At 39.1% G+C, this 281,686-nt stretch overlaps 12 protein-coding genes across 16 annotated transcripts; 4 read left to right on the top strand and 8 right to left on the bottom strand.

Moving 5' to 3' along the window:
- Window positions 1-3,097: 3,097 nt before the first annotated feature.
- Window positions 3,098-6,124, bottom strand: LOC135703355 (uncharacterized). The gene has a single exon (XM_065224549.1). It carries the CDS (start codon window positions 6,122-6,124, stop codon window positions 3,098-3,100), a length of 3,027 nt encoding a protein of 1,008 aa, XP_065080621.1.
- Window positions 6,125-21,819: 15,695 nt separating this feature from the next.
- Window positions 21,820-22,212, bottom strand: LOC135703354 (uncharacterized). Its single transcript, XM_065224547.1, has one exon. It carries the CDS (start codon window positions 22,210-22,212, stop codon window positions 21,820-21,822), a length of 393 nt encoding a protein of 130 aa, XP_065080619.1.
- On the bottom strand, window positions 22,168-24,628 carry LOC135703328 (coiled-coil domain-containing protein 32). 3 transcript variants are annotated; one of them, XM_065224516.1, is made up of 4 exons: window positions 24,543-24,628; window positions 24,194-24,426; window positions 23,694-24,031; window positions 23,146-23,220 (listed from the first exon to the last, which is right to left on the bottom strand). In XM_065224516.1, exons 2-3 carry the CDS (start codon window positions 24,384-24,386, stop codon window positions 23,715-23,717), a joined length of 510 nt encoding a protein of 169 aa, XP_065080588.1. In that variant the 5' UTR covers window positions 24,387-24,426; window positions 24,543-24,628; the 3' UTR covers window positions 23,146-23,220; window positions 23,694-23,714. The 3 variants fall into 3 exon arrangements, with proteins under 3 accessions (XP_065080587.1, XP_065080589.1, XP_065080588.1); XM_065224515.1 differs by lacking the exons at window positions 23,146-23,220; window positions 24,543-24,628 and adding an exon at window positions 22,168-22,255 and having other exon boundaries at window positions 23,700-24,031; window positions 24,194-24,464; XM_065224517.1 differs by lacking the exon at window positions 24,543-24,628 and having other exon boundaries at window positions 23,132-23,220; window positions 23,700-24,031; window positions 24,194-24,464.
- Window positions 22,289-23,210, bottom strand: Sptr (Sepiapterin reductase). Its single transcript, XM_065224514.1, has one exon. The coding sequence runs from the start codon at window positions 23,208-23,210 to the stop codon at window positions 22,413-22,415; it is 798 nt and encodes a 265-aa protein (XP_065080586.1). The 3' UTR covers window positions 22,289-22,412.
- A 3,416-nt stretch (window positions 24,629-28,044) lies between the features above and the next one.
- Nup154 (nuclear pore complex protein Nup154) lies at window positions 28,045-34,880 on the top strand. Its single transcript, XM_065224523.1, has 9 exons — window positions 28,045-28,330; window positions 28,455-28,614; window positions 28,685-28,761; window positions 28,816-30,292; window positions 30,351-30,464; window positions 30,535-31,047; window positions 31,111-31,784; window positions 33,473-34,317; window positions 34,380-34,880. Exons 1-9 carry the CDS (start codon window positions 28,226-28,228, stop codon window positions 34,633-34,635), a joined length of 4,221 nt encoding a protein of 1,406 aa, XP_065080595.1. The 5' UTR covers window positions 28,045-28,225; the 3' UTR covers window positions 34,636-34,880.
- Window positions 34,881-42,703: 7,823 nt separating this feature from the next.
- Window positions 42,704-44,962, bottom strand: Adk3 (Adenosine kinase 3). The gene is made up of 5 exons (XM_065224513.1): window positions 44,715-44,962; window positions 44,442-44,603; window positions 44,035-44,196; window positions 43,370-43,965; window positions 42,704-43,305 (listed from the first exon to the last, which is right to left on the bottom strand). Exons 1-5 carry the CDS (start codon window positions 44,741-44,743, stop codon window positions 43,097-43,099), a joined length of 1,158 nt encoding a protein of 385 aa, XP_065080585.1. The 5' UTR covers window positions 44,744-44,962; the 3' UTR covers window positions 42,704-43,096.
- Window positions 44,963-69,451: 24,489 nt separating this feature from the next.
- Window positions 69,452-182,656, top strand: LOC135703342 (UPF0047 protein YjbQ). The gene is made up of 4 exons (XM_065224537.1): window positions 69,452-72,062; window positions 173,069-173,123; window positions 179,444-179,525; window positions 179,589-182,656. Exons 1-4 carry the CDS (start codon window positions 71,900-71,902, stop codon window positions 179,802-179,804), a joined length of 516 nt encoding a protein of 171 aa, XP_065080609.1. The 5' UTR covers window positions 69,452-71,899; the 3' UTR covers window positions 179,805-182,656.
- Window positions 182,657-218,441: 35,785 nt separating this feature from the next.
- On the bottom strand, window positions 218,442-242,094 carry LOC135703339 (GMP synthase [glutamine-hydrolyzing]-like). Of its 2 annotated transcripts, none has more exons than XM_065224533.1 (12): window positions 241,801-242,094; window positions 228,838-228,951; window positions 228,586-228,772; window positions 228,398-228,515; window positions 227,986-228,142; window positions 227,770-227,913; window positions 227,606-227,702; window positions 226,121-226,680; window positions 225,881-226,052; window positions 225,591-225,820; window positions 225,320-225,511; window positions 218,442-218,723 (listed from the first exon to the last, which is right to left on the bottom strand). In XM_065224533.1, exons 2-12 carry the CDS (start codon window positions 228,931-228,933, stop codon window positions 218,622-218,624), a joined length of 2,055 nt encoding a protein of 684 aa, XP_065080605.1. In that variant the 5' UTR covers window positions 228,934-228,951; window positions 241,801-242,094; the 3' UTR covers window positions 218,442-218,621. The 2 variants fall into 2 exon arrangements, with proteins under 2 accessions (XP_065080605.1, XP_065080604.1); XM_065224532.1 differs by lacking the exon at window positions 241,801-242,094 and adding an exon at window positions 235,523-235,890.
- A 3,961-nt stretch (window positions 242,095-246,055) lies between these two features.
- On the top strand, window positions 246,056-248,669 carry LOC135703325 (protein MCM10 homolog). Of its 2 annotated transcripts, XM_065224512.1 has the most exons (3): window positions 246,056-246,130; window positions 246,217-247,429; window positions 247,499-248,669. In XM_065224512.1, the coding sequence occupies exons 2-3, from the start codon at window positions 246,218-246,220 to the stop codon at window positions 248,651-248,653; spliced, it is 2,367 nt and encodes a 788-aa protein (XP_065080584.1). In that variant the 5' UTR covers window positions 246,056-246,130; window position 246,217; the 3' UTR covers window positions 248,654-248,669. The 2 variants fall into 2 exon arrangements, with proteins under 2 accessions (XP_065080584.1, XP_065080581.1); XM_065224509.1 differs by lacking the exon at window positions 246,056-246,130 and having other exon boundaries at window positions 246,152-247,429.
- A 2,658-nt stretch (window positions 248,670-251,327) lies between these two features.
- LOC135703353 (uncharacterized protein K02A2.6-like) lies at window positions 251,328-252,275 on the bottom strand. The gene has a single exon (XM_065224546.1). It carries the CDS (start codon window positions 252,273-252,275, stop codon window positions 251,328-251,330), a length of 948 nt encoding a protein of 315 aa, XP_065080618.1.
- A 76-nt stretch (window positions 252,276-252,351) lies between these two features.
- Window positions 252,352-253,893, bottom strand: LOC135703352 (uncharacterized protein K02A2.6-like). Its single transcript, XM_065224545.1, has one exon. It carries the CDS (start codon window positions 253,891-253,893, stop codon window positions 252,352-252,354), a length of 1,542 nt encoding a protein of 513 aa, XP_065080617.1.
- Window positions 253,894-266,244: 12,351 nt separating this feature from the next.
- On the top strand, window positions 266,245-272,344 carry LOC135703324 (ATPase inhibitor mai-1, mitochondrial-like). Its single transcript, XM_065224508.1, has 3 exons — window positions 266,245-266,493; window positions 271,876-272,017; window positions 272,083-272,344. The coding sequence occupies exons 1-3, from the start codon at window positions 266,444-266,446 to the stop codon at window positions 272,212-272,214; spliced, it is 324 nt and encodes a 107-aa protein (XP_065080580.1). The 5' UTR covers window positions 266,245-266,443; the 3' UTR covers window positions 272,215-272,344.
- The last annotated feature ends 9,342 nt before the right edge of the window (window positions 272,345-281,686 follow it).

Raw genomic sequence — 281,686 nt, 5'->3', positions numbered from 1 at the left:
CTACGAAAGACCTCGTGGTCAGGACCGAAGATTTAAGTGGAAAGCGTTCGATAATCGAGGCCAGGACAATTATATCGTAACAACGATCCAATACAGCTAGGCGGTACTCTTCAACATCAGAATTCATTCCACCGGCGTTTTGGTAGAAGATCACGACGTCCTGGCTACGGCAAGGAATATAACAACCTTTTTAACAGATACATCAGGCAATAACAGACCATCATCGAGTGTGATTGAATACTCGCCATAGTGAGTGGGTTGGAAAAACCCCTTTCCACATCCGACAGAAGGTCCGCAGGGCTGGTAGCAGGTCACTATTTTGAAGCCAGTCACTAAAAAGTCATTTTTTTCATCAAAAAGTCACTAAAGTAACTATTTACCTAAAAATAGTCACTAAAGTCACATTTTCTCTACTAAAACAGAGTGAAATTTGGCACCAAGAAAGTCTACAATAGTTTTAACAAAATATACATATCTGTTAAAAAAAAATAAAATTTGCATACAATTTCGATTAAAAATCGGGAAAAATATATCTACCTCCCCTGCGCTTTGGTCAGAGAGCGTGTTTACTTCGATAGCTTGGTACAGGGAAATTAGTCGCTAAATCACAACACACGATTTTGCCTTGAATAATTCTTAGTTTTATTGACACCTTTTATACAGAGCGAACTGAACTCATTCACTCCTTTGAATGGACTGTACTCTTCCCATTTTCTCCTACTCTCTGCTGCCTGCCCAAACGTAGCAGGTTCATTCACGTTTGCGCTTTGTGCTTTCACGAATCCATAAAAAGCTCTTGTCTATAGTGTCCTGCGCCGCGCTGAAATACACATTCTGTGCGCCATCAAAGCAACCAGTTTTTTTCTCGTTTATTCTGACATTGTCATTTTTCTTCCGTTCATTCTCCCCGCGTTGAGATCTCTAGCTCAACAGATGGAAGAAAGGCAATCTTGGTTATTGCTCTCTTGTACTCGCCGGCCGTAGTCTTGACCGTCACTACACGGACCACGTCGTCGTTGCCAGGATGTAATGCGATTATCCGCCCACGTCTCCATTGCTGAGGAGGCAGATTTTCGTCAAGAAGCAGAACCAACGCTCCAGCATCGATTTTCTTCACGCTGCTATTCCACTTTTGCCGACCTTGCAAGTGATGCAAATATTCTCTGGACCATCGTGACCAGAAATGTTGTTGCATGAATTGAATGTGTTGCCACCTGCTCAATCGTCCAATCTTTTCTTCATTGTAGGAAGGTTCTGGTACTGCCAATCCCGATCGCCCAATCAAGAAATGGAAAGGAGTCAGAACCGACAAATCGTTAGGATCATCTGACATTGGAAATAATGGTCGAGAATTTAAGACCGCTTCAGTTTGCGCCAAGAATGTGGTCAACTCTTCAAAAGTGAGCTTGGTTTCGCCGACGACTCGCTTCAAATGATGCTTCATGGATTTTACTCCAGCTTCCCAAATGCCACCGAAATGAGGACTTCTTGGAGGAATAAAATGCCAGCAAATGCCCTTCACTGCACAGAACTCTTCCACTTTCCGCTGATGTTGTTGGTCATTGAACAAGTCCCTGAGTGCAGCAAGCTCATGATTGGCACCCACAAATGCAGTTCCGTTGTCTGAATGAATATCACTTGGCAAACCACGCTTGCTCACAAATCGATGCAGTGCAGCAATGAAGTTGTCCGTCGTGAGATTGGAGACCACTTCAAAGTGAATGGCCTTTACTACCATGCATACAAAAACAACCACATATGCTTTGTAAACCTTTGGACTTCTTCCTCCTAGCTTCAGTAGAAACGGGCCAGCATAATCAATTCCAACCTTTGAAAATACTGGCGCTTGATTTACACGGGACGCTGGAATGTCTCCCATGAACTGACTCCCTGCTATCGGATAGCACCTTGCACAAATTTGGCATTTCGAAATTACTTTCTTGATGATAAATTTCGCTTTCACTGGCCAGTACCGCTCTCGCACAATAGCCAGCAGCCCACCTTGACCGACGTGATGATGCTCCTCATGCAATTTCCGAATCAAAATCTCTGTGACGTAATGTTTCTCTGGGAGTAGCATCTGATGCTTTCCATCGTATGGAATTGCAGAGTACTTCAGACGACCTCCAACACGAATAAGGTGATCTTCTCCTACGAATGGAGCCAAACTCGTCAGATTGTGGCGCTTGCTTGACCTTGACCGTAGCAACTTCAGAAGATCACTAAACGTTTCTTGCTGAATCAGCCTGACAATAACCTTTTCAGCCTTCACCATTTCTTCTGCCGTAACACTCTTGGTGACACTAATCACAACTTTTTCTTTCTTCAGGTCAATAAACCTCATCACGTAGGCCCAAGCCCTTTGAAGCTTCCTGTAATCACTCACTCTGTTGAATTGCATTGGCGGTTCACTTCTAACAGCCGCCAACACCCTTGCTGGCCTGATGTCAGGCAGGACTGATTCCTCCAATTCTTCTGGCTCATCTGTTTTAAACGCCTGCTTCCACAGCATCGATGGGCCATTCCACCACGATTTTTTGTTCACCAGGTCGATTGGCAATTCACCTCTCGAGATGGCATCTGCAGGATTTTCTTCCGACCTGATATAATTCCAAGTGTAACCTGAAGTTAGTTCCAGCACCGCTGTCACCCGGTTGGCGACGAACTGATTCAAAGCCAGAGGTGACTTCTTCAGCCAACACAAAACAATTTGTGAATCACACCATAAGATGACCTCATCAAACTTGATAGTCATCGATGAAATTACCTTTCGAACCAACTCAGCTAACAATTTAGCATCGCACAACTCTAAACGGGGAATGGTCACCGGTTTCAGTGGGGCCACCCTTGATTTGCTAGCGACCAGATTAACTTCGATTGTGCCTTCTGCTGTTATGCTTCGGATGTAAACCACAGCTCCATATGCCCGCATGGAGGCATCAGAAAATCCATGTAATTCAATCCATGTCGCATTACTGAGAACTACACAACGTTGCTTTTGTTTTTGATTTATTGCCGGTAGCTCTTCTCGAAAATGCTGCCATTGATGCAACAATTCGTCGGGAAGCTGCTCATCCCAGTCTAGCCCAAGACGCCATCAATCTTGCATGATAATTTTCGCACAGGTGATGACTGGTCCCAGGAATCCCAATGGATCGAAAAGCCGACCGATATCCGACAACACCTCACGCTTCGTAGAAGAAATCCTCCCATCAATCAACGGCTCGACGTGGAAAACGAAATAATCTTCCGAAGGATTCCAGATCAATCCAAGTGTCTTGATTGTATTATTAATCCCAGATTCTTCGAAACTGACTTGCTTTTCTTGCAGATCCTCTGGAATTGCAGCTAGGACCTCTGCACTATTCGAACAGAATTTGTGAACGCCAAACCCTCCTCGAGCCAATAATGCTGATAGTTCTTTGTATGTATCGATCACCGTTTCGACCAATTGTTCACCGGTTAGAAAATCGTCCACATAACTGTCCTTTTCGATAACTTGCGCGGCCAGGGGAAACTGTGTACCTTCGTCTGCAACCAGTTGAATCAATGCCTTTGTCGCATGATACGGTGAACTTGCCACACCGTACGTTACAGTTTGAAGCTCGAACACCTTCCATTCACCGTTTTCATCACACCACACAATCTTATGGTACTTGCAATCATCTGGATGCATACCGACTTGACGGTACATTTTTGGAACATCGGCTGTCAGTACCACTTGATGGCCACAGAAGCGCAGAATTATCTCCACCAGATCACTTTGTACAGTAGGCCCAACCATTACAGCATCATTCAACGAGACTCCAGAAGTTGTTTTTGCCGATGCGTCGAAAACTACCCTGGTTTTCGTTGTGGAACTAGAGGTCTTGTACACAGCGTGATGCGGAATGAAGTATCCGCCTTCATCTACGACCTCCACTTGCTTCATATGACCGAGAGCTATGTACTCTGTCATGAACTCAAAATACTGCATACGTTTCTCAGGATTCCTTAACAAGGAAATCATCAGTCGATCATAACGCTTCTTCGCCATAACAAAAGAATCACCAAGTTGATCCTTTAGCTCGTTGAACGGAAGTCGCACTACATAGCGGCCTTGATCATCCCTAGCATGAGTGTCCTTGAAATGCTCCTCAACAGCAGCTTCTGCCACCGACAAAGTTGAACCCAGACGAACGTCCTCGATTTCCCAAAACTTCACCATAGTTTCATTCAGGATCTCTTCTTGTTTACCGAACTGACACAAACGTGCACGTGGTGCACCTCTCCTAGTTTGCACTGAACCTCCGACGACCCAGCCGAATTCAGTTTCAGCTAAGGTTACAGCACTGTTCTCTATCTTCAAGCGTCCCTTCTTCACCAAGTCGAAAAATATTTCGTTGCCAATAATCATATCAATTTCTCCTGGAGCGTAGAACAACGGATCCGCTAACTGCACGCCATACGGTAGTTTCCAGCATTTAGTATCGATCTCCACGACGGGTACGTTCGATGTTATCCTTGGTACGACCAAGAATTCTAATTCACTCGTTGTGAACGAACTGATTCGTGACAGAATTTTCGTCGAAACTAAGTACTTTACTCGAGTCTGAATGTCGTTGAGACCAGTGATAGGAAGATCGATGCGATCCATCTTCAACATCAACTTACTTGCCAACCTCTCTGTGAGTATGTGACTGTCGGATCCTGAATCTAACAGCGCACGACACTTAACGGTGGAACCTCCTGTTCCTACCACGAAAATCTCTGCGGTTGACAACAGTACCTGTCGCTTTGTTGTGCCAATCTGTGCACACAATGTAGTTGCACTTGAGCATTCTACGGCTTGCTGATCCTGCGTTTGCTCTTGCGTCTTCATGCCTGGTGACGGGGACTTATCTTCTTCACTCGTCTTCTCTGTTGTATCTCTAGGATGCAACAGACTATGATGCTTCCGACCGCAACCTTGGACCTTGCACCATTGGTCGGACGGACAGTCGATTACACGATGTTTTTGTTTCAGGCAATTGTAGCATAAACCCGCCTTCGCAGCAAATGATTTGCGTTCCGGGAACTCCATACTCTGGAACTTCGAGCACTTATAAATAACGTGCTCTGCATCACAGCACGGACACGCTTCTCTTGCCGTCTGGATGAACGACTTCGATGTCTGTACTTGAACCTTCTGGTTACTCATTGGACGTTGTTTGGTCTGTACCATTGCCTGTTGTTGCTGTGAGCGATTCGTACGCTGTAGAACGCGTCCTCGTTCACGAAGAAATTCAACAAATCTATCGTATTTAGGAATTTCTCCCTTAGGCAGCTTCAGCTCCCACTGCTCCTGCGTATCGTTGTCGAGTTTCTTATAGAGAACGTTAGACACAATCAATTCCCCCAAGCCTTCGACAGGATAGCCATGACCTTTCAAAGAATCGACGTGCTTCGTACACGTTTCAACCAGCTGAGAAATCGATTGCCCACGGTTTTCCTTGTTGACCTTTGCGCAATCAAGGATAGCGTCAACGTGAGTATCCAGTATCAGCCGTTTATCCTCGTATGCGTCCTCCAGAATCTTCCAAGCCATTTCGTAGTCGTTGTTGTTCACGACGTCCTGATCGATCTTACTCCTCGCAGAACCGCTTAGGGCATTCCGCAAATGCAGAATCTTAATCGCCGGTATCTCGTTCGGGTACTTTGCCATAATGCTCGTGAAAAGGCTCTTGAAGCTGTACCAATTCTCCGGTGTCCCGTCAAACGTTGGAAATGGAGCATGCAGTTGAGGTGCTGGCGCTTGCACAATAATCGGCTGTTGAAAACTAGAGACATTACTTGACGTACCTGGTCTTACATTACTTGCTTCTTGCGCTGCGGCGATCATAGTCTGCAAGTCAACGTAAAGTTCGTTGTGAATTTTTTCGAAGACCGCATACTCTTTGCGTTCAGCAGCTCGTTGATTTCTCGGCAGCAGCACGGAAATTTCGGCATGTATTTTGTCGAATTCGTTCGCGCACCGCCGCAGTGTATCAAGGTGAAGATTGAGCAAATGAATGTTGACTTCTCCTTGCAACGATTCCTTCATCCTGATGAATTTATCTATGATCAGTTCACGCCGATCCATCAGCACCTCCAAGTTGGATTCCATTGCTTTCTTCTTCGCGAGCAGTTCTTTAGAAAGCTTCTGTTCCGCGATTGACGGAATTGTATTCTCTTGTTCACTACGTGAACCTGTTAGCGCTTCCAAAATGTTTCTTCTTGTTAATTGTTGCAACACTCCTCGTGGTGTTTCACAGTCACTCATGTCTACACTTCTCCGGAATCGTTCAACTAGTGATGTACCACGGGCACGTCTACTAGTTCACTTTGACTTTGAGTTACAATATATGCACACGGTGCATCACAAATTGTAACGTTCGTTTTATCGGCTTCCAGCCTCACTACGCACACGGTGCGTTTAATTGTCCAACATTCACATTTACAAGCATAATTACTACCAAATTTGCGTTCGATTTTCAGTCACGGACTGCACTACGCACACGGTATGCTTGATTTTCCAATGATTATGCCACGGACATAATCATTTTCGATATTCTGGCCACGGGCCACACTACGCACACGGTGCGTTCTGTTTCAAATCGCAATCTTCGGCCACGGGCCTCACTAATTGCACTTTTGCACACGGTGCAAACACTGCCAGAACCCGTACTATGCCACGGACATAACGTTTTCTGACCTTCGGCCCCGGACCGAACTTTTGCACACGGCTCACGACAGCAACTAAATTTCCGTAAGCACTACGTTTGGCGGACTAAAATGTCCGCTCATCCGGTTCGATTGGACCAAATGTTTACTTCGATAGCTTGGTACAGGGAAATTAGTCGCTAAATCACAACACACGATTTTGCCTTGAATAATTCTTAGTTTTATTGACACCTTTTATACAGAGCGAACTGAACTCATTCACTCCTTTGAATGGACTGTACTCTTCCCATTTTCTCCTACTCTCTGCTGCCTGCCCAAACGTAGCAGGTTCATTCACGTTTGCGCTTTGTGCTTTCACGAATCCATAAAAAGCTCTTGTCTATAGTGTCCTGCGCCGCGCTGAAATACACATTCTGTGCGCCATCAAAGCAACCAGTTTTTTTCTCGTTTATTCTGACATTGTCATTTTTCTTCCGTTCAGAGCGTATATAGGGCATCGTTGTGCCAATTTGGTCGTGGCACATTTCGAGTATGAGAGAGTGATTGCAGTTTGCTCAAAAGTGCCTGAGTAAAATGCAAGTATTTTCGATGATTACCCGTAGTTGTTACAGTGAAGATATACACCCATATTCTCGTTTATGTCTGGACGTGTTTGTCATACAGAAACATTTTTATTTGATTTTGTGTGGTGGATGGGTTTCGGGCGTGGACAGGCATATGGGTCATAATATTAAGTTTACGTTAGGATAACGTTGAAAAAATGAGAAATGTTTCGCTTCAGTTTGAGAAGCACTTCACTTCGCAACTGATGAACCATTCTGACGGCCCACATTACCGTGCAGGCGCCGTGTGTTGGCAGGGTCCATATTGGACAGTTTAATGTTTGTAAAGTACCATCAGTTAAAATTGTAATTTTGAGCTTTATCTCTATACATTCTTAGGTGTTCATGTTGGTGTACGCTGATTCAATTATTATTGTGTTTGGTGTACGCTGATTCAAAGAGCAAATGGTATTAACATTGAGCTGTCCATAGTTGGGCGTTGTTGAACTTGTAGTACTTGCACAACATTTCATGTGAGTACCAAAGTAACCATATAATCACAAAATAACTTTAAATGTAGGTTCAGAGTGAGACAATGTCACTGAGATATGGTTAGTTGGGTATTCAGGTGAAACTATTACTTTAAAAAAACTAATCCTTGCTGTATCTTTTTTTCGTTTGCATGTAACACTGTCATATTACTAACCACATTGAACGTTCATTCCGAGTGGTGAGCGAACCTGAAGAAGAAGAACATGACTATACAGGATGAGTGGTACCATGACCCCCTTCTCGGAACGAGTGTATTGTTAATGGACCTGGTCTACGGTTCAAAGTTGCATTCTGTGATTATAAGTATCACAGATAAGGTAAAATAGGTAGCATCATCTTTATCGAAATGTAAGTATTATTGACAATAACCATAACTAGATTATATGCAAATTTATGCGATAGGTACCTGGATCAACGTTGTTTAAACATGCGCATTCACTCGTGACGGCATCTAATTCTGCATTTTAAACCTACCCAACCCTCTTCCTTTCTACAATCCCTGAGCAGCTAGTTCACCATAAGTGTACCTCGCAGAACTTTTTTAACCCCCATGGGTAAAGATGCTGTGTTGCTCACTCCTCTCCCCTTCCCTGGTGTATTATGGATGGTGTGAATATTCACATCGGTGACATGGCCCCTGACCCCCTTGTACATCATTTATTTATTTTATTTATTTATTTGTCAGCATCAACAGACTCGATATGGTCCCAATGATGGTTTAACTTAAAATTAAAATCAAAGTCATAAATTAAAACTACAAAACATTAAAACATGATCATTGACTGTTTCCATTTCTGGAGAAGAATGAAGAGAAACATCTCCGAAGTGTTAGTCGTGTCAGGTGAAAATCAAATACTGATGAAACTCGGTTAAATACTCGCTGCAGTCCGCCTATTGCACTGTTGATTGCATAGTTTGTCCTACGTAGTGGCATTCTCAGCATAACATTGTTACGAAGCATTCGGGGTTGGACGTTAATGTTTACTTGCTCCAAGATTGCCATGCAATCAATTCTGCCATGTAACGTGTCCGCGACAAGCAGGGCTTTTGAAGTATCTCTTCTGGTGCGAAGAGGCTCCAAATCGATCAGCTGGCCGCGACTTTCATAGCTGGTAACAAGGTAACATTCTCAACGCGTATGGCAGAAAGCGGCATTGAACGGACTAGACTCTCTCAGTACCATTGTTGTAGTTCGGACTCCAGACCACAGAGCAATATTCTAGAATGGAACGTATCAGGGAACAATACAGTGACTTGAGACAATGGATGTCGGAGAAATTCTTAGCTGTTCTGAAGATAAAGCCCAATGTCCTTGACGACTTGTCGACGATGTACGAGATAGTTGCTTATATGTAAGTTGAGAGTCCAGGATGACACCTAGATTTTTTACATGGCTCACACGTTCAATTATGGTGTCCCGGAGAGCATAGTGAAAAATAACTGGTTCTTTCTTTCGGGTAAAAAAAAAATGACTGAACACTTCGCAGGATTTACTGTCATTCGGTTCAAATGGCACCAGCTGGCAAACGCTTCAAACTGACGTTGGAGCGCTTCAAACTGATCGATCGAGCAGATCCGTAAGTAGATTTTGAGATCGTCTGCATACGATAGTCGTGGACCTTCGATAACTAAATTCATGTCATTGAAGTAGAGTAAGAAAATCAACGGTCCCAGATGACTTCCTTGAGGTATTCCTGACGTAGCTGCGAAAATGTCGGCAGTCACCATGAGCTATCACCAACTGACGATCGGCGAGATATGAGCAAAACCATCTCAAGAGATTTCCGCTAATCCCAAGTCTATCCAATTTGGCGATTGCGATGGCGTGATTTATTTTATCGAAAGCGGCAGACAAGTCAGTGTAGATGACGTCTGTTTGTGACCTTTCAACCATACTTTGCGTGATGTGCGATGTCAGACACAGTAGATTCGTGGTAGTAGATCGACCATTTATGAAGCCATGTTGATCTTCACTTAGATACTGCTTGCAATGCACACTGGGCCACGAACCGAAATTAGCAAGACAAAACCTCTAGCGCATTGGGTTTGCATTATATTGAATTGGTGTCTTTGGCAAAGTTTCTCGGTTTAACATGCGCCTTCATCTGGTAATGGAAATTAGTTCAAATTCTCTCCGCATAGATGGTGCTGCGATACTAACTTTCTTATTTCGCAAGATAGAAGTGTGTTGTCTTCTGCAAAGTTGTAGAACATAAAATAATATATAAAAATGCCCCAGAGCTTAAAGTTCTAGGTCTTCAAATAACAAAGATATAGTGTTGTAAAATTCAACTGAGATTTACGTTTTTTGTACTATTTTCCATACAAACAAGAAATCCTTCATTTTTAACACCGTGTATCTTTTAAGTCGATTAATTTGCAAGTTTTGAGGAAGAGTTTCCAATATTTTGGGTCGATACAAGCGAAATATTAGCCAAAATAGTGAAAAATACCATGATTTTCATAATCCGGTTTCTCGAAAAGTAGCAAGTATTAGCAAAAAGTCGTTTATTTTCTGAAATGTACCATTTATCATCAATCAAAGGTGAAAGTTTGCCGGACATATAATTTTATATATTTGAGATATCTGAGTTCATAGACTACCATGTTTATTCAATTGGCGTTCGCCAATGCACGGCTTGCTGGCTGCGTGCGATGGAAACGATGGAAGATGTCTCTTATGCTTCGCTAGCTGCACGTTGGCTTCTTCATGTATATTCTCGAACATGTGTGCATGTGACAAATGTTGATGAGATATCTAGATTCATATTTTTTTTAATTCTTACAACTAGGGTTACGGTATGTAATGTGGGTCTAGTCCTTTCATTCGGCCTATCACGCAAATAAATAATTAATTAAGGAATATTACACAAAAAATAAGGAAAATATTGATCACTGATGATTGATAAATGTGTACCACACACAAATCAATTTATATCACAACATTTCAATACATTTTCAGCTCTCGTAAGTAATAAAACTGGTTGAGAATATCACTCTGTTCGGAGTTTTTAGCCGCCATGACTTCTAAGGTTAAGATGGGAAGGTTGCACTGACGATCATCAAATGGCCTGATTATGGCATTTATTGAATGGAATTACCTGATAATACACACTAGACATAAAACTCACAGTTACTGTTTGAATATTTTATGTTTATTTTAATTGTTTAACAACGTTTTCACAAGTAAATCATGGACCCAACTTTAGGGACACATTTCTTTTCTATGTTCCTAACTTTGGCCCATGAAATTCATTTGACAGCATATAGCAATAAGAGTAACGTCAACAATGTGGTTTGCATTTGGATGATAAGGAACGAACAGGAAGGGAGATTTTTTCTGCCAAATCTGTATAATGAACATCACAATGTTTTGATTTAGATATTCTGCGGTCGAAAGACGATAAGCGAAATTTTTAATTTTTAATTTTTAACTTGAGTGATTTAATGTAGTTTTCGTAAAATTTTCTCTAAGAAATGTTTTGAGGAATGAAGAGTATTAAGTTAACAGTGATAGTGATAAAAAAAAAATACATAAGAAAACGTTACCAAGAGCGTTTTTTTTGAGAATCAAACAGGATAGGACGAAGTTGCATCCATAAATAGACCCAATTTGGGGACAATAGACCGATATTACATACATTTCCCTGGTGAGTTTTTGTCTTAAAAAAGTAAGTTTTTCAACTTTTTGCGGTTCCTGATAGCAAACGACATGATAAGCATATCTAAGCATACCATTTAGCAGTAGAATATCGTTTGCAGGTAAATTAATTGATGAGTTATGATTAAAAACGTAATCTATGGCTGCATATTAGACCGAGGTTAGGGACGTATACCCTACCTGTTATCTTGCAATGTCGATTATTGCAACAGCATTTGCACGGGTCCTGGAAATTGCTCTTTATCGGTTTGAGGAAACTGTTTCTGCATTGTCATCACTGGGTCAGAGGTCAGCAAAAGTCGATGGAATACGTCCTCGATGTTTGCAAGACGACTGATTATCATTTTATCGTCTTGTTAGGATACCCATTCGAATACATTTTCATTTCCTCAGGTAATAGTAATGATGGCAACACTGCCAGAAGATTTTTTCAGAATCCAGAAATAACGGCAAGAATTACAGGAATTGAGGAGGATATCCTTCGTCGATTCGTTAAAATTCTGTGTGCGCTATCTAGCAAGCTTGAAATAGACGTAAAGGCATTCGAAACCTACGCAGAAGAGACTAGAAGGTTGTTTGTCCATTATCATAGTTTTTACCCTTTGTCACCTATGGTACATAGAATCTTGGTACATGGAACGAAAATCATAAGCCATTGTTGTATTCCGATTGGTTTATTATCTGAAGAGGCGCAAGAGCGGCGGAACAAATCCATCAGAAAATATCGGGAGCACCATTCTCGACAATTCAGTCGTCTTGCAAACATCGAGGACGTATTCCATCCACTTTTGCTGACCTCTGACCCAGTGATGACAATGCAGAAACAGTTTCCTCAAACCGATATAGAGCCATTTCCAGGACCCGTGCAAATGCTGTTGCAATAATCGACATAGCAAGATAACAGGTAGGGTATACGTCCCTAACCTCGGTCTAATATGCAGCCATCGATTACGTTTTTAATCATAACTCATCAATGAATTTACCTGCAAACGATATTCTACTGCTAAATGGTATGCTTAGATACGCTTATCATGTCGTTTGCTATCAGAAACCACGAAAAGTTGAAAAACTTACTTTTTTTAAGACAATAACTCACGAGGGAAATGTATGTAATATGGGTCTATTGTCCCCAAATTGGGTCTATTTATGGATGCAACTTCGTCCTATCTTGTTTGATCCTCAAAAAAACGCTCTTGGTAACGTTTTCTGATGTATTTTTTTTTATCACTATCACTGTTAACTTAATGCTCTTCATTCCTCAAAACATTTCTTAGAGAAAATTTTACGAAAACTACATTAAATCACTCAATTTAAAAATTAAAAATTAAAAATTTCGCTTATCGTCTTTTGACCGCAGAATATCTAAATCAGAACATTGTGATGTTCATTATACAGGTTTGGCAGAAAAAATCTCCCTTCCTGTTCGTTCCTTATCATCCAAATGCAAAACAACATTGTTGACGTTACTCTTATTGCTATATGCTATCAAATGAATTTCATGGGCCATAGTTAGGAACATAGAAAAGAAATGTGTCCCTAAAGTTGGGTCCATGTTTTACTTGTGAAAACGTTGTTAAACAATTAAAATAAACATAAAATATTCAAACAGCAACTGTAAGTTTTACGTCTAGTGTGTATTATCAGGTAATTCCAATCAATAAATGCCATAATCAGGCCATTTGATGATCGTCAGTCAACCTTCCCATCTTAACCTTATAAGTCATGGCGGCTAAAAACTCCGAACATTGTGATATTCTCAACCAGTTTTATTACTTACGAGAGCTGAAAATGTATTGAAATGTTGTGATATAAATTGATTTGTGTGTGGTACACATTTATCAACCATCAGTGATCAATATTTTCCTTATTTTTTGTGTAATATTCCTTAATTAATTATTTATTTGCGTGATAGGCCGAATGAAAGGACTAGACCCACATTACATACCGTAACCCTAGTTGTAAGAATTAAAAAAAAAAAATTATGAATCTAGATATCTCATCAACATTTGTCACACGCACACATGTTCGAGAATATACATGAAGAAGCTTTGTGCATGCATTAATACAGCGTTCGCCAACGTGCAGCTAGCGAAGCATAAGAGGCATATTCCATCGGTTCCATCGCACGCAGCCAGCAAGCCGTGCATTGGCGAACGCTAATTGAATAAACATTGTGGTGTATGAATTCAGATATCTCAAATATATAAAATTATATGTCCGGCAAACTTTCATCTTTTATTGATGATAAATGGTACATTTCAGAAAGTAAACGACTATTTGCTAATACTTGCTACTTTTCGAGAAACCGGATTATGAAAATCATGGTATTTTTCACTATTTTGGCTAATATTTCGCTTGAATCGACCCAAAATATTGGAAACTCTTCCTCAAAACTTGTAAATTATTTGACTTAAAAAATACACGGTGTTAAAAATGAAGGATTTCTCGTTTGTATGGAACATAGTACAAAAAACGTAAATTTCAGTTAAATTTTACAATATTCACTATATCTTTGTTATTTGAAGACCTAGAACTTTGAGCCCTGGGGCATTTTTATATATTATTTTATGTTCTACAACTTTGCAGAAAACAGCAAACCTCTATCATGCGAAATAAGAAAGTTAGTATCGCAGCACCATCTATGCGGAGAGAATTTGAACTAATTTCCATGACCAAATGAAGGCGCATGTTAAACCAAGAAACTTTGCCAAAGACACCAATTCAACATAATGCAAACCCAATGCGCTAGAGGTTTTGTCTTGCTAATTTTGGTTCGTGGCCCAGTGTGCAATGGGAGAGCAGAGGCTCTATGATGATTAACTCGAATAACTTCGAAATTGCGCACAACGATGTAATTCCACGATAATTATCCACGTTCCGTTTACTACCCTTTTTATACACAGGGAACATATGCGCAAATTTCCAGTTCGATGGAAAAATGCCACACGATATGGACAATCGGAACAGATGTTGTAGCGGTGACAGTAAGTTAGCGATATGCTTCTTCAGAAAGACTGAAGGGACACCATCCGGTCCAGGGTTGATAGAAGGCTTTAGTTTTAGTGCGGCAGTCGTTATCACTTCAGCGTTGACAACAATTCCACCCAGAGCTTGACCGGAAAGTGGAACGTTGCTGCTAGAGTCACGAATTCGTTGGTTAAGCTCTCGTCAGAGAAGACACTTGCAAACTTGTTGGAGAACAGGCGGCAGACTTCCTGTGGAGTGGAATCGACTTCGCCGTTCAATATCATGGTCCATGGTCCATGATTCATGGATGATGGTAGACCGGACTCTCTGCGCTGCTCCTTCACGTACTTCCAGAAAGACTTCGGGTGCGACTTGAATTTCCTTTGAATCCCTCGCAGATAATGCAAGTAGCATTGACGGCTGACTCGCTTGAACTGATGCAGTGTGATGCAATCTGGTGAACGCTCTTAGGTACGTGTCTGTCAATGACATAAGCCAAGACATGTGAAAAAGTTTGAGCAGCGGTTTCGACGTTATCAGAATCGAGTATGTTTTCCCAATCAATGCTTGACAGCACATCGACAATGCTACGATGATCGGCTTTCCGGAAATTGTAAGACACCGTTGTAGAGATGTCTTCGAGATCCCGAATGTGATTGTCTTCAACAGTAATAAACAAAGGAGGATGATGAGGAACTTCCTTTACGAGTGGAGAAGGAGCCGACGAGATGAATGGAGCCGTATCCTGAGCGCTTACGAAACAGAGGTCTAAGCTACGATTGCTCTCGTTAACCACGGGATTGATTTGAGATAACGTCGCTGCGCTATAGCTGTCGAGAAGGCTAACTGATCCAGGATGGAAAGCAGAACCAGAGGGGTCCGGAAAGAGAAAGCCACTGTGAGAATGTTTCCACGAAACACCAGCGAGATTAAAGTCGCCAAGAACAATAATCTCACCGATAAGTGACGAAACGGTGGAAACGGATCGACAATGAGTTTCGATAAGTTCAATGTCGCGAACTCGGTCGGGTGCAATGTATATCACACATAAGTACAGTGTGTGATCGCTGATAAAATGAAAATGAAATAAAATGAAAATCGGGAAAAATATACCTCCTTTCCCAGAAAATAAATTGTAAACCTTGGAAACTTTCCAAAGGTATTTTGTCTGTGATAGATTTTCAAAAGTCTTTCAAGGATGATTAAGAACTTTGTAAATTTTATGAGAATTTTAAAGATTTCCGATTTCTTCTTCTGCACTTAGGACCGATTTCTTTTTCTGCACTTAAATCTTAAGCTAGGTTTACCTATATAGTTGAACTTGGCTTTACACGTACGAACTTTCGTTTTTATTATTGTTTAAATTATTAGAGACGCAAAAATCAGCTCCGGAACAATTTTGGAAATAATTCTAATATAACCCAAGTAACATTTTGGGTTTTATGAGGGTTCTGTAGACCATGATTTAGACTTGTAGAATGCAATAAAACCTTAATAAAACTTACAATGTTACTTGGGAATTGAGAGTTCTGAGAAGAATTCTATTATGATTGGATGAGGATTCTAGTTCCAATTCTAATAAGAATTCAAAATTAGTTCTGAAATTTTGCTTAAAGGGGCTCTTTAGAAAATTCCATGAAAATCCCGTTAACTCCAAAGATGGTCTCTGCGGATCTGGGGTGATTTCTGACGATACTTCCAAGAGAATTCTAAAGAGTTCGAAATAAATTCCGAGAAGAATTCCAATGGAATCGAATTTTCAGCGTTCAATCTCAAAGGAATTCTGACAAGAGTTTCAAAATTTGTGATGGATTTTTGTTTTGAGAATTCTGAGGAGAATACGAATTGAATGCAAGGGAGAAGTCCAATATTATTATAAGCAGAAATTTCTGAAATTTCTGAGGTTAATTGCATGGAAATTCTAAGGATGGATATATGGAAGGAGCCTCCAGGGAGTTCCTAAATGAATAAATAAAAAATCAAAAATAATCTACTTTAACTAATCATGTGTTATTACTTCATGCGTGAATTTAACGATTTACATAGTCGGAGATGCTTAACGTCAAATATCAGACTTAAAGTGGAAATTTTATACAATCAATTAGGAGATTCAATTGTAGAGTTGATGGTTCCGTTATAGTACGGCAGTGTGAAAATTTTATATACAAAGTAGACTGCGAATAAAGGACAATTTTTGATTTTGGTACGCATCGGGTAGTTGTTTACGTCAGGTGGCGACTTGAGCGTGAAACAATCGATAGAACTGTTTCCGCACATCAGAGGTACATGAGCAAATCGGCGATCATCCCTTTTGTCAGTGGTGGCAAGGGTGAAACACCCCTCTCCATCCCTCATTAACGGATGAGCTTGGTAAAGGAGATGCTCTACCCTATTCGTACCTTCCTCAAAATTGTCCTTTGTTCGCTTTCTTCTTTCTGTATACAAATTTCACACTACCACACTATAACGGAACTATAAACTCATTACTTTCATCTCCTCATCTATCGTATAAAATGTCCACATTAATTCTGATATTTGATGTTAAGCATTTCCAACTACGAAAATAATCTATTTCCAAGAATTTTGTTGATTGTTCTGCAAAGAATTTCAAGAATGCAATATTATGTTTGTAAAAGCTTATTTGCCTCTAAGTTTAGGATAAAGGGAATTATTCTAAAAAAGTTCTTGAAATCATTCTGAAGAAATTCTGTGAAAAGTTCATAGCAAATTATTAAAGTTATCTACCTAGATATATAAAATATTTAAATATTTCAAACGCAGGATCAAATTCAAGATCATAAAAAAATGGGAATTATTATTTGCTAGTCATCATGTACAACTTAAGCAAAAGTAAATTATTCAAATCACTTCAAATGCTCTTCACAGGAGATTCCGTTGTGAGATTCGATTAAATGAGAGGAATTTATGAAATTTGATTTTAGGTTCCATGACACATCAAACCGTTTTTAGATTCATCATGTTTGCAAAATTGGCGTGGTTTGATTGTTTCTCCCGGACCAGAAATTTGTGGCATCGCGAGTGAAAATTTTAATTTCTGTTTATTTACGCGGTGATGAGAAGTGCGCTGATCTATTGGAAGGGTTTTGAGATGTGCATTGCTTTTGTGCACGGAGTGACTTGAAAGAGAAAAGTGAAGAAAAGTGATATTTGGTTGTTGTGTGGTTGGAGTGGAGGGAAAAAAAATATGCGTGGAAGCATCGGGAATGCGCTCCCGGGTGAAGTGATTTGGTGAGTACGTTCCAGTTGAAGATTGTTGACAAGTGTATTTGTGGTGATGCAAATTATGGTTTAGATGACGCATGGCTTCAAACATTTTGTGTATCCAAATAAAACATATTACATACTAAATACGCACAGGGCATCGTCTGCTGACCATTGCCGCGGGTATATCGTGGGAGTCCCAGGTACCCGGTTCAAGCTTTAGTTGGCGGCGGTGGCTCTTCTTGACCTTCTACCCCCTGAGTAGTTAGTGTGAATAAGGGCGTCTATGTGATGTTTTGCTGTACCTGTTGTGGACATCTAGTGCATCCTGTTCCCTTAACTTGTTGAGGACACCCTGTCTTGCCTCAAAAGTTACCCTTTTTGAAGTACTAGTCTTCACAACATAAAGGGCACCATTACGGAGCATGAGATTTGATCAAATTATTCGCAGTTCTACTTGTCCAACGCCCCCGGCTGGGTGAGGGATAGAGGATGACACACACACACACACACACATGACATATCAAACCGTATTTCAATTTTTAGGTTACCATATAAATGGTTACTTATTTAGTATTTACAAGTCACTACTTGGTCACTATTTCCGTAATTTTAGTCACTAAAATCACTACTATTATATCGCATCAGCACTACCAGCCCTGGGTCCGGAACGACTATGATGAACGAAAGCAGCTGATTGCAGGACTGAGGCGGAGGGATTGGGGGCTTCCATGGGACATTCTACGGCGCGTTCAGGGTTCCCAGGATTGGGAGTTACATACATAGGCATCATCGCAATGACTTACATAGTCCGTGAATGGTCAATATTTTGATTGTTCTTGCCTGTAGAAGCAAGCTGGAAGACTCCTGATCCATATCCAGGCACAGGTCCAGGACGACTATGCTGAGTGCTGGCAGGAATCAGAACCACGATAGGGGTGGAGAAACCAGGAGCTTCAAAAAAGCGGTCTGTTGTACGAACAGTAAAGCAGATGTTGTAAATGAGTAGTATCAGAAGTGCTTCTCAACTCGAGGTCGCAGGGCCAGAACGAATCTGATGGCAGGAAACAGCTGGTGCGAGTGGATCGAGTGGTTCGAGTTCACCCATAATGCGACACTATTCTTTGTGCGTCAGGGGTTGGGAAACTAATACAACATGCATAAGCATGCTATAAATTGACTTTTGAGTGGTTTTTATGAGTTTAAAGCTGGAATGATTTTTCGGCGTTGTGAGTGTGAGTGCTTGAATGTGCTTGAATATGCATGAGAATCTCAAGCGTGAATTTTTTTTGCCGCATTCGTACGCGAGTTTATGAGATTTGAGAAAGATTTTTCGAACACTCGTCGGAAGTTTGTTCTTCAGGCAAAGTTTGGATTTCCTGTTTATAAGAGGATACAAACATTTTATATATTTATTACATTTGGCTTGAATGCCCTCAATGTGACCTTTAAAAGTTAATTTTTGGTCAAGTACTAGTCCAAGTTATTTCACTTAGTTTGATTAGGAAATTTGAACTCCATTCATAGTGACTACTACTAAGTTTCTCAGTTGTCCCACAGTTGTCTACAGCAACAGTCGATTTTTTATTTCGGTGAAAACCACGCGATAGCCTGTTTTCGGGACTCGCTATTATATAGTTGCTCTTTGTTCGTTGCTAGCAGTTCGGTGCCTTTTGTTGCTACGGTGCAAGATGTGTGAAATAAAAAAAACCCAATCAAGTTTAGCTTCAGCCATGGTGATGCTAAACCAAACATCGGAGAGATTGTAAATTTCGCCAAAGCACTCGACGCGGATCCGGCTGAAATGGAAGCATCGCTTTGGTGAGGAAATGAAGTCTTCATGGAGTTCAAATCAGAGGAAGCGATGTTCCATGCTCTGACATACAATTCGGAGGATTTAATCTTCCATTATGCGAATGGAACGACGGCAAAGGTACGCATGTCGCATGCCGGTGAATTCATCCAATATGTGCGTGTGTATTACTTGCCACCAGAGGTACCCGACAACGAGCTGGATAAAGTACTGGGGAAATATAGAAAAATTAAACGCATCATCCGGGAGAAATTTCCAATTGATCTGTGCTTTGAGGTATATACAGGGATATAAATATACCGCGTATATGGATGTGAAAAAGGAAATCCCCACGTCATTACATTTTTTCAATCGCAAAGAAAATATATTTTATGATGGCAACAAAGATAAATGTTTTCTGTGCAAGGCGGACGGACACCGGAAGCTTTCCTGTCCCAAGTGGAAGGCTCGGAAGGAACCGGAGAAGCAATTTAAGGAAAAAGGAAAGCAGCAAAGTGAAAGAAAACAAAACAGCAGCAGTACGTATGCTGGTGTAGTGGTGGTCGTTAGTCGATAGTTAGCGACCAGAAAACGGACACGGGGTTGGAGATGTTGAATGAAAATAACGACCCCGACGACCGACAAGAGTAGCGGAGAGCATGCAACGAGAAACGACGTTCAGAAGCAGCAGCAGCGATCACGATGAAAATGAGGAACAAATTCGGGAAAGAAAGATGCTGCGGGTAGGGGAGAAGATTGCTTTGTCGCCGCTTCGATCGCCACCCAGGAAAAACCTATAATAAAATGCATTTTTATGTCTTTTTTTTTGTATTTTGAGTACCAAAATTGGTATTCCATGTTACTCGGCTCCGCTAAGTTATTTTTTTATAACATTTGAGGCTGCCAAATAAACGAAATGAAAAATGAAACGAAATTATGAAAAATTAATATTGAGTAACTGATATTAAATCATTGTAAGAAAGCTTTAATATAAAACAAAACTCTTAGATGGCAAAACAATCAACAGAAAATAAGAATAGAGCGGTTAATTTACTTCGAACACATTATGCGCATAGAAAGGGTACATCCTCTTAGAAAAGCATTTAAATTAAAGTTTAATAAAAAGAAAGAAGGAAGACCTAGTGTTACTTGGAATGATACTTTGGAGCAAGATAAAAGTAGATACAGAGAATTAACGAATGAAGATTGGGTAGAGATAGGATAAGATAGGATTTTTTACCACTGTCTTTAAGGGGGTATATCTTGCAGGTTAGCAGGTGTTAGTCGCTTATCTCAACGTTATTTTGTTGAGCAACTTATACCCCACTTTTACATATACGATTCATAGGGGAATACAAAGGGATGTCTAATTAATTTTCTAATGAAGTATCTCAATGTTTTGTTACGTTTGGCTGTTTTCATGACTATTTTTCCAAGTATAAAGATAGTGTTAAACAATTATAAAAGCGGACGTAAATCCTTAAAACGAATAGATACCGATTTGTATCCTTCAGCTAAAATGTGCAATTTCAGAGCGCTTACAACTTTGTAGAACATTGAAAAAAAAATGTAAAATACAAACAAAAAAGCTAGAGTAAAAAACGGGGTACTACCGTTTGTACTCCATTTTCACCCCATAACTTCGTCGTCTTCGACAAAGTTTTTTTAAAAATGAATTCAAAGCAAAAATGTTTACCACTCAAATAAAGTACTCAAAAAATGAAGGAACATTCTAGAAGTCGGTAAAATACTACACTCAATAGTCTCGTCGCAAATGGCCATGTCCCACTCTTTTTTTTTATTTCGTCCCACTGTGCGTCGCTACAGAAGATACCACAACGTTCACAGAAATATGAACTTCACGCCAAGATGGAAACATTTCGCTTCTTCCAGGCCGAAATCTATTCCACCACCGACCAATGTTTTCGAGCTAAATTGATCAACGCTATGATGGACGGTGTACAGTTCTGTGTGAAGATGACGGAATAGGGCTTCGACTGCATCCTGTTCAAAATGGTGCTTACAAGGTGTTATGCACCGTATGCTCGAGGAGGATTTGCACGGACTAGGAGTTTTGGAACGACACGTGCAGGGTATATGAAAATGGCCAAAGCCGGAAGAGCTCGAAGGACGGGACGCTTTGTGAGATTGCCGGACAGCATTTTGTACGCACTTTAGTCAGTATGCACCTTGTTTAAAAGAGAGCAGGCTCTTCCTCCGAACGAATATACACACCCCATCTTATTTTTCCTAAATGCACTGAACCTTCGATGAAGTAAAACGCCTGTTGGTATGCTCTCAAACAACGGTTTATTTTAATAAATAACATGGATTAAAGTACTTGCATTGAAAGAGATTTTTTTATGATACCAGTTAACCTAAACAAACGGTCACCAACCCGCCTAGAAGGTAACCAAAGCTATCCGACGAATTTCGGCATCCGCTCTGTCATCGTCGCTGTACATGCCGTCGTCGTCGTCGTCATCGTCGGATTCTTCGTAATCGGTTTCATCTTCCTCATCATCGTCGTCATCTGCGTCGCTCTCGTCGGTCGTTTCCCACGACTCTTCCAAGCTGTAGTCGATCGCTGCTACGCCACCGCCTCCTCCGCCGCCGCCATCACGTCCATCGTTCACCCCCTGGATGGCTATCCGTTCTGTGTGGATGTTGATTTCCACCTCCCAGCGAAAGTTCAATATCATAAAACCGGCTGTTATCAGCACCGGAAGCGTCACTCGACTTTTCCACGCCAGATTTGTGAGAAAAAGGAAAGTTTTACCGAATGTCGAATTCATGATGTGGCTAAAATGTGAGGAATTTCGGATAGCTTGAAGAGGTCTGAAAAGAGAGGGTGGAAAGAAAACTCAAGAGTTGTTATCTGCTTTCAGCTATAATGCACATTTATTCGGAATGTATTGAGTATATAAGGATAGCTATATAAAATCAGAACAAGTAATAAGCAATAGTAATATGGGAAAGGAACGTTCGATCACGATCAATCGTAATAGTCAACGTGGTCTCCGGATTTGAATTGGCCAGCTTCTAGAATGCTCAGAAACTTTTCAGTTGTTTGCTGGGTGGTGAGAATCGTGGTGGTCTCTCGTAGATCCTTGAAATAGTTGCGCGTTCCTTCGTCCATGGAACGACCTTGAATGTCAACGGTCATATCGGTATCAACTGGACCGGGAGAGTAATTCAGAACGACAAGATCGGTTTCTTCGTCGGCCAGCACCTTGAAGTACATCTCTCGAGCAGCTTTTCCGGCGCAATAGAATCCCATACTTTTGAACGGGACCATGCACGCCTTCGAGGTCACATTCACAACCAATTTTTTGGCACATTCCTTGAATTTGTGCAGAAAGCAGCTATTTAGAACACCAACGGTGAACACGTTTGTAGCAAAATATTCTTCCCACTCTTGACGGTCACACATGTCGACGGCCTTGCGTTCCACATTGCCGATAGTACCAACATTATGGATGATCGTAGCCAGTTCAAAGTTGCTAACCGGTGTCTTGGTCAAAGATTTTTCGATAATGTCCTCCAGTAGCTGTTTGGAAGCGTTACCCAGATCGACCGAACTCGTAACGACAGTGATACGTGAATTGACTTCCAGAATTTCCGCCCTAGTCGATTCCAATCCGGATGCGGAACGCGCCAACAAAACTATAATGGATCCAGGCTTGAGCTTCCGTGCCGTTTCGATTGCCATGCGTTGACCAATTCCTCGGGACGCGCCGGTAATTAGCAGGTAGGAGACCTGGTTAAGGTCAATTTTCGTAGTGGAGGACATGCTGCTGCTGCTGCGAACAAGTGTGATTATGATCTGTTAATGCCAGTCAATGTTAAATACAATCAGCGAACGGATCCGTCTTAGTGCTGTTTGCTACGTGAGTTTATGTGAAAGATTGTAATTAGGTCCTAACGGTCATTAGTTGCATTGCTTTTAGATGAGTCAATGCTCAGCACAATGCCATAGTGGTGGGGTTGATGAGGGAATATGTGTTTGCTTCGTATTTTACAATTTTATCAAAATAATGCAACTTTTTACCCAACACCTCCGTGTTTCAAAGACTATGGGAGAATTATTATGAGTTTCGCACATGTACAACCGGACCTTCCACTACGCCACTGACGGCATTGCATTGCATCATTATGACCATTCATTCATCTCGTCTCAAGGCGGCAAAAAGCCAAAAACAACATCGACACTATGATTGCAAGCACATCAAGCAAGCACGCTGATTCACGTATAAAAGACAATCATTATAATCACACCTACCTTCCGCACTAATTACTAGCGACTGGTTGAGCTTTCGGTTCCGCTTTCTTCTCCCTCCTTGCCGGAGTCCTGCAGTTGATCTGACTCAGTCGGTTCCTGCTCGAGATGATCGTACTTGACGATGTGCACCAGTTCCGCCACGGACAACGCCTGTTCGGGTCGGATAAACCGCAATAGTTCGTGATGGTTGACCGGTTCGTCCAGAGCTAGTTCGGAATCTCCACGTATAGCGATGCTGCTGTCGTTCAGCAAATGCTGCATACAAGCTTCACGTCGTTCAACCAACTGCTGCAGGACAGTAGGATTCGTTTTAATTCTCCTCAACCTACGTTCTGCCAATGAAAGACGATGAAAATAAGCACATCATTCAAAAAGTTATTCTTCATGACTCAATCATTGTTTTGTTGATAACACAATCGATCATAAAAAAAAAAACAAAATGAACGAATGAGTACATTGTAACAAAAAAAAAACACCACACGCAACGCAGTTACCTAATACTGCCAGGTAGCTGTCGGAATCTGGAAGACGGCCGTCCCGAGGCTGTTGAATATCGCTGCTGCTGGCACCGGGAACGCTAACTCCCGTAGCGGAGGGTTCAAAATTATCTTCAAACTGTAGGGAAGGAGCTGCTGCGTCGTTGTTGGAATCGCTACTGCCGCTGCTCCATGGGTCAGCCAAACTCATTATCCCACGTACTGCACCTTGATGCCACTAATGATGGCTGCTGTGGAGTTTTTGCAAGAACGAATGTATGAGAATTTTAAGCAATAATTTCACTTTCGCTTCCTTTTTAGGAATGAGAATAATGCAGTCTGCTTAAATTAAACTAAATTAACTGACCTTTAGTGGATAGAAATCGACAAAAACTGATTAAACAGCAATGGAAAACGCGTAAATGCGTAAATTTTCCAAGAATCACTGAACCTGATTTTGTTTTGACAGAAGTGCACAGAATTAAAAAAAAAATCGAGAAAAGTTAACAGTGATGCCAGGAAGACACATTATTTCGTTCGAAAGGAAGGCAATTTCGTATTCCCGTTTTCGTAATACACAGAAAAAAAAAGTTGTTGAATATTACATCCAAACTGCTGCAGCCAAGTCAATCCATCGGTTGTGTAATATCAAGAGCAAATTTTCATTACGTCGAATGTAACAAAGGTAAACAAAGTCGAGCTATCAGTGTCAATCGATTCTCCTGCTATTACACTATATACTGTCCGAATATAGGATCAAATCCCATTTTTAAATTTATTTACCAGTCAAATTGCTTTTTGACGTAATCACCTTCCGATCAAAATAGTTTTCGATGTTACTTAAGTCACCCGATTTCTATGGAGATGCCGTTTGCCTTAAGTAACAGTGCTGAGAAACCCGTGAAAAGTGTACGTTCGTCGTTTCGCTTTCTCATTATTAAAGTGAATAAATCGAACTGTTTGTTGCTAAGATGATTTCGGTGGTCCTAAAATGATGAATGGGCTGCACGTGAGGAGACGTAATTGATAATTCTCCCGAATATCCTGGTAAATACACTTTGACTTAAGTAACAATAGGGGCCACCAAACGACGTATAATAACTTTTGACTCAAAAACCAGTATTTTTTACCATGAAAGCTAGCGATTTGCATTTGTATGATTAAAACCCTGCTAAATATGTCAAACATTGCTATCACTATGAGATTATATGTGTTTACTTGGAAATAGGAATAACTTTTCGGTCATCAAAACAAAACTTTATTTTTCTCGGATTGATGCGAATGTTACTTACGACATAATGAAAATTTGCTCTTGATATGACGTTGTACCACAGACAAACAGACATAACACTCGCAAGTTGTTCATCGAACAAGCATTTAACGGTCAATTTAAAAGTATCGTAGTTGGTAGTACCGCCACCTGTGGCGCGCATAGTCAGTTCTCTTGCGTTTGACGTTTACACACTACCGCCATCTGTTCAGTGTACTACCCACCACAGTGTACTCAACAGATGGCGGTAATGTTTTAGCGACGATGTTTTACAATGAGGAATATTCAATGTGTTATGTCTGTTTGTCTGTGGTTGTACGATGTACATCGATTTTGCGAACAAAATTACATCCATTGATGTAATATTCTATCTGCTTTTTGCTATTACATCATTATTTCATACATCAGCTTGAATTACATTGATCGATATTACATTTTTTTGCTGTGTAGAGCTAATAAACTATAGAGGAAGAATAGCGCTGCCGTCGCTGTCGAAACATCTTTTCCTTACATCTAAAAGAGACACAACTGTCAAAGCGAGATAAAACTCTCGATAAAACTATAGAGATTGCTAAAGTATGATTTTGTCAGTGATTTGAATAAAAAATAACCATAAACGAACGATAACCCAAATCATTGAACTATTCCACAAATGGTTTGGAAGATACCCAGAACACGTCGTTAAGCAAATTAACCATACAATTTTTATTAGGGTAGTCGTAAAAGGAGTATTCTAGAATTACCGTGCAGACTTATTTCTGACAAACCAGGAATCAATTTTGAAAACATCTTCTCGAAAATTGGATGATTAACAACAGAGGGATTTTCGAACATTATAATTTATTTTCGAAGTGTCAAATTTAAGTGAAAATTCACCAAATGGAACACAGCCTATAGAGCTTTTTGACGTTTAATCGGCGCACACTACTGCACCATTTAAATCGAACGAGTGCGAGCAAGAGGGAAACAGATAAGTGGGAAAACAAACCGTTCATTCATCCATGTGTGCTAGATAGAGAAAGATTATGAAACGTCAAAAGGTTTATAAGTCCACGTAGGCCTGAATGTATTGGTGCACTTCGTTTTTTACTCGGCTTTCATTCCGCTTCGCACGATTCGTTTCTTACAAGCACTCAATCACCCTTGTAGTGACGTCATAGCGTTTGTTTTGATCGACGCTTGCATAGAAAAATTAATATGGATTATAGAATTTATGTATGTTACCAAAATTTATGAATGGTCTGCCACTAAATGTTGAGATAATTTATTGATTATTGAATTATCACACTGTATACCATGAAAAAGCAGTCTGTTTGTGAGTTTTTGCCTGTTTTCAAGTAAGGAGTTATCATAAAATAAAAATTGTCAGCTAATATTTCGCGGCGACTTTACAAAAGAATACAATCAAGCAAAATCATCATGCAAAAATAGCTACGATTTGTTTTACTTCTTATTTCGAAAATTTCCTTTTTAGTGTTATGACGTCGTCACCATCGTCCCCCGCAAAGTTTACATTTTTCCCTGTACCAACACATACGTCAGGGCTAGATCTCCACACCTTGTATAGACTAGAGTCGGTGTATAATGAGTCAAGCCAAGAGTGAAGCCAAGTCTACCTATTGAACTGTCAAACCGGCTACCTATCGTGCAAAATAAATAAACATTACGATGCTATGAAAGGTCCACGAAAGGTATTGCAATAAAATATAAAATATAATCGAAGAAATTAGCATAAACACGCAGTGAGCGTTAAATTGTCATGGGATACGCTCGGTAATGATTAGTAATAAGAATTTCTACTATTTTTTGTTAAGATAATTTGACAAAATCACTGATATAATGATTTACTACAGCCGCAATATTTATTCTCTCGCTAGAAGTCATTTGAAGTTATTGTAGAAGTCCTCTGTTGCCAAGTGAAAAGAATGGGAATCTTCGGAAAACCGTGATGCGAGTTCAACTGTTTTTCTCTTGGCGTGACTCAGGCTGTGTTCCATTTGGAAAATTTTCACTTAGATTTGACACTTCGAAAATAAATTAAGATGTTCGAAAATCCCTCTGTTGTTGATCGGCCGATTTTCGAGAAAGCGTTTGTCAAAATTTATTCCTTGTCTGTCAGAAATAAGTCTGCTGGAATAGCAGGTTTATTTGAAAATTTTCCATCTGTCAAATTTAAGTAAAAATTCACCAAATGGAACACAGCCTCATTATACACCGACTCTAGTATAGACCAGGTTGCGTAGATAGTACCACTGAACTGTCATCCGATTGAGGTAAACCCTGGCGGTGCAAAACCTTGTTGACCTCTTTTTCGAACACCACTAATGGCGGTAAGCTCCAACTCGGATTAACTTTGAATATCGACCCTGTTTGGATGATCTACAAAGTGTTTGCTTAGAGTCGTGTTGATTAGCTCTGATGACGACTTCAAGTAGCCGGACATACTTGATTGGAATTTAGTCCCAGAATAATACCGGTTGGAGCTTACCACCATAAAAGGTTCATTCTTGTTCATCCAAACAATCAAAATCAAAATGACAACCCGCGCAGGCGATCCGTTGCTTTTCAGGCAGCTGTCAAAAGAGATCTTCAAAAAAGGGTAGCATCGTTCTTCGTAATTCGTGAAAAATAGTTAGCGGCAATTTTAACTGGAAAACATTTCAAAGCACATTGAATTGAAGCAAAATAGTGCCTACAGGTGCGTCGTTGGGAAATTGTAAAACCGTGGTTTTATTCTGATTATTTTGCGCAACGACAGTGCTGCAAAGAAATCAACAACGATGAGTCTGTCGGAATCTTCCGCTCTGGTAGACTCGCTGGAGTTTGCCGGCACCATGCTGGAGCGACACGACATAGCGGACTGTTCCACTCCCGGATTGCTGGAGGTGAGTTTGTCTTGGTATTTTGATGAAGCTTTCGCTCCTGATTTACCGGATTTAGTGAACGTTGAAAACCTAACCTCTACTCAAATGGCCATCGGTATGAAAATAAACATTCTTTGCTGTTTAGGTAACCGGAATCAAACAATCTGGAATGGCGACCGCTAGTGGATTGAACGACTACGACTATCAAAATTTGTCCAGTTTGTCGCTGGGCCTAAAGAATCTGAACCAGCTTGCAACCACGAACAAAATTCCCATTCCCCCGGAAATAATGGAACATTTCAAGCGTAAGTGCGCCGAGGGCGAGTTTGTGGTGATCTGCGGAATTTATGCTACAAACATATTACTTGCTTTCAGATATAAAATGTCACTGTATGATGGGGCTTTTCCCGGAAATTGGTCGAGCCTGGTTAACTATCGATTCCGACATTTATGTGAGCAAATTTGTTTTTTTAATAGGCATGGCACTGATGTTTATTTCGTTTCAGATCTGGACCTACGAGCATACCAGGGATGTGGCATATTTTGACGGTCTCACCCATTTGATTGTCAGCGTTGGTTTGGTAGTTCCCAAGCCGGGAGTGTTTATATCCGACGTGAAGTATCTGCTGGTGCTGACCACTCCAATTGAAATAGTCATCCTGGGGGTAACCTTTGGTGATTCAAATGCGTCACCAAATCGTTCGATCACTTCTTCCATTGAAGAGATGCAGTTGTTGAACAAGCCAATCTTTGTGATGAATACGGATAACATTGCGATTACTTGCATTGAGGGAACTTCGGATGGTAGGATATTTTTAGGTGGTCGAGATGGGTGCCTATATGAAATTTCCTACCAGGCGGAATCTAATTGGTTTGGAAAACGCAGCAAGAAGGTTAATCATTCGCAAGGGTTGATGTCCCACCTGGTTCCTGGCATATTCAAAGTGTTCTCTGAGAATGATTCCATTTCAAAAATAACGATCGATAACTCGCGTCGATTGCTGTACGCCCTGACGGAAAAGGGAGCAATCGAGGCTTGGGACATTGGCACGGATGCCAATTCGGTGAGACGAATCGCAAGAATTTCGCAAAATGACATTGCTTCTAGTGCTGGAAACATACTGCGAACGATTGAGCCATCCGTTTTCAAACCGGTGACGGCTTTGTGTCCTCTGTCACAGGAGGATTCTCCTCAGGTCCATCTGATTGCCATCACCCAAACAGGAGTGCGATTCTACTTCTCAACGGTGCCTGTGCTATTCGGTATCCAGCAACAGCAACTCCAACAACAGCAGCAACAACAGCAACAGCAACCAGGTATGCCTACCTTCGAGCATCAGCAACGTCCACAGGGTTTGTACCTTCTCCACGTCCGTCTTCCTCCGGGATACACACCGAACACAACCGTTGGGAAACCGAAACAGGTACACTCAGCCTTCTATAGCCAAGGATCACTGCTGATGGTATCGACACCTCAACCAGATCAGGATCTGCTATGGTCGCTTAGTTCGGAACCTTTCCCGTCCAGACAAAACCTCGTTGAATCATCCACGGTTATGACTATGGATGGCCAGGTGTGGTCCATAGCCGAAGTGAAACCCAAGGACAAGATTACCGTAGACACTCCGCTACGGGCCGCTCAAGTTCCCAAGAAAGTCGCTCTCCTTACCAATCAAGGCGTGCACATTGTTTCCCTATTAAAGTCCGTTGACATCCTACAACAATTGCTGCTGGCTTGCCATGGTCCGCACAATGAAGCGGTGAAGGCTTACTTCCAGGTACAGTCGGAACCGCAGGCCTGTGCTACAAGTTTACTGCTGGCCTGCATAGAGACATTAAAGGGCACAGAACTGGGAGACTGGGCCGCTCAGGCATTCATCCTGTACGGTGGGGAACCGTTCTTCGATATGGGTGCCTATATGGGCGGTCATTCGGCGGCTGCCAGACCGCTAAGCTTCAACTCGCCTGCCACTGGATTTGGTGGTAAGCCGTCATAGTGTTTGGTGCAAGGAGTTTTTCTGATCGCATTATTATTTTTTAGATAATCAACAAGGAGGACCGCGGATGTTCATGTCCACACCATTCTCGGCCTCGCGACCGGCCTCTTCCGTTCAGCAGAGCCTCATGCAACAAACCCAGTTCCCGAACAGTCCTAGTATGACACCGGCATTATACACCACTTTTTTGATCGACTAAAATTAAAAACGAATTCTCCCTCTCTACAGTGTCGTCGTCCATGAGCCACAGCTTCAACAATAACCTCCCGCTAACGGCGGATTCGCCAAACTTCCACTACTCGGCAAAGCACGCCGGGCTCTACCTGCACATGTCTCGTTTGCTGCGTTCGATCTGGCGCAAGCGTTGCATAGATGACAAGTTACACACCACCATCAGCCAGCAAGATTGCGCTCAGATTTTGGAGGATTTGTTTGCCATCAAACGTTTTCTGGAATCGATCACTCTGACCAATTTGGTTGGACTAGTTGGCAAGAACATGGCCAATGCCGGTAGTATGAGCGGACCAGGTGGTTACCTACAGCAGCAGCAACAGCAACAACAGCACCAACACCATCAACAGACGATGTCTGGCATGGGAATGCAGAGTCCCTACGGACAACAGCAGTCACACTTCGGTAGCCAAGGTGCCTTCTCCGGGGTTCCAGGACAGCAAAAGAGCACCGCAGAAGATGCTTTGGTTGAGGAGAAAAAGTCACTGGATGCGTTGACGCGACTGATTAGTAAGTATCGGTGCCAGTTCACATAGGTACGATTTTAAGCTTAAATTTGGAATTCGATTCTAGAGCACTCCTGCGAAGTTTTGGCCCTTTGGAAGATACTCTGCGAACACCAGTGCCACCAATTAGTGTCCAAATTGACCAAGGAGCAGCAAGCTATCCTGCAGTCGTGTACATTCCGGGATCTCATCCTCTCGCGTTCGGATTTGTGTGGTTTGCTGATTGTAACCTTGATCAATTCCTACCTCAATGACAACGCAAGCGTTGGTTCCATTTCGTCGAAACTGCGTGAGGTTTGTCCGAATTTGTACCGCCACGAGGATGCTGTCTCGCATAAAGCAACGGAAATTTTGCTTCTATCCAAAACCTGTAACGATCCGGACGAGAAGAATGAACGCCTCCGAACTGCTTTGCAGTTGTGTAAAAGTGCCGCTCCTAATCTGCCGCTGACTTCAATCTGTCAGCAGTTTACCACCGCTGGATTCTTTTCGGGAGTCATCGAGCTGTGCTCGATTTGTGCGGCCAAGAGCGATCCGAACGAGGCGGCCTTACACTTCTACCGCAATAACGAACCCGTCGAAGATCAGGAAGGCTTCATGGCGTATCAAAGCCGTATGAACTGCTACAGGGAAATCAAACTGATGTTGGAACATGTCTACACGAACGTTCGCAACAGCAAAGGTGGCAGCATTTATCCCTCGCTGGAGAGCGCAGACCGCGACAAGTTAGCCAACAACCAGGTAAATATGCCCGATGTTGAATTTTTATTCATTTCAAGCCAAGCCTATTGGTAAACACCTGGGGAGGGATAAGGATAAGCAGATAGCACACACGGAATTCATTTTATACTTGGTTATAGGGTGAAAATGGAGTACAAACGGTAGTACTTTTTGGCCTCTCTTCGGTCCCAGGCTAACCAGGCTAAACATAGGAAAATCCACGAACCCCTCATTTTATCTGTCAAACTTTGATAGCGAATCAAAACAAACATAGTGTAGTATTAGAATTTCGACTTGAATGGGGTACGGTTATAGATTTACTTGGGACCAATAGGCTAGTCAAGTAGTGAGCCAATTTAAAATCGTTAATTTCCACTGATGGTAGTACCCCTTTAAAAAGCGTTTTTAACATAACTTTTCTGTTTGAATTTTACCACTTTCTCAAAGTTGGTTGGAAATGCTATCCAACATGAAGCTTTAGTGTGATAATTTATTAGCTAGAGTAAACTATGTCCGGTTTGCATAATTTTAACGGACTTGGTTGTCATTGAGTAAGTGGTATCTGGGTGCCGAAACGAGTCCGGGCCAGAGCACTGGGAATCTTTGAGGTTTCGGAATGTGGTGTCCTTTCGGAGCACATTGAAAGTCACGCCTCGATGGTTGTCGAAAGACTTCGTTTAATTCATTGTTCAGATGCTCTTTATAGCTCATTAATGATGATGTTTGCAATTTTACAAAATCGATTCTTTATGATGGATAGAAACGCCTGGGACGGCGGTGACAATATTTGATAATATTAAACGATAATAATAAACTACCTTCGGTACGCAACGTTGTTTTGAAATATGATTCTTTACTCGCCGTGGAACGAACGACCGCCAGTAGGTAAAAGAGGAAAGTCAGCCAAACATACCGTATGCACTTTTGCAATACTATTCGTTCGTAACTGACCTACCTTCTCTACTTTATCTGAATTGGTGATTCATCCCGGCTGTTTAGGCAAATGTAAATATAATTTAATATGTTTTACGGTGAGAGATGTTCTAGACAACTTGGGTACAGCACAAGAGAAAGGTCTGAAGAGGGTAGGTAGATAGTTCCGCTAGAGTACGGCAGTATGGGAATTGAAAATGAGCGATGGGTCATTAATGCGACACTACTAGTCAAACGCACACTTCTTTACCTAACTCATCAATGGATGAGTAGATTTGAAGTATTTCTTCAAATCTACAAGCAAAAAAGTGCGCGTTTGACTTGCTCATATACTGTCTGCGGCTGAGGATTAGTTCTAGCGACGTTTCATCACTACATAAAACCCCACGTGCCCCCATTGAAAACACTGAAAAAGCTCAGTGTTTTCAATTTATTTTATCGAAAATTACACACAAAAAGCACGATTTTTTATGCGCTAAGCCATTCAAACTATCCTGTAGCTGAATTCCGAGCATATTACAACAGCAACATATTAGGTATATGTAGAAATTTACATCTCTTCGTTGAAATGAGAGTAAGAGGTGGGGCCATCATCATCATCATCATTTCGCAAACTTACCCTACCCCTAAAAGACTGTACGTCATTTATCATGGTCCCTTAAGGTAAAGGCGAAACATGTCGCTTCTACAGACCAATTGAAGCAATAGCTGTGAAAACAGTACCTCCAAGCCTTCCGATATAAGTACATTAATTCATAGAAAATTCCTTCTTCCAGCTCATTTCAATCATCAGTTTGTCGCTGCAGTGCCAAGATCAACTGCTGCACATATCAGTATACGAATGGCTGCTATCGCACAATCTTCTGGGAGAACTGCTTGAAATCAGCGAACCTTCGCTGGGTGCATTCCTGGGACGCGCTGTGAATCGAACGCCGGAAAACTTTGCCCTTGCCGACCTCCTCTGGAAGTATCACGAACGTAACGGACAGCATTCTGCCGCTGCAAAGATTCTGGACAAGCTGGCCAACATTCACAGTGAAACCATGACCCTCCAGCAGCGTATCGAATACCTCGCCAGGGCCGTCATGTGTATGCGAAGCGATACGGTCGGTTATTCGGCACACAATGGTGTGCTGTTGAAAGATCTTGAAGACAAACTGGAAGTCGCACAAATCCAAAAACAAGTACACGATGCGTTGTCCATCGTGTCGAACAAACCTTCCGTTGCACCTGCTCTGAAACAACTGAACGGAACGCTCTACAACCTGACTCAGCTCTATTCGGACTTAGCTGAGCGATTCGAGCTCTGGGAATGCAAATTGACGATTCTCAATTGTTCCCACCACAACGACCCACTGCTCATTGAATCCGTTTGGACCCACATCCTGGACAAGGAACTTGAAAGATCGGATAGCAACACGGAACGCTGCCGTCGCTTGTTGTCCAAGGTAAAGAGCTTAGCGTTGGAATACGAAAGCTCCGGTCACTGCTTCCCGTTGCCATTCATCGTTCGTGAACTGGAGTTGAGATGCTTCAGGCTCAGGTTGTTCGAATCACCCGTCCCAGATGCGTTGATCGAGATGAATTTGGACGTAGATTCCATGCTGAACATTTATTCAAGGTAACATCCCAATCCCTAAAATAATTCTGCAATATTCACAAACTCGCGTCCTCCATTTTCAGACTTATCTCCATGAACGAACGCGTCTGGGTAACGGACGAGGACGAGCTGTACCTGGTGCGGTCAACAGCGAAGTTGCTTTCGATCGTTAGTTCCCAGCCGAATCTGGTGCCGTTGAAAGACCGCCGGAAGGTGGTAGCCAAATCGCAGGACCTTATTTCGGCATGCCTCAGCATTCTGTACACCAAACCCGACGGGCAAGCCTACGTGGACAACCTGCGGGAAACGCAATCCAAGCTGAATCGAATCCACTGCTAGCTGACCGTGTGGTATTCGATGGGTTCGAGACGACCGTTGTAGTAGAACGAATTACAACTGTACTGTTAGTTCTTTACATTATATAAGTTTGTAGTATCATTCATTGTCCACTGCCCTACACATCGTTTAACTTGTAGTTATTTGTGAACTTCCTAGTTTTAAAATATAAGCTTCAAATACTATTACAAACCTTGGGAATTTGTATACTGTGCAAACTACTTTACTTTAGTTCACACAGAGGATATATAACGCATGTTTTACAAATGCTGTGGTTCACGATTGTGTCATCAATAAAGTATTGAAAATCTAACAGGTGTCTTTAACCTTCATGGATCTCAAGCCCAACCAGTCAGTCTTCACCTTCACTAATAATTGACGATCAGTTTAGTCTCATTTCCAGCCACCAGAATAGCTGATAGGTACTCCTAAGTAATAATGTACCGGATATTAAGTTTTGCAGTCTCAAACTTTCGCTCAAACACCTTGTCAGCCAATTGTTAGGTGGGAAATGGCCGAATTTCAGTTAATAATTTGGTGCAAACGCTGAATACATGGCAGAATATCACTTTCAGTGCATCACTACTCCTATGCTGAGCTCCCTCCATTTTGTTGATTCAGGGAACCGAGCCCAGCGGCATGAAACAAATTTCGAAATAGTGAGATATATTCGCTTATATTCCCATTTGTCGGGTGCCTGTGGTTTATAATTCGTAAGGGTATACTATATATCGGAATTTCGTAGAATATTTTGAGGCTATTTCCACAGACAAACAGACATAACACATTACATATTTTTGACTGTAAAACATCGTCGCTAAAACATTACCGCCATCTGTTGAGTAGTATACTTCGGCGCCGGGGTGTAGTGGTAAGCGTGATTGCCTCTCCTCCAAAAGGCCTGGGTTCAATCCCAGTCGGCACCGCCGGAATTTTCTGAGGCATAAAATCTCTGATAAAGCCGTTGCTCCCCGGTCTATGAGTTGATGGGTTGATAGGTAGCGTCCAGAAAGTGTGAGCTGCCTCCCTGGTGTCGGTAGCATTGGTACTCAGTACAGAAAACAAATCTAGGGAAAAAAATCTGTTGAGTACACTGTGGTGGGCAGTTCGTTGAACAGATGGCGATAGTGTGTAAATGTCAAACGCAAGGGAATTGTCTATGCTCGCCACAGGGCAGTACCACTGTTCGATAGCGGAGGTGGATTGAATACCGAAGGACTAAATGAAAAAGCTTATACCCCGTTCATATTACAGCGTATATCACGTGATATACGCTGTTTTGCAATGAGCACTCATACATCTAGTATTCACTGGAAATCCTCATTGGAGTGCTCATTGCAAGACAGCCTATATTACGTGATATAGGCTGTAATGTGAACGGGGTGTTAGACTTGTTTTAATTCAACTTGTAACTTGTATTCGCTTCGATGGTTGGAACAGTAATGAGCTCTAGCTTTTTGACTTTAAATGATCTATATTTCTTGAATTGGTTTGGTTTACATGTATAACTTATCGAGTGACACAGGTGCGTCTTTTCAACTTTAGTTCTTTTAAAATTTCAATTATTATTAATTACAGTACCTAGTTCTATCAGACCTGTTTAGAGAATGATCACCTTGGTGGGATTGGTTTGTTATATTATTTGAAAAAGGAGACACTTTTAAGGGGTTTTCCATAAAAAAAACATCACATATCATGTAGTATTTCACATATAATTCATGTTTCTGCAAGAAATTTTGAATGTTTTGAAGAAAACACACTTAAATACTTCTATTCCTATTGGTTTTGTCGTGGGATGTGGTGGGAAATGGTAGTAAATCGTAATTAAATCTATGTCCATTTAGAATCTGGAATAATAAAATCATCTGTATCTCGGTAACGGATTGACGTACAAATAAGGTTAATACATCAAAACAAAGGTAATTAATTCACTGTACGTTTAGGAAAAAAAATATCAATACAAATCTATTCTCTTCGTTTCTAATGAAAATTCGCATTTTCTTCTTTATTCCTCCCATCAAACGCTGCACACCTCCGGAGTCAATTTCCTTGGCACATCTGAATCGCGTCCCGAGCCATTTTTCCACTTTTCTTAAGCTTCCGCTTCATTATTGCTCAAAATCTCTCGATGGGCCGGAACTGCGGGCAGTTGGGTGTTTTTGCGGTTTTTGAGGCATTCTTCCTTGTACAGCTTCGAGTCTATCGCCTGATTCGTCACGAACACTTTGTCTTTGCTCCGCAGCTGCATATCCCTTGCCAAATTATCAGTTTTTTAGCAGGGCTGGCATGTTACTGGGTATGCGGAGGGGCTACGCGGACAAAGTATGAAACGCAGGAACATTCGAGGGGGGCGACACATCTAAATCTCAATTCTAGATGCTCGAAAAATCTCACATAAGCGAATCAATCTTCTAAAAATCTTCTTTCATTTCACGCATCTACTTACATCGCGCATCATCTTTTTGCAGGAAAGTTTTAGACTCGTCACCAATCAACTTTCTATCTACTCAGCGTACGCGCAGCTAGCCACAGCAAACCACAATCTTTCCTGCATCGTAGATAGAGTCGCCCCCCTCGGGAACATTCACATTTTCTAACATTTATTTCCGTTTTCTGTGGCGTGTGGGTGTGGGTTTTCACATATATGTGGCGTGTATGCGAGGGTTTAAAATTTAGTACTCACTGCTGCAGCGGGATCTCCTACGGCGTCGCGACGCTGGCGTTGGCCCACACGGCTGCTCCTGCACTACCGTGTGGCCGGAAACTTGCGGCGCGGGCTGCAGACAGTGTTGTTGCAGCTTTGGGAGAATGGCGGATCTGGTGGCGTTCATCAGCCACATACGGCTCAGCAGGCGTTGCTGGCTCGTTTGACTGGCAGGCGTCTTCCGTCGTTGACGGCATCGGATGACCGTGGCATGGCCACTTTGGTCGAGCCGAGACGGGAACCTCTTTGGTAATTATGGCCACCGGCCTGAGGTCCCTGACGGACGATCGAGGATCATTTACTATTAGGCTCGGAAGCCATCTTGACTTCCGAGCCGAGCCGTATAAAACCGTTTTATTTAAGGTACGAGGTGTACAAAATGTACAAAAGCACTGAAAACCACCCCCACAAGGGGGGAGGGTTGTATTATATATGCACTACACTTCACGATACCGGTCTACACGGACGCCTGATTACTTCTGCCAATTAGAAGGTTTTTTTTTCTTTTAGAACATGGCCACTAGCATGCCTTTTGCCGATCATTCTTCATTTTTAGCTTAAGACTACGATTGTCCTCCCTTTAGTATAGTTCGAGTGTTTTTGCAGCGGTACTAACCCTCTCGCTGCTGTGTGTTGCCTTCTGTCTTTGAGATTAAAATACGTGAATTTTCCAAACAACAACAACTCATACAAACGAAAATCCACGGATTGTAACCAACTGGTTACACTTGTGCCATCTATGATTACAGTATAAGATGAAGCCGGTTTGAGTTTGGGCTATTGCCGATGGAGGGACATGATCGCTTGAGTTTTGGAGGCATTGATTTTGATTTTCCATGTGGTGGCATAATCAGCAAAGGCGCAAGACATCGTTGGAGCTTGTTTGTTATTTCGCGAGGCATCTTACCCTTGAAGGCTATTGCGGTATCAATGTCGGAGGAATGTCGGAAGTGTAGATGCTGTAAAGCAAAGGGCCCCTTGTGAAACACCTGCTAGGATGGAGAACGTGTCTGAAAGGCAGCCATTCAATGATACCCTGAACGACCTTTGCTGAAGGTAGTTACGGGCACACTTAGAAAAAATTACCGACTTCGGTAATTTATTTACCGAATTCTCAACAGCTGAACGGCCGGTAATGTTTTCGGTAATCGAGAAAATTACCGAAAAAGGAAAGTGCCAGACATTGTCAAACGCTTTCTTAAAGTCTAACAATGCCATGGCTGTGAACTAGGATACAGCCTTGTTACTTCGGATGTTATTTATCACCCGCACTAGCTAATGGTTTGTGGAGTGCCCTTACCCGAACGGTTCCGGTAGGAGAAAGTTGAATTCCTCGACAAACTTGAGAATAAGTTCCTCGAACAATTTGCTCAGCGCAGAAAGGAGGCTGATCGGTCTATAGCTTGAAGCTAATGTTGGGTCCTTCCCGGCAGGGTTGCTTGCACTCACTTGCTATAAAAAATTGTTTTTCGGAATTATGGAATCGTTGGATGATATAATGATATGTTGTACTTGCAAGTAACAAGAAGAGGATGTAAAGTGTGTGTTTGACTCATAAAACCTGTCAATTTGGCTTTTAGAGCGTCACAATCAGTGATCTTATGATTCGTGAGCGTTCACTCAGAGTGAGCGCTCACGAATCGTGAAATCGCTGATTGTGACGCACTGAAAGCCATATTGACAGGTTTTATGTGTCAAACACATACTTCACGACCTGTTCTTGTAACTTACAAGTACTAATTACCATTATAACATCTAATGCTTTCATAATTTTTAAAAACAATATTTTATAGCAAGTGAATGGAAGCAACCCTGCTTCCCGGTAGTGCAGTTCCAAGGATCTGTTGAAGACAGCAGCCAGCAGAAAGTGAACCTTCATGCTGAACCCGTGGCCTTCAATGAGCAAATCTGTTCCACTGAGATCCTATCCTCCGGAGGGATAGCACAAGGGGAGGAAACAAGGAGTACTCATTGCACAACCTGATCTTTGAGCGGACTTAGTATGTTGAAGCCAAGCAAGTGCGATTTGGCAATATGCTCACCAATCGCATTTGCTTTCTCCTGAGGGGTGATTATGAGCCGATCGTCATCATATTCATCTTTGAGTGGTGGAATGGGTCTGTGGTGCATCTTTAGGACCTTGGCAACCTGGACGAGCCGCCCGAAACTTTCGTGGAAGCAATCTCCTTGCTCAGATCGGCCATTTCACGTTTCCTCGCTAGATCTCCGCCCAACAATTTGTTTGGATTAAAGGCTGGATAAGAAATTTTATAGCTGAAAATGTATATTTATACCTGAATTAACCTCTTCATTCGAGCAGCTAAAATGACGTTTATTACCACTCGAACTTTGAAATAAAATATTATTTTGAGATTTTTTCTTCTAGAACATCGAGAAAAGTAGCCAACATTTGTGCGTTTCACAAAAAAATAGAAATTAGTTTGTCCAGTTTTGTGAAATCGCTGGTAGAAAGTCACACCAAAACTGCTTGACAAAGTGGTCAATAGGCTTTTATTCTGCTTCCAATGTTTGTTGGGCGGTTTTTTGGAACTGGCGTCTACGAATATTTCTCAGGCGAATCAAGACTGGGGTGTGGGAATCAATGATAATAAACTTACCCTTCACAACTCTCGGTCGATGTCCTCCACAACTCTCGGTCGATGTCCTCCACGGTGTCAAGTGGCAGGTTGTCGATGATGTGCCTGTCTACCACGCGTCCAAACTGGGCACAGTTTACGCGATGGTAGTCCTTGCGCAGACTTGGAGCAGTTCAGTTCAGTCACCACCAGTTGATGGTCGGAGCTGAGTTCGTTCAAGGCTACCGACTTGGATAAGCCGGTATTTGTCAGACACAGGACTAGCGTCGATGGGTTGCCCGCCGGTGAGATGAATGCTGGCTCGTCCGAGAATAAAACGGAGTACAGCCCATGCTGCGAGTGGTCGAACAGCAGACGACCGTTCCGCCAGGTCTCATGGCGAGCATTCAGATCTTCTCCATTAACGAAGCGAGAACCGGTTCGGGTGATGGTGGACAGTTCCTTCTTGAATTAAGCCGGTAGTCCACTGCTGGCGGCACACTGTCGAGGGCAGTAGACGACGATGAACTGGACGTATCCAGTCGACGACTCCAGCTCCACACCAAGGGCCTCGATAATAGAGGTGCGAATATGGGACACTCTGGGGCCTCCCTTAGCTCAGTCGGTAGAGGAGCAGCTACAAAGCAAGACCATGCTGGAGGTGGCTGGGTTCGATTCCCGGTTCGGTCTAGGAATTTTTCAGGTTGGAAAATTTCTCGACTTCCCTGGGCATAGAAGTATGATTGGACTTGCCACACAATCATATCAATGCAAAAATGGTACAGGCATCGAAAGCTCTCAATTAATAACTGTGGAAGTGCATCTAGAACACTAAGTTGAGAGCACGCAATAAGCTAATATGCGATATGCAATAAGCTTGAAATGCGAAGAAGAAGAAGAAGAAGATATGGGACACTCTGCGGTATTTTATCCCTTTTCCTGACGATGATCGCATCAACAACCCCCCTTGGAGCTGGTACGATCAAGCCGAATGATGTTGTGGTCCGACAAGCAGCAACTGTCGCCAGACTTGAGGTGGGTCTCGGTGAGGAAGCCCACGTCGATGGTATGCTTGCGGAGGAAGTCCGCAAGATCGATGGTTTTTGCTCTTAAGGAGTAAACGGCCCACGTGACTATGCTGAGCTCTAGATACAAACAGGACAGTATTTATAGTAACTTGGAGGTCTTCTTAATGTTATTCCAGTTGTTTATTGACCTCGGTGCACAATTTCAAGTTAAAATTTTCAATTAGGCCTATTCTGCGTGGCGTGTGAGGTGAGGTGACTCGATGTTACTAGTGAAGTGACAATTGTCACCTCGGGTGAGGTGACTCTCCATTTGATTAGCACGGAGACTCACCCGAGGTGACAATTGTCATTCACCATCACTTCACTGTTACCTAACCTCACACGCCGCGCAGAATTTGCCTAACTGTTAACAAAATGTTTATTTAAAATATCGCTATCCAATAACATATCTGAAAGTGAAAACGAATAAGCTCATGTTGTCCTCTAAAGCTGGTAGAGATATAGAAGACCGAGTGAAATTTTCTTACATTATTGCATATATTTAATATGAAAGGCAAGTCCACCAAGTGCAAGTCCACCAAGTGCAAGTTCACCAAGTGCAAGTCCACTAGAGGTCATACAATATGCAAGTCGGGTCAAAGTCGGAGGCATTTTTGAAGTCAAGTGGAGTCAAAATCAGTGGTATTTTTACAATTCTTTTGGCAGAAACACCATTCATTCTAACTCTGATTTAGTATTGAGGTACCGTGGAGGCTCGGAGCACTTTGAAATAAATAAGAAGTTCTTATGAAATGACGTCAGTGGCGTTGATGTTCTTTTTCATACTATGGTCTAGAATTTTTCATAAGATAATCTTATGAGCGGACATCTAATCTATTTTATGAATTTCATAAGACACTCTAATGGAATTAAGTTTATGAATACATGGAGCATGTTTAACATTCATAATACCGAACCTGCAATACATTTTGCTGGTTCGGTGTAATAAATGTTAATTTGTTTAATTTGTGTTTAAAGTGGAAGAAGTATTCGGTAGGTCTGACAACAAATTACTTTCGGTCGCCATTTTTCTTTTTCTCACGAAGCACTTATGATTTTTCACACTGATGTGACACACGGATTTTATAAGAGCGCTTATGAAATGGATGTGCGGAACGTATGGAAAATAATGTTGTGTCGTATAAATTTCGCTCAGATCGTGTGAATTACATAAGAATCTTATGAAAGCACAAAAAAATAATAAAAACTCGCTTCATAAGATGGATTTTATGAAAATCATTTGCTATTTTTGCCTGAGTGTAAATCGACGCACTCAATAATGTTCGAATAGTTCGAACACGACCAAGCGAAGAATGAAAAGTTACCGTTACATTACGTTATGCCTGCTCTGAAATATTCGAGAATTATCTCCATTATTAACGACCATTAAAGGCCGGCTCCAAAAACTACATTTCTCATGAACCATATGGGTTCCACCCCAAAAGCATTCAATCTCAACAAATCTCGATTGAAAATTAGATTGTTTGTGCCGAAAACAGTATTTTTTGTATTGAACTTTGTGTAAGCATTACGAAAAGGATATAGGGTTTTACTCCTAATTCAACAAGATAATTCGAATCAACTCAAACAAGCTTTTCCCGATCCCCATCATGAAGATGGGTAACTATTCAAGTAAATAAATATTCAGCAGACACTGAACGTTAGATGCCTGACAACGGCAGGTATGCCATTGGACCATGATTATTTCGGATAAAAATTATACCATTTATGTATACTTTGTTTACCATGTATGTAATCAACAGCCATATGTATTAAATATTTTGATGATGTAATGAAACGAGTGTGGCTTGCTTACCAGTGATTGCATATTTGAGGCTTATAAACGTTGATAACGAAACGGCATTAAAATGTCATGAAATTTGGACCTATAAACCTATTCCAAATTTTGTGTATTTAGCAGAACCGCTGTTGTGCTGCGCTAGAACTAAAGATGATTAAAATGAGATCGCACTATAACCTTCCTTACAACATCAGATCGATGAAATTACACACAACACCGTTAACTCTTAGGAACTAAATAATACACTATAAGTACACCTTTCCCAGGGCAATAAGATACTTAAAGGATGTAGAAAGATTAAAGTAGCTCGGCAAGTTTAAGCGAGTTTCGTTTCTGCTTCTTCTACAGCTGGCGGCACCATGACGCTCACTGGCGAAGACGGTAGCGATGAGGGCAGATTGCAGCCTACCTGTCGAATTACTTTGGCGGCCACTTTGCTACCATACCGAATGCAGTCCAACAGCGTGGGAGATTCTCCGTGCATGTATTTGTACAAAAATCCAGCGACGAAAGAGTCACCGGCACCTGGAGGAAATCAAGCGTTAGATTTTATGAGAAACTGTATTGCCATCTCAGCGCCAACACTTACCAGTCGTGTCAATCACGGCCTTTTTGGGAATTATCGGAACCTGGTAGGACTCTGCATAGAATGCACTGCCGTTGCCGTGATAGAATCGAACGCATCGGGAACCGTCGGTGGCGACGAGAATCTTCTCTCGATTGATTTTCAAATACTTTCGAATTAGACGTTTAGCCAAATCGTCTACGGTGTCACACTCGTAGATCTCAGCCAGCGACACAAATTCGGTCAGATTGCCAAAAACCAAATCGGCCTGTTCAACCAGATATTGCATTTCTTTAGTATAGTTCTGCAGAATATAGCTTGCATTCAGATTGGTAACGAAAAGGTTTGGAGTACCCTTGCAGTACTTTTCGTAGATGTGCTTGCAAATGAAAAATTTTTCCGGCACAAAGTACCCTTCGACGTAGAAAATGCGAACTTCCTCATCGACGTCGGCATGTGCTGCTGACGTGCAGCTACCTATCTTGCTTTGACACCAACGTGACATTACAAACTCTTTCTTGAAATGCAACGAAGCTCCAATGTTTGCGTTAAGGCTTCGTTTATCACCACTGATAAGACAGATGCAAGTGCCGGTTGAATATTCCGGCAATGTTTGGATACTGTAAGACACAAATAAATTCCGATCTTTCGTACCAAGCTACTCATCATATCGATAAAACGGATCTTACCAAGTGGACAATGAAGTGTCCTTTAAAATTTGCGTTAAAATTTCTCCATTCTCGTCTGCTCCAACAGCACCGCAGAAAATCACGTTCTTTTCGCCTAATGCGCGCAAAATTCGGCACGTGTTCAGGGCCGATCCGCCAGGATTGTATTTCGGTTTGCCGCATCTAAAATAAACAACAGCAATAAAAAAAACCTACACGCCAACTCAAATAACGAAGCAGCAGCACTGCTTTTCTGCTGCTGCGGTTCTCTATCCACTGAAGCTAGATAGTTAATACTATACTTAGCTTCAGTATCAACTTGTTTTTTTTTTTCTTTTCCTTGATTCGCAATAAACCTCATGTGCTGCGGCAGTAGCTACTTTCGATCCAAAACAGGCACCCATAATGTATTGACCTATCACACTTACGTCTCCACGGCAACAGCCCCCAATCGAGCCAGCTTCTCCGCTGGAATTTCCCGTTGGTCATCTTCCTTCAGATCGAAATCCTTGAGAATTTTGCTGTCATGCAGTTCTACGCTAATATCCAGCAGCACATTACCAAAAGCCACTAGCCTTGGGCAACGATCGCTATTTTTTGCGCAAATGATCAGTATAGAAGATTACATGATTAGTCTTGAATTTGTCGTCATACTTGCTTTGCATACGCACTACTACACTACACCATATAGGTCCACTTACCAGCTGCTTATTTGCGAATCCTTAGTCATCCTGGTACAATTCCGGTGGCGAAGAAAATGTCCAACGTGGGCGCAGTTCTGTCTGGTTCTAAAAACGGTAATGTTCCTGAGCTCTGTTGGTCAGCTGATGCATTATTATCTGCACGGAACACGATCACTGTAGGAACTGCATCCGCTCACTACACTAGTGCACGGTTGTGGCGGAAAAACAGAGCCGCCGACACTTTCGATTCAACACTACTAAACATAAAAAAACTTAAGTTCATTCATTTCAAGGACGTAGACGTCAAAGAGGCATCATCAGGAAAGGAAAATGCATTCACTCTGAGGGGTGATTCAAATATACGTCCTCTCTTGAGGGAGCGAGGGGTCCTAGAATTTGTAACAATTTTACAGAGTGTTTTTTTGGAAACCTTTAAAAGGTCATCATGCCACCGCTAGAGGACCGGGCGCACGGTCGCGGTGACACGGTGTGTGGGATTCTCACCGCACTAAAACCTCCTTGGACGCCTTGCCCTTTTTCCCCCGGAACCGCTTGTCGTATTACTTCGGAGGGGTCTGTGCATTACGCACCTCACTTTACCTCAGCTAACTGGCGCTTCCAGTTCGCTGATCGTCTCTTCAATTTTTGAGCCATTTAGCTCCCAGCGTCGCGTTCTACTCGGTTAACCCCGGTGCACAGTGGTTCCTGGCTGGCCAAAACCTCAAAAATTTTAGTTGATATATTTCTATTTCAATATTTTTTATCATTTTTACATGTTAAGAGTATCCTAAATTGAATGATTTGTGCAGTTCTGTTGATTATACATTTTTTTTATGGTTGTTATAGTGTAGCGATACCACACATTTTTGAAAAAAATCGTAATGTTTATTGTTACTGTTTTGATCAAATATAGCAAAAAATAATGTGTTTTCAACTTGGTTGCTTCAGAACAAAAGTTCCTCGGCTTATTTCACGTCAAATGGAAGGTAAAACAGAGTGTCTGCACTGTTCTAAGTGACAGTTTCTTATAAAAAAATAGCAAAAATATTCTTTTTTTCACATTTAGACTAAACAAAACATATGACGAACACATCCACCGACTATCTTTCAGTAATCAAAAGATAGCTAGAAAAGTTAGCTTTCAGATAGGCTTCAATGTGTTGCGATTTTTTGTGAAAGATGTTGAAATTAGGAATAATAAGTAAAGTGTTCGTTGGAAAATATCCGTTTATATGTTATATAATCTGCGGTGTATACTGTAGCAAGCTTCACAATGGATTTTTAATAGCACACCAACACGCACACACATACACACACGCTCCATATATCTATCTCTTATGGTTAATGAGTTATGATTTTGTTAAAAAAGCAGGTTAGGGTGGCCCCTAGACAATCGGCATTCTTTATATATATTTTTATACGTTCATTCCTCGTGAAATTTTCATACTTTAAGAACTTTTTATGACGCATATTTTTACTAAGTTGTTATCTCTTTTATTTGAAAAGTTATGGCTTGTTTTTGTGGAAAATACCCAACAAACAATTGAGAGCTCTTATAAAACACCTGAGTTGATCAAACGTTGAATAATAGCTTCCAGAGTTGAACAAGAATGTAGTTGTATTGCCATTTGATTAAAAGTTTTAAAAGCTGTTGGAGCACTCTTAAATGATTGTTTACGTTCAGTTTAACTATATGCTTTATAAGACCTACGATAACTTTTATAGCACCTTAGTTAAACTGATTCACAAGAGCTATACAGAACGTGGAATAAACGCATCAAAACAAACCATTGAGAGCTCTTATAAAACACCTGAGTTGATCAAACGTTGAATAATAGCTTCCAGAGTTGTACAAGAATGTAGTTGTATTGCCTTTTTGGTTAAACGCTTCAAAAGCTGCTTGGAGCACTCTTAAATGATTGTTTACGTTCGGTTAAACTGTTTGACAGGAGCCATACAGGATGTGGAATAAACGCATCAAAACAAACCATTGGGAGCTCTTATAAAACACCTGAGTTGATCAAACGTTGAATAATAGCTTCCAGAGTTGAACAAGAATGTAGTTGTATTGCCTTTTTGGTTAGAAGCTTCAAAAGCTGCTTGGAGCACTCTTAAATGATTGTTTACGTTCGGTTAAACTGTTTGACAGGAGCCATATAGAACGTGGAATAAACGCATCAAAACAAACCATTGGGAGCTCTTATAAAACACCTGAGTTGATCAAACGTTGAATAATAGCTTCCAGAGTTGTACAAGAATGTAGTTGTATTGCCTTTTTGGTTAAACGCTTCAAAAGCTGCTTGGAGCACTCTTAAATGATTGTTTACGTTCGGTTAAACTGTTTGACAGGAGCCATACAGGATGTGGAATAAACGCATCAAAACAAACCATTTGGAGCTCTTATAAAACACCTGAGTTGATCAAACGTTGAATAATAGCTTCCAGAGTTGAACAAGAATGTAGTTGTATTGCCTTTTTGGTTAGAAGCTTCAAAAGCTGCTTGGAGCACTCTTAAATGATTGTTTTCGTTCGGTTAAACTGTTTGACAGGAGCCATTTAGAACGTGGAATAAACGCATCAAAACAAACCATTGGGAGCTCTTATAAAACACCTGAGTTGATCAAACGTTGAATAATAGCTTCCAGAGTTGTACAAGAATGTAGTTGTATTGCCATTTGGTTAAAAGCTTCAAAAACTGCTTGGAGCACTCTTAAATGATTGTTTACGTTCGGTTAAACTGTTTGACAGGAGCCATATAGAACGTGGAATAAACGCATCAAAACAAACCATTGGGAGCTCTTATAAAACACCTGAGTTGATCAAACGTTGAATAATAGCTTCCAGAGTTGTACAAGAATGTAGTTGTATTGCCTTTTTGGTTAAACGCTTCAAAAGCTGCTTGGAGCACTCTTAAATGATTGTTTACGTTCGGTTAAACTGTTTGACAGGAGCCATACAGGATGTGGAATAAACGCATCAAAACAAACCATTGGGAGCGCTTATAAAACACCTGAGTTGATCAAACGTTGAATAATAGCTTCCAGAGTTGTACAAGAATGTAGTTGTATTGCCTTTTTGGTTAAACGCTTCAAAAGCTGCTTGGAGCACTCTTAAATGATTGTTTACGTTCGGTTAAACTGTTTGACAGGAGCCATATAGAACGTGGAATAAACGCATCAAAACAAACCATTGGGAGCTCTTATAAAACACCTGAGTTGATCAAACGTTGAATAATAGCTTCCAGAGTTGTACAAGAATGTAGTTGTATTGCCATTTGGTTAAAAGCTTCAAAAACTGCTTGGAGCACTCTTAAATGATTGTTTACATACGGTTAAACTGTTTGACAGGAGCCATATAGGATGTGGAATAAACGCATCAAAACAAACCATTGGGAGCTCTTATAAAACACCTGAGTTGATCAAACGTTGAATAATAGCTTCCAGAGTTGAACAAGGATGTAGTTGTATTGCCTTTTTGGTTAAACGCTTCAAAAGCTGCTTGGAGCACGCTTAAATGATTGTTTACGTTCGACCAACCACCAACCACAATTTTGTTGCTAAAAATAGCACAAGTGATAGCCACGTTTATATGACCATAAGGCAATGATTATTCGACTGCAAGAGAAGTCACTCAAGATGAGCTTCATATACTTCTCTCATATGATCAAAATATGTATTCAAGAATAGAGCAGATGGAAACAGAAGCGGCTGGCAATCCGGGATCATGAGTTTGAATCTTGCTTCGAGAAACCCTCGGTGGAGTAGAGGTAAATTATATATAAAGGTGTTTATTAATAAATGCAAACATTAATTTAAGACCCCAAGTAACAATTTCCAGTTGAAGAAACGCTTTCGTTTTGATTTTGTTCAGCTGCATGTTGAATAATAATTGCACAATGTGTTCACTACAACTTTTATAAAACCCTTGTTTACACTGGTTTGGAGAACCTATACAACTGCAACACAAAGGTGTTGTCTAACGTATTCAGTAAAACGTTTATCCAAAATCAATTTCTTGTTGAAGAAACGCTTCCATTGTGATTTTATTCAACTGCATGCTGAATAATAACTGTACAATTTGTTTATTACAACTTCTGTAAAACTCTTGTTTACACTGGTTTGGAGAACCTGTTCAACTATAGCATTATATGTATACGCGGTATAGGAGTAGAAGCAACTTTTATACAACGTTTATAGATACATATTTAAACTCAAGCTTTATTATTTTGGTGAAAGCTCTTATACAACGTTTGTAGACACTTCTTGCCAGCTGCTTTGAAATTTAGTAGATAGTAAACCTGAGAGGCGTTTGTTGCACTCTTTTATGACTCCTAAATAATCATTGTACAGCAAGCGGTGAAAAGCGTTTATAGCACTTTTCAATGACTCCTTAACAACCGGATAGAAGCGACTTTTATACAACGTTTATAGATACATATTTAAACTCAAGCTTTATTGTTTTGGTGAAAGCTCTAATACAACGTTTGTAGACACCTCCTAACAGCTGCTTCGAAATGTTTTAGAGATTGAACCTGAGAGGCGTTTGTTACACTCTTTTATGACTCCTAAATAATCACTATACAGCAAGCGGTGAAAAGCGTTTATAGCACTTTTTAATGACTCCTTAATAACCGTTGTGTAAGTACTCACAATATTCACAGATTAAAATTAGTTTAATAATTGTCGCGGTACGCCAAAATAATTGCTTGAACAGTTTTTATTAATTTAATTTATTTGTGCACATTGAAAAAATATGTAATTATGCCATAATTCACATTCTGTGATCATGGAGGAAGTAGTAACAAGCATCTGTTTAATCTTTGATTGATATTCTTTCAATTAATCTCTCTAATCATTAATTGAGAGAATTTTATCTAGAAATGTTATCGTTGATTATATGATATATGTCTTAAATTAATGTTTGCATTTATTAATAACACCTATATATAATTTACCTCTCCTCCACCGAGGGTTTCTCGAAGCAAGATTCGAACTCATGATCCCGGATTGCCAGCCGCTTCTGTTTCCATCTGCTCTGTTCTTGAATACATATTTTGATCATATGAGAGAAGTATATCAAGCTCATCTTGAGTGACTTCTCTTGCAGTCGAATAATCATTGCCTTATGGTTATATAAACATGCCTATCACTTGTGCTATTTTTAGCAACAAAATTGTGGTTGGTCGAACGTAAACAATCATTTAAGAGTGCTCCAAGCAGCTTTTGAAGCTTTTAACCAAATGGCAATACAACTACATTCTTGTTCAACTCTGGAAGCTATTATTCAACGTTTGATCAACTCATGTGTTGTATAAGAGCTCCCAATGGTTTGTTTTGATGCGTTTATGTCACGTTCTATATAGCTCCTGTCAATCAGTTTAACAAAGGTGCTATAAAAGTTATCGTAGGTCTTATAAAGCATGTAGTTAAACCGAAAGTAAACAATCATTTAAGAGTGCTCCAAGCAGCTTTTGAAGCTTCTAACCAAAAAGGCAATACAACTACATTCTTGTTCAACTCTGGAAGCTATTATTCAACGTTTGATCAACTCAGGTGTTGTATAAGAGCTCTCAATGGTTTGTTTTGATGCGTTTATTCCACATCCTATATGGCTCCTGTCAAACAGTTTAACCGAACGTAAACAATCATTTAAGAGTGCTCCAAGCAGTTTTTGAAGCTTTAAACCAAATGGCAATACAACTGCATTCTTGTACAACTCTGGAAGCTATTATTCAACGTTTGATCAACTCAGGTGTTGTATAAGAGCTCCCAATGGTTTGTTTTGATGCGTTTATGTCACGTTCTATATAGCTCCTGTCAATCAGTTTAACAAAGGTGCTATAAAAGTTATCGTAGGTCTTATAAAGCATGTAGTTAAACCGAAAGTAAACAATCATTTAAGAGTGCTCCAAGCAGCTTTTGAAGCTTCTAACCAAAAAGGCAATACAACTACATTCTTGTTCAACTCTGGAAGCTATTATTCAACGTTTGATCAACTCAGGTGTTGTATAAGAGCTCTCAATGGTTTGTTTTGATGCGTTTATTCCACATCCTATATGGCTCCTGTCAATCAGTTTAACCGAACGTAAACAATCATTTAAGAGTGCTCCAAGCAGTTTTTGAAGCTTTTAACCAAATGGCAATACAACTACATTCTTGTACAACTCTGGAAGCTATTATTCAACGTTTGATCAACTCAGGTGTTGTATAAGAGCTCCCAATGGTTTGTTTTGATGCGTTTATTGCACATCCTATATGGCTCCTGTCAAACAGTTTAACCGAACGTAAACAATCGTTTAAGAGTGCTCCAAACAGTTTTTGAAGCTTTTAACCAAATGGCAATACAACTACGTTCTTGTACAACTCTGGAAGCGATTATTCAACGTTTGATCAACTCAGGTGTTGTATAAGAGCTCCCAATGGTTTGTTTTGATGCGTTTTTTGCACATCCTATATGGCTCCTGTCAAACAGTTTAACCGAACGTAAAGAATCATTTAAGAGTGCTCCAAGCAGTTTTTGAAGCTTTTAACCAAATGGCAATACAACTACATTCTTGTACAACTGTGGAAGCTATTATTCAACGTTTGATCAACTCAGGTGTTGTATAAGAGCTCCCAATGGTTTGTTTTGATGCGTTTATGTCACGTTCTATATAGCTCCTGTCAATCAGTTTAACAAAGGTGCTATAAAAGTTTTCGTAGGTCTTATAAAGCATATAGTTAAACCGAAAGTAAACAATCATTTAAGAGTGCTCCAAGCAGCTTTTGAAGCTTCTAACCAAAAAGGCAATACAACTACATTCTTGTTCAACTCTGGAAGCTATTATTCAACGTTTGATCAACTCAGGTGTTGTATAAGAGCTCTCAATTGTTTGTTGGGACATATATCATATAATCCAACGATAACATTTCTAGATAAATTCTCTCAACTAATTATTAGAGAGATTAATTGAAAGAATATCAATCAAAGATTAAAACCGATGCTAGTTACTACTTCCTCCATGATCACAGAATGTGAATTATGGCATAATTACATATTTTTTCAATGTGCTCAAATAAATTAAATTAATAAAAACTGTACAAGCAATTATTTTGGCGTACCACGACAATTGTTAAATTAATTTTAATCTGTGAATATTGTGAGTACTTACACAACGGTTATTAAGGAGTCATTAAAAAGTGCTATAAACGCTTTTCACCGCTTGCTGTACAATGATTATTTAGGAGTCATAAAAGAGTGCAACAAACGCCTCTCAGGTTCACTCTCTACTAAATTTCAAAGCAGCTGTCAAGAAGTGTCTACAAACGTTGTATAAGAGCTTTCACCAAAATAATAAAGCTTGAGTTTAAATATGTATCTATAAGCGTTGTATAAAAGTTGCTTCTATCCGGTTGTTAATGAGTCATTGAAAAGTGCTATAAACGCTTTTCACCGCTTGCTGTACAATGATTATTTAAGAGTCATAAAAGAGTGCAACAAACGCCTCTCAGGTTCACTCTCTACTAAATTTCAAAGCAGCTGTCAAGAAGTATCTACAAACGTTGTATAAGAGCTTTCACCAAAATAATAAAGCTTGAGTTTAAATATGTATCTATAAACGTTGTATAAAAGTTGCTTCTATCCGGTTGTTAAGGAGTCATTAAAAAGTGCTATAAACGCTTTTCACCGCTTGCTGTACAATGATTATTTAGGAGTCATAAAAGAGTGCAACAAACGCCTCTCAGGTTCACTCTCTACTAAATTTCAAAGCAGCTGTCAAGAAGTGTCTACAAACGTTCTATACGAGCTTTCACCAAAATAATAAAGCTTGATTTTAAATATGTATCTATAAACGTTGTATAAAAGTTGCTTCTATCCGGTTGTTAAGGAGTCATTGAAAAGTGCTGTAAACGCTTTTCACCGCTTGCTGTACAATGATTATTTAGGAGTCATAAAAGAGTGCAACAAACGCCTCTCAGGCTTACTCTCTACTAAATTTCAACGCAGCTGTCAAGAAGTGTCTACAAACGTTGTATAAGAGCTTTCACCAAAATAATAAAGCTTGAGTTTAAATATGTATCTATAAACGTTGTATAAAAGTTGCTTCTACTCCTATACCGCGTATACATATAATGCTGTAGTTGAACAGGTTCTCCAAACCAGTGTAAACAAGAGTTTTACAGCAGTTGTAATAAACAAATTGTACAGTTATTATTCAGCATGCAGTTGAATAAAATCACAATGGAAGCGTTTCTTCAACAAGAAATTGATTTTGGGCAAACGTTTTACTGAATACGTTAGACAACACCTTTGTGTTGCAGTTGTATAGGTTCTCCAAACGAGTGTAAACAAGGGTTTTATAAAAGTTGTGGTGAACACATTGTGCAATTATTATTCAACATGCAGCTGAATAAAATCAAAACGAAAGCGTTTCTTCAACTGGAAATTGTTACTTGGGTATAACTTTTTTTGAAATTAAATTAAATGCTTTAAACAGAAAAAGCTCTTACAGTTTTTTACCAAAAAATAATAATAAGAAAAAAACGAAGTTTTCAATGAAATTACATGTTTGAAAATCGGTTTGCTCCATTTTGAGATAATGACAATTGAAAAGAGCATTTTTTCGAAGAAAATAGCCTTTTAACTTTCTAATCAAACAAGATAGTAACCTAGTTGCTTGAGCAAAAATATGCGTCATCAAAAGTTCTAAATGTAATCAAAACAATGTTCTAACGAGAAATTAACGCATGAAAAGATATTCAAAGAAAACCGTTTTTAGTGGCCACCCTACCCTAATAAAAATTGTATGGTTAATTTGCTTAACGACGTGTTCTGGGTATCATCCAAACCATTTATGGAATAGTTCAATGATTTGGGTTATCGTTCGTTTATGGTTATTTTTATTAGGGTAACCTTTTTGTTTAAAAAAAATCATAACTCATGAACCACAAGAGATAAGAACGTTGTTTTTTCAACAAAGTTGCTTTGAATTGAATGTTCTACAACTGTTTAGAACACTGCTTTGGTGTATCTCAAATAATAATAAAAAAAAACAATTTTGAACAAAAAATATGAAGCAACTTTCCCTAAGAAACCATAAACCTAAAACTGACGGTTTGGGTGCAAACATTTTTGTCTTCCTAAATATGGCTTTGGGACCATTGTGCATTGGTTTTGGTTCTACTATACTCCTTTTTGTGACGTATTGATTGTCAAGTTTTCTTCGCACAGCTAACACACATCAATTTCAATTGTTTTTGCCTATTTGCAACAATTTTGAGGTTTTGCCCAACTTTTGTTGTAAGGGGAACCACTGTGCGGTGGTGGATTCAGCCTACTCTGACGGAGAGTTTTCTTGGCTTCGGCTTTCACTTCGCACTTGTGTGAGCACATAGACGAGTGCACAGATGGTTTTGAGTTCTTCTTCTTCTTCTTTCCTTTATTTAACGTCGGTCTCTGTTCCGCAATCTAGTGCCAATCACCGACGGACATCGATTGCCATCCATTGACGGCAATCGAATGTGCAGGAAGACAGCTTCCACACCTGCGTAGGATATCGTACCCATTGATTTAACACACATGGGCCGGGACCAACGGCTTTACTTCCCTTCCGAAGGAAGACGTGACCAGAGATTTTTATGCCTCAGAAAAATCCCATACCGACCTCGGCTGGGATTGAACCCAGACCAGTATACTTTCTTCTTGACTTTCAAGCTGATCTTCTCACCATTTTCACTGCAAGAGTGTGAGTGTGTGTGTGTGTTTTTTGTGTATCAATAAAAATGTGTGGAATTTTATGAGTCGGATGCTCCTAATATATGCATCCTACATCCACCCAGAACACGCCGTTAAGCAAAATATTCAAACAAATTTTATTCTGGCACCTTTGTCAAAGTTCATTCCTCGGTTCATTCATGAGTTGAATAAGTCTAGATAGAGCTGGAATTAGGGCGTAACCGCTTTTGTAAAGAATGATTTCTCTCGATGATTTATAGGAATTCAAGGCACGCCCATGCAAACTAACATAGCTGAAGGGTAGAGGAAATCTTCCCCTACCTGAAGGCGATATTGATTTGCGTAGGCGAGCCTTGACTTTCTAGAAATCATCGACAGAAGTCATTACCCTAATAAACAAATACCATTAACAAACTGTATCCCGGATGGGTAAACTATCTCACAAATGGTTTGGATGATACCCCGAACACGTCGTTAAGGTCTCTTTTATGGTTATTTTATTAGGGTAGCGCTATCTAGAAGTAACGTCACGAAAAATCGCATCAACAAAGCTAATGTGTCCAACGGGTTGTTTAAGTTTAAACAATACGGATACGAATTTTGTTCATTTAAATCAAAAATATAAATGTTTATACACTAAACATATGAATTATTCAAAGTTAATTGAAAGCATGTTTAAAACTAAAATATTTATGTTTGAATTAAATTCAAGAGCATGTTTATTTCAACAATATAGGATTTGGGTAAACGGTTTTTAGCGTGTCATGCCTTTTTATTTCCTTCTTGTTACATTCGGAAAAGGTTGCCCCCCAGCTTTGCTCAACCTCAACAGAAAACGGCCATCCATTCCGAATCTATTCCGGATCCTCTTCCGATACCGAACATGGAAAGAAACCGGTATGAGGACCAGTGGCAGTCTGAAAACATCCTTAAAACGTTTGATTCTAATGTCAATAGATTGAAATTTTAGAATGGCAAAATTTTGTTCCAAAATTTCTGATGTATACACCATGTTACGTTGCTTAAATACAACTAAATCATAATGTTTTCTAATGTTTGACATCAGGCATACATTTGATTTCGATGCTGATGTAGACATCAAAATCAAACGTTGGGCTAATGTAAATTTCTATTCGGGAACCGACGCAGAAACGGCAAAACGACGCTAGTAACACAAATTTGCACCGGTTCCACTGAACTGGAACCCCCGGACACCCACCCCGACGGGTCCTCACATCCCGGACCAGGACCCCAATACCCACAGGTCACCCTTAATCGCACCCGAAAAAGAGCAGGAATTATGATGCCCTCCCTAATAAAAAATAACCATAAACGAACGATAACCCAAATCATTGAACTATTCCACAAATGGTTTGGATGATACCCAGAACACGTCGTTAAGCAAATTAACCATACAATTTTTATTAGGGCTGCCCGAAGTTTTTTTTTTCATTTATTTGCATTCTGTTTTTTACTCGGCTTTTTTTAGCAGCACTTTAGCAACCTGGTGTAAATAATATGGCTACATCGTATGCACTCATCAGCTGTCATCAAGTGTTTGACGTTTCATAATTCTTTATTTATGTTCGTGTTGGTGAGCTGCACACGGATACTTTTTATTACCCTCTCTGATCATCGGATTCTCTCTTTTGATGGTGAGATTGTGAGCATAATCCAGAGCATGCCGATGAAACGATCGAATCAATGCTCAAAAACACGGCATTCCAGCAGCAAAACATTGACTAATCTCCCACTCTTTGCAGCAGCATAATGAAAGAGTGAGAGTAAATTTGGAGGTCTCTCTCCACAAAGTGGATTTTCCCTCTCCGTCCGCGTGTGTTCTGTTCTCTAGCAGTTTCAGTAGGTTTAGGTTTCAGTGTGTCTAATGACTTTTCGGGAGTAAAATCCGTAAAACCGTGGCTGGTGCCCACTAAGAAGAGCATCGGGCTCACGGGCTGCCGTCGGGCTGAGTGAGAAACTTTTTGCTGGTTCTCGCGAGAGTTTGCTCGAACGAAGCGGAAAAGAGAGAAAAATGCGTGAATAAGCTCTCGTGCTCGTAAGTCGTGCTCCGCATCAGCGACCAGCGAGGCAAAAAAAGGAAGAGTGACGGCTCGGCTCGATTCTAATTAGTTTTCATTCCAGTCCGTGGCAGTGCGGTAGTTTTCGCTTTTGGTGGTCTCGCGTTTTGATTGTTTTTCATCGTGCGAATCGATTTTAATCGTACGGGTAAGTGCAACCAGTGCATGCAGTGCGATAACCTTTGGCGTGGCGGCTCTACGTAGACTTAGTGCTGAAGAAATAGTGTATTGCGTAGAATATGTGTATGTGTATGTGTAGAATATGTATATGTGTATCGAAAATTATTATTATTATTATAGAGTTTAGGCACTTCTGAGCAAAATTGCTAGAAAATTTCTGGCTGTCTTTATGCCAAGGGGGTTAGGCTCTGTGAATATCATTCGTCGGTTGATTTATATCGTAATTTGTGTGCTTCGGTTGGATCAGTTATGATGGAACCACCGGACAGGTTCCAAGAATCACTGCTTTCTGAATGCTGTTCAGTTCTCTTCGTAGTTCCAACTCCTCAAGGGACTTACTAAGTTGCGCTTCAGTGCAAGTTGTTGGTGCACAATCTTAGCGACATCTTTGTGCCGAACGAGGTATGCCGCTTCTGCCAATGCTTAACATCCAGCAGCAACCTAAGAGGAAGAGGAGACAACTCGCACCAGCCACTTTGTCGACATGCGCTTGTTCCAACTGATGGGGATGCGTCCCATGCAGCTTCTTCAGCTTCCACGATGCGACTTTATCTTCGACAGTTTTCAAGTCGCAGCTCAGCTGTTAATCCTCCTGCGCCAGATGCAGGGCACTGAACCCGGGGTCTGCCTCACAGACAGCACGGTAGACTTCGTGACGGCTCTGGCTTTCTACGAAGTATCTCCGCAAATGCTAGATCTGGGAAACACGCTTGAATATCGGTGACGCCTCTTTAATACTTGGCAAGGTGACTCTCTCGACGGCTGACTTTGGGTGATGCATGCGATGTTTAGTGAACGCCACTCGTACTGCTCGTTCTATCGCCTCCAAGTCAGTGTTGGTCCACTTTATCACCCCGAAGCTGTAGGTCAACAAGGGCACGGCAAACATTTTTATCGCCTTCATCTTGTGCCGGCCGGGAGGAACGACCTCAGAACACGGTTGATACGATACAAGAACTTTTCCTGCAGCTCTTTCTTGATCGATGTATGGCGAATCCCCTTCAGTTGCAGAAACCCCAGGTACAGTACCCGTTCGATTTTGACAACAAGCCCGAAAATTTTGTGTTGCAAAAATCGAACCGTGCCAAAATCGAACGGTTATATTTTGAAATTTATTTTATGCTTCCAATGATTTGAACCCCCTAGGAATCATCTTTAAGTCCAAGACAACGTCTCGTTGAACGTCTAATTTTTTTCCCCGCTTATTAAACCGTATGTAAGAAAATGTCAACTCTCCCTCCCCGTTGCCAGAAACCGTAAGAAATGTTAAGACCTACCTGCCCCCCTATTCCCTTACATAATTTATGGATGACCCCTTTGTTATACAAATTAAATCAACCAAATTTTTTTGACGCAAATTTTATTGTATTTTGTCTGAATCGGAGTCGGAGTCGAGGAGTCGGAGTCGGTAATTTTCAAATCAGAGGAGTCGGAGTCGGTGAATTTTGATCTGACTCCACATCCCTGCCAGCAACTCACCGCGGCCCCCTTATATCCCACGGAGCTGGATGGTAAGGTAGGAGAAGAAAAGAAAATTCTGCGCACTTCGATTTTTTTGTATCTTTTGTTCCCATCGACCATTTTTTTTTAAAACCTGTTATCCTAGTGAAGCCTTTTTTATGCAATTGTTTGGACAACATTTGAAATCAATTCACAACATCATTTCAAATGAGGGGCTTGGAAGGAAAGGGGTGTAAGTGACTTTGATCGATTCTCTTAATCGACTTTCTCTTCTGATAACCATGGCTTTACACACAAATTTCGCGCTATTGCTGCCAGATAGTTTGATAAAGGAGGTTCTCATCTAGCATCCAGAACGGCAAACGCATCAAGGAATGTGTTTACATCTGAGTTATTAACGAAAGAGAAAGTCGATGAAGAAAATCGATCAAAATCACTTACACCCCTTTCCTTCTATCCCCCTCATATAAAAAAATAAAAAAAAATCGCTAAGAATGGCCAAATTCGAAATTCAACGTATTCGCAACAACAAACTTTTGCATTCTGAGTGGTGATAATGAGCGGTAATATAGTTAAGTGTATCTATAAAAGTATATAAGGGTTTACAAATCCTTGAAACAGTAAAGAACAAACCACAATGCAGCCTTTGAAATGTACAAAAAAGCACTGTATAAAAGCTCAAAAAGGAACATATGAAAACAAACTTACTATGATTTTCATAAAATCAACTATTATTTCGCTGTAATATGCTCTTGACCTCAAAAAGTAAATTTGATGTTAATAACCTTTAAACTCAATTGATGTTATTTTTTTTAAACTTTATCCAAAATTTTCACATTAATTCTAGTTGTAACTGGAAAAATTGGGTAAAAATGTGTGAAATTGTTTGCGAGAAATTAAAAAACGGAATCAATTTTTTTTACGAAAAATGCCGTCCTGTCGGCAAGACTCTCCTAAACTTCGGCATAACTTCCGGGAAGATAAGCGGGACCTCCCTAAACTTCAACAATAATTCTCTGATTGTAGGCAGGACTTCCCCAAGTTCAACAGGAATTTCTCCAAGTTCCGGAGGACCTCTCTGAACATCAGCGAGACTTCCTTGAAGTTCATCAGGACTCATTTGAACTTCGGTAGAATATCTAATATCTCTTAATGACAGCAGTACTTCTCCCAATGTCGACAGAAGTTTCCTGAACATTGGTAGAACTTCCTGAACATCGGCAAAACTTATCTGAACTTTGACCGGACTACCTTGAATGTCGGAAGGACTTCTCTGAATTTCAGAAGGACTTCCATGAAGTTCAGCAGGACTTTCCTGAAGTTCAACAGAAATTTAATGAATATAGACTTGCCTGAACCCCGACAAGACATTCGTGAATTTCGGTAGGACTTTCCTAACTTCAGAAAAATGTCCCTGAACACATCCTGGACTTCCCAGAACTTCAGTAGGACTTACTGAACTCGAGCGGGACTTTCCTGAACTTAGGCATAACTTCAGCAAGAATTCTTTGGAGCTCGGCAGGACTTCCCTGAATTTCAACAGAACTTCATTGAACTGAGACAGCACTTCCCTGATCCAAGTCAGGGCTTCCATGAAAGTCGGTGAGACTTCCGAGAATATCGGCTAAATTTGCCTGAACATTAGCAGGACTTCCCTGAAATTCTGCTAAACTTCTTTGAACTTCAGCAGGACTTCCTGAACTTCAAAAGTTCTTCCCAGAATGTCGACAGAACTTCCCTGAACTTCAGCAGGACTTCAATGAACTTCAACAGTACTTCCCAGAATGTCGACAGGAGTTCCTTTAACTTGAAAAGTATTTCCCAGAATGTCGACAGGACTTCTCAGAACCTCAGCAGGACTTCCTTGAACTTGAACAGTACCTAGTTCCTAGAAATTCCCAGAAGTTCAACAGTACTTCCCAGAATGTCGACAGGAGTTCCTTTAACTTGAAAAGTATTTCCCAGAATGTCGACAGGACTTCTCAGAACCTCAGCAGGACTTCCCTGAACTTGAACAGTACTACCCAGAATGTCGACAGGACTTCCCATTACTTCAGCAGGACTTCTCTGACTTAAACAGTTCTTCCCAGTATGTCAACAGGACTTCCCGGGACTAAAACAGTACTTCTTAAAAGGTCGACAGGACTTCACTGAACTTCAACAGTACTTCCCAGAATGTCGACAGGATTTCCGTGAACTTCAGCAGGACTTCCCTGAATTTCAACAGTACTACCCATAATGTCGACAGGACTTCCCAGAACTGCAGCAGAACTTCCTGAACTTCAACAGTACTTCCCAGAATGTCCACAAGACTTCCCTGAACTTCAGCAGGACTTCCCTGAACTTCAACAGTACTTCACAGAATGTCGACAGAACTTATCTGAACTTCGGCAGGTCTTCACTGAACTTTGACAGGACTTCCCTAAGCTTCGACAGGACTTACCTGAACGTCAGCAGAACTTCTCTGAACTTCAAATGTTCTTCCCAGAATGTCGACAGCAATTCCCAGAGCTTCAGCAGGAATGCCCTGAACTTCAACAGTTCTTCCCAGAATGTCGACAGGACTTCCCTGAACTTCAGCAGAACTTCCTGAACTTCAACAGTAATTGCCAAAATGTGGACAGGAAATCCCAGAATTTCAGCAGGACTTCCCATAACATTAACAAGTCTTCCCAAAATGTTGACAGGTCTTCCCTAAACTTCGACAGGACTTCCCTGAACATCAGCAGGACTTACCTGAACTACAACAGTAGTACTTCCCCCTATGTCGACAGGATTTCCCAGAACTTCAGCAGGACTTCCCTAAAATTCAACAGTACTTCCCAGTATGTCGACAGGACCTCCCTGAACTTCAGCAGAACTTCCCTGAGCATTGAGAGGACTTCCCTGAACTTCAGCAGGATTTCCCTGAACTTCAGCAGGACTTTCCTGAACTTCAAAAGTACTTCCTAGAATGTGTACAGGACTTCCCTGCACTTCAGCAGGACTTCCATGAACTTCAAAAGTACTTCCCAGAATGTCGACAGGACTTCCCAGAACTTCAGCAGAACTTCCCTGAACTTCAATAATACTTCCCAAAATGTCTACTGGACTTCCCAGAACTTCAGAAGGACTTCCCTGAACTTCGACAGTACTTCCCAGGAATACAGCAAAACTTCCCTGAACTTCAACAGTTCTTCCAAGAATGTCGACAGGACTTCCCTGAACTTCAACAGGACTTTCCTGAACCTCGACAGGACTTCCCTGAACTTCAGCAGAACTTCCCTGAATTTCATCAATACTTCCCTGAAGTTCAACAGTTCTTTCCAGAATGTCTACAGGACTTCCCTGAACCTAAGCAGAACTTCTCTGAGCTTCAGCAGGACTTCCCTGAACTTCAACAGTACTTCCGAGAATGTCGAGAGGGCTTCCCTGAACTTCCCTTAATATCGATGGGACTTCCCTGAACTTCAGCAGAACCTCCTAGAACTTAATTAGGTTCATGGAACTTCAACAGTACTTCCCAGAATGTCGACAAGTCTTAATTGAGCTCTAGCAGGACTTCCCTGAATTTCAGCAGTACTTCCCAGAATCTCGGCAGGACTTCCCTGAACTTCAGCAGTTCTTCCAAGAATGGCGACAGGTTTCCTATGAACTTCAGCAGAATTACTCTGAACATTTTTTTTTTCTTGATTTGTTTTCCGTCGAACTGTTTTCCGTACTGAGAGTACCAATGCTCCCGACGCCAGGGAGGTAGCTTCCACACCTGGACCCTAACTAACGACCCATGACTATGGACCGGGACCAACGGTTTTACTTCCCATCCGAAGGAAGGCGTGCTTAGGGATTCTATGCCTCAGAAAATCCCAGGGCGCTGACTGGGACTGAACCCAGGCCATACTGAGGTGAGAGGCAACCACGCTTACCACTCACCATCGGCGCCCAAAGTGGGGGGGCTGGGAATTGAACACATGACCATCCGCTTGAGAAGCGAACGTGTAGCCACTACGCCACGGACCCCCCTTGCTCTGAACATTAACAGGACTTCCCTGAACTTCAGCAGGACTCCTTGAACTTCAAGAGTACTTCCCTGAACCACAACAGTACTTCCCAGAATGTCGACAGAACTTCAACAGGACATCCCTGAACTTCAACAGTACTTCCCAGAATGTCGACAGGACTTCCCTGAACTTCAACAGTACTTCCCAGAATGTCGACAGGACTTCCGTGAACTTCAATAGTACTTCGCAGAATGCCGACTTGGCTTCCCTGTACTTCAGCAGGACTTCCCTGGATTTCAACAGTACTTCCCAGAATGTCGACATAACTTCCCTGATTTTCATCAGTACTTCCCAGAATGTCGACAGGGCTTTCCCGAACTTCAGCAGGACTTCCCTAAACTTGAACAGTAGCTCCCAGAATCTCGACAGGACTTCCCTGAACTTCAACAGTAGTTCGCAGATTGTCGACAGAACTTCCCGGAATTTCAGCAGAACTTCCCTGAACTTCAACAGTACTTCCCAGAATGTCGGCAGGACTTCCCTGGACTTCTTCAGCAGGACTTTCCTAAATTTCAACAGAAATTCCCAGTATGTCGACAGGACTTCCGTGAACTTCAAAAATACTTCGCAGAATGTCGACTGGACTTCCCACAATTTCAGTAGGTCAGCCTTGAACTTCAACAATTCTTTCCAGAATGTCGACAGGACTTCCCAGAACTTCAGCAGGACTTCCCCGAGCTTCAGCAGGACTTCCCTGAACTTTGGCAGTACTTTCCAGAATGTCGACAGGTTTTCCCTGAACTTCAGCAGGACTTCCCTAAACTTCAACAGTACTTAGCAGAATGTCGACAGGACTTCCCAGAACTGCAGCAGGACTTCGCTGAACTTCAACAGTTCTTCCCAGAATGTCGGCAGGACTTCCCTGAACTTCTTCAGCAGGACTTCCCTGAACTTCAACAGTACTTCCCAGAATGTCGACAAGACTTCCGTGAACTTCAGAAGTACTTCGCAGAATGTCGACTGGACTTCCGTGAAGTTCAGCAGGTCTGCCTTGAACTTCAACAGTTCCTCCCAAAATGTCGACAGGACTTCCCTGAACTTCAACAGTACTTCCCAGAATGTCGACAGGATTCCCTGAACTTCAGCAGGACTGCCCTGAACTTCCAAAGTTTTTTTTCCAGAAAGTTGACAGAACTTCTCTAAACTTCAGCTGTACTTCCCAGAATGTCGACAGGACTTCCCTGAACTTCAGCAGGACTTCCCTGAACTTCAAAAGTTCTTCCCATAATGTGGACAGGAATTCCCAGAACTTCAGCAGAAATGCCCTTAGCTTCAAATGTTCTTCCCAGAACTTCAGAAGAACTTCTCTGAACTTGAACAGTATCTCACAGAATGTCGGCAGGACTTCCCTGAACTTGAACTATACTTCTCAGAATGTCGACAGGACTTCCCAGTACTTCAGTAGGAATGCCCTTATTTTCCTTGAACTTCTTTGAACTTCAGAAGTACTTCCCTAAACTTCATAAGAACTTCCCTGAACTTCGACTCTAGCAGGATTACCCTGAACTTCCAGTACCCAGTGCTTCCCAGAATGCCGACCGAACTTCCCAGAACTTCAACAGTTCTTCCCAGAATGTCGACAGGAATTCCCAGAACTTCAGCAAGAATGCCCTGAACTTCAAATGTTCTTCCCAGAATGTCGACAGGACTTCCCAGAACTTCCACGAACTTCTACAGTGCTTCCCAGAATTTCGACAGGACTTTCCTGAACTTTCACAAGACTTCCCTGAACTTGAACAGCACTTCCCAGAATATGGACAGGACTTCCCAGAACTTCAACAGTACTTTCCAGAACTTCAGAAGGACTGCCCTGAACTTCAAAAGTTCTTCCCAGAATGTCGACAGAACTTCCCTGAACTTCAGCAGGACTTCCCTGAGCTTCAACAGTACATTCCAAAATGTTGACAGGACTTCCCAGAACTTCAGCAGTACTGCCCTGAACTTCAAAATTTCTTCCCAGAATGTCAACAGGACTTCCTAGAACTTCAGCAGAGCTTCCCTGCACCTTAAAAGTTTTTCCCAGAATGATGACAGGAATTCCCAGAATTTCAGCAGGAATGCCCTGAGCTCCAAATGTTCTTCCCAGAATGTGAACAGGAATTCCCAGAATTTCAGCAGTACTTCAACGCACTTCAACAGTTCTTCCCAGAATGGCGACAGGACTTCACTGATCTTCCACAGGATTTCCATGAACCTCAACTATACTTCCCAGAATGTCGACAGTGCTTCCCTGAACTTCAGCAGAAAACAGGAAACTCATTATAAGTCTTCTTATTATTTTACTAGTAGATCACGTTTAAAAATCTCGCTAGGGTAAGTGTTCCAGTTTTGGCATATGCTCCAGTTTTGGCACAATCCCATATACGCAATGGTTCCTATTTTGGCCCAGCTTCATATAAATTACACGGGCTAATGCCAAAACTGGTACAAATTTTAAGTAGTGCCAAAACAGGCTCGCTTACCTTATATCCAATTCAGCGCGTAAAAACAGTCGTGTAAAAAAAACCATTAAATATTGTATTTTGCATTGGAAACTGAACTCCTCAAAAGTGCGGAATCGCTTATAAAAGTGCGATTTGACGTTGTATCGTCTGGGTGTCTTCGGCGGACTTATTCCTTATGAACTAATAGCGAATTTATTTTTGAAACTGGTTCAGTGCCAACCTGAACCCTGAATAAAAAAACGTTTTCGGGTAAACGCGGTTTCCGAGCCAGACGATACGTTGGTGTGCGTGACATCGCGGATCTTCCGGAAGGGCACCCGTGGCCACCAGGGTCCAATTTCTGGTCACAAGTCCAAATTCTATCTAATGAGTCCTGTAGAAGTGTTTTCGAAAAAACCGCAGAGTTCTAGGACCGATTTCATGAATTGGCCACTTTTACAGTTCATCCAGATCTTCCGAAAGGGTACTCGATGGCCGCTATGGTCCTTTTTCTGTTCACAAGTTCAAATTCTATCTAATGAGCATTGGCGTAACTAAGGAAAACTATCATTTTTTCGAATTTCTTTTTCTCTCACGGCATAATCTCAATTTTACTATTTCTATGTGAAATGAAAATAAGAACTTGTAATAAATAATCTGGGCGGCCTACATTGGTCCTAGGGGTGCATACATTGAAACTAGGGATGCCTTTGCACCCCCTAGTGGGGGTGCTAGCTACGCCAATGCTAATGAGCCTGCAGAAGTGTTTTAGAAAAAAAAAACGCAAAGCTCTAGGACCGATTTCATTAATTGGCCACTTCAACTGTTGTTCCGGATCCTCCGAAAGGGCACTCCGTGTCCACGAGGGTCAATTTTCTGATCACTAGTCCAAATTCTATCTAATAAGTCCTGTAGAAGTGTTTTATAAAAAACCGCAGAGTTCTAGGACCAATTTCATGAATTGACCACTTTTACTGTTGCTCCAGATCTTCCAGAAGGGCACCCAATGCTCAGAGCTTAAGGACCGATTTCATGAATTGGCCATTTTAACGGTTGTTCCAGATCATCCAGAAGGGCACCCCATGGCCACCAGGGTCCATTTTCTGGTCACAAGTCCAAATTCTATCTAATGAGTTCTGTAGAAGTGTTAAAGAAAAAACCGCAGAGTTCTAGGACCGATTTCATGAATAGGCTACTTTAACTGTTGCTCTAGATCTTCCGGAAGGCTACCTGATGGCCGCTAGGGTCCATTTTCTTTTCACAAGTTGAAATTCTATCTGATTAGTCCTATTGAAGTGTTGTAGAAAAAAAACCGTAGAGCTCTAAGACTGATTTCATGAATTGGCCACATAAACAGTTGTTCCGGATCTTCCGGAAGGGCACCCCGTGGCCACAAAGAACAGTTTTCTGAGCACAAGAACAAATTCTATCTGATAAGTCCTGAAGAAGTGCTTTATAAAAAACCGCAAAGCTCTAGGGCCAATTTCATGAATAGGCCACTTTTACGGTTGTTCCGGATCTTCCAGAAGCGCACCCGATGGTCACCAGGGTCCATTTTCTGGCCACAAGTATAAAGCCTATCTAATGAGTCCTGTAGAAGTTCTTTAGAAAAAAAAAACGGCAGAGTTCTAGGACCGATTTCATGAATTAGCCACATTCATGGTTGTTCCGTATCTTCCGGAAGGGTCTCTTTGGCCACAATGGACCATTTTCTGATCACAAGTCCAAATTCTATCTGATGAAGCCTGTGGAAGTGCTTAAGAAAAAACCGCAAAGCTGTCATGAATTGGCCGCATATACGGTTGTTCCGGATCTTCCAGAAGGGCACCCGATAGCCACCAGGGTTCATTTTCTGGTCACAAGTCCAAATTCTATGTAATGAGTCCTGTAGAAGTGCTTGAGAAAAAACCGCAGAGCCATACGATCGATTTAATGAATTGGCCACTTCAACTGTTGTTCCGGATCTTCCCCGTGCACCCCGTGGGCACAAGGGACCATTTTCTGGTCACAAGTCCAAATTCTATCTGATGAGTCCTGTAGAAGTGCTTTAGAAAAAAAACCGCAGAGCTCTAGGACCGATTTCATGAATTGACCATTTTTAAGATTGTTCCGGATCTTTCGGAATGGTAGCTGATGGCCACCAGGATCTATTTTTTGGTCACAAGTCTTAATTCTATATAATGAGTCCTGTGGAAGTGCTTTAGAAAAAAAAACCGTGGAGCTCTAGTACCAATTTCATAAATTGGCCACTTTTACGTTTGTTCCAGATCTTCCGGAAGGACACCCTTTGGCCACCAGGGTCCATTTTCTGGTCACAAGTCTTAATTCTATATAATGAGTCCTGTGGAAGTGCTTTAGAAAAAAAAAAAAACCGTGGAGCTCTAGTACCAATTTCATAAATTGGCCACTTTTACGTTTGTTCCAGATCTTCCGGAAGGACACCCTTTGGCCACCAGGGTCCATTTTCTGGTCACAAGTCCAAATTTTATCTTATAAGCCCTGAAGGAGTGCTTTAGAAAAAACCACAGTGCTCTAGGGCGGATTTCATGAATGGCCTTTTTAACGGCTGTTTCGGATCTTCCGGAACGGCACCCCATGGCCACCAAGGTCCATTTTCTGGTCCAAGTCCATATTCTTTCTGTTGAGTCCTGTAGAAGTGCTTAAGAACAAAACTGCAGAGCTCTAGGACCAATTTCATGAATTGGTTATTTGAATGTTTGTTCCGGATCTTCCGGAAGGGCACCCCGTGGCCACCAGGGTACATTTTCTGGTCAAAAGTCCAAATTCTATGTAATGAGTCCTGAAGAAGTGTTTAGAAAAAAAAAAAACTACATGAGCTCTAGGACTAATATCATGATTTGGCTTCTCTAACGGTTTTTCCGGATCTTCCGGAAGGAGAACCGATGGCCGCTAGGGTCCATTTTCTGGTCACAAGTTCAAATTCTATCTTATGAGTCATGTAGAAGTGCTTTAAAAAAAAACCACAGAGTTCTAGGACCGATTTCATGAATTGGCCACTTTTACGGTTGTTTCGGATCTTCCGGAAGGCACCCCGTCGCCACCAGAGTCCATTTTTTGGTCACAAATCCAAATTCTATCTAATGAGTCCTGTAGAAGTGTTTAAGAAAAAACCGCAGAGTGCTAGGACTGATTTCATGAATTGGCCACATTAAAGTTTGTTTCAGATCTTCCGGAAGGACACCCCATGGCCATCAAGGTCCATTTTCTGGTCCAAGTCCATATTCTTTCTGTTAAGTCCTGTAGAAGTGCTTAAAAAAAAACTACAGAGCTCTAGGACCGATTACCAATTTACGAATTTTAACGGTTGTTCCGGATCTTCCGGACGCGCACCCCGTGACCACCAGGGTCCATTTTCTGGTCACAAGTCCATATTCAATAAGTCCTGAAGAAGTGTTTAGGAAAAACCACATGAGCTCTAGGACTAATAGCATGAATTGGCTTCTTTTACGGTTGTTTCGGATCTTCCGGAAGGGCACCCGATGGCCACCAGGGTCCATTTTCTGGAAACAAGTCCAAATTCTATCTTATGAGTCCTGTAGAAGTGCGTTAGAAAAAAACGCAGAGCTGTAGGACCAATTTTATGAATTTGCCACTTTTTCTATTGTTCCGGATCTTCTGGATGGACACCCAATGGCCGCTAGGGTCCATTTTCTGGTCACAAGTCCAAATTATATCTAATGAGTGCTGTATAAATGCAATAATGAGTCCTGTAAAAGTGCTTTAGAAAAAACCGCAGAGCTCTAGGACCGATTTAACGAATTGGCCACTTTTACGGTTGTTCCGGATCTTCCGGAAGAGCAACTCATCGCCACCAGAGTCCATTTACTGGTCACAAGTCCAAATGCTATCTATTGAGTCCTGTATAAATGCAATAATGAGTCCTGTAGACGTGTTTTTGAAAAAGCTGCAGAGTTCTAGGACTGATTTCATGAATTTACCACATTTGTGGTTGTTCCGGATCTTCCGGAAGGGCACCCCGTGGCCACCCATGTCCATTTTCTTGTCACAAGTCCAAATGCTATCTAATGAGTCCTGTAGAAGTGCTTTAGAAAAACCGCAGAGCACTAGAACCAATTTCTTAAATTTACCACATTCAGCACAATGCATTGACGGTTGCTCTGGATCATCCGGAAGGGCACCCCGTGGCCACCAGGGTCCATGTATCTGGTCATAAGTCCAAATTTTATCTTTAGGAAAAACCGCAGAGCTCTTGAGCCGATTTCATGAATTGGCCACTTTTACGGTTGTTTCGGATCTTCCGGGAGGGCACCCCGTATCCACCACGGTCCATTTTCTGGTCACAAGTCCAATGTTTCCAAAATTAATCGAAAATTCTCCTGTTCGCGTAAAAAGAGGTTATTTTATGTTGATTAGTCGTTTTCGTATTACGGTATTATTTTTCTGATTCCTATTATAATCATGCATATTCTTATATTTATTAAGCTTATTTTATTATTGGTAATCTAATTCCTTTTGAGTGGATTCATTTCAGAATGATACCCCGGCGCGAGCCCGATGCCACGAACATTATTTTGTTCCGCATCGGCTTCGCGTCGGAGTGTCATTCTGAAAGGAAACCGCTCAAAAGCGAAAATCGGCACCCCGATGCGAGCCCGATGCGCCATACAAAATTTTGCTCCACATCGGACTCACATCGGCCTTACGCATCGAGCGAGAGCACTTTCTCGAGGTCTACAATTCCGACGTTTTTGTTGCAAATTAGCCCGATACAAGGTGTCGAATCGGGCTGTTTCATCAGGCTCACATCAGGCCGATAAGCCCGACGCGTCGGTCTCTCATCGGTGTCGCGTCGGACCGACAATTCTTACTGGGTGGTGCCGTATTGTTGGGTTGGTGCTTAGCTCACATCAAGATTGTGGAGTGTGAGAGAAAAATTACATAAAACACGACAAAGCTGTGCTGCTCCTCTTGTGTCGTTGTCGCCGTCGTCGTCGGTCGAATTTTGTGGCCATCATTATATTTGCGCTAGTGAGCTCTGAAAAGTGAAGATAAAAGTAATGCCCTCGCAGTGAAAAAGAGCGTTGGAATTTGGAACGAGGGAAAAAGCAAAGTGCCGTGTGGGCTGGAAAACCGCAGAACATTTGGTGTGCGATCGATAGCAGGAGGCGTATTTTTCCGGGAACCAGCCGTGAATGGGGACAACACATCCAGAACAGTGCTAGGAGGAATATAGATTTTCCCACACGTCGATGGTCTGCTGGTGGGACGAGATCGGTAAAGAGTAGGAGTGAGCCCAAGGACCACTAGTACTAGTAGCAGGAGAAGAAAAAGCAGAGGAAAAATGTTGGACTCCTGATACCCGATTTTCAAACGCGGCCCCTTTCGCTCTCTTGTGCTTATTCTTCTTGTTGTTCCACCTGAATCTCTGTTGTGTGAAAAAGGCATCATAGGACAGGAGCGCGAGGTCAGAGAAAGAGCCAACATAGGAGGTTTCTTGTGCTAGAAAGGAGCAGCTTTTAAGGTTGAGAAGGGAAAAAAAACGCCAGCCTACCACCGCCAAACTGCTGAGGTGAAGGAATTTTCTCAACATATAAAAAAAATCCTTTCCCTGATCCTGGCTAGCGTGAAGCTCAAATGCAGTGACAGTCGCATAATCGTTTTCCTCAGTACTTTTTTTTCCATTGCATATACCCTACTGCGATATTGACACGAACCTGCTGGGTGCTGGGTGGTCGAAAGGACAATAGCGAGCAAGAAAAGGATAACGAGGCTGTCGGCCAGGTTGACGGAGAGAGGGGAAATAAAGTTCTCGTGTGCCAGTGAAACGTGAGAAAGGACATTCCGAAAGTTGTGTCAAAAGGGTGAAGGAATTTTCCAACTAACTTTTCACTGACGCAGAAGCGAAGCGAAAAACAGCAGATAGTTTAAGAAGATTAAAGTAAATCTGTAAAATAATCGGAAGTAAGGTACACAGATAATCTCCACGGAACTGAGACTGAGCTGACAAAGTGAGCTGCTAGACAGAGAGCGAGTGCTGAAGATTGTGCGGTGTTTTCCTCACGTCACGTCAGATTGCGTTATTCCTACCTACTCGGTGCGGAAGGATTCACACTACTGGGACCAGCGCTGAGAGAGTGTGTGTGTGCGGTTCAAATTTTCGGTGTCTGACAGCAGGCAAGCATGCAGAGTGGATAGTAAAATCCGCTTCGGGTATTTTTTTCGAACCAAGATAGGCTAAAAAAAACTTACCATAACGGCAAGGAAGAGGAAAACCTGGTGAAGAGTTAGTGCTAAGTGAGTTGGGAAGAAAGGAAAAATTTGATTTTTCTTCGATTGATCGGAGGGCTCATACACATACAATCAGTGAAGAAGATACCTAGTGTGAACCTTGTATTTGATTCTTTTTATCGGTTGGTGCTGTGTACAGAGGAAAAGGGAGAAAATCTACATCCTTTCGAAAATTCGGATTATGTTCGTTTTTGTGTAAGCTGTGGATCAGAGGAAAATTTTGTCATAATACGAAAAAAAAGCAATAGGGTTTAAGGCAAAGTAGCATATATCGTAGGATCGAAATCGAGATTGTATGTAATTGTCCATGCTTCCTAGAATCTTCTGCTAGAGTAATTCCTAAGGAGAGAAGTGCAGTTTTTTTATTGAGTGTTCTATTGCAACAACAGTCGAGGAAGAATCCTTCGTGTTGGGGAAAGGTATTTGCCTATCGAGTGTGCCACTTGAATCAAGTGTGTAAATTTGCCTTCTTGAAGCTCTAGCGAATAATACGAGATAAATAAGAAAAGGTGCAGAACTGGTGATTATCAGAAGAATAAATAAACAGTCAAAGGCGAGTGGATTAAGTAATCGCACTTTCAAGTGAATCTGGGAAGAAAAAGCTCGTCACGACGTCGACCAACAGCAGCAGCAAGGCACCACTGACAGCAGCAGGAGGGGTAGGATCAGCAGCAGGACCATCAACATCAACGACAGGGGCAGGAGCGGGAGGAGGAGGAGGAGGACGTCGACGTTCCCGCAGTCAGGTACCGACCAAGAGTAGCGGAAGCGGAGGCGGCGGCGGCGGTGGTAGTGCCAGTGCTAGCCGGCGAAGCAGCAAAACGGATTACCACGCTCGGCGAAGAAGTCCTCCTTCTTCGGTCACTGACGATTCTTCCTCCTCGCTACTGCTGTCAGTGTCTGTCGGAGGTCGCACAGCGGGAGGTACGGCAGGCGCCATTGAACGAGAGCGCGAAAGCGGAGGCGGCGGCGGAGGTTCGGCCACCAGTCATCAGCACCATCCACATCCGCCTGACTCGTATGAGAAGAGTCGCAACATGGCTTCGTCCAATCACCGTGGCATACAGATTGGCTCGGCTTGGTTCCAGCGGAAAATCAATCTGCGACCGCAGCACCGGGGTGTCCATCTGGTGACCGAGGAAATCCTGCGACAGATGCCCGAGCTGGGACAATTTTCGGTCGGACTGTGCCATGTTCAAAGTAAGTTTATTTACCAATTATCCTTCTCAATGTTCTTTAAGAGTTCTTCTACTGGTAGGGTAAATGTACCAGCTATGGCTATATGTTCCTATTATGGTGTGTTCCAAGTATATCCTATAGGCATTCCATAGGGCATAATTGGAACACACCATAATAGGAACGTATAGCCATAACTGGTACACCTACTCTGTCTAGCTTTAGATCCAGATCTGCCAGTAGGGTATGTTTGGGTCAATACAATTGCGGCATTTATTTTCTCTTTATAAGACCTGCGTTTAACCAAACACTGTTCTCAGTGCCAATGCATGTGTCATTTTATAGTTTTACAGATTCATTTGAAAAAAAAATCGTAGATCTATGTAAGCATAAAATGGAAGATTGCATCTCGGCGCCGGTGGTGTAGTGGTAAGCGTAATTTCCTCTCACCCGAAAGGTCTGGGTTCATTCCCAGTTGGCGTCGTCGGGATTTTTTGAGGCATAACATTTCTGATCAGAAAGTAAAGCCGTTGGTCCCCGGTCTATGAGTTGATAGGTTGATAGGTAGGGTCCAGGCAAGGGGTAGGTCACTCCGACCACCAATCTTGGATCATCTTTTTTGTCAGTGTGCTGCAGGTGTGCCGATTTTGCCGGTCATAGAGCAAGCTGCGATTGTTTGTAAAATACCCATCCAAGCAACCCGGTATTTCTGACACCTTGAATGTTTTGGTTTGAAATCGCAAGGATTGCCTATGGCTGAGTTTTTGAGTGTCCACTACCAGGGGGCTCAAAATGGAGCTTATTGGTGTGGGGGAGAGTGGAGGGTACTCAAAAAAAAAAAATCGGATTGAGGATGACGCGGGAAGTGGCGGGTGTGTGAAATTTTGGTGTTTTGTGTTCCATAGGGTAATAAAAGTCCTGTGTTTGAGTGCTTTATAATGCCTTCAAATGTAGACCAGAAACCTAGATTTTCGTTATGTGAAAAGCATCGGCCTATCAGCGGCCGGAAAGAGTTGGAACCGGTGGGGAGCATTGTTGGAGACCGACTATAGAATTTGTGTTGTGTGAGTAGCAGCATCATTTGAATTAAGGGTACTAATGCGGTACTAACTGCGTCTTTCTCTTGAGCCCAGTCTAGAACCTACATTTCATATTTAGAACTATAAGTGAACTGCTGGTCTGAGTTCATCTGGTATACTCAATTAGAGGATGTTCCTGAAAATACAGTCAAACAGCACGTATTGTTGTGAACAACTTCAATGACAGTTGTCCAGCAGTGCTCTCATTTTATTTACAACAATCCAATGCCACTGAGATTGTGCTGATTGATGTGCCCAAGCTGTGCCGAATCTAATTTCGGCACAATGTGCTGAGTGACTTACCCCTTGGGTCCAGGTGTGGGAGCTGCCTTCCTGGCGTCGGTAGTATTGGTACTCAGTACGGAAAACAAGATCGGAGGAAAACAAATCAAAGGAAAAAAAATCTCTCGACCCCTTACAGAAAATCGCATAAAACAGAGTGGCAATACGTTCCTATTATGGCCTATAGAAATTCCATAGGCCATATTTGGAACATATCATAATAGGAACGTATAGCCACAGACAAACAGACATAACACTCGAAAGTTGTTCATCGAACAAGCATTTAACGGTCAATTTAAAAGTATCGTAGTTGGTAGTACCGCCACCTGTGGCGCGCATAGTCTATTCCCTTGCGTTTGACGTTTACACACTACCGCCATCTGTTCAGCGTACTACCCACCACAGTTTACTCAACAGATGGCGGTAATGTTTAAGCGACGATGTTTTACAGTGAGAAATATTCAATGTGTTATGTCTGTTTGTCTGTGGTATAGCCGTAACTGGTACACCTCCCCTTTATATATTTGCTAACTGAGTGTGCCCAGCCTTGCTCGGGATTCAACATAAGCTTGAGTTTATGCTCCAATAAGAAAAAAAGCATGCTATATTGTACGTTGCCCCCTCCCCCTCTTATCAAAGGGGCTACCCCCTATGACCTCCACATACCAAATTTGGTTCCATTTGCTTGATTAGTTCTCGAGTTATGCAGTAATTTCTTTTTCATTTGTATGGGAGCGGGGGAGGGGTCTCGAACCATCAAAAGAACCTTTCCCTGCCCCAAAAACTCACGCCGATTGGTTCAGTAGTTTCCAAGTCTATAAGGGTCAGACAGACAGACAAACAGAAATTCATTTTTATATATCTAGATATAAATTATAAATCTACAAAAGATGTCCCACATTTCACAAAACTTCTATGTCCGAGATCTCAAAATTTTGGTAGACCCAGAATCATGCACATTGTTTTTGATCTATACACTGATGTACCGTAAATCGCCGCCGTGCAATTAAGAAATATGAAAATTCAACTAAGTTCAGTTAGTTACTTTATCTTTAGGGGCGACTCCGGCGTAGTCGTTAGCATCCATACCTCTCACGCCAACATCACAAGTTCAAATGTCACCCCCGGACAAGTCACGAATGACCCAAGATTTATTAAACAGGCTTTCACCCTTCAGAACGTACACAACAAAAATTGGTCGAGGAAAAATCATTTGGAAAAAAAATAATGCAGCAGGTCCGTTTTTTATCTCCTAGCATATCATTAAATATATAGTCCAGTTAACGGATAGATAAGTATTACTGGTGTAAGATCTACCACATAAAACTTTGGCCCTAAGCACTTCTTGTTGACGAAATGAGCCTCGGTTTTGAGAGTCTCCGAGGAACTAAGATTGGAAAAAAGAAAACGTTTGGACCAGGATTCTGATGCATCATCAGTATCATCGGTCGTTAAAGGACACCTTTTTTGATTGATGAGAAGCGGCGTCTTTGGAGAGGTCCAAGAACTTTTCGAATGATCACAATTAAATGAGGATTCTTGTGAGACCCATTTTCATTAATTAGAGAGCGCGTCATTAGAACTCATTATTTTTCCATAGTAATGAGGTACTACGACATGTACAAAACAAAGGACACGGAAATATCGACATGTACGAAACAAACGACAAGAAATAATAATAGCGTCTTACAGTCTTGAAAAAATCCATCCCTATAAAGTAGTTATGATCGAAAAGCTAAATTTAAAGTTGTTGCCATAAAAAATGCGCCATACCTCCGAAAATACTGGACTTAGAATTTTGGCTTCTTCAGCAAAGTTGCTTGTTTTATCATTTTCTACAACTTGGCTGAAGACATAATTCCTCTTTATCTTTAAAGAAAATAGTTAGTTTTTCCATTTGTAGGGTGGAACGGTCAAAAATTGGTCGACTGAAATGTGGTGTTTTTTTTTGTGGAGCTTTTGGACGTATTATCGGCGCACACTACTGCACCATTTAAATCGAACGAGTGCGAGCAAGAGGGAAACAGATTAGTGGGAAAACAAACCGTCCATTCATCCATGTGTGCTAGATAGAGAAAGACGATTAAACGTCAAAAAGGTCTATTGTTATTGCCATTTACTATTCAGTTTGTCAAAATGGCGTCGAAGCAAGAGGAACAGCGTATCAAAATTTTGCTCGTGCTAAGCAAAATCCCAATGTTTCCTACGCAGACTTGGCAAAATCGCTGAAAGTGGCCAAGTAGACTGTGACAAACGTTATTAAATTGTTTGGAGAACGTCTGACGACTGCTAAGAAACCAGGATCAGGAGGAAACCGTGTGTTTTCAAGCGTAATCCTATCCTTTCCATCAGACATCTCGGAAAAAAAGCTGGGAATAGCACACACAACAGCACAAAGAGCCAAGAATCGAGCCGGACTGTCAACATACAAGGTTACAGTGACACCCAATCGAGATGACACATGCAAACGTCATAATGGACGATGCAACATACGTGAAAGCGGATTTCAAGCAGCTCCCAGATCAAGAGTTTTACACGGCTACCGGAAAAGGACAGGTAAATTTAAGCAGAAAAAGTTGCCAAAGCTACCGAAAAAATACTTACTTTACAGGCGATTTGCACATGTACGTGGGTTGAAAAGTGAAAACTTACACTGTTAACCAAGATATTTATGTAAAGGAATGTTTGCAAAAACGCCTGTTGCCTTTTTTGAAGAAACACAGTTATTCCGTGCTGTTTTGACCAGACCTCGCTTCCTGTCACTATGGGAAAATGGCTAAGGAATGGTATACCGCCAACAACGTCCAAGTCGTACCCAAGGACAAAAAACCATCCAAACTCGCCGGAGCTGCACCCAATTGAAAAATATTGGGCAATCGTTAAGCGAAACCTAAAGAAAAATTAGAAACAGTTCAAAGCAAATTGGCGTTCAGCAGCAAATAAGGCTGATACAAATACAATAATATACCTATATTTTGTAGCCGTTGAACTTCAAAAAAAAAAAAAAAAAAGTTTGATCATTTATATAATAACATAATCAGTGTGCACTTAATTATATTTATCCGTTCCACTCTTTAAACAAAAAAAAATCATCGATTGCCTAGGAAAAAAGTGATGCAACATAATGCAATAACTTGGAACGAAATCAAGAAACATTGAACAAAAAAATGCAAATAGATAAATTGTATTTTAGTTTAATTTTCAATCAATGTACGTGAATTTACAAATGTTCACCTATAGGTTGATTATGAGTGTTTTTCTCATATTGCATTTTACAACCATCCCTTCACTGCTTCATTCATTCAATTAGTTTCCGCATAAACCGTAATAAAAATACATACATACAAAACGCACTAAAAATCATAAGTTTTCATCGTTTTCCGGGAAATGACTCGGAGCAAGAGGTAACATGAGCAGGATCTAAAATAATTATGAAATTTTCATCGTGTAATAAACATGAACTCATTCTGCTGTCCATAAGGTAGGATAGAATTGATGTTTTCTTACCCGACTCAATCTACAATTTTCTCATAAATAATAACGTTTAAATTCCCTGGGCTTTGGTAAAACCTTGAGGTAGTTTAATTAGGCTACCAGGTCCCAGGACTGATCTGGATCTTTACCGCATTGGAAAGATGCACACTAGTGTTGATGCTTACCAAAAGTGCATTTGAAGCCGCTTATAAAAGCATATTAACAGATTAATCATCACCGGACATTGTTTTTTGCTCTTTACTAATAATAAATGATTAAGCTCAACAATTGATGTTTTAGTAGGAATGCTGCATTTAGTCACCATCGAAATCATCTGTTTTTTTAATAAATCCTTTATTTAATTGGATTTATTTCTATGGGTATGCACGTTTGGAAAGTATCATCACAAAGATTCTGCACTCGGTCTACAGCGCAGCAACACAAAGGCTTTCAGTGAAATGGGGTTCTGTGAAATGGCATTCGGCCAAAGTTTTCATGGTAATTTTTTTCGCCCCTCCCTAGCTCGAAACCTGGCTACGCCCTTGGGTCTACAGCTTCTGGGCGGGAAGCGTTGTTTTTTTTTTCTATTTATAGAGTCAATTCTTAGAAACATGAAGCGAAAGACAAATCATCATTAAGCACAAGACCTTAAAGAAAACTAACAACACGAAGTCTGAAAATGGCAATGTTTCATTCAAAACGTCAAGTTTTTCAAGAATATCGGGTGAGACCAATCTAATTGTATTTAATCTTATTTTTGTGTAGTACACTCAAAATTATTTTCACGTTAATGCTACGTGAAAACATACATAGATTTTTTCCATCGCACTTTTCACGTAAACGTTACGTGATTCTCATATGGAAGCACTCATTTGAGTGAGCTTCAACGTCACTGGATTATCACGTAGAAGTTACGTGATTCCTTCAGAACAGCTCATGGTGGTTCATAATGATGTTAATTCTGGTACGATTATAAAATGAATTCTTGATTTCGCATAAGTGTGGTATGAAAATATACCCACTGAACTAGCGCCATATTGTTTACAACTATGAGGGTCATTCTTTTTTTTAAGGCGTGAAAATCACTTAGGGTTTACGTGAAACACACATTGAATGTGTGTATTGAAAAATCACGTAAACTTCATTAAAAAATGTAGCGGCTTCGAATGAAATTTCCCCTCATATATAAGTGGTGTCATATAGAATCTACTTGGATCATGTAAAATTGACGGCAAAGCAAAAGATATAAAATATAAAAATTATGGTTTTTTTTTCTTTTTGTATTCGGTGATTAGAATCTAGGCGAGCACGAGAGAAGCTCGTTAGTTTTAAGTAACTTAAATTTGATGAGAACACATTGTCGTTAATTATGGGTTTGAGTAGTTTAGGAATGCAAGATCAATGCTGATAAAAATCATTTATTCTACACTCAACTTAGCTGAAAATGAAGACAACCTATCTGTATAGACCAACTACTTGCATGAATCTGAGTATCGTAATCAACATTTGTTTTTCTTCATTCGTGGCTGGATGTTCATTATCGCCTCCGTTGTTGTCAATATTAATATTCGTTTTTATCTTGGTGGGATGATTTCGAGGATCAAATGCAAAATGATAATTTTCATTTTACACAAATATAGCGCTGAAGGACGCGTCGTGTAAGTTTTTACACACAAGCTGTTGACGAGTTCACGCCAACGCGCCGCTACTGTAATTCGGTGTCGACTACCACGCACCGACTGCAGCTCGGTTTCGACCATCCCAAACCTGATGCGCACAGATTTGACAGTTATTGTATTGCAGTAGTGGTGAGTTAGATATGAGATTTGAACAATAGTAATGAGAAACAAATAGCAGGGCAAAAGGTAAATAGAAAATTATCGAAAGAACACATCATCAGAAGCTCGTGCTACAATTAATTAGTCACTGGACAGACTTTAATTATATAATTAAGCTTATCAGGTAACACCTAAAGTTAAATACAAGTGAATTATACTAAATTGAATTAAATTTACCTAGTGATTACGGTGATTAGGCAATTGGATTTTCCAAGATTATTCTTAACCTAAAACTAAGCCTACTGACTGAAACAGGTAAAATTTCACTAGCTTTTGCTGTGAAAACTATGTTAACTTAATAATTCTTCTTAATCTATAGTACGGCTGAATAGTACGAGCGAACATATTATAGACAGTATAGGACTGCTCTTATAGACGCACACAGAAAGTATAAAGAGGGACTAAACGTAAGTAGAGTGTTGAGCGTATGATGTCAACATATAAAAAACTATAACCTAAAACCGAGGCTAAAACATAACACAGTAGTATTTCCCCGTGATGTTAACTTAAGAAATTTTTCGCAGGAAAATAATAATCAACCGGATAGTAACACCCCAGTACCGGTCGTTTTATTTCCGGGATTATTATTTCGGAATTTCCCGAATCGTTGGCAATTTCCAACAAAGACTACTACAAAGAAATTCGTTGCATTCATTCAACGAATTATGGCGTTTTGTGGTTCAAGCAACGGGAATGGATTGCCACCGTGAGGTTTTATCAACAATAACCGCTAAGCAAAGGCATCTGTAAGAAAACCCCAGGCAATGATCCTTCATCGCGCGCCAAATAATGTACATCACTGTTCGTTTGAGGATTGTGCCTAAACCATTAAGCAACGGGAAGATGGATACAAACAATGAGCAGGAAAACCGTGTGTTGTCCACAAAAGGCCAACGTATCATCGCAAATTTCCAATCACCTCATTGCCATACAACCAACGCGTGTGTTTTCAAAGCAGCCGAATATCCTTCAATACGGTATCAGTTTAGTGGTGATGAACCTGGAGTAAAATTCATCGCGGGCGTCATATTAGCTTCATCTCTACACACTCTGAATAGGATACAGTGCAGCTAAAAGCGAAACGCTCCTTTTCGACAAAAGTAGAGAAGAAGAGATGCTCAAAAAATTATATCAATGTGTTAACCTAAACGAAATCTATCAGGATGTAGTCACATAGTTACTAGAAATATTACTAGAAGTAGATTTGTTACAATAATTGTCAATTTGTAAAAAATGGAATTGTCATGCATGTTGTAAATACTCATTGAAATGCTCAAATCTGCGATATTCTGTAAAACTTCTATCGGTATGAAGTGTTACGGGGGGGGGGGGGGGGGGGGGGAGTGTTGCGTAAATTTGCGCTTCTCAGAATTGAGCAATATAAAAAGTGATCATCCCTAATATCTGTTGACCGATAATCTAATAATGCATACTGAGTGTTTCGGACGGAACTCAGCGGTCAAAATAAAAAATGGACTGTATAGTTTTTTTGTTTTTTACATCCGTACTCTACGGTAACTTTAATATACTGATCCTTTCTCTGCTGCCCTGCTCCAACCGGAAGACGCGTAACAAGAAAATCAAGTTAGGGAACTGTCAAAATTGCGCTTGATGGATAGGACATCGACCTACTCTACACTGAATCAAAAATACAGGTTTAGAATTTTCACTTAACATCCTCCCCCAGGAGCCGGATGGCTCAACTTATCCGTTTGGCTGGTCCGTTCTGCATCTTCTATGGGTAGAACAGCAATTTGCGTTGTAGATCGCTTGTACGTGCCATTGTTAGTTCGTACGGTTACTACCCGAACAACGCCATCATTTCCAGGGTGAGTTTTGATAATACGCCCCAGTTTCCAAGTTTGCGGTGGCAAATTATCATCTTTCATTATCACCAACAGTCCTTCACGAAGCAACGTGGGAGTTTTGTTCCATTTGCTGCGCTTCTGTAGTCCGGTTATATACTCACATGACCATCTTCGCCAAAACGATTGCTTTCGTTTTTGGATCAATTGGTAACGAGACAACGTATTTTCCTTGAGACCATCGTAGAACGGTTCGGCTATAGCTGTCAATTCTCGGCCAACCAGGAAATGACCAGGACTTAACGCCTCATAATCCATCGGATCGTCGCTTTGTGGTATTATTGGCCTTGAATTTAGGATGGATTCAATCTGAATCAGCAATGTTGTCATCTCTTCATAGGTGAAGTACGATTCGTTCATCACCTTATACAGATGACTCTTCATACTTTTTACTCCGGCTTCCCAAAGTCCACCTTGGTGCGGAGCCTTCGGTGGATTGAAACTCCACGAGATTCCACGAGGCTGACAAAAATCTTCAAGCTTGTTCTCCAGCAATTGAGATTTCAGCAACTCTCGCAATTCGGCCAATTGTCGCTCAGCGCCGACAAAATTGGTTCCATTATCAGAAAACATCTCACTGACGTTCCCACGGCGTCCAACGAAGCGGTGCAATGCCCCCAAGAATCCCTCTGCAGATAAGGAACTCACAAGCTCAAAATGTATCGCCTTAGTAGTCATACAGACGAAAACACTAACGTACGACTTGATCGGTGTCTTCGACCGACCTTGCTTCAACAAAAAAGGGCCTGCGTAGTCTACTCCCGTTCTAGCGAAAGGCTGAGCAGCGGTGACGCGTGCAATCGGCAAATCACCCATAAACTGCTGTACATCTTTCGGCTTTAGTCTGAAGCATTTGATGCACTTCCCTAGGACGCGTTTGATCGTACGCTTCGCATTTACTGGCCAAAATTGTTGCCTGATTTTAGCCAATAATCCATTTAGACCGACATGTAGTTCTTCACGGTGGATTGCTTCGATGACAATATCAGTAAAGTTGTTCTTCTCCGGCAATATCAATGGATGTTTCTGATCGAGCGGTAGTATGGCATTCCTGATTCGACCACCCACACGCAGCAATCTCTCCGTCTTATCAAAAACAGGATTCAAATTTCGTAACTTACCCTTCACCGGTTCACCTTTCAAGACGCTTCTAATTTCATCGCGATACACTGCATTTTGTACAATCTTCACCATAGTGTACAGTGAGTCACGAAAATCTGCAATGTTCAATCTTCCACGACGAAATTCTGATTCGTTTCGCTTTGCACGACAATTACGGATAAACCGGGTTACGTAACCGAACACTCTTTGTAGTCGGCGAAAGTTACTACTGTTCTGAATCACTTCGTACAATCCTTCATCGGGCACTGTAACTACAGTCACTGAAATCGTCTCTTCACTCAAGTCTTCGGTTTCTTCATTTACTGTTTCATCAACTACACTTGATCGAAGAAATTCCGGTCCATTCCACCACAAGTCACTTTTCGTTAATTCCAAAGGTAGTACACCTCTCGACACCAAGTCCGCTGGATTTGCTTTCGTTCCAACATGCAACCAATCAGCATCGATGGTCAGTTCGCGAATCTCCGCAATCCGATTGCGGATGAACACTGGTTGGTTAGGCTTTGATTTCCTAATCCAACAAATCACTATACTCGAATCGGACCTGTAAATCTTCACGCAGCTTCCGTGCCTTCTCTAGCGAATCTGCTCCGGTAAGTGCATCATCTACATAGAACGACTTCAAAACAACCTCACAAGCATCCGGAAAATCATTCTGTTCATCCTTCGCCAGTTGTACCAACGATCGCGTGGCCAAGAATCCAGCTGGACCAACACCGTATGTTACTCGGAGCAACTCCAAATCCAATATTGGTTGCGTCCGGTCATCCCGAAATAGACATCTCAAGTATTTCGTATGAGCAGCATGCATCACAACTTGCCTATACATCTGCTTAGCATCTCCAGTGAAAGCGTACTTCGGCAATCTCCACCGCAACACGATGTCAAACAATGGGCTCTGCACGACAGGTGCCTCCATCAACACATCGTTAAGCGATAAGCTCGTTGTGGTTTTTGCGGATGCATCGAACACCACTCGTAATTTCGTCGACGAACTATCTGGCTTCAACACACAATGGTGCGGAAGGTAATATGCTCCATTGACCTTAATCTCATCTTCATTCAAAATCTTCGCGTGTCCGAGATCTAGGTACTCATGTACGAAATCGGAATACATCTTCTTCATTTCTGGATTTCTATCCAGTCGGTTTTCCAGTGCTTTGAAGCGTTTCTCTGCTTGGTTACGAGATTCTCCTAGGCTACCCACACCTTCACGAAAAGGTAATTGTACCACGAACCTCCCGTCTTCCGCTCGAGCATAAGTAGCTTTGAAGTGACGCTCGCAATCATCGTTCTCTAACGGATCGTACGTTTGATCTTCAATCGTCCAAAAACGCCTCATCAATTCTTCCAATCGTGTCATAGGCCCATCCACAGATTCAGCTTGGTAACCCTGAACGCTAACAACATTTGGAACGTTGTATACTGGTCCGGCAACCAACCATCCCAACAAACTTTCTTGCAACAACGGAAGATCTGTTGACATAAGAATCTTCCCATCCTGAAGCAACTCATAGAATTTCTCGGCTCCGATCAGCAAATCAATGCGACTCGGATTGAAAAACTTTGGATCCGCTTGCTTCAACTTTTTCGGTATCGGCCAACTAGTTGCGTCTAGTTTCAACGATGGTAATGCTCCAGTCACTCGAGGCACCACCAGGCAATCCAGGGAGAAACTGCATTCTGTCGTTCTGGATTTCACAATGGCATTAATGTTGAACCTCACAATTGTCTTAGCTCCGTTAACGCCAACAACTGGAACGTTCACGCATTCCTTGCGCAAACCCAGCAAATCACACGTTCTTTCTGACACGAAACTCGCCATCGCACCAGAATCAAGCAACGCACGGCACCTGTGCGCTACACCTCTACTATCGAAAATATCAACCATTGCAGTCGCCAACAGTACTTGCTTCACCGAACGATTCGGAACAACAGGAACTTCACACTTAGCCACAATTTGTTCTCCACCTGATGAACCGGAACCTTCAGTTACTGATCTTGTCTCAGCATTGCCCGTCGCCGTCTCAGTAGACTCCTTCTTCACTTCGTAGTGCATGAGCGGATGGTGTTTCCTTTTACACAAACACAGTTTGCTGCTATCGATCTTACAGTTTGCTGTACGATGTCCTCGTTTCAGGCAAGCAAAACATAATCCAATTTGTTTCGCTTTCGTGTATCGATTGTTGACATTCAACCCTTTGAACGTGTCGCACATCTCGATCAGGTGATCGGCATTGCACACCAGACAACAGGTTTCTTGATGAACTGTAGCTGTGTGCACCTTGTTGGTGACAGCAGGAATCCGAGGATTAAGCGCGACATTCTTTGTTTTTCCTTGTCCCAACGACTGTTCACACCGCTCTAGCATATAACAATGCTGTCGAAGAAAATCCATGGTTTTTCTGTACTCTGGCAGCTCACCATGCTCTACTGTCGCTTCCCAAGCCTTGCGAGTGTCAATATCGAGCTTGGAAATAACCAAGTTTACAATCAATGCCTCTGATAATTTGTCATGCATTTTCAGATTGTGGAACTCGAGTGATTCCAGTCGCTTTTCAACGACATCAAGCAAACTTGTCAGTTCTGCATGAGAACCCTTAACCATCGACTTTAACGATAGCAACTGTCCAATATGAGCTTGGACGACCATGCGCAAATTCTCGAACCTTTTTGCGAGTATTCTCCAAGCTCCCTCATAGTTATTATCGTTCAACGTCTGTTGATCAATGGCTCCTTTAGCTTTCCCTATTAGAGCCTTGTCGAGAAAGTGCAACTTCGTGGCAGGAGAATCCCCGGTGCATTTGTTCACTACATCTGTGAACCGATCTCTAAACTTATACCAGGTTTCATAGCTACCATCAAAGGTTGGTAGCGGAGTTTGTTGGAGTAAAAGAGATGGCAATAATTGAACTGGAGCTGTCGTTCCACTGCCGCCAAGTCTGCTAATAGAGTTAGCCTTTGCACTTTCCAGTTGTTTAGCCGCGACTAGATCAGCTACAGATTTTTGCTCATCTTCATGCTGCTGTATCATTTCCGACAAAGAAATACGCACAAACTGATACAGCTCCTCGAAATCTATAAACTTGGGCTCAAACGTTTCCCTTTTCGTCGGATCAACTAGGTAGATCCGATTGAGGAATCCGTTGAAATCATCATATGCTGTGTCCACGGTTTTAACATATAGTTTAAGGGCATGAATGTTAAACTTACCGTGATCAGCATCGGCAGCATCAATAGCTTGTCGTATTCTATCAACCTTACCTCGGGTTGACGTCAAACACTCGTCCAAAGCAGCCACCGTATCAGCCATAATGATTTCTCGTAGCCGAGCTTCTTTTTCTTCTTTTTGCTCGCGCACACTACGGATCGGTGTCGGAGCTGCCCCTCTGGGAGTGAAAAACAAAGGAGAACCAAGTGGAGAGGCAACGGGCGAGGAGAACAAAAGCTTCTTCAATTTCCCGGAACGCAGCTGCATACCACTAAAAACTTCCTTATTCTTTTTTTGTTTTCGTTTTCTATGCTTCACTCAATCACCGGATCACCGGTGTCGAATTGTCAATCACTAGTCGCATGGCACTTTCCAACAAGCTAAATTTCCGTGCGACACTTTTTCTTCTTCCCTTTTCAGCAGGGATCACTCAATTTTCTCGGAAGCCGTTTCAAAATGGCTACCACAACGAATTCACGGAACGAAAATCAACTTTCGGCTCTTCCAGGCCTTTCAAAATCGCACCGCGTGGTTCGTCAATTGATAAATTTTGAATAGCCGTCTCAAGATGGCTGCCACAGCGAAAATCCACTACGCAATCGGCTCTTCTAAGCCGTTTCACATGCGCACCGCGTTATTTTCATCGACCGCACCACCCAGACGCCATTTCAATTCAACTTCGGCCGCTTATCGGATGGAACAATTTTTCAGCCTGCCCCTATGACTGGCTCAAAACACACTTTTCCAGCTTCTTCAAGAGCCAGAAATCTTTTATTCCACCGATTTACGATCGATCACTACTATTCCACTATTTTCCGCACGATTCATCATCCGGGACGAATGGACCAAATGTTTCGGACGGAACTCAGCGGTCAAAATAAAAAATGGACTGTATAGTTTTTTTGTTTTTTACATCCGTACTCTACGGTAACTTTAATATACTGATCCTTTCTCTGCTGCCCTGCTCCAACCGGAAGACGCGTAACAAGAAAATCAAGTTAGGGAACTGTCAAAATTGCGCTTGAGGGATAGGACATCGACCTACTCTACACTGAATCAAAAATACAGGTTTAGAATTTTCACTTAACACTGAGTACAATCGTGAAGATATTGTAGTGAAGAGGTGCCGGTTGGAATCAATTGTTTTCCAATAACCAGTTACCGAATTTGTAAGTAATATTATATATAATGTTTATATAAGCTAATAAATATATTATAATAGCTTTGTAGCTGACTCAAAGACATCAAAACTATGTCTTATTTGCTGAAAGTGTCGGTCCGATGGCTTTGGCCAGCACCTCTCCGCAATACAAGCCGATGACAAATTATTGCCTCATGCTGAATTGATGATAAAATCCCGGTTTTAGGCTCTGGAGTCAACCATATTCAAAATAATCATTTTGCCCCAAATGAATTTGATTATTTTGCTTTTGAGGATCATTTCTGATTTTGACAATTTTGGGTTGGATAATCAAGCACTGGAGATATCAACATACACGTATTCGTTGATGTAAAGGATGCCGCACGCTGACGTCACGAATGAACGTGATGAACCTGCATTCATCAGTTTGACATCCAGTGGTGGTTTGTTTACCTTTGCTTGTTAGTCGATTCAAGTGAATTTGAGGTTTTTAAAAAAAAAGAATTAAAAGATATGATATCCGACTATGTTCGTTTGAAAAATATTCCTCTCCAAAAAATCTAAAAAAACATTTAATATTTTTTTTTCTAAGTCCATGTAAACAAACCACTGCCAGATGTCAAAATAAGTGAGGTTAACTCGACGGTTCAGCTCCATATAATGAACTCATTTGTTCATTTCGCTCGTACGTAACAGCGAAGATTTTCAAAACCAATGCAATTCATCTACACTGGGTTGAAGCGCTACTCCTTGCGTGTGATGGTAAATGATAAAAACAGACACTGTGCAAGATATTATAGCAATTCCACGGTAATTTGCTATTTCAGACCTTTTCCCACTTTTAAAAAATTGGGATTGAAAATTATTCCTCCCAAATTGGAGGAAAAACACTGCACTCTAGAGAGAAATAAAATAGCCAAAATAAAGGTTTAGATAGCTCCTTTGAAAGTGACTTTAGAAATATAGGTGGTAAACCATCTGGTCTAGCACCCTTAGATGCATCCAGGGTTTCAAGAGCACGAATGATTTCATCGACGGATAAATTACCAACTGTAATGTCCATCATTGGCTGTTGGAGACATGTTTATAATCTCGCTCGTTCTCATCATGAGTTGCATAAAATATCGGCAAATAAGTTACTGACCTCATTAGGCGTGTTGCCAGTCCTGTTTGCATTTTTGATGGACAGCTCCTTGATTTCTGTTTCTCTTTAACAAAATGATTTTAGGTCACATACGGTCAGATAATATGTAAGATTTTCAGCCCCGTAACGTGGGTAGATCACCTTTTCGTGGTACGTTACGGGTTGTAAGTTCTACCACCGATTCCTAGTCCTGACTACTTCAAACTAGGAGAACAGGATTTTTCAGTAATCCAAGGAACACATCTTAGTCCTTGTTACTTTTTATGCCTTGTTGATAGTGACAAGACTCGGCTTTGTCCACCGAGGATGATCTTGAAACAAGGAAAAAATGAGTTAGTTAGTCTTCATCTATGTGATTCCTAATGTTCCATTCGTTGTTCCCTAGTTTGAAGTGGTTAAGACTAGGGGTCTGATGCATGGTCATAACCGGTGTCATTCCTTAATTTTGTTGCTAAGGAATCCAATTTTGACTGACAAAGGGGCGCGCCTTTGGAGGGTGTTTCAACACTCCGAAGGGTATAAATAGCGGGACCTTTCAATTAGAGTCGGATCCTTGCGATAAATGAAGAATGACAACTGTAAAAAAAATCGAATACTTCATCATTTCTCAATAGTGATGGAGTAATACGACATGCACTAAACTAAGGACACGGGATATACTACAATAGATCAAATTACTGGTCGCAGTGGTGTTAGGTCCCGAACAGAGGAAGAAGATTTTCATCGTTATTATTTCTTTTGTAAGCCTTATGAACAGAGCAGCAGGGGCTATTTCTAAGTTTGAAAATCTGTCTATTGAACCATATTAGCATAGAGGTAACTCTAAGACTAGAAGGTCCTTAAGAAACGTGCTCAAATTTTTGGCTCAGCTCTGGTACTATCTCCGTTCGCAAGCTAATCGATGCACCCCTCGAAACATAGAAAAAAACCACGCACCCCTCATTTTATCTGTCAAGCATTCATAGCGCATCAAAACAAACATAGTGTAGTACTAGAATTTCGACTAGAATGGTGTACGTTAATCTATTTGCTTGGGACCAATAGGCTAGTCAAGTAGTGTAATTAGTGTAGTAATTTAAAATCGATAGTTTCGTATTGATTGTTGATATTAAAGGGTGTCCACGATGAAATTGCCACACACAAAATTGATTCGCAAAATTCGAGTTTTCATCCGATTGCCATTAAATTTTCAGGGATTGAGAAAAAAACTATTAAACTTCATTTTACCATTTTACTCGTATTTTATTTACAGTCCATACGCAAATGCCTGCACCTTGGCCTTAACCCCGGCCATAAGATTCTGCACAACCTGTGAATCAACCGTTTTTTGCATGTAAACCCATACTTTCTTCAGTTCCTCGACTGTCTTCACTACCTTAGGTCGTTTAAGAAGGTGCTGCTTCATAATCGCCCAGTACTTCTCGATGGGGCGGAGCTCCGGAGTGTTGGGAGGGTTGAACATTTTCGGCACGAAATTGACCTTATTGTCCGCATACCACTTCAGCACGTCCTTGGAGTAGTGGCGTAAGGCCAAATCCGGCCAGAAGATTGTTGGGACGTTGTGGGCCTTTAGGAGAGGAAGCAGCCGCTTCTGGAGGCACTCTTTTATGTACACCACCATAATTTTTCCTTAGTGGATTCTGCAGTTTCTGCAGGATTGTGCAGTGTATGTTATGCCGCGGATACACTTGTATGACAAACTATGAGCATGAGCAATATTTGTATAATAAATTATGAGCAAATCCATGGTCATACTCGTATAGTTTTAGGATGAGCTAATAATTTATTATACAAATACTGATCAAGCTCATAGTTTGTCATACAAGTGTATTCGCGGCATTACAATGGTAATTATTTGGTGGTTCTAGTAAAAATTTAATGCTTCTTCCAGTACCACTTCGACAACACGCAATTATATTAAACAGAAATATTGCGCACAGTTTTATGGCGCACTTCACACCAAACTGGACAAATAAACGCGTTTTCATTTTTAAAAAGGGTGATAAAAGCGAGAGTTTTCGTCTAATCGTCTTGTTATCTTCGGTGCACTCATTCCTTATGATAAAGAAATAAGTGCTCCGAAGACACCAAAACGATTATGCGGAATTGTGCTCTTTTATCACACTTTTTGCACTTTTGGGGCTGTCCAGTTGCAGCTGCAATCAGAAATATTAACCGAACTATAAATCTATAAAATAATCACCTCAAAATTTATTACATAATTGTTATTTATGCTTAAAAATCTCTTTTGTTGACACATACATTTTACGGCTACACACTTAGAAATACCTAATTTTACACGTGACGGAATCCATATTTGACATAAAAGATGAGGCGTAAACAAACATGTCATGTAATGTTACCCGACGAAAAGTACGTTTGATTGAGCTGAATTTCGCGTCTATTATGACTCAATTTTATGTCAAAATTGACGCTCGTATCTGTCAGTCTCAGAGCACCTAAATTTACATGATTTTTTCTAAGTGTGTATAATATTTATTTATATATGTATTAACTTTTTGTTGAATTTAATTCACCCCGATTACAAAACTTTTCAACTTAATAAGAAATCCTCTGAATATTTCTAATAGAAGTGCTCGTTTGGCTCACATTTTGACAATTTTCGTTGCTCGATTGGCTCAAGATGGCTGATTCTGTGAATATCTATGAATAGTATTACTAATTGGCACTCGATTGTTGAACAGAAATTGACGGTAAATAAATGAATCAAGATGAAAAAGAAGGGTAAACAACGTGACGAGGGGTCCAATACTTTTATGTTCAAAATTTTAATAGATCGGTATACTGTAGAAGTTCAATTGGATCCTGTATTGTAAAACTTTCGAGTCTTAGATGTGACTTATTTCTATAGATATTTATTTATTTATTTATTTCGTTAACCAACGTAGATTAGTACAAATACCTTCTTAAATATATATAAAAAAAACTGTGAAAGATAAATTAAAAGGTACGATGTTGTCTTAAAAAAAAAATTAAGCATTATCTGGTTTGCAATTTTTCTTCTTATGAGTTATAAATTAAAATATTGTTTTAGTTTAAGCCGAAATATAGTAAAGTCAATGGTTTCGCAGTATTGATTGTAAGCGGTCATCAAGCTATTAAATGGCCCATATTTTGCATAATTTGTGCGATGGTTTATGGCAAATAAATTTCGATTTCAAAATTCCCACCTACTCGGCAAATAATTTTGATAAAAGTTCTGTTGAGTCAATGCGCTGCGAACCGAAATCGTTTACAAATGAAACCATTGCATTCTGGTCCACGTCTTGGTGAAAGCTTGGGTAATCTTTCCGTCCAGCTCTCGGTCCACAGGTCATGGTTTTCGACCAGATTTCGATGTGTCCTGGAGTGACCGGTTGGGTATAGCTATTTATGTATCTGCCGCTTTTATGTAGACATTAGGGGTACGAATTTCATATAAGGTTTAGGCGGAATTAAACCAAACTCGAAATTCGAAACACCGCTGTAACCTTTCCTATTCTGGACGAATTATAACTTATCCCACGGGAAATGAATACTGATTTGGAATCTGATATTTACACGTGTAAAAATTACGTTGTTTTACATATTTTGTTAAGTTTAAAGTGTAATTTTCAATCTTTTAATTTTCTCGATTCTCTTAACGGAATCCCTTTGAAATTTTCAGGAATGCAAATTTCGTTTTGTATCGCGGACTCGAAATACATAGGGTAGAGAACTACTTTAGCCTAATCGCCCATTTTGGGCCTATCGAGCAGAAAACTTCAAATAAATCCATGATTTCAGCGATAACAAGTCAATTATGCGTTTGGTACGATACTTTAGTTCATAAGCTACCGAACGAAGTCAATGAGAACGCGTGGTATGAAGGTTTGCACCTATTATTCCCAAAAACAACAGAAGCGCTCCGCTCGAATCAATTTTTATCATCATCCGAAAGGCCGAAGTGAATTCATTGGCGTTTCAATGCGTTAGGCCGAGTTTAGAATCCGTCGGCTGAGTTTGGCGTCAAGAAGCAGTGTTAGACTTTTGACAATATCTCAACGATTGGTTTCTCTTTATCAAATCTTACGCTCCGTACGGAAAGGTAAATAAATTTGGAAGCCATCAGTAATAATAACATTCTATTTGGTGCTAAACTGCGCTAGATTAAGCAAGACTAAGTGCGGGTTGTGCTTAATAATCCGGAAATGGGGTATTTAACCCTACCCCTTAGTAGAAATTAGAGATGGTCTGCTTTACCGGATGAGCGAACTTTTTCAGTGACAGGAGCAACATTAGACGCTAGAAGAACAAACCTCTAACCGGGAACTTTGAGTACATTGACATTCGTTCACATGAATAAGCGTTTTTGGCCTACCGGTAATTAATGTTTACTCTTATATTCTTATTCCTTTATTCTGTAAAATACTGAATACGAACGATGACTCGAAAATAAATGTGTTGTTTAATAGTTTTAATTGTTGAATAGCATTTCGAAAATTTCAGTTTTAGCTGGATATTTTGGATCGGGCTCGTGTCGGGTATGGACGGGTATTGAGATTTATGATTTTTCGGGTTTGGGTCGGGTACGGGTTTAAGAAAATTCAATCGATCGGGTACGGGTAAAATAGTTTTCAATTTATCGGGTTCGGATCGGGTAGGGGTTCTTGAAAGTTTAATGAGTCGGGTACGGGTATTGAAATTTCCATACCCGACCATCTTTGACGATTTCTAAGAAAATTTGCACACGAACTTGTAAAGTAAAATGTTAACAACAACACACCTTTCTGAATAGCTGCTAAATATCACCGGAACACAAACGGCGATGTGTTAAAGGTGTTTTCTAGAATACCTTACATGCCTTCACAAGAGAACGAATGTCTATATTCGAATTCAATTCAACTGCCTACAATTAGACATTTTCCATTGGTTGTAACAAGTTTCTCCCGAATAAATGTTGGAGTTTTCGAATGATTTATACCACGCTTCTACCTGTTCAAAACAAGCACCATCATTGAAGGACTTCAACAACTGAATAAGAATGAATGTCACTCAGTACCGGCAACACGGCGCCGCAGCTCTCTCATAGCTGCATCTATTATCTGCACGTTTATCATTGAATGTGCTCTGGCTCACCCAGCGCTTCTGTGTTGGTGAGTCCATAGCTGCTGATTGTAGGGCAAACTTTATTTGCTGCATAGCTCTCTGATGTTTGCGTATTTTTTTCATTGAAGATTATTTATTTCATCTTGGTCATCTTTTGATTAGGACAATGTAGCTTCCGATTTCGAATCTCATGAAACTAATATCTCGCAAAGTAGATTATCGCACGGTAGGTAGGTATGTATAGCTGTTTTGTTTGCTTACAAGAGAAAATTCTGCTCAGGAGTAACATTTTATTCGATGATGATGAGCGAATGTGGGCGTGTAGGTGAGTTACGACGAGCCGGTCGTGTTCTGTTCGGGTGCTTCACCGACAAAGATGACGACGACTACGACAAAAGCAACGAACCACTCACGAAACATTTCATTGATAGCACTTATCTGTCAACTGCAGGCACTCCTCTACTCGGTTGTAGGCGGCAGTTGGGTGAGTTGGGAAAACATGCGGAAAGGATACTTCGCGAGTTGGAATGAATGTGACCGATATGGGGCACGTCATTATTATAATACACTAATACCACTTTTTGCCCTTCGAAGAAAGAAGCTCTATGGCTTCTTTTTGACTTTATTTTTATTTCGCTCAAACATATCGATAAGGACGACTCATTGCGTAAGTGTACTTGGACTGTAAAATATGTTTGAAAAGTTCAAAATAGCTGGTACCCAGAGGTTTTCGATAATAGAATGTAGTATTCGAGTTTCAAATGAGGCGATTTCTTTAGGATTGATGTATTTATCTTCCTTTTCTGCCTCAACTTACCCGCCTTAAAAGAAAAAATGATACAGCAAATATTCTCGACCGGACCGAGACTCGAAGCCATCGCCTCCGACATGATGGTATTTACTGACTCGGTTATTGGGAGACACCCCTATCTTGTGTTTAGAATCGATCTTTTGATAACCTCCTTTGTGCATTACACTTCTTATCGAAGTATCAACAACGTTGCATAACTGTGCAAGCTGTCCACGTGATCACTATCAGCATATAAGAAAGTTTAGCAAGCTTGTAAATTAATTGTTGAACAAGTGAAGCTGCATCGATTTGACACGGAACCACAAAATCAGTAATCAGTACAACGCGTTCAATCTCCGCTACTGGTTGTTTACAACTCATACCGCTATGTTTATGCTCTTAACCCAAATCCGCACACACCACTTCCGATATTGCATGTTGCACGGCAAAACAGAACAATAGTCTACAACGCGGGTAGATTCGATCGTGATGAGCCGACATCAATGCAATATACGATAACTGCACCCAGTTATTGCTCCCTAGACGCGCGCCGGTACTCCAAGTGACTATTAGGGAGGTACCTACAGCCAGCGTTTACTTTTCACTGAACATACGACGGGCTTAACCTACGCGGCGGAACAATGGCAAAAATCGCATCGCAAAACGCGTGTTTTAAATGATGCTGATGATGTTGGTGATGGCGTGGACATGGGTGGGGTGTATGCATTTAAAGTAATTATGATAAAACGATGATAATTAAAACCGTAACACACCGGAGAGGAATGGCTCAAATATGGTTTAATTACTTAGTCAGTCTCTAACTAGTCGGCGGCAGTCCCAACGGAGCAGGAGACTGCCAGAGTATCCACACCACTCACATATGCTCTGCTCTATATGTACGTGCGTTTGCGAAGCAGGTTGAAAACTGCATAAAATCAACTGGTGATGGTGAACACGGTATTTGAGTACATGTAATTGTTGGTACGAGAAATTGCCGCCTACATTATGAAATGAGAGGTTTGGTTAAATTGTCTGTAATTGTGCGTGCACTTTTGCGACATCTTACTAAAAGTATGCTAGACAATGTGTTTGTGGATCCTTCACAAACATTCGATAATAACGAACTTAAGCTTTGATAATTTGTCTTAACATTATCGCTCACTTACCCACTTAAGTATATTCAGCAGTGGACCATCGTGAAAGATTTCAGCCCATGTCAAATTTCTTTATTGAGGCTTCACCGTAATAAGACCCTGAGTGTGTTTTCGTCACTCCTCCTCCCCTTTTGCGTTCTCGAATTTCTGTTGATATCGGTTTCTGGTGACAATGCTGATGGAGCTCAGCATCTGAAATACAGTTGTGAGGCTGCCAACCAGGAATTACACTTAATTCTGTTTTTGCTACATTTTTGTTTGTCCTTATTTTCTATCGCGTGTTCAAAAATTGTAGCCAAAATTAGTTGAAATTGTTTAACTAAATTATTGAGTGTATATACCGGGTTGCAGATAGCCTGGTCAGTTGATGCCAACGTAAATATGTTGCAAAGACAGAGGTGATGGGTTCGATCCCCGGTCCAGTCTAGAAAATAAATTGGGTTTCAAACCATAGAGTATCATTATGCTTGCCATACAATATACAAATTCATGCATTATAGGGTGTCCCAGAAAGTATAAGTACAGTTTATTATTGGCACAAAACAACGTTATGAAATCCAAATCTTTATTTCATATATATGTTCTCTTTCAATTGGATGATAACAATCCGCAGTTCCTCTAATCGTATGCCAAGGAGCGAACTTTTGATCTGACGCTGCCCTTGAGCTTCAGTACAGATTCCTTGGCGATAGTTTTGGCCATTTTTGTCCAGTCTTTTTCAAATTCTTCGATTGAATTCGCTGTTTCAGTGTTTCCGTAGATATCCCTTGGAGAGGGCCCAAAAAGTTTCGATTGACAGGGCCTCCGGACAATTAGAAGGATTCATCTCTTTTGGCACGTATTGCACATTGTTTGTTTTGTACCAAGCTACCGTGTCTTTGGAGTAGTGCATTGACACCAAATTGAACTAAAATAGTACTGGTCCATCATGTTGATTCAAAGACTCCTGAACTTAAATTTCATTGTGTATCGTCTTCTTCGTCACAAATGGCTTTGACAACTTGCCACACTCACATATCGCTTGCCAAACCATGGCCTTCTTACCAAATTTTTCGGTACAAATTTACTTATCGGCATCGTTAACTTCCTGACCATCACGAACTGTGTAGTATTGGTCTCCCGGAAGCGTCTTGTAGTCAAATTTGACGTATGTTCCATCGTCCATGAAAACACACGCCTATTTTTCACACAGTAGGCTTTCGAGCCCTCGGTTTGACGGATGGGGCTTGTTTCTGACTCCGTTTCGGGTTCTTCTGCGTCTTGAACGTTTTCAACCCGTTTCTTGCCTTTGCCACGTTAGACGTTACTCTTATGTCGTTTTCGTTTTTGCGGTGTAGCTACACCGGTGCTACACTGCCGAACACCGAAAAAAATTAGGGTGTAGCTATCGGTTGCACCTTTGTTTACAAACAATTGATGATGAACTGTCAATGACTCGCACTTATTGCTGCTTACACTACACCGGTGTAGTGTAGTAAAAACGAAAACGACATTAGATGTTCTCAGTTTTTTTGCCAAATCTCGAACAGAGGCACTTTTCTTATTGACGAAAGCTTGGTGATCTTCTGGTTCACTTTTTGGTCCACCGTAAACCGGGACGATTTTGATGTATCCTCGAAAGTAACTACTTCACCGAACTTCCGGATGGCGGTTTGGACCTTTCCGATACTTACTTCCTTCATTTTTGCCAACTTCTTTACTGTTTGTTTGGGAATAGTGATCCATTTGTGCACGATCTGCTCGCGCTTTTCCAGGGAGATGCCTCGCATTTTGATGATTTTGTAAAAAAATGCACTTTGCGCACACAAAATGGCTGAGCAATAAGTAAAAAACAACACACAGAAATGGCGGCGAATTGAGGTTCTTCAAAAACACCAACTTGAGAGCAGGCACCGCAAAAACTGGGAGAACCTTACGATCATTCCATCATGGTTTCGGAGTTACTTTCAGAATTCCCCTCAATAATTGAATGGCTCTCTCCGGTATTCCCTAGAAACTTTCTACACATCTAGTTACAACTTTTATGTTATATCTTTCACTGTGGTAAAGTTTTAAACATCCTCAAAATTACAAAAACTCGATTCTTTTCTCTCACACGGCGATTTTGTCTTTGTTCTTACTACGATAGCTTACAGAGTAATTTTTTTAGAATTTCGTTTGGTGACTTTGGAAGAAAAGTGTTTCAATTCTTTTGCTACAGTTTTCCGATTGAAGTAGTTCTAGTATAAAGGCTGAGCGAGACATAACATACTACGAAGCTACTTAAGATAGAGAAGCTGATTCAAGCCATCTCAAACTCCTTGCATGCTCGATCATGCTTGGCATCCAAATGTTTGACACCGGACACAATCAACGAACTAAAAAAATCATGAGATGATTGGTCCAGAGATAAATTAAAAATTTATTTCTGCACTTTGTGCTAACCAGGTACCAAGATTAGGAAATCGTAGAATACCGAGGTTAGTCTGTAAAACATGAAAATCTGAATCCATACCTCTCACACCCAAATCATGAGTTCAAATCTCAGCCAGATATGGCACGAAAGTGACTAACATTAAATAAAAATAAACATCTGAACACTAGAAGTTTTGGAAAACCTAATAAATCAAACCAATGGCTTCACGAAGGTCTACTCTTTCTATCATTAAAATAGTTAGGTCGAATCATGGTATACTTTGTTCAGTCTCCAATACAATTAATAATTTTAAAATTTATGGTATGGTTCTCCGTGAATTTCAAAATACTCAAAAATTCTCGAAGAAGATTTAGATTAACCTGCATAATATCTCCAGGACAATTTAGAGAATGATAAATATGTTGGTAATACACTAGAGTCGCTTTTTACGCGGGTGATACGTGCCGCGTAAATTCTGGAATCCGCGTAAAAAAACCGCGTAAATTCCGAAATCCGCGTAAAAAACCGCGTAAAACCGCATAAAAAACCGTGTTAAAAACCGCGTAAAAAGCGACTCCGTGTATAACGATGAACCGCGAAAATTCCGAAACCCGCGTAAAAACCGCGTAGATTCCGAAATCCGCGTAAAAAAAACCGCGTAACAAGCGACTCCAGTGTACATCTTTGTATTCCAAAAAATGTTGTTAGGCTTATAGAATTTCAAGATCTCATCACCAGGAAGATTTGAAGAACTTTTAATACTGCGTTTCTCCTGCTCAGGTCTCTTGTATTGATATATGCTTTTTCCGACGTACCAAAATAACATTTAGACTCAATATTTGCAGTGAGACTCTTTGATTTTATATGAACTCATGATTTCATGAGATTTTGAAGATTCAAGTCATCAACATGTTAATGTAAATCTCATCTTTTTTTTTGCTACAAAGTAGACGTATTGTAAAGCAATTCTGCTGACAAAATTATATCATTATCTCTAAAGGCTTTTTTTTAACGCCTTTTTTGTTTATGGTAGGGGGTTTTTTTTTTAATAACCGGGAAAAACCGGGGATTGAAAAATTGGATTTGAATGGACACCCTGAATATTTTTATACTGAGCTTAATACAGGTATAGAATCACCATACAAATTTGGTTTTTATCAGATAAATATGGGAAATTTGGAAGCAAATTAAATGTGTTGCAATAATTTCATGTTCGCCCTTTATTGCTTGCAATGGATAAATATCGAATAAACTAGAAGATTAAGTGTATTTTTCAACCGATTCGAGTATAAACATGGCATTAAATCAGGTTTTGAAAGTTGGTGCACAGGTAAAAAGTGAGGTTACGGGACGCCACTGCTTAATTGTAGTTGAAGTTTCACCCGTAATATGATCATGAAACTTCTTTGCTCATCATTTTAGGACTATTAGAATAGAACATATAATTCAAAAGTTGGGTCATAGGACCCGATTTCCGGAATTCTCAGCCAAGAGCATTTTTCGCAGGCGAGCACATGGTTAATTCAAAATATTATTCAATTATCATTTAAAGCATAGTGATTGTAGCTCAAAATAATTTCTAATCGAAAATTTATTCACACATATACCCAACCAGAGGTTGTTTCCGTATTACCATCATCACTATTTAATTGGAAAAAAAATCGCGTGCTGCCTAAAGATAACTCTTCGTCCCACACCCAGCTGGAGATCCTACGACGGCAACCCAGCGAGTTTTCATGGATTTCCCCGGCAGATTCAGATTCAGAATTCGTTTCGTTTAGAAGCATTGCGTCACCGACAGACAACCGAACCGAAAACGGCACGAAGCCGCCCGTCGCGTCTTCCCAATCCTTACCTCGAACGAAAAATGGTACCTACCTCATCCACACCACATCACACGTTCCGTCCGACCGAGGACACACTCATTCAGCCCGGTGTGTGAGAGCGTGGATTAATGTTTTATGATGCTTCGGTTACGGCACACGAACCGGGGGACTTCACAGGGGACACAAAATGGAAAACAATAGAGATAAAAAAGCGAATCAAGCGGTAACAGCCGGGGTGAACCGGAATGTTAAAGGTTATCATGGGACTATGCAGTTTAAATTTTATGAGATTTTTACTGCTGAAAAAAGTTTCAATCCCGGTAGATGTGTGCTTGATAGAGACTGGAGGAGGGGCAAGCTAGTGGCAAGGAAACAATCATTTTAGCTATTGATTGTTTGATTGTGGTTCTGTCACACTGGTGGTATCGTGATTGTGCTTATTTTTTAATTCCATTTGTTGATGTCTTACTGTAGCGTCACTCTTACTTTTGAGAAACGTCGTACAGAGATGCCTGTCACACACGAGATGTTGAAAAATTCTCAATTTCTGGATTAACAAAATTAATTCCTTGGAACTTGTCTCAGGATTCTTCAGGATTTCTTTAGAATCTTTTCTAAATGTTTTTAAAGTAACTTTCAGCATTCCCCTCAATGATCTTACGATTCTCTCTGGTATTCCCTTAAAATTTAATCATAACCGTCTCTGTATCTTTTGCCTCGTTAATACGCACTCACGTCACAGCATTCTTTCCAAAACTAAACAATACACAAGAACTATTGTTCCAACTGCCAACATAGGCTAGTCCTTGTGTAGTTTTTTCGAAAGATAGAAGCAAAATTTACTCAGATAGGTCAAGTTTTGAAAACTAAGCTGTCACGCAGCTCCAGCGTGATACCTTAAACAATATTATTTTTAAACTTAATTTGTTCCAAATTCAAAATAAATTACATTTCATTTTAACCTAGGTGCTCCAGCTACTACAGTAACTTACCAGCCTTAATTGTTATGATATATACATATCTAAGTGTTTTTACATTGTTCCTGCCTTGGCAATTCAGTATTTTAAACTGGTTTTTTAAACCTGTATGTCAGTATAACAATTGACATCTTAAATTAATCGTTGCAATTGAGGATTGCAACGATTTTTGCCTGAAATTATAAATTATTTTGTTGGACATTTGTTCATAAGTCTCAACATTCGAAATTCTAACCTCGGTAGTACTGTACCAGGGAGGCAACTTCAGAATCAGCTTCAAAACTTTGTTCTGAATCCTTTGAAATGCTGTTTTCCTGGGAGTGCAACAACTAGACCATATTGGCACAGCGTAAAGCATGGCCGGCCTAAAAACTTGTTTAAATATTAGAAGGTGATTCTTCAGGCAAAGTTTGGATTTCCTGTTTATAAGAGGATACAAACATGTTATATATTTGTTACATTTGGCTTGAATGCCCTCAATATGATCTTTAAAAGTTAATTTTTGGTCAAGTACTAATCCAATATATTTCACTTTGTTTGACCAGGAAATTAGACCTCCGTTCATAGTGACTATGTGACAACTATTAGGTTTCAAAAAGGAAAAAAAAAAAAAAAATTATCATAACCGTCTCGAAATTATGTGCAGAAAAAACTATTGAAATTTATCTCTGTATTTTTGAAAATTCTAGTGAGAATTTGCTTAAATTTCTCTCCATGCATACTTTCTCTCTATGCATACAAACCGGGAAAAATCAATGATCCTTAATATATGGTCATTTAAATTCAGTAGTATTTCAATGAAAATTTAAACTTTATCAACTAATGTGCTACGCTTCCAAATGGTCATTAACCTATTTAAATCAATTTTTTGTTTTATAATTGCCTTGGAGTTCTGCTCAGAACTATCATCGAATTATCTTTTTTTTTTCCTTAATTTGTTTTCCGTCGAACTTGTTTTCCGTGCTGAGCACCAATGCTACCGACGCCAGGGAGGCAGCTCCCACACCTGGACCCAACCTTTCGACTCCACGTCCCGGCGGCGCTGACTGGGATTGAACCCAGGCCTGCTGGGGTGAGAAATAATTACGCTTACCACTACACCACCGGTGCCGTTATCGAATTATCTTTAAACTCACAATAAAATTACCCTTGGATCTTGGAATTCTCTTGATGCTCCCCTAATATAATATTTCCTGTGAATTCAATTTCCTTTGAAAATTATCTCAAAACACTCAACAGGAATCCTCCTGAGTCTATTCCTTTTGTAATTATCCTCCGTACACCTTTTAAGATGAATCGCTACGGAAGCTTTAATTCTTATTAATATAATTTACACCTCGCAATTTTAACGTTTGCTGCAGTGCAGGGGGTTCCAATTTCATGAGTAGTGTCGCAACAATGTCCGAGATTTGTGCTCTTGAAAACTTGAAGTGATAGGTCATATCAGCCATCATGACAGCTATTTTTGGACTCTTCAAGGAATCACCTTAAAGTCTGTTTATAGTTCTCTTCAAATTCTCGTCAAAATTTTCTTGGAATTATTCTTAAAATTCAATTCTATCCTTCTCACGATCGCCAAAGAACTCTGCTTGAAATTCTTTTCACAATTCCCATGGAACTATTCTAAGAATAACCTAGGAATTTAATTCTAAATTTTCTTTATTATTATCATAAATTTCTTAGAATTCATCTCAGAATTCCTAAGGACATTATCTCTTGGAATCCTGGTCAGAACTCCCTGAGGATGTTTACCAGAATTTTGTATTAATTTTTCTTGGCTTTTCCCTTGAATTAATATTTTAATTCGTTTTTAATTGTCCTTAATATTTCAAAAGTATTCTTCTCTGAATTCTTCAGATTTTATTTTTATTGTTGGAGTCGAGAACATCTGTCTGGGTTTCTAAACCTTGAAATCTTTTCAGGACCAAAATTGTATTTTTTTTTTCTTGCTGGGATCCCGTGCTGTGCGCTGCAAATGAAGTCAATGACATTTGATATTGCATCAGCACTGAATTTCATTTCCGACACTAATATTCATAGCAAGCATAATATCGGACGGTACAGCTTTGGCATATCAATCCATATGAATATCATCTAGTGAACAGTTGAAAATCTTATTTTTAGCTTAATAAATAAACTGTTTCGTAAGACCATATCATTTCTTAAATAGTTTGGAACTGTTTTCTAAAGATCAGTAGCCGATTAGCTACAAAACATTGAATTTCATTTGCGCACTGACATTAATGTTGACATTATGTGAAGTGATACTGATATCAGGTGGCTAGTGAAGATCAGCACTGCTGGGATATTGTAAAGTTCCCCACATTTTGAGAATTTTTCTTCCATCCCATACATTAAAAAAATCAATATTTTTTTTTTAAATCTTGGAGATTTTTATAAATTACAAATCTAAAAATAAAAAAGATAGTCTGATGCTCCAACAAATATTGAAATTTACTCAATATTTTTTAAGATTTTTTTTTAATATAGACTACGAAGTGTTCAAACATTCTTTTATTCCGAGATTTCCAACAATTTTCGCTAAATCTCATTTGTATCAAGTTCAATATTTCTAAAACATGTTCTCAATTCAATCCCTCACGTTTTGCAATTCGGTCTAATGACCTATTCCTCTAATAGCATTAGGCCTAGTAACCATAACTGTATTCCACATAATTAGAAATACCTAATCTTACACGTGACGGGATCCATCTTTGACATAAATGATGAGACGTAAACAAACATGTCATGTAAAATTAAGTGCTCCGAGACTGAAAAGTTCGAAAGTACGTTTGAATGAGCTGAATTTTGCGTTTATTATGACTCAATTTTATGTCAAAATTTACGCTTAATTACATAATTTTTTCTAAGTGTTCATGACTCAGTTACTCAGTAAGTTCTGGGGCTTTGCATAAATAAGTGGTCTCGACCTTAGAATTTTTTTGCCCACAAATAACTTTAAAAATTTGCACTTGTCTACGTTTAGAAAATAATCTAATCATTGAATCGTTTGCAGAATATTTCGGTATATGAGCCGGGAAAACCGGGAAAAACTGGGAATTTCGCCACCCTGTATTTCCCGGTTGGGTGAATATATCACTTAATAACATTCGGTCCCATGTTCCACACTTCTATAGAGAATTTTCCCTAATTTGAGATCTCACATACCTTACTGTTACACTTTTCTGAAATGTCTAGCTCTATAAGCTTGAACAGTTGTGTAAGACCAGGATTTTGAAATTTGTTCTAAATCGAAGTCTTCGAATCTTTAGAATTATCCCTAGAATTCCTCTACAATCTCCTCAATTCATTTGGCATTCTCACCAAAATTTGAAGCATGTATCAGATTTTTTTTTCAATTTGAGATTTGCATAGATTCGAAACTCTCAATATTTTTCTGCACAACAAGTTGCATTTTGTCGGGAATCTATTCAAGTTTTTTAATACGTTAGGAAAATTTGGATCAATACATGGTTCCGGAGTTTTTCCGGTTTCAGTTGGGGTCATACTGGGATGGCAATCGACTTTACAGTCCTGTAATAATTATCTACACGGTGAACATGATATTTTCGCTCTCAAATGATGTAATTGGACCAAAACATGGCCGTTAATGACCTTATTGACAGTCCCGGGTCACACTAGCCTTTCCGGGACATGTTCCAGTACCCCCGTGGAAGTGGACAATTCTCGACAGGAACCAAACACCGTCGCAACATATCAAACTTCATTATTTTACAAAACATGGTCGGTAATGGCCTTATTGACATTCCCGGTCACACTAGTCATCCCGGGCATGAACTTTGCCCACAGGTGGAGTTTATGGTTATATGAACGAATAATTTTTCAGAAAATTATATCATCGGAAATTATCTCAGCAATGGCAAACATACTTTTGAATATAAAAACCAATAAATGATCCATAAAAAATTAAAAAACGCTTCTCTAAAACACCCAAATGATCCATAAAACCCCAGTGAAAATCCCTTTAAATGTGTGAATCATCCATAAAAAAAACATCAATATGATCCATATTTTCAGTCAAATTTAGCAACACAATTGTAAAAATGTACCGCTAAATATCTAATGAACGAGCATTGAAATTGTAAGAATTACCCATACACATATTGCAAATGATCCATAAAACATTCAGCAATGCAACTAATGAAAGTGATCCATAGAAAATAAAGTTTGTGCTCATAAAAATATAGGCATAAACCATAAATTGGACATACACTGTTCATGTTTTGGACACTAACTTTTTGATTTTGTTCCATAAACCTTGAAATGATGTTCCCTTCCCTTGGCTAGTTTTTGCATCTTGCTGTTGGTGGTGGAGTGTTGGAGACGGTAGGTTGCTGGCTCATGCCGCGACAGAATGGCGCCATGGGCAGGCAATGGGGATTACTAAGCTTCCCCTCTCTGATGAACCACTGCATGAGAAAACCAAAGATCTACTCCAGCAGTGATAGTATCACACTTGTTACTCCTTTGATTGAGAGCCGCGTCGGAGTACGCTTACGTATAGGCACTGACGTTGGGTGTGATACTGGCGGGTTTTGCCGCAAATCACTCTTATTTTATTTATTTTTACGCAGATAGATTTATTTGGGTTTGCAAGGGAATTATACTATTGAAATATTTCAGAAAGTGCCCAACGGTGCTCCTTCTACTTGCGTGACAAGCTTTCATTGTTGTTTTCATTGAAGTATTACTCAGGGAACAATGTTAAACATCATTTTTGTACATGGTATTGCAACTAATCTTATATGTGCTTCATTTTGATTTGGGATAAATGTTTGAACTATGGCTCGGGATATCCACTGTGGCGTGCTTCTATTGTGATATATTCATACGTAATTTTGTGGGACGACATAGTGGAAACGTGTGAGCGTAGTTGGAGCATATACCCTATATAATTTAAAATCAGCTAGGAAACTAAATTCAAAATGAAGCATTTTAGTCACTTGAAGGTGTCACCTGGGTCGAACTAAGATATAATAAATACGTATAGGTCAAAATCAAAAGTACTTGAAGCACGTTTAACTTTAGATTACAAGCACAAGTGATTGATTAGGTGAATTAGAGATTTCAATAATTTATTAAATTATACTAATGAGATATCATATTCATCAAACGAACTTAAATAAGAAAATTCAGAAAGTCTAATAACATTAGGTAGATTAACAAAATAATCTCGGGGGGTCCGCTTAGGGAGGCAAATAACCTTTAAAGTTATATAATAAATTTTCCTATTTAGTCTTGAACTTCAATAAGAAAACGCAAGCAGACCAATAACAAGCAGCATTAACAAGGAGAGGAATAGTTTAGGAAATAAGTAAAAGTAGAGGTATGTGACAATTAATAATTTTTAATTTTTTGTAGGTATTGTTTTCCCCTGAGTGCATTGCAACTCGATTACTATATTATTCTCTCAATACGCGAAATCTCAGATATATACGGTTAAAGTATTTGAGTTAACTTATTTCTTAGTGTTCAAGTACATTTGTAGACAACAGTCAATGTTAATCTATGAACTAAATCCTACGTGACTGAAAAATAGATCTTTCCTTATGTTGTATTGATGCATGTTTAACTTCTCGCGGCTGTCGGAATCAACGCGCCTGCGTCTACGGAGCTTACGCAGAAGTAATTCGCAATTCGGTAGAGCTTACGAAAATTTTTTTTTTGTTTTTTTTTAGCTTATGTAGTTTAGAATTTGTTCGGTACGGTCGCGAAATTTTGAAATGATTGATACGTGCGGTAAAATAACTTAATTGAAACAAAGCTCAATAGTAAAATAAGTAAAATATCTAAGGAGGAAACCAAAATTAATCAACTTGCCAACATAGATAGACTATCAAATTTAATTTTGTGACACTCTTTAAATGATAATAAGCATTTTTTCTCGCTTCGGTTTTCTCGCACGGCTTTCGGAATCCGCGCGGTTTTCGTAACTTACATAATTTAGATATTTCGGTCGAAACGGATTTACTTATTCAATCGGTTTACTACGCGGATGTATCTACGCGCTCACGTCTTAGCATTTTTTACATAACTATCTTGAAACAATACATACGGTATCCAGTGTTCTGATTCAAAGCAGAGCAGAACTCTCAGTAAGAATTCTAAATAACTCATTCAAATTTCAAACTATTTCCAGCTTACACATTCCATATCATTTTGGAGCATCGTGGCCATCTCAATCCAAAAACCATCCAACCACCTACCTCAATCTAATCATTATCCCTTCCCATGGCGATCATGTAGCCTGCATGTGGCGAGTCAGCCATTACCCCTCCTTTACTATCGGCCTTGGATTGACTTGCGCACTTACTGCCCCACCCTGCGCTGCAAAATGAAAATGAAAATGAAATGAAAATGAAATAAACCTTGAAATGATGTTCCATTGTTTTTTGAGTTGGAAGTGCGAAGCGACGGGTAAGCGTCTAGAATTAGCTTATATAATAATCTTCTTAACACTCTGATGTCTCTGGTCAAATGTGTAACGGCAAACTTGTAGTGTTTGAAAAATCATAGCTCAGCTATTTATTGACGTATTTCAAAACTATGGGCGCTACTTGAAACTTAAGACTTTAAAAATGTATTCGGTATGAATAGGTTTAAAATCTATTGATAAATTCATAAGTAATGATTTTTCAAACATTACCAATTTGCAGTTAAACATTTTACCAGTTGCATCGTGTTCGGAGTGTTAAGAAGCATCCTAGGGAATATTTTTTAGAACCTTCTTTTAGATGCTTATTCTAGATGCCAGCCCATCGCTCTGCTCTTCTGACAAAAAAAAAATACGGGCAGAATAGTAAACCAGAGTAGCTACGCAGTAATGGGGCAATTTTCCAAGGTTAATGGATCAAATTAAAAAAAAAGTGTCCAAAACATGAAAAATATATGTCTAATTTATGGATCGTGGCTATATTTTTAAGTGCGCCAGTTTGATTTTCTATGGATAACTTTCATTAGTTTAAGGTTCATTGCTTAATGTTTTATGGATAATTTGCAATATGTTTATGGGTAATTTGTGCAATTTAAATGCTCATTGTTTTGAAATTTAGCGTTACATTTTTACAATTGTGTTGCTAAATTTTACATAAATTGTGGATATTTTTTAAGGATCATTCATACTTTTTAAGAGATTTCCTGCGGTGTTTTATGGATCATTTGGATGTTTTTTAAAGAAAGTTTTTCAATATTTTATAGACAGTTTTATCAATTCTAAAGGTGCATACTTAGGGCTGCGCTCATCCATAAAAAAATATAATCTGAAAAACATGTTCCACGGAAATTTTCACGATGCAGGAAACTCGTTATAGTCAATGACGAAAGAAAAAGTCGATAATCAGTATCTATCAATTGATCTATTTATAAAAAACCCGAATTTATCCACCTATGGTGTGATCAGACCCTTCTTACTTATACAAGTTTATTTATTTTATTGTCATTATCAGTGACCAAGCCCCCCACCCCCATGTCATCCAGTGACGCTACGCCACTGCCTGGGGGTACCCGGAATATATCCGGGTCTAGTCTATTTGGTGAGGCTACCAATCACCTTATCATCGTATTTTAATGTGATTTAATGGGTTTTAATTCAATTCATATTCAAGCAACTTCCCCGGGGTACCCGGAACATGTCCAAGTGTGTCCAATGTGGTCTGGAACACTTAACACGACTTGCATTGATCTTATTTTTGAATTCTGTAGTAATTTGATGTGTCGCATGATGGTTTTAGTACGTTTTCCGTTAAATCCAGCGTGAAGGCCCATATTCACCGGATCTTATTCCGGCCATATCTCCGGAACCGGTTCACCGATTCCAAAACCGTTCAATAGCGTTCAATGGGACCCCAAGACCTATCATTTGGCGCCGAGTTTGTCCAAATCGGTTGAGCGGTTGCTGAGAAACGTGAGCGCATTCATTTCGTTCCATACACACACACATACACACATACACACATACACACGTACACACACACACACAGACATGTTCCGATCTCGTCGAGCTGAGTCGAATGGTATATGATGGTTTTGATACGTTTTCCGTTAAATCCAGCGTGAAGGTCCATATTCACCGGATCTTATTCCGGCCATATCTCCGGAACCGGTTCACCGATTCCAAAACCGTTCAATAGCGTTCAATGGGACTCCAAGACCTATCATTTGGCGCCGAGTTTGTCCAAATCGGTTGAGCGGTTGCTGAGAAACGTGAGCGCATTCATTTCGTTACATACACACACACATACACACGTACACACACACACAGACATGTTCCGATCTCGTCGAGCTGAGTCGAATGGTATATGATGGTTTTGATACGTTTTCCGTTAAATCCAGCGTGAAGGCCCATACTCACCGGATCTTATACCGGCCATATCTCCGGAACCGGTTCACCGATTCCAAAACCGTTCGATAGCGTTCAATGGGACCCCAAGACCTATCATTTGGCGCCGAGTTTGTCCAAAACGGTTGAGCGGTTGCTGAGAAACGTGAGCGCATATTTCGCTACATACACACACACATACACACATACACACATACACACATACACACATACACACATACACACATACACACATACACACATACACACATACACACACACACACACACACACACAGACATGTTCCGATCTCGTCGAGCTGAGTCGAATGGTATATGACACTCGGCCCTCCGGGCCTCGGATCGATAGTCGGTTTTTCAAGTGATATCTATACCCTTCTTTGTAAGAAGGGTAAAAAGATATGCGAGATATACATCGGTCGTGGTCAATATGGTCCAGGTCACCGAGTTTTTAAACTACATAATATTTCACGGTGTCTTTGTTAGAATAAGATTAAATTAAAAACTCGGCATTCTCGAATGTTTGACCATTCGCAAGAGGGGACTTTTCATTTCGAGACTGCTAAATGAAATATTTCATCGGTGCATTTGTTCATGCCAAAAATGGGTTTATTTGAGCGTTTATGTCTGTGGGTGTCTTTTCTTTTAGTATTTTTGTATGAAAAATAATCAAGAAATTCCCTCTTTCGAATGGTGAAAATGGTGGTGGTGGAAATGCCGTTTTTTTGTTTGAATGTTATTCTAATAAATGCACCGTGATTTAAGGCATTGAAATTCCTATGACACACACACACACACACACACACACACACACACACACACACACACACACACACACACACACACACACACACACACACACACATACTTACACACACACACACACACACACACACACACACACACACACACACACACACACACACACACACACACACACACACACACACACACACACACACACACACACACACACACACACACACACACACACACACACACACACACACACACACACACACACACACACACACACACACACACGCACGCACGCACACACACACACTCACACACACACACACACACACACACACACACACACACACACACACACACACACACACGCATTTCGATTATCTGATCTTTTGGATATAATCGCAATAACTTCCGTCAAGTCAAGCAAGCAATTGAAACTGCTGTGAGCCATCGGATTCACGTTTTATTTGCACGCTCATCTAAGCCATAAAACGAACTGAACACCACTAATCCTTCCCGTACGTGGCAATGATTTTTCTTCTCCGGCTTTCATGAAATTTGTACGCATCCATGCTGTAAAATTCTTTTCTCGTTCCAGGCTGATCTCGGATTCGACTTTTTTCTTCCTTCGCCGGTCTCTTTCTGGCTCATTTCCTATTGAATATTTTTTTTCCTCCTCTCCAGCAGCGGAACCAGACTCCGGGATGGGTGACGCGGACAAGGCACATGTACCTACCGTACTACGGCACTCCACTCCGCTCCGGCTCAAAAGCATCACACTATGCATAAAAAAAAATCTGCAGACATAAATCTAAATTATGAGCAAGAGTACACAGCCAAGTGGGAAACAGCAATAAAATGAACTTTAAGCCCGGTTATATGAATACTGTCAAAAAATTGGGAGAAATATTGATAGGTTGCTGCTTGTTCTCGTTGATGTCGTTGCTCTGCTCCTTAGGAGAAATAAATGGAACCGGCATTTTTTCCTCTTCTCTCTTTGTAGAGCATGTTCGTGTGCATAATTTGCCTCGGCAAGGCATTTGAAATTTAAAAACAGTCATTTTCCGAAATTTGTCCTGGCCTCGACTGTGTGACAATGCTAGTCCATTCGTCTCTTCGAGATGGCATTTTTATACTCGGACAAAAGGTCACGCCAGTTGATCACCTTCGATTATCGTACGATAGAAGCTGGACTAACGATTTTGGAGTTCGGTCAGGTTTGGATTTAAGGGTGCTTTGAAGAACAGGTACTGATTTATGCATTGCCGATTGAGGTACCAGCTCATAATATCGAGGTTTTTAAATTAATTTCTGACCGCAGTTTGATGTTCTTAAATAGCGATATTATAATTTGCAAGTTTTAGTATGTATGTACAGTGCATTTTCTAATCACATGTTTTAAGATGTTTAAATAGCATTAGGGCAATTTGCCAATTGTTGCACAGCTAAGCACGTGCTTTTTGTTAAAAATGTTTTTGAAGTAGTAATAAGTAGTAAATCTTTAAGAGAAGTCATTGTTTACAAAAGCTGTTACGCCCTAATTCCAGCTCTATCTAGATATACGCAGTTACTGTTTTATATTAACCTTTGCATACCTTTAGGCGTTACCCCATAGACAATAATCCAGGACCAAGAGTCCGAATGCGATTCAATTATTGAACATTAATATTTTTCTGTAAATTTTACATGGTTGATGAATGTATTACAATTGATCGTTAGATATCAAAATACCACATAACATATGTGGAACTCGGTCATAAAAAATCGACCCTATTTCAGTGATTTTAAGTGGTATAGTATGACATCGATCTGTCAAACTGGTTATACCAGCTGTAAATTGAGAAAGGAGATCAAGGGGGTAGTCAATTCTATTAAAATATTTCTTAATAAGGTTTATAATTCATTATCTTCTTAGCACTCTTGAACTCATGTCTTTGTATTGCCATAATAATTTACGTTCTTTATTTTTAATTATATAGCTATCGTTCTTTATTTTCAATTATATAACTTAATTTATAATTATAATTTATCGTTTGCATAAATGTTTTACAATGTTTTAAGCGATGACTTGCCACCTAAAAAACGTAATTTTAAGCTGCCATGGGTTAACTGTTAACAATTCAATTATGAAAGCGATGCGTATTGCTTTTCTGTATTTTTTACCAAAAAATTGAGAAACTCCAAGCAAATACTTGTTTATTTCTTTAAATTTGCATGGGTAATTTTTTTCAATTTTCTTTCTCTATGATAAATTTAGATAGTAAATGTAGGGGAAACGTATGTAATATCGGCCTATGTGTTCCTAATTTGGGCCCATACATAAATAAATAAATAAATAAATAGCAACCAAAAATATCTATTAGTACCGTCCCAATGACGCGTTCATCTAGATAAAATTGATCAATAGCAGATTTTTAGCGATGGGCCCAATGTTAGATCCATAGGCCAACATTAGACCCATTTCCCCTATGCATCATTTTTTTTTTCCATTAATATTTTTTGTTGGAACCAATTGCATCAAACTTTGATTTCATTTCATAATGTATGAGGGAAAAAACGACCGTTCAAATTTGGAATTTGATGCATACAGTTTAAAGCACAAATTTTGCAACAAGTGTCCTGGTTTATATATAAGTATTGCAAATCTGAAGAAGCTGTCAAAGTTCTACCACCAGTATAAAAATGAGCTGAGTATTGAAAAAAAAACATAGTGTGCGTTGAGAAATAGAAGTATATTTGCTGGCGATTTTTTGAAGCCTTGTTCATTTGATAGCTGTAGCGCAACAGCCGAAATTTTTCCCGATGAAAACAAATCACTGACACAATCACACTTAAGCAATCTCTATATGAGTAAAGAGCTAGAAAGCCTTCGTCAACGTCAATACTACACGTTATTTAAAAACTACTCCAATTTGGGTAAAATCCTCCCGGATCGGTCACAACTGAACCTACTCAAAAATGGGTAAACTAGCGAATAGCGTGTGCTGAGCACACAACCAAATATCTGATTTTCTTTCATAAGGGCCAATGTCACAAACGTAAACACTGACTTTTCCTCGAATTTCTTGAGAATGAAAACTCGCTCAAGTAAGCCACCAAGATGTTTGTGTATAGAGAAAGTCCCCATAGCTGATAGAATTGCTGGGTTACATGGATTGACTTTGAATTACAAGATATTTACAAAAGAAGCCGTTGCTTACGTTTCCAATGTTGGCCCATATGAAGACTCAGTGTCGAATCACGAAAATTTAATTTTGACAGATCGATATCCAACTATACCAGTTATACCACAGAGGAAACACAAAAAAGGGGTCAATTTTTAGTCAGCAGTTTTGCATGAAGTTCCACATATGTTATGTGAAAATACCCAACATTTTCCTGTAAAGATTACTTGAGTTAATTGAATTTTCAGCTAGTAGGGTAGAGAACTACTTCGGCCTCATGGCCCATTTTGGGCCTATCGAGCAGAAAACTTCAAATAAATCCACGATTTCCGAGTTAACAAATCAATTATGCGTTTGGTACGATACTTTAGTTAATGAGCTACGGAACGAAGTCAATGAGAACGCGTGATATGAAGGTTTGCACCCATTATTCCCAAAAACAAAAGAAGCGCTCCGACCGAATCAATTTTTATCTTCATCCGATAGGCCGAAGTGAATTCATTGGCGTTTCAATGGCGTTTCAATGCGTTAGGCCGAGTTTAGAATCCACAGGCCGAGTTTGGCGTCAAGAAGCAGTGTTAGACTTTTGACAATATCTCAGCGATTGGTTTCTATTTATCAAATCGTACGGTACATAGGGAAAGTAAATTTGGAAGCCATCAGTAATAATAACATTCCGTTTGATGCTAAACTACGCTAGATTAAGAAAGACTAAGTGTAGGCTGTGCTTAATAGGCCGGAAATGGGGTAGTTAACCCTAATAGCTTATTTTACAACTGAGGATTATTAGCTGAAAAATTAAGAATACGCCTGAAATCCTATCTGCTTCTTCTTTTTCTTATTGCACATCGCATATTAGTTTATTGCGTGCTCTGAACTTAGTGTTCTAGTTGCGCGTCCACCAGGGCTGGCTAATTTTATTTTCAATGAAAGATCTCACGCGATATTTACAGAAATACTTCTGTCACTATCATCGGATGAGAATACGATGATAGAGATTTTCTCATCGAATTTTTCGTCATGACAAAATGTGACAGTGTTGTGATCATCGTAATTACTAGCTCATTCATTGCTTTTAAAGTTACTTGTACAGAGAAAATCGTAATAATATATTGAGTCTACCGATTACTTGCTTGAATTAATCTAAATCAGTTAGAAATGTAGATGCAAAAACCGCAATAGAATTATTCTCATGAGTGCTTGATCATTGGAAAATGACAAGAAAACTAATGATAGGTAGTTTCGTCTCGTGATAGTGAGAGGACCTGTTTTCTCATTCTCACATGACGGCCGTGATATTTACCAGCTCTGGCTTCCACAGTTATTAATTAATTAATAATTTCGATGCCTGTACCATTTTTGCATTAATATAATTGTGTGGCAAGTACAATTGTACTCTATGCCCAGGGTAGTCGAGACAATTTTCCAACCCGAAAAATTTCGAGACCGGACCAGGAGTTGAACCCAGCCACCTGCAGCATGGTCTTGCTTTGTAGCTGCGCCTTTACCGACTGAGCTAAGAGAGGCAAATGTTACAAATATGTCAGACATGTTTTATCACAATATTTCAAATACTGAAGGGCTGGTAGCGACTTGGTCACGTTTTTCAAGCCTGTCACTAAAAAGTTTCCTTTTTTAAGGCCAAGTCACTTTTTCAACTTTTTTAGCGTGAATTTATTTCAAGATGGATCATTCTTCTTGCAGTGTGTAGGATCTGATAGTCCAATCGATGGCTTCATTTTGCTCTAATTTTCGATCAATTCGAAGGTGTTGCGGCTCTATAGATCTTTTTGACGTTTAATCGTCTTTCTCTATCTACAGGGTGTCTACTAGTTTGGCTAAAAAAATCCCTGAGTTTTTCAGGTTTTTCCAGAACTTTAACGACAAATGCCCTGGTTTATTATAAGAAAGTTTTTTTTTTAATTCGTTAAAAATATGCCTTTTTGGTAAAACAACAACAACAACAGCAATTAACGCAAACGTTAATCAGTTTTAACGAAACAGCTTTACAAAAAAATCCATTAAATGTTGAATTTTAACACTTACTTAATCTAAGATTATCTAAGATCCTACCCCGTAAACAATATTTGTTTCATCGTTTAACATTAATATTTTGAAGTGATACCGTGTTGAACAGGTACAAACAATTGTTATTTTTTCTTGATTTGTTTTCTGTCGATCTTGTTTTCCGTCGTCGATCTTGTTTTCCGTACAGAGTACCAATGCTACCGACCCCAGGGAGGCATCTCCCACACCTGGATCATACCTATCGACCCATCAACTCAAAGACCGGGACCAACGGCTTTACTTCCCGAAGGAAGGCGTGATAAGAGATTAAATCCTGGCGGCGCCGACTGGGATTGAACCCAGCCCCTTTAGGGTGAGAGGTAATCACGCTTACCACTACGTCACCGTTGTTCTCTAGCATTTTCATGTCAAGAATCATACAAATATACGTACAGAATCATCATCAAATATTGGCAACATTATGCTTTAATTGCAGAAATAGTTGTGCGCGGAAAAGGTGCAGTAGATAAGTTGGTGTTCATGCACATTACTACGCACATGGATAAGAATTATGCCTCAGGGAGCTTCATTTTTAGTTTTGAGTTGTCCTTGCAAAACAGATAGCGACGATAACTAGCTAACGATCGCCCTCGAAACTTATTTATTTTAGAACAAACTGCTAAACGTTGTGTACGATAAACAACGATAGTCGTTCTCTACAATTAGCATCTATCGTCCACTCTGGTGCCCATACGGAACGGAACACTATCCATCTCGGCCCTCGTGCATGTGTAATTCCGTGCTAATCATCGTTTGTCTCTGAATTTAAATAATTCTCACATAAAAGCAACCACAGAAATAGAAGAAATAATAAATTGTCGTGTGTCCTGTGTGTGGCTTTTTGTACCCGTAGAAGGTTGCTGCTGCTTCCTCGTATTTCGTTTGCTGGAGGTGCTCATGGCTAGGAACAAAACACCTACCACGAACGAGAGAAAAAGCGGAAGAGCCCTTAGCATAAAATGAGAGCTCGCGCGCGATCAGCGAGCATGTTTTACACGTCGTCGTCGTCGTCGTCGTCGTCTGAACTGCTGGCTGGTGGACTGGGATGGAATGTACCATGAGGGATGATGGGAGCCTATCACCAGTCTATAATTTCTTCCAGTGTGTACGTACTACGTAGATATACATAGCTCTTGCGTTCACGGAATGTCTTATACCACCACATCGCAGGCACTACTGGTCACAATGACCTGGAATCATTTATACACCTGACCCCGCGTAACGGACGACTCCATCATGAACCGTAGCGTGACGTGGACTCGGGATAAATTTAAAATGTCGTGGTTATCGGGTGCTCACCAAATTTGCACATGACTACCAATCAGGTACTTAAAGTTCACATAAATTGAGGTATTCCGTCTCACACAATACTTCCATTTATCCCACACACCACACTTTGCGGGTATGGTTTCATTCCCCAAGAATCGCAGGAAAATTCTAATCAACGCTCCCCTTCCGGCGGAATTCGCAAACACACTCGATGTGCATGATTCTTATTCATTAAAGCAGTGAAATAATTTAAATGCTTGATTTATGTATTTTAATATCATTGCACGAGACCTGCCTGCACAGCCCAACAGTAGTTGGCTAACGGCGGTGAGCTGTTTGTATTGTATAGTACGATTCCAGCCGTACTCAGCGCACTGACTCGTTGTCGTCATCGCCCTAGTCGTAAAGAGACAACGGGACAGAAGTATACCTACCTTCTATACCGCAGAGCACATGGGACAAGAAAGTTCGCTCGTGTCTAAATGAAGGCCACTAACCGCATACACATACATACACACATACTGTGAACGAACAACATTGGAGAGTATGGCACGGTCGGTGGAACGATAGTGGCACCGACCGGGAGGAAAGTCAATGCTCACACAGGAAAAAGCCAACTTACCTTTAGTTTGGCCCATTTTTCACTTCCAATGAAGGAGAGCCTACCTACCGCTAGGACACACAGTAACGTACATTTTTTTGCCGCTTCCACTCAACCAGGCAACCAAACTACCCGCATGACACAGGGCACGGTTGCGGGACTTTAGCTTGTTTTACATTTTGTACTTTTACAGTAGCAGCTTATAGAACCTTGGTAACCCCCAACGGAAGAAGTCAAGTGTGTGTACCGTCAATTGAAACTCGGTATACCGTTTGTTAGTATCCGTTCCCCAATGGGTGCTATAGCTCTCTCTCTCGCTAGCCTTTCGAGCTCTAAGCGAGGTGTATCAATGCTGCTGCAACTGATTACGACTGAGGGAAATGTTTATGGAGGTTTGGGGCCAGTGCTCCACTTCCGTCAATCTGTCTCTTCTGTTCATCAATTTGCCAACCAGTCCAGTACCCAGTGGGTTGAAGGATGCAACGTACCACGAAATGCGATGCAAATTAGTGTGCGAGCGTTTGCATGTTAGATTGACGACGATTGAGGACTATTTCGATCTAGTTCCTTCGTTGTACTGTTGACTGTAACAAATTGGAAAGGTATCGTTTGGATAATTTCGTAGCGTTTATATTATAATTTCATAAATTGGGACCTACCGGGCTTTAAAGAGGTTTGCTTTTACTTGAAGCAGTAATTTGGTACATTCCTGAGTTGAACTAAGATCCTGAGCGTTGGTAAAAATTCATTCCCGCAGACGCTAGATATTGCAATATTTAATTTCCAAATGGGTATGTGCGTCTCTTAATAGATGTTATACCTAATTTAGTCTGAAAAAAATTAACCTTCGAGTAGATTGGTTCGTCTGCTCAATCCAGCTGTGTCCAACAAAAATCAATCCTTTGAGCGCCTTTGAGTAAATGTGTAGTAAGAGTTAAGAGAAGAGGATGTTTTTTTTTCTTGATTCAAATACACGTATGCAAGAATTGCCTTGACAGCATAGAATGGCTTTATTGAGTATTCTAGGTCTTCCGGCTAGCTCAGAAAATTAGCTTCTCAGTGAAGTTTTAGTATTGTCATGTTGCTACTATTGCAATTGAGATGAAATTAACTTACAGAATCTTGGAGATGAAAGTGCTGTGGAACTGGGTTTCGAAATGTGCTCAAGTGAGAAAAAATATAATGGGATTAAAAACAAATGTATCATATGTAAGGTGTAGGAGAACTGGGTGAATTTCTGCCCCTAGCGTTGAGTTCAGAAACAGTCAGAAAAGAACTTGTAAGGATGTGAAAATTGCCATGCCAAGGACCTCTTCTCGTATCATGGAATTAATCGAGGTAAAAAACGGATGATAAACTTTCTGAAAACTTTTAGTAAAGCATTTCTTTTTTGATGAATTTTATTGAGATGGTTGCAGTTTCCTTCACACATCGATATCAATCATAGTAACATCCTGGTTACTGCTTGAACTGATTACCTAGCGCTTCCCATGTTTAAAATTAGTTAATTTAGAAAAATGCGGTGCCTTCCGGTTTTTAGCAACATGCAATTATTGTCTTTTTTGCATTCTATAAAATGTATCGAATGCTTTATTCCATTTGCGATTATACTGGACCACTTTCATGGGTTGGAGTTCCATGTAGTATTTCATGAAAAAATGTATAGAAGGGCTAGTACCTATCTGAGGAAAGTAATAGATGATGAGCTCGTGTTGCAAAAACCGGGTAGGCATGACATCTAAATTTTTTTTTTTGGAGATTACTGGAAAATCAGGGAATATCAGGGAATTTGGTTTTCTACATTGAGTCGATATCCTGCTAAACAAACGAAGTCTTATTTTTAGACTACTCCTAGACCCTAATTTTACACAAAAACACTGTAAGTTGTGATTTAAGAATAATTTACCGTCCATACCACTATGAACGAAAGCGCAAAATTTCACGATAAAAATCAATATCTCGAAAACTATGCACTAATATGCACTTTTTTCAAAATATTTTTTTAAACTTTATTTTTAAAGTTTAGGGATACTTGCATCTACAAAGTTATAGATAATTGAATTTCAAGCTCAACAAATCAAAATTCTATCCCATCAACACATCATTCGATGTACATTTTTGAAATTTAGTTAGATTTTTGTTAAGCTTTATTAAGGTGATTTTTAGCCGCTTCTGAGCTAGTTCATCACTAAAACATTAAGGTATGGTTTTTCTGATAAAAAAAATCCATTTTTTTTGCTGTAGCTGTATTATTTCGATTTAATTTTGAGAACTATCTTCAATGTATTTTAAGAGCATGTGAAGACGCATATTTTAAAGGTTGTTGAGAATTGATAGATGTTGTTTTACGAAAGTTATTACCTTTTTTTTTGTGTAAAAACTATATATAATGTTTTTCATTTCAGTCATATTTTTCCATCAAGCGCCCGAACGCAGGTAAAGAAAGGAATGGGTAGGATTGTGTTGACGTAACACTCGCTTTGATGGAAACCGAGGAGTCCTCTGCACTTCCACGAGCAATAACTGAGATGTTGGTTAAGAGGGTTGGATTTGCAGCAGGGTTCGCTTTGTTAAACGATAAGCTGAATTGATGTCCTAACTATCATATAACGCGAAAGAGCTTGAGATTGAACCCACGGTCTTCTGCTCAGTAAGCAAAAAAACGTTTACAACCAGGAAAATGAACTCCTTTTAATCATCGAGCTACTGTTATTACCATGTAGTCATATTAACAAATGAAACGATTGACGAATTTTATATGTGGATGGGTCGAGATTAGACTCATGATGTTCTGCTCAGTAAGCAAAAACGGTCGCTCTAAGGCCCCCGAGCCCCTCATATCACATCATGCCGTTACACGAGTTGTTGTAACCATTCATACCCGGCACCGACAATGACGACAAGTTTCGCAAAATACACGATAGACAAGCGATTTGACCATAAATATTTTTATTTTGAAAGGACCTGGGCCGCGTTTTTCTGCTCAACAGACGATCTTTCAAATCCGAAAACTAACAGCTACGAAAAAGTTCATTAATAAATACCAGCAACAACCACTTTTACCTTGCACTATAGTAGATAAGCGCTGAGCAATTTACCCAGTGAAGCTTATCCAAAAGTATCCCTAAATTAGGTTCAGAATTTAACAGCGATTGCGACTACTTCTGTCACTATTAACAAGGCATAAAAAGTAACAAAAATTAAAATAAAATGTGTTCCTTTGATTACTGAAAAATCCTGTTCCCCTAGTTTGAACTTATCAGAACTAGGGTAGATCTTACACCAGTAACGCATCGCGAAAAGGTGATCTACCAGCGTTACTGGTTTGTCTTATTTTGCCATCAAGGGTTCAATTGTAATTTTAGCTATTCTAACGAGGGTTTACGATAATTATTTACGTGTAAGCTTGCTACATGTACTATATAATTAATTTGCTTGATCTTCATTCGAAAATTGGTCTTCAGCAAAGTTACACCTACAAATTCAAAGAAGTACAAATAGCAAGCTTACCCGTAAATCATTTTACCAAATGGCTAGAATGATGAGAGCGAAAAAGTTCCTTTTGACCAGTTTCAGATCAAATGGATAAAAAAAACTCGATCTTCTCCGATTTGCATGAAACTTTGCATAATTGTGTGTTAGAAGCAATCATTCGATTTTTTGTAAAAGTTCGGCCATTGTGAATCTTGCATTTTTTTAAATGGTGTATTTAACATTTTTCAGTAAATTGTTCTCTGATCGAAATGACATCTGAGCCAAAGTTGTTTTTTAATTATTTTTTAGTAAAAATTCAATAAAGTTTTTAAAACTTAATTACATCAAAAATCATATATTCATGTTTATAACTGTATATCAAAAAGCATATCTTCAGCGGTTATAGTTGTTTTTTTAGAATATCAAAAATGCTCGTTTTAGAGTATTTAAACCATGCACACTTGACAATTGACAATAGTCGTACCGGGGATATAAGATTTGCTTACAATAATGAGGGATTCATCATCGCAGGATGTTAGTGGAGACCGCATGAAGGAAGAATGAGATATACCGAGCTGCAATCCAATGCAAGAAAATGGAGACCAAAAAATGTGGAGTGTATAAGTGAATGAAATTAATTATGTCGAAAAAAAATAATAGAAAACAAGGTTGCGGGCTGGACTTCGAACCACGAACGTTGCGATTCCCAGACTTGTGATTTCTCCACTAAACTACGACTATCTCCATGCTTTGGAACATGGATAAACTAAAAGCGAATAAGAAGCACTCGTTTCCTCTCATACTCGATTTCGTAAACTTTTTCTGCTGAACGGGAATTGGAGAGAATCGTAGCAAATGTGTTATAAATAAAAAGCACGAGAGAACATGAATAAAAAGATGAAAAAAAAAATCCTTGCATCGTCTACAAGGTCAACTTACCGTATGCGTAATATTGTTTCTGTTAATTCCTGAAAGGGATAAAGTGAATACGGAGGTGTGTATCGGTATTCTTAGGAAGTAAGAATCATCTTCCGTTCCACAGTGTTGCTTTTTGCCGTTTTCGTGCGCTTTAGCTTCTCAAATATTGCAAAAGCAACACTGTACGTTCTGGCCGAAAGATATGTGGCCGAAATCCAGCCCGATCGTAATCCCTTGGATTATTCAGTGTGGCGCGTCATGAAAGCCAATTCCACTCCAGTACAGCAAGCCTCACACAAACATTGACCCGAGTCTGGAGAGATATGGATCCGAACTATATTATCAAAACATGTCGAGCATTTTGGAAGCGTGTTGAGGCTGTAATTGCTGATGATTAACATAGATTTAAGTTCTTATAAACATATACCTTATGAATAATGATTTTTTTCCATCCCGAACATTTTCAGATTTTGTTTTGTTTTCATAATGTTTAATGGTGCAAACATTATCACGCATACGGTATATCATTCGCTGCGGAGAATGATAGGAAATGCAAATAACATTCAATGTAATACATTTTTGGTTTGCGTGTAAAACATTTGGTCATATTTTCAATCTGAATAATTGTCAATAACACACAATTATGCAAAGTTTTATGCCAATTTTAGGAGAGGTATCAGGACCTGATTTAGAATCGATTAAGCTTGGTTTATATTTTCAACCTCCCTAGTATATATGGATATGAAGAAGAAAATTTTCACCTCGCTGCATTTTCTCAATCGGAAGGGGAATAGACGTATTCTATGACGGGAATAAAAACAAGTGTTTTTTTGCAAGGTGAAGGGGCACCGGATGAATTCCTGCCCCAAGCGGAAGGCCTTTGTCAGCCAGAAAAGCAACAACCCCAAGTAATATTGTAAGCTTTATGGAGGATATATAGCATTCTACAAGTTTAATTCATGATGTACAGAACCCTCATAAAGCCAGCATTGTTACTTGGGACGGAACGAATAACGCTGGTGTAGTGACTGGACTGGAGGTACATCGTTGGACAAGAGCAATAAGGAAACAGAAGAAGCAGCTGAGTTGCTGGAAAAAGAGGGTGTGCTTGAGGTCCCCCGAGACCGAGAAATACAATGAAGAGAAAGCAAGCTATGCCCAGAAACATTAGCCGCCTATTTTCAATAATCGGAATGATGCGTATATCTTGCATAATATTTGAAAAGGGCCTATCTTCGTGTATCGATTCTCTTCGTCGACTTTCTTTTTGGTTCACCACAACTACATACACGAATTTATCGCTATGCTCGCAGCGCAGTTCAACAGAAGATGATGTTAGCGTTTGCCCTAAACAACACACTCGATGGAAAATGAATTATGTTGTAATGTTATTCGCGAAAGAGAAAATCGATGAAAATAATCGATCAACTATAATATGGCCTTTTCCCGTGTTACGCGAGAAGTTTACAAATTTGGAATTGTAGATTATAAGAAGAAGCACTGGGAGGAAGACGAAGAGAAAGCCAAGTGGCGGCAGTGATGCCACATATACAAATTTATCTGTAATCATACAGATTTTTTTCAATATTGTGATACAGATAACTGTATAAACAGGTTACAGACTTTAGAAAAATATACAGATTTTGCAGATTTTTCAAATAAGGGGAATATGTTTATGTATATATATATTTTATAAATTCCGACAAGTAGTCGTTTCTTCATTTTAAGCAGCTTGAATTAAATCTTTGAGCATAAAACCGAAATCGTATTTTTTATTACATAAAATATGAATGAGTTGTCTTCAAATGGGCTTGGAATCATTTGAATGGACTTCTGATTTCTCATTGGAAGGGATATTAGTTTCCTTTTCTTTTTGTTTAATTAACCTTGTCACATGGTGACAGATACGATGGTTAATTCACTTTATTTTTGTCAAATCGGTAAACAAGCCATTTAACAAACTCATTGATACAGTTTATATTTCATATAAGAGAAAAAAAAAAATGAATTATGTCTTCAATTTGACTAAACTTCTAGGAAACGTGTTAAAACTTAAAGAAAAATTAAGATGTTGACAAAATATAAATGTCCTGATAGAGATTTTCGTAATCTCAGAAATAAGAAACTTAAATTCTAGGGAATTGTTATTGTTACTTCATTTAGGAAATTTTCAGCGGGAAGCAGATTTGTCTCTCACTTTTGACTCATTTTTTTGTTTTTTTTTACGGACTTGAAGAAAAGATACACATCACTCAAAATAAAAATCAAGATTGTAGAATTTCAAGATTTTTTAAAATTAAATTCTTAAGAAAGCAATCTTTAGTCATTTTTCAAGATTCTAAACTTTGAACAAACTTTTTCTGAACTATGTATGAACTCAATGAAAATTTACGTAAATCCGCTCTGAGACCACAATAAAGAAATTATACGGATTTTTGTCAACCATAAATCCACTGCAGTTATTTGATATATTGTGGTATACCCCGTGTCCTTAGTTTAGTGCATGTCGTATTACTCCATCACTATTGAGAAATGATGAAGTACATACTTAGAAAAAATAACGTAAATTTAGGTGCTCTGAGACTGACATATACGAGCGTCAATTTTGACATAAAATTGAGTCATAACAGACGCTTAACTCAATCAAACGTACTTTTCGTCAAGTAACGAACTTTTCAGTCTCAGAACACTTAATTTTACATGACATATTTGTTTACGTCTCATCCTTTATGTCAAAGATGTATTCCGTCACGTGTAAAATTAGTTATTTCTAAGTGTGTATTCGGTTTAGATACAGTTGTCATTCTTGCCTTTATCGCAAGGATTCGACTCTAACTGTATGGTTAGGTCAGGTGCGAAGTGTTGGTGCCCCCTTGTCAGTCAAACACTGATTCCTTCGCAACTAAATCAAGCAATAACACCGATAATGACCATGTATCAGAATCCTAGTGTTAGCCACTTCAAACTAGAGAACAGTGAATAAAAAATTAGGAATCACGTACACACTTAGAAATAACTAATTTTATACGTGACGGAATCCATCATTGACATAAAAGATTAGACGTAAACAAACATGTCATGTAATTTTAAGTGCTCCGAGACTGAAAAGTTCGTTTCTCGACGAAAAGTACGTTTGATTTAGCTATATTTCACGTCTGTTATGACTCAAATTTATGTCAAAATTGACGCTCGTATATGTCACTCTCAGAGCACCTAAATTTACATGGATTTTTCTAAGTGTGTAGATGAAAAATTACTAAATGACTATTTTTTTCCTTTGGTGGTAGATCTTGATGCCAGTAACGCACCACGAAAAGGTAATCTACCAGGCGTTACTGGGCTGTCCATATACCACGTAGACAGTTTTTGAGAGGTTTTAGGCATCCTTCCCACTGCGTGGACAATCATCCATATATTTAAACAAATCAACTATTTTCTTAAAATAAAATGATCATAACTTCTTGAAATTTTGCTCATTTTTAGTCGTACACACTTAAAAAAAATCATGTAAATTTAGGTGCTCTGAGACTGACATATACGAGCGTCATTTTTGACATAAAATTGAGTCGTAATAGACGCAAAACTCAGCTCAATCAAACGTACTTTTCGTCGAGTACCGAACTTTTCAGTCTCGGAGCACTTAATTTTACATGACATGTTTGTTTACGTCTCATCGTTTCTGTCAAACATGGATTCCGTCACGTGTAAAATTAGGTATTTCTAAGTGTGTAGTAAGGACCAACACTGTTCAACCACCAGCCACAATTTAAAAAAAAATATATGTTCACCATGTTTCAAAAAATGTCCTCGGTCAATTTTGAGATACACTGTAGGTGAATATGTGCGCTTGAGAGTTAATGTAAATAATATTCGGTCTAATTCCAGCAGTTTGGTTATCGGGCCTTATTTTGAGAATCAAAACGATGTCAGACCATACATAATATGGTCTTAGGTATTTTCTGCATAGCAGTCGTTTCCTAATTGTCAAACCACTCCGGAGCTCTATGTCAATACAAACAAGTCAGTTTGCTCAGCTGACAAGCGAGAATTAACTTCTCTTACTATCTGTTATGTTCAATATCTTAAATTTCATACAGAAAGATGATCTCAATTCCAGTTTATTTGTTTATTGTGAGAATATAATATTCACGAATAGCAATTTGCGTAATTGAAACAATCAATAACGTTAAAATATGCCCAGCACACTCGCAATGTTTTTTCTTCGCCTAGTTGCACTACTAGGAAGCACATTCCAATATATGTACACTCCGTCTATCCATTACGTAATCCGAATGCATTTGGCTAAACTTCTGTAAAAACCGTACATAGAAATTCTCGTTGTGTATCGTCGTCCATACGCTCAACATAACCAATTATCCACCCTTTCGTGCTCATAGCATTCGTCTGCTCCTCCGTGTGAATCACATGTTCCGATAGGTATCTGTTGCAAACGGCGGGCGCTCCTGCAGAACTAAACAGTGCACATTTACCTGTCTGTCGAGCATTGCAGAGGACTATTATCAGAAAACACTTGATTTCGTTCAAATCAACGGACGGTTCCGTATCCACTCATTTTTTCCTGTTTCCAATGTCTCACACACGTCAAAGACTGACGAGATTGAAGAACTGGAGTGACCATGACCGACTACTGTAATTACGGTGATTGATACGACCCCAAGCATGAAGGAACGAGCTAACCATTTTCAGTGTTTTTAAGGTCAGAAGAGAGGCAGCAACCGAATGAGGAAACAAATGGGGAACCGTTGGGGTAACAAGGTTCGTGTCAGAGAAGCAGAAGAAAAAAACGGAAAACAAGAACATGAACGCCGGCTTTCCGCAACACTACTGGCGGACTCGTTGAGGGTGGAGAGATTTTCCTTTTCAATGAAACATACAAGTGTGTAACGTACCAAGTGTTACGTAGAGTGGCGAGAGAGCGGAGAGAAAAAAATCCTTGTATGAACGGAAACCTTCCAACAGTGGTGACAGCATGGGCTGAACGCCCACAACACAAACTACTATACGGATGACCAGAGTATGTGTATGTGGTATGCCGAGAACGCAGTGGAACTCTTCAGCTACGTAAAGATTCCTCACGATTCACGAATGCTGTATCGGTTTGGAGGCACACTTCTCGCGGAAGGTCACCCGTTGATAGAACGAGAGAGTGACCTCTCGGGAGTGCAGTATTGCTAATACGTCCTGTCATCGTTATTCTGTATTCTGGTGTAGGTTGGTGAGTGGATCACAACTGAGTTGATGAGTGATTGGGGTGCGCTCTCAACGCTTCGCAAGAGTTGGTCTCCTTTTTCCTGAAAAAGCATTCCCCAACGCCAGAAGGATACCACAATTTTCATGTTTTCCTCGCAGTTATTTCCGAGTACTTTTTCACAATCGCGCGTACACTATACCTGTGTGGTATCGTATGAATGGAGTGCAAGAAAGAAAAATGGAAAAGCATGTGTGTGGTTTGAATCGTTCTTTTTGTGTGGCTCCCTTCTCAATACCCCATACTATATATAGGCAATGGAAGTGTTCCCATCTTTCGTATTGCTGATTGCATCTGAAACTGAACTGCCCCAAAAATGCAAAAAGTGTGATAAAAGTGCACCTTTGCGTCAAATCGTTTTGGTGTCTTCGGAGCACTTATTGCTTGCATCATAAGAAATAAGTGCACCGAAGACACCAAGACGATTAGACGGAAGCTCGCACTTTAATCACACTTTTTAATAAGTGAAAACGCGCTTATTAGTCCAGTTTGGTGTGAAATGCGCAATACTAGATGCCAACATTGAGAAGTTTTTTCAACATTTCGAGTTTATACAGTAAGAGAACCGTTTCTCAATCGATGATTCACCAAAGAGTCACGGGCTGCTCTAAGATGGGTCATAGGAATGCAGACTACTAGGTCGTAAATTGTATGGAACTGGAATTTGTTCGAATGTTGTTGGTTTGCATGGACATGCTGCTATTCGAACAAAAAGGGCATTACAAGTTTTGTTTACAACACCTGATAGAGAGGTCCTAGGATATTGTAGACCCTAGAGAGGGTCTTGCATAAGAGAGGAGCAGATTCAAAACAAATTGCCTTGGCAACATATGCCTAGGTTATTTCGAATAAAGCTGACTCCTTCTTGTAGTACGTATCAAAGGACCACAATTATTGCTTAATTTCTAATTACTTATGTTTTAGCTATTTATTTTCAATTGGGGATTTTTTGTATTATAAATTAAAAAAAGGTCGTAGGGTCTCAGAATCCTCCTCCATGGAAATTTTCATGGAAAGCATTTTTCAGTTTATGTTTTTTTATGGATTGCTGAGATAATTTCCTTATCATTTCACTAAAATCTTTTTTTCTATGATACTTGGTTTATGATTTATGGATTTATGGAAAGTGCGTACAGTCAACTCTCCACAACTCTATATTTTATATAACTCGATGGATTAAGCGTTCAATTTTCCATCCATCGTCCTATCCGTAAATCGATATTTCCACAAGTCGAAGCCTCCTTTAGTCGATGGCCAAGTAACCATAGGCCCGTTATTTCGCCTTTTCGACCATATACGGCTCAACAATGGCTATACCAGTGTTTGTAAGTTCTGATGAGGCCCTTTTATAGCCAAAAAGGTGAAATAACGTGCCTATGGTTACTTCGATGTTCTAAGTAGTGTTAATTAGATTATATAACTCGATATGTCTAAGGTAGAGCTTCTGAGTTCTGTGATTTTGATCTTAAAATAATAAGAATAATAATGGAAACATGATAACTGGTGTTATAGGGGCCTCCCTTAACTCAGTCGGTAAAGGCGCAGCTACAAAGCAAGACCATGCTGGAGGTGGCTGGATTCGATTCTCGGTTCGGTCTAGGAATTTTTCGGGTTGGAAAATTTCTCGACTTCCCTGGGCATAAAAGTATGATTGGACTTGCCACACAATCATATCAATGCAAAAATGGTACAGGCATCGAAAGCTCTCAATTAATACCTGTGGAAGTGCATCTTAGAACACTAAGTTGAGAGCACGCAATAAGGTTGAAATGCGAAGAAGAAGAAGATGATGATAACTGGTGGTCATAGTTTGTACCCAACAGCCATAGGCCTCATCAGAACATGTTTCTGGTGCCCTCTAGAAGCAACACCCTTTATGTGGAAGATCAAATCTCATGATTTTTAAATGATTCAATCATTTGTGATTATATTGAACTGCATATATACAGATTTTTTGGGACCTTGGGACAAATGGAAGAAAACAAGAACCAGATCCTTACAAACGACAAATTAAATTTTAAGAATTGGCTGCATGATTTTGTTCAGTGTTGGAAAAATATCAAAAAATCAAATCTCACCAAAGAACAAGATCACGCTTGATAAAATCAACAAGCAAACAACTGCGGTTGATATTGCAAGCAGTGATATCGCAGCACGGAATATCAAGCTAACAAAGCTCACCAAGCTGTGGTGAGATTGAGTTACACCCGAACGCGACCGAAACTTCCATAACGCCTACCAGCAGTCGCTTTGTGTCTGCCATAGGTGAAGATAAAAAAGAGATGGCATTATTATACTTTCTCTTTCTAACAAAACGAGGTGAAACGGAATCATTTTTCAAAAATTCCAACTGAAATGCTCAAAAATCATGTCTTTCTCCTTTTTTGTATCATGAGCTATTTATTAGTTATTTCTCTTTTGAAGTTTGACTCCTTCTTTGGTTATGATATGCTGTTCTTTGAAAGATAGAAATTTTCAAACGCTTCAACTGAAATCAAATATTATAAACTAACAATATGGTTCACTTCCCGAATTCCCATATGTTTCTGATAAGACGCAAGAGTAATACACTCTCCCGGTGAGAAAGGTGACCAATACCATTCGTGGTATTATTATTCATATGTTTAGTAAAATAGAAGGTGTGGCAGACAATATTAGCTTTCTCATGCATTCTTATACGCCTACCCTGACGTCATGACATTTTACTACGTTCAGACTATGTCACTTAATATAATATGATATCAAGAAAGCCTATATTTTGTGATATCAGCTATAGTATGAACGTACTATTAGCTTAAAGGCGAAACAAACAAATAAAAGAAATGCAGATTATATCTGCCACCCCTCTTAACATACCAGATTGGCAACTGACAGGAAGCAAACTGTCAACGAGCTAAGAATCGACGACCAAAATTTGGGTAGTAGATTTACACCGATTTGAGTTCACCAGTACATTCTCGAGCAGCATGTGAAAAAGGCATACAAGCCAAACGTAAACAATGCAGTTAAGCGTCGATTGTTCACGAATTGCAACACCCCTACATAAACTAACTATATCATCTGATAGAGCAAACTTTCTCTCAGATGTTGGTGTTGGTTTGCCAGAATGAGTGTATTCACGAGAAATCGACATTTAAAGTCATTGTTTACATTTGGCACATAAGTACTTTCCAGTCTTTAACATCCAAAAGTGATTTAAAATGAGTAAGAGTCAATTGAATCTAATTTGCTTCGAATTCGGGAACTCATAGACTTCAGCACCGTCCCGAGTACCGAAAATACTGTACGTGAGCTTCTGAATTGGAAGCAAATCATATTCAATTGACATATTTTACTTTATTTATTACTCTCACTCACTTTAATAAAATTTCAAACCTTTTTAAATTTTATTATATAACCGGAAAATTCTAGTTGACTCTTATTTGATTAAATCTATTGAAAAATCCAATTGAAATAACCACACTTTTTCTCTCTTGTATTTCACTCCTTTATGGTTACAGGGGTGTCATCTCCTATACAGTATGTGCCTTAAAAAGAATTCAAAAATCTTCAAGCATTTGTATGAATTTTTTTGATTTTTTATGGCACATACATACTGTAGTATCGTCCATGTCCATCACATATATTTATTATGTGGATGTAATATTGAATTAAAAATCAAATGTCCGGATGGATGAATCGAGCTTTTTGAAAAAAAGGCTTGATGATGCAGATTTCAAAATGCTGCACAATGAGGTACACTGTAACATGAAAGTACCCATTAATAAGTACAATTTCACCCATTTTGGGAAAAGTTCGTATACCCATTAAATTTTTTAGCCTATAATGAGTAACTGTTACCCATAATGGGTACAATATACTCATTAAAGGATAACAGCTGCGCAATAATGGGTGAAATATTACCCATTTAATGTGTATACCCAGTTTTCCTCAAAATAGGTGAAATTGTACTCATTAATGGGTACTACCAAGTTAGAGTGTATGGCATTGAAAGTTTAAATTGCTTTTATTCCTCAATTAAAGCATTTATTATTTTGTTCGATGATTCTACGGGGCATAAAACGCAAGGCCTGCTCAATAGACGTATATGGCTCTAATGTTGGCCTATGGATCTAAGATTGGACCCATCGCTAAAAATCATATATTTATCAATTTATCTAGAAGAACGCGTCATTGCGACAGTACTAATGGATATATTTTGGCCGCTATTGAAAATTTAGTCGATTGCTGAATTTATGTATGTGTCCAAACTAGGGGCATTTAGGCCGACATTACATCCATTTCCCCTATGTTATGTTATTATGTTTTTTTTTAAATATTTGATGAAAGTGGGTCATTGGTATATTTCGACTGTTTAGCCCCCCACAGTAACACTCAAATTAATTAAAAGTACTTCATTCGAAAAATATAAGCGTTTAAAACTTCTCTCCTATACTTTATAGTGCAACATTTTGGAATCTGTCATCTAGCCTTTCTTGTATACGGTGTGCGGTTCTCAACCAAATATCAAATATTTTTCTTCATATATTGTAAATGTCACCACTGCAAGAACATCAGCTACCGTGGAGAAGAGAATATAATAAATTCATTGAAAACAATTGATCAAAATTGAATCGGGATGTCAAAACAAGTTCATATCTACACCATTAGGGTAGAGCGCTACTTCGTCGTAATCATCTATTTCCGTTCTATCGAGCAGAAAACAGCAGTATAATCAATGATTTCACCGTGCACAAATCAGTAATACGTTTGTACCGATACGTTAGATCACAAGCTACAACACAAAGCCTATTACAGCGTATTGTGTGAATATTTACACTAATTGTTCCCAAAACAAAAGAAGCGCTCCTAGCGAACTCGCTTTTTCTACCTTCATCCGTAGGACGAAGAAAATCTAATTGCGTTTCAATGCGTTTGGACGGAATTGAAACTCGTAGGACGAATTTGGAATCAAGAAGCAGTGTTAGATTTTTTTACAATATCTCAACAATGTGTGGCTCTTTATCAAATTCAACGGTACTTATGAAAAGGGTAATAAATTTAGAAGTAATTTTTGAGAGAAACATTTCATTTATTGTTAAGACCCGTTCAAGTAAGAGAGGTAAAGCGTGGGTAGTAGGACAGAAATTAGATCAAAAACCCTACTATTATTTTCACTTTCTCCATCATTCTCAAATATCGCCACTAATTTTTCTTCCTTCTTTTACTTTTTTTTCAGGTGAGTAACGTACAAACAAATATTGACATCAGATAAGTATGGTTTGTGAACATTAAGCAAACAATTCTCAAATCGCTAGAAAAACCCAAAAGAATTACAGTGATTTTTTGTGTTTGGTATTATTTTAAGTAAGTCAAGATTCACAGGGCTGTTACAACAGGCGTGGATTTTGTGATTTTCGCGGATTTTCTACGGGTTTGAATTTCAGTCGTAAAAATCGCGGAAACATTAAATGATGTCGCGAAAATCGCAGAATTAATTTTTGTTCTCACGATTTTCTTTATATCGTGTATAATGATATACAGAGTAGTGATACCAACATTCCAGTTTGAAATCTTCCAGTTTTTCGAGAATTCCTCCAGTTAGCCTGGATGTGATGCCTAGGGAATCCAGAAGTAACAGTAATAGGGTTTGATTATTCACCTTTGAATCAAACTATTTGTTGGTAATTAGTTAAATAAGACTCAAGTCAGTTTCAATTCCAATTTGTTTGGTAATTTGAAAAGAAGCATTGGTAGGGGAAATGACGGCTTCGGCATGACAGAATATTTTCGGCAACCCAAATTGAAACACTATTTTCACTGGATTTTCACTGGATTTTCTTACGAAAACACTTCGCTGAATGCATGCAAACGATTCTTTATGCTTTCAGCTTCAATTTGACTATATTTTTACCACTGAGAAAAAGCAATCTAGCAGGGTTTTCTTGAAATGAAACACACGCACTACAAATTGTAGCTGATTTCGAGTTGCCGATAATAGAACAGCAGATTTACATGCAGTTCAAATGGAACGGTTGCCGAAGAAAAACTGGTTGCCGACAATACTCACTCTCACTAGAGAAGATTGGAGCTTTGTAAAAGCGTTTCAAAACAGTTTTTGACAATTCTTTGGACTGAAATTGTTAGAGCAGCTGGCAGCAAAAGATTGTAAACAAACCAATACTGCATATGTGTGCGTTCCATAGAGAAAAAGGCTATAGAAAGAAGGTCGCTGCTTAGGTTGCCGAGAATACGTAAATTCCCCTATATCAATCACATCTATGACACAAATGTCATTACCATAAACTTAGTGTGAAGCCGAAACATCCTGGTTCTCTGGTTCGATTTTACGTCAATATTTGACAGTTGCTGCAAAAATTCGCAAGCAAGCTCTGTTCATGCGTGATACGTTGTTAGGAAAGTTTGTCACGAGTGACGAGAAGGATTTTTTATAATCTTTGTTGTGTCTTCAACTTTAAATATAAGACAGCAATAATGTATAACGGAAAGGATAACTCGGCTCTGTAAAGTTTATTCGAGCCTGTACAAATAAAGTAATTATTAAAAAAATAGGCGCTGTTTACTGTGTTTAACAGGAATTATCGATGCCCAAAATGTTACTTACCTTACCAATCAGGCTAAGGCCTTGTTGTCCTCTGCTGTCCGAAGAAGTCGTCTCCACTCTACTCGATCCATGGCCACAGTTCGCCAGCCTTGTAGTCTGCGAAGGGTCCGCAGGTCGCCTTCTACTTGGTCGATCCATCTTGCCCGCTGCGCGCCTCTTCTTCTTGTACCTGTTAGGTCACTTTCTAGAACCATTTTCACTGGGTCGTCGTGCGGCATTCTTACGGCGTGCCCAGCCCACCGTAGTCGCCAAATTTTTGCAATGTGGACGATGGATGGTTCTCCCAGCAGCTGGTGCAATTCGTGGTTCATTCGCCTCCTCCACGTTTCGTCATCCATCTGCACTCCACCGTAGATGGTACACAACACCTTCCGTTCGAAAACACCAAGGGCGCGTTGGTCCTCCACAAGCATAGTCCAGGTCTCGTGGCCGTAGAGGACCACCGGTCTAATCAGCGTCTTGTAGACAGTCAACTTCGTACGGCGGCGAATTTTATTCGACCGGAGCGTCCTCCGGAGTCCAAAGTAGGCACGATTCCCTGTCGTAATGCGTCTTTGAATTTCTCTGCTGGTATCATTTTCGGCGGTCACCAGTGAGCCCAAATACACGAACTCATCGCCCACCTCGATTTCGTCACCGTCAATCTGAACTCGGGGTGGGAGGCTAGCATTGTCTTCCCTAGAACCTCTTCCTCTCATGTATTTTGGCTTTGATGCGTTGATGGCAAGTCCAATCCGTCTAGCTTCAGCCTTCAGTCTGATGTACGTATCCGCCATCATTTCAAAGTTCCGTGCCATAATGTCAATGTCATCGGCGAAGCCAAGGAGCTGGATGGACTTCCTGAATATCGTGCCACTCGTGTCTATCCCAGCTCTTCTGATCACACCTTCTAACGCGATGTTGAACAGCAGACACGAAAGTCCATCACCTTACCGTAACCCCCTTCGAGATTCAAAGGGACTCGATAGTGTCCCCGATACTCGAACAACGCACATCACTCGATCCATCGTCGCCTTGATCAATCGCGTCAGTTTGTCCGGAAATCCGTACTCGTGCATAATCTGCCATAGTTGATCTCGATCGATTGTGTCGTATGCGGATTTGAAATCGATGAACAAATGTTGTGTGGGCACGTTGTATTCGCGGCATTTCTGCAGAACCTGCCGAATCGCAAAAAATTGGTCCGTGGTAGCGTGGGCACCCATGAATCCCGCCTGGTATTGCCCCACGAACTCTCTTGCACATGGTGACAGACGGCGACATAGAATTTGGGAGAGTACCTTGTAGGCGGCGCTCAGCAGTGTGATCGCGCGGTAGTTGCAGCAATTCAACTTGTCGCCCTTTTTGTAGATTGGGCATACGACACCTTCCATCCACTCCTCCGGTAATATCTCCTCCTCCCAAATCTTGGCAATTACCCAGTACAGCGCTCTAGCCAGTGCTTCTCCACCGTATTTTAATAGCTCACTTGGTAGTTGATCTACACCAGTTGCTTTGTTGTTCTTCAGCCGACCGATCTCCTCAACTTCTTGAAGATCAGGGGCCGATAGCCTGTCGTCTTCTGCGCGTGCTCCAAGGTCTGTTGCCGTGCCACCTTCGTTTTCTGCTGCTTCATCGTTGAGGTGATCGTCATAGTACTGCTTCCACCTCTCAATTACCTCACACTCGTTCGTGAGAAGGTTACCGTCCAAGTCCTTGCACATATCGGCTTGTGGCACGTAGCCTTTGCGCGAACTATTTAGCTTTTCATAGAACTTCCGTGTGTCGTTTACGCGGTAAAGATTTTCCATCGTCTCGCGATCTCGGTCTTCCTGCTGACGCTTCTTCCTTCGGAAAAGCGAGTTTTGTCTGTTCCGCGCTTGTATGTATCGCTCCACATTCAATCTCGTGCGGTGTTGCAGCATTCGCGCCTGTGCTGCATTCTTCTCCTCTACTAACAGTTTGCATTCGCCGTCAAACCAGTCATTTCTTCGGTCCGGGATTGCAGTACCTAGTGCCACTGCAGCAGTACTACCTGCGCCAAGCTGCTCTTCCGTGGGTAGTGCAACTTCCAGCTGCTGCGCGTAGGACGTCCCGTTTATTTTTACATTTTTCTTTTCAGCCTTAAACCATGGTTGTGCAAAATCGCTCAATTGTTTGTATCAGACATAGACATGGACATAGACACTAAATTTCCCTTAAAAAGATTTCCACTGTTTTATCAAATGGAGCATTACTTTGAATAATATTTTTTTTTAATTATTTAAGAGTCTTAATACTTGAGAACTTTATTACTGTCTTTTCACTAAAATCTTATTACAGCTTCTGACTAGGAATGTACATATAGTATTCACAAATGGTCCTAGTTCCTGTAAAGTCGCATCAAATTGTTGCCGCAATGGCAAACCACTCAATGTGTGCGGATAAAGCAGCATATCGAATATAGGTCGTTTTACACTACCGTTGCCGCCAGGCTGTAACCCGCAAGGGTTGTAGTGCTGAGAAAAGAAGAAGCATCTTTGTCATGTCGTGTATCCTCTGTCATATGACTGCTGTAGTTTTGTAGTCTGCTTCAACTACATATCACTAGGTAGGGTGGAAAATTACTTCGGTATAAGCGCATATTTCCGTCATATCGAGCACAAACATCAACATTAATATGATTTCGACGTAAATGAATCAATCATTCTTTTGACATAATAGTTTAGTAGTTACAAAACAGAATCTATAAGAACGCATACTATGAATTTTAACATCAATTATTCTCAAAAACAAAAGAAGCGCTCCTAGCAAATCCAATTTTTTCTACCTTCATCCGTATGCTGAAATGAATTCGGAATTGAAACTCGCATGACGGAATTGGAATAACAATAACACTATTATGGAATTGGAATAACAATAACAATATCTCAATAATGTGTGACTCTTCGTCAAATCCAACGATACGTATAAAATGGAGAATTATTTCGGAGCCACATTTGATAGGAAAATATTTTTTTATATTAAATGCGTTCGTAAAAGAGAGGTACCAAGCATTTTGTGCTTAATATGACGGAAATTAGATCTTAACCCTACTAGGCGTTAAATGGACTGATTTTGTTCGTAGCCGTTTCGCTGTGTTGCACTCTAGCTGTTTCCTGTTTGGAAGCTACAACTGGTATACCATTTTTCTGTCTACACAAACACACGGACACGGACGAATGAGATGTGATACGGCAGGCAGTCGATTGTGTATAGTTTATTTATGAATTGAAAATGTGGGCCACCAGGAGAATGCATGCCGGAATTGATATTTTGACGTGTAACAGAAACGATAGTACCGGAGCCCGTGTTGTGTAACTGTGTATTGGCTGTTATTAGACATTAACAGTGTTATAGGAATCGATGCAGCAGCAGCAGCTGCAGTGGCAACATCGGTGGCAACAAACAAAAATTGCCCTTGTATACTTACAACATAGGTATAAGTGTCCATATGAACATCGACAAGTACCTGTTTTCTTCCCGATAATAATGCTCATTTATTGTTCGGTTTGTTTGTTTTCCGGCCTTTTCCGTCCCCTGTTTAATCATAGCAGTTCATGTGAAGTACACTTGTTTGAGGCTGAAGAGTACATCGTTGATTTGAAAAGTGCGAATTGAAATTGAAAAAAGCATGGTTGGTAGCATGTGTAGTACCAGTCGTAAGTGACTGATGGTTCATAAATTATTCAAGCTTTATCGGTACAGTTTTGGGTTTCATGAGTCTATAAGATCTCACTGCTGAAAAGTGGTGAAATGGTCGAATCAATATCAATCAATTTAATTATAAGAACATATGGATTTTGATTAGTATTATTAAAATCTTCTTTATTTATGGTTTTGAAGTGTGGATTAAATGGTAGTACAGGGCAAGTTTTTAGCCAGCACTTCATCTTCTGACTAAAAAACACAGGCGGGACAGTAAGTCTGAGTAGCTTCGCAATAAAAGAGCAGTTTTCAAACATGACCCGTTAACGCATTTTTTAAACATGACCCGTTAACACATTATTTGTAGGTAAAAATGTTCTGTACACCTTAAGAATTATCCAAACATTTTTTTTTATTCAATGTAGAAGTAAATCTTCGAAAAAGTGGTTTTTTAACAATTCATTTATTTGGAAGGCACAATTGCGTTAGCTTTAGCGATATTTATTTGTTTGTAATTTAACAAGAATAGGTTAATACAACGTCTAGTAGGGGTGGACCAATTAGGGGAACTAGGGGCAACATATCGCTATGTGTTATTTACTACACAGTTTTGTTACTAATTTAGCAACAGTTGCACATTGAAGCAAATATAAATAATAACTTTTTTCTTCTTAAAAAACAATTTGAAAATTTGTTACATTACACTGACATCGTAAAGCTAGCGTTGCAAAATGGACATATCTACGGGGTAGTATGGATACCTTCAGTACCTTCAGAAGAACATATTTTATCGTTAGTTTTTGATTATTTTAATGTACCTACCGAAAATTAAACAACGATATATGTGGGAACAACAAAAACAATTAAATAGTCCACAATAAACGATACTTGCAGTCTAATTAGCTCCTTTTATTACAACACACCAATGATCGATTTATTGTTATTCCTATGTATTCAAATTGACAAATAAAGAATCTTGAATGTGGAGGGGCTTGAGATTAAACTCATGGTGTTCTACTCAGTAAGCAAAAATGGTCGCTCTAAGGCCACCAAGCCCTTGATATCACATCGCGTTGTTGTTGCAACTATTCAAAACCGGCCCCTACGTTGATAACGTGACGGTGATGTTGATAATGATGTTAAGTTTCACAAAACACACGATAATCAAGCGATGTTACTATAAGCCTCTTTAATATGATAGGACCTAGGATTTATTCAAACTCAAACTCGACGGCGGTGCCCTTTACACAAGAATTAGCCTTTACGACCGATGATCTTTTAAATCTGGAGACAAATAAAGTTACGAAAAAGCGCTTATGCCTTCATTAAATTCTACTTTTAAGTGACGTTCCGATTTGGTCCTTATGTCTAGGGGCACGCATTAACTCCAACGCAGGCAACGGCTGTAATTAAATTAATTCCATTAACTACTGCTTTAATTACATTAATTACACAATGTAGAAGATTAACTACTTTTTAAATCCATTAATTGCAGTTGAAATTTCGTAATTAAAGTAGATTAATTACATTTTCAATACTTTTAATTACAATAATTGCGGATGGATAATTTAAATTACCGTCAGTACCACTTCAAAACGCATTAATTACTTTAAGTATTTTTGATTGCATTTTAACTTCAACGCACCGGTTCTTTGTATTGCGTGCCCCTCGCCTTATGTAAGACGGAAACAAAATCCATAAAACTTTCACATTTTGTTTTTTTTTTGGCTACCGTGCCCCTTACTTCACAAAGTAAACTACGAATGACTCGATGATTTTACCAGCGTACAAATATTACATATATTTTAAGCTATCTCGACTGAACCCTATTGCGTTTTAAATCGACTGTTTTCTCCTCTAACTACCGTATCAAAACCACGGCACGGCATTTATTTTCTTAACGAATTATGCTTTAACATGATAAAAAAAAAATAATAATGAAATATTCGTAGGCACCTAACGGTAAAAAACGAGGAACATGCCTCAAGATGAAAATAAATAAATTACTCGTTCGAAGGGACGCATCCGCTCCCGCAAACAATGCATCCGACCCCAATCCAGCGCAACCGGCATCCCGTCCACGCATGCCAACACCACCATCAGATAGGGGATTTTTTCCCCTAGCTGATAGGGGCGCTAGCACGCGCTGCCTACAAAAGCTAGACACGCCCCTCGAAAATGCAATCGAGAAATGTATTAGAACAATTGCGAAATGTATAAGAACACATCGCTAAAACCTAACAATAGATCAGCGTGGTCGAGTCACATCGGCAACAAAGAGAAGTGAGAGCACATCAGGCACCTAAGCAACAGGGGAGGGGGGGGGGCTAACATCAGCACAAACCATTCCAAATCGAATTATCGCTCCCGGGACACAAAACTATTCAAATGCAAGCACCGAAAAACAGTTTACTACACGCCAGCACAGAACAACCCGAGCTTTAAAAATAAAATAAAATAAAATAAAAGCACGCAGCGGAGCAAAAACACACAACCGTTCTCGAACGATTCTCAAAGCGAACTCTCTAATTACCGTCATCTGTTGCTTGCGATTTACTCGAGGTTAAAATGGTATTTTTTTTAAGAATCAGGAGAGGAGCATGGAAATGGGGTATCAGAAAAGAAATAGTGTAAATTAAAAATCACTAGATGCCTACCGTAAAAAATAATGTAATTGTGAATGCTCGTTTTGCTTCATATTGACCGCAATGTATAACAAAATGTATAGAATTGATAGATATTTCACAGAGGTTCAGCAAACTTCAGAGATCTTCAGCAGGTAAGGGTTTTAATGCGTTTCTTAACTAAAAATTGACATCTCTCTCTCTCTCTTTTAATTTAAAAAAAATTAAAAGTTCATTACAATGCTTTTCGATGTAAAATTTGTTAAATGGTTTGATAGTATTTTTATAGGCAAACATAAGAGCAACTTATGATACATGAATCAAATTGCTACATTACCAGCTTCGTGGTCATGGAGAAAACAGATTTTGTTCGCCGGGAACTATGATTTGCCGGAAAAAAAATCGGGAAACCCAAATCACACCGGGAAAGATCATATATGCCGATCCCAAGTAACAATTTTGGTTTTGTCATAGTTTTGGAGGTTATAATTTGGGGAATTGGGAGGAAATGCTATACTAATATCAACATGAAGCTTTATACCCCGTTCACATTACAGCGTATATTACGTGATATACGCTGTCTTGCAATGAGCACTCATACATCTAGTTTTCACTGGAAATCCTATGTATGAGTGCTCATTGCAAGACAGCCTATATTACGTGATATAGGCTGTAATGTGAACGGGGTATTAGTGCGATAATTTATTAGCTAGAGAAAATTCTGAAGAGAAGTTCTGGGTTCACTCTAATTATTCTCATTTTTTTTCAGTTGCTGCCGATCGTAAATTCCACTATGACACTTACTCTGATTAGCTCTAGTCAAGGTTTTTCGTTCATGGAAACTTTTGAGAACATCGTACACAGAAGATTTCAAGATCAATTTCTTCTTTAGTCATCAATCTGGCAAAACTTTATTTTTTATTCAGGAATCAGGAGGAAATTTTCAGCACTGAAAGAGGAGCTCTTTCAAAACAATCTTCTGTCAATATCCATAACCTACCACTAGGATCGATGCAATACATTAAACTGTGTTGCGTGATTCCAACTGAACTTTACACTGAAAACGGAACTAACTTAGAGAGTGAGTTACTTTTACTCAGTTGTGAGTCACTTTTACTCATTCGTATGGAGAAATTTTAAAAGAGTAGGGCATTCAGCGCATGAGTAACCTACGCTTTTATAAATGTCTTCATACGAATGAGTAAAAGAGATTCACTCTCTGAGTAAGATTCGTTTTCAGTGTACACTTGAGCTGGATATATTCTAGAAACATTCAAGATTTTCTAGAAATACCTTTAAAAAATCATAGATGTTTGAAATGTTGATACTGTTTATGAACCGTTCCAACAGTTTACGTGACTTGAATCAAGCCTAGGGCACTGGTTGTGGGAATCCGTTTGATAATTTTATAACATTTATTTTCTAAAGGAGTAAACTCAGAAGAAGAACAGAAATGACCTTTTGTTCTATCCCAAAGATGAAACCATTAGTATTTAAATAATTCCTCATCTTTCTAAATTGCAGTGGCAATGTTTATTGTCTTTCCCCTGTCAGTTAGGTGTGAAGTAAAGTTGTTTAACATGGGATCCATAATGATGTTATTAAAAATTCGCTGCCAAACCATGGTCCAATGCTTCAACGCTCATTTTATAAAATTATATTGAACTCATGCTGTGATAATCATCGATGTTATTGTTGAATCAAATATTGATTGACTCAATCGAACGGCCATCGGCATTAGAACTTGTGACCGCGAGATGTCTTGTCAAGCAACAGCAACGACCCTGGTTGCTGATAGGCGATTTACAAAGTGTTCAATCGTCGATGTTGGAATAAACCTTTTCATTTTAGTTTTCACATTTCAACATCGACGGCGGACAATTCGGACAGAGTTCCATCAGCATGACATTGATCCATGCTTGAAAATTATGTTTTCATAGAAATCACAGCTGGTAACGTATAGCGGAATTGATTTGTACAGTATAATATAGTGAAATGAGAAACTTTTCGTATTGGCAATGGCTCAAAAATTGTGTAGTTCAGCTGCTCGTTTGTTATCTGCTTCCATAATTGTCATACATGATAGATGAGCGACGGCGACGAAGCTCATGGAATAGTAAATGCGACTCAGTTGCATGATGGGAATCAATGTTTTTTTTTAATTTTAAAATGCTACACTTCAAGATGAACAAACGGCTTGCATAGACTAATTCAGCATAGCATAACTGATTTAATCCGCCAAATGTAGTTTTTACATTTAGCCCAGCAGCTAACATAAGTATTCCCTACCACGTGTATTTTTCGTCCCATCCTAATCACCACGTCTGAAGCAAACGTACCTTCACAATTTCTCCATAAATTCCTGTAATCTATGCTGTATGAGAGCATAATTCACCACCGATGGAATCGGTTTTCCCACCCCGAGCCTTTGACGACCTTCTATGTCGGATAGATTCTAACCTCCTAAGTATGGCCTGTGATGCCGAACAAGGCTGCGGATGTGCTTTCGCGGCATCTTTTCATTCCTTCTTCATTTCAAATTCACGATGAATCTAGTTTCTCTACATGCTTCCATTGCTTGATGCGATGATTCCCACCCTACATATCAGCAGTTCTATGTGAGAGTGATACATATCGTAGTAGCACTTCGCTTGGGTCGGGAAAATGCAGAAAAAATAGCGCCGAGGTCGAGGCAAGCAACATCGACAGTGCATCATCGGAATTTACGATGTTTGTCGATAAATATAATGGGTACGCTATAGTACTCTTTCCTGGATTTCAACCGGATAGCTGCCTTGTTCGGATCTGAAAATAGTGAGGGTGAAACGTGATCTTCTGGGGACTGAATTACGGACTCACAAAAACGAGTCTGCTGGAACCATGATTATTTATCTAAAATTGGTACTTTTACAAACTTTAGAGATCCTAAGCTTGGAGTACTTTAAAAAATGTTTCGGAGAGAAATATTCAAGGTTTTAAAAATAAATAACCAAGATTATGCATGCCTTCGAAGAATTTCCAGGATTCTAACAATTTGAACAATTTTCTAGAAAATTCTGGTGAAAGGAATTTGGATAGGATGTAGACTGATAATTACAAAGGAATTCTGGAAAAAATCTAAGGGAATTTTAACCTGATTTCAAAGGTCTCATAAGTGGCTTCAAAGGGAATTTTGTAGACTGGACTTGACTTCTAAAATTATTTTGAAAAGAATTCCAAAGGAATTGTGGCGAAGAGCTTCAAGAAGTACCAGGTAGGTCTGAGTTAAATTCCAATGTGATTCTGAAGAGAATCAGAACTCAGGGAAGACGATGTGCAAAGCGCGAACATGCCCCAGCGTTTTGCTATGGAGGTCATCATAAGTGGCCCAAATTAATCGAACTCAATGTGTTTTTTTTTTGTGAATGGTGTTGAAAACGCATCAAGTCGTGGGTGTGTCGCAATAATTGGTAGTTGTGGAGTTATCCTTCCATTCTTGCATATTTTACAGTTCCTTATCACATTAGAATAGTAGGGGAAATGTATGTAATGTCGGCCTAAGTGTCTCTAATTTGGGCCCATACATAAATTCAGCAATCGTCTAAATTTTCAATAGCAACCAAAAATATCCATTAGTATCCTCCCAATGACGCGTTCATCTAGATACAATTGATAAATTGCAGATTTTTAGCGATGGGCCTAATCTTAGATCCATAGGCCAACATTAGAGCCATTTCCCCTATATACGAATCCGTGGAATGTAGTACATCTGGCGCAGCTTATTGATAGTGGTTTCATGATTCCCATGGTGATATTTGTAGTGGGAATGGGGAATAGCAAGGTTTTTGGTGGGATATTCTCGTGGTAAGAATAATTGGCTTCTTGGCTGTAGCATATTCGAGTCTACTCCTCACACTCGTAACTCCCTTATCGTCGAGCCTAGGACCTCATAAACGACAAACTTTTCCATATAAGCCTTCATACTAAAAATGCTTCGTTTAGACCAGCGCAATGAAGCCCTTGCTATTTGGGAAGAAATTACCCCGCGTTTTTCCTTACGTACAATTTCTAAATTCATCGAACGTGAGTGACTCAGTGATGATTTGCGGTTTTTAGCATTACAACGGCAGTAGGTCTGTCATGGTGGTTACTCATCGTTACTCAATAAGTATGGTTACCCTTTTGATAAAAACAATCTCGGCGCAAACATATTTATCTATATGCGCTTCTTTTATAAAAGTACCAAAATGCTTGAGGGAATTTGTAGACGCCGATTAATTAGTGTGCGCCTACATGATCAAAATTACGCTGCAAACGTAAAGCATGAGCGCAGATTCAATCAGCGCCTTTAAATGTGGAATTCAAATATTACATATTCAAAAACAAACGGTTGAACGTTTGCCTACAAATGTGCTATGAAAAATGTTCTGCACTCATCATATTGTATGTTGCACCCAAACAGTTTGATTTTATTTGAGCTGCATTATGAAAGCTCACGTGCTCCTGTCAAGACTGGTACCTAATGCAATTAAAAAGAAGTTATGAAATATTGGCTATTAGTGATAACAGAAATCGATTGAAAAAATTATGCAGGATTAAAAAAATCTGCAATTGAATTGCAATATAACTTAAAAAAAACTCTGAGAAATTCAGAGCTTCAGAAAAAAAGAAGCTGAAAACTCTCTTGGGCAATTTCTAAAACTTCAAGGATGTACCAAGAACTTTAGGGAATAGCCAAAATATTCAGAGAAGTATAAACAACTTCAGGGAAGTTCCGTGAACTACAGGAAAAACCAGAACATTGGGGACGTTTAATGATCTCTAGGGCAGTTACATAAACTTCAAGAAAATGTCAAGAACATGATAAAGGTCAGATAACTATATGACAGTGTTAGCGTTGTTATGATATACTTCGTAGATTGTATACTAGCGACACTCACGACTCTTTTGAAATTCTCAGTCAGACTACTCGTCACCGTCAATCTGAACTCGGGGTGGGAGGCTAACATTGTATTCCCTAGAACCTCTTCCTCTCATGTATTTCGTGTTCGATGCGTTGATGGCAAATCCAATCCGCCTAGCTTCAGCCTTCAGACTGATGTATGTTTCCGCCATCGTCTCAAAGTTCCGTGCCATGATGTCGATGTCATTGTCGATGCCAAGAAGCTGGTTAGACTTCCTGAAGATTGCCACTTGTGTCTATTCTAGCTCTTCTGATCACACCTTCTAATGCGATGTTAAATAGCAGACACGAAAGTCCATCACCTTGCCGTAATCCCCTTCGAGATTCAAAGGGACTCGAGAGTGTCCCGGATAGTCGAACAACGGACATCACTCAATCCATCGTCGCCTTGACCAATCGCGTCCGTTTATCCGAAAATCCGCACTCGTGCATAATCTGCCATATCTCATTTCGATCGATTGTGTCGTATGCGGATTTGAAATCGATGAACAAATGATGTGTGGTCACGTTGTATTCGCAGCATTTCTGCAAAGCCTGCCGAATCGCGAAAATTTGGTCCATGGTAGCGCGGGCACCTACGAATCTCGCCCCACGCACTCTCTTGCGGTGACAGGTGGTAGCATAGAATTTTGGAGAGTACCTAATAGACTTGACTCACTTCCTCTGATAATCGAGAGCTGCCTGAGTCTCTAAACTCGGCACAAATTATTCAATGTTTATAACAAATCTCACGAATCGATTTTTGAACGCGATCGATCGCTGGATTTCTATCTGAGTTTTTTTTTATAAAGGAGTCTTGAGCTAGTTCATATTTTTTGAATCGTGTACGGTAAGCCCCCAGACAGTCAGTCGAAGTCTCGTTGAGTTTGGCACTTCCGATTAAAATTGATTTTCATTTTATTCACTGCACGCGATTCGATAAAGTTCTCAAATTATTGTGCATTTCGCATCAAAGTAGACTCCTACGGTAAAAATAATCCCTCAGTTTTGTTTTCGCTCAGCCCAATAAAAATAAAATTTAACAATAGAGTATAAAATCGACATATTTACTAGTGGGGATAGAACTTTGAAAATTAATAATAATAAGTGTTTGAGGTATTTTTCAAACGCAGGAGTCAACGCAATATCATCACCAACTAAAGAAATTTCACGTTTTCCACACCTAGTACACTGCCTATAATCCCATATCAGTCCCAAATGGAGAAAATAGGCATTGAGAAAATGGCACTTGAAGTTAAGAAGTTCTATTTCCATGTAATTTCCGTGTAAATATTTAAAAAATCATAGTAAATTAATCGATAATTTTGTCAAGTTAAAATCAGTTGCCATGAACCCTGCAGGTTTTGTTATATCATCAAAAAAATATGGGGATTCAAAAAGCAGAGCTGTAACTTGACTTCTGGACGATTGAATTTCATTATGTGACTGATATGCGATTACTTTGCTTGATGGGACAAACTGACTTGATGTTGTTTTCATGTTTTTGTCGGTAGTTTGATCATGTAATATGAAAGAAGGTGCCAATTGATAGTAGATGGCGTTATTATCTTAAAATTGAAGAAAATCCATATGGGACTGATATGCGATTATAGGCAGTACACTTCATACAAATCACTAAAGAAGCGCAGCAGCAAAACTAAAATCAGTTTTCCAGTGTGGCCTTCTTTGGTCCATGACTTTTGAGACAAAGCTGATCACACTAAAGGCCTGTGTAGAGATCAAAGCAAAGTAAAAATTTCACATAAAATACTTGTTTTGTCACCAGCGTGTAAAATGTAATTAACAAAAATTTCACTTCGCTTGGAACTGTAAACAGATACGATCCAGCAAAAACCAATGTTGTGGATCGCATCTTTTTCCCATACGTTTACTTTTTTTTCACGCATGCATGCACACAGCCTAAGCACCAGCAGAATTCCGAATATATGTTGAATAGAAAACTATCTACGTAGTTTAAGGACAGTTTAATGCAAGCATAAGTTCCAGAAGAAATACACTAATTTAGAAAGAAGAAGAATCTTGCCGTTCAGTGGAAGAGTTTGAATTGATCCACTAGGTAGCCAGTATACATCTTTAATGGTAATCCACTGCTGCAAATTTCATAGAACGGCTCCTAATGAATTGTCTTACATATTTGAAAGCTTACCACTTTATTTAATACCGTCCTACCGAAATGAGTAATCTCTCAATCTGGTACCGACCGTACACGGCCCAGCTAACACGGCACAGCGGCGGGGGCGGAAACTAATTGTTATCCAATGAGCGATGTTGATTCAATTAGAGCAAATAACCGCTAAGCGACACGGTGCATTAGAGAATTAGAGAAACTACCGGCAGTAGTAGATACGGGAATCGAGACGGGATATAAATGCAACACATACAACAAATGCCCGGATGCCCTGGACTTATAAACAGCCGGTAAGTCCAGTTCGCTCTGTAGGACCATTCCTGTACTGTACATATCTCCAACGACGCCAACGACGGGCAACACGGCCGGCGGTGGCCGGTGGTAGCTTTCTGGCTCGAGTGCATGCATGCATGTTTAGAACTAGATCAGCAGAATGACACGAACGAATTATCCTTCGACGGCAATAAAAAGCGACAAAATTTGAACTCGATCCACCCGACCGACAGAGCTGTATGCATATCTACAGCCATACGCAGACGACATCCTCCCCTATAAATGCTGCGATGGTCCAATCTATCGAGCCCAAGAGGCGTCCGTAGGCCGAGCCTGCTGCACTATTATTGCTGTTTGTTGGCGATGCATACGAGAGAATCTCGCAATTATTGCAATGTCGTCGCCAATATACACCGAGCGAGGAGTCTGCTTGTCCTGACTGGATGCATCATTCTCTGATGCCAGATCCGCATTTTTTTTGCATCCTGCATATACGTACGGAGTTTTCTCCTTCCAAAAACCGATGATGGCCTCGTAGTTGAACTATCTAGCCGACGAAAAGCAATAATACGACGAAGTCGATACTATTAAAGTGCATACATATGCTACCGTGTGACTCCACATCCTCTTAGGTATTCCCTCAACACGTGGAAGAGCCCGGCTCAGCTTGGGATCCCACGTGACGCGAAGTCTTGTGCTTTGCCGTTCATATACTATAGTAAAGTGAATGTTTTGAAGTAGTATACGTACACGGTAAAAATCGGTCCCATTAAGGTTTCATGGATTTTTCGTCTGCCCTTGAATCATCCTGTCAGGATATGCACCGGAAATTGGAGGTCGGACTTTACTGTGTACAGTCTCGTGAATCATTGACCGATGTGACATCAATCCCCGTACTACGCAAGAGTGATATGAATATAATTATTATTTGCACATCTGTGTACGTACACCACCTCCGCTGGGGGATCTGGGCAGACTATCTGATGTTTTCTTCCTGAATGAAAGACAAATGTTGTTATTTAATACACTCGCTTCACCGCAATTGTACTCTGGAACCTGCAGAAAATGACCAAAACATACCTGATTCTGTAGCCTGAAAGGAAAGGGCAAACTTCAATAATTTATTTATTAATAAATTAATATGGAATCTTTTTTCAGCCATGAAGTATACATAACTATCTCCACGCGTGGTAGCTTCCTACCGTTTTTATATTACGGGACGGATTCCATTCTAGATAGAGAATCCCTTTCATCTGACGGTCATGCGACTGCTGCCGTCGCCAATGCTGCACATAAATGATTCAGTTTTTCAGTGCCCGGAATTGCTTCATTATTTCATGTCGTGGAATATTCAATAATAAAAATAGTTAATAGCGCAATCATGAGTGTGCAACCACAAGCGGGTGCATAATTGGCATTTATGTGACTTAAATGAGAAATGAATGGTAGCGCTGCTGGTTTGATCTGCCAATAAATGAAAATCGACGGTCACGACAGAGACGTGAATCTGACTTAGAGATAGACTGGAGTAAATAGTTTCTTTTTAAAATTTGTTTTGTACTATATTTAAGATCCACTTTTGCAGAGATGTGGCAAAATTGAACTTTTTTATTTTTGTAAAACAAAAGTAGGCAAATTTTTATACAACTAAAAATAAGTTTCCGGTCATGATTATTTTTTGTCAAAAGTGAAATTACGCTCTGATGAGACAATAAAACCTCACCTCAAGCTTCTTCCCTGACTCAATCCATGGAAAATGTACCCCTCTAACCTCGGGTAAGCCATGAGTATTCGACCCAATATCTACTAGACATAGAAATTAGTGAATTTTGTTACAAACAATGAACAATGAATTATCGGCTCCGTAAAACTAACGCTATTAAGCATTCAAAAGAAACGAACTAGATAAAAAAGCAAAGTTTGGTCTACAGTTAAGTAGTTGAAAAAAAATCATAACAACTACAAAACTACAGAGAATTTCCATACCAACTGGCAAATCGATACCACGCTACCTTCTCTGATTTTTTTTTTATCAAACAATGCATAGAGTTTTTCTATCGGAAATAGCGTGGTCAAGTTTGTATGCCAATTTACAACTACCTGGTATTTCGATCTGTATTGAGGTGCCCAACAAAAAGCTCTTCCGTAGCGAACGTCAACCACGTTAGTTCCAATTTCCTGGGAAACAAACGTAGAAGGATTTCTGAGTGAAAGTTACAAGAAATTTCTCAGAGGAGCCAAAAGAAACTTCTAAGGAAAAAGTTTGAATTAAGGTGATATGACATGCACAATAAGCTTTGCAATATGCAATAAGCTTGACATGCGAAGAAGAAGAAAGAAAAAGAAGTATCTGCTAGCAGAAAATATACAATAACAAAACTGCTTCGCAGCAAATATGGTGATGCAAATTTAATGCCTGAAATCGCAATAGTGTCCGAGGATATCTCACTAGAAAACTTTAGCAGACGACATTTCTATGTGAAGCCAAAACGACTAATCAAGGAAGTCGGAAGAAACTACCAATGAAAGTTTTAAGAAATTTTCTGAAGAAGTTGGATAAACCTTCCAGTGGAAGTCAAAAAAAGCTATCGTGGAAGTCAGAAGTACTTCTGGACAGGCATGGAAAATCATTTGCATTCATTTCATACATTCATTTACATTCATTTGCCTCTAACTTTTTTCATCTACAGCATTCCGCAAAATGATGTATAGAGTTTTGTAGGTTTTGTTATTCGCTACAACTTTTGCTCATAACTCAAATCTTGATCTCCTATGCATCACGAACTAGAGCGAGCAGACATTGTAACTGTTTTTCAGTGAATGTAAAATACGTTCACTGAAAAACAGTAGTGGCTTCTGTTCGCTCTGGTTCGTCATGCGTAAGAGATACGGATTTGACTTGTTAACAAAAGTTGTAGCTAATAACAAAACCTACAAAAGCTCCAAACATCATTTTGCGGAATGCTGTTTAAGGAAAAAGTTAGAGACAAATTAATGTATATGAATGCAAATGATTTTCCATGCCTGCTTCTGGAAGAAGCTTCCGATCAAATTAGATGAAAATTTTGAGGAAAGTTGGGAGAGACTTCTGGGACAATTCGGATAAAAAAGTCGGAAGACAAAGGCAGCTTCTACAGATGCTAAACAAAATTAAATCTGATGATTAACTTTATACTTTTCTGATTTCAGAACTAAAATATTTCCTGATTCCCGAAAATTCCGGAGAAGAGCCATCATCTGCTTCCCGTTTCCCGGGAAACCAAAAAATCAGAAAATGTAGTTAAAGTTCAGGAAAGTTTCTTGAAATGTAGAAAATTCTGAAGAAGTTCTGCAAAGTTTATGAAAGTTTATGAAAGTTTATTGAATTTTATAGCATTTAAGAAAACTTTGTTAACGTTCAGTGAGCTTTATAAATTTTTCAGCTAAATTTGTGCATATTTTTTTTCAAATAGTCTCATCTATTACCGAAGACACCAAACCGATCGGACAAACAGTTTTCGAGTAATAATTTTCTGAAGATAAGCTTGATATTTTTCAACCAAATAAAAAAATACAAAAATAAACTGATTTGCGAATTCGTAGGGAATTGCTCATACTGAAAAGATCGGATAACAATGCTCTATAAAGGGTGAAACGGTCAAAAATTGGTCGATTCAAATTTGACGATTTTTTTAAATCGTGCATTTAAAAACTTGAACACCCCTCATTTTGTAGGTCTGTTAAGCAGATTTAATTTTAAGCAGAAAAAATTGTCAAAGTTCCCGAAAAAATACTTGTTTTGGCAGGCTATTTGCACCTGGCGGCTGAGGAGCGAAATTTTATTGACAACATGAATTGTCAATCAAGATATTTATGAAAAGAAATGTTTGCAAAAACGATTTTTGCATTTTGTTTAAAGAAACACAGTTGTTCCGTGCTGCTTTGACTAGAAATGCCTTGCTGTCACTACGGGAAAATGGCTCAGGAACGGTATACCGTCAACAACGTGCAAGTCGTACCCAAAGACAAAAACCCTCCAAACACGCCGGAGCTGCACCCAATTGAAAAATATTGGGCAATCGTTAAGCGGAACCTCGAGAAAACTCAGAAAACAGTTGGACATGAGAAACAGTTGAAAGAAAATTGGCGTTCAGCATCAAATAAGGTTGATACAACAGCGGTACAAAATCTGATGGAAGGTGTGAAACGTAACCCGACAGTTCGCATTTGGAAAATCGGAAGGCTAATCGATTATTTTTTTTCTATATTTTTTGATCATTGAACTTTAAAAAGAAATATTGATTGATCATTTATTCAATAACATACTCAGTGTGCACTTAATCATGGTTGACCAATTTTTGACCGTTCGACCTTTTACTTTTTAACGCTTAATCAAAGCTCACAAAGTTGTGGTATCAATTCAAATTAGACTGTTTTTTAACATCGTGCAAAATCGCTCAAAATGATTGTTGCAAAAACGATTTTCTTGCCTTTGCTTTCTGCTGCTCTGTTTGTAACAAATGTGCATAAATTCAACAGGTTTGAAGTATTTATTCCACATAATATCATTGATTATGCTAAATTTAGAATTCGTTCAAATAGTTCGTCCATTTCAATGTTTTTTGCAATTATTATTCAAACATATCGTGGTAAAACAGTTAACACATTCTGTAATATTCAGTAATGGCATTTATTGAGCATTAATGACACATATGTATGGAAGCGAATTTACGATCTTTCGAGATCTAGTAACATAATAATATTGAGCCATAATAGATAAATCTTACACAAAACTAACTAACATGCTGTTACTGACCTCAACCTTTGCATAAAATTTTTTAGATCGTTTTTGTTATGCTAGTCATGAAGATTTTTGTATAAAATGTGATGAAAAATGGACATGCCTTGTATTTAGAGGAGGGGAAGAACAAATATCGTGCAAATTTTCGCTAAATCTTGCGTTAATATAGTGTGCGATATATATCGCAGAAATTTACATGTTGTACACAGTGGTAAGGAATCAAGAAAAGTTATCTTTAGTTAAAATCAATAATCAAACAGTAGCGGCTCCGGTGGTGTAGTGGAAGGGAAGGTAGGGAAGTAAAGCCGTTGGTCCCCGGTTCATGAGTTGATGGGTCGATAGAAAGGGTCCAGGTGTGAGAGGTGCCTCCCTGGCGTCGGTAGCATTGGTGCTCAGCATGGAAAACAAGATCGACGGAAACAAATCAAGGAAAAAAAAATCATACTGTGGTTTTTGGTGCACAACTAAGCTAAAAATATTCAAATAAAAATTATATAATTTTCTATTTTCACGAGTGTTTCTTTAAGTGTACTTTTTTTATAGTATACACTGTTCTCAATATTTCACCCTTTGACGGCAACTTTATCACAAAATTACTTTTCAATGCAAAAATTATCGAAAAAAAAATTAAAGGGTTGTGTCCTAGACACGACCGCAGTATGACGTAGAACCACACAAAATTGATGTTTTTCATGCATTTTTGACTATTATACTTTATCTTAAAATTTTCAAGTATTTCAATGTTTCGGTTATGACTCAAAACAATGTACACATTTTTCTTGACAAATATCCATGTGAAATTCCACATGATTTTCATTTGACCACACATAAACAGAATCCACTCAGAAGGACACATGAAATTTATACGCAAATGAATAGTATGTGTGGTCACGTATGGTTTTTATATGTACATATATTAAGTATGTGGCCGACACATAGATATCGATTTGTTGATCACGTTGCAACAACTCATGTGTGGGACTTGTGGGGTGAGGGGGGGGGGGGGGGGAGGGTTATGAGAGGTTGTTGTTGAGTGGGGGGGGGGATTAGGAAAGGTTGTTGATGAGTGGGGGAGGGGGGGTTAGGAAAGGTTGTTGATGAGTGGGGGGGGGGGCTAGGAGAGGTTGTTCAGGGGGGTAGAGATTGTTGTGAAGAGGGGAGGGGGAGAGATTGTTGTGAAAGAGGGAGGAGGTTTACATACATTACTTTTCCTCATTGTGGTCACGCCGTGATCAACCTTTAGCCGCTGATTTGGTCCTGCTTACTGCAGGACCAAAAGCCACGCCGTCCGGAGCGAAAATGAGCAAAAGCATGACAGCAGCGCTCTTTTATATCTTTTCAGGTTCAGAACCTGATAGGATTTCCCGCCGTTTTTTATGAATGGGGCGGAGCAAAAAGTTTCTTTTGTGCAGAATATGTAAAAAAGGATGGACTTTGGATGTTAATATAATTGCATATATAGAGGTACCAGATATGTTTTACAGTCAGTTGTTGGTAATTCATCGAGTGTATGTCTCCTATTAAGCAATATTTTTTTGAAAATGTTAGCTCTGCATGTAAAAAAATAATTGTTCATACATCATTAGGGATTGCTTAAAATTTATTTCCCGAAAAAAAATGATCGTCAAAGTCCATGTCTTTTTCGGGTTATTGTTAAGGGGGAGGGGGAGGGGGAGGGGGTTGTTAAGCGGGAGGAGGTTTTACATGCACGTTTTTTCAAGTCTCATTCCTCATTGTGGTGGACACGCCGTGATCCACCTTTAGCCGCTGACCTAGTCCTGCTTGATGCAGGACCTGGTGCCACGCCGTCCGAAGCGGTAATGAGCAGAGGCATGAGAGCAGCGCTGATTTATATCTTTTCAGGTTCAAGCAGAATGATGTGCAACCAAGTGGTATTCGTTTATGATGACTGGGTTTGGGGAAAAGGCTTATTTCATGAAATCAGTGATAAAATTATCATTTGTACATTTTCAAAAGTTTAATTACAGAAAAATTGGAAAAATATTTATTTCAACAGGTTCGTAATGTAATATCCTATCGATTGGCGTATTTGGATTTTAATTTCATCTATAAATGACAAAGCTACAAGCGTTCAAAACCTAACACTCCTTCACCACACATATTTTTTGATTTGCACCCCAGTATAGTCGACAAAGACGTAGTTCTACGTCAAAAAAATCTTCCTCCCAGAACATGACCCAGTCCCTGTTTGACCTCAAATCGCTATAAGTATCTAATAAATAATGTTTTTGACGAGTTGGGGTAGTTTAATATTTTTGGCCAGTTAGAATGAAAAAATATCCCACTGTGCATCGTAGAAGTTCGGGAACCATAATAGAAATTTAGAAAACAAGGTAGATATTATGGAAACTTCGTAGAGCTTCAAAGATTCAGGGAACTTTAAAAATTGCCAATGGCTGAAAGTCTCGAAAAAATATTGAAAACTACTGTGAAGAAGTGGAATCTTTGTGAATGTCTATAAGGCTTAATACATTTTCGGGGAACATTATTTAATTTCACGATACCTCAAAAATGTTCAGAGATCTTTTGTAAGGTCAGATGTATTAGTATTAGATTAGATGTCTCGACGTAACGCAATTACCGTATACGTTTTGGTTGCCGAAATCAGTCGATGGGTGTCGAAGCCGACATTTACCCTACTTCAGGGAAATCCAAGTTCAATAAACTTTCTGGAACTTTTTGGTAGTGCAGCGAGCTTAGCAGCAGTTTGAAAAACTACATAAAACTTCAAAAATATTTCGTAAAAGTTCATCTAACTTCGTAGAAGTTCGTCATGCTGATCAGAACCTCAGTAAACTTTATATAAGCTCAGGATTTTTTTTGAATAGTTCCGAAAACTTCTTATGGCTTCAGGAAACTTCGTTTCAGAGATCTTACTCTTTCGGAACTTCCTGGAAGTTTATGAAAATTCCATTTAATTTCAGGGAGCTATTCAGATGATCAGGAATATTCGTTCAAAATGTTGAGGGTCTTCCCGTATCTTTGAAGAAGCTCATAAATGTGCTTGTTAGAATTAAGAGAGCTTAGCAACATATGTAAACTAGATTAAGTTGCACTAGAAAAATATCTACACATAATTTCACAAGTCTTCAACATGAAGACATATCTTCAAATTTGGCATCCTTGGGACGGGTAGCATCATTAAACTACAACAATTAAGCTAGGCCTAAGTTTTCATGATATTACCCAAATTTTACTAAAAATCTTACGGCATCGAACAAAATTTTACTGTGTTCGTTACTGCCATAATCAATTTTGTGACTTTGTTTATTTGCGGTTTCTTGATCATTTAAAATAATATTTGTATTCTTGCTCAAAAATTTGACTAAATCAAACATGATGGAGCTATTTTTCTGGTTGTTAATAGCAGGGTGGCAAGTGAAATTTAATTTTGAAATTCCTGGTTTTTCCCGGTTTACTCACAGATTTCCCGGTTTATTTTTTTTCCTTGATTTGTTTTCCGTGCTGAGCACCAATGCTACCGACACCAGGGAGGCAGCTCCCACACCTGGACCCTACCTATCGACCCATCAACTCATGAACCGGGGACCAACGGCTTTACTTCCCTTCCGAAGAAAGGCGTAATCAGAGATGTTATGACTCAGAATATCCCGGCGGCGCCGACTGGGATTGAACCCAGGCCTGCTAGGGTGAGAGGTAATCACGCTTACCAAGAAAAAGGAAAAGAAGAGGCGAAGAAGGAGATTTGAAATATGAATTTTAATACAAATATATCACTATTCATAAAACATGAACTTATTTCTATACAACTTGACACCAGGAGTTTAATTATACAATTATTACAAAAAAAAAACATTAAAAAACCCACACACACAAAATATAAACTAAACACAAAGTCAATCAAACTACAGTCTAATGTTAACATTCTTCAAGAAAACCTATAAGAGTTTCATAAACTCCCGATCGCGTCTAGCCAAAATATTCCGAACTGGAACATTTGGTTGTCTACCTCGAGCCCTAAGGGAATCGTATAGCTCAGATCTGACTCCACGATGCTCAGCACAAAACTAAATAATGTGATCTGCGTCGTGGTAACCTTGTCCACATTTACATAGATTAATGTCCCCCAGCCCAAACGGGTTCTTTGCCATCGCTCCAAACTCCCTTCAATACCATTTATTCAGCTGACGAGCGACTGTTGACGATAAATGAAGAAAAATTCATTGTAGGCGATTTGTCACTCGTTGATATCGCCATCAATAGCGCCCACCTTTGCAAGTGAGTCCACCAACTCGGACCGTGGACATTCGGTTATGTTGATTCGGCGTTAGCCTCAGCCTCTACGATAGGGATAGGACGCTCGCTCAACTGCTGTACCAGTGTGTCGATTCTATCCATTAGCTGGTGAGCTCTCAGTCGGTGAAGCGAAGAAGTTTCCATAATAGCAGCTACATGGCGGCACACAAAGGATCTTCCGCCTTTCATGAACGTGATCAGTCTACCAATCGCAGTTCATTTGGCCTGGATCCGCCGTTCTAACTTACTTTTCCATCCTGATGAATGCGGGCGTCTTAGTGGAATACATGTATTTCGTCTACAATGTGCAGACTTCTTCATTGTCTTGTACTAATACTCGACTTTTTACTTTTCCATGTTGATTTACGCCTTTCTGGGATTTGTTGGGACGTGTCTCCTCTTATTAATTTGTTCTGAAACTCTTTACCGGATTTCTTTCGATTATCAAAAAATTCCTTAGAATTGGTGGATAAAAAGAAGTTGGGAATCATGCTGAATATCGTAATCAGCATCATGCATAATTAACAAGTGTGCAAAAACGAAAAAAATGATCTAAGCAATTGTTAAAGAAATCTTAGATCTTACTGAGATCCAGAGAAAAAAACATGTTTCTAAAGATGCCGAACAGTAACAATTTTTACAGAAAACCCTTATCGTTTACTAAAGGGAACCTCTCAACACTTCTACCTACTTACATTTTGCAATGAACAGGTTGAGTATCGGAAAATTCCCAGGGAAATTCTTTTACCACATACCATATTTCAATTCGTATCAAGATTTTACACTAATTGCAAAATTGATATTTATTATCGTGTTTAAATTTACTATGACAAATTGGTTAACAAATTTCCCAGTTAAATTAGATCACGACATGGTACGTTCGCTTTGGTTTTAAAGTAAGCTATTATAGAAAAATGCACTATGGAGGTACTTCATCGTACATTACGAACTGCATAATGCAAAACCATATACATCTGGTCGCTAGACCACACCGAACGGCAGCCGTTCATATGGAGTTAATTTTTTCCGCTGTACATTCCCCCGCAAACAGCTTTGATTATCTTATGTTATGCACTAGCTTTCGTGTCACATATTGAAAACACGAAACGCGGTGCACACGAACGATAAGGTACTTCGTCGAATGTTATTTTATTTTTGTTGTTGCTTTTTCCTCCATTGCTCCTTTTCTTCGTCTAAGCGCATCCGGCAGTGGTGTTCGCAGGTTGAGCTTTGTTTTGTTTCAAGGTTTAAACACAACAGTAGCTAACTGAACAACTTTGCCGGTGTCCTTAACTTTGTGAGGCTCGTTCATAGCGATACGGTTGTAATCAAAGTCTTGCCATCGAAAACGGAATCAAGCGGAAGTAGCACTGCACAATAAATTTGTATGATGTCCAGCTCCTCCTCGTTTCGTGCAAGGTTTCCATCGTGTTAAGGCGAAAAACACTGACACTCGAAACATCTAGACAAACATGTGAAAGGTGATAGAGTAGAGGCTGCTGTTGGCTTGCCTTGATAAGTCTTCATCCGCGAGAAATCGTCGTTTGAAGTAAGTTTTTACAGTTGGCTCATTGACCCTTTTCATATGTTCGTCTAGATATGAAGGCTATTTTCGAACAGCGTAACAGCGTTTACTCGAAGCATGGCTAAGTATAAAAATTAGGCTTATGTTTTGCGTACTACTGTAGTCGCAGGTGTAGCAGGTGGTAGGTATGCATTTTCCGGAAAGGTTATCCAAATTGCTTCTAGGTTTTATAACATATGTGGTGTAGTAGGTTTATAACCATGTTTTCTAATTTAAAAATGGCAGCAAAAAAAGATTACCACCCTTCTCTGCCATACATATTTAATGACGAAGTCGATGACGCAGGACTATTAAACCATACGTCATCGTTGACACCATTCCTGTGTGACATTGGTGATTACAACATTTTATAATGTTCAGAGTGACGAAAGCTTGATAGCAAATTTGTTCATCAAAGCAACATATATCTGTTCAACACGAAAGAGCACTCTTGTGGGCCGCTTTGAATCTCTCATGAAACTCACCTGTTGTACCTAGAGTTGATTAATTACAGCAAAAAAATCTAACAGTTCAACAACCGACTCCACTCGGAAATCAACAAGGTGGGATACATCGGCACCTATTAATACCTTGGTTGACATATTTCAGTTGCGACCACTATTACGGCAATCCGAGGTGGTTGGGAGAAGACAGGCCACTTCCGACCTCCTTCTGTCTTTCGTTTTTCCAGCGTCGTTTATAACGATGTTGGTATGTATATAACTAACACACGTAGGTACAAGTGGCTCACCATGTCAACCACGGAACGATTTAAATGCCTATTAATTTATTTAAACATGCTACCTAGCTATTGCATGCATTCGTCCAATAATTTTTCTTTCACTTTCGGGCTGAATGTCTTGAGGGTTGGCATGTTTGCCGCGTTGCTTTGACTCGACACGGTCACTCTAGCCTGATTGTGCGGGGGTTATTCTTCATACATTGTGTGCTAGAGGGTAATTAATAGAAAGATGTCATAAAATATTAGGCTGTGAAATGAAAATGTTAACTGTTTGTTATTATTTTGCTTAATTTTTGAAACTGTAGAACATAAAGAAACCCACACAGAAAAGGTGTCGTGCTTTTCCATTGGGTTTCATTTCGATTCTTGGTGGGGGATTTTCTCGACAAGCTTGTCTCTATTTTGGCCAAAAGATGCCTCAAAACAAATCGTTATCCCTATAAAACCGTACATAGCAGAACCCAGCTTGGTTAAGATAGGGTAATTGACCAATTACTTAGTGCCACCCAATTGTAGCACAATTATTCCTTCTCTATCTGCTATTACATCAAGTAACAAAGGTAAAAAAATCGTCAAAAATGTCACGCCAATAAACTTGATTCATGGCTGCTTTCATCTATCCTCGACCAGGTCCCAGGATCTGTAAATCTTGTTATACTAGGTGCACTAGTGTAGCTCGTTCCAACCGGATTCTAAACGAACGCATTTTTTTAAAGATTGTCGTACGACATTCTTACATGTACCTTTTCTCTCACTTCGACACAATATCGACCAGTTACTTTGCATTTAAACGGAACCGACGACCAATTTTATAGCTTCGCAAGATTTAGAATTTATTCAATCCAGAACTCAACAAATTGTGACGACGGTCCAAATCCCTGACAGCACTCGTTCTTCGAATCGAACAACATCTTCATGATGGAATTCATGAGTCTGAATCCCTACACAACCGATTGCAACTGCAGATGGGGAATTAATCATGTTTTGTTGTTTTTGACATCATCCACATCCAGAGGGCCAGTCACTTTCGAATGTATGGGAATGGTAGGAAACCATTTGGAAATGCATGAAAATTTTCAGTTTTTATTCATTATCGTCTTTATGGGCAGTTTTAGATGCTCAAAAATTGCACGAGTACATTACTATGGTGATAAGGTAAACACTCGTTTATTTGTTTCCTTCTGTGAAAGCATGTTTAGTCACAAATCGTGGATTTTATGATATTATCCACTTGAATGATTTTGATGAAATGATTTTCCTACCACTGAAGGGGCGACATCTCTCGGGTCTTCAGTATAGCTACTACTCAAATCATATAATTCATTGAGTAATGCGCTTTCACTTGCATCGACGAAAACGTGAATATTTAGGCTGACAGGTAGATTCCCAAGTATACCCGACTACTTCTATCTTTGCAAGCCCCGAAATCCACGGATTCTACGTCTCGGAACATTCAAGATCGATTTGCTCGTCCCATTTGGATATCCACTCCACCACAAAACCTGGATAATAGTTTCCTATAGAACGAGAAGATGGATAATGGGTCGATAACCAATCTCTTCGATGGCAGTAGCTCGCCTGACAAGTACGGTGTAAGATTATCCCTCAATTTGATGGAAAGCAAGAACTCGTCGCTTTCGGGACTCAACACGATTCCCAATATTCGGTCGGAACACAATTCCTTGTCTTCATTGAATCAATTCACTGATCTCTTTTTCGCTCCTGCATGGCCTGAAGCAGGGTTGGCAGCACAAATTGCTCATTTGTTGATTAATCTGAACACACTTGACGAAACATGGATTGTCTTGAAGCAACTGATAGACTTTTTTGAGTTTCCTATAGGTACGTAAAACACAGCAGATTTGTGTATAAGCGAAAATCTTTTCTTAAACTTTACTAATTTATTTCAACAATGTGAACCTTGTGCTAGAGACACCTCGTTTGTCTTTCATTGATGATCTTAAGATTTTTCACGCTTCACACGCATGCTGACGCTATGTTTCTACAAAATCAAATTAATAGGTTCAGTGACTGGTGTGACTTGAACCGCATGACAGTAAACCCTATTAAGTGCTGGATAATCACCTTCACCCGCAAAAAGAGCCATTAAAGTTCAATCACACTCCTGGGTATTTCAATTGAACGAGTAAGTCGTGAAGAGAAGAACCTGGGTATTATCTTGGACTTACAACTGATGATGAAACAGCACATTTCATTCATAATAGACAAAGCCTCCAGATCTTTGAGGTTTATCTTTAGGATAACTAAGGATAACCCATTTATGTATACTAAAACTTCAATTAAACTTACAATAGTGACAAACCATACTGTGGGGTGACCCCAAACTTTTGATCGATGACTTGAATAGCTACACCCAACCGGGGGATGTAAGATTCGCTTACAATTATGTGGGATTCATCATCAGAGGAGACCGCATGAACCGAGGATGTGATATACCTAGCTGCGGTCGAATGCAAGAAAATTGGAGACCGAAAAATGTAGAGTGTATTAGTGAGGTAAATTAGTTATGTCGAAAAAAACAGAAATCAGATTGCCGACTGGACTCGAACCACGAACGTTGCGATTATCAGACCTGTGCTTTCTCCACTGCTCTCTCCATGCTTCTGAATTGGATAGCCTAAAAGCAAACATGAAGCGCTCATTTTCTCGCATACTCGACTTCGTATGCTTTTTCTGCTGGAGAGATTCGAGGCAAGTGTGTGCGTCGCACGCCGTGTCCGAAGTGGCGGATTAATCAACTTTCATGTACCTCGGATTTTTCTTGACCAAAAGTAAGTGTGGGTGCTTTTAACAATCGATTGGTTTTAAAATATTCTATCGGGGGAAATTTGAAAAATCTTGATTTTAAATTTTGGATTTTTTACCGTTTTTATAGTAGGTTTTGCATGGAGACGCAATGTACTTTGTGGAGAGATGGATTAATCAACTTTCATATAGGGTAGAGAACTACTTCGGCCTAATCGCCCATTTTGGGCTTATCTAGCAGAAAACATCAAATAAATCCATGATTTCAGAGTTAACAAGTCAATTATGCGTTTGGTACGATACTTTAAGCTACCGAACGAAGTCAATGAGAACGCGTGGTATGAAGGTTTGCACCCATTATTCCCAAAAACGCTCCGACCGAATCAATTTTCATCATCATCCGATAGGCCAAAGTGAATTCAGTGGCGTTTCAATGGAGTTTCAATGCGTTAGGCCGAGTTTATAATCCGTAGGCCGAATTTAGCGTCAAGAAGCAGTGTTAGACTTTTGACAATATCTCAACGATTGGTTTCTCTTTATAAAATCTTATGGTACGTACGCAAAGGTAAATAAATTTAGAAGCCATCAGTGATAATAACATTCCGTTTGGTGCTAAACTACGCTAGATTAAGAAAGGCTAAGAGCGGGTTGTGTTTATTAGGCCGAAAATGGGGTAGTTAACCCTACCTCGGATTTTCTTCACCAGATGTTAGTTTTGATGCTTACATTTTAAAATCGGTTGGATTGAAAATAATCTGTCGAGGAAAAATTTGAAAAAATTGATTTGAATATTTTGCATATTACTTAATTTGGCTCTAAAATTTGTAATGTTTGCTTGACACAAGTTGATCTTGGAAAACCACATAAATGCAACAAGTACACTAAGCTTCAAAATCTTTCGGTTAGGGCGGAAGGAAGCCAAGATCATTTGGTTTCAACGAGAGAAATTGTCAAAAGACCAACCAAAGGGGAAAACCTAGTCGTATCAAGTTTATAAATACAAAAGAGAAGGAAAACACGGTACCAATTTCTCATGAGGATGTGTTTAGTTGGAAAGCTGACCTGGATTTTAGCACGCGCAAAGTATGTTGTACAGAAATTAATACTAGATACTTGTTAACCCATGTTGGTTCCTGAAGCTGGCACGTAACATTCGTCTCAAAAACCGTAAGGCAATTCAATCTGGGTTGTGCACTTCAGAACCGAATGAGTGAGCTTGAAGATTTCTTCAAATTCCACCAAAGGGAAATCTTATCTTGCTGAAAAACGTCCCGTTGTTATGTGTAACAATGTTGAAGGTCTTATCCAATACATTAAGGCTAGAAGAAATGTGGATGATTGTTATCTGAAGATAGGAATTGATGCTCTTCAACACACAATACTATTTTAATTGACCCTTGAATTAAAATAGTATTGAGTGTTGAAGATAAGCAGAGGCAGCAATGCAAACAAGAATTTAAGGACTCAGGGGTTCGTCAAGCCCTGATCTTTGCTCTTGCTCCTGGTATACAAGAAAATTATGGAAACCTATCTAAATTTTGGGGACATCTAAATTTGACTTCGCTTCAATATTTTGTCGCAGGTGAGCGTTCATAAGATTAAATGTAACATCATTGCCAAATTTGTTATATGATACTGATAAATTATATTTTCAGGTGATCTACAATTAATCAACACACTGGTGTAATGGGCAATAGTGCGACTGATCCATGTGCATATTGCACGGTGCATAAGAAAGATCTAGCTACTACCACAGGTGAACCACGAACGCTTGGTTCGATAAAGCAATTTGCAGAACGTTGTATGGCATCAGGTGGAATGGAGAAGGAAGCTAGAGACTTCTTCAATTGTGTAAACAAACCTTTATTTTGCGGTAATGACTGCACGAAAGTATTGGATGTATGTCCACCGCCATCATTGCGACACACATAGCTAAAAACTATCCAAGTATTGCAGAATTATGGGCTAAGGCTGCAAATGCAACTTGGCATGCGCAATTTGGTTTTGCTGGAAGACATTGTCGTGGTTTACTAACCAAAAAAAGACGTTTTACTTGATGCTGGTCTAAAATAATATGCCCTTACGATGCAAAATCTTGGCTCGGTTATTGAAAAATGTTTTGGCATGGAACTTATTGATGGGTATCGTCAATCTATCGACGAATTTTGTGACAGTTGGGAAGCTTTAAGACTTCCAACAACTCCGAAGTTTCACATCATTAGATTCCACGTAACTGGATTTTGCAGTAATGCACACAAAGGACTTGGACGATATTCAGAACAGACAATCGAAGCAATTCACCACGATTTTGCCAAAACATGGATGAACTATAAAGTTCCTGAAAGCCACAACAGCTATCAACGAAATCTGCTTAAGGCAGTCATCGTATACAATAGTAGCCACATTTGAGACCAATCTAGGAATGAAGCTTTCCTAACAATTATGAATTGAATTAAACTTTGTTCATAGCACCTGTATAAACAATTTACATCATTTAAATGAAATCAAATATTCGATATAATAAACAATCAAAAATTAAATACATGTATTTTTTATGATTGTCTACAGTTAAAACGCTGCTATTTAGTTAGAAGACTTCCCTTGTCATAGAGTATCACTATATTTGTCTAACTCTACGAATGCAAAAATGGTACAACTGTGCAAGTGCTAAAACCACAAAGTTGAGAATAGACGTCAAGTTTCGTGTGTGACGTAAATGAAAACAAAAATAAAAAAGCAAATGAAAAATAACTGTTCTAAGATACATATGAATGTATAAAATTTAAATTATAAACATGTGCCTAAAGTATAAAGTGTATTGCGTCTCCATGAAATGTATAGAAACGGTAAAAAAAATTCAAAAAATTCAAATCAAGTTTATTCAATTTTCCCCCGATAGAATATTTTAAAACTAACCGATTTTTAAATGTAAGCACCCAAACTTACTTTTGGTGAAGAAAAACCCGAGGTACATGAAAGTTGATTAATCCGCCACTTAGGACATGGCGTGCGTCGTTCTACAATGTTCTACAATGTGCGTCGTTCTACAAGCTTACTGGTATAGTCGAAAGCGTAGATAGAACACGAAACAAAAAAGACAAAAAACCATTACATCGCCTGCATGGTCTCTTTCTAACATTCGTTGCGATGTTCATAAACAGAGGATGATAGGAAACGGAACTAACATTCATTTTAATAGATTTTTGGTTTGCGTGTATTTCATTGATTTAAAGCATATTCTAAAAATATCAACCAAATATTTATAATTGTATCTCGATGGGTATAGAATAAGGGTTTTACTACTACTTTTATTTCAGAATTATGCGGACGCAATCATAATCATTGATGAATATTCAGTGTGAATTTTGAGAAATGTTGTATCTTTAAGATATGTTTAAGTATACAAAAATGATAAAATATATTAAATGGTAAAATATATTAAATGTAACCGGAAGCAGCTCTCGTACAATTTTGAACCTCGCACCGTCGAAACCCCATTTTGGTTTCTGGTATGAATCACAGTTGTTTCAGACAGAAATCGGTACTCAAAGTGTTTGATCACGCAAATGCAGATATACACGTTAATCACAAATTACTCTGCACGCTATGATTAAATAAGCCGTATATAGATTATGTTTACTCAAATTGGACGTAGACTGGACGAACCAAAACACGGGAAAAATTATGTCAATTTTGCATAAAAATAAATCATATATTGACACCATTTGGGTTTGTTCGCTATGCACCCAATCTAGATAATTTCTTTGTGCAATCTAAGTAAATTAATCTTACCGTGCAAAGTTGTGAATACGCAGGGAGGAAACATTAGTTCACCCGCTGACCGCCTTTCTCAGTCAGGCGCCACATTTTTTTGCCAGTTTCTTTTCTGAAGTAGCAAATCTATGTTTTAATTATCTAAGGGTTAGATGAGATGAGATGAGATGTGAAGAGAACAAGTGAGAGTGAGATGAGGTGAGGTGAGTTTAGGTTAACTAAGAAGACGAGTGGCGAGGTAAGATGAAGTGAGGTGAGATGAGTAAGGTGAGATGCAAACCTAATTACATGTATATCACTTTCCGGCAATGCTGTGGCGAAGATTTCAGTTCAATTGATCATCGAAGAACAAAGGTTCAACATTTAAAAGTTGACTATGTTGTGTGTAAATCGGCCTGCGCTGTTATTATATCGATCAGCTATACACAGCTTTAAACAAAAAATATATTTTAAATTTATTTTGAGTAAAAATAATAAAAAAAAAACATTCTAAACCCAAAAATCTCAAAATGTCCTTGTCAGATTTTTGAAAATTAAAAATCATAAATAGCTTAAGAAAATGGCAAACTTTAGGTATCCATTATAATCCATGTAATAGGTTGTAAGTGAATCTTCAAGCGATATCAATACTTACCACTAATTTAGGCAAACCAATTGTAAACATTTCAGATTGGAACCGCTTTTGAGTGTCTCCGCTGATCTCTTATTCTAGTATTTCTAGCTGCAACCACATTTTTTTGCGTTCGCATCGAATGACTTTGATCCAGAAGTGAAAAAATATCATTTCGGTAACGAAGATTCTAGGACCTAAGGGCCCATGCATTAATTATGTCACGCTAAATCGAGCAAAAAATTATCGTGACGTTTTTCCTATACCTAATGCATTGCTTGTCACAAAATTTTAGAAAAGAGCGTGATATAATATATGCATCAACCCTAATAGGGATCCATGGTACCTGAATTAATTTCAACAAAAATGCTAGGCATAACTTTTTTCGGAGAGTTTAAACTTAAATGCTTGGTATAATTTATTATATATTAACAAAATGCACTAATTAATGTGAAGTAGTACTTTTTAGAAAATTGATTGAAATATGCTCAGTAATGAATGCATTACTTACAGTTCATCGGCTCTGGAAACAATAATATTTATTTACTGTGCTCCTTTGGTGCTCCGCTTGACAGTTCGATTGGTTGTTCTGGCACAGACAAACAGACGTTTCTCTTTGAAAAAGTTTTTCTTAAAAACATAGTATCTCAAAACATAGGACCTTAGTAACGACATCTCTCGGGCTTCTCCTGAAAAACAAGCCTGCTCGCTAACTAGCAAACAATATTGCATAAAAGTTCTATAGAATGTATGGAAACGTCAAAATGATCCGATGCCAGCGCTGCGGCGAGTAGTTCGCGGAACTGATAATATTCAAAAATTAACCTCACTTTTATGATATCTGGTGGTGGTGTTTTATTTACAGATTTATTTTTTTGAATATTTTTAGAGAGGAAGATTTTTCAAAAGAACATAGACGGATAACATATCTTTTAGTCCTTTTTATTTAAATTCTCGAATCCACTTGAATCGACTAACAGGCAAAGGTAAACAAACTACCACTGGATGGCAAAGTGATGAACGCCGGTTCATCGCGTTCATTCGTGACGTCAACGTTCAGTTTCCTATAAGAGTAAAGCAAAATTGAAAATTGCAAAATAAGAAGTAGAAACAAAACTACTAGAAGTTCAAATTCAAAATAAACCCCGTTTATTTATATAATTTTGATTTTGAATGTCATTCAAGTTAGCGGGGGTCTATTGACCAGACAAATTGAAAAATAGCATCGTTCGTTCATGCCAACAGCAAATTAGTTACAGATTTTTATTTTCCGGCAGATTCGAATCGGCAGTAAAAGAATGAAATCGGTAACAAATGAATCGGATGATGAAATCTCTCGTTTTGTCGTCAAGTAAATGTTGGTGTTGGGTATGGAGATAAATCCAATAATTTCATTAGAGAAAAACATTACAGCTCAAAATTAATTGAAATCCTTCGGTTACCGACGCTTATGGTTTGGGTTGGCGTGTCGCAGTGCTTGTTGTGTCGTCGCGTGACGTGACCTGACCATGACAAATATAACCCGAAGATGGAAAATTGATATGGAAAATCAACTGAATAGATAAACAGGATTTGATCGACATGGAACGCGCGCAGAGTGTGAGGAAAGATAGAAGAGGAGACAGGAGGACACGACAATCCGTGTCAGTTTCAGTGATTGAGACACTTCCGTTTAGACTGGGAGTCTCGTTTCAAATCGATATATGTGGGTATGCACAGTACTGGCCGTAAGTGTGGAACATCATAGAGTAAAGTGGAGCAAGAGTATGCAGGCGGAAAAAGTACGCACTAAGGCAGGTAAACGAAATGATGGACCCATGATTATGAGTAGGATTGAAACCTCTAATGAGTACATGCTTACTAGAAACTTATTGTGCATTTTGAATAATCTAACTAGGGTTATTTTTTGTCACTTCTATTATCAATTTCTCAGTGTCACGCACACATACATATGACGGGTTTGTTTGTTTACATTTATCTGCTGCTTACTAGTCTATCCATTCCAATCAGACAGAATTGTCCAAAACGGGTTGAAAACGTTTTTAAAACGCTCCAAACTTCTCAGGTGAGTGTGACTATTGTCGGCAGCCTCTTTTTCTTCTGCAACCTTTCCATTCGAACTGCGTGTTAACCAGCTAATCTATTATCGGTAATTCGAATCAGCCGTACTTTTAGTGCGTATGTTTCATTTGAAAAAAAAAAACCTGGCATAACATGTTTGCTCAGTCGTTAAAATGTTTCACATTGAAGCTGAAAGACTAAGGAATCGTCAAATACATTCAGCGAACTGTTTTGGTGAGAAAGTGCAGCGAAATTAACGTTTAATTGGTTGCAGTCAATGGGTGCTGAAGCCATCATTTACCCTATAAGTTATCACTAGAAGTATGGAAATTTCTCGATTTTTGCATCGATCTTGCATCTATAATTTAAAATTTGTTGGAAGCGGTATTAGGATATCACGGAAGAAGATTATAACCTAAGTATTCGTGTATTATGATTGGTCTATATGCCAGTTAGTTTGTGGTCTATATCAACAGACGATATAGGAAAGACGTAATTAATGGGAGACCCTTTTCCTTATTAACTTCGAGTGGTGGTCAAATCATTTATATTTTTTAGTACGCTTTAGTGCAATAATTTGCCGAATATATTAAATACGTCAGCTTTGTACGTTTATGCTAATTCCCACCGCTAAAAATAGCAACTTTCAACACTTGAACAAAGAAAATAGTTGAATGTACATGTGCGTAAAGATGAGGAAAGGTCCAAATTGGGTTTGCTATAAATTACGAAAGCATTCATTCAATTAAAATAGACGTTTCTGGAACATATAGTAAGATTTCCATTCTTCCCGCACCAGTTGCCCTAATAAATAAATACCATAAACGAACCATTACCCAAATAGTCGAACTTTTCCAGAAATGATTTGGATGGTACTCCAAACACGCCGTTAAGCATAAAGTACGTGGTTGGAACTTTAAAAAATCTTACTTAATCAAAGATTTAAGAAGAATGTCATGATTTTTTAAATAGCTATTAATAAGCGATTGTGGCCAAGTGTCAAGGAATTGACTCACGGTTATAAACTAAAATTTTATGTTATGGTGCGTACCCTTGCCCCACTTTACTCTACTTTTGTTTTTGCTCAACGGAAAAGTTTAAAGAGTACTATACGATGCTGGTATGTTACAAAAACCTCGCATAACAGCACCGTGTATAATCCCGGTAGATCTTGTTTAACGAATGTGAATAATCGCGGAGGACCTTCAAGAATTAGACGTAGTGGTATCTACTGGATGGTCTATAGACCGTAGATCACTAGCCAACGGCTTTCTTCAGTTTGCGGTCTTCCCAGAGGAAGTCGCATGGAAGTCAGAGTCGTGTTTGAACACGAGTTTATTTCATAAGTGGACCCTACACGTTCGCTTTTATTGACAATAATCGTATTGTCAATACATTCTATATTGACGTCAATACATCGGTATTGACCATAATTCTGTATTCACATCATCAATATTATTGTCAATAAATCCCCTTCGCGTCAATATATGTACGTGTGGGGTTCGCTATAAGTTTTACAAAGTTTATATAGTTGAAAACGGCTTCAGTATTTTCCATGGTTACTTTGGCCTTGGACACTATATACTGCCCTTTCTGGTTCTTTTAGTTTGAGACCTTTAGGTGCGCCGAGTCAAGAAAAAGAAAAAAAAAACAGCAAAACACTTGTTCGGTTCGTTTGCATGCATTTATGACCCTTCTCATTCTATCGCGGTACTATGTGGATATGAATGAAGTAAAATGTGGGTTAACGGTGACGTTTGTAAATTGAATTGCGGATACGCTTTTACTCTACTAATTGATTGATCAATCTATCAACGTATCTTAAATTTCATTTTCATCAGTTTTTTACCAAATTTATTTCGATGCAAGGTTAAATCGCAACATTTGCCATATGTCTACTCAAATTATGACAATGACAATTTATTTTAAATTTGAGTTAGGCCCCAGGACCAAAAACTGGAGAACTAGTTCAATAACTGACACACTTACCCTACATAAACATTCTATACACTGAACTAACGAGAAACGTAAATTTCACCTGAAAAATCAGGTAACCTTTCAAAAATAGAAATCCAATAAGAATTACATGCTGCACATAAATATCAATGGCATGGTAATGAATTCCACTAGATTCACTGATGGAGTTCAAGTGTTATACAGATAAATGTTAAGTGAAGTTCACGTAAATTTTAAGTGACCTCATGATGTGAAAACTGTTTTTGCGTATTTGTTAGTTCAAAATGGCGCCGGTTGAAAATAGGTGATTTTTGTTACTACGAGATTGGGGATTTTTAATGTTTATGAGCGTAAGTTTGATTAATATCAATATATGAATCCTGATTTTCAATACCCAAAATAAATTGAAGAGCGTAAAATCGGATTGAGCAGTCCTCACAAGCTTAATCGCCGAACTACAGGAGTGCTTACAACAAAAAGACGTCTATTGGAGACATGATGTCCTTTTCGAAGTCATCAGTTGTTGGAGAAAAATAAATGTAAGGATCAAACTTAATGTTTTAAATAAACCAATAACCAACTTTAACTTTATTCAGAAGCAGCAATTATTATAGAGCATTGAGGAGTAAACAAATGCAGAACGATCAACCTAACAACAACCTGTTGCACTGGGTATAGATTTAAGAATAGGTTTGATACTCACGATAGTTACTAAAAAGAACAATTTTATGTTGATTATAATAAAGTAAAAATTCAACAAATAAGTTAAAATTTATTAAAAAAAAAATCCGGATGATATAATGCAATACCACTGCATTAAAACACATGAAACATACCACAAATTCACATAAATATTACTAAAAAAATCCAGTGACGATTACTAAACAATTCACGTAACTATTAAGTGAAGCTAATTTGACGATCATCGGAACGTCCGATAAAATTTACGTGAAAATCACTTGCTTTTCATATGAATCACTTGAAACAACATTTCATTCCCAAAACACGTAATATTCACCTGAAAAGTACGATGGAAAATATTTACGTACCTTTTCAGGTGAATATTACGTGAATTTTATTTGCAGTGTACGACATCAAGGGCAATACCATAAGCTACAAAATGGAACCAATGTTTCCAATTCGAAAACAATGCCAAGAGTAAATTTAATCATTATATTTTACTATCAAAGTTACCCGCATTACCATAGATACCCCGTTTTACGGCACTTCAATAATCATTCTTAGAAAGAGTTCTTCAAAAAATTACGTTTCATTAAAATCTTTCGAAACTTGTAACACGCTCAGCCAATTTTGCTCAAAACTTGACCGATGAATCTTGAACCATTTAACCATACAGCAGCCAAAATATCAAGAATTTTTGTGGACATCCGTAAATTTTGCGTCTCTTTACTTATGACCAGCACTGTGCGTATGTATGTATGTGTATAATGTAGAAACATTCAATGCAGGTCTCTTTTGTTCAGATGGTCGATGGCGGCGGCTCACTTCCGGTGAACAGGTGGAATACACTTTCTGAGCTTCTCATGTTTCTGATCCAATCGATCAACAAGTGAAGTGAGGTTAGATTGATTGACTCTTGGAGAGAAAATAGCCAACTGTTTGCGATTATGTCGCGCTGGTAATGGATGAAACTACTGATTGCCACCATCTATGTTTTGTTTTCGCTAATTGCCGGTTCATAATTTTAAAAGGAGATTACATCTACCATGTTTTGAAGCCAGCTTTGGCGATTTTTTTTTGTTAGGGTGTAACAGTTTTTGTACCTTGTGGTCCTCTTATTGGTCCTATCTTAAATTTAACATTTTTACATTATTTTCAAAATTCGTTTCGATACAAGGGTAGAACATATACTTGGCCAAAAATCCACGAACATTAAACCATGAAAATATATTTCAAATTTGAGTTAGGCCCTAGGGCCATAAACTAGAGCACTAATGTCATAACTGGCACACTTACCCTATACAACATTACAAAAGTATTCTCAGATTCACTGTTTTTGAATAACTGCAGCTCATTATATTCATTACGTTCTAAACATTCACTCTATTGGATACCAAATGTATTGGCAAACAACACTCATTTGTCATGAAATATTGGAATTAAACGGATTTTGTTTTGTCTATTAAAACGTCTAAACATCGTTTTGTATACTAAACCATGTTTAGACGATTGTTTTAATAGACATAACAATATGCGGAAGAAAGTTAAAAAAGATAAAACACTGTTAAACTTTCAACTAATGGAGTCTAAAACATTGGTTTCAATGTTCGGCATTCGAAAAAAATTCTAAGAGGCTGTTCATATAATTTGTAGACCGTTTTTACCCTTCTTACAAAGAAGGGTATAGATATCACTTGAAAAACCGACTATCGATCCGAGGCCCGGAGGGCCGAGTGTCATATACCATTCGACTCAGCTCGACGAGATCGGAACATGTCTGTGTGTGTGTACGTGTGTATGTGTGTGTGTATGTATGTAACGAAATGAATGCGTTTCTCAGCAACCGCTCAACCGATTTGGACAAACTCGGCGCCAAATGATAGGTCTTGGGGTCCTATTGAACGGTTTTGGAATCGGTGAAACGGTTCCGGAGATATGGCCGGAATAAGATCCGGTGAATATGGGCTTTCACGCTGGATTTAACGGAAAGCGTATCAAAACCATCATGCGACACATCAAATTACTACAGAATTCAAAAATAAGATCAATGCAAGTCGTGTTAAGTGTTCCAGACCACATTGGACACACTTGGACATGTTCCGGGTACCCCGGGGAAGTTGCTTGAATATGAATTGAATTAAACCCCATTAAATCACATTAAAATACGATGATAAGGTGATTGGTAGCCTCACCAAATAGACTACACCCGGATATATTCCGGGTACCCCCAGGCAGTGGCGTAGCGTCACTGGATGACACGGGGTGGGGGGGTTGGTCACTGATAATGACAATAAAATAAATAAACTTGAATAAGTAAGAAGGGTCTGATCACACCATAGGTGGATAAATTCGGGTTTTTTTAGAGGTATTAGATCCCCCTCCCGCACAAACAATCGCCCATACAATTGTTTTTGAAATGTATATGTAGACAATCACTTACCAAAATCGCCTAACTCTGAGCTGTTCAAATTTTGACGATTTTTTTAAATATCTAAATTTCATTCTGAGGATTTGCAAAAATGTCTTATTCAATAATCTTGCAATTTACTTAAGCTCCAATATATAGAAGTTCATATTTTTCGATTATTTTATTAATCTAGAGTAAAATCGTTAAGCCTCGCTCGTACAGAAGATTTTTCGTTGCTTTGAAATGAAAAATGTGTTTCTGAAAACAAGTGCTAGATCCAAACATATTCCGAATGGTTTAAAATGATCGATTTCGTTGAAAAAGCCTTCGATTAAAATCAATATTATTTTAATTGTTTTACAATAGTTGAACTGTTGAAAGAAAAAAAGGTATGAATGAAAATAATGGGCACACATACAAGGTTAAACCGTTTAAAAACAATATTGCACTTGAAGAAAAATAATGAGACATGTCCGTGGTTGAATATGCCCAGCTGATCAATTAAACCGCTTTTTACGGTACGAATGAATCAGCTGCGTTCTTCTTTTTTTTGTGATTAGAATTAGAAAAAAGTTATAACAACTGACAAAAAAATCAGCTCTACAAATCAATGTGTGAATAATTTCCTCCCATACAAAAACAGCATATCATTAGCTCGTTTGTTTTCCATAAACAAATCATAGAAGTGCTAATTTATAACGTCACCTTATTGTGTGCTGGTGTCAACATCTAATTTTATGACAACTAATTTGTTTAATTTCCAATCAAAAGCACTCTGCCTACTTAATAAACATCCTAATACACACACTTGATGGTAGTATCCATTCCGCTGCGTGATTTAACTAAACGGATGCATTTAAAGCCGTTGTCTCCGGCGAAAAGCTATGCTAATGTGCTGAATCTTATTTAATTTGATTACTTTTTTTCTGCCGTTGCTGTTGACTTGGCTGTTGTGCAGTAGCTACTACGAACGAACGGATATCATGTACGCTGGATATGTGCTTCCATTTAGGTGACTATCAATGATCACGCTACTATTTGCTATTGCTTTAAGGGAGCATCCATTACGTACGTCATGAAAAATTCTGGGAATAATAAACCCTCCCTCCTCTCCTCCCTTTCGTCATGTTTTTCCTATAACTTATACATTGTTTGCCACGGATTTCTCTCCCTTACGAGCGTGACGTACTTAATGGATCGCCTCTTATACGTAGCACACCTCCCCGTCTCTCCATCAGACCGCTAGAAGAGGTGCACAGCGCATTATTCAAAGCAACTCATGACATGAGTGCGATCACAAACTACATACTTATTTCCTTCCCCTGCTACACTTGACGCTGATGGGTTTGGTGTAAATGTTGCGCGAATTATGCGAGTAGAATGTTTCCATTAAACTTATGTTGCATTACTAATTAACACATTAGTAAAAATGAAAGCTACCGGCTTGAAAGCAGTTGTCTGCTCTTATTACATTTTCCACACTATGGATTTCGCTTTCTACACCTGTTTCCCATGTCCAGCCGGTCGAGGCAGTTTTTTTTTCGATAAATAAAAACAATTATGGCTAGGTATCCATTAAATTATATTGTGCAAAAGGATTTTCAACAAATGGACTTCTAACAATTACCAAAATCTTGTACAATAACTTTGCCTATAAGTAGTCTTTTCACTCCCACCATTCGCTAATGGCTGTTTGCCATGGCCCTATCTTTTTTTTGCAAAGCGTAATTAATTTAACTACTGCGGATTACCCGAGTTATCAGAGCGTTCCGGAAATTTCTTTGCAAATTTAATTTTTCGACTACGTCGCTGGCTGCTACCACTATCTGCTGTAGAAAAGATGCACCACAGTAGATAGTGGTACTCTCGTTGATCCACGTGCTGTGCCACTGCCACTAATCGGTTTCCTTTTTCTATTTCTATTTCATTACAGTTCTACACACATCGGCAAGTTTAGCGTTGAACGAAAGCTGGGATCCGGACGTACGGTAAGTTGTTTGTTGTTACCAAGGAGTTCAATAGAGTTTTCGGGAATTTAGTTCATTCGTGACGATGGAAAATGAGCGGAACTTTACTCTTCACTAGGGTAAATGTGTAATTTTATGGTTGGAGTGTTTTAGTAGTTGAATTTGCTCTTGCAGACTGGAAATCAAATCCCCCCCAATTTTGGTCCTATTGAGCAGAAAACATAAAATATATCCATGATTTCGGCGTAAACGAGTCAATTATTCTAGTCTAGTCTAGTCTTCACATACACAGCCAGTACTTGAAAGAATCCTGGAAAATGATACATCTATCATTTTTCTTGTCATTATTAATGCCTGCTGCACATCAAGGATGTGAAACAAACAATAAAGCGGCCAGGCCTACTGTGTAGCGTTTAGTTAATTTTTGTGGAAGTGAATGTTTACCATGTCTACTTAATAAGTATAGACAGTGGTTAACATTTAATCCACAGGTAATCAAAGAGCGGGGACATACCGTACCAACCGCTCCGTATGCTGGATTTGAAAATAGGCTATATAAATCGTTGGGAGTGACAGAGCTAAGAATGTTAATGTACACTCCTTGGTTGTCCGATCTCCTGGGATGGAACACAGGTATTTACCCCTTGTGTTCGAGCGTACAGTCCTCCCTCCGTACAAGCGTGGACGGCACCGCCAACCCACTGCCATCCCTCAATCGATCCAGCCGACCTCAGTTGAAGGACAACGGAGAGCGGTGTGCGGACGTAACCTATACGGAGGGAATGCTGTATTCGCCTAGGTTATAGCGCCCTTGCTCGCTACCATTTTCTTCTAGCGGTTGGGACCTGAGCACTAACTCTTGTCCTAGCCCTATATGGCATATGGTTATAGCGCCATTACTCGCTTTCTGAAAAGAGAAGAAGGGAAGGGAAGGAGAGGAAAAGGACTTGGGAAAAGGAAATGCGGAATTCCTTTCCTCATTAGTATTTGTATCGTCAACTTTTATGAAAACTATATAAATCATTTTTCCTTGGTCAGAGGTATTATTACGACATTTGAATAAGATTGTCTTATCATTTGTTATTCAAAATTTAATGTTATAATGATCAACATAGCTTTGAATTATCTAATATAAATCGGTAACACTGTCCTGCAACCGATTATTTTTCTAATCCGAAAACTAAAAGTTACGAAAAAGCACTTAGGCCTACATTAAGTTCCACTTTCACGCGACGTTCAATGTTTCGCGGTTTGCTCTTTACGCATTGTTCAGGCTATCATAACAAGCTATGACCAACGTGACGATTGCTTAAGCCCTGGTTAAACAAGTAAACAAGTTATTAAAATGAAATCATGTTCCCGAAAGCAGTCAACAATGTATCTTAAACCGGATCAAGCGTGCGCCCTATTTTTCTAAACATTCCGACGCGGTCCGCCCAATATCTATCAATTACGTTTTTCTACAATAGTAGCCTGGGATAAATCCTAATTCGACCGACACGTGTTTGTTGAAACATTATATTCTGCCTAATATCAGTAGTCAGTAGTCATTAGGAAACCTGTTACTATATTACCACATATGTATCCTTCTTTCATGAATTTGTCCACTGACTGGCAGTGGCATTATGGATAAAATCCTCCTGGAACCATCTTTTATATAAATAATTTCAAGAAGCTTAAATCCGGGAGTTAGAAGGTGACAGCTCTATAACAACTCCTAAAGCCCATTTCAAGAACGCAAGCATTCCGAAGCTTTTTTCGTATTTGCTAAGCCCCGCTCCAATACATTTCAATGTAGGAATCATTAATAATGTACTGGGACTTTCAACCAAGCGGTATTGCTTGATTGACGCGTATTTAATGAGTTGGAAATGTTTGTAGTATCACTAGTACTAGTACTCGGAAATTAAGTATGAAAATATTGTAAAGGACAAAATGGAACGAACTCACCAAATCTGGCCAAGTGAACCTAACAAGCTGGCATGATGTGTTAGAGGGGAAGTCGCAATTGTAGACGGTTCGATTCACAGGGTAATCCGGTTTGTGGTAAAGCTTGCACGAAATGTATAGTCTTGAAATACGTCTTGGCCGTCTGATACAATCCACATATGTTAGAAAAAAAATCCAGAGCAACGCAAAATCCATAAATTTAACGGGATGAAATTTCTTCGCTTCCATCTACAAGCACAACGGCGTAAACGAGTCAATTATTCAATCAAAAGCTACCAAACAAAAAAAAACCTATAAGAACGCTTGGAATGTTCAATTCATGCATATTCTCAAAGAAAAAAAATCTGCTGAATCGATTGGTGGTAGTCTCATTGGCCGTAGACTTTTACGTACCGAGATAGAGCCGGGATCAACCCGAGTTCCCAGTAAAGTAGGATACCTATGCCACTATCTATCGACATAATTGTACACATTACTTAACTTATATGACTGGAAATTGATAGTACTAAGTATATTTGGTGTAAAGACACCATATACGCCCTCAGGAAAACTCTACTGGCCAAAAGGAGGATCCGGAACGATAGATAGAGTGGCCACATTATAAAAAATGTCCTAGAACCTTGTAATTTTTTCTATGTTGTTCAGAATCAAGAGATCAAAGCGTAATTAATATGGAAACTATATTTTGGGGTATAGCGGCCATATTATGGTTCTCCAAATAATCTGGATTGACCGATGAAGTGGCCACATATCAAAGAATATGTTAAATACGCTTTGATCTCTTGATTCTGAACAACATAGAAAAAATCACAAGGTTCTAAGACATTTTTTTATAATGTGGCCACTCTGTCGGTCGTTCCGGATCCTCCTTTAGGCCAGTAGAGTTTCCCTGAGGACATATAAATATACGTTAACTAATGTGTACAATTATGTCCTTAGATAGTGGCATAGGTATCCTACTTTACTGGGAACTCGGATTGATCCCGGTAGACAAAAGTCTTCGGCCAATGAGACTACCACCAATCGATTCAGCAGAGTTTTTCCTTTGAGAATATGTATAACATGTTGACTGAAACCGTTTGGCAGCCGAGATATTCAATTTAGTCGCGGTTTTGTCAATTTTTGCCCACTGTGCAATGGGTCTGGGTTCAATCCCAGCCGAGGTCGGTGGGATTTTTTCTGAGGCTTAAAAATCTCTGGTCACGTCTTCCTTCGGAAGGAAAGTAAAGCCGTTGATCCTGGACCATTTTTTGTGTTTGAATGGGTGCGATATCCCGTCAATGGATGGCAATCGATGTCCGTCTGTGATTGGCACTAGATTGCGAAACAGAGACCGATGTTAAAAAAAAAGAAGCGCTCTGACCGAATCCATTTTGCATTACATGTTTAACTTTATCCGTACGCAAAAGTGAATTCAATGGTGTTTCAATGCATTAGGATGCAATCAAAATTCGTAGGCCGAGTTTAGAGTCAAGAAAGGGTTTTAGATTTTCAACAATATCTCGACTCCTTATCAAATGTAACGGTATTTATGGAAAGGTAATGAAATATGGAATACAACTACAGTAGGAACATTCCATTTGTAAAAAACATCCGCTCTAAAAACAAAGGCAAAGTGTAGGTTGTGCTTAGGCTGTGTTTCATTTGGTGAATTTTCACTTCATTTTGACTGATGGAAAAGTTTCAAATAAACCTGGAATGCTAGCAAACTTATTTTTGACAGACAAGGAATCAGTTTTGACTGACACCTTCTCGTAAATTGGCCGATCCACAACAGAGGGATTTTCAAACATTTTAATATATTTTCGAAGTGTAAAATTTAGTGAAAATTCACCAAACGACTTAGCATGACCATGATTGACCGCCCGCGGATGTTATTCTGTATTGCCAGATCAGCTGAAATTACACAGAGAACCAATAGACGATGCTTGGGACTAGCATTCATCCTCAATATGTAAAAACTGGTGATCTCAAACTAGGCAATACCAGCGCCGGCCGCGCCCGAACGCAGGTCAATATAGGAATGGGTAGGACTGTGTTTACGTGACACTCGCTTTGATGGAAGCCAAGGAGTCCTCTGCACTTCCACGAGAAATCACTGGGATGTTGGATAAAAGGGTTGGGTTTGCAGCAGGATTCGTTTTGATAAACGATAAGCTGAATTGATATCCTAACGCGAAGAAGCTTAGGATTCAATCCACGCACAGTGCACAGTGATCCAGAATGCAGATAATGATAGGTTTTGAACCTGAAATTGAAACTTTAGGCTAAAAGTCTCTTCTACAAAGTTGTTCCTTGTAGTTAGGCCCTCATTTTTATGACAATGACTTCTAGGGTAGTTCTTATTATCATGAAAAAAAATAAGGTATACGGCAGCAAAGTTATAGCTGAGCTAATTTCAAACAACAGTTGTTTTACTCTAGTTTTCTTATTTTAAATTTCTCAGCAAAGGTGTCTGCAAATAACATTTAGATCTTTAGAAGGCACAAATTTTTGCTGCAAAGAGCTTGTCGATATCTTTCGCCGATCAAGAGTTTTTTCTACTAAAAATATGCCCTTTTCAAATGTTAATATCTCTAGTTGGGGCAAAGTTTTTTTACGGCATTTGAAATGGCGTATGTTATTCTCAATAATATGAAAAAAATTAAGGTATTTTATTTTTTAAGTCGTATGAAATCAGTGCTCCGAGACTGAAAAGTTCGAAAGTACGTATGATTTCAGCTCAATCAAACGTACTTTCGAACTTTTCAGTCTCGGAGCACTTAATTTTACATGACATGTTTGTTTACGTCTCATCCTTTATGTCAAAGATGGATTTCGTCACGTGTAAGATGACTCAATTTTATGTAAAAATTGACGTTCGTATATGTCAGTCTCAGAGCACCTATATTCACATCAATTTTTCTAAGTGTGTGGTCGCAGCAGATGAAAAAAAAAAACCAAATTTACTTATAACTAGAAATCCTCTTATTTTCAGATTTTTTTTTTCTACTTCCATCGAAAGTTTGTCTGACTTTGCTCGGAAGATACTTGCGTGTTTTCTTGGTAGTTTCATTTGATTCCCGCTGGGATTTTATGACAACTTTCCAATTATCCCTTGATGTTCAACCCGGCATTCTCCAGAATTATTTCTGGTGTTCTCTTCTAGCTGCTCCTAGAAATTTCTTCACTCGAAAATCTTCCTGGCTTGCGCTGAAAGATTGTTTTGCCATTCTCCATAAGATTCCTCTGATCTAACCCAGGAGGTTCCTTCCTGCTTTCGTCTTCTCTGGGAAGCTTTTACAACTTCCGCAGAAAGTTTCTTTCCAGCACTACCAGATGATTAACCGACTTCCTCAGGATTCCTCCATACTTCTCCCGAACGTTTTATCTCGTAAATGTTTGCGGCCCTAGTGGTCATTTAATTTTCAGGTTGTTTTGTTTCATTTTTCATTCTTTTCTTAGCTTAATTTGATACAGGGTTAGAACATTAATTTTGCCATATAGGGGAATTTACGTATTCTCGTCAATCTAAGCAGCGTCCGAACTTCTATTAGCGATTTCTCAGCGTCACATACATACATGACAGGTTTGTTTGTTGACATTTATCTGCTGCTTCCTGTTCTACCAATTCCAATCGACAGAATTGATCAAAATGGGTTGAACATGTTTTTACAACGCTCCAAACTTCTCAGGTGAGTGAGACTATTGTCGGCAGTCTCTTTTTCTTCGGCACCCTTTCCATTTGAACTGCGTGTTAACCAGCTGTTCTATTATTGGCAACTCAAAATCAGCCGTATTTTGTAGTGTGTATATTTCATTTAAAGAAAAATATGGCAGAACAGGATTGCACAGTCGTAAAAATGTAATCAGGTTGAAGCTGAAAAGGTAAGGAATCGACTTTATACATTCAGCGAAGAGTTTTGATGGGAAAATACAGTGAAATTAACGTTTCAATTTCGGTTGCCGAAAACAGTCAATGGGTGCCGAAGCCATAATTTACCCTATCTACGCAAATTGAATCATGAAAAATATTTCTCCTGGAACTGTCTTCCGAATCCAATCAGAAGTCATCAAGCTTTTTTAAGATTTCCCCATGAAGTTTTTTCCGTACACCCCAGAACTTTATAACAATTTTCCACAAAAGTTCATACCGATTTTGATCGGATTATTTTCGGATTTCCACCAGAAGTGTCTTCTAATTAGCTCCACAAGTGGCTTCCTGTTTCCTCCGGTTAGTTCTTTCAACTTCCCGCAATAACTTCTTGAAAAAAAAATCATCTCAGACATTACAGCGTAGCTACATGCTTTTCACAGTCGTATAATACCTCCACATATCACTTTGATCCGCGCATTGCAATCGATTTATAACCTAATATACGGCTTAACGAGGTTTAATTTTAATTTTTCAGGGACGATATGGAAATGATGCTAAATAAGATTGTACCGGAAGGACTACCGTACCGACATTCCTGCGAAGGTCCAGACGACATGGTAAGTATCCTTGGCGCTCCAAAAACTGTAGAACGATCGCTCATGGGATTTTTTTGTTTTTAGCCCGCCCACGTGAAAGCGTGTTTTCTCGGCAGCTCACTGACAATCCCAATTACCGATGGTAAACTGTCTCTAGGCACGTGGCAGGGCGTGTGGCTTTGCGAGCACCGTGATCACGCTGGCTCCCGCAAGCTGGTGATAACGTTGTCCGGCTGCCCCCGGGACTCTGCCCGAAGTCCACTCTCGCCGGTATCGCCAATTGCGTCCACCTCCAGTTAGGGACGGCCACGCTCTGCTCGCGATAGTCGGTAATCGTGGGTTAGAGCGGTGCTCTGCTGTAAGTTTCATACTAATAAGGGTCATAACACTATTGGAGTAAGCTCTAAGAGACGGAGGTTAAAGAAGGGGATGATAACCTATACATAATTATGTTAATTATAAAGTGATGGCAGAAAACCAGAAATAATTAATGAAGGAATGAACAATTTGCCGCAGATTTTAATAAATCAATAATGACGCAAAACGAATACGGAGCAAGTCTAGGTAAGACAGAAAACTTACTAATAAATCTAACGAGTAACTTAGATACATGAACCGGGGAGCGAAGGAAACATCAAAAAAGAATATTTAATTTACAATTTATATGAGGTAATAGATACTTAGATATAAAAAAAATAGAAATCGCTAAACAAATTTCATATGAAAGAAAAAAACGCAATGATAATAGCATTTAAGATGTCTACATGGAAGTTAAAGAAAATGAAGAGGAAAACTCGGAAAAGAAATAATTTTTACCAGCAGAATTAGGAACAAAGAATACTAGGTTTTTACTTTTATGATTTTTAATTCGTCAGGAATCGCAACATGAGACAACTAGTAAAACTAATGAATAGCTGAAATACCAAACCCAAGGTTAGATGTAGATACGTAATGTTTTGTTTTGCTTTATTTCACAGATTTTTTGTTACGTTCATTTCAGTCCGACGGTATTACAAAGGGTACTTATGATATGCACAAACTGTAACCCTGAATATTGTTCCCCGAAGTTCGAATCCACGGGAAGTGGTAGGTTACCAAATGCCAGTAGCTTTAGCGCCTCCTTCAAAATGAAGGGCCACTGGTACTGTCGTAAGTCCGGCCAGAGACTCTAAATCAGGGCAGGTTTTTTTTCCCTAGACACTTCCACCCACATTCTAACCCCGAAAACCAATTTCACAGGAAACCAAATTCGATTAAAAATTAGCTAACTAAAGAATCAAAGCTGTTCTAAAACTTTTAAAACTGAAAATTCGAGCCCTTTCAATAAGTTTTGTTTAAATCAAGCAAAAAGCAAAGGCAGAAACTATTAACCTACGGGTATCTAACAACTAGTATATTTACAAAGTTTTCAACTTTTTCCTCTAATTTTCAGAACTCATTGAATGCGAACAAAAGGAACGTTATTACTTTGGCTGGCATAATGGCGTTGCCGCATGAGGTTGTTCGGACTGTGGTTGGAATTGTCGTAATCTAGTGTGGCCGCACAGCGGATTCGATGGGTAAATTTTCACCCGGAATCAAAATGCGGTGGTTACGATGCTGATTGCCACCTAAGTAGCGACAACCGAGTGTGTCTACGGCGAATTTGACACTCCAGACTAGCACCCACGTTGAATGGTAAAAGCCACCTCTTAGTCCAGCCGTTTTCTCTTCACATTTTTTTGACTTAATTCCACAATGAAAAGCACTTACAGACTATCAACCATTAAGCGTTTTATAAAAAAAATAACACAATCGAATCTAGGTTTGCTTAACTTCAATCGACCTTACTTCGCCAGCGGTTTCCACCTGAACCCGATCAGCTATCGTTTTGTGCCTTTTTATTTTTGTTTAAATATGTTTTTTCACACATACATTGAAACACAAAATGAAAGGATATAATCATTAAAATGACAATACATATAAAAGAGCAGCTCTTACAGAATATGTATTTATTTTCCAATTGTAGGATATTCTCATCTGGAGTTAAGTCCTGGATGTAGTTGCCTCTAACTTGAACCATCCTGTTGTTCCGTACACGATCCCATTTGTTTCGGAGATGCTCTGATCCATTCTTTCCTTATACACAAGCAGTTGACCGATTAGTGCTGCTTCCTTGTCCGTCACTACAGCAACGCTCAATCTTACTAAAACCGTGAAACCCGTACGAACAACATCGCGCAATGCTACCGGACGCATTGTCTGAGCTCCGATTACGAGTCTACATTCAACCGCCTTATACAATTGGCCTTCAGCAACATATTCAGAGCTTCTTCGGGTCCTAGACGTATCTTGCCGAAGATATATTTGAGGATACCAGTATTTTCTCTCCACATTTCGGTCACAGAATAACTTGGATGTTGCTCCTTCCACAGCTTTCATCGTGAAATGGTGCTAATGATGATGATGATCTCACCTCTTACCCCTACAAAGATTTGAGCTGGACGATTTATCTTTAAGATAATTAAATATAACATTTTAACAAGGTTAGCAAACAAAATCGAACGGGTTACAGTTACAGATATGAATTCTCTCTAGAGTTTACAGTTGCTAAATTATCATCACCCATACGATTGTACAGGTGCCACGTAGCCTTTGCTGACCAACCAAGTTTTAGCACTCCTTCTTTGACCTGTTCTACCTTAAGAGTTGCTCCCAAGACTTGAACTGGAGAGGCATTCTCGTTCACGGTATACTTGCGAGAAGGAGGCTTTGTACGACTGTCTCACAACACCAAAGCAAGCTATGTCCATAACAGGCTTCACTAACCCTTTCATTTTTCCGCGGTCAAGCTTGTATGGTGGATCATAACCACCTGTTCCCTAATTATTACTTTCGATGAGTAATAAGGTCCTCAACAACGGTGTCAAATTCAGGGCTGTTACAAGATCTTTAAAATTTGATCCGCGAAATCCGCGACTTCAAATACTAATCCGCGACAGACTAAAAACTGTTTTCATTGCTTGTAAATACCATTTGCATTACTACTACATGGTCTTTCAAGCTTATTGCTTATAGCATATTAGTTGTTTGCTTGCTCTCAACTTAGTGTTTTGAAGCGCTTCAACATTTTAACCGAGAGCTTTCTATGCCTGTGCAATCCTATGCCCAAGGAAGTCGAGAAATCCATCCATCCATCCATCCAAAAGCATGTAGCCATCCTTCCATCAAATCTTCGTAGCTGTGCCTCTACCAACTGAGCTAAGGGAGTGTGTACCATTTTGAAAAACAAATAACAATGTATCATATTCAGTTATGTTCTTGGTAGTATAAATTCTGACTTTTTAGTGAACATCATAAAACACATTATGAGATTCAAATTAATAAAAGCGACATAGCTTTTCTGAAACATTATTTGAAATGAAAATTAACTTGAAAATCATCATTAATCAAAACGAATTACCAGGCAATAAATTTAATTTGAGGTTTTCATTTTGAACAAAATTAATACTGCTTAGGAGTTTTGATGAAATTTTTATGGTAATTACAACCAAAATTCAAAAAAAAAAATAAATTCGGAATTCCGATGATAGCTTTAACAACATCTTGACGATCATTTCTAAGGAATTCTGAGGATTATTCCTAAAATATTCCGGTGATAATTTTTAGAAAATGTAAAAGAGATTTCCAAGGAAATTGTGAGAGCATTTCAAAGAATTAATGGAAATTCTGAGCAGGACTAAAAATAAACTCCTATGCAAATTTCAAGAAAATAAATACTAAGGAGAACTTCAAGTGTTTTTTCAGGTAATTTCAGCATTTCCGAGTGAATTCAGAGAGTGTTCTGTAGAAGGTTTTCAAGTGTATTGTAGAGGAAATTATTAAAGAATTCAATTTTTCCACAATTGGACACAGAAAAGGTCAAAGATTCAAGGTTTGGGAAAAAATTGAAATCTAGAGGCTAAGATTTTTAGAGATTTCATGCTTAGAAAATTATATGATGCAAAATCCAAATCTTCATTGCTCAGGGTGTTTAATTTAAAATTAAATATTCCGGACATGGATTAGGGAACGTGAGAAGTTTTTAAGTTCCAAAAGTAGAATAAATATTTGAATCATCGAACTTTGAAATTTAAAGTTGCGGGCTTGAAATATCTCAAATGGCTGAGACTTCATTCCTCTAATTCTGGGATTTTCCAACTTTGAAACTTTTTTCTCCATGTTTACCCGTTAATTTGGAAATGTTTCCGGTATGCACAACACATATAAACTAAAATTAAGCATAGACCCGAAAAACGAAAGGATCACTAGGTTAAATGGGTCATTACTAAGACAGCAGCATTTTTCCTGAGACGATGCGGACCTGTGTTCGAATTCTTCAAAATTTGTCTATAGTCCAACATCCCTGAAGCGCAAAAAACCTTTACAGGATTTTATTATAATTTTCTCAAACATATCCTTTTGCACCTTTTCTCAGTGTTTATTTCAGAATTCTTCTAAAATAAGATTGAGATTATCTCTGAGATATAAAAAAATATTTATAACAGTCTACAAATTTTACAGCTTTTCTAGGAAGATTCCTGCTAAAAATCCACTCAAAATTAGCATTAATTCTCATTTAAATTCCCAAACAATTCACTTCAAAATTATCTTGAAATTTGGTTAAGAATTATCTTGTAATTTTGTTCTGAATTATCTTGGACTTCTTCTCTAAGTTCTTTTGTAATTTTGCTTGAAAATTTCCTTAAAATTATCTAGAAATTCATTTCGTGATGTCCTTGGAATTAGCATACGTAGACACCCTGCATAAGAACTACAAAAAATGTTACTTCAATTTCATTAAATAAATTCACAAGAAAAGACGACGAAGGCATAAGAAGCCCACATACTTACAAATAATATTGGTAGATAAGAGATAAATAATTAATAATGACGGCAAGATTTTTGATGGTTCTGAAACTTTCTGATCTGTTCCAAACCCTCAACATGAGGTAGGGTAACTTTGACATAAACTTATTTTAACTGTCATAATACCGATCCTGCAAAATGCGTGTCGTTGCTGTGACACAGCCTACCCGTCTCGATACCGTGAAGCGAGTAGTTGTAATTCACTTGCAATATTGCATTTAAATTAAATACTGCATTTCCAGATTTCAATTCTAATATATAAGTTTAAAGTGTAAGCATCTGAGTCATGCTGTAGTAGTAATCATACTTCAAAATATTTTGCAACTAATAATGGAAAACTGGATGAATTCTAAAATAACTGGAAGATTTCAAACATTAACTGGCATCACTGCTCTGTACATCATAAAACACGATAAATAGAAAATCGTATTCCGTTTTCGTAGCACATCAGTCCCTTCGTGATTTTCGCGACATTTTTTAATGTATCCGCGATTTTCGCAACTGAAAGTTCAAATCCGCTACAAAATCGCGAAAATCGCGGAATCCGCGGAATTCGCGAAGCCCTGCAAATTTGAACGAATTTGGTTATGATCCGGATTTGTGGGAGCAGTTTATATTTTATATGGGAAACGATACCCGCCTGTTCATTTGCTTGCCAAAAATTCAAATATTGCTCAAATTTCAATAAATCTTGGAAATATATTAGGATTATTATGCAGAATAACTTCATCGAAGACTGCAAATCGCTTAGACTTCTGGGAAAAAGCTTATTATTATATTATTGTAGACCAATTGCTCTGCGTTTACCTACAGGCGTATATATGAGCTTGTAGGTACGTGTGGAACACTTGGTTTAAGATTGGTGAAATTTGAGCAATATTTTGATTTTTGGTACGCAAATGAATAGGATCGTTTCGTTTCCCATACAAAATTTAAAGTTCTCCCGCCTATTCGAGATTATAATTAAATTTGATCAAATTTCGCACAGTTATCGGGAATCTCAATACGCATTAAAAGTGCAGTGGAGAACTGGGGGTTGTAAAGTTGACCCACCCTAGTGTAACACTGCCCAAATAATCGAAGTCAAACAGATGGTGTAATGAATTATGATTAAGTCGTCTTCACGAAAGCCGAACATCATTGCATAATACTCGTGAAGGTGTAAATTGAGCATTCGCATTTTCCGGTTCGCTTTTAAAGCACGCTTAGCAAGGTCTCCTGACGAAACGTCATCTTCTTGGGGATTGAAGACCTTGCGCCTCTTGGCAGCATTCGACATATCAACGTCCTTTGCTACCGGTAGGTCAGCTGGCATCTTGCTACTTTAGATTAGATTACTTATTTTTCCAAGGGAACAACAAGGTTTTAAACAATGCACGTGTTTGTTACCCAGGGTTGTCAGGTTGTTTGGACTGTTTTTTCCCGATGTTGTATGTTGGACATATTAGGAAATGGGAAATCATCTGGCTTAGTAATTTGATTTAATCCGGAATTTAATCGGGAATCCAGGCAGATGTGCTATTTGTACTTGATTTTACAGGTAGAATTGGATTCAGACAATAAGTGGGTCCACTGAGCTCTTCAATAACTTCAAGTGTTTTCATCCGGTCTACTTCTTGATCAACGTCGCCTACTACTTTGAGAGAGCATTTTTACATGGGTAATTTTCTTCTTAAAGTGGCGTTAGGCAACATGTCTATTCGAAGCTTAATGAGGCTAGAAAGTCACTCTTCTGTACGAGGTAGTATTTTTAAGGCTTCAAATACTTTCAGTTTTTGCTCAGTATTGAGGGTATATTCAGGAACGATTTCATCAGGATGGTTTCAAGGAGCTCTAGGAAAATCTAATGACGGAATTTCTTAACTCGGATCACTTTCCGGTACTGGATTAGAAGGTTATTTAAACTAATTTTCAAATGGATCTTCTGGACCTAACTTGAAAACTATTGACTGATTAATATTCGCTAATTAGTCTTCTATAAATAGCAAGTCAATTGCATTTCCTACTTCATCTGTTTCGAACGACCTTACCTGGATGAGGATCATGAGGACTACGAAGTTCAAATTTAAATTGTTTAAAAAAGTTCATTCCGAGGATAAGATGCCATGACAATTAACATGGGTAATACTACCGCAGGTGTAAAGAACTTGGACACCTTCAAGACATTCAGGAGTAGTGCCATCAACTGTTTTCAAACTTAGATCAACTTTGTGAATTGTTAAACCTAAACCTTAGTTAATTATTGAGATAGCCGCCCCCTAGTGTAGGCTAAAGCTGCAACCTCAATTCTTATCATTTTTACTCTGATTTTAGGACATCTATGTGGTTTGAGATTTATTTCTAAAACGTCATTATAAATAGGAAAATCATTGTAGTGTTCAGATTTTGGAACCAACGTTGGATTAGGAGAAGTAGTTTGGTTCCTTAAACATTCTCCTGAAATCCGTTTATGGTCCCCTTTGCATTGGTTTACGGAATGATTGTTGGGACAATTGACAGATGTCTTTCCAACATATCTACAAACATGACAAAAGATACGTTTTTCTTCCGAACAAAACATCCAAATGTGATCCTTTTCACGACAGTTACATTCGAAATTCGCTGGTTGGGCTTTTAATACATGGGCTGCTTTTTAGTTGAGCCTCCGCTGATTGGGACAAGACCCAAATAAAAAGCAACTGTATGTCAAATTAGATTTGACAATCGAATTTCAATTCTTTTAAGGGGTGATCATATGCGTTTGGACTGCGCATTAAAAGTAATGATTGTGAACATTTGGTATTTGCTCGATACTTTTGAGTTTTATTTTAAATTCTAGAATGAAACATAAACAAAAAAAATGCACACATCATATATTTTGGTTTTTTAAAGTCAGTTTCAAGCAACTTGTTCCAATCCGCTGTAATTGAATCCATTCTTCTCAACCACAACAAAGGATACTCATACCCCTTAACAAATTGTAGGCTACTGTCGGTTGATCCAACTAACGAATCGAGGTGGTGGCCTAAGCAGCGAATTTCAACTGTATACTGAACAAAAGGTGTGCATAAGTTTTAAGTTCTTCTGTTTTAATTTCACATGTTGCAAAGCATATCCATCGATCTCAAGAAAGACACCAAAGGAACCGCATTATTGTCGCATTATTGGACAAGTTCCAATTATTTTGCCTAAATGATGAGGTTGGTTTCTGAAATTTCGCGGCTGTTCGAATTTTTGGTTTTTAAAAGGATCGAATGGATTTCTCAAATTATTATTTTCGTCATTTGAAGATGTTTCAAAGGGATTTGGAGCAGGTTTGATTGGATACCCTTTGGTTAAAGAGATAATTAGGTGTTCTATTCCCTCTTGACAGGCGTAATTTTTAAATTTCCAGGAACCACGGAAAACTTTCGTAGTTCACTACACAGTAGACTGATGCAAATTTTGACATTTTCGCTCCACAGTGCTCAAACGGTTCCAAATCGGGTCCTGATTAATCTCCCAAAATTTGAAGTCATTTGAAAAGAAACTAAATTGGCACAAACCATTTGAAGTTTATATGGAAATTACTATGGGAAATCCAAACTTTTTGTTCATTGTCTTCTTACCTTTTTCCATATGGCACTGTTAAAAAATTCAAAAGCTATCCTTGTGGAAAATTTTCTCAGCTTCAACTTAGCAGAATATAGTTATTGAGCCAAACGTCAAATAAAATAGTTATTAATTGTTTAAGAGATTGATAATCTTATGGCATGATCAAGCAGCTGTTTTGTGAGCAACACTGTATCTTGCAGTGTTACATAGTAGCCATGATTTTTGTGCTCTATTCCAAGCGCCAGAAACACCAATGTTGCCTGCTGAACAGTTGATTGAGCATAATCTTAAGGCATTAGTGGCTTGAATTATTGATAACTTTTGATGCTTACGTTATACTGAAAAGTGGTTCAGGACAAAGTTGAAGCTGAGAAAATTTTCTACGAGCTCAGTTATCATTCTTCAAAGCAGAGCGATATGGTAAATTGTTAGATGGATATGAACAATGTATTTGGTTTTCCTATAGTAATTTCCATATAAACTTCAAATGGTTTGTGCCAAGTCAGTTTCTTTTCAAATGAGTTCAAATTTTGGGAGACTAATCAGGATCCCATTTGGAACCGTTTGAGCATTGTGGACCAAAAATGTCAAAATTTGCATCAGTCTACTACACAGGTAACCATTTTGGTATTATAAGGGTTCTGTAGGCCATGCTTTACACTTGTAGAATGCTTTAAAATCGCAATAAAGCTTGAAATGTTACTTGGTTAATTCGTCTTGCCATAAGTGGAATTGACTTCTCCTGAAATTTGAAGCGAAAATTTTTCATCTTCTTTGGCTGTTAACATTTTGTGACGAATAAGGTCATATTGACCAGGATTTCAAACTAAACTTGGACATGGCTTTCGCAATCAATCCTATAAGTTTGTATAGCCAAATTGTTTGTCAGAGTCTGAATTTATATATAGAACCAATTTTGACGTGAATCGATCCGAGTGAAATGAGTGACCAAACCTGACAGTCAGTGTCGGTATGTTGGTCACTCATCAAATATCGTAAATCTTTTAGGAAATGGAAATCAATACCTAACTCAGGACAATTGATGCTTTCTTGCTTCATGTGACCTAACCCGGATGTTCCGGATAACGATTATGGTGGTCACAATCAACTTTTTCAGAATAATGGTCATGCGACACATCAAAACACTTCAAATTAATGCGTAATTTGACGTGGTTTTAACATGGCCAGTGACCTAATCTGAATGTTCCGGATACCGGTTCCGGTGGCCACAATAAACTTTGTCATAAAAATAGTCATGCGACACATCAAAACACACCAAATTGATGCGTATCAAACAATTCAGGCATAACATTTGATAACGGCACAAAAGCATTTGTAAACAAACTTTCTAAGACCCTTTACACACGAACCAAAGTACGTCCACGCAAACCAATACCACTTTCGGACAGGTGATAGTTACCCCTATCCGATGATGTTCTTGGTTAGCGTGAGCGTACTTTGGTTTGCGTGTAAAGGGCCTTAGAAAGTTGGTTTACAAATGCTTTTGTGCCGTTATCAAATGTTATGCCTGAATTATTCTAATATTTTGCCAATATTATGATTACTAGTGGCCACTGACCTAACTCAATAGTTCCGAATACCGGTTCCGGTAAAATTAAAAATTGTCATAATGCCATTTTGCTAATTCCTTTCGAGGTCAGTGACCTAAATCGAGTGTTCCGGATACTGATTCATTGACTTTATCATAAAAATGACCATCCGATACATCAAAACACTTCCAATTGATACGTATAGATCAAATGCCAGTAGCTTTAGCGCCACCTTCGAAATGAATGGCCACTGGTATTGTCGAAAGTCCGGCCAGAGACTCTAAATCAGCGCAGGTTTTTATTTTCCTAGACATGTTCACCCAAACTTAACCTGCCTTAGATCAGTCGGTAAATGCGCAGCTACAAAGCAAGACCATGCTAAAGGTGGCTTTTTTCGATTCCCGGTCCGGTCTAGGAATTTTCGGGTTGGAAAATTTCTCGACTTCTTCGGGCATATAGTAAGATTGTACTTGCCACACAATTATAATGATGCAAAAATTGTACAGGTATCGAAAGCTCTCAGTTAATAATTGTGGACAGGGGTTGAAACAGTTGACGTTTTTTACTACACTCGCTTCGTTGTCGTGCGCGACAGTCTGTTTGTATTCGAACACTCATGCTCTACCGTCGTCTCTCTCACACAACACGAGCGGTAGAATAACATTCGAGCTAAAAGAAAATTATCAAAATAGCTATCGTATGACATGTGTGATTTCGTTGTAATTCCTCAATTTGGTGTAAATCAAACCATTTCTGATCAGAAATATTATTACTAGGACATCATTGCTTGCTATTTTCAGAATTCACACAAACACACCATCAGCAGCTCTTATTGTGAGAAAAACTAAAATACATACATTCGTGACGGTCTTCGGCGACGGTGTCGTATGACAGAGCCTGTCATACGACATTTTAGTTTGGTACTGTACTATGATAGCTTGTTTTGCAAGTGTCGGAGGCAAAGGCAGTCAATTATCACAGAAAATGTGTCGACTACCGTGACCGCTTACAAGACTGATTGTGGACATGCATCTAGAACACTAAGTTGAGAGGACACAATAACCTAACATGCGATAAGCAATAAGCTTGAAATGTGAAGAAGAATAAGAAGAAGAAGTCAACCCAAACTATAACATCGAAAACCAATGGGGGCTACCCCGGCGTAGTGGTTAACATCCATACCTCTCACGCCAAAGTCACGAGTTCAAATCTCACCCCCGGACAAGTCACGAATGACCCAAGAGTGTTAAAGTGACTACAATAAAAAAAAAATCGAAAACCATTCTCACAGGAAACCAAATTCGATTAAATATTAGACTAACCAAAGAATCAAAGCTGCTCAAAAACTGAAAAAAGCACTTTTCTATGGAGACGCTTGGTTCTTCGTGAAGATTGAATAAAACTCAAACCGAGCTAACCATAAGTAATAAATTTAAATCAAATCCAGGTTCCTTAACAAATCCTGAACCTTTTTCCCAAGTAATTCTATAGAATTTCAAGAAATGTGTTTCAATAAGTGTAATTAAATCAAGCAAAGGGCAAAGGCAAAACCACTTAACTATAGATACCGTGAAACGGGGTGAAGTTGATCATTCACCGTTAAATTTTCGTTTCTCTCGTGATATTTTTTATAAGATAATTTGTTTAGTATTTCATTAGATAGTTTAAAATAGTACTTTTTAAACGTTTTCCCAAACAAACAATGCATTCTACCACTTTAAATGTACAATTTTATGGATGTGATAAAATAAATAGAAATGCAACTTTTAACTGTTCCTAAAAACTATCAGAATCAGCATTTATTCTGGTGCTGTGTTCGGCGAAGTTAGTTATTTTACTTAATTTTGGGTCTCTGAATCAGAATCTAAAATCAGATTTTGGTTTCGTATCATACAAAAATGATTTTATGAGAAAAAGTGATCATCGATGCCTACATTTAGGCGTATTTTAAACTATTTGGCAACAAAACATAGTTTTTCGTAAATCACATTATTGAAATTTTAACATCAGAATCTTTGTCAGCGACCACAAATCAAGAATAAATGCTAAATTTAGAATATTGGATTGCATAAAAATCTGCAAGATCAACTTCACCCCGGAATTGAAAATTAACATGTTTAATCTAATTTACATTTTAAATAATAAACCAAACATCTGAATATTCATACATCAGAAAAGCATTTGCTAGTACAATCAACTTTCGCTCGTTGGACTAAACCTGTAGCCCACTTAGTGAAAGACTTTCGTTAGTTGGTGAGCTGAAAATTGGTTGAGGGATACACCGATTGTATATTATCATCACAATCCTTTAGCAACTATACAAATTGTTCAAACATGAGCCCCTCGAAAAAAAATAGCACTGTCAAAAATGACGTTTGACTTCGATTTAGGTCGGCTACAGTCCAACTAACGGGAGCCCAACTAAAACGTGGCCCACCTTAACATAGCCCAACCAGTGAAATTTGACTGTACATGTTTGAAAGGTATTTGTTTGTGTGTCAATATACATATGGTTGGAAAATATTCAGTGAACTTCCCCCCGTTTTACGCGGTATCTAACAACTCGTATGTTAACAAAATATACAACTTGCTCTTCTAATGTTCAGAGAATGCGAACAAAAGGAACGTTCTTACTTGGCTGGCCAGTGTGGTTTGAAGGGAACCCGCGAAGAATGGCTTGAAGATGGCTACGACGCACGAGGTTGTTCGGACTGTGGTTGGAATCGTCGTAATCTAGTGTGACAGCACAGCGGATTCGCCGTGTAAATTATCACTCCGGAATCGACATGCGGTGGTTACGATGCTGCTTGCCACCTAGCGACGACCGAGGCTGTGACTAAGGCGGCTTTGGCACTCCAGACTAACACCCACGTTGAATGGTAAAAGCCACCTCTTAATCCACCATATTTCACTTCACACTGTTTTTGACTTAATTCCACAGCAGAAAACACTTACAAACTTTCAATCATTATCCGTTTAATAGAAAAACACGCGAATCTAGGTTTGCTTAACATAAATCTACCTTACTTCGCCAACTATCAGTTTGCGCCTCTATCGACGACTCAACCCCTTTGTAAGGTCCACTCTAGTGTGCTTCTTTAGTTGGTCTAGTATTAGTAAGAAATTGGTTTCCTGTATTTCTTTTCTTACATCCTTTAAATTGGCTGAAAAAATGGTTTCCGGTTTTTCCATCTTGATTGAGCAGTTTTTTTGAGCTTTTGAAGTGCCCCTGAATTTAGATTAAATTCAAGTACCATTACATTGAACTTTTAGTACTAGTAGTACTGACATCTGTCAATAGGTGTCGTACTAGAAGGACGATCATTACAACATAAATAAAGACTGGTATTCACCAACGATAACTACAACCAATGGATCATTGAAGATGCTGAGGTTTTGACAGCACCGTACTGTGGCTACCACAGTATTTTACATTGGATCGTCCGTATACAGTAGCGCCAAATGCAAGCTGTGGTGGGTTCAAAACTCAGCCATCTAAAATGATCCATTTCAAACATTGAAAATAAATATTTAAATTATAACATTTGTTACAAAACAAAAACGGAAAATAAAACGTACTAAAAAAAAAAACAAACCAAACTACTGTGAGTACATACCATTCAAAGGCACGACGATCTTCATCAGTTGCAATTGTTCGCTATAGGTAACACGAACCAGTCACAAATTAAAACCAGATCTATGCAATAACAAATACCCCGCGTCTCTTATTATCGATAATGCTTTCACCGTTTCGGTTTGGTATTTGTTTTACAGATCATTTTAAAGTTATTTTTTTTTACCTTAGCTAGGTTATCACTTTTTTTTTTAGTTACTAAGTACTACACACCTCTAATAGTGTTTTGGCTGAGCAAGCAGTAAGGCATTCATACACTCACACACACACACCAATCAAAAACCACTGTTGATCATCATTTATGGGTGATATGTCGCGAGCGAGATTCAGTATTTTGGATCCGTCAATTTTATGTGTTAAAGTTTAATATGCGAAATAGGAAATCAAATTAACGTCAGGTTTTACAGAGAAAACCAGACTTGGGTCACAAAGCTTTCCATTTACGAACATGGTGAATATGAAGACCTTAGCAATTGCAATGTTGTTCCTGATTGCTTGGATGGAAAAGTTGTTGATTTTATCGGTTTTGTTTGATAGTAACGTAAGTAAGTCTAGTATTCCTGGCAGGAAGAATGCCTTCTTCTTTCTGTTTCTGAAACGATTGATATGCGAAAAATAACTGAATTGAGGGTTTCGGGCGTATTCTGTAAAGCATAAAAGTTAGAATGGTTATCCATCTTCAGAAGCACCTACAAATCGATGAGGGCTATATTATGGTTAACTGATACGTTCGGTCGAAAATATTTTGTAGCTTTTGCCGAGGAAAAGAATGTGGTATTTATGATATAACTCACACTCCTGACTGCGTCCTTATAGTCCCAGGGGAAGGGAAGTAATGTGAATTTAAGGTGAATCGCTGTGACATCCTTATTCTCGTAACCACTTCGAAACTTTAAGTGCACAAATATCAGCTTCTGCGACACGGGCAACGCAGCATACATGAAGTAGCGATTTTAAATTAAACGCGGCACTGATTTCCGAGATTTGTGTAATTGAAAATTCGAAGTGGAAGCGCATGTATAGCCTTCGTGGTGGCCATTTGTGGACTCTACAAGGAATCACCTTAACAGCTACTCACGAAGGTGCAGAGGAACCTATTCGGTGGATCCTAACGCACCCTCTATTCCCGTTATGTAACTGATCCATCTTCAAAAGGATGATAACATGTAACTATCAGTTCGTTTTCAGCTGTAAAAGCAGCAGCAATTGTACCTCTCGGTGTCGATCACTATCGATAGTTCGTTACTCGATCAAGTTATTGTTCGGAGTGCTTTTGTTCTTTGTCTACAACTCGATCACTTTTATCGTTTTTACTGGGAAGCAAAAAATTGATAATGAGTGACGTTGGAATTGAGAATACCGTCAAATTTTCCTTCGGGAATGGAAGTGCAGACTCACCATCCGCGAACTTGCTTATTTCGTGAAAGCATTGAACGCGGTTCGCGTTCAAATGGAAGCGACATAGGGGAATTTACGTATTCTCGTCAATCTAAGCAGCGTCTGCACTTCTACTAGCATTTTCTCAGCGTCACGCACATATATGATGTGTCTGTTTGTTTACATTCATCTGCTGCTTGCTTCTCTATCCATTCCAATCGACAGAATTTTTCAAAACGTTTTGAAAGCGTTTTTACAACGCTCCAATCTTCTCAGGTGAGTGTGACTATTGTCGGCAGTCTCTTTTTCTTCGGCAACCTTCCCATTAGAACTGCGTGTTAACCAGCTGTTCTATTATCGGCAACTCGAAATCAACTTCATTTTGTAGTGCGTATGCTTTATTTGAAGAAAAATGTAGCATTACTGGATTGCTCGATCGTTCAAATATAATCAGATTGAAGCTGAAAGGCTAAACAATCGTTTGGACACATTCAGGGAAGTGCGTTGATGGGAAAACATAGTGAAATTAACGTTTAAATTTTGGTTGCCGAAAACAGTCAATGGGTGCCGAAGCCAACATTTACCCTACATGATAGCAAAGGAGAAATCCCTCTTCATAAAATGTATGTCCGAACAATCGATGCTCCATATACATTGTCGTTTAATTCAGAAGATTTAATTTTCCATTATGCGAATGGAAAGGCAGTGGTACGTATGTCACATTATATTGTATTGTATTGCATTATTGCATGTCGCTAAGATACACAAATTCTCCACTATTTACTTGAAACTCATCGCACTAACGATATCTTGCTACTTATCCGTGGAACATATTGCTTGCTAAGTCGCAAGCAATGTTGCATACAATGTAAATAGATTGTATCAGTGTGCAAAACAGTCAGGTTCAATGAGTGATTTTCATATTAGTATGAACAGCCATCCGCCTCTTCATTCACCGCCTCGTGGGAGTCTTAATTAACCACTTCATTCGAGCAGATAAAATGACGTTTACTACCACTCGAACTTTGAAATGAAACATTATTTTAAGATTTTTTCTTCTAGAACCTCGAGAAAAGTAGCCAACATTTCTAGATAGAGCTGGAATTAGGGCGTAACAGCCTTTGTAAACAATGACTTCTCTCGTTGATTTCTCGGAATTCAAGGCACGCCTACTCAAACCAATATATCCGTCGCGTAGGAGAAGTCTTCCTCTACTCGATGGTGATGTTGATTTGCCAGGGAGAGCCATGGCTTCCGAGAAATCATCGAGAGAAGTCATTGTTTACAAAAGCTGTTACGCCCTAATTCCAGCTCTATCTAGATTTATGCGTTTCACAAAAAAATTAGAAATAGCTGGTCCAGTTTTGTGAAATCGCTGGTAGAAAGTCACGCCAAAACTGCTTGACAAAGTGGTCAATTATTGGGAAGTAAAAAAGTCACTGACAGCAGAGCACTCATTCAGTAGCTCAGCCAGCACATTCATTCTTCCGTGATGGTACCCAATACTTGTATTGAATTATAGACTTTCTTGCCGCAAGATGTCACTAAACCAACCGTGCTGGTCTAATAGTGTAAAAACGATTTGTTTATTATTTTCAACCACGAAATCAACTGTCAAACTGTTCGACCTGACAGTGGTTTGTTTTTTTTTATTTTCAACCAGTAGAACTAATACAAACGGTGGCAGAGAAGTCTATTGAGCGTACATTTTGTATGGAAAATGCCTCAATTACATGCTGTGGGAGTCGCCTGTTCGTGAGTGACTGAAGGTTTTTGTTGGCTCTTTCATTGCATCGTCCTTTACCGTTTGATGCAAACGGTCTGGATAGAGCATTGAATTGAATAATGCAGTGCTTTCACACTCAGCCTATGCAGTCAATAATGTTACGCTTTGGATTGTATACATACGTCAAAGTTATCTGATGCCAGACCTGCAGCCTGCAGTAGGTAATTCGCTAATAACTACCAGAGTTGATAATAGCAGAGTTACGCAGACTGAAACCACAATCTACGTATCGAACTGTTAAACCGTCTACCTATTGAGCATAGTAGGCAAACTGACTCTGTTGCGTGGGAAGTATTGTTATCGAAACTAGAGGAAACTTTCACAACCTAGGTGAAGTCATCCGAGGTGTAAACAAACACAAAGGTTACCAACATAAAAAATGCCCATTGATCGACACCAGTGTTGCAAGCTTCACTCTGCGTAACTCTTCTTTTATCAACTCTGATAAATACTATTGAACTGGTAGTTTAAAAACGTGAACGATGATCCATCATGAAGAGTTACGTCTGTTCGTCTGTGGTTCATCTGCACACCAGATCTACAATTAGGTATTTCATGCTGCTTCTGCGCCCACCAGTGGGCGAGCAGCCTTCAATTGTATGGGCTGGAGGAAAATCGACTTGAGAATGTATGGCGAAATTAATTTTTTATTAAAATATCAATAATGGTGCAATTTGTCCGATGTATTATTTCTACATAATGTAACTTTTTTTCAAAAAAGAACAAAATGTACAAATTTTCTCACCGCTAGAAATCGACGATTTTTTGAAAATCTCCATACCGTAAAACTGGTTTATCCACCTTTGGTGGGGTGACATCTGCCGGATTTGATGGTGCCAACCAGTGCTGTAAATTTTCATATCATTCTATTGAAGATGAACCACTACAACCATTCAATCAATTCTGTGTAAACGAATTTTCACATGACCATAATTTGAAGAGCCCTTTTCTCATTCGAAGCTCATTGTCACTGTCAATTGAGTCACTCAGTATCATTTGATATACGACAGTGGAGTATGGAAGAAATCCAGGAAAATGGTCCCGAACAGATAAGTCGACCCGATGTCGGATCAATGTAAGGCTAATTTAAGGTCGATGTCGACCCAATGTCGTGTTAATGTCGGGTCAATTTTGGGTTTATGTCGGGTCAACATCGGGTTGGGGTTTGATAGAAGTCAGGTTGGTGTCGGGTTGGCTTAGCTTTTTCGCCGGAATGTCGACCAGAGCTCCGTTTGTGTGTAGGTTACACTCAATCGAATGATATATAGCGTTTCTCAAATGAGAATGATCCATGCCTTCGTCAAATGACTAAGCAACTGATATCACCCATTCGGAGGAGGTCCCCTTTGATAGCGAATAGCTACTTTTCTCATTTTCATCAAAAATGTTCAAATGATTTTGAGAATTTACAGCACTGGTGCCAACTATTACTCAATTCGCAGAAAAATAAGTTCGAACGTGCATCGCCCTGCTTCAACTCGTCCCAGGTTACGAATGGGGTCAAAATCTCATCTGCAACCCGTACACTTGATTCATCAAGCTTGACACTAACTTAATTAGTTTAATTAAAAAACAATTACCTAACATTGTGAGGCTCCATGCTCGAATTATATACCACAGATATCGACTGATGAAGACATGCAGTTTTGCGTGTTTTCCGGTGATACGTATTGTCCCGTAATGTTCACACCCAACATAATTAATATCATATGCAAAACAGAATACACCCTAAACTTGCAATATTCTTTTCTTATTGCCCTAGTAGCAATGATCAATGTCTTGTTCATGAAAGTATCGGATCTATTGGGTACATAAATTTGAAAGATTAATAGGCCCCTAGCAGCATCCTTAACTAAGTCTAAAAGTCATCTCACCGAGCCTTTCACTTAGAATAATCCAACCGATTTAAAACTAATAAGTGTCATTTCCTTTTCCTGTTCTCGACCTAGACCGTTTTTTGCTTTTGGTACGTTCATCAATAGGAAATATGTACACATTTTTTAAACTTTATAAGGACAAAATCAATCCTGTTGTGAACGTATGGTTATTATTAATGTATTTACCCTGAAATCACCCGTGTTAATTTTGTATGCAATTATTAAAATAACAACAATAACACACTTTTTAGTTTTTGTCCAATGTTTTTTATTAGTTTACCGTTGTCAGGAACAGGAATTCGGTTGCCCATTTTCGGAACACTTTGGAACTGTCAAGGTCAAAATAGAACGAAAATGAAGTAAATTTAGTGCAGTCTAGAATCGCTTTTCAAAATTAAGAGTCAACACAATAAAGTGAAACCAAATAGCAGAAATCTTTTGACATTCAACCTTGCACACCAGGCAAGGAGAGCGCAGTGTGCTGAAGGAAATAAAAATAGAAGCAAACATTTCTCGTCCATCTTTTTCTACGATGTATCAAGTTGTAAAGACGTTTGTATTTTTTACAAAAATAAAAAGGTTGAAAAAGAACAAAAAATAATTGCTAAAAAATCGGTATATATTTTGTTACTACCAGTAATTTTGTAGTGTACGAGTCGACATGTGGAACCAACGCAATAGTTACTAAAATAAAAGGGCTTGTTAATTTTCGACTAGCGAGAGTTTGTGCAAGATCGTGTGCGTATGAGAGAGTGGAAGGATGACACAGACACACACATACACCCAAACACATTCGAATTGTTTTCGTCTGAAATTTAAAGAAAAAGCAAGAAAAAAACGAGAAGAGCAATTAATTAGTTTGTAAGCCAGAATGCAATGTAGGAAAATTTAGACAATTCGGTTGTTACGACCTTATTTCCGAGTACTAGGTTATGTTTAGTTTAGGCTCTTTAGAACACAGCAGGATTTTATTGTAACAGTACCATGAACAAATTGCAATCCAAGTCTTCCACAACGAGAGTCTCTTCCCCCTCGTTCTGAAGACTCCAAGTGCAATTATTTTGATCTAATTTGTGCGGTTTGGTTTTGTTCTGTTTTTCGATTTGGACAAACGTGTAGAAATGCTCCAAGTCCTGAAAATCGTTTTTCTTGTTCAAACGTTCCTTTTATCATAGTTGAAAAAAAACAAGTTATCCACGTCATCATAGTTGTTCAAAATCCTGCTGCGTCTAAATTAATTTAGAAGAATGTTAAACGATGTTGATTGATTGGTTCTTTCTTTTTTTTTTACTTTCGATAGGGATATTTTTCAGATATTTTTACATCCACTTTGTCATACTGCACAATAGAGTATTTTATAAAGTCCGTCAGACAGGTAAAGCCAAAAGATTCTGATTTTTTTTACCGATACCACGCATTAGAAACCAACATTAAACAAATCACTGTTGAGCACTGTTAAAATAATAATCACTAGAGGCTAAAAACAAACCTTCATCAAGATTCACACAATCGAATTGTTAGTGTCTAATTGGTTTAGCTTAGACATGACGTAACATGAGAAAACAATAGCTGAACAAAAATCATCCATTTAAAAATGCAATTTTGGAGGAGAAGAAATTTATCCGTCAAAGAGCAAAACAGCAAACCGAGAAAAGCCGACATATATTGGTTCATTTTTGCTACAAAAACACTTTTGTATACTAGAAAACGATTATAACATTGTGCAAAACTTCCGCCCCCTTTGTAGTAGCAGAGTCTTAGCAAGGAATAAAGTACACTCACACAAACACACAGACAGTCAGAAAACGAGAAACGATTTTTCTACAATGTATTGATGCTTATACGAGCTAAAACCATCTGCGAGCAATTCACCGTGTCCATGCCATTTCTCTTTAAACATGTAAGTCGATAGGTCTCAGCTAGTGGACTTTGTGTAAACATCTTACATGCGACAGATTTTTTCCTTGTAGCTAGAAGCTGTATTATATCGAAAATGTTAACAATCGTCTAATTAGGTAATTAACATTTTTTTTTCGACTGTAATCTGAAATACAGAGTCATGCGTAACCATGCCGTCGCAAAAAAAAGGTTTAAAAAAAGGACAAACAATGTCAATATTTAGGAACATTTTCGGAGAAGCTATTTGAGAGAAGAAAGTGCTTTCTTTTGATGATTTTTTTATTAGGAGAGGGAAACTAGGTCCAGAAAACTGTTGTCCACATTTTGCTACGCCAATTGTTACAACCAATCAAACGATTAGACTCTCCCCCAAACATGCGTAAACGAAGGAAAATTCGTTAAGTTTATATAAATTGAAACTTCTTTCCAAAATGACGATGGTTGAAACGAGCTGATGGATGAGTGGTGGATCATTTGGGCACGTTAAATGTTTATTCATTAAAACAAAATACCGCAACAATTGCCCTGTCAAAGGTAAGTCTTTGTAAATTATTAATCATAGGAGACCGGACATCAGGTTAAGTCTTTGCTCGTTGAAGTTGTAGTAGACACGATAAGACGGCTTCCAAATAACGGCGAAGAACCTCAAACTTTCCGGCCATAATCGTTTTATTTCCTTCACAAGACATTTCAATGTCCTTGCTGCTCCCTAACTGGGTCTTGAAGTCGCTAGCAACACAACTCCATGACTTACATCTTCGGTTGCACACTTGTCTTCGCCCAAGCAAATCCAGCACTTGGTGTGTTAACTTCCTTCCTCCAGCTGCGTCACTCTGCCGCCTGCTTCACTCACTCACTCCCTTCTGACCACCTGCATAGAGCCAACGCGAGGGACTTCCGCCCTGGACGGTTAAATTCATGACGACTTCCTTAATTTTCTTGAGACTCCGCCTGGGTCTGCCACTGCTGCGATGTCCTGTCGGGTTCCAAACCAGCGCTTGCTGGCAGATTTCCGCTCCTTCGTAGTGTGTGGTCGATCCATCACCAGTTACGTTCTCGAGCTTCTGTTGATATCGGCTTCTGATGACATCGACGATGGAACTCAGCATTCGACATCCAGGTGTGAGGAATTATATACCGCAGACCTCCATGAAGACCTACTGTAGGTACTGTAACATTTGAGTGTTCTCCACTGACTTCACACCACGTCTCGACATCGTATAACCAAGGTTGCAAAGACTCATTTCAGCTAAAATAATGTTTTTCGGAATAATAAAACCAAAAGATGGTATGATGGCATGTTTTACTTGTAACTTACAAGAAGAGGTTACAAAGTATGCGTTGGAAACATAAAACCTGTAAATTCTGCTTTCTATGAGTCACAATCAGCGATTTTCTGATCGCTGAGTGAGTGAGTGAGTTTGTGAAAAATCGCTGATTGTGACTCTCATGAAGGGAAATAACCAGGTTTAATATGTGAAACACATTCTTTGCAACCTCTTCTTGTATCCTACCAATTCAAAATTTGATCATGGCATCTAATTATTTCATAATTTAGAAAAACATTGTTTTAGCGGAAATGAGTCTTTGCAACCTTGCGTATAACAAGACAGATTTCATGTTTGAATTAAAAATTAGGATTTTGGTGCGTTGCAAATATTTTGTCACGCTCTAAATGGAGAGGGGGGGTGTAATATTGTGTGACAAAGCAATGCAGTTATATGAAAAACGTAATGAAAAGGGGAATTTTTCGAACCCGTGTCCAACGACTTTTTCTTGGCTGCAGCATCGAGTGATTACGACGCGAGTGTGCTGACGGAAGCATGGCTTCGGTGCGACGTAAGCAATTCCGAATTGGCCCCGAATGACAGCATTTACCGCTGTGTTCGCAGTCACGCTACCAGTAAATTTCAACGAAGCGGACGAGTTCTCATTGCAGTTAAATCCTCTTTACAAAGTGTTCTCGTTCGATTTGATGGATGCGGGTCACTTGATCAGGTTTCTGTGAAAGTGTCGTTTGTAGAGCAATCAGCCTTCACATCAAATTCGTTGTCGTTTCTCAATCAGAGACCTAATAGCGAACCCGAACGCTACATTTGGCTTTCCGAAGCTGCCTAACATATTTTAAATGCTGCTGCTGTATGTGATACTGTTGTGGTTGTGTGTGACTACAACCTTCCCCCGTGGATTTTCGACGATTATCTATCGGGAATTACTTGCCCACGAACGCTTTCTCTGAGCAGGAGCTTGTGTTAACTGAGAACTTGGTGGCCAGCGGGCTTCAACAAATTTAGCTAGACATGGCCTTCGAGAACAACGGCAGCAGCGTGGAAGTGATTGAAGCACCTTCAACCGTTTTAAAACCTGATTCGTTTGTCCTACGATTAGACATACGTCGATTTGATGATCACCTTTTATCAACAACCGATTGAAATACTGTTTGTGACCAATTAACCTGTAAAAACTAGGAAATCTGTTCAACGGAGCCAACGTTAATCTAGCGGTCTCAGATTTCACCCATATTCTCGTTTTAGTTCGAATCGTTTTTTCCATATAAACACATATTTTGTATACCTTTTAAGTTGTGTTTCGGGGGCGAACCCGGCGTAGTGGTTAATATCCATACCTCTCACGCCAAAGTCACGAGTTCAAATCTCACCCCGGACAAGTCACGAATGACACAAGAGTGTTAAAGTGACTATAATTTAAAAAAAGTGCAGTCTTCATCAGTGTCATCAGTGGGAATGAAACTGATGAAGACTGCACATTAGTCTGATGCAAAATTTGATATTTTCGCTCCACAGTGTTCAAACGGTTTCAAATCGGGTCCTGATTAGCCTTCGAAAGTTTAAACTCATTTGATAAAAAACTGACTTGGCACAAACCATTTGAAGTTTATATGGAAATTACTATGGGAAAACAATTTATTTTGTTAATTGTCTTCTAGTCTTTTTACATATTGTACTGTTAACAAATTCTATTGCTATTCTTATGAGAATTTTTATCAGCTACAACTTTGCAGAAAATCGTTTTTAAGACAAATGTCAAATTAAATAGTTATTAATTGTTTAAGAGATTGATAATCTTATGGCAAGATTAAGCAACTGTATTGTGGGCAACACTGTATGCTGCAGTGTGACATAGTAGCCATGATTTTTGTCTTCTATTCTACGCGCCATAAACACCAATGTTGTCTGCTGAACAGTTGATTGAGCATAATCATAAGACATCAGTGACTTGAATCATTAATAAGTTTTGTTCCTTACATTTGATCGAAGAGTGGTTTTCAATAAAGTTGTAGCTGAGAAAATTTTCAACAAGCTCAGCTATCATTTTTTAAAGTAGAGTGAACTGGTGAATTTTGAGATAGGTATGAACCGAAATTATGGTTTCTCCATAGTAATTCCCATACAAACTTCAAATGGTTTGTGCCAAGTTAGTTTCTCACTAAATAAGTTCAAATTTTGGGAGGCTAATCAGGGCCCGATTTGGAACCATTTGAGCACTGTGGAGCGAAAATTTCAAATTTTGCATCAGTCTACTGCACATTGTAGTCGAAATACGTATCTGTCATGGATACCAAAATTTATTAAGTGGAATTAAATGGAAGATAACCTTTTTTGTTGCTTTATAGGGTTTTCTTTTTTTAATTCTACTACTACTACTTAATCACTTTCAGTAATTCAATAGATACAATCCCAAGTAACATAGCAGGTTTTATAGCATTCTACAAGTCTAAATCATGGTCTACAGAACCCTCATAAAACCAAAATTGTTACTTGGGAATGTTCTTTTCTTTAAGTCTATGACTAGACACTGAAGAAGTTTGTAAGTAGTAAACGAAATACGTATCCGTTATAGTGAAAGTAAATAGTGAAAGTGATACAATAGTAGTAGAATTAAAAGGAAAAAGAACGTAAAAGGTATACAATTATTCTACTAAAACGCTCATCATTCAGAACCTAATTTGTATGAAGAATATGGTGCTAACGAAAACAATAATATGGGTGAAAGAAAGACTTTCAAATCGATTAGCTGATACACTCCCGTATACAGAGCTTTTTTTGCGCCGGTCTTACAGACAAGTATGGTAGAATGCTGATTTAAGACACCGCCGGAATGTTCTTCGGAAAGCTTGTTGTGGGTTTTGACGTAGGACTACGTCTGTAATTTCTATTTGGGAGTACACTTTGTGAAAACCAAAAATGGAACATGTAACTAAATTATGAAAGATTTTGAAAGTTAATAGCTCAGCTGCCCCTGGACCAATTTCAATAAAAATTTATCACCTATCAATCAGAAATATTCCTACGCATCTGTTTAATTAATGACTTTATCATTTTTGAAAATTTTAACATTGAAAATTGCACGAATGTGCAGATGTTGCTATGGTAATTAAAATTATCACCGATTGCCTGCGAAAAACGATTTCCCTAACACAGATTTCAAAGTTGAAATCCATTCGGTCTCATCCAACGGTGTTTATTCAATCACCGCGGTGTGAGTGGTGCTGTTCTCCAGTACACAACGAATGGCTCCCCGCAAGCAGCTAACTATCAAGGCTGGTCTAAACCGCTGATCGGATTCAGTGCTTTCGGCGCCTGGCGTTGAACATTGTTCTCCAGTACACAACGAAAGGCTGCCTGAAAGCAGCAAGCTGCAGCCCACATAAGCATCCATAGAAGGAGGATGAAGGCGCACCGCTATTGATCGGAATCAGTAGCTATTCGTGAATTGATGTGGGCCATGTTTGTTTAGCGCGTCATGCTAAAAAGTATAAACAGAGAGAACCCCGCTCAAATTCCTATACCTACACAAAACACAAGCTCCTGCTCCTGCTCCTGCTTAACAAATAAGATTTATTATATAAGACTACGTAGTCCTACGTCACCATTGCGTACAACCCCAAAGGGCTGTCCCTTGCAGTTTTTCCAAAGACTCGAGACTGAATACAACGCTAGTGTGTCCTCTTCATTCTATGAGTATGTATTTTGAGTTCAGTCAATCCTTAATCTTTTTGGAACTTCATAAAGGCGAGGGGAGCGTCCAACTCTATACCCGCAGCAATGCCGTTTGGTGGCGTTACTTCATGTGACATGCTGAATCTGCAAAATTATTTGCTGACTTTTTCCAAGGCGTTGATTCTTCGGATTCTCCACTTGTTTTCCCTAATCTGGTGGAAATCTTATCATCGTACATAATTACCTTCTCAAAGCCTTCATTTTCAATAGCAGAGGTTCAAAACGCTATGAGCTCTTTAGGATCCTGGACCAAACAAGCATCCTGCTGCGTTTGTCAAACCATGTGCCAATGTGATTGCTATACCTGTTAGCAGCTTATACAACCTTTCTCTGTCGGAGGGAGCCTTTTCTGATGCCAAGAAACTGGCTGCGGTAACGCCGATGCAGCCATTTGCAGCATGGTTTTGGGAGGAACCGTTCAACCAACCGGTGGCAACTAACGATTTTAAATTGGCTCACCCCATTCCAGTCGAAATTCTAGTTCTACATTATGTTTGTTTTGGTTCGCTATGAAAGTTTGACAGATAAAATGAGGAGCTCGTGGATTTTCTTATGTTTCGAGGAGTGCATCAATTAGCTTGGGACCGAAGAGAGTACTAGAGCTGAGCCAAAAAATTGAGAACGTTGCTTCGGGACCTTCTGGTCTTAAAGTTACCTCTATGATTCAACCATCACAAACCGCATGCCGTATGTTAGCACACTCAATAGTAGTCTTGAAAACAGCTGCCAGGTTGACAGTATCTCCATTGGGTACCGCACGAGTCAACGCTAAAAAAAGTTGGAACGATTAGGATTTCCTGGTTGGCTTGTGGATTGGTTACACTCCTATCTCTACGGAAGATCTGACTTCATTTAACTTGGATCCATGTGTTCAGGAAGCTACGATGTGCCATCTGGTGTACCGCAAGGCAGCCACCTTAGTCCGTTAATTTTTATTCTCCTCGTTAACGATTTTTGTCACGCATCGGCTGATGTACGCCGCCGATGACCTAAAATGTTCAGAATCGTCCGATGTATGGATGGTTGTGCTGCTCTACAACAAGAACTTGAAACTGTATCTAACTGTTGTCTTTTCAACGAGATGGAGAAAAACACTATAAAATGTAAGGTGATAAGCTACAGTAGAACCTGTTCTCAGGTAACCTTTCACTACTCGATCAATTCAGAAGAACTTGAACGACTTACCTTACCAATCAGGCTAAGGATGTGATGTCCTATGCTGTCACAAGTCACCTTATTCGATCTATGGCCACACGTCGCCAGCCTCGTAGTGTGCGAAGGCTCCGAAGGTCGATGCACCTTCTTGTTCTTGTTGGGTCGCTTTCGAGAACCATTTTCACTGTGTCGTCGTCCTTCATTCTTACGACGTGTCCAGCCCACCGTAGTCACCCAATTTTTGCAGTGTGGTTGATGGATGGTTCTCCCAGCAGCTGTTGCAATTCGTGGTTCATTCGCCTCCTCCGCGTTCCGTCATCCTTCTGCACTCCACCGTAGATGGTCCGCAACACTTTCCGTTCGAAAACACTAAGGGCATGTTAGTCCAGGTAACGTGGCCGAATAGGACCACTGGTCTAAGCAGTGTCTTGTAGATAGTCAACTTCATGCGACGGCGAAATTTATTAGACCAGAGCGTCCTCCGGAGTCCAAAGTAGGCACGATTCCCTGCCATTATGTGTCTTTGAATTTTTCTACTGGTATCATTTTCAGCGGTCACCAGTGAGCCCAAATTCAGTCTGATGTACTTTTCCGCCATCGTCTCAAAGTTCCATCCCATGATGTCTATGTGATCGGCAAAGCCAAGAAGATGGACGGACTTCCTGAAGATCAGAGTTGCTTCCACTCACTTGCTATAAAAAATATTGTTTTTCAGAATTCTGAGATCGTTAGATAATATAATGAAATGTTGTTCTTGTACTTAACTAGAAAAGGGTGTTTAGAGATGAACTAGCCTAAGGCTAAAAATCTCTTTAATAAAGAATTTAAAAAAAGGGTGTAAAGTATGTGTTTGACTCATAAAACTTGTCAATTTCACTTTCAGAGCGTCACAATCAGCGATCTTATGATTCGTGAGCGTTCACTCAGAGTGAGCGTTCACGAATCGTAAAATTGCTGATTGTGGCGCACTGAAAGCAATATTGACAGATTTTTTGTATCAAACACATACTTCACGACCTCTTCTTGTAACTTACAAGTAGTAATTATCATTATAATATCTAATGATTTATTAATTCTGAAAAATGTTTTTTTTTTATAGCAAGTGAGTGGAAGTAACCCTGCTGAAGATCGTGCCACTCGTGTCTATCCCAGCTTTTCTTATCACACCTTCTTTCCGGAACTGTTCGATCTAAAAGTAGAAAGTTTTTTCCCTCGACTGTTTCATCTTAGAACTCTTCTTTGGTATGATTTGTCTTGCCGCATGCATTACACATGCATGCAAAAATGGTACAAGCTTAGAAAGCAGCATTAAAAATGGAACCGAAATCAAATATTTCATAAATGTTGGTACACTGGAACAATTTTAAATAAGTGCGATTACATTAATTCCCCTTCTGCTCGTTTTTCGATCGATTTCCCCTGCCTTGTGCGAAATTCTTCCAACGCATCTCAGTACATTCGAGTAACTAGGTGGAACGTGGAATGTAATAAACATCAAATACTCTTAACATGATCCATCCCTCAACCAGACTGCAGTAACATCCAAAGTCCAATTGACGCAGCTTTAGGAAATCAAACGCAAGAAACCACCCAAAGCTTTGAAAAGTTCCATGGAACGGTAATTCACACTCGTCCATATACGCTATCACCTTAATTGCGCCACCTACTTAGAAGATCACGATGCACGATGCATCCAGTGAATTGTAGTGTAACCGACAACTAAAATGCTTCGTACTAGCTAGATGATACTAGCTTTTCAGTTGATAGAGCAGTAGACATATTTACACAACATACACTCTAGCGACAAGACGGAGTATGTAGCTTCAATCACAAACCGATAGGATCATTTGGAATTTGGGAGGAACGTTTTCCCACGTTGAAACGGGACTACACACAATACTCAAACGGGGTGAACCATTATTAGAGAATCAGAAAAATAAAGGAACGATTTTGGAACGAAAAAAATCAGCGCAAATACATCACTGAGAATAGCAGCAAAACGATACCAAAAATACCAAAACTCCATATGGATGACAAGAGAACCGATATATATATAAAAAACAAACACGAACACACTTGAAAGCAGCAACATGTATAACAAACTAAATAGCTAAAACCATAGAATTCAGAAGGAAGGTCATATTTTTAACCTATAATTTTGACCAATGCAGAAAATAGGCCCACTGTGTGAAGCAAGGTATAGATTTTATCAACGCTAAAATAGAAGAGAGGAATCAGCGGGTTCCGAACCGAAAGAAACGCATTTGAAAGTTTATTTTGAATGTGGTTAGAATTTTACGAACGCAAAAAAAAACAAGAATAGCAGCTACTCGGCGTAGCTTTGAAGCGAAAAAGGTGGAATAAAGTAGTTAAATCGTAAAAAGAAACACACAAATGCGCACTGCCATCTTTTAACGATTTTCGTCTGGGATAACTTGTTCCTTAGTTTGTGAAGGATGGAGAGAATGAAACATTCTCAAGTTTCTTCAATTTTCTTCAGTTGGTTTGCTAAATAATTGTAGATTTCTCTTCGTTTCGATAAAGTTCAGTAAACAAACAAACAAAAAAACAACTATTTTTGTAGACTCGGAAATCAAAACTCTTTTGTAACATTCCTTAGTAATGATCAATTTTGATAACAAAAAGCAAAAATTAGAATATGAATAAGCGTTTTCAATTCTTCTCTTTCTAGAAAAAAAAATGAAAAAAAGTATAACAAAGAACTAATTTCCAAAACGAAAAAAAAACGGAACAAAACAAGCGATATTAACTAATAATTTACTAATAAAAAATAAAAGCAACAATGATCTACGAATAAGAGAACGTTACAGTTGTTATGCAGAGAAGCAAGGGGGTAAATGACTATTGGGAATGAATTCTAGAGAAAAGAAAGAAAAATCGACAATATGTACATAGAAAACACAAGCATAAAAGTAAATTAATTATTATTTGAGCAGGCAGAAAATGGAAAGTATATTAATGTTATCACAGAAAAATATAAAATCGCAAAAAAAGAACAATTTGAATTAATTATAAGAGAGATACTATCGATAACTTAAAAAAATAAAAGAAAAACGCGCGAAATTTACTAGGATTTTCTTGTACATATTTAGAATTAAAAAAAAAATGAAAAAGGAAGTATGGAAATAAAGAACACTTAATACTGCAAAAAAAAAATCATAATATTAAAACAAATAGCAACTAGACACTATATTCATTGATAACAAAGAGAAAAGAAAGAAAGCAGAACATTCAGAAACCAAGCAAACCAAACCCGTTAAGTTGGGGCGAGAATAGAGAGAAATAATTAAAAAAAAAACGAAGCAGCAACAATTTAAAACTGAGGCATTAGCAGATACTTTGCAGAAATGGAAATAACGACGATGACAACAAGACAAAACAATGAAAAAATAAACTAAAAATAAAAAAATACTGGTTATCGTTTTTCACTTTCATCCGATCAACAACATCCTTTGTGACTTTGTCTGCATTACCCAGATAACCAGAATGCATGTATATTCAAAGTTGTTTTCGTGATATACAAACATATATACAAACAAACAATTCGCATATAATGCACATAAATGGCTTATGCGTACAAAAGTGGAGGCCATATACGTGCATATTTTAATTTAACTTTAAACGAGTTGGTTTAACATCATATACGATTTAATCTGTAACAACAAATTCATTTTGAAAAGACTTACGATGTAATCCGATTTAATTTGTGATACAGTACGACGAAAAATTGAGCCATCGCATATAGGTCGGAAATTTGCATTCTATACGATTTAACTTAAACATAATGCGAGGTATGCCATTCTTATATGCGATTTTGACTTAAACTGTAGTAATTTACGATACTGTCTGTACATTGTTATACGACTTTAGGTTGTCTGGGTATCTTTTATCCACCGTCAAACGGGGTCAATTTGAACAACGTGTATTGGATTACGTATAGTTCTCATAATCTTTCTTAAAGTTCAGTATTTTTGTTGTTTCACAGCATAAGAATGTATCCTTTTTCAACATCATTCGACATAAGAAGTATTAGGGGGACTAGGGTCAAATGTGCCACCCTCATTAATTTTGAAAATAAATCATTTTCAATGCTACCTCTAAGCGGCGCCGGTGGTGTAGTGATAAGCGTGATTATCTCTCACCCCAGCAGGCCTGGGTTCAATCCCAGTCGGCGCCGCCGAGATGTTCTGAGGCATAACATCTGTGATCACGCCTTCCTTCGGAAGTAAAGCCGTTGGTCCCCGGTTCATGAGTTGATGGGTCGATAGGTAGGGTCTAGGTGTGGGAGCTGCCTCCCTGGCGTCGGTAGCATTGGTGCTCAGCATGGAAAACAAGATCGACGGAAAACAAATCAAGGAAAAATTGCTATCTCGCCCATCAAACCATGAATGGTGCTCCTGTGAAGCATGATAGAAAGTTCTGTCCGATATGAATTGAATTAATGAAAAAAAAATGCATAAAATCATTGCATCGAAATCGAAAATTATTATAATCTAGATCTGGCAATGACACATCGTAGTCACCTCTCGGTTTTCACCCCTCAGTGTCAGGTTTTTAAAGAAGCAAATCAATGCTGTGCATGACTTTCTTGAAAAGACCTGTATAGAGATCGAAGCAAAGTGAAAATCTCATACAAAATACTACATTTTTCGCCTGCGTGAAAATCGCAATTCTCACATTTTTCACTTCGCTTGAAACTGTAAACATGTACACTGAAACAAATCGACATGTACCGTTTATTGGATCCATCTGATAACATAGCAATGTCAGCAGATTTATTCATTCTATGTGATGATTGATAGATTCCATTGGATTATCACTTAAAAACTATGACTGCGATATGGAATGATTTCTATCATAATTTCACATACTTAGTACTTGATAATACTTTGCTTCGAACGTGGTTAGCGATAGGTAAAAAGTATATGAATATTGTCTGATATATTTCATGGTGAAAAACTGTTGATATGTCATGGGTGGTAACAGATATCTAGAAACTAATGGAAAATCATATAAATTTGCACAATGAGAAAACTCAGTAAAATATACCTGTTTTCATGAAGAATATTGCTCACTAAAAGATATATCTTATAAGATAGGCATGTATATTTTATTGGAGTTGCTTTTAACGATTTTTGACGTTTGTTGATATGTCGCGTGTAAACAGACATGTAGAAACTATTGGATTGTCATTTAACTTTGCAGTACAGGAAAACATATATATCTCATTGGAATAGCTTCCTTTGTTTTTTGAGGTATAAAGATTGTAAACAGATCTATCCCAATCATTAGATAGTCATATAGATTTGCCTTTTAATAAATCCAACAGCAAACATTTGTTTTGGCATGGTTTTCTGGGATGAATATCGCTCCTATTAAAATACATCTTACATGATAGTTCTTTATAAATTATTGAAAGAATTTTCAACGATGTTATCGTACACTCATTAAAATGATTAGTTGAACTAAATATTACTAACAACAATGAGACTGTATTGAATAATCTTTGTTTGTTATTGTTTCATAAGTTAAGGGGTTCCGGAAAAGAATGTATTGAGATTGAAAAAAAAAATGATTCTACTGCAATATTTAATTAGCTAAGATTCTAATTGTAAATCTTCACACTCGAGTGTCATGAACGAGTTCCATGAACTTATATAATGTAGTCGTTGTTTTATTGCACACAGGAGCATTAAGAAAGATTTGAATACACGACACCACCGAAACGGAGCATAAATTTGTCAGTGTTATTTTCCTTCACTCTAGCAAAACGAGCATAACGTTGCACTACATTCCATGTCGGGAGAGCTGTTCTTACTTCATGCTAATTGAACGAGCTCAATCTTAAAGTCAGCCGTGGCCCAATGGAATTGAGCACAGACACCGAAAGCATCACACCTCAACAGTTCTGGATCGAATCCCAAATCAGCTACAATAAAAAAAGACACAACTGTTAAAGCTCCCACTGCCTGATGTTTATTTTTCGATTTATTTTTAGAAATCGATTAAATATATGTGTCAAAAGAAGCAGTAAGTTTCATGTGATTTTCACATAAACTTTACTTCGATTGATTTATGACACATATATTATATTGTGGTGAAAAGTAAAGCTTATGCTTATGGGTTTCAAATCCATTTCAGTTAATTATTATAATTTGACCGATTTTCATTTATCATATGACGATCATATAAATGTTACCAAATTATGAGCATTGTAAATGTATCGGATATTCATATAGAATTTACCTGACACATTTTCAATCATATCATTTTCAATGGATTATCTTATAGCGCAAATTTATTAGACTTCCACATAACAGGAATATGTCAAATTGGTTCAGTGTACGATCCAGCGAAATCGGATGTTGTGGATCGCATCTTTTTCGCTTGCGTTTACTTTTTTCACGCATGCAGCTGCTCGTGAAAAGCACAACCCGCATAAATCACAACTAAAGAGCCTGAATTTATAAAGAGACGACATGTCAAAATTTGAACAATCGACTATCTGTCAAAGTTATACGAAAAGTCATTCAAATCGAGCAGAAGACCTGTCAAATGGATAAGATGTCGTAACCATACACGAAACGAAAATCAATTATTTTATCCATGTGTTTCACTTATACATTTTTGCCAAAACATCAGTCCTATACATTCCATAAGACAAACCACATAGGTCCTATAAGAATGCATAAAAGGTATGTGTGACCGCTTATACATTTCATTTGACACATGAGCTTTATTAAATTTTTGCAAGGCGTCTGCTTATTAGTTGTCTTATACATTTTATGAATAATCTGCAATAGAAATGTGCCAAAAGGTATAAGGTGCTATCCGTGTACGATTACAACATTGAAAATAGTTTATCTGAGTCTAAAAACCATAATGAGAATGGTTCAGTCAACTTTAAGCGAACCATACCTATATAAAGTTTTGGCCATATTGATTAAGGTTTTCGAAGACCCAACCATACGAACAATGGTGGTTGAGAACGTTCACCATGCGAAATCTAACTTTTTCCCATAATTTTTTTGCAAGAGAACTATAGCCTAACCACATCAGAAACGGTTCGAGTTGGATATGTGAAACCTATTTCCATTATCGTTCGAATAAGGTAGTACCAACAATCAATACGAAACTAACGATTTTAAATTGGCTCACTACTTAACTAGCCTATTGGTCCCAAGCAAACGATTAACCTACCCCATTCTAGTTGAAATTCTAGTACTACACTGTGTTTGTTTTGATTCGCTATGAAAGTTTGACAGATAAAATGAGGGGTTAGTGGATTTTCCTATGTTTCGAGGGGTGAATCGATTAGCTTGGGACCGAAGAGAGTACCAGAGCTGATCCAAAAAATTGAACACGTTTCTTCGGGACCATCTAGTCTTAGAGTTACCTCTATGATAATACCATAGAGGTAACTCTTAAGACTAGAAGGTCCCGAAATAACGTGCTCAACTTTTTGGCTCCTTACGTGCAACCCATTCATCATTTAAGGACCACCAAAATCATCTTAGCAACAAACAGTTCGATTTATTCACTTTAATAATGAGAAAGCGAAACGACGAACGTACACTTTTCACAGGTTTCTTCACCCGGTTCAGACAAACGGCATATCCATAGAAAGCGGGTGACTTAAGTAACATCGAAAAATATTTTGATCTGAAGGTGATTACGTTAAAAACTGATAAATAAATTTAAAAATGGTATGTGTTACTATCATAGCGGTAACTCTAAGACCAGAACTGCCGCTATTCGCATAACAGTCCTATGTAGATAGGGAATCCACAGGACATAGGACTGTTATGCGAATAGCGACAGAGAAGGTCCCAAAGAAATGTGCTTAAATTTTTGGCTCAGCTCTGGTACTATCTTCGGTCCCAAGCTAATCGATGCACCCAGCGAGTGACAGTGAGTTACCTACCTCACCACACACGCTGCGTAGAATAGGCCTAAGTATCTTTCGCTCTGGGTACTACGTACTACGGTACTACCGTCAGATCTGAAGACCATAATTTCTAAAGTATACGATATCAGGCATTTCTTTCCAATGAAACCCATTACAAACTTCACTTACTATTAGCATCTTAATTGATGTATTTCGACTCTGACCCTTCTTGTAATCACATATAAATAAAAATATTCAAATACAGACTCCTATTTCACTGCGCAAGTGGCGTTTCTGACCGCATGTCAATTCATCATCGTGGGTTCAACCAGTTGGACACAATTTCCGTCCTTAGTTCTTAGTCCGTCAGGTGTTTATTGTTAAATATTCAAACAGACAAAGGAACAATGCGATGCCATAATCCATAAGTATGTTACATCAAAGCGAGCAGGGCAATGAGCACCGCCGCGTTTTGTTATGATTGGATTGTTCGAAACAAACGTATAACGAGATAACTCTTGGTTGACTTTTCGAAAAAGTGAAGACTAACAAAATAATAATGAAACACAGACTCCTATTCTGTATTTCGTTTCGAACGAAATTCTCATACAAAAAAATATTTTTTTGTATGAGAATTTCGTTCGAAACGAAACACAGAATAGGGGTGTATGTCTCATTCTGAAGCCGGGTAGGGTCGCCGGTTCTGCCTTTTCATACGTGTGGGTGTTCGATCGTACCATCGGTGCCGGGCATTATTGGATCTGAACTTGTAGAGAGCTTTTTGATGTTTAATCGGCGCACACTAATGCACCATTTAAATTGAAGGAGTGCGAGCAAGAGGGAAACAGATTAATGGGAAAACAAACTATCCATTCATCCCTGTGTGCTTTAGCGGCAACAACCAAAGCCCCCGGGCGTTAGATGGTAACCATGTGATCGACAATAGAAAGAGCCGTCAGGTGTCCTCCCACCACCATACCGATTGACCTATCATGTTTTGTTTACGGATGATTAGTATTTTGTTTTGATTTATTTTAGTATTCGAATTTTCGTTGTTTTGCGTTAGCTCATAAGGGAAAATATTTATTACACGAGAAAAGAAACCAGCGTAGTAAGGATGAGGATAGGACGAGAGAACGTGGATCTGACTGAACAACACTCATCGTTACTTGGGGAACATAGTCGACAGGACTCTCACACACAGAAAACACATCAAAGACATCGGAGACAAAGCAGCCGCAAAAGTAAAAATAATTAAGATGCTCGGGAAGCGCAGCAGTAGTGTCAACCCGAACACACTAGTCAAGATTGGGAACGTCATCATCATCTGCAGCCAACTAGAGTATGGAGCTCAAATTTACGAAAATGCGGCCAAAACAAACCTTCAGAAGCTCCAAACTGTGCACAACTTGAACCTTCGTAGCGCTATGCGTTTCCTAAAAACCACACCAATTCATGGGATTCACGCCGAAGAAGGGAGCTGCTCACCCTTGAGGAGCTCCTGAAAATTACCACCACACCAATCAGCTACAGCCCTTCTCCGAACGTTCAATCAGGAACAACTTGGGAAACGGATCCTACTGGACAGAAACGGCCTTCAAATTCAACTACATCATATGCCAAATGAACCCAAAAAAACAGCGAAATAGCCTTCTTGAATAGACGGCAATACTCGGACTACACACTGGACAGGAACATCAAAGAAGACATGTTCGAGTACCAAAACAAAAAGGAAAACTACAGCCAGCAGTTATGGAACCTAAAATTTTAGGAAATTAAGAATCTACACTACCAAGACTTTTACCACCTTTATACGGATGCATCCAAAACGACGACGGGAACGGCGGTGTACGACCTGAGTGTGAAAGCACTGTACTATTCAATTCATTGCCCTGTCCAGACTGTTTGAACCAAACGGTGAAGGGTGAGGCAATGAAAGAGCCAACCAACCCTAATAAAAATTGTATGGTTAATTTGCTTAACGACGTGTTCTGGGTATCATCCAAACTATTTGTGGAATAGTTCAATGATTTGGGTTATCGTTCGTTTATGGTTATTTTTATTAGGGAAGTCCAGTCCAGTCACTCACGAACATGCGACTCACACCGCTTGCCTTCGCTCACACAGCATGTAATTGAGGCATTTTTCCATAGAAAATGTACGCTCAGTCATTCAAAACAAGAATTGGATACCATCACGGAAGAATAAACGTGCTGACTGAGTGACTCGTTTACTTCTCTATCATTTAGACTCTCGAGGCAGTGAATTATGAGGGAGATGGGAGTTCATTTCCATATGAAAATGACTCATTGAACCTGACTGTTTTGCGCACTGACGACCACACAGACCAGTAAGTTTCGACGCAGAAAATCAACCCCATCTACACCATCACCAACGCTGAACTACTGGCCATTCGCTCGGCCATCAAACTCGCAAAGGAGAAAACATCATAAAACAGTGATTATTACTGGGAGCCTGCCAAACCATTCGGAACAGAAGCAAGCAGAATGAAAACTTCCTGGCGTGGGAAATCGTCAAAATGTTGAAACAAGACAGGAATTACAGGATCAAGCTGCAATGGATTGCAGAACCTAACCTACCTAAAACTAGCAGCGGCAATCGATATGTTTCTATGCCGATTCCCGGACCATGAATAATCCAAGCTAAGATTCTGTACTATCACAACTCGATTCCGAGACTGTGCAGCGCTAGGGGATCTTTAATTTATCGTGTAGATACTGGGAATGTCGGTACCTGAGTTTGCTCAATGGGTTTGAACAGGCTCAATAGCGGACGATATGGGGAGGATTCTGAAGACGGATGAGGAGATCGTATATCCCTAGTATGAGATTGTGCAAGAAAAGTTCGTATTCGGCAACGGCAAACCCGACTCTTCACATCTTTGTGCACTCCATCGGCTGCAAATGCTAAGCCCCTCTCAGTAAATGCCATGATCCTACTCCGAGAGTGTCAGGTCGCGCAACCGACGCACAAAGTATCAACCTCAATTTCGGGTCGGATGAAGGAGCAGAGGAAGTTCTACTTCGAACCGCCGAACCCGATGACGGACATCCAGCATCGTGGTAGAGATTCATCGTTGCAAATAAAACCTTGGTCCCGGCATATATGATGAGGCCCCTTTACATCGGGTGGTCTCAGATTGTCAATGCACGCGCCGGCACAATTGGGGAGTTCCTGAAACAGACCGGGAATCTTTACTCGCAGAGATGTTAGTTCCTCGACGTGAAAAAAATATGACCCCGTTATAAATCATAACAAAATACTAACCATCCGTAAACAAAACATGAAAGATAAAGCAATACATTAATCGGTATGTATAGTGGTGTGTGAGGACACTTGACGGCTCTTTCTATAGTCGATCAAATGGTTACCATCTCGCCCGGGTAGGCTCTTTTGTTGTTGCCGCTATACAAGTTCAAATCCAATAGTGCCCGGCGCCGATGGTACGATCGAACAGTGGGTTTTTATTAGAACGTGCACTGGTGAGGTTAACGGTAGGGGCATAGTGAGCTTCCTGTACTTTAGCCTTGGTTTGCTAATGGTTCGAAACAAATTAATTGGTCAATGGTGATATTGAACCTAATACTAATTTTTTTTTTCGAACAATTAGAGGTTTGGGGCTGAAGTGTGGGATGCTCATTATGCCCCACCTGTTTGTTCACTATGCCCCTCTTACCCCTATGGTACAATAAAAAATACTAACTTAATCATTAAGCCTTTTTTTCTACTAACATTTTCCACTATTTGTAGAGGTGAGCCGATGGTTGTTCTGCAGGAAAATGTTAGTTTTAGTACTCATTTACAATCATTGGCAACGGATTGTTCTGTTAGAAGGCGCTGATAAAACTTTTTTGCTTTCGAGTGCTTTTTTCTTGGCGGGAGATCTTCACAGGTAACTGCCACGTCATTTGCTTGAGATTGAGGACAGTTGTTTTTTTTCTATGATAGATTTTGATTTCGTCATTCAAGCCTTCATACTAAGCTGCAGCGAAAATTTTAATCTCCCGGTTAGTACTGTAGTAAAATATACTGAAACTTAGCACTTTTCCTGCATCAATATTAGTTTTGTATTTCTATAACATATTTGTTCAACTGTGTTACTCATAACATTTTACAATTCCCAAACCGACGGTTCGTTGTCCAAGAAGCTGGAAACGATCGTCACGTGTTGTCAAACCTCGTGGTAAACGTTAAACGTTTTTCAACCGGACTATATACTGTTACAATCGTAGAAAAATAATCTAGCTCTTTCTTTAAGATGATACCACTACAATAGCGGGCAGCGATGGCTCAATTGGATCCAGCAGCCACAGCAGGGTGACGATAACGACGACAGCGGGGTGACGATGCTCTTCATGATGCTAATGATGCAAATATGGATGGTGGTGGTAGTGGCTGCAGTAAACGTCGTGTCACTGTTTGGGGGAATCATTCCCACTCGGTCGTGCCCGGTGGCTTCGAAGTCAGATCCAGTAGAACTCGCGAAATGCCACTTAGGCTGCTGATTTCGTCGACCATTTTTTGCAGAACCTGGAAGGAGGAAACAAGGGAATTGAATGAATTAATTGGCGGTAACAGTAATAATCGTTAAGAACGTAGCGTTCAACTTAATTCCTATAGCTATTGAGAAGTTCCACGCTAAAGGACGAATCGGAAAAACTCGACCTTCTCCGATAAGCTTTAAACTTGGTTGTTATGGACAATCATACACATTTTTACAAAAAATCGTCGATTTTTTATGTTGTATTTTTATTTAAATTGCGTCTTTATTAATTTTCAGTAAATTGTAGCACGAAAACGTCACTTCTGGTTTGCAGTTTTTAATTAAAAAAGTTGAAGGTATACTTTTTGAAATATTTCAGCTAACACTTTTTTGAATTTTTACTGCAAATTACAAAAAAAAAACATGTATATTTTTCCAGAATTACTTTACTTCTCTAAAAAACTTTGTCTCAGACGTCATTTAGATCAGAAGTGTGGTTTTAGAGCTGAAAAATGTCAGACGTCATTTTGAAGAAAATTACAACATTGCCGATTTTTTGAAAAAATATGAATGATTGCCCATAACACATAATTATGCAAAGATTCATGCAAATCGGAGAAGGTCGAGTCATATAGCGAATTTGTTTATTATCGGGTGCGAAACCGAACTTTTTGTCAGTGCGAACCTCAACGTGAGCTGGGTTTAAAAAAAAACGATAAAACTGACATTTGTCAAAAAACAAGCAGGCCCATCTTGATATCCGATCCAGGTTGGAACTGAATGATAAACGAATTCGCTAATAAGGGCACAGCCATTAGACAGTGGACTGTTCACCTCGTATGACTTGATCAAGTACGATATTTGGTTGTATTCAATTTACCATTGCATGAAGGGCCAACAACGGAGGGTATACCCATAAGCAGAGACACTTACGCGTGATCCATGGGAGCGAGAAAACTCTCCTGCTAATGATAAAAATGTGCCAACCCGATACAGAACAAGCCATCATACGAGGGGATGTCGCAATGAGTGGGGAGCAGAGCCCACCTTCAATTCACGAAATTTTAGCAATAGGGAGTTGGCAATTCTACTCTCCCCATCCAAATCGTTTCAATCAGGCACACAGAAACTGTTCTATTGGAACCTTAATTCATATAGGACCTCATACTGCATACCTATTAGGGTTTTTTTAGCCTTCAGTTAAGGCACGTTATTATCAACCCGGAGTTCGACTCCCGGTCCGATCTAGAACATCTCTCGGGTTGGAAATGTAATCGACTTCACTGAGCAATACGTTGTAATTGTCATATAATACACAATTCCATACATTGGTTGGCAAAGAAAGCTCTCAATTAATATATTTATTTATTCTAGCACCTTTTTGGTAATCATAAAGTCAAATTCATTAAAAACATTATTAACAATTAACAATTAAAACAATCATTGAATCCAAAGTTCTTTCAGTGAAATGGAATAGCCAGTAAAGGGGAATTACGGAATCGTCGAGGATAAGTATTCCACGGAATCAGTTCCAGAAGTTCGGGACAGTCCACGTTGCCTGTTATGAGGTCGAAGATAAGCAGTCGTTGCAATTTGTGGCACCTGGTAGCAGATAGGGATTCCAAATCACTCAGCTTGCATCGGTCGAGATAACTAGGAAGATTGACTGGATCATTTCACGGGAACGGACGCAAGGCAAACCTTATACAACTTTTCTGAATCCATTCAATCGCAAGGATATGCGTAACGTAAAATGGAGACCAAACCGAGGAAGCAATTCTAAGATGCTGCGAACCAGCGAGCAGAATAGCGTCTTGAGACAAAAAACATCGGTGAAACCAAAAGCATCACGACGAATAAAACCAAGCACAGTATATGCTTTAGCAGTTACGATGCTTAAGTGTTCGTTAAACCCGAGGTTAAACCTTTGCTTCGAATCGATTTAACACATAGATCACAGATTAAATTTGCACTTTCTAAAGAATCTGGCCCCATGTAGTATTGATGGTGAATAATGTTGTTGCAGCGGGTGAAGAATATGCACTTTTAGCTGTTTACGCGCATGTCGTTGTCACCGCACCAGACTATCACACGATTTATATTTTCATGTACTGCGAGACTGCGACACAGTCAGCGAGAGAAACAATAAAACGGAAAATTTTTAGATCATCGGCAAAAGAAAGTTTGGGCCGGCGCCGATGGTGTAGTGGTAAACGTGACTGCTTTCTCACCCCAGTGAGTCTGGGTTCAATCCCAGCCGAGGTCGGTGGGATTTTTATGAGGCATAAAAATCTCTGGTCACGTCTTCCTTCGGAAGGGAAGTAAAGCCGTTGGTCCCAGCCCATGTGTGCATGAATGAGTGCGATATCTTACGCAGGTGTGGAAGCTGCCTTCCTGCACATTCGATTGCCGTCAATGGATGGCAATCGATGTCCGTCGGTGATTGGCACTAGATTGCGGAACAGAGACCGACGTTAAATAAAGGAAAGAAGAAGAAGAAAGTTTGGATGAAGAGATCAGGTCACACAGGTGATTAACATAAATGATAAAAATGACAGCACCGAGAACACTGCCTTGTGGGGAACACCAGATGATATGTTGAAAGTCCTGAAACGCACGGAATTCGCCATAACGAAAGCATTGCGATCAGACAGGTATGAATAGAGCCATTCAGTGATTAAATTCGATGTTGTTGAACGATGCTTCATAAAGTTGTGCGATGCAGCAGCTCTGTACAAAACTGTGTGGATAAGTTTTTCAAATACTTTACTGAGACTACACAGTATGGATACACCTCGATAATAAGCGACATCCTTGTAGCTTCCGGACTTATGCATCGGTACTATGGACGCCGTTTTCCATGCATTTGGGTACGCTCTGTCTTGGAGCGAACGGTTGAAAACAGCAGCGAAGGGCGTCGCAAGCGTAGTCGCGTAGTTCTTCAAAAAAAAAAAAAACAGAAGACAAGCTGTTTGTTCCGGGTCCTTTCGTTGAATCGAGATCTTTCGAGGGCTTTCTGACATTCGTCTGGAGAAAACTGTATACATAGTAGTTTGATGATACGGGACGGTATCGATGCTTTACTGAACACGCACTCGAATAAAGTAGCAAAGATATTGGCTTGAGCTGAGAAGTGATTCCATCGAAGTTGGCCGAGCCAGGGATGTCGTTACCAGCTTTCTTGAGGAGTCCCAGAAACGCGAAGGATTTTGCTTGACGGTTGAGTGAATACTGAGCAAAAAGTTTTCATGTGTTGCAGAAAGAATAACATTGTACTCTAACTCAAGCTCACGGAGTCTAGCTAAGTCGGACTTATTTTTTTGTAAGGAAATATAGATTGCACATCTTACGTAGCTCAGGAGTCCACAACGGTTTGTTGAAAACTGAAATCGATGTTTGTCTTTTTCGAGGTACATGACGGTTCATAACTTCAGAGAGAGATTCGTAAAAAGCTATAGCATCTGATCTACCGTACCATTATTCGATAATCGTTCCCACTCAATGTCCACAAAAATAGAGTTCAACAAGTCAAAGTTAAAGAACCTGCATTTATAAAGAGACGACTTGTCAAAATTGGAACAATCGATTATCTGTCAAAGTCATAGGAAAAGTTATTCCAATCGAGCAGAAGACCTGTCAAATGGATAAGATGTCGTATCTTTATACATTCAGGCTCTTTAGTCAAAGTCATATGCCAAATTTTCAAATTTGAAACATTGATCATGATCTTCAAGTAGTGTTGGTGCGTCACTCTCGTCAAGTAGTAAAATGTCTGGCTATAAATAGGCTGTTGACGAGAAGATGGTGCATGCAGGTCAAGATATTCCGGTAGATTGGTAAATACAAGGTCCAGCAGTCTGCCATTTATGTTGACGAAACTATTAATGTGCCTCATGCCGTTGACAAACATTGCTTCTGTAAAAAAGTTCAGCTTAGTATCAGAGACATTCGAAGGAATGAATCCATTAAAGTCCTCTTCAAGATGCCATCGCAAATTAAGAAGATTGAAATCGCCAACTGGCAAGATTATGTCAGACTCCTATAGACGATCTGCAACAAGTTGTACTGCACTTGCATGAACAGTATATAACTCGGTACTCGAATTAAATAGGTGGCATATAGATAGCAACTACGTAAAGTGAACGACGTTGCGACTTTATGCAAACTGCGATTTGTTCTAGTTCATTACAGTTAGCCATGGAAACAACTTAACATTTCAGTGTGTTTTAAATCACAATCAGCACTCCACCTAAAAAATGTGGAAATACTGTTGAGAGTAGGCGTAGACGACCGTTAAATCCAGGTAGAAGAAGAACCTACAGAATTGGCCCGGTTGGGATTAGGATAGAGCCTATTGTAGGACATCAATGCATGCCTAGAAAACCTTAAGGACTCATTGAGACCTGACAACCCGAGCAGAAACGAAACATCCGAGGGCGTAACTTTCAGAGGGATATGCGTCAAAAACTGTGACGCATCATCACGCATCGCTTTTGGATGTTATTACATATCTGTTCAGACAATTCACCCATATTCTTGTTTTTGTTCGAACCGTATTTCCCATACTTTTTCTTTGTATGGAAAATACGGTTCGAACGAAATCGAGAATATAGGTGATTATGTCGCACATGATGTTCTTCAATACCTAGGGCCCATTTCAGCCGTTTTTTAGGATAAGGAGCGAAGCTGCAGATAGCCCACCACATAACGAAAGTGCTATAGGTCAGTAACTTCAGATCGGTGCATAGCCTTGAAGCGCGTGCTGAAATACCTGGGAATTATGAACGACGACCGGCTGAACATCAACAGCCACGTCGACTATGGAGGAGCAGGCAGCTAGGGTCATCACAGCGGTAGCTGGGGCCACATTGCGCATCTCGAAACGAAAAACTTTTTCATACAAGCGTTCGTGCAAAAAGTCTTTCGTTCCGAGATTCGCAATGTGACCCCTGAAGTCATAGCAAATAACTCTGGATCTAGCAGTCAGTAACAAGAGGCATCTTCTGGCTACCGTACCTTCGTCGAATGTCCAGCCTGGGTTGCAGCACTGGAAACCAAGCGGAATCAAGTGATGGTGCACAGAACACGATCAGGCTCATTACCATACGAGTTGTAAGCGCATACTGAATCATCTCGGATGCAGTGACAGCGCATGCTATAGAGAAATACGAATTTTTTTGAGAACGGAGCAAATTGACCAGATGGCAGCAAGACAGAGCGCAGAACGGTAGATGAACTCATAGGCTAAAATAACTTTCTTAAGCGTGCCGTCGTTTATTGGCAATATGGTTGAACATTTTAAAACTATAACGCTTCGAAAATTTCGAATTATAAATGTGTTAATTAGTTGGCCATTTTCAACTAGTCCGTCAATTTCCGGCAAGCGCTTCCAATAATTTGATATTGCGTACACGCCAATTTCAACATATTTGTAGTTCTGTGTCGAAATTTCAGCTCAATTGATCATAACAATACATAGTTGCAACATGCCAAAGTTGGGTAGTTTGTATGAAAATCTACCTATTGTGCTAAATTGAAGGCCAATTTTTTTTATATATTTGTTTTTCTGTGTATTTTATAACAAATGACCATAATGCCAAATGACCTATATTTTTTTTTCCTGTGAATTTTATGCCAAATGACCATTATGCCAAACGGCCCTTGGTTTAAAAAAAACTATACCAAATTACCTGATGCTAAATGACTTTATGCCAAACGACTGTATACCAAATGGGTAGACCCGTTTGGCATAAAACAATGGAAACGTTTGATTTTTTTGTTATTCGTCTAGAGTTGCACTTGTCGAACATCCACAATCAGACGAAGAGCATGAAGAATGTCACATATATAGGGTAGAGAACTACTTCGGCCTAATCGCCCATTTTGGGCCTATCGAGCAGAAAACTTCAAATAAATAAATCCATGATTTCAGAGTTAACAAGTCACTTATGCGTTTGATACGATACTTTAGTTATTAAGCTACGGAACGCAGTCAATCAGAACGCGCGATATGAAGGTTTGTACCCATTATTCCCAAAATCAAAAAAAGCGCTCCGACCGAATCAATTTTTATCTTCATCCGATAGGCCGAAGTAAGTTCATTGGCGTTTCAATGCGTTAGGCCGAGTTTAGAATCCGTAGGCCGTCAAGAAGCAGTGTTAGACTTTTGACAATATCTTAACGATTGGTTTCTCTTTATCAAATCTTACGGTAGATATAGAAAGGTAAATACATTTGGAAGCCATCAGTAATAATAACATTCCGTTTGGTGCTAAACTGTGCTCGATTAGACTAAGTGCGGGTTGTGCTTAATAGGCCGAAAATGGGGTAGTTAACCCTACCGTATTTCCCTTATATATAACTATATCCTCCTACTGAACTTGTTAAGGATTGTTTAGACTGCAGAGTTATAACGTTATCTTGATTACCTTTTTCATGTCGACAATTATTGTAACATGTTATAACTCTGTAGACTGATAGTACGTTCAGACTACAGAGTTATAACATGTTATAGCGCTATATTGAGGGTGGTTTCTATGTTGCAATTATTTGACAACCGTTATAACATGTTATAACTCTCCAGTCTGGACAGCGTTTGAGCATAGGCATTACGCACCCTCCGCATCCCAGCACAGAAACTTACTTGCATTGGCAATCGGTCCGTTCCGGGCACGGCTGGCAGTCCAGTCATGAAGTCGTTGGTGATGAACGGTCTTAGCACGACTGACCGCTGACAGGATGGCGTCTTTGGCGCTGGATCCCGATCGAAGTGCACCGGTATCAGAACGACTGGCATTTGCGAGATTTTCCGCATGCACTCGTTCTCGAGCAGGATCTGTAATGGCAAAATAATACGAATTACGTTAAGAGTGAGCGTATGTTTGGGTATCCATCTGTTGGATTCGAATTCATACCCTGTTGGCGATACTGTCTGCTTGTCGAATCTGCGCTATCACATTCTGTGTCAGTAGGGTGTGAGTGATATCCTGCACCGGATACTTTACAGCGTCGCCAAAGATGTAGCACACTCGGTTCACATTATGCAAGATTCGGGGGATCAATTTGGCTAAGAACATCATGTCCTGCCAGTTGGGTTGATCCTTGCTGCTGAGACCCACCGCGTAGTTGTACGAGCGTTTGTCACCTAGGTGGGGTATTGGTTAGCTAAAAATATTGGTAGAGTAGCAAACACAACACTAAGTACCTTGAACTCCAACGCTTCGAATTGGCAGTAGAGTAGCATTTAGCTTAATGCTACTGGAAATGCGGCAAAGCTCCTCCTGTTCCTCCTTCGACGTCGTTCCGGATACACGATTCAGCAGAGCATGATTCTGTTCCAATTTTTTCTTGTAGTCCACTATAACTTTAGCTATGACCTGTCAAGATAATAGGAAAATAGTTTAATCAGTATTTTAATGTCAACAGCTTTGACATGTTAACTAACCTGTGTTTCTGAATAATCCTTCATGTAAGCCTCTTCCGCGCAAAGCACCCGAATGGCCAAACCAGGACCGGGGAACGGATGTCGTTCAACTACATGTGCTGGAAGTCCCAGTTCATACCCAAGCAGCCGTACTTCGTCCTTGTGGAAGTCCTGGAGTGGTTCAATCACTCGTCCAGCCTCGCGCAGCTGCCGAATCAATTCCGTATCGTTGTGATGAGTTTTGATTGTGTCCGCCTTTGCACTGACCAACGAGGAGGCCGATTCGATAAGATCTGGCCGAAGTGTACCCTGCGCTAGGAATACTTCTTCCGCATTCAGGTTCAAATCTTTGATGATTTCGTTCGATACTTTGACAAACACGTCACCGATGATTTTACGCTTGTCTTCGGGGCTGGTCGTTTGACACAACATTGGCGTGTCCTGGTTGTAGAGCGAGCCGGGAACCTTTATTGTAGTGCTGCCTCGGGTGAATTGATACAACGCGTCCTTCACCAGCAGGTCAACTCCAAGCTCACGGAGCGATTTCTCTACTGCAGAGCTTTCGTTTTTACGCATAAAACCTACGATACGGGATATGGTTAGCTATGTTGGTTGATCGCATTTAGGGATTTCCCTAACACAGTCGCCGAATATTGATACCGAGCACTGAGCATGCCAGGCGGTACTTATCTGTATGTATCTGTAAGAGAATTAAGCCAAACAAAATTCTTGCCGAATTGTTTTAATAGGAGGGGTTTAAAGTTTGCATCAAAGCATACAAGCAAAATTGATCTGTGACATCAAAACTACCTTTCGTAATTCTACGTCAACTCTGCAGTCGTGTCTTGGATACAACCTCTTACTTTTTACAAAAGTGAGCGGTAAATGGAGCATGAGCACTGTTACATTGATGGTACAGTTCTTTAACCATACATGAGCGAAAGGACTAGAAATTCAAGCATTCAAAGTGTTTTTTTTTATGTTACTTCATACGTGAAGTTAGCGATTTTCAGAGTTGGTTGGAAATGCTAACATGAAGCTTTAGTGTGATGATTTATTAGCTAGAGAATGATCTTTAGAAGAGGGTAGGTGCATAGTTCCGTTAGAGTACGGCAGTATGAAAATTGAATAGAAGTTGAAAATGAGCGAAGGGCCATTAATGCGACAGTTTTTTGAAGAAAGACGCACATCTTTTGCCTAATGGCCCTTCGCTCATTTTCAACTTCTATTCAATTTTCATACTGCCGTACTCTAACGGAACTATCCACCTGCCCTCTTCTAAAGATCATTCTCTAGCTAATAAATCATCACCCTAAAGCTTCATGTTATCATTTCCAACCAACTCTAGAAATTCAAGGATATTTCTTAGGTAAACAGAGGAAATATTCCAGCAAGAATTACCATAAAAGTATAATAACTGCCCTATATGAATAGGAAATCAAGCTAAGATGGGACAGTTATGCTTTTATGGGCAGTATTTTTCAAATAAGTTTACATTATGCTTACCATTATCAATATGAACAGCAATAACTTGTTCCGGCTTTAAGGCAGTTCGAAGAAGGGCTGCGCAAACCGAGGAATCGACGCCGCCACTAACTAACATCTGAAAAATAATACGTTTACATAAGTTAAAAGCAATATTTTACGTTTTTTTTTTTTATTTATCTTACCAACACTTTATTATTTCCAGCACGTTCCCTAATGTAAGCGATGCACTCCTCCTCACGGTTGTGGATGGTGAAACTTTGCGAGAAGCCACAGATGTCGTACAGAAAATTCGACAGCATCTGTTTGCCGTTAACCGTTAGATCCACCTATAAAAGCACCGAAGAATATTCTGCATGATTTACTATATTCAGGAGCATTAATCATGACAAGAATTTTACCTCTGGATGAAACTGAACGCCATAGATTCGCAACTGTTCATTGTAGATACCAGCTACAATCCTGTTAGAGGAATACGCGCACACCTTCACTTTATCACCAACCTGGTCCAGGCTATCCCCATGTGTCAACAGTACCGTTTGCACTTGGGTAAGGCCTCTGTAAGAAGATAGAGTTTATAAATAATAGGTTCATCTGGTTGTTGCTCTAATGTTTTGTTAATTCCATCATGAATCTGTGACACAACGTGTAGCTTCCAAACCAAAACTGAAAGTATTGGAAGATGTTCCCAGTGTCTGTAGGTTTACTTTCGGAGGCTTGTATCAAGAATTGCTGTTAACTTAAATAGTAATCCTTTTCTTATACCTCCCATTTAAATGCATACGGCTATACTGAATCCTAAATCACACTTACTTGAACAGGGGACAAGATGCTTCCACTTCGATGCTATGTTCGCCATCTTCGCGGATGTCCTTCTTGTGTGCAGTGCCACCGAACTCCTTGTTCATAATATGCATACCATAGCAAATACCTGCAATACAAAATGACAAATAACCCACCTATCGTCAAGAACAAAAAGAAGAATATGAGCTTTTGCTTACCTAGAATAGGCAATCCTATTTTGAAAATATCCGGATCATAATGCGGAGCATCATCGGCGTACACGGAGTTTGGCCCACCGGAAATGATAATCGCTTTAAAGCCTTGTTCTTTGAGCTTCTGGGCAGGAGTATCCAGCGGCAGAATTTCGGATTTAACTTTCAGTTCGCGGACTTTCCTATCGATAACCTAGATGGGAAAAATATGTTAAATTGTCGAGTCCTGGATTGCCCAATGGTAAAGCTCCGCATTACCTTTCCATATTGTGCCCCGGCGTCGAGGATGACCAACCGCTCGTTGTGCACTCCTCCGTTCTCAGTCGGTCCAGCAGACTTATTCAGCGTATTCATTTCTTGATCGTTACAGCACTGAGGGAGCAAAGAGATCAAAATGTGCTATTAGATGCAATGTGATCGATTCGTTTTTCACTGATAGCAGATTATGGTGATAGGCTGAGCAACAGTGAATAGTGGAAGTGATGTTAATACTGAAGGCCGGTTACTAACAACGATCAGTTGACCTTTCAACGTTTACAGATAGAGTGACGTAAGTCATGTACCTTCTTGCAAAATGCGCTATGGGCATGAAGCATTCCGTGACTTGGGCTGTATTCCATTTGAAGAATTTTCACTTAAATTTGACACTGCGAAAATAAATTATTATGTTCGAAAATCCCTCTGTTGTTGATCATCCGATTCTTTCAAAGGTGTTTGTCAAAATTGATTCCTGGTCTGTTGGGAATAAGTGTGGTGGAATAGCAAGTTAATATGAAAATTTTCCATCTGTCAAATTTAAGAGAAAATTTACCATATATAACACAGCCTTGGTGTCTTCAGCAAAGTTTCTCGCAATAATTATGACTATATATTGATATTATCGGATAGTTTGATACTCAATAGATGGCGCAAAAATCTTACTTTTACTCTGACATTCTGCACCGAAAATAGTTTTTATGTAGCTTCCATTCGTCCATTATCAATACTAATAAAGTTCATCTGAATTTCACATAACAAAACAAATAAAAGCAATCGTGGTAGGGTCCACAAGAAGGTATTTTCCCTCCGCCACCACTAGCAACTCATCAACGGATGAGTTTGGTAAAGGGGATGCTCTACCCTATTCGTACCTTCTTCAAAATTGTCCTTTGCATGCTTTCTACTTTTTTTACATTACCGTATTATAACGGAACTATCAACTATATACTTTCATCTCTTCACTTCATACATGAAGTAATAACACATGATTAGTGAAAGAAATCGGAAAATATGAATATTATATTAGATTTATTTATTAAAGAGACTTTCAGCCGTGGCCGGGTAAAATATGAATAATTGTCTCAAAAATAGACAATTCGTTTACGGATATGTGGCATTAGTTTTTCGTTACTATTGTGTATTATTTTTGAATGAATGAGTTACTTGCTTGTTAGGCCGAAGTGAGGGACTACGCCGACATAACGTAACCCTATTCAAAAATAAATCTTACGATATAATCTTGACAATGTTTTGATCCTTGATAAACGTTTTACAGTCATCCAACAATTATAGGTCTGCAAATAATAATTATGAATCTTTCAGTCCAGGTGCTAGTCAATTATAAGTAATCCTGGAATGTGGAGTGATTGAATAGAATATGCAGAAAAAAATATTATCGAGATAGGTACTTAGGAAAACAATTTGCATTATTTTTTTTTAAACTCAAGACCTCTTGGAACTTACTGAGGAATTAAGTCATGGAATATTTGTATGGTTTGAATACTTCGTAGGTTGTACTAACAGAAATCTTAAAAAATGGTATTAGATAAATTTCCATGATTCTGAGGCTACGACATTTGTAAGTAGCATTAGGATATGATTTGTAAAAAAGTCAAGATCACAGGTATAAAAATGAAACTACAATGTGTTGAATCGGAACCTACCTAACTAATAGAAACCAAAGATTTAAGTAAACTAAAGGAAAAAAATCTATACAACTCTCTTATAAGGAAAATCCCAAAAGCTTAGTAACCTCATAATGAAGTAATGAAATTGGATTGTTAGCGGAATGCTTAAATAAAACAGCAAAAAAGTAGAGATGAACCTCACTAATAATGCTAATGGATGAGTACTTAAGGAGGTTAGATTTTGATAAGTTCTTTAGTGGGAATGATCGTTTTTGCTTAATGAGCAGAACATCATGAGTCTAATCTCAGGCCCATTCACATACAAGATTCGTCAATCGTTTTATTTGTTAATATGACTGCATGGCAATAACAGCACCTCTATGAGCTCTAGGAGCTCGTTTTCCTAGTGGCAAACGTTTTTGCTTAGTGAACAGAAGACCGTGGGTTCAATTCCAAGTTTCTTCGCGTTATATGATCGTTAGGACATCAATTTAGCTTATCGTTTACCAAAACGAACCGTGCACAGTGGTCCAGAATGCAGATTTAGGTGGAAAGATATGTTTTGAGCTTGAAATTTAAACTAAAAGTCTCTTTTATAAAGTTGTTCCTTATAGTTAGGCCCTCATTTTTATGACAATGAATTCTAGGGTGGTTCTTATTATCACTGAAATCAAAAAAATAAGTTTAAAAAATAACATACCTCTAATTTTTGTCATATTATTGAGAATAACATACGTCCTTTCAAATGCTGTAAAAAATGTTTTTTGTTTGCTCCAATCAGAGATATTAACATTTGAAAAGGGCATATTTTTAGTAGAAAAACGTCAATAACTCTTGATCAGGGAAAGATATCGACAAGCTCTGTGCAGCAAACATTTGCGCCTTCTAAAGATCTAAACAGAGCTGGTAAATATCACGACCATCATGTGACGATGAGAAAACAGGTCCTCTCACTATCACGAGACGAGACTACCTATCATTAGCTTTCTTGTCATTTTTCAATGATCAAGCACTCATGAGAATAATTCTTATGCGGATTTAACATCAACATTTCTAACTGATTTAGATGAATTTAAGCAAACAACCGTATGTTATCAGTGGAGTGAATATATTATTAGGATTTGCTCGGTACAAGTATCTTCAATAGCATTAAATGAGCTAGTAATTACGATGATCACAACACTGTCACGTCCTGTCATGACAAAAAATTCGATGAGATTTTGAAGAAAATCTCTATTATCGTTTTCTCATCCAATGATAGTGACAGAAGTATCTCTGTAAAAATCGCGTGAGATCTTTTATTGAAAATGACATTTGCCAGCCCTGGATCTAAACGTTATTTGAAGACACCTTTGCTGAGAAATTTGAAATAAGAAAACTAGAGCAAAACAACTGTTTTCTTTAGAGACACCCTAACTCAATTCTAGAAAATAGCTCTAAATCGGTCAATTTAAGAGATACACAAAAGTCCTTCTTTAAAAAGTTGCTTGAAATTAGCTCAGCAATAACGTATACCTTAATTTCTTCAAACAAAAAAAGTTAGATTTTTTATTTTAATGATAATAAGAACCACTCTAGAATGCATTGTCATAAAAATAAGGGCCTAACCAGAGGTGGCAACAGTACATTTTTTAAAAAACCATCGTCCAGAGCGAAACAAAACAGCCAGCACACGGGCGACCGTGTATAACTACATTCCAAGCGAACAGCGGAGATAGAGAATAAATAAAATCTCGCAGCCTGATTTTTCCAAACAGTTTATTGTAATGAAAATTTAGCTGCAGGCTTGCGTGTGACAGTAAATTACCAACTCCCTTATTTACGCATAATTTTAACATCAATGCTTATGAGTGGTCAGTCTTCATTCTTATCTTTTAATTCCATGCAATAAACATCAAATAAGTGCAGTAATTAGCCAGAAATCAGCAAAATTCTACACGACATAAATTTATGTCGCGCGCGCCGCCGGTCTTGTCTGCTTCTTTGTGCGAAAATGTTCTGTCGCTGGCAGAAAACTGTTTAGAAATGTCATGACATTTTTGCCGCTTGCCAGTTTGTTTTTATGTGTCGTTACAATGGTTATCGCAAAATGTATCAAATGTTAAGGAAAAAATGTTAAACTCCAGGACTCGTGCCACCACTGGGCCTAACTATAAGGAACAACTATGTAAAAGAGACTTTTAGTCTAGTTTCAATTTTAGGCTCAAAACATATTCTTCCACCTAAATCTGCATTCTGGACCACTGTGCCCTGCTTTAATTCAAGATAAATACCAAGAAGACTTTCCACAATATTCTGGCAAACATCCTAAGTGAGTTCTAACCAGGATTCCAAGATAACTTTGAGATAATGTGCTACGAAATTATGAGATAAATTCCAAAGAACGTTCTGAATTCAATTGGTAATTATTAGAATAAGTCCATGGAAATAGTGAAAATAAATTCAAGAAGAATCCCCAGATGATTCTGAGAATTCTATGAGGATCGTGAGAAGAATATCAAGTGAATTTTAGAGATAATTATAAGGAAATTTTGGCGAGAATTTAAAGGGTTTTCTGAGGATAGTTTCAAAAGAAATAGATTCCATCGTCAAGTTTTAATCTCATTAAAATTATCATATTTTCATAACACATTCTTAATAAAAAGCTCAACAACAAAAACCAGCAGGCTCAGTTATGAAAGTATAAAAATCAGCATAGTTTTTTATGACTCAGCTGAGTTTTCAATTGCAGTAAAACATACTTTGATAGAGTCATGGGGGCTCGAACAATCCTGGCTCAGAGCTTTTGGTGGGAATCTACTGAGAAAGAACAAAACAGTTATTAAATTTGACAAAATTTTCAAGCATGGAAAACTGCGGCTTGCAAAATAAATTCGATCGACTCCGCTGTACCCAGGTCTAGCCTAGTGTAGTCCACACATACCGTATGCGGGATAATGTCAGCACCATTCCTGATAGGGTTAAAATGCATACAAAATGCATATGTATATCGGCATTCTGGGACCTCCCTTAGCTCAGTCGGTAAAGGTGGAGCTACACAGCAAGACCATGCTGAAGGTGGCTGGGTTCGATTCCCGGTCCGGTCTAGGAATTTTTCGGGTTTAAAAATTTCTCGACTTCCCTGGGAATAGATGAATCGGAACCTACCGAACTAATAAAAACCAAAGATTTAAGTAAACTAAAGGAGAAAAATCTATACAACTCAACAAGTGGAATTAAATGGAAGATAACCTTTTTTTTCTGTTTTATTCAAGCAGTCCGCTAACAACCCAATTTCATTACTTCATTATGATGGCTACCAAGGCTTTGAGATTTTCCTTATTAAAGAGTTGTATAGATTTTATACCTGTGATCTTGACTTTTTTTTACCTATGGGATGAGTACTTAAGGGGGTTAGATTTTGATAAGTTCTTTAGTGGGAATGAAACTGATGAAGACTGCACATTGTAGTCGAAATACGTATCTGTCATGGATACCAAAATTAATGAAGTGGAATTAAATGGAAGATAACCTTTTTTTGCTGTTTAATGAAGGAACATATTCCGTTGCATGGTCAAAAGATATGTGGCCGCCATCCAACCGCGATCTTAACCATTTGGATTACTCAGTGTGGCGCGTCATGGCCAAGGCATGTGCCAAACGCCACTTCAGTGCAGCAAGCCTCAGACAAACATTGACCCGCACCTGGAGAGATATGGATCCGGAATATATTATCAGAACCTGTTGAGCATTCCGGAAACGTGTGAAGACCGTAATTCTGGCAAATGGAAATTCTATCGATGATTAACATAGGTTCAAGTTCTTCCAAACATATACCGGTTGAATATTTTTTTTTCACTCCGATAATTTTCAGATTTTTGTGTTTGTTTTCACAGCGTTTAATGGTGCAAACTTTATCAAGCATACGGCACTAAGATTCCTGAGGATAATTTTGATTAAAATTTTGAGATAATCTGCGACTGATATGAATTCTCAGAATAATATTAAAAGATTCTATGGAGGATTTTGGGGAAATTCTTGGCGGAAGTTCAATGGAATTCCGAACAGAAATTCACGATACGATAAGAGTTCCAAGGGTATTTTCTGTGAGTCCCATGATTATTCTGTGCAAAATTCTAAGGTAATTATGACACTTTATTATTTTTAATATAAAATTATTTGGAAAAGTAACGCTTGACAAAGTTAAAATCTTCATGGGTCAAAGCTCATGGCGATTTCAGAAGAATTTCCGATTATTTCCCGGTTTCCAATGATACATTTAAAAATTACCGAATTATAAATCACTGAAAATATCGAGTTACAGAATATCGATCCGGAATAAATCCGGTTTTTAATTCCCTTACAACACATGTACAGGTTCTATAACATTCCCCAGAAAACCTTTCCTCCGAAACTCATTCCCCAGCAGTGTTGGGAAAATATCAAAAAAATAAATTTCACCAATTAGTTGTTGTTAGTTTTTAAAGTGACTAGAGCAAATAATTTGCCAGATCTCTAGTAAATTAAAAAATAAAATATAATGCATCCCAGGATTATGAGATAGACCGAAACATTGTTCCACAGGCTTGTAGGACAACATATTTTAAGCAATGTTGCTTTAGAAACCAATTTCCTATCACAGCCGCCCAGGGTGGAAATCTTTACGTTGGCCCTATGCATCACTAGAGGTGTTCAGGATCTATGAAATTAATATTATTTTATTAACCCATATTTATAGTTACTCTAGTGACATTTTGTTGAAAATAGTGCCTCTATAGATAAGGAAAAATAATCTGCTGCTAGCCCTCACGAACTAGTTTCGTAGTATTTAAATTATATTAATATTGATTGAAGCTGATCGATTACATTTTAGTGCAATATGGTTTTCTCATGATACCACTCCAAAAAGCGTTAATTGATTAAAATCGGTTTTAGATTAAAGCTAGCAACTGTTTCATTTTCTTGAATCATCAAATTTGCACTTTTGCACTGAAGCCAGAAGCGTTCTTATACAATGAAAAAAAAAATCAAACTGATGACATATATGGGTGGATTAGATTAGAGTAATGGAAATTTACACGGAAGAAAATACGCAAGAACATCCAAACTCTAGAGCTCCGTTCAGGTGTCACTGATTCCTCGCCACTACGGTAGTCAATGCTGGTCCTCCTGTGCGTCCTAGTGGGGCCACTGCCACCAGACTTCCACTCCAGCCCAAAGTTGTTCGTCCCAGTTCGCTTCGTCGGAATATACTTGTTACGTAGCCTTCCCTGATTTTCTTCCACGCTTAACTACACTAGTTAACGAAACTTGTGAATACCGGAATCCGGTATTGTCCGGAACAATGAGCACCAATTTCTTCGTTTTCCGATATTTTAGCATACAAAATTGTGAAAAAATAAACCACACCGATTCATCACCAAAATCGCCCGCTCACACGCGCTCTTCTCGCCCTGGGTGGCTACACGTCCCGTTCATTCCTCTTGGCCACAGTGCTGCGACATCCCGTCATTCCTTGCATGTCATCTTGATTGCTGTCTCGTTCTCTCCCTGCTTGCTGTTATGTTTGCTTCATAGAGGGTTGACATTTCTCAAAAGACCAACACAACCATACTGCTAGGTGCATCCGATGCAGTGCATATATACAGGATTGTATCTTCTATAAATGTGTTTTCGCGAAGCATGAATGTATGCATAATCCAACGAAAATAAAAAAAAACGGTGTCGTTACTGTTGTCAAATAATGCTCAAATGTTATGCATTCTTCCTTAGAAGACAAAATGTGATTGGGCCAGTTAATCAGTTTTGGGCTAAATATATTTAATGCTTCCTTCTAGCAAAATGTATTTGCATTGCCCATAAATAAATAGATGGCTAATATACCGTTTTTTGTTAAAATGAAGAAAATTGTGTTACATGATCAAGGTTCCCACTGTATACAATTTTCGACTAAATTGATTTACCGTGGGACACGGAATATTGAAACACGAATATTATCAAACTTGCGTGAGCCTCGGATTTTTTTGTCAAAAGTTATACAATTAATCATATAACCAAGATGCAGAAGGTTTGAAAATATGTCATAGGCGATAATTGAAAATGTTCCCCCTTTTTCACTAAAGAATAGAAAACAATAAATTGAAAGCCAAAGTTTCAGATTAACAATCGCACCATAGTTGACAATTTTAGTATCAAATAAAGATACATTTATTACCTACGGTCCTACGGTTATGAAATGTGGCCGGAATTCATATGTCCAGGAATGCGAGTGGTGGCTCAAAATATTATCACACCAGCATGCAATAAATAAAATCACATGAAATTTAGAATATACTATCAAAGGTGGTCATATTTAATGTCCAGGAAATCATTGGCCACATCCAGATAGCGAAACGATCAGTTTCTGAAATTGGATAAAACCCGATAAACCCGTCATGCGATCCATCAAATCACATGTCACAAGCCCAGCGACCATGGTAAAAACACCGAACCATTTTGCATGGGTAGCACTTTTGCCTACAAACACACCACCAAGAGCATTGAATTTTACACTCCGTGCCAGTGCTCGATAGCAAACACCAAACATAGCGAACAAGACACTGCTAGCGGTGCCCGTGTATAATTTTTTGCACCGTTGGCAAACACCGAAGCCGAGTGTTTATGACACCGGAGCCGAGTGGTTTCACAGCCGCATCCTGCCGGTAGAAGGTAGAATACGATCCTTCTTGGTCGCGTTGTTTACATGAAGTAGATCTGTTTACCCACCGCTATCAGGGTGTTTACATCTGTGCTGGTTCTAAAGAATTAAAACTGCACTAATAAATAGTTCGCATAATGTAAACAAGACGTCTGCATCTACCACAGCAGTATATTTCAGGAGCAACTGAAATTGGTTGATCTACACTCTAATTCTAAACAACCCAAATTTGAGTAGGATCTACTCATATCCGTCAAAAGTAGGGCTACCTAAAATTGAGTAAACCAAGTTAGAACTGACAAGATGACGAATGGACAACATTAACCTCAATCCGAACGATGTTGCTCATTTGTCATCTTATCAGTTCCAACTTTGTTTACTAAAAATTTTGAGTAAATAGCCCTACTTTTGACGGATATTAGTAGATGCTACTCAAATTTGGGTTGTTTAGAAATAGTGTGTAGTGAACCAGCATATCACGGAGAAAAAATACTACCCAAAATTTGAGTTCTTTTTACTTAATATTGAGTTCAGCCTCTCACTTGCACTCTTTATAGTTATTAAAAAAGGAACGAGAGATTCGACCCAACGATTTAGTTCAGCCCAATAAGCTACTTTTGAGTAAATTGCATATTCTCAAATTTACGTGATTTAAACTTAATTTTAGGTAGAATTTACTTAAGAGTAAGTATTTTTTTGCTGGTGTTAAATGGAAACTACTATATGCGATTTATTCAAATTTGGGTTATTGGGTTGAACCCGGGAATTGAGGGAAAAGTACTTAATTTTCATCTCCGTGCATATAGCTCGACTATGTTGGAGATAAGCAATCACTATTAGTTTCACTTCAGAAGGCACCGCATTTCTGTAAATTCACTAATGGTGGCAAGTGCCAGGTAATCAGTTCAATTCATGATTGATAGCGATGTGTAAAGTAAACTGCAACCATCTCGATATAAATCTACAAAAAAAGGCTTGCTTAATCGCAAACGCATGATCTGTTTCTTACCTCGATTTACTCCATGATACGAGAAGAGATTTTTGGCATGGTAATTTTCTCACTCTTAGAAGTTCTTTTCTGACTGTTTACGAGCTCAACGCTAGCGGTTCTGCTACATTTTACATGTGAAACACTCGTCTTTAATCCCATTATATTTATTTTCATTTGAACACTTTTTTTAGACCCAGCTCCACAAGAAAATTATTCCGAATAATACACTTAACCAAACGCTGATCCAAAATTCTGTAAGTTAATTCCATCTCAATACTAAAACTTCACTGAGAAGTGAATTTTCCGACCTTACCAGTATTACAATGAAAACCTATAATACTCAATAAAGCCACTCTATGCTGACAAGGCAATGCGTATCTACATATCTTTGAATCATTATTCGATCATATAATAGTGCTGCTCAAAACAATGAAAAAAAAATCCATCCGAACAAAACCATTATTCTAAATTCTAATTTAGTTGATTCTCTGTGCCAATCAGGCTGTTAAGAACACAATACGGAACAAGAACTACAAGTATTCAGAAAGAAATCGACCTCTTCGGCTTAACTCTTAACCATTCTTTAATTTCCTCAAAGACGCTCCAATGCATTGCAAAGGATTGATTTTTTTGACACTGCTGGATCTATCAGACGCACCTATCTATGTTAAATTTTGTCAAACACAATTAGGTGTAACATCTATTAAGAAACACACATACTCATTTGGAAGTTAAATTTTGCAGCAACTAACAACGTCTAGCATCTATGGAAATGGATTTTTATCAACCCTCAGGATCTTAGTTGAATTCAGAAATGCTCCAACACCCAGTGCATAGTGATCGGAGATGGTAAAATCACGAACTTAATTGAATGTGTGTAAACTATTGACTTAATCAAAAAAGTGTCTTTAGAAGAATTGTTCACATAAGTATCGTCCACAATCCTACAATTTCAAAAATGTATCATGGCTCCGAAAAAAAAAATAAAAAAAAACTTACTTTTTCCCCTAAAGAGATAGAACGATACTTTTCTGAGCAAAGTTGTAGAACTACTCAAAGTATGAAACATTGTTGAGAATACAAATTTTCTATTACTGATAGTTTTGAAGATATGGATCGTTTTCGATATTTGCCTCTTTAAATTTAGTTTTTAATTATAAACTTTTTAGGGGAATTTACGTATTCTCATCAGCACTTCTATTAGCATTTTTTCAGCGTCCCGCACATATATGACGCGTCTGTTTGTTTACATTCATCTGCTGCTTGCTTCTCTATACATTCCAATCGACAGAATTCTTCAAAACTGTTTGGAAGCGTTTTTACAACGATCCAAACTTCTCAGGTGAGTGTGACTATTGTCGGCAGCCTCTTTTTCTTGGGCAACCTTCCCATTCGAACTGCGTATTGACCAGCTGTTCTATTATCGGCAACTCGAAATCAGCCCCATTTTGTAATACGTATGCTTCATTTGAAGAAAAATCTGGCATAACAGGATTGCTCGGTCGTACAAATATAATCAGATTGAAGCTGAAAGGCTAAAGAATCGTTTGGATACATTCAGGGAAGTGTGTTGATGGGAAAACATAGTGAAATTAACGTTTAAATTTTGGTTGCCGGAAACAGTCAATGGGTGCCGAAGCCGACATTTACCCTATATAATATTTTTTCAAGCTAATGTTTTTTTGCTGAAGACAGTATGCGGCTATGTGCATTAGATTGATGCAAAATTTGAAATTTTCGCTCCACAGTGCTTAAACGGTTCGAAATTGGGTCCTGCTTAGCCTTCCAAAATTGGAACTACTTTAGTAAGAAAATGACTTGGCACAAACCATTTCAAGTTTATATGGGAATACACATCTACATAGGCCAAAGTCCACTATGCAACGCTTCAAAACTTATCCCAAGCAACACACATGTTCTATAACAGTTTATATAAGCTTTGTATGACTGGATCAACATAATTTTATGAATTTGTGTTACAATTGTGGATCAGTATCAAGACCATTGGTTGCTAAAATGAGTACCCAGGTTCACATTTGTCACACAAAATCATGATGCGGTACTGCAGGGTGGCAACTGAATTTCCAGTTGGAAATTGCAAGTTTTTTCCCGGTTTTCCTGTTCAATAGTTCGAAAATTTTCTGGTTTTATAAATCAGGTTTGTAGGCAACCTTTTGAACATTTGTTATAAGAATATTTAAATGTTTCTAACTACAACTTATAATTTACCCCGAGTTCTGCACTAATGCTTGTGCATTTCACAAACGTCAGAGAAGTCTATGTGAAGAGGCATGGTAGTCTAGTCGCATAGATGTATTGAGCGAAAACCCAAAACTAGATAACTTCAAAAAACATAACTCAAAAGTGAAAAAAATACATCTGTTGTGTAAAAATCCTATATTTTCAAGGAAAAATATAAAAAAAACATATTGCGTCCTCTACCTATAAACCATAAAAACTATAAAATATACAATGTTTTCCAATACAAAATCCCAATCTTTTATCATCATATTTTTTTCTAAAAAGTATTTTTAATTATATCGTTATCTTTGAAATTGGTTTAATCAATCAAAAGTTATAAACTTTTGAAAAAAAAAATTAATTTTTTGGACACAAAAGAACGAAAAAAAACTCGGGAATGCGCAAGCAATGATATGCAACCGGAAGATCCCTTGCATGCTTGGCATACAGTTTTGCTCTCGTACTGCTCATTTGCTAATAACTTTCCACAGATTTGACGAAACATAGTTCTGTTTGAAGCAGTCGATAGAATAGAGTTTAAGCTTCCCTAATAAAAATTGTATGGTTAATTTGCTTAACGACGTGTTCTGGGTATCATCCAAACCATTTGTGGAATAGTTCAATGATTTGGGTTATCGTTCGTTTATGGTTATTTTTTATTAGGGTTGTTATAGATACGTAAAAAAATGAGATTTTAATGAGATTCTAGTAATAAACTGTATTTGATTTTGCGTTGCAAAAATGAAGTGAGAAATGCTCGCTGCACATCTCGGATTTTAAGTGTATGCATTCATTGGTGTTGATTCAAATGATAAGATTGACCTACTCTTTGCAACCGTGTAAAAAAACCGCGTAAAAAGCGACTGTGTATAAAGATAAACCGCGTAAATTCTGAAACCAGCGTAAAAAAGTGCAAATTCCACAATCCGCGTAAAAAAAGCGACTCCAGTGTATTGGCAAATCAAAGTTGGCACTCGTGGAGAATAGAAGAGCTATGAAAGTGACGATGGTTTCAAAATTTTCCACGGGAAGGTATACGAATGAAATCTTGAAATGCTTTTATTTTGTAAAAGGAGCATTTTATTTAAATCTGGTTATATAAATATATAGTATATGAACTAAAATAATCTTTTAGTTCGTTATTAAATTTAAACATTTTTCATGCATCAATTCTAATCCTCGCTTCACAGCACTGTCCTATCCCTCCACCTTAAAAATGTGGCTCTGATGGAACGATGGGCTGAAATCCGACCCTGTTTTATTCCGACTTGTATTCGTGCATCATGCGAATGAGAAGCTTCTTTATATGCCGAAAATATGGATTCATTAATTTCCATTCAAATTTCGCAACTTATGCATGCTCGGATAAGAATTCAAGTTTTGCGAATGCCGGACACCATCCCTAAGTAAGAGAACCCGATATTTACCTCCAAACAAAACCGATGTATAATCCACTATATTATAACCAGGGGGAAACGGTCCGTGTCAAAACGCCTCTTCAGCCTTGGATCAGGCCGAGTTTCCGGCACGTTTTCGTTGGATGCAGTTTCCAAATTGCACAACACTCAACCAAATTTCCGCTCACTAATCAATATCCAAACAAAGCACACCGCGGGATAATAATGATTTTCAGGTAATCGGAGGGTATTTACCACTAATTTTTGCCACTAAACACCGTCTTCAAGCCACCACACATCAGAAACGCCATTCACACGATGATGAGAATATACGGACGACCGACGATATAAATCTCTTGCACTAAAAAAATGAAACAAACGAAGACACAAACACACATAGAGATAAGAAATGCATACACACATTCATTCAAACCAACTGTCAATTCTGAACCGGTTATAAAATCTGATCTAGATAGAGTGCCTAACACACACTGATAAATTCTAGACTATTATTTGAAAAGGGCGGAACTCCAAAATTACCATATCGAGAAAATCGCTTCCGAATTCTGGATGATTTTATAAGCTTGACATACCCTTATAAAAAAATAACCATAAACGAACGATAACTCAAATCATTGAACTATTCCACAAATGGTTTGGATGATACCCAGAACACGTCATTAAGCAAATTAAACATACAATTTTTATTAGGGTATAGTTAATAGTGTAATCTATCATCTATGCATCACTAAAAACTAAAAAAAAAGTTTTCTTTGTCGTGAAATTGAGAAGAAAATATCATACGCCCTGATAATTCCTTACATGTTGCTACCCCCCGGTTCTTCCATCCTTTGAGCTGCCAACACTGGTGATACGCCGTGGAAGTACACCCTCGGGATTTTTTGTTTGTTGTTCCGCCTTGGTTCTTCGTTCGCAAATTTTGTGAGAGTGGAATTACGCCCGGAGATTTTTTGGTTTTCTTTTTGTTCTTTGTTTACACGTGAAATATCAATCGGATGCGTTTCAAATGAATCAGACGTGACTAGATACTACAGAAACAATACGTTTGGCATATTAAAACAATATAATTCGTAGTTCTGGTGCAAAACGTAACAACCAGTTGCATCATCGAGTTGATAGTTGGAAATACGTCATGTAAGAAGAAACGGTTTTGATGATTTGAAGTGATATTTTCTTCTACTTTTTCGTGTTTATCGAGTACTGTTCTTATATGTGCCAAAATATAGTTTGTTTACATTTTGGCTCTTCCGCCCCTTTCAAATGTTGGTCTAGAATTAAACTTTCTTATTTTGCTTAAAATTCAATTAATTTTACATTAAACTCAGTTTAATCAGATACGGCGCGAGGACTGAAGCCAAAAGTTCCAATCGAACCGTCAAACGCGGTTCCAATCGAGCAATGTAAATAAACACGAGCGCTTCACGAGGAAAAAGCGATGAAAAATAATGATTATACTTAAGTTTCCCTAATAAAAAATACCATAAACGAATGATACCCCAAATCATTGAACTATTCTACAAATGGTTTGAATGATACCCGAAACATGTCGTTAGGCAACATAACCATAACAATTTTATTATGGTTGCGTATGAAAAGTGCAATTGGGTACTATTTGACTTTTGGAATGCCAATAAAACACAAGAAAAATGTTTTGAGATTAATTGTTTATATTTACATCAATGCCAAAAAGCATTTTTTTTTTTTTAATTACAAAGCCGCTGATCGACTGTCAAATTTTTAATCACCAGTGAATTTGGCGAAAGACTCCAAAAAAGGGACGAGAAAATGCATTGTTTACAAAAGCAGATACCAGCCGTTACATTTGAAAACGGCACAAAAGCTTTTGTAAACAAAAGTTGTAAGGCCTTTTACACGCGAACCGAGGGGGGCGTCACATCTAAATCTCAATTATAGATGCTCGAAAAATTTCACACTAGCAAACCAATCTACTAAAAATTTTCTTTCATTTCTCGCATCTACTTGCATCGCGCATCATCTTTTTGCAGGAAATCTTCATAATCGACATAAATCTAGGGGAAGGACGGCTCCAAGTATCAGCATCAATACCGATGGTGGAAATATTAAATATTTTAATATGTGTGATATTTGCGAATCTTACACCTAGTCTGACAGTTGTTTTTTTTTGTTTGGCTATTTTTGATTTAAAGTGTACATTTGACATTCGTTTAATCAAAAAATGAATTTCACACGAGAGTCAAGTCATTCCTTGATGATCTTGCTGGCCAGGGCCACCAGGTCCACTCCTTGTTCTGATAAATTTGGCATTCTTTGGTAGCTGATCTCAGTGCACATAATCTGGGGCACTTCCGTTCCCAGGAAATAATCATTAATTTTCACGAGTTCTTCATTGTCTGCAATCTAATGTTCAGTCCTCCGATGGAACGGGAATCGACTGACTACGGTGCCCCTGTAAACGGAGTCCCATAGTGATGGTTCCGTGGTCGTAATACATTCGCCATGAGCCTGCAATTTGGAGAGATTTGCTGCTGGGGGAACTTGCCTAGTCGAGTGCCGTTTTTATCATCAAAAAAGCCGAAGGCGAAAACGATCAGAGCTATCGAAAACAAAAATCTAGGCAAAAATTATGAAACAGAAAGCTGCAGGTAACATAAACAACAACGGTGAAACGTCATTGAGTGTATGCTTTAAAGCTACACTGCTATTTTTTTTTACTTTGTAGCTTTCCACTTGACAGTTAATATCATTAATATTTATACTAAAAACTATAATAACTACCAATATGAGCAATTTCTACACCAAATATTACTTCATATCAAGTTGTACTCCCCCTAGACATAAATCTTTTTTCTATCTACTCAGCGTGCGCGCAGCTAACCACACTAAAACAAAATCATTTCCGCATCGTAGATAGAGTCATCCCCCTCGACGCGAACCGAAGTACGCTCACGCAAACCAATACAACTATCGGAAAGGGGAAAATTTCCCCCACCCGATGTTGTTAATGGTTTGGGTGTACTTTGGTTCACGTGTAAAGGGCCTTACAACTTTTGTTTACAAAAGTTTTTATGCCATTATCAAATGTTACGCCTGATACGTCTCTTCGAAAAAATAATCGAGATTTCATTCATACAGGCTAGGAACCATGAACCGCTGATTGCATAATTTTGCGCAATGCTATTTTTGCGCAACGCTATTTTTATGTGTCCCACACATGAATTTTTGCAATATGATAAACAAATGATATTTATGTGTCGGACACATAGTTCTTACAACAATCAATACGAAACTAACGATTTTAAATTGGCTCACCACTTTAGTAGCCTATTGGTCCCAAGCAAACGATTAACGTACCGAGTAACGTACCCTATTCTAGTTGAAATTCTATTACTACACTATGTTTGTTTTGATTCGCTATGAAAGTTTGACAGATAACATCAGGGGTGTGTGGATTCATGCAGAACATGCAGGGGTGAGTGAAATAGCTTGGGACTGCTTGGGACCGTTGTTCTGGTACTGAGTGAGCCAAAAATAATAATGATTTTCTTCGGGACCCAGTGGTCTTAGAGTTATCTCTATGGTAGTAGTGTTGCCATGTGGTACATTCCAGTAGTAGTGGTGTTGCCATGTGGTACACTGAAAAAATGCAATAGCAGGTTAGTCATCAAAGTTTTCGAGCCGCTCCGTCTGTCACTTCGTTTGTGATAGTTAAGGTGCAAATCATTTCAGATTTGTGGAAAATAATGTCGTTTTCGTTTTTGCGGTGTAGCTACACCGGTGCTACACCGCCGAACACCGAAAAATTTTAGGGTGTAGCTATCGGTTGCACCTTTGTTTACAAACAAATGATGATGAACTGTCAATGACTCGTGCTTATTGCTGCTTACACTACACCGGTGTAGTGTAGTAAAAACGAAAACGACATAAGACAATTACCGATGGAAATTGGCAAGATATTGAATGAAAAATGCTGTTATTTGCGATGGGGAAAATACTTATTCTGATGTAAACAAACGGTTTGGTTGACGTTTCTTCTCGAACTCACGTGGCGCACTCTACGTTGGTGGTGCATTAAAAAGGCGTATCTGTTGAGCGTACTGCCCGTCACAGTTTACTCAACAGATGTTTTACAGTGAGAAATATGCAATGAGTTATGACTTTTTGTCTGTGGTTCGAGTCACGTCTATAAGAGATGTGAGTCGGGAAGCCCTATTCGAACCGGTTCGCTCGCGAAAAGCGCGCAAAATATGTAAACACGTCTTTGCGGTCGGTATCAAAATTTGCAGATTAACTTGCAGTGCCAGACTAACAACTTATTTATTGTGCTAAACCGATTTCTAATTGCATTTTAACTACATAGGTATTAGCTAATGAAGTTTGTTTAATTTAATAGTCCAATAGTAAATAATATAATAATAGAAGAGTGATAGGTTAATTTTACCTCAGAATGTCGTCATTGAGCACCGTCAACGATGAACAGGAATCGATTGAGATCGATGAATTGGAACAGCTGTTGTTGGAAGCAGAATCCGAAGCAATATCCTTCGTTAAAATTGTGCCGTCTCCTGCTGCTAGTACGTCCGAGCAGCCAACCAGCGCAGCAAATACGAAATTGGTTACTAAAGCCAGCTCAATTTCCCTCAACGGTTCAACGTTCCTGAAGAATTTGGAACAGCAGAGTCCGGATAAGCAAACATCTAAAGTCTCGAAACCGACCAGCGCGGTCCACAGTGGTGATACCGACTCTTCAGACGACGAGGAGATAAGAAATTTACTGGGGCGAAAATACGATGATTACGGAATGGGTATCAATGCAATTTTAAAGCAAAAAGAGGACGAGAGAATTGATTTAGAAATATCGAATTTTATTAACCGTACTTTGAAAAACGCCGATCAAGGCACATCCCAACTACCGAAGAAGAAAGCTCCTACGAAAAAACCGGAATCATTAGTGGAGGATGTTCGACCTTTCCCGGGTGCCACGAAGGCGGAGCCTCTTCCGGTATCAAAAAATACCATACCGGATATATTCAAGAAGAGCGTATATACTGATCCAATCTTTGGGATACGCCTGATACATCCATTGATTTCAAGCACAATGATGCAGGAGCGAATGCAGGGTAGGAAACCAGTGTCCATGGCTCGGATAAAACATCATATCGAGCATGTAAATTTGAAGGAAGACTGGGCTATCGCCGGAGTTGTACTCAGCAAAAGTCCTCCGAAAACTACGGCTAAGGGAAGTCAGTTTTCTATCTGGAAGCTAAGCGATCTTCATGGGGAACTCAAAATGGTTAGTTTGTTCCTATTTTCACAAGCCTACAAAGATTTGTGGAAAACGGCCGAAGGGATGGTCATTTGCATATTGAACCCCGGCGTGCTGGAGCGTAACGATGATAAAAATACGGAGGCAGTTCTCTCGATTGACAAGTCTGCCAAAGTGATGATATTGGGACAGTCGAGAGACATGGGGACGTGTCGCAGTAAGAAAAAGAACGGAGAGCGGTGTACGGCCTATGTAAATCTGGACAAATGTGAACATTGCGTGTACCACGTAAAGCAAGAGTACAACAAGGCTTGCAATCGTGGTGGCCTAATTTCATCTACTGCCGGGCGAGGATTGAACGAGCTTCGGAACAAAGTGCTTGGGAAAAATGAGGTGACATGATGATACAGTTGAGACATTTCTCAACATTAACCTACCCCATTATGTCCTATTACATTTCAGGTATTCTACGGTGGCCAAAGTTTTTCGGCAGTTAAAGCTAAGAAGAATCCGAAGCAAGTTTCAAAGGATAATAATCGCATGCTGACGCTTTCGGAATACTACCAGTCTCCGCTACAAGGCAGCGGTAATGCAACTTCACAAGCAAGCTCTTCTTCGCTTCCATCTTACCGTCAACAGCCTTCTATCAAATCCGTCCCCAACAAGGGATCTGCAGCTAGGTTGGAATTCAACATAAAACAAAGAGAAAAGGATGTGGAGCGTTTGAAGCAACTTGGTTTGAGTACAGAAGATACTCTGTCTTTGACAACTTCCAGAGAGACAGCTAAAACTCCTACACAGGTATCAAAATCGACATCGAATTCAACTCCATGTCTATCAGCACCTAATGGTTTCGAAAATCGATCGTTTAGTCTTGAAACTAAAGCAGCACCTAGATTGAGTACGGGTAATTTTGTCATTGACTTGGGACAGTCTCCGAAGCAAGCACTATACTCACGTCAAAAAGCCGCCAACATTTTGAAGAAGAAACCACTGGCGAAATCCAATCCGAATTTCATTAAATACCGTGGCTCAGAAACGGGGAAAAAACGTGCATTGGACGAGATCCACGCAAACGACGAAGTAGCAAACGGAAATGCTTCGAAAAAGCAGAAGCTGGATCAAGAAGAGCAGGCTCGAAAGGATCGTTTGAAAACAATGATGGAGGCATGCTCATCGCATACCGATCTAATCAAAGCCCACGAGGATGAACAGCAGGAAAAGTACTTCAAAGACCTCGAACGCAAGGAAGCAATGGAGGAAAAAATGATGAACACCTTCAAGGTGGAGTGCAAGGCTGTGATTTGTCTCCGATGCAAGTACATTGCATTCTCGGCGGCCGATCGGTGCAAAGAGGAACGACACGAACTCAAAGTGCGAGATGCCGAGAAACGTTTCTTTAAATGTGCCGATTGTGGGAATAGGACAGTTACGTTGCATCGTTTACCTAAAACTACATGTAAGAACTGTCAGAGTTCTCGTTGGGAGCGCTGTGCAATGATGCGTGACAAAAAGGGAACGGGAGTGTCTTTATGCATTCGAGGTGACGAGGAGAAATTCTTGGGTAGCTGCGCTAACAGTGCAAATTTGAACTTGCTCGTTCCGGAAGATAACTAAACTGGTATTAAGCGGTAAGCGTCTTCATTATTTTTTTGATCATTATAAAGTTTTTTTTTGTGAGTCTCATGAATATACTGTTGCATAATGATCTGTAAATGTATTCATTGCTGGAAAAAGAAATCCTTAGCTGGCCATGGTATGCAATAAATTCGGGATTATAGGATTATACCCCGTTCAAATTACAGCCTTATATCACGTAATATAGGCTGTCTTGCAATGAGCGAGCACTCATACATAGGATTTCCAGTGAAAACTAGATGCATGAGTGCTCATTGCAAGACAGCGTATGTCACGTGATATACGCTGTAATGTGAACGGGGTATTAGTCGTTAGCGCCTAAGTAAAAGCGTGGATATCTGAAATTGACTGTATTTGGCAGCCCTTGAACGTACAGCCAAAGTCGGTGGGATTTTTCTGAGGTATAAAAAATTCGTGTCACGTCTTCCTTCGGAAGGGAAGTAAACCCGTTGGTCCCGGCCCATGTCGTTGATTGATGCGATTGGGTGGTTGGTACTCAATTGCGATGTATCAGAGACCGACACTAAAATAAAGGAATTAAAAAGAAGAAGTCCCAGAGTCTTGAAAGCCCATGAAAACTATTTTCTTTATATAAAAACTAATTAAAAAACCCAACATAGATCGATACGTCAGCAGAAAAATGTCCAACGCTTCTTCCATGGTCTTCCTCCCCGCTTGGATTTTCCGCAACGCCCGCTTAAATGTATCCACAAACCGTTCTGCCTGCCCATTAGATTGTGGGTGGAACGGTGCGGTAGTTATATGCTGGATGCCGTTGGCGCACAAAACTGTTGGAACTCGGCGCTCGTAAATTGTGGGCCGTTATCGCTGATGAGCGTCTCTGGAATCCCCAAGCGAGAAAACAGGTTGCGAAGAATACCGATTGTGGCCACTGAACTGATGCGACGAGTTGCAATCACCTCTGGGTATTTGGAGTGCGTCGATGACCAGTAAAAAATAGTTTCCATCAATCGGTCCGGCAAAATCAATATGGACGCGCTGCCACGGTCCACCAGGCGTTGGCCACAGAACAGGTGCTGCGTGTGGAGGAGATTTCGCTGCTAATGCACACTGTTTGCATGCCTTCACGAACGACGCGATGTCCTGGTCCAGGGAAGGCCAATAGATATATCCTCTAGCGAGGGCCTTCATTCTTACGATCCCTGGATGGTCTTGGTGAAGTTGCTGCATACATCGCTTGCGGTGTTGCTCAGGTATGATGAGCCGTTCCCCGAACATGATGCACGCATAGTGCTCAGCGAATCCTTTCTGGCGTAGTAACGTTGAAGCTCGGCATCGGACTTGTCGAGCTTTTCGGGCCAACCATCCCGAAGGAAGCGATAGACCTTCCGTAGCACTGGGTCAGCCTGTGTATCTTTCTCCACTGTGCTAAAACTAAGAGGAAACTCGTTAGCTAATTCGTTCACCACTGACCTGATGTCATCCTCCAAGATGATGCTCGCGATGACATAATCTTCATCTGGTTTGACATGGTTGTCAATTAGCCGTGACAAAACGTCAGCATTACCGAACTTAGCAGTAGGCACATATTCGATAGTAAAATCGTATAATAAAAGAATTAGCGCCCAACGTTGTAAACGATTAGCGGTGTATACGGGAATTCCCTTGCTTGAGCCGAAAATCCGTACCAATGGCGCATGGTCTGTCTGAAGACGGAATCTGCGCCCGAAGATCATCTTATGAAATTTCGTCACAGCGAATACTACAGCCAATCCCTCACGGTCCGGTTGACTGTACCGCTGTTCAGCCTTCGTGAGTGCGCGGGCGGCGTGCTGTACTACACTCAAAATAATCTACACGTTGAAGCTACGTGAAAAATCACGTAAGTTCTCGCTGTTTCCTCTCCTCTCAGTTTTACGTGGCTCACGTAGAATGTACGTGATGTCCCTTGAATTTCACAGGGAGTTCTTATTTAACACACCTACATAATCAATGAAATGTACGTGATTTTCACATAACATAGACTCATGTGCGTTTCACGTAAAGCTAATGAGATGTCCACATGTAAACAAAAGAGTGGTACGTACACTCAGAGCGGTGAAAATCATGGCGGCATAATAATGGGCTTTTGTTCGGTATTTTTTTAAAGAAAGTGGCAAGATGTGAGTATAAAATTATGGATTATTTGTTTCTCTTTGGCAAACACAAACTGACTGTTTCATCGTATTCAACAGAATGATGTCAAGCTGTCCAGCAGTTCCTTCCTCAAGGGAAAAAAGCATCTAGGCCCATCTCGATGCGTATCGAATTAAAAAAAAATGCTGATTTGGTGTATTTAGAAAATTTTAATAAATTAAAGGAACATTACTATTATTACTATTAATACAGTCAGTAAACATTTTATCTGCATATGAAGGAAATATTTGTATAAACAGTGTCAAAATATTGATACTAGAATCCTCCAATGAATGTCACCGACCAAATCACATAACTTATATGTGATAATCCTATAACGGTTAAGTTTCATGAAATGAGTGCCCCTACATGAGAATCACGTAGCTCTTAGGTGAAAAGTACGATGGAAAAAATCTACGTATGTTTTCACGTAGCATTAACGTGAAAATTATTCTGAGTGTACCTTCATCGAGCCATCTGGGTACCTGTGGCTGATGGTAGCGCCAAAACCGACTGATTAAGCGTCCGCAGAAACCACTATCTCGTGCCTTGGATCGTAATGCGTCAGCAAAAGGTCCGAGCTGAGAATCTCCTTAAAGCGGTCGAACGCTCGCTGACAATCCACCGTCCATCGAAATTTCACTCCTTGTTTAAGCAGCTCATCTAGCGGAAAACGTAGAGACCGGATGTTTGGCACAAACTTCCCGTAGAAATTTACAGCGCCCAAAAACGAACGCACTACGCTGACATCCGTAGGTGCAGGTAGCTGCTTGATAGTCTCAACTTTCGCTGGATCAGGCCTCAACCCATGGCGATCGAGCAGATGGCCTAGGTAACGAATTTGCTCTTTGCCAAAGGAGCACTTGCTGAGACGAATGGTGAATCCATATTCCTTGATTCTATCAAGCACGGCACGAAGATTTCTCATATGGTCTGCTGCATCGATACCACCAACTACTACGTCGTCAAGATACCCACTGGTACGAACAAGGCCAGCGAGCATCGTATCGATCACTTGCTGGAATGCTCCTGGCGCCGCCTTCACTCCAGGTGGAAGACGATTATACCTATAAAGACCTCGATGAGTGTTAATCGTAAGCATCTCGCGTGAGCCTTCATCCATTTCCATTTGCAGGAATGCATCAGTCAAATCGATCTGGCTGAAAACGGTGCAGTTAGCCAGACTAGCAAAGATATCCTGTGGTAACGGGAGTGGGTACTGATGAGGCTGTAACGAGTCATTTAACCCCGTTGAATAGTCACCACATATCCGAATTGACCCGCTTGACTTGCGGACCACCACAATTGGAGCGGCCCACTCCGCGAAGTCTACTGGCGTGATGATCTGTTCCTGCTCCAGTCGGTCTAGTTCATCATCCACAGCTTGCTGCATCGCGTAAGTGACCGGGCGTTTCGGCCCGAACACGGGAGATTTGCCTGACTTCAGTTCCAACTTGATCTTCATCTTCGTACAGATGCCCAACTTGTCGGAGAAAACCGCTGGAAACTCCGCCTTGAGTGTCTATACATAGGATGTTTTACTACCGACCTGGCAGCAAATCGCATTGAAGGGTACCGACCACAGTCCAAACACTTCCATCATATCGGACCCGATGAGTTGAAGTTGCTCTCGAAACTCGCACTGTACCCTCCGATTTCATACCGTTGATCATCATCACGCAAGAAAATTCGCCTTCGATGTTCAAAATCTTTCCAGCAGCTGTCTTTGCGACGATCGTTGGCGCACACAACGAAGGGCTTCCGATTTTGCGCCACGTTCCCATTGAAACGATGGTAATGTCAGACCCTGTGTCTAGTTGCAGGCGAACCGATGAACCGTTGATGTCCACTGGTACATACTTCCTGCACTTCGTTGCACTACAGGCGTTCACCGTCACCACCTTCGCAGCGGCGTTTCCTTTTCGTCGATCGGACCTCCTGAACTTCGCTTTCCCAGCACTATGGCAGTATCCCTCCTTATGTCCGACCGTACCACAATCACTGCATTTGTGGTTCTTAAACGAACAATCCCTGGCATAGTGATTAGCACCACAGAGCCAACAAGCTGATTTGGGCCCACTCGCGTTGCTTCTGGAATCAAAGCCGTCCTTCGAGCCCTGCTTCGACTGACTTGCTGGGAACCTTCCAGGATGCTGTCTGGATTTCAGCGCTTTCACACAGCCAGTCTGATCCTCGATCATTGCTGCGTCGTGCCTCAAGTTCAGCAAGCGATGGCACTCCTCCGACAACTGCTCCAACGTCACATCACACTTCTCTTCGATACGCGTCAAAAGCCTGGTTCGAACTTCCGCATCCCGCTCCGACTTAAGCCCGCAGACGAAAACCAGACATTTAAACTGTTCTTCCGACAGCTTCGTAAGTTCGAGCTCCACGCACGACTTATTTATCCGGCAAGCATACGTGACATAGTCCTCTCCACGCTGCTTCGAGATATGTAGGCAGCGATACCTGCGGCTGATGACTGACTCGGATGCCCCGAACAACGAGGTTAGCTTCGACACCGTCTCCTCAAATGAAAAATCTTTCGGTGTTTTAGGTAAAATAAAGCTTACATACCTCTCGTGTTCGGACATTCCTAGCTTACGAATCAGCAAGCGTACTTTCGCCTCCTTGTCAAGACGACTGGCATCCTTCTCAAACAAATTTTCGTACCGCTTGTACCAAGCAGCGAACGTCACGCTGCCATCCGGATCGAAGTGGAACTCCTTGATGTGATTCGCAAGCGACTCCAATATCGCCTCCGTATTCGGTGGCACCTGCGCCTGGATCGACGTCATAATGTTGCGCATGAGCTGCTCCTGTTGCTTCATGAAGGCCAACTGCTGCTGTTGCATAGCTTCCTGCTGTCTCTGCATAACCTCTTGCTGTTGGCGGAACATTTCCGTGATGCAATTCTCCTGCTGGAACTGGTACATCTCGGGATCGATCTGAAGTGCAGGCTGGTGAATTTGCGGTGTACGCAGGAACGGAATCTGCTGCTGCTGCTGTTGTTGCAGGCCCGGCGACATTTTCACCGACTGTTGGAGATCATGTCCGACGGAGCCATTCTGATTGGAATCCATTGTTCAACTTCCGCGTGGGCTACGTGCAAAAACGGTTTTAGCATGAAAAACACATTAAAATTATTCCGAAGTCGCCACTTTTGTATTACCGCACTTCTACAGGGTGGCCGATGTCCGCCTAAGCGGAACAGTATCGCAGAATACAATAAAACGGTGATATTGGAACCGGAATGTTTTTGTTTCCTTTGGTTTGTTTTTTCCGTCGATCTTGTTTTCCGTGCTGAGCACCAATGCTACCGACGTGCCAGGAAGGCAGCTCCCACACCTGGACCCTACCTATCGACCCATCAACTCATGAACCGGGGACCAACGGCTTTACTTCCCATCCGAAGGAAGGCGTGATCAGAGATGTTATGCCTCAGAACATCCCGGCGGCGCCGACTGGGATTGAACCCAGGCCTGTTGGGGTGAGAGGTAATCACGCTTATCACTACACCACCGGCGCCGTTGAACCGGAATGTTAAAACGCGTTGTTAACGTAATAAAAGTAAACAAGGACTGGTCCAACTTTATTTATTTACTCGTGACAACTATTTTTGTGTTTGTGTGTGTCGATGCGCATGATGACATCGCAGGGTGACAGTCGAAGCTGCCACGTACGAGCCCAGCGGCGTACAAAGTAGTAGGGGTACTTCGCTAGGTAGTTGTCTCCAACATTTGTTTTGCAAAAATTCACGATAACATGCATATCGGAATCATAAATGCCCAATTGTGTGCATTTCTTAACAGTTTTGTATAATTTTATACATAAATGTAGGGGTGGCATAAAGTTTATTTTTAGGAATATAATGTTTGATCAATTAAAGAACATATTTAATAATGTATTGTTATTAATGTTTCAATCCACCATCAATAGTGACGTCTAATAGCAGAAATAGTAAAAATAATAAATTAGGGATTCAGAAATCCTTAGCTTTATGATGCCTTATTCTTATAAAAAAAATCGCCTTTCAACACATCAACACAAAATGATTTTTTGTATTTGTTTTACGTCTTCGTTGCGAACAGAACTTTCTAGAATGCTTCATAAGAATACCATGCATAGATCCATGCTGAGTTAGCATTTAAAATGACTCAATTTTCAAAATCCCTCCCCTTGGCTAGTTTTTGCACCTTGCTGTTGGTGAGCGGGCTTAATTTCATGCTTTATAGTGGAGTGTTGGAGACGGTAGGTTTATGGCCGGCGTTGCTGGCTGATGCCGCGATAGAATGGCGCCATGGGCAGGCAATGGGGATTACTAAGCTTCCCCTCTCTGATAAACCACTGCATGAGAGAACCAATGATCTAGTCTAGCAGTGATAGTATCACACTTGTTACTCCTTTGTTTGAGAGCCGCGTTGTAGTACGCTTATGTGTAGGCACTGACGTTGGGTGTGATACTGGCGGGTTTTGCCGCAAATCAACTCTTATTTTAGTTATTTTTACGCAGATAGATTTATTTGGGTTTGCAAGGGAATTGTACTATTGAAGTATTTCAGTAAGTGCCCAACAGTAATCCTTCTATTTGCGTGACAAGCTTCCATTGTTGTTTTCATTGAAGTATTACTCAGGGAACAACGTTAAACACGTTGGGATAAGTGTTTGAACTATGGCACTGTGGTGTGCTTCTATTGTGACATATCCATATGTATTTTTGTGGTGCGACATAGTGGAAACGTGAGAGCGTAATTGGAATATTTACCCTATATAATATAAAATTTAAAATTAGCTATGAAACTTACTTCAAAGTGAAGCATTTTAGTCAATTCAAGGTGTCACCTGGGACGAACAAAAATATAATTAATATATTTCAAAGCCAGAAGTACTTGAAACACGTTAAATTTTAGTTTAAAAGCATGGGTTATGATTGTGTAGGTAGATTAGAGATTTCAGTTATTTATTAAATAAGACTTAATAATCATCAAATTAACTTCAATAAGAGAATTCAGAAAGTCAATTAACATAAGAGATAGGACGTGGGGGGTCCGCTTAGGGAGGCAACTGGCCTTTAGAGTTGTATAATAAATCTTCCTATTTAGTATATTTGTTAATTACCGAGGGGGCGACACATCTAAATCTCAATTCTAGATGCTCAAAAAATCTAGTGTGAGAGAATCAATCTTCGAAAAATCATCTTTCATTTCTCGCATCTACTTGCATCGCGCTTCATATTTTTGCAGGAAATCTTCAAAATCGACATAAATCTTCCTTCTATCTACTCAATGTACGTGCAGCTAGCCACAGCAAAACACAATCTTTTCTGCATGGTAGATAGAGTCGTCCACCTCGTTAATTACAGGCAATGTCAATAGCAGTCATATCTTCAATCAGGCGCTTACGGATGAGTGAAGTTTTAGGATAGGCGTGTTAAACATGTTGATAGGTTTGAAATAAGAATTAGGATTGTTGTGCTTTAGTTTTCGGTAAGGTATGATGTGTTAACTAAACCCTTTTGAGCCAATTTTCAAAAATCAAATTGATTGAGCGATTTATTAAAAGACACCTTCATTGAAACATTGCGTTGCGTTAGAAAACAGTATTCTTCTCTAACGAAAATTGACTAGTCATACATCTAACATAGTAGCAGCGTTTCCTTAACCTCAATCTACCTGTGCACCAACTCACAAAACATAAACAACTATTATATAAATTGCTTGCAATGGATAGATATCGAGTAAACTAGAAGATTAAATGAATGTTTTAACCGATTCGAGTATGAATATGGCATTAAATCTGGTTTTGAAAGTACCCTGTCCAAGGCGAGGGGGGCGACACATCTAAATCTCAAATTAAGATGCTCAACAAATCTCACACTAGCGAATCAATCTTTGAAAAATCTTCTTTCATTTCTCGCATCTACTTGCATCGCGCATCATCTTTTTGCAGGAAATCTTCAGAATCGTCATAAATCTTCTTTCTATCTACTCAGCGTGCGCACAGCTAGCCACAGCAAAGCACAATCTTTTCTGCATCGTAGATAGAGTCGTCCCCCTCGGTCCAAGGATGAGGGGCTTGTTGATGATTTGTCAAGTGTTGCTATGATTTTTTTTTGCAATTTGTTAAAATTGTATTTTTTCTCTAGCTTATTTATTTGAAAGGTTCAAGCAAGTTAATTTCATGGAGCCATAAATTGTAGTTTTATCATAATTTTAATATTAGCATAAAATAAAATAGTAATTTTAAAATCGCTTTTGTAATGCTAGGTAAATAGTTTGCTTTAAGTGTAAAGTTGATTTATAAGAAAGTTCTAACAGTTTTCTGTCATACCTCTAACATAGTAGCGTGATTTAGTGACAGTGTCGCATGTCCTAACAACAAATGCCTGCGACAAGTGTTCGAGGGGCCGACAGGGCTGAATACGGGTCAATACGAACAAAACTCTAACACTAAGATGACCCCGACACTAACGTTCATCCATTGCACTAATAGTACACTAATAGTAATTTGAGTGTTTTTGGTTGGTGGTGCCGCCACCTATGGCGCGCACGGTCGGTTACCTTGCGTTTGACGTCTGCACACTAGCGCCATCTGTTCAGCGTACTATCCATCACATGATACTGAACAGATGGCGGTAGTGTTGTAGTGACTATGTTTTGTGGAGATAAATATTAAATGTGTTATTTCTGTTTGTCTGTGCATCTATGTTTCTTTTTCGTTGTGTGTGTGTGTGTGTGGGGGGGGGGGGGTCAAGGGAAGGAAATGTGGATGTAGTACTTAATTAACGAATTAACGAGAGGCCACCGACTTAGCGACACCCTCATAAGTGCTACGCAGTTGGAGGGTTGGGGAGGGTATTCGGTTAGGATTAACCTCAAGTTGGCGATGGAACCAAAAGTATGTATTGTTTATTTGTTGTTAATTTAATCTCTTGATATCCGGCTATCAAAAGAACATATTCATTTTGTTTAGTTATCATGAATTTTAAGAGTCATGACGGAGAGCATGGGATTAAACCCATGGGTTTTTGCTCAGGAAACAACAACGATCCCTCCAGGGTCATCGAGCATCTCAGAACCATAAAGCTTCGCGACAATACATGACTACGTTTTCGCTTGATGTGCAAATAGTTTCCGAGGTTAATGTTCAATATAAATAGCGGCGCTGGTGGCGTAGTGGTAAGTGTGACTACCTCTCACCCCAGCAGGCCTGGGTTCAATCTCAGTCAGCGCCGCCGGGATGTTCTGAGGCATAACATCTCTGATCACGCCTTCCTTCGGATGGGAAGTAAAGCCGTTGGTCCCCGGTTCATGAGTTGATGGGTCGATAGGTAGGGTCCAGGTGTGGGAACTGCCTCCCTGGCGTCGGTAGCATTGGTGCTCAGCACGGAAAACAAGATCGACGGAAAAAACAAACCAAAGAAAAAAAAAAAAACAAAAACTTGAAAAAACTTTCAAAGGTATTATTGATTATTTTACGCAAAAACGAGCAAGTAATATTAAATCTCTTGTATCGTATTCTAATGCTAAATGACTGTAACAAAAATAATATGCTTAAATAAAATAAAATATTAATAAAATTATGTGCAAAATTTACTAGAAGATCATTGGTGAGAAGTTTTTAATCAGCCCTCCCAGCCCTGCATGAAGTAGCCGATTTCATCAAGGAAGTTCTATTAACAACCAAAAATTAATCGTTTGAGGCATACTGAAGCATTAAGAAGGTGATATGTGTCACTATAGGAAATCATCATCGTTGCAAATATAAAGAAATTAAACATAACCCTTTGCTTCAGTACCGTCAACCTCCATATCAATGGGGAGAGCTTTCTATTGTTTGGATCAAGTACAACTAATACTAATCTACCTTTATGTATGCTTTGCTCCATTTTAACCCATTAACTTTATGAATGGCGAATCTTATGGAGCTGGAACTCAAAGAAATAACGTGATTTCAATGAACTGGAGAAGGAATAGAATTACTTCGAACAGGATATCAAACAAATTCAGGACCAGTCCATTAGAGACCAGAAATCAACAAGACACCTGTGAGTTATATACTCGAAGAGGTATTTGAAAAATAATCAAAAAGTATGAAATTAGTCATAACAGAGTAACAGAAAGAGTTTAAAAACAGTTGGGGAAGGACAATAGACACAAGTTGACACAATATGCAAGACAAGTTGGGGTTAATACACAAGACAAAATGACAAAATAAGTGACGACAGAAGACAAGACTGGGACAAAAGCAACCTTGAAAAAAACAAGAATGCGCAATTATATTATCAAAACTATTTGGATCAACACAAAAACAACAGTGACCAAACGGGCACCATAGCCTAGGAACGTCTGTGTGTTGATTTAAAATAGAGACTCATAGAAGTAAAATTTATGAATAAAAGGGGTCCAGTGTAGAGTTTAAGCAAGTGTAAGAGTGCCACGTTAACAAATGTACGTAGTGGATATTTAAAGGAGTTTGAAAACCGTATTGCAAGTTCATAGCATCGACTTCATAAATCAGTAGTGTAGTGCACATTAAATCTCGTCAACAGTTATTAACGATTTTTTTTTCAAAATTTCATCTCAACTCTTTTTTAACTGCAATGGCGCAAGAGTGCCAACCCCTATGGGACAAAAAGGCCATGCGTCTTAAATTGAGTGAAATCGATTAATGCTTGTTTATTAACATAGTCCTTTGATTATTAATCATGCTAGCAATAGCTGTTGTTGTATACCCAATTTAACTCTTGAATTTGACAATATTATTCAATACATAACAAATAAACCATGTTTACCAATGAAATCTAAATAAAAGTATTTTTGATGATATTTTATGTGACTGATTTTGAAAAATTTGTTGAACGCAAGCTTTGAGAAGAATTAAATGCATAATGATGCAATTTCTTTGACAATTTTATATAAATTTCATTCATAAATGTAGGGGTGGCACTCTTGCCCATGTGGGGTTCGTTTTTAAGAAGGTGATTTTTAACCAATAATATAAAAATATTTAGCTATTCATTGTTATTATTCAGGGCATCTACTACCTGAAAAAAATCTGGAAAACCGGGAATTTACAGGGAATTTTATTTTTTCTGGAAAAACTGGAATATTCAGGGAATTTTGGTTCCACTCAGGGAGTTCTGAAATTATCACTATTCGTAATTCAAAAGAAGTTTTTCGTTCAGTTTCTCGAAACATTTATTAAGGGCACTGAACTGGACAAGCATCTGGCGAAAAATACTTGAAGATGGGCAAAACGAAGCGAATGTGCTGGCGGAAAAAAAGAATTCGTTACAAATTTGTTTTCTATTTGTTACCACTTTCTCTAAATTGATTGAATCAATAACAATAAAAATACATGTATCTCAGAGAAAAATTTGTTGATTGGGGAACTAATAAGAGATTTTAGAGATGTGAAGCCATGATTTATTCCGTCTCGATCTTCCAAACAGAGTTGGACTCAAATATATTATCAAAATGATATTTTGTTTTTGAAAGCATATTGTTATCAAATTTTGATACATCGTTTTATCGAAATAGTATATATGGGGTTTCCAAAAAACAGTTTTCGTACTTGTATTTATGTTCTTGAATTAAAAAATACTACACAAATACCAAAAAAGAATGTAATATTGATCGACGTAATGCATGCTACTGTATGAATAACTAATGTGATTGCAAAAATCAAATACAATATTACTCGAGTCCGCATCGTGCTCTCTTGCCGTGCGGATCTATTTGCTTTTTGCTGAAGGAAGTGTTACTACTACCTAAAGCTACAACAAATTTAAACAGCACTTTTCAGTGCTCAACCTGTAAAAATTTTCTACCTTGTTCAACTCTTATTCCTCTTCGATCCTTGTTTGGACCCTACCCGAGGTAATCCTTCTTGGATATCGATTTGGAAAATTCCTCTTCGATCCTTCAGATTCTTATAGTAATCTGCTTGGAAGTCGATTTGGATAAAAATTTACTGCCGCCATGGCGCCTAAACGCAAAAGAAAGGGGCAAACTCTTGATCCTCCTTCTGATGAAATTAATTTGAGTAATCAATTTGATTTGCTCACGGATGATGAGAATGATCCATCATCCAAGAAAAATTCTAGTAAACTTTCCCAGCTTAATGCCAAGAAGGAAAAGATTCCCCTATTGTGATAACCACTTCAGATTTCCATGCTCTTCGCATGGAACTTTTGAATTTCGTGAAAGTTAAGTTTTCACTACAAATTGGACGTCGGGGTGAATGCCGTGTATTGGCTGAAACCTTGAACGGATTTAAATGGCTTCTCAAGTATCTTACTGAGAAGAAGCACAAATTTTTTACTTACGACACCAAAACTGAACGTGTGTTCAAGGTTGTCATGAAAGGACTGCCCAGTGGTGAATCCCTGGATCAGATCAAAGATGAACTGGCAAAATTACTTGGAGTTGTGCCACTCCAAGTAATCAAAATGAAAATGAAATCCCGTCCTGGCGATTCGCGCAACGGGATTTCTAATGATTTTTATTTAGTTCACTTCAAGTCTAGTGAACTAAACAACCTTAAGGCCTTAGAAAAAGCTAGCCATGTCCGAGTGAAGTGGGAACACTTCAGGAAGACTGGAGGAAATTTCCAAAACCTCACTCAGTGCCGTAAGTGCCAGGGATAGGTCTCGGAACTAAAAATTGCTACATGCCTGCTAAATGCATGAATTGTGGTGATTCCACTCACGCAAAGGACGACTGTCCTGTGAAGGAAGATCCTAAGAAATTTTAAATGTTCAAATTGTGGTGAAAACCACAAATCCAATTTTTGGGAATGTAAGACTCGCAAAGCCATCCTACAATATCGTTCTAACCGTCAGGTAGGAAACGCTCCACGTTTCCGACCAGGTACAAATTCCTCTGCTGTTAACAACGGTCAGCGAGGAACAAATTCTACATTCGTACCCGTAGATACAAATATCACCCCTGCTTCAAATTTTTTATCTGTACCTACTCCCCTCGCTGCTAACAATGTTCAGCGAGTTAATGGAGCTACCTATGCTGCTATTGCAACGGGTAGAAATCAAAATACTAACCAACGTAATTCTAACGGAAATTTTGACAATTTTGAATTAGGAAGCATTACTGCCCCTAAAATGGAATTTTTACAGAAATCATTAATTGACATGATTTCTGATATGCTTAAATCTAACTCCATGTTTGATGCTATTCAAACTGGAGTAAAATTTGCTAATAACATTGTCATGACTTTAAAATTCAGTAATGGATTTTAAAGCATTAAATATTTTAAATTGGAATGCTCGATCTCTTAAAGATAATGAAGACGAGCTATTTAACTTTTTGAGAGTTCATAACGTGCATATTGCCGTTATAACTGAAACGTTCCTTAAACCTGACCATAAGGTTAAGAAGGACTCAAATTATTCAATTTATAGAAATGATCGTCTTGATGGACCCTGTGGTGGCGTTGCCATCATTGTTCATATACGAATAAAACATAAAATTCTTTCTTCATTTGAAACCAAAGTTTTTGAAAATTTGGGAGTTTCTGTTGAAACAAAATTTGGACAACTTACGTTTATAGCTGCCTATTTGCCATTCCAATGCGTAGGCCAGCAAAAGAATTTTTCTCAAGGGTGACCTCCAGAAACTTACCCGTCATAGGTCTAATTTCTTCATTATTGGTGATTTTACTGCAAAACACCGCTCATGGAATAATGCTCAAAGCAATTCCAATGGTAATATTCTGTTTGATGATTGTTCTGCAGGTTATTACACTATTCAATATCCAAACAGTCCAACATGCTTTTCTTCTGCAATAAATCCCTCAACTATTGATTTGGTCTTAACTGATTCATGTCAACTTTGTAGCCAATTGGTTACCCATGCTGACTTCGCTTCTGATCACGTTCCAATTTAATTCGTTCAAACAAATCTGAAGGCCGCTCAACTGGAGTTGCTCTTCTAGACATAGAAAAAGCATTCGACAGTGTTTGGCATGAAGGTTTGATTGCTAAATTGAAAAAGTTTAATTTTCCACTTTATATTATGAAATTAGTTCAAAATTATTTAACTGACAGAACTCTTCAGGTAAATCATCAAAATTCCAAATCTACTCAACTACCTGTTAGAGCAGGAGTTCTTCAGGGTAGCATTCTTGGGCCTTTATTGTATAACATTTTCACTTCGGACCTTCCTGATTTGCCTCAGGGTTGCCACAAATCTTTGTTCGCTGATGATACAGGCATTTCCGCTAAAGGAGAAGTGTTCGTGTTATTTGCAGCAGACTGCAGAAAAGTTTAGATATTTTCTCTTCTTATTTACAAAAATGGAAGATTTCTCCCAACGCTTCCAAAACTCAACTTATAATGTTTCCACATAAGCCTAGAGCTTCCTTTTTGAAACCTAGTAGTAGTCACATAGTCACTATGAACGGAGTTCCAATTTCCTGGTCAAACCAAGTCAAATATCTTGGATTAGTACTTGACCAAAAATTAACTTTCAAAGATCACATTGAGGGCATTCAAGCCAAATGTAACAAATATATAAAATGTTTGTATCCTCTTATAAACAGGAAATCCAAACTTTGCCTGACGAATAAATTTCTAATATTTAAACAAGTTTTTAGACCGGCCATGCTTTACGCTGTGCCAATATGGTCTTGTTGTTGCACTACCAGGAAAAAAGCACTTCAAAGGATTCAGAACAAAGTTCTGAAGATGATTTTGAAGTTGCCTCCCTTGTACAGTACTACTGAGGTACATAGAATTTCGAATGTTGAGACTTTAGAACAAATGTCCAACAAAATAATTAATAATTTCAGGCAAAATTCGTTGTAATTCTCAATTGCAACGATTAATTCTCTTTATACTTAGATAAGATTTAGTTTTAGTTTTTAGTTTTAAGATATCAATTGTTATACTGACATGCAGGTTTAAAAAACCTGTTTAAAATACTGAATTGCCAAGACAGGAACAATGTAAAAATACTTAGATATATATCATAACAATTAAGGCTGGTAAGTTACTGTAGTAACTGGAGCACCTAGGTTAAAATGAAATGTAATTTATTTTGAATTTGAAACAAATAAAGAGTTAGAAAAAATACAATATTACACCCATGGATATAATTTCTTTTCGCAAATTATATGTAGGATAAATGCACCAATAGTGGAGGTACTTTAGTGCAATGGGTTCCTATGGTGGCTTAAAGAGTCTCCCTAAGGCCGTTCGCAATGCTGTTGTATTTTATAAGGACTGTTTCAATTAATCATTTTGTTCGACCATTTTCCACAGAGATGGCAATCGAAAATAACATAAATCAATGAGTACATAAAAGGGATTCCAGATGGATAAATAGAAAAAAAATGTGTATAATTTGTATGCACCTGGAATTTTTTTCATCCGATTTGGAAAAACCTGGAAAACTCAGGGAATTTGATTCCTTGGATTGAGTATTTGTATTTGTTATTGTTTCAATTAATCGTTAATAGTGTATAGTAACATATTTGTAAATTCGAAAACCCTTTTATCATGTCTAAATATTATAAATAACTTCGATTTTCGACACATCAGCATGAGACATGATTTTTTGCAATTTTTGTAATACTTCATTTTGAATCTATATTATGCTGGAAATCGAACCAGAACCTTCAACTTCATCGGGACGTGGACGGCCATCAAAACAATTCGATGTATCAAGCGAACGTAGTGAACGGCGAAAAATAAACGACGAATTGATCGATTCAAAAGTGGTTTCGATATTGATTAAAGTGATTGGTCACATTTTGAAGAACAGTGACAATGCTGCCAAAATGTTAGAATTATTGATGACGTTGTTGCACAGTTACCCAAACACTTTACTAAGAAAAACAAAAAAACGATTGGCAAAAGAGATGAATGCTTCCGTAAAATTTCAGAACACCATCAAAGATTCGATTGTGATTGATTAACATTAAAACGATGACTTTAATCAATTAAAAAATATTGGGGATCTTTTTCAAAAAAAGTTAAGATATTTACCCCAATTCAACGTATCACATAGTCTCTCTTTCGCTTACGAGACAACAAAAGTCACTTTGTGAGGTGACTCTCCATGCAAATCAAATAGAGTCATCTCACAAGGCGTAACTTTCATTCCCTCGCAAATGACAGAAGGTCAACCCGATGTACAGACTAGAGGTGATTGCTAAAGGCCTTGATCTTGACTTGTAAAGTTCCATTATCTTTTTGCTCCAGAATAGTGAGGAGGGCACCGAATACCATTCTGTGATTTACATATAACCAGAACTTCTTGAACTTATAAAGATTTTCGGGACATTGTTTACGACATAAGTTAACCTTACTCAATGGCCATAACTCCAGAATAGTTTGGAAGCAATTAATATTTGATCACTGATACTCTAGGGGGCTGTCCAGAAATCACGTGGTCCATTTTTTATGATTTTGAACCTCTCCCCACAAGTGGTCAAACGTCCATACAATTTTCTGAAATTTGTATGGGTCTTGGTCTTTCGTCCCCCTCCCCCTAAATTAACTACGTGGTTTCTGCATGGCCCCTAAAACGCATATTGCGTTTAACATCATCAGTAGGGACCTGATGGCATGTCAAATATGTCGAAAATTTACGAGTCTAACCACGTTGATTCAAGAGGACATCTAGATCTCAACTTGAGGACATTTTGTAGACCTTAAGATATTACATGGCTTCAAAAACATCTTGAAGCTGACAATTCATACCCATACTATCATAAATCAAGACAAAAATGCATAAAAAGAACGAAAATATTTTTGGCCATGGAGATTCCCCAATGTGCGCTATTGCAATTTTCTTAACCGTTCAGAATATGATGCTTGCATGGTATCGTTGATTGTGGATGGAGTTTTACATTAATAAAGATACAATTTGAGGTCAGTATTCTTACTACTAAAGATCAGGCAGCTAGGAATAGGAAAAAAGGAATACCGGCTTAAAACTCAATCCGCAAATAACGGTACCTTTCTGTCTTTGTAGAGTGTAGCAAGCGGTGCCACAACAATGGATAGCAAATCAATCAAACTGATAAATCCTCAATTTGAAGCTTTTGATAAATCGGTAAATCCAGTGTGCACCGGTGCTTTTCGTTCCACACGTTCCACAGTGGTTCTAGGTGAATAACATCACAACAACTACTACGAACTTGCCGGTAGGTGCGTGAAGAAAACATCGTATTAACTACGACCACATAGCCAGGAGTTCCCAAGGGTGCGAAGGGCTGTTTTCTCCTCCGTCCGTATGCGTGCGCTCGTTGCTCGTTAAAGTAAGTACACTCAATTCTGTTTTAACGCGATTTTATTTTTTACGATTTTGTTCTCATTTAGGATCAGTATAAACATTCAAATGTCACCATATTTTCCTTTGATTTTTTGAAACAAGTGTTACTACATTTGGTTGCAATTTGAGATCACACGATCAAAAATACAGATGAAAACAAAAAAAATCGCGTGAAAATTGAATTGAGTGTAAATGCGTATTCCGCCCAAACAGGCAGCACGTAGCCGAAATTTTTATCATCTTCATTACATCGTAGGCCCTTGAACTGAACTGGTGCGCATTTTGTTGTAAACAGTGAAAATTATTTATATTTTGTTGGAAAGAGTTTAGAAAAATGCAGTCTCTCAGAAAGACGACCACCTGGATTGCACCGTCCGCCATGAGGTAAGTAAAATTTCGATAGCAGTTCTGGAACTGTACTGATTATCGTGTTGATATCGTGGGATGGTCCATGGATTGTCAGGTAGATGAGAAAATGCGTATAGACGATGAAAATCTAAGTGCGCTATTTCGGATGAAACTGGTTTTGTTTGTTAAAGCCTATTTTCTACTGGCTGAGAGGTATTATTAGATGTTTTCGTTCGGTTTTAAATGTTTACCGATAACTTGCAATAATATTGCTTCACACGTATAGAGATGCTCGGTATTTAAACATTATCTGATTAGCCGTTGTGTACGCGTTTTTTTGTGAGTTTCCTTTTATTCGATTTCTATCTTATTTATATTATGTTTTGTTTGGTTCAATTCCACCATATAGCTATAGTAGATGTGAATGAAAATGCTGAAATATTAACTGAGTGAAATTTTAACCGTTGCAGGCTGCATGTTATATAACTAGTAATCGAGCATACATATTGGGACATTGTATGTTTACAATTCCCAGCTCACATCAATGGAAAACGACCTTCTACGCTTGAGATGTTTTTTTTCTATTTCAAGATGTCTGCAAATTCATTGGTAAAACTCATGTTGAAAAAGCACTTCTTCATTTGAACCTTCACCGTTAAAAAAAAAGAAATGCATCAGCCTTATCGTGCTTTGCAGCTACAAATGACAGTGCGGTCTGCATACTACCATGTTGCTTCTTATGCAATCAACCAAAAAATGCAATGGAGTCGGCATGGGTGATTAGAAAATGTGTGAGGTGCAACTGATTCATTACGATAACATGTTTCGATACAAATAACTTCGTCGTTGCAAATCGGGATTGTTGCTACAGTTTAGATCGATAAGAGCCAGTCATTAGATATATATGTAGGTATTGTAAACATTGAAGAACATATCAGTTGTTGCGCGTTACCTACTCAGAATTTGCTTTTCTTCTTTTTCGCATTTTAAGTTTATTTTTTATCGCATATTAGCTTATTGCGTGCTCTTAACTTAGTGTTTCTACTAAATGTACCGCAATAAAAATCTTTTAAAATATATTTAAACATCTGCAGATTTTTCAGTAGATTTACGATCTACCCTCTGAACTTTTCTGAAGCTTCTAAAATGTCATTCAAACTCTGTAAAGTTTTCTGAAGTACTGTTTTTCTGCTCTAAAGATCTACGAACTGCCCTGAAGTTCAATAAATTTCTCAGTAGATCTCCGAACTTTTCTAAAGTTCTATAAATTTATTCATGGATTCTTGAATTTCCATAAAGTTCTACACATCTATCAGAAATTCTATGAAATTCCCCAAAACTCTACAAATTATCTGAAAATATTTGAACTCGCTGAAGTTTAAACATTTATCTGAAGGATTACGAATTTCTCTGAAGTTGTGTAATTACTTCTAAAGATCGGCGAATTTTCCCGAAGTTCTGTAAGTTTGCCTAAGGTTTTGCATTTTTTTTTCTAAAAACGTACAAACTTTCTGACGTTCTACAGACTTCTCTGAAGTTCTTGAGATCTATCTATTTCCAACTTCCATGGAGGTCTGCAAAATTTTGGACTTTTTTACTTCGCTGCGATTTGTTTTTGAAATTGAGATACTTTTTCTGACATTTAACGAATTTTGCATGACATTTTTCTGACTTAAAAAAAGAATGCACATCTGAAAAATTCCTGCTAATATCTGCAAAGTTCTGTAAAGCTCCGTAGTTCTATTTTCAAGATCTACGAAAAAAAAACCTTGAGGCTCAATAAATTTCTCAGTAGATCTGCAAACTTCTCTGAAGTTTTGTAAATTCCTCTACACGCTCTCGGGCTACCCTGAAGATTTGAAAATTTCCCTGAAGATCTTCTAAATTACCTTAAGTTCTCAAAATTTATCTGAAAATATTTGAGCTTCCTTGAAATTTTAAATGTCTCTCTCAAGATCTACAAATTTCCCTGAAATCGTATAAATATTTTTTTTTTAAATCGCCGCTGAAGTTCTGCAAATTTTACTGAAGATCCATCTGAGGTTCTAAAAATGTATCAGAAAATCTGCACACTTTCTTGAAGGTCTTAAAATTTATCTGAAGATCTATGACCATTCTTTTGGGGGTGCGACACATCTAAATCTCAATTTTAGGTGGTTGAAAAATCTCAAGCCATCTACTCACATCGCTTTCCACCTTTTTGCAGGAAATCTTTAAAATCTTCATCAATCTTTTTTTCTATCTACTAAGCGTGAGCGTATCCCACAAAAGCAAACAAATTTTGTCCAGCATCTTAGATAGAGTCGCCCCTCGCCATTGTTGTGATTTTATCAGAAGTTCGGTAATTTTTTTTCCAAAGTTCTGTAGCTATGTTCTGAAGATCTACGAACTTTTCTGATGTTGAATAATTTTTCAGTAGATCTCCGAACTTCTGTGGAATACTTTATATTTCACTGTAGATTCTTGGACTTGTCTGAAGTTATGCGGATTTCCCTGAAGATTTGCAAAATTTCGCTTATAGTTTTACAAATTGATCTGAATTTTTTTTAGCTTGCTTGAAGTTTTGATAATTTCTTTTAACCATTTATCTAATGATCTTGTGATTTTTTTCTTTTTTTTCTGTAAATTTTTCTAAAGTTTTGTAGTTCTGTTCGAAGATCTACGAACTACCCTGAAGCTCAACAAATTTCTCAGTAGAGCTCCGAATATCTCTGAAGCTCTAAAAAAAATCTTAGAAGGCACTCAGACCTGCTGTCGGGCATGCTTATTGTTATACAATACATGCTTCGTATCATATAAACACTGTTTTTTTACCATGCCATGATCAAAGCCATTACAGCATCTTTCGGCCAATCACACTGGAAATAAAAATCAGTCAAACCATACACAGGACATAATTGAATAGTGAAATCGGTTTACCTTCCCGAATAAAAAATACCATACCCGAACGATAACCCAAATGATTGAACTATTCCACAAGTGGTGCCATAAAACATCATTGCACAAATTATGCAAAATATGGGCCATTAAACCGCATGATGGCCTCTTACAATAAACACTGCGAAACCATTGACTTTACAATGTCTCGGCATAAACTAAAGCAATATTTTTATTCCATAAGAAATAACAACTCATAAAAGAAAAGACAAGAAAGCTGACACTACTTTTTTTTTTTATATAAATATATATTTAAGAAAACAAAACTGTATTAGTTGTACTAGTCTACGTTGGTTGACGAAATAAATAAATAAAGATACCCTGATCACGTCGTTAAGCAAAATAACCATACACGTATTATTAGGGTTGCTCCTGGATGCCATCAAAACACAAATCAAGCGTTCTATAGCGGTTCAAATCCGGAAATGTTAGAAAAAAAATCAATATTTTCACCTAACTTGCGGCTATTGCTGGATGAGTCGAATGAAAATTAAACGCAAACCTATTTCGTTCGACAAATCAAACGTCAAATCTAATCATCCTGTCGAAAAAGTGTTAACGCATCCAAACATTGCATCCGACAAAATTATCGAACAGTTCGCTCGAATCAGACCAACAAATCAGATAGTCTAAACGTACCTTAAGCAAACAAATACAATTTTCTGTTGTCATTTATTTTTCTCGACGATTTTCGGATTTTTTTTGTGAGCAAATGAAACAACGCAAACGTTTAGGGTTTTTTTTGCATTAAATTGCTTAAATCTTCCTCTACATTTGAGATTTTTTTCATTGGTGTGTGACCACTGTGGCTCCCTGGGGTCACATCGGAAGGAAGTCGCCTCCGGTGGGGATTGGTAATTGGCGGGCGTTTTAGAGACCTGAAAAATAGACAAAACTTACTTTTATCAATTGGACCTTATTCAGAAAAGATTTTTGTTTTATGTGAACCTCTAAAACCAAAAAAAAAAACGGTTTAAAAATTTAGAAAAAAAAATGTGTTCAGACCTGAAAACTATTTATTAATAATTTTTCATGATATCAGGGGTTCACATAGAGTAAAAATCTATTTCCTTTAAGGTTTCAAGTCATTTGGATGAGAACTTTTTGAGTTATCTTTCCCGCCAATTTGGAAAACACCGTTTCGAGAAAAACGCGTTTAAATTTTTGGGTTGTGTAAAAACATGATTTCTGGAACTTACGGTTAATCGGCGATACCGGGGCCATAGATCACTCCTTCCTCGTGCTCGTAGCATTTTTTAAAAAATCTTAAAGTAAAATATAAAAAATCGATAAAATTTTTTTTTTACTTGTATTTCCTTCCCCCCTTAAGGAAATCAATTTCATGGAGCCGTTAAAGTGAAAAAGCATCTTCGTCCTGAACTGCTTGGATAACAATAATGTGTCACAGATTGCACGAAATTACACTTTTTGTTACTAGGTAAATCTTTGTCATTGAAGAAATGTGAATAATGTGATTTTGACGAAGGTTTTTTTGAGGATCAAGTCTATCAGTGACTATGTGAAATTTTTTTTTGTCAATATCGCGCGAAAGTCTGTCTATGACAATGATAAATCTCAGCAGCACTGCTCCGAGGACAGTTCCAAGGTTATTCTGATGGCTGCTATTTTTTAAAAGAATTCGAATGAGAGCTAAATAAGAATTCTGAGGAGCATTTCAAAGAATTGATGGGACCACTTCACGAGAATTCCGAGCAGAATTAAGATTGAATTTCTGGGATAATTCCATGTGAATTTCGGGAGAACACTACGTGTATGCCCAGGAGAACTACAAGTGATTTTTTAGAAAAATTCCTAGGTAATACTGCAAGAATTATTACTAATTTGAAGTGCATTGCAGAGTGGAATTCAGATTGTCAAGAGTAATAGGGAGCAAATTATAGAGCGATACCATAGAGATGTCTAAGATGAACTCTAAGGAAATTCTGAGAAAATACTTAAGAAATTCTTTAAAGAGTTCCAATGGGATCAAGAAAATTGAAGTATAGAAATCTTATCAAGATCCTCGACATAAAAAAAAAAACCAAAAATTGCAAAAAACAAATTTGAGGCTTTGATTTTTTTTAGATTTTATACCTAATTAGAAAATTGTATGATCCTGGATTCAGGCAAATCTTCAAGATTCGGGGAGTTTTATTTTTATTCTGGAACATAAGAAGTTTTCAAGATTTGAAACTCACATAAATATTCGTAATGCCGATCTTCGAAATGCTTTTAAGACTGTGAACTTGAAATAGATCTAAATAATTTAAATCAATAATTTTACGTTATGGAAATGGTAGACATGGGTCTGCCTTCAAAGGATAATGCATTATCATTCAAATTTGTTAGGTCCATTTATATGTTGCCAAAATCGGGACGCATCAAACACAGAACATTCCAAAATTAGAAAAAGGCTAAAAACGAAAAATTACAGTTGACATTTTCTCGAATAATGACATTTTCTCGTATATTTCTTTGCAGATTTGCCCGCATTGGCACTCAACTTGGTGAGCCTGGTTGCGGTGCCGGAAAGGGTGGCGGTGGTGGAGGTTCTATTCGCGAAGCAGGAGGCGCCTTCGGTAAGATGGAGGTTGCCCACGAGGAAGAGTACTTCTACCACAAGGTGAGCGTGCTTCTTTATCCCACAAGCCCATTATCTGTCATATTCATTACAAATACTTCTTGTAGCGTAAGGAACAGTTGAATAAACTGAAGGAAAAGCTGATCAAACAAGAAGATTTCCACCAAGAGTCGATCAAACAACACGAGGAAGCTATCGAACGCCACAGGAAGGCAATTGAAGAACTGCATGGGCATTAAACAAACACCGATTTGTATGAATGCTGAAACACTACGGTTACCTCTGATAGCGTGATATAGATCATTCAGCAGCCAGACTAGTTTGAATAAATATAGAAGGCGATATAGAACTTTTTTTTTAATGGCTTAATATTCGAAATAAATTTTGCCTTCAATGAAAGATTGTTCATTCGTAGATCAATGGATCAGAAGAAGACCATGTTGCAATTGATTACAGTTATCGTTCTTTGGGGGTTTTCTCGCCGAGCGACTTTTTAGTTGGAAGTAATGCTTACATTAGTCATTTCATTGAAATACTTCACGCGGTATTGAATAAATTATTTTTGACATCGTCACTGGAAGAATTGATTCTTAAAAAAAATCTTCGTCAGCATCGCATTCATTTCCATTAACCAGAATGTACAATTTTCCGGATTTTTTTCTGTTTGATACAAAAAGTTAATTCATTGGTATTTTGATGAGCATTGCAACAAGAATAGCTGTTAAAAACATACATCTCTAATCTATGCGCTTTATAATCATTTACCGTAGCAATTATATCAACAGAAATAAGAAAAAGTGGCGAAAATGAAGATAGTTGATCATTTATCCTGCAATATCAATGCGATTCCTTGGATGTGATCCAACAATGAAACCCCCATTCTGTTACGGGTTGCTCCTTTTAGGCGTTCGTTTATCTTAAAATTTTCTCGGACTTTCTTCCATCTAGAAAAATTGAAAATATTCCGCCGATGTGGGCTGTTCTTCTTGCTGGAAGGCTTGCAAAACAGCACATAAATTAACCACTTTATTCGAGCAGTTAAAATGACGTTTACTACCACTCGAAATTTGAAATAAAACATTATTTTGAGATTTTTTCTTCTAGGACCTCGAGAAAAGTAGCCAACATTTGTGCGTTTCATAAAAAATATAAATTATTTGGTCCAGTTTTGTGAAATCGCTGGTAGAAAGTCACGCCAAAACTGCTTGACAAAGAGGTCAATGGTAATCATTTCTACCTTTGATTAACTAGCAAACCTTGTTGTGCCAACCTTCCACGTGGACCACCGTTCAGGGTGAGCACAGCACAGTTCCCATATTCGTGAACCACAGCCGTGAACCATAGTTCACGGTGTATATTTGAGAAAATTTTGTTCTGGATAGTTGGTCGTGATTTTTAGTTCACGGTCCGTTCCCGTTTTCGGAAACGGATTTTTTTTCCTAGTGTATATCGCCCAGAATGCTGGCTGATATCGCGGTTTGGATTGAACTACTTTGTCGTCGGTACCCACTGGTTTGCCATTCCGGAAACAAGGTTTCTTCGACATAGTCATATACATAGACAATACGTTTTACTTTATATGAAAACTTTTGGGAGGCCCCGCACTGAAAATATTTTCCATGTAGAATCCATTGAAAACGCACCTGATTTTCATCTAATGTGGTGGACAAGAAAACCAACCGGTACACGCATGTACTGGTACGGTCCTCAAAATCGCAACACATGGAATCTATAGTATCATTAGTGTAAACTATAGATGCACACTTAGTCTAGATTACCGAAGTCAGTAACATTTTACTGGGTTTTTGAATTGCGGATCACCCAGTAATCACCACAGCATTAATTTTCGTTACCGAACTATCAGTTAAGTCAAACTGTCAAACACTGCTGAACGTTTGGTAATCCATTCGATTTGCATTCGGCTATATTAACTGGTAAGGCCAGTAAATGCGAACGTTATTTGCTTTGCATTTAACTGACAAGGCAGTTATTTTTTCTTAGTAAATACCGTGTAAGCCAGTTAAAGATGTTTTTGTTAGTGTTGGGAGAGAAATAATAATTTCAATTCAATAAATATTAATTGCACAGAAGAAAACACGTTTGTTGAATTATATTTGTCAGCAGTTAAGGATTTGCACTGATGGATAGTGATATTCTCCCGGCAAATAAACACCATCTGTGTTGTCTTCGCATAATTTCCCACGCACGTAGTGACAGCTTAGAATTTTACAATTCATGGTCAGTAAAATATGTTGAGTATTTTGACGGATGTCCAGAAAAAAATCTATGATTACTTTGTGTACAGTAATTATAATTACCGACTTTTCGTACAATACAGAAAATTTAGAACTTTCTGGGGGAGAGGTAGCTCATCGATTCTTCCGGTTCGCCTCCTAGCATCGTGCTATAAGGTACCAGGCGATAACCAGGGTAGTTGATCGATAGCTCGATGACGTCATTTCGTTGGCGTCTGCAATGGGAAATTCTCATAGCAGGCATTGACGATGGGACGTTGACGAGTTGTTGAATAGCAACTATCGTGGTAACTCACCGATTACCTGTCGATCTGCCAAATTTGGAAAGACGTCTGCATTGAATTGTCTCATATAATAATATTCCGCCCACTATATCACAAGAAATTGCGAGTAGCTGAGTGGAATGGAGATAAGTTAAGCATTGGGTATAGGACCAAGTCTCCCCTGGGTGGTGCCAAAAGATGAGCGCAATAGAATTAATTAATTAATTTATCTTTATTAGGGAGGCTTTAAGCCTGGGGCTGCACAATGGCGCCAAGCTGGACTTTAATCAAAAAAATTGTTTATTGGTTTTCAATGGCTTGATTTTTTTTTATTTTTATATACATATTGAATAATGTTTTCCCACAATATCACAACATTATAAAGAAAATAATTTTTTTAGCAGCTATTCTAAGGTGAGGAGGTCGGGAAATTCTGTGATAATTTGCATAAAAAAAACAAGAGCAAACCTCTGTCATTGATATGAATGTATCTTTTCAACTATATTTCCGATCTGGGTCAAAATGGTTTTAATTTGAAGGGTTTCCATACAGCTTATGTTTGCCATTCGATTTATCCCATACAAGTATTCGTTCTCTTTCCTACATTCGATAATAAATGATAAGGCATGCAGAAAATTGCAAATCTTAATGTTTAAGGAGCTTGTAAATGTTTTGAAACAGTTCGAAAAGATCGCTTGTAGCTCACAATGATGGAAAATTATTGAACTTTTTGGAAATGTACATGTTGTTTTGCTCCTTTTTGCCCAAGGTATAATTTTTCAAAAAAAAAACATTGGAGACGCATGGTAGTTCGTAACACTAAAGGATTTTGCGATGCATCGTGCGATGCTTTGATTTTTGTTAGTCCACTTTTCATAGAGATGATGTTTGACGATGAAAATTGTGTATTACCTCAAGATAAATCAGATATATCTTAGATAAAAAGATAAAGTTATTATCCTCAAATACGTATATTTACTCTCAAACCAAATTAATTTGCTTCATTCATCGTCATTCAACTGTCATCGCTCTCATAGCTGGCCTCGAATTCAGGCTTACTATAATTTTTCTCATCAAAAATTTATAACGAAGCTCCTTATTCATAATTTCTTGAGCTTCCTCTGAAAGCTAACCAATCGGTACTGATGCTTCGTGAATTATCTAATGTCCGTGAATCAACTACTTATGGACCGATGTGGGCATGTGGTTCCAGTCATAGAGTTGGACGTACAGACGGCTCATGTTTGTGTGTTTGTGGCATATTTCGTAAACTTTTCAGAATCAATGGATTCTCAATGTTGAAAAAGCTTTTGACAGGGTCCAAAATCTTATTATCAAATTCAAGTCGCTATGGGTGATTGCCGAAGATATTTCCGCATTTAAAAAAAAAATACGCCTGGCGGTGTTGCCAGTGTTGCTTGTGCCAAAACCAGGACGAGGTATATCAACGTGCAGGCCAAGTTTACTGAAGAACTCTGTCTGAATGCGATTCTTGTTGCGATTATATTCATACATATGACCTGATTTTACCCACTTGCAAAAGCTGAGCCTGTAGGCGATATGCAATAAACATTCAAAGCAACGAATCCTGCAGTGTAGACTGTAGAGTGATTCCAAATTTTAAGTAGGCAGTTTCAATAGGTTTTTTCACAATGTTTTCAATATCATTGAAATTTGGCTTTTCACAGGTAACATCGATGTAAAGATGAAGTCAGCGTAATGGCATTAATGGTTTTAGTGTCAATCATAGTCATTGAGAGTTTATATTCGATACTAATCACGTATTCTCCCACTTTTAATTTGAGCTGTTTAATTGCGCCAATCATGCGCTCATACTCTTCCGTTGTTTGCTCTGGAGTTTCCTTGGCCAAATATATCGCGATTGGACGGCAATACCGAGTGGAGGAAAATTGTTGTCCCAAATCAAACATTCCTCTCCGAATATTCTCAGTGGAACAATTAATGACAAAAAATTGACGAACATGCCTGAGTACAATCAGAAATTCTCATGTAGTGTTACATTAGAATTTCTGATTGTACTCAGGCATGTTCGTCAAGATCCCATTTCACATAGAGGTGAAAACGCGTGCAACCCTTTTGAGGCGAAGAAATGATTTCTGTTTCGAAAAGTATGGACAATCTAGAAGCAGTGCGATTAAGGACTTCCTGCAAATCAACTGTACAGTGAACTTTTGATGTATCAAAATAAGTTTCAGGAGGGTAGCACATTTTTTTAGCTGCTGATATTGATTTGTACGATGGGTACACGATCTTTGCTGTTTCACGGATGATGTTATATTTTCGTTTTGAAAACATAAAGGGTGTCCACGATGAAATTGCCACACACAAAATTGATTCGCAAAATTCGAGTTTTCATCCGATTGCCATCAAATTTTCAGAGATTGAGAAATAACTATTAAACTTCATTTTACCATTTTACTCGTATTTTATTTACAGTTCATACGCAAATGCCCGCACCTTGGCCTTAACCCCGGCCATAAGATTCTGCACAACCTGTGAATCAACCGTTTTTTGCATGTAAACCCATACTTTCTTCAGTTCCTCGACTGTCTTCACTACCTTAGGTCGTTTAAGAATGTGCTGCTTCATAATCGCCCAGTACTTCTCGATGGGGCGGAACTCCAGAGTGTTGGGAGGGTTGAACATTTTTGGCACGAAATTGACCTTATTGTCCGCATACCACTTCAGCACGTCCTTGGAGTAGTGGCATGAGGCCAAATCCGGCCAGAAGATTGTTGGGACGTTGTGGGCCTTCAGGAGAGGAAGCAACCGCTTCTGGAGGCACTCTTTTATGTACAACTGTCCGTTCATCGTGTCCTGGGTCACGAAAGGTGCACTCCGCTTCCCGCACGTGCAGATGGCTTGCCAAACCAGGAATTTCTTCGCAAATTTGGACATCTTCTGAGTGCGGACATGCTGCGGAACGCTGAACTTATCCTTGGCCGTGAAAAACAGGTTGCCGGGGATCTGTTTGAAGTCAGCTTTCACATATGTTTCGTCGTCCATGATGCAGCATTCAACTTTCGTCAGCATGTTGAGGTACAACTTCCTGGCACGGATTTTGGCGGACTTGTTCTGCTTCTTGTCGCGATTAGGGGCCTTTTGTACCTTGAACGTTCGAAGCCCAGCCTTAGTTTTGGCCTTCTGGACAAAACTTCGGCTTAGGTGCAGCTTCTTAGCCACATCCCTAACGGAGGCGTTCGGATTTCGGTTGAAGGCCCCAACTACGCGGTTGTGATTTTTGGTGTTATACGGAATACTTTTTCCTTCACTTCTTGGCTTCCGATCGGTGGTCAACCGTTCCTCGAACCGCTTAATCACTCGCGACACCGTGGAATTCGCAATTCCCAACGTTTTAGCGATGGAACGATGCGAGAGATCCTTGTTCTCGTGATGAATGCGCAAGATTTTATCACGCACGAGCTGTTCTTTCGACACCATTTCCACGAGTTTTGATCACAGCACTTTAAAACTTGCAGGATGTAAATAATGCACTATGAACTAAATCCACCCAAATTTTCATTAAATTCTACCCAACGGTTAAAAAGTTAGAGCAATTTCATAGTGTGGCAATTTCATCGTGGACACCCTTTAGCATTAGTAAAAATTGCCAATGCCTGTTCATTTGATATTTTTGAAATTGTACCAGATTTCAAAACGTTCGCCAATTCTTTATTACCTTCAGCCCGCATTGTCATTTCCGTTGCAAAATATAGCTCACCTTAAATTCAAGAAAATACTAGTTTTAAAAAACAAAATTATAACCAATTAAAGTAATTACTCACTCGAACTACAAGCTCGTCTATGAATTGATCCAACCATTCTGCATTTGCTGTCAGAAATCGTTCATTCATTCGTTTTGCATTGTTCCAGCGACATAGGTATTCGCGATACAAAGCGCCGATTGTAACATCGACATCCTGATAAATTATTTCCACATGTCTCGAATTGATCTGAACTTTTCCTCGCAACTGCCCAGAACGTGTAAACCACCTAGTATGTCTTTTCTTTTTAAGAAAATTTATATAACAATGAAAAGAGTTTAACTATTGTGTTTCCAAATATAGTTTCAAATCATGACTTTTTACCTGCTGCTTGGGAATTCATTTTCAGTAGTTTTAAATTCAATCAATCTAAATCCGGTCAGCGGATGCAACACACCGGAAAACATACATGTTTTGATTTTCGAAGAAGCTTATCAGAATCACCACATTTTTTAAAAGGGCTGCACTCCCAAGCAACATTGCAAGTTTTATTGAGGTTTTATAGCATACTATAAGTCTAAATCATGGTCTACAGAACCCTCATAAAACCCAAATTGCTACTTGGGCTGTACTCTTCACGGACAAAAAAAGCTACTCACCAGGTGAATAAAAGCTACTCACTCCTCATAGACCATTTTGACGTTTAATCGTCTCTCTCTGTCTAGCACATGGAGATAAATCGATTCTTTGTTTACCCACTAATCTGTATCTTTCTTGCTCACATATCTGTAATTAAATGGTTTAGTAATGTGCACGGATGAGATGGCAAAAAGCTGTTTTCGACCATGCGAACGTTACTCACTTTTGTCGAAAGTGGATCTGCTCACTTTTTAGTAAGAACTTTCCTGGCTTTTCCAGGAAAAACTTCTCGAATATGTGGAAAATCTGAAGATGCTTCACTCGGTCTATTAGTATAAACATACATACGTACATATTGTATATGACTCACCCGTACTTGCGCGTTTCTGATCGAAAAACCGTTTTTCCAGCGGTTTCAAGTAAGGTGATGAGGGGGCGTCCATTAAGTACGTCACACCCTAAGGGGGGAGGGGGACATGAAGAATCGGTGACAAACAATGCATTAAGTCTAGGCAAAATGCATTTAAAGGGGGAGAGGAGGCATGATTTTCCCTCAATATAGCGTGACGTACTCTATGGATCGCCACTTAAAGTAAAAACATCAAAAACTGACGCAGCATTTTAAAACCACTATAAAATGAACTTTCCATCAAATTCAGACAACTTTTGGATTTTTATCCGAGATATGTATGGACGGTGTCCACTGTGGGCTGGTTCGCCTCCATAGCGCAATAGAATCATCAAGTTGCCATAAGGCACGGAATGAGACTATTGCATGGCTGGGTAGTCAAAGTCTTCCATTCGTTAGTCATTTCAGGTGGATAAGAACAGGTTTAGGTTTAGGGTGGGCGTTGGCCAGATTTGGATTTTTCAGATGTAATCCTAGATAGGACCCTGTCACCAAAACGAACCCTGCTGCAAACCCAACCCTCTTATCCAACATCCCAGTGATTCCTCGTGGAAGTGCAGAGGTGTTCTTGGCTTCCATCAAAGCGAGTGTCATGTCAACACAATCCTTCCCATTCCTTCCTTGACCTGTGTTCGGGCGCGGCCGGCACTGGTATTGCCTAATTTAAGATCACCAGTTTTTACACATTGAGGATGATTGCTAGTCCCAAGCATCGTCTATTGGTTCTCTGTGTAATTACAGCTGTTCTGGCAGTAACAGAGTAGCAACCGTGGGCGGTCAATCAAGCTCAAGCTCAAGCTCAATACAGAAAATTTAGAACTTTCTGTCTTACTCAGTAATTACAAATTCTGTGCTCAGTATTTTACAATAAACGTTACCGAAGTTCAGTTTGTATTTGCTGAATGTCAGTAATTCCGCTAATTTGAACTGAATATTCAGTAAATATTTGTTTTACGGTTCAAGCCCAGTAAAAAAAAATACAGAACAACTAAATGCTGATGTGTGTACAATCCATCTCCCACTGAACTGGCAGTGCTTTTATGGAAGAAACCTATTTGTCGATAAAACTGTTTTTAACGATAGATGCAAACATTTTTAGTCCTGGAGATGAAATGTGATAGCTCTACTGTAAATCCAATGACCCATTTCAAGAATGTCTGTTCATACACGTACATTCTGAGGTCATCTTCATATATAATAAGCACCGGATGAAAACATTTACATATCAAATGCATATCTGAAGTGTATTCACACTTCCAGGTTAAACAAAAAACATCTTCTTTGATACTGGCACGTATTTAGAAATAATATTAAAGTTGCAATTTATACGCATAAAAAATAATTATATGGATGGTAAATAAACTTGGCTCATACCACGGAACAGGAAGGATTTGATTATACAGTCTACTCACAGATCATTGCGACAAACACGAGGGACACGTGGAATTTTTATTTTTTTCCTTTGGTTTGTTTTTTTCTGTCGATTTTGTTTTCCGTGCTGAGCACCAATGCTACCGACGTGCCAGGAAGGCAGCTTCCACACCTGGACCCTACCTATCGACCCATCAACTCATGAACCGGGGACCAACGGCTTTACTTCCCATCCGAAGGAAGGCGTGATCAGAGATGTTATGCCTCAGAACATCCCGGCGGCGCCGACTGGGATTGAACCCAGGCCTGCTGGGGTGAGAGGAAATCACGCTTACCACTACACCACCGGCGCCGTTTGACACGTGGGATTTGATAATTATCACTTGAAACTCTTTTTAATACTACTTCAATTACAATTATTTTTATTTTTGAAAGATCGAAGAAGGGAAGTAAAGCCGTTGGTCCCGGTTCATGAGTTGATGGGTCGATAGGTAGGGTCCAGGTGTGGGAGCTGCCTTTCTGGCGTCGGTAACATTGGTGCTCAGCACGGAAAACAAGATCAACGGAAAACAAATCGCTATTTCACCTTTTTGGCTATATATGGGCCTCATGGAAACTTACAAACACTTGTATAGCCGTTATTCACTGATAATCTGTGAAAAATATAGGAAAGCTGTGAAAAATCACCGAACTGTTTGCCGAACGTTCAGCTGTTGAGATTTCGGTAAAAATTCACAGAAATCTAAAAAATAATCTTAGTGTGTAGGATTGTGTAGGTTAGTTGGTAGCCATTTGAATTTAACATTTTTTTTCCTCAACGCGTATATCATGGACGCTAGCCACCTAAAATTTAACATTTTGTCAATTTTCCCCGGAGCATGTTTACCAGAGGCCTAGCCATTTCAAATTTATTATTTTTTTAAAATTTCTTCCTGAACGTGTAGGGGCGCTAGCCACTCAAAATGTTCAATTTTGATCATTTTTCCCGGAACATGTTTATCAGACAGCTAATCTTTGCTTGAAGTCATTTAAAATTTTACATATTATGT

The sequence above is a fragment of the Ochlerotatus camptorhynchus genome, unplaced genomic scaffold (genome assembly GCF_037179485.1).
Source record: "Ochlerotatus camptorhynchus isolate MF236.1 unplaced genomic scaffold, CSIRO-AGI_Acam_v1.1 ptg000212l, whole genome shotgun sequence".
In the NCBI taxonomy this organism is placed as follows: domain Eukaryota; kingdom Metazoa; phylum Arthropoda; class Insecta; order Diptera; family Culicidae; genus Ochlerotatus; species Ochlerotatus camptorhynchus.
The sequence above is the reverse complement of the archived record's forward strand: the minus strand, read 5'-3'. Positions and strand labels throughout refer to the sequence as shown.

What these genes read in the sequence shown, in the direction of transcription:
- LOC135703355 (XM_065224549.1), bottom strand. Translation starts at nt 6,124, where the DNA reads ATGGAATCCAACTTGGAGGTGCTGATGGATCGGCGTGAACTGATCATA.
- LOC135703354 (XM_065224547.1), bottom strand. Translation starts at nt 22,212, where the DNA reads ATGAATTCGACATTCGGTAAAACTTTCCTTTTTCTCACAAATCTGGCG.
- Sptr (XM_065224514.1), bottom strand. Translation starts at nt 23,210, where the DNA reads ATGTCCTCCACTACGAAAATTGACCTTAACCAGGTCTCCTACCTGCTA.
- LOC135703328 (XM_065224516.1), bottom strand. Translation starts at nt 24,386, where the DNA reads ATGAGTTTGGCTGACCCATGGAGCAGCGGCAGTAGCGATTCCAACAAC. An exon ending in CAGCTACCTGGCAGTATTAG is followed by an intron (nt 24,032 to 24,193) that starts GTAACTGCGTTG and finishes TTTCATTGGCAG; the next exon opens with AACGTAGGTTGAGGAGAATT.
- Nup154 (XM_065224523.1), top strand. Translation starts at nt 28,226, where the DNA reads ATGAGTCTGTCGGAATCTTCCGCTCTGGTAGACTCGCTGGAGTTTGCC. An exon ending in CCACTCCCGGATTGCTGGAG is followed by an intron (nt 28,331 to 28,454) that starts GTGAGTTTGTCT and finishes TTTGCTGTTTAG; the next exon opens with GTAACCGGAATCAAACAATC. An exon ending in CCAGTTCCCGAACAGTCCTA is followed by an intron (nt 30,465 to 30,534) that starts GTATGACACCGG and finishes CCCTCTCTACAG; the next exon opens with TGTCGTCGTCCATGAGCCAC.
- Adk3 (XM_065224513.1), bottom strand. Translation starts at nt 44,743, where the DNA reads ATGACTAAGGATTCGCAAATAAGCAGCTG. An exon ending in GGGGCTGTTGCCGTGGAGAC is followed by an intron (nt 44,197 to 44,441) that starts GTAAGTGTGATA and finishes TGTTTATTTTAG; the next exon opens with ATGCGGCAAACCGAAATACA. An exon ending in GGCCGTGATTGACACGACTG is followed by an intron (nt 43,306 to 43,369) that starts GTAAGTGTTGGC and finishes GATTTCCTCCAG; the next exon opens with GTGCCGGTGACTCTTTCGTC.
- LOC135703342 (XM_065224537.1), top strand. Translation starts at nt 71,900, where the DNA reads ATGGCTTCGTCCAATCACCGTGGCATACAGATTGGCTCGGCTTGGTTC. An exon ending in CGGACTGTGCCATGTTCAAA is followed by an intron (nt 72,063 to 173,068) that starts GTAAGTTTATTT and finishes ATTTCATTACAG; the next exon opens with TTCTACACACATCGGCAAGT. An exon ending in GCGAAGGTCCAGACGACATG is followed by an intron (nt 179,526 to 179,588) that starts GTAAGTATCCTT and finishes TTTTGTTTTTAG; the next exon opens with CCCGCCCACGTGAAAGCGTG.
- LOC135703339 (XM_065224532.1), bottom strand. Translation starts at nt 235,546, where the DNA reads ATGTTCTTGCGTATTTTCTTCCGT. An exon ending in CCGGGGCACAATATGGAAAG is followed by an intron (nt 228,773 to 228,837) that starts GTAATGCGGAGC and finishes TTTCCCATCTAG; the next exon opens with GTTATCGATAGGAAAGTCCG. An exon ending in CTGGAAATAATAAAGTGTTG is followed by an intron (nt 227,703 to 227,769) that starts GTAAGATAAATA and finishes ATTATTTTTCAG; the next exon opens with ATGTTAGTTAGTGGCGGCGT.
- LOC135703325 (XM_065224512.1), top strand. Translation starts at nt 246,218, where the DNA reads ATGTCGTCATTGAGCACCGTCAACGATGAACAGGAATCGATTGAGATC. An exon ending in AAGTGCTTGGGAAAAATGAG is followed by an intron (nt 247,430 to 247,498) that starts GTGACATGATGA and finishes ATTACATTTCAG; the next exon opens with GTATTCTACGGTGGCCAAAG.
- LOC135703353 (XM_065224546.1), bottom strand. Translation starts at nt 252,275, where the DNA reads ATGAAGATCAAGTTGGAACTGAAGTCAGGCAAATCTCCCGTGTTCGGG.
- LOC135703352 (XM_065224545.1), bottom strand. Translation starts at nt 253,893, where the DNA reads ATGGATTCCAATCAGAATGGCTCCGTCGGACATGATCTCCAACAGTCG.
- LOC135703324 (XM_065224508.1), top strand. Translation starts at nt 266,444, where the DNA reads ATGCAGTCTCTCAGAAAGACGACCACCTGGATTGCACCGTCCGCCATG. An exon ending in ATTGCACCGTCCGCCATGAG is followed by an intron (nt 266,494 to 271,875) that starts GTAAGTAAAATT and finishes ATTTCTTTGCAG; the next exon opens with ATTTGCCCGCATTGGCACTC. An exon ending in AAGAGTACTTCTACCACAAG is followed by an intron (nt 272,018 to 272,082) that starts GTGAGCGTGCTT and finishes TACTTCTTGTAG; the next exon opens with CGTAAGGAACAGTTGAATAA.